General features: G+C 45.2%; 10 protein-coding genes and 2 pseudogenes across 31 annotated transcripts; 4 read left to right on the top strand and 8 right to left on the bottom strand.

Moving 5' to 3' along the window:
* Nucleotides 1-355: 355 nt before the first annotated feature.
* Nucleotides 356-74,025, bottom strand: Gatad2b (GATA zinc finger domain containing 2B). 5 transcript variants are annotated; one of them, XM_048357792.1, is made up of 11 exons: nucleotides 73,868-74,025; nucleotides 23,753-24,088; nucleotides 17,659-17,788; nucleotides 16,600-16,731; nucleotides 15,916-16,047; nucleotides 15,299-15,469; nucleotides 14,254-14,569; nucleotides 11,931-12,133; nucleotides 7,657-7,767; nucleotides 7,100-7,217; nucleotides 356-4,976 (listed from the first exon to the last, which is right to left on the bottom strand). In XM_048357792.1, the coding sequence occupies exons 2-11, from the start codon at nucleotides 24,085-24,087 to the stop codon at nucleotides 4,843-4,845; spliced, it is 1,782 nt and encodes a 593-aa protein (XP_048213749.1). In that variant the 5' UTR covers nucleotide 24,088; nucleotides 73,868-74,025; the 3' UTR covers nucleotides 356-4,842. The 5 variants fall into 5 exon arrangements, with proteins under 5 accessions (XP_048213749.1, XP_048213750.1, XP_048213752.1 ...); XM_048357793.1 differs by having other exon boundaries at nucleotides 14,254-14,566; XM_048357795.1 differs by having other exon boundaries at nucleotides 15,347-15,469.
* On the top strand, nucleotides 49,364-49,462 carry LOC125360342 (annotated as a pseudogene).
* Nucleotides 74,026-81,041: 7,016 nt separating the features above from the next.
* On the bottom strand, nucleotides 81,042-95,954 carry Dennd4b (DENN domain containing 4B). Of its 5 annotated transcripts, none has more exons than XM_048357788.1 (28): nucleotides 95,630-95,954; nucleotides 93,536-93,875; nucleotides 92,722-92,974; nucleotides 92,394-92,463; nucleotides 92,025-92,194; nucleotides 91,695-91,939; nucleotides 91,238-91,304; nucleotides 91,094-91,152; nucleotides 90,764-90,908; nucleotides 90,322-90,497; nucleotides 90,042-90,142; nucleotides 89,246-89,461; nucleotides 88,592-88,737; nucleotides 88,189-88,328; nucleotides 87,957-88,083; nucleotides 87,313-87,519; nucleotides 86,902-87,030; nucleotides 85,951-86,143; nucleotides 85,558-85,725; nucleotides 84,917-85,305; nucleotides 84,676-84,798; nucleotides 84,322-84,491; nucleotides 84,101-84,242; nucleotides 83,685-83,921; nucleotides 82,409-82,535; nucleotides 82,154-82,319; nucleotides 82,007-82,071; nucleotides 81,042-81,913 (listed from the first exon to the last, which is right to left on the bottom strand). In XM_048357788.1, the coding sequence occupies exons 2-28, from the start codon at nucleotides 93,850-93,852 to the stop codon at nucleotides 81,768-81,770; spliced, it is 4,494 nt and encodes a 1,497-aa protein (XP_048213745.1). In that variant the 5' UTR covers nucleotides 93,853-93,875; nucleotides 95,630-95,954; the 3' UTR covers nucleotides 81,042-81,767. The 5 variants fall into 5 exon arrangements, with proteins under 5 accessions (XP_048213745.1, XP_048213744.1, XP_048213742.1 ...); XM_048357787.1 differs by lacking the exon at nucleotides 95,630-95,954 and adding an exon at nucleotides 94,424-95,537; XM_048357785.1 differs by lacking the exon at nucleotides 95,630-95,954 and adding an exon at nucleotides 94,605-95,537.
* Nucleotides 95,955-98,714: 2,760 nt separating this feature from the next.
* Nucleotides 98,715-108,387, bottom strand: Crtc2 (CREB regulated transcription coactivator 2). The gene is made up of 14 exons (XM_048356632.1): nucleotides 108,144-108,387; nucleotides 105,373-105,474; nucleotides 105,179-105,295; nucleotides 104,499-104,560; nucleotides 103,656-103,724; nucleotides 103,378-103,481; nucleotides 103,250-103,279; nucleotides 103,013-103,077; nucleotides 102,841-102,890; nucleotides 102,459-102,703; nucleotides 101,710-102,116; nucleotides 100,120-100,389; nucleotides 99,469-99,655; nucleotides 98,715-99,363 (listed from the first exon to the last, which is right to left on the bottom strand). Exons 1-14 carry the CDS (start codon nucleotides 108,294-108,296, stop codon nucleotides 99,146-99,148), a joined length of 2,079 nt encoding a protein of 692 aa, XP_048212589.1. The 5' UTR covers nucleotides 108,297-108,387; the 3' UTR covers nucleotides 98,715-99,145.
* Nucleotides 108,388-108,990: 603 nt separating this feature from the next.
* Slc39a1 (solute carrier family 39 member 1) lies at nucleotides 108,991-113,929 on the bottom strand. Its single transcript, XM_048356634.1, has 4 exons — nucleotides 113,862-113,929; nucleotides 112,889-113,107; nucleotides 112,586-112,716; nucleotides 108,991-110,482 (listed from the first exon to the last, which is right to left on the bottom strand). Exons 2-4 carry the CDS (start codon nucleotides 113,073-113,075, stop codon nucleotides 109,826-109,828), a joined length of 975 nt encoding a protein of 324 aa, XP_048212591.1. The 5' UTR covers nucleotides 113,076-113,107; nucleotides 113,862-113,929; the 3' UTR covers nucleotides 108,991-109,825.
* A 5,417-nt stretch (nucleotides 113,930-119,346) lies between these two features.
* Nucleotides 119,347-125,589, top strand: Creb3l4 (cAMP responsive element binding protein 3 like 4). Its single transcript, XM_048356633.1, has 10 exons — nucleotides 119,347-119,428; nucleotides 119,539-119,713; nucleotides 120,280-120,526; nucleotides 120,673-120,794; nucleotides 123,263-123,355; nucleotides 123,466-123,572; nucleotides 123,696-123,764; nucleotides 123,888-123,972; nucleotides 124,127-124,223; nucleotides 125,305-125,589. Exons 2-10 carry the CDS (start codon nucleotides 119,540-119,542, stop codon nucleotides 125,496-125,498), a joined length of 1,188 nt encoding a protein of 395 aa, XP_048212590.1. The 5' UTR covers nucleotides 119,347-119,428; nucleotide 119,539; the 3' UTR covers nucleotides 125,499-125,589.
* Nucleotides 125,590-126,262: 673 nt separating this feature from the next.
* Nucleotides 126,263-130,814, bottom strand: Jtb (jumping translocation breakpoint). Its single transcript, XM_048356636.1, has 5 exons — nucleotides 130,395-130,814; nucleotides 130,155-130,189; nucleotides 129,883-129,965; nucleotides 128,927-129,006; nucleotides 126,263-126,589 (listed from the first exon to the last, which is right to left on the bottom strand). The coding sequence occupies exons 1-5, from the start codon at nucleotides 130,475-130,477 to the stop codon at nucleotides 126,433-126,435; spliced, it is 438 nt and encodes a 145-aa protein (XP_048212593.1). The 5' UTR covers nucleotides 130,478-130,814; the 3' UTR covers nucleotides 126,263-126,432.
* A 7,819-nt stretch (nucleotides 130,815-138,633) lies between these two features.
* On the bottom strand, nucleotides 138,634-143,737 carry Rab13 (RAB13, member RAS oncogene family). Its single transcript, XM_048356635.1, has 8 exons — nucleotides 143,455-143,737; nucleotides 141,977-142,037; nucleotides 140,405-140,465; nucleotides 139,842-139,919; nucleotides 139,666-139,755; nucleotides 139,477-139,542; nucleotides 139,329-139,382; nucleotides 138,634-139,171 (listed from the first exon to the last, which is right to left on the bottom strand). Exons 1-8 carry the CDS (start codon nucleotides 143,576-143,578, stop codon nucleotides 139,094-139,096), a joined length of 612 nt encoding a protein of 203 aa, XP_048212592.1. The 5' UTR covers nucleotides 143,579-143,737; the 3' UTR covers nucleotides 138,634-139,093.
* A 6,511-nt stretch (nucleotides 143,738-150,248) lies between these two features.
* On the top strand, nucleotides 150,249-151,747 carry Rps27 (ribosomal protein S27). The gene is made up of 4 exons (XM_048358093.1): nucleotides 150,249-150,333; nucleotides 150,657-150,765; nucleotides 151,084-151,194; nucleotides 151,664-151,747. The coding sequence occupies exons 1-4, from the start codon at nucleotides 150,328-150,330 to the stop codon at nucleotides 151,690-151,692; spliced, it is 255 nt and encodes an 84-aa protein (XP_048214050.1). The 5' UTR covers nucleotides 150,249-150,327; the 3' UTR covers nucleotides 151,693-151,747.
* A 4-nt stretch (nucleotides 151,748-151,751) lies between these two features.
* On the bottom strand, nucleotides 151,752-241,446 carry Nup210l (nucleoporin 210 like). Its single transcript, XM_048358094.1, has 40 exons — nucleotides 240,800-241,446; nucleotides 239,090-239,226; nucleotides 234,849-234,980; nucleotides 231,516-231,609; nucleotides 229,371-229,521; nucleotides 226,246-226,378; nucleotides 222,479-222,637; nucleotides 221,896-221,964; nucleotides 220,798-220,904; nucleotides 218,642-218,782; nucleotides 213,880-214,017; nucleotides 213,300-213,455; nucleotides 209,659-209,857; nucleotides 207,194-207,339; nucleotides 202,268-202,489; nucleotides 198,310-198,483; nucleotides 196,692-196,884; nucleotides 192,776-192,864; nucleotides 191,548-191,652; nucleotides 190,708-190,809; nucleotides 187,279-187,407; nucleotides 184,245-184,372; nucleotides 182,885-183,017; nucleotides 181,942-182,004; nucleotides 180,947-181,126; nucleotides 179,495-179,575; nucleotides 179,280-179,411; nucleotides 177,306-177,464; nucleotides 173,342-173,433; nucleotides 172,859-173,033; nucleotides 170,085-170,260; nucleotides 167,671-167,888; nucleotides 164,193-164,329; nucleotides 161,261-161,387; nucleotides 158,536-158,685; nucleotides 156,108-156,355; nucleotides 154,615-154,816; nucleotides 153,118-153,222; nucleotides 152,328-152,399; nucleotides 151,752-152,247 (listed from the first exon to the last, which is right to left on the bottom strand). Exons 1-40 carry the CDS (start codon nucleotides 240,997-240,999, stop codon nucleotides 152,147-152,149), a joined length of 5,655 nt encoding a protein of 1,884 aa, XP_048214051.1. The 5' UTR covers nucleotides 241,000-241,446; the 3' UTR covers nucleotides 151,752-152,146.
* A 493-nt stretch (nucleotides 241,447-241,939) lies between these two features.
* LOC125360182 lies at nucleotides 241,940-242,501 on the top strand (annotated as a pseudogene).
* Nucleotides 242,502-244,616: 2,115 nt separating this feature from the next.
* Tpm3 (tropomyosin 3) lies at nucleotides 244,617-278,200 on the bottom strand. Of its 14 annotated transcripts, none has more exons than XM_048358081.1 (10): nucleotides 278,022-278,197; nucleotides 277,327-277,452; nucleotides 262,974-263,107; nucleotides 261,763-261,880; nucleotides 261,579-261,649; nucleotides 260,863-260,938; nucleotides 259,400-259,462; nucleotides 259,218-259,287; nucleotides 258,235-258,313; nucleotides 244,617-246,037 (listed from the first exon to the last, which is right to left on the bottom strand). In XM_048358081.1, exons 1-10 carry the CDS (start codon nucleotides 278,136-278,138, stop codon nucleotides 246,034-246,036), a joined length of 858 nt encoding a protein of 285 aa, XP_048214038.1. In that variant the 5' UTR covers nucleotides 278,139-278,197; the 3' UTR covers nucleotides 244,617-246,033. The 14 variants fall into 14 exon arrangements, with proteins under 14 accessions (XP_048214038.1, XP_048214036.1, XP_048214035.1 ...); XM_048358080.1 differs by lacking the exons at nucleotides 244,617-246,037; nucleotides 260,863-260,938 and adding exons at nucleotides 257,224-257,425; nucleotides 260,242-260,317 and having other exon boundaries at nucleotides 278,022-278,200; XM_048358079.1 differs by lacking the exons at nucleotides 258,235-258,313; nucleotides 260,863-260,938 and adding an exon at nucleotides 260,242-260,317 and having other exon boundaries at nucleotides 278,022-278,196.
* Nucleotides 278,201-281,866: the final 3,666 nt, after the last annotated feature.

Raw genomic sequence — 281,866 nt, 5'->3', positions numbered from 1 at the left:
ATCTGAGCTCTTCTCTTTTGTCACCAAAATGATAAAGGAAGTTCCAAGTCCTATAGCTCACCAAAGCAGCAAATAACGAGACCACCAACCTAGGGTGTTCAACCACCCTCGCAGGCTCTGTGACTGGTTGTTAGGTTGGGCTTGGGGCCTGGTCCTCACCCTCAAATGGCAGAGATGTCACTGAGCTGATATCCTAGGCACGTCATTGTTGCCTCTCCCAGACTGACGTTAAAGCAGGGGATGATGGGCAGCTCTCCAAAGGCACCGTCACAGAAGAAACCACTTAAACACTAGTCACTTTCCTTTCCTCCCTGTTTTCAACCAAACACTTCCCTTGCCTTAAGTTGTTTTTTTCTTGTTTTTGGTAGGTTGGAAGGAAGCTTAGAACTTTAAACTTAGTGGCCAAATGATTTCCCCCCATTTCACTGATTAAAAAAAACAACAGAACAACAAAACCAATAACAAAACCAACAAAACTGAGACCCAGAAAATGAACATCACACAGCAAGTCAGTAGAACCCAGGTCAGGTCTCCAGACTGCCTCCCTTTGTATGGTGGTTCTCTTTATCCTCTACAATCCTGGACGCAGAGCCCTGATCCTCACCGAGCCTCACCTCACCTAACTCACACAGCCTGGCACTGGGCAGGCAGATGTGGCTCTCTCTAGGTGAAACCTACTTAGGATGACTTACTAAAATCCTATCTGCTGTCCCCTTAAGAGTCCACCCTCAATGGTCCATGAGATCAGGTTGTTTTTGTGGGGGGGAGGTTGAGTAAATCCCTTGCATAAGAAAGGTTGACACTGAATTTTGTTATACAGGTATATTGTATATATGCTGATGCAATCAGAGGGGGAAAAAAACAGTGCAAATACAATTACAATTCATAATAATACTTGGTTTCAATGCCCCCGGGAACTGCCCATTCCTCGGCTACCTCCCAACCCCCAGAACTTCCCCACAGAATCAACCAAATGCTGGGGGGTAGGGAGAGCGGGCAGGTGAGGGTAGGGAGTGGGCTCTGCCAAGGCAGTGCTGGTGACCCGGAGGGACGACTCCAGGGTGGGGAGGCAAGGCACAAATTAGGGGTGGGTGGTGGGGGAGGTGGCATCTCTAAGGAGGATGGGGTTGGAGCAGTGCCAGTCGCATTTGCTGGGCCTGGCCCACTCCCCTACCCACCCTCCACAGCCCTGCCTCCCTACCCCCTCCCCTTCCCCAGAAACCCTTTTGCACGGATCATACACAAACGGGCACATTACAAAATGACATAACACAGTTTCACAATATCCATGGCTAGGGCTTTTTTTTCTCTTTTTCAGTTTTTTTTTTTCTACACAATGTACAATTCCTTTTAAATGGATCAAGAAATAGCTTATATACATGAATGAGTCCTTGTTATAACATCTCGGCAGCAAATATCATAAGCTAATGAAGATCTTGATGGAAGGAAAGGGAGCCTAGGACCAGGCGGGGAAAGGGGGGGGAGGGGTATGGAAAGAAGGTTATGCCTTCTGGAGGAATGGGGAGAAAAGGGAATGGTTGAGGAAAAGGAACAAAAGTAAAATATCAAGAAGCATCTTTACAAAGCAGTTCTATAGCTAATTCCTTTTAAAGGGGAAAGGAAAGGGGTAACCAAAGCAGAAAACATTTATCTGTGTCTTTAAGAAAAAAAATTGTCTACCATACATGTATCCAAAAATGTGGGGGAAAATACTTATTCCAGCGATGGAGGGAGTCCTGATGCTGTGGTCAAGTGACAAAAGAAAAGTGACAAGTAAGAACCTCTGTCCCCTGGCTTTACCAAGCCTTGTTACTAATCACCCATTTCAGGTTTCTACGTTTCTATGGAGTTAAGACACCACCATGAATGACTGCTTTTAGTACCTCTGGGTCTGGAGGAAGCCAGGCAGAGTTCTATCCTCAACTCTTATTAGTATCCTGAGATTCAGAGCTCCATGAGAAAAGGACAGCTGTCTGAATCCAGGGTCTAGAGGGCCCAAGGCCTGGGGATGACAGTAATGACAGACTTGGAGAGACACAAGGCAATCAGTGATGAAAAAGTTGAGACTTGAAGAAGACAAAGGGATTGGGAGAGGGAGAAAAGGGAGGAGGTGGAAGGCTAATACTTTATCATGATTAAGGAGACCTTAACCCCCGTCACTAATCCCTGGGTAGGGTATGAAAATGAGGAGGAAAAAGGGTAAGAATTCAAACCTCAGCAATTGAGCAAAGGGTCACAGAGCTCTATGAGTCAACAAGCAGCTTCTATGTAATTGACCCTGAAGGGATAAAACCAGGGAAGATTCCACCCTCTCCCCTATGGCCGAAGCACCTATCAGGCAATGGACTATGGGCTTTCCTTCCCCACCATTCCCTGTTTCTACACATCTTACTTCCGTACTCACTCAAGGTGGCCTGGCTCCCAGGGGAGGGACTTCACTCATGGCAGGGACAGCCCCCAGCCAGACGGTATTGCACATTCTCTGTTCCTTTTAATCTCAACTGACAAAACCGGGCACCTTGTACCTCTGAGCACCTCTGGGCTGGGGGTCAGGGAGACAACAGAAATGGCACTTCATCATGGAGTGGGGAGAGGCTAGACAGACATGCCACAAGGCAAGATGACCTGTAGAAAAAAATATTAAAAAAAAAAAAACAAAAAACCAACTTCCAATTTTGTGGAAGAGAGAAAAGCAAAACCAGTGCTTTCGAAGCACAGAGGGCAAAGAAAAAAGATGTAAGAATATATCTTTATATATATATTTATATATATATAATTTTAAAATAACCCTAGACCCAGTTCCATTAACCCCCCCTCCCTCTCCCACCACTTACAGTCAGGGGTACCACATTCCCCAGAAAAATACTCGAAATGACCTGATCACACTACTTTTTACTAGCATCTAGCTTCCAGATCATTTCACCACTTGGGGAGCCCAGACACTGGCTGCATCTCTGCTCCTTATTAAGTGCTCAATGAATTTGGGGGAAGGAAGGAAAGAAAAAAAGCCAGGAAGGCCCGTAGGGCCAGTATAATCACCCACAGTGCACTGGGGTGTGGGGAATAAAGGCCAGAGTGGGAGAACGGAACCCAATTTCAGTTCCTTCTCCCACCCCACCCCAAATCTTATGAGGAAGATGTGCAGTTCATGTGTGTAATTGTAAAAGTGCCTTCTTAAAAAATTAATTTTAATAATAAAAATGAGGGGACTTCCTCAGGTGACGAAATATCACACAATTCCCTAATAACTCTGTGTGACAGTCTCCCAGTGCATCCGGCAGCGTCTAGAGCATGAACACCACAAGGGGAGAAAACCCTGCCTTTTCAGGGGCTTCTCTTACCTCAAAAACAGCCTGATCCTCTCCCTCTTCCCCAACCAAGTGGACAAATGGGATGCTAATCTCCCTAATCCCCAGAAAACAGCAACATTGCACAATTCAATTCATTCTCTACATTAGTAGCGCTGAAGAATAAAACAAAACAAAAAAAGCAAAATTTAAAAATTCTGGGGCATGAAGACAACCCTTGGATAGCAGAGGTCCAAAGCTGATTTTACATGAGCTGCGCTGTTTGGCTTTGAGCAACTGGTTCTGCAGTCAGTGCAGCAGAGTCAGGGCAGGACTCTAACCTGGTTAGAGGCCCTCACCATCTCGGCACTCAGAGGGTAAAGGGAGAGACAAATGGGAGGATCTCTAGTGTTGGGAGAGAAATCTCTTTCTCCTGTTTTCTCCTCTCCTTTTGTCATCTGACTCACACCAATTCCAACTTGTAGGACATCCAGCAAACTTCAGCCTGGGAACAGTTGTTCCTCTCTATTGCAGTGGGGAGAGGGATGGGGGATGGGGGAAATGGGGAGAAGACTATAGTTTTTAACAAGGGGATGCAAGTGGCATAGGGAACAGTTTTAGAGGAAAAGAGGACTACTTGGCCTGGAATCCTTCCATGTTCCACTGGAGACCAATCTTAATCCCCCAGCATCTGAAGGTCAGGGCCTGCTCTGTCCTCCTTGGCTCACCATTATGATCATTATCATACCTCCCTTCCCCCTCACATGGGTAAACTCCCGAGTATTTTAAAGCTTTTCTTTCTAGGCTTTCCCCCCCTCATCCTTAGAGCCTAACTTCAATATTAAACACTGCCTTCCAAACAGTTCAGCCCCTGAACACCCACAACTGGGTATTAATCCTCCTGCTTGATGTCATCCACCCCACAACTCAGGTTAAGTGCATTCAAAACCTCTGCCCCTAACTATCAATCATGTCCTACTTGGCAGTGGAGAACCCTAACTGCAACCTGCAATGCTCCTATTATTGAATCGAATGTCATTTATGTTTACAAAAAAAAAAACAAATCAAGAAGGGAGGAAGGAAGGGAGGGAAGAATATGAGAGGAGAGGAAAGGGACAAAAAGAAAACAGATAAAGGTTTTGTGTATGGGGAGATATAACCGTCCACTGAACAAAGGGAGGACACACAATATAATTAAAAATGGTAATAATTATAGCATAAACCAAACTTTAGAAACATATGACAGAGGGCTTAAATTCTCCCCAGGACCGCATTCTGACCTCTATCAGAGGCAAGGATCCACCTCACTGGTAAAGAATTGAAGAGAGGAGACTGAGTGGCAGGACAACAGATCGCAGCAGTGTGAAACAAAGGGGAGGTGGTAGGGCAGGGCATGTATTTTCTTGATTTCTATTTTTTTGTCTTCTGTTTTTTCAGTTTTGCTTTCCGTGTATGGTAGGCACCAGTACAGGCACTGCATGCGACGGAAGTTGGGAGCAACAGGAGAGGAAAGGGGTAAAGGGTTCAAGGTTAGGCAGTACAAGTGGAACAGGCGTTATTTCTGTCCACTAATGGACTGCGATATAGACCGGGGAGGGATCATGTCTAAAAGGTATTCCCGCTGTCGGTCTGCCAAACTGGGGGCTTTGTGTCCTCCGATGCCAGTGTTCAAGTATGCAATGTTGACACCTAGACCCAGGAGACAAAAGCAGAAGGCAGGTATTAAGAGAGGAAATTATTGGGGCTGGGGATATGGCCTAGTGGCAAGAGCACTTGCCTCGTATACATGAAGCCCTGGGTTCCCCAGGGCTTCCCAGCACCACATATATAGAAAATGGCCAGAAGTGGTGCTGTGGCTCAAGTGGTAGAGTGCTAGCCTTGAGCAAAAAGAAGCCAGGGACAGTGCTCAGGCTGAGTTCAAGGCCCAAGACTGGCAAAAAAAGAACTGTGTATTAACTGTGTACGGATGACTCACACTTACAATTCTTGCTACTCAGAAGGCAGAGATATGGAGGGACACAGTTCAAAGCTATAGTAGGGCAGAAGTCTAGGAAAAACTTCATCCCCAAAATAACCAGCTAAATGCTGGGCTGGAGACATGGCTCAAGTGGTAGAGCTGTATCCCAAATTCAAGCTGAGCAGGAGCAAAGCCCTGAGTTGAGAGGGGGGGAGGGAAGGAAGGAAGGAAGGGAGGAAGGGAGGGAGGGAGGGAGGGAGGGAGGGGAAGGAAGGAAGGAAGGAAGGAAGGAAGGAAGGAAGGAAGGAAGGAAGGAAGGAAGGAAGGAAGGGAGGAAGGGAGGAAGGGAGGAAGGGAGGAAGGAAGGAAGGAAGGAAGGAAGGAAGGAAGGAAGGAAGGAAGGAAGGAACTGGATAGTAGTTGAGTGGGATAGTGCAGGAAGGAAGGAAGGAAGGAAGGAAGGAAGGAAGGAAGGAAGGAAGGAAGGAAGGAAGGAAGGAAGGAAGGAACTGGATAGTAGTTGAGTGGGATAGTGCAGGAAGGAAGGAAGGAAGGAAGGAAGGAAGGAAGGAAGGAAGGAAGGAAGGAAGGAAGGAAGGAAGGAAGGAAGGAAGGAAGGAAGGAAAGAAGGAAGGAACTGGATAGTAGTTGAGTGGGATAGTGCAGGCCTAAAAAAATTCAGCTATGTACGAGGTGGGTAATTCCAAGCACACAGGTGACAACAAGGCCCCTGGCAATAAGTAGAGAGGTGAGGAGGAGGGAAGGTTATTTCCTTTTGTTTATCCCCTGTTGTCACTGTTTTTTATTTGGTACCCAATGTCTTGTATATATGATTATCTGATTTGGGGAAGGGAAAGGAATAACAAAATGGTGAGACAAAAGACAAAGAGGGAAGGGCTGGGAATATGGCCTAGTGGCAAGACAGCTTGCCTCATATACATGAAGCCCTGGGTTCGATTCCCCAGCACCACATATGTAGAAAACGGCCAGAAGTGGCGCTGTGGCTCAAGTGGCAGAGTGCTAGCCTTGAGCAAAAGGAAGCCAGGGACAGTGCTCAGGCCCTGAGTCCAAGGGCCAGGACTGGCAAAAAAAAAAAAAAAAAAGACAAAGAGTGAACCAATGTGGGCTGGGGATATAGCCTAGTGGCAAGAGTGCCTGCCTCGGATACACGAGGCCCTAGGTTCGGTTCCCCAGCACCACATATACAGAAAACGGCCAGAAGCGGCGCTGTGGCTCAAGTGACAGAGTGCTAGCCTTGAGCGGGAAGAAGCCAGGGACAGTGCTCAGGCCCTGAGTCCAAGGCCCAGGACTGGCCAAAAAAAAAAAAAAAGAAGCCAGGGACAGTGCTCAGGCCCTGAGTCTAAGCCCCAGCACTGGCCAAAAAAAAAAAAAAAAAAAAAAAAAAGGCAGAGGGCATGATGGTTTAAGTGGCAATATCTGCCAAACAAGCATGAAGTCCTCAGTTCAAACCCTAGTACTGCCAGGCACTGGTGGCTTCCACTGTAAATCCTCGCTACTCAGGAGGCTGAGATCTGAGAATCACAGTTTGAAGCCAGCCTGGGCAGAAAAGCCTGTGAGATTCTCATCTCCAATTAAGCAAATTAAGCAATTAAGCACCAAAAAAGCCAGAAGTGGAGCCATGGCTAAAGTGGTAGAGCAATAGCCTTGAGCAAAAAAGCTAAAGGACAGTGCCCCAGCACTGAGCAATCCCTAGGACTGGCACTGAAAAACAACAACAAAAACCTCACAAACAAAAAGGAAAACAGTACTACTGGAAACGGGGGAAGAGGGGAGAGAGTAGACTGCATACTATAGTTGACTGCTAAGAAAAGTTTTCAGTAGATATCCCTCTTACCTGGCATACCAAGGAGACCACCTGGCACAGACAACTGGGGTGCCTGTGCAAAGTTTGAAAGCATGGAGCGGGCAGATGTGGGTATACCACGCTGGAGGCTGCTCTGGGGCTGTGGGGCCTGTAACAATAAAGAAACATTTGATATGTCTTTACCATGGTAAAAAGTTAAGAAGGCCAGGTGCTGGTGGCTCATGCCTGTAATCCTAAGGAGGCTGAGATCTGAAGATTACAGTTCAAACCCAGCCAGGCAGGAAAGTCTGTGAAACTCTTATCTCCAATTTTGTTCCAGAAAACTAAAAGTAGCACTGTGACTCAAAGTAGGAGAGCACTAGCCTTGAGCAAAAGAGCTCAGAGATAGTGCCCAGGCCCTCAGTTCAAGCCCCATGACCGACCAGACCCACCCCCACCCCCCACCCCCCCAAAAAAGGAGGTGGAAAAGATACAGGAGTATAGAAAGAAGAGTGGTATCATTTTCCAAGGAAGGATAAATTAGAATAAATAGTTGATAAATAAAAGCTCAAGAGAAATCAAAATAGGGTCAGGGGAAAGTTCCTTACCTGCCGAAGTGTATGGTGTCTCATGATGGTCTCTTGTTTACTGACACTGGACACAGTTGGAGCCGTAGTAGGAGAGAGGGCTGCCTGCTGCTGTAATCGCTGTTCAATTTCCTATTAGGAATCATCAGATCAGTTTGGGAAGACCACCACTCAATTTTGAAACTAGAATATTTATGGATCTTATCTCTAATTGTGCCAGCTAGTTAGTGAATTAGTAAAAAAGTTAAAAAGAGTTTGGTGGGGTAGCTACACTGAGATCTCTGGGTATAAGCAGCTAATGTGCTACACTGAAGAGATCCTTTTTCTACAGAAAAGGCTCTAAGATGGTTGGACCTGGGTGCTGGTGGCTCATGTCTTTAATTCTAGCTACTCAGGAGGCTGAGATCTGAGGATCCTAGTCAGGAAAGTCCATCTCCAATTACCAACCAAAAAGCTGGAAGTGGGGGCTGGGAATATGGCCTAGCGGCAAGAGTGCTTGCCTCGTATACATGAAGCCCTGGGTTCGATTCCCCAGCACCACATATACAGAAAATGGCCAGAAGTGGCGCTGTGGCTCAAGTGGCAGAGTGCTAGCCTTGAGCACAAAAAGAAGCCAGGGACAGTGCTCAGGCCCTGAGTCCAAGCCCCAGGACTGGCCAAAAAAAAAAAAAAAAGAGATGGTTGAAAGCTGGGTGTTGGGGATTGTGTCAGTAATCCTCACCAATCGAAGGACTCTGAAATCTGAGGACCTCAGGATCTTGGCTCAAAGGTAGCCCAGACAGACAAACCTAAAACTCTTGAGCAAAAAGTCAGAATTGGAAGTATGCCTTTTTTTTTTTTTAAGTAGTAAAATGCCAGCAGTGAGTGGAAAAGCTAGTCAAGTTTGAGACCCTGAGTTCAAGCCCCAAAAGCAGAGCTGCACCCACGCGTGTGCGTGCGCGTGTACACACAGGCATGCATGCTATTTGGAGAAAGCTAGATGGTACTGATGAGCTACTGTAATTAAGCCTGATGAATTACTGGTGATTTTACTGTTGACTCCTTTCTACTTTCCAGAAGGTCCATGATAATATCCAAAAGATTCTCACAGCTGGTGGAGGGAAAATGGGATAGAGAAAAGGATTGGACAGGCTGGGAATGGAGCCTAGTGGTAGAGCCTCATATACATGAAGCCCTGGGTTCAATTCCTCAGCACCACATACATATATAGAAAAAGCCAGAAGTGATGCTGTGGCTCAAGTGATAGAGTGCTAGCCTTAAACAAAAAGAAGCCAGGGACAGGGGCTGGGAATATGACCTAGTAGCAAGAGTGCTTGCCTCCTATACATGAAGCCCTAGGTTCAATTCCTCAGCACCACATACACAGAAAGAGCTGGAAGTGGCACTGTGGCTCAAGAAGTAGAGTACTAGCCTTGAACAAAATGAAGCCAGCAACAGTGCTCAGGCCTTGAGTTCAAGCCCCAGGACTGACCAAATAAACAAACCCACCCACTACAAGTTTCTTCAAAAAAAAAGAAGCAGCCAGGGACAGTGTTCAGGCCCCGAGTTCAAGCCTCAGGACTGACCAAATAAACAAACCCACCCACTACAAGTTTCTTCAAAAAAAAAGAAGCAGCCAGGGACAGTGTTCAGGCCCCGAGTTCAAGCCTCAGGACTAGCCAAAAAAAAAAAAAAAAAAAAAAAAGAAAAGGATCAGAGGCTAGGTGTAGTGATGCATACCTCAACTCCAGCTATACAAGAGGCAGAGAAAGGAAGACTGCAGCTCAAGGCAAAGTAACCAAGACCCTATCTCAAAAACAAAAGGTAGTCTGGTGCCCATGGTTCACACCTGTAATCCTAGCTACTCAGGAGGCTGAGATCTGAGGACTGCAATTCAAAGCCAGCCAGAGCAGGAAAGTCTGGGAGACTCTTATCTCCAATTAACCACCAGAAAAATACAAATGGCACTGTGGCTCAGAGAGGCTTAGAGGACTAGCCTTGAACTGAAGAGCTCAGGGACAGCACCCAAACCCCAGAGTTCAAGCCCCATGACCAACCAAAAAAAAAAGCAACAACAACAAAAAAATACAAACAAAAGGCTGAGAGGACACAGCTCAAGTGGTAGGGCACTTGCCTGGAATTCATGAGGAGACTAAATTCAATTCCCAGTTGTGCAAAAGAAGTTCTGAAGTTCCCAATGTTTATTTTTCTATTTGTCCTTGTCAAGAGTGAATTTCAGATTTTTTTTTCCTCTCCAAGAGATTTCTAGTACAAATATAAATTCCTCCTACCCAAATCCATTTGTTTACCCAAAGACCGGTGGCTCACATTGTAAAGGTACTCAGAAGGGAGAACTGAGGATTGAGGTTCAAAGCCAGCCTGTGAAGACAATTCTGGAAGACTGTTACCACCAATTAACTAACAAAAAGCTTGAAGTCTAGATGTAGCTCAAGTGGTAGAACACTGTGAGCAAAAAAGCTGAGTGAGATCTTAGGGGCAGGAGTTCAAACCCAAACCTTCCCCTCCCTCACTAAAAAAAAAAAAAAAAAAAAGTCCATTTGAAGAGGACATGAAGTTGACAAAGAAGTTCCTTTATTTTGGCAGTAGTGGAATAACCAAGGGTTGTCTCTGTAAGTTGCAGTTTTACTACTTGTGACAAGCCTCTAGCCCTGTTTCTTGCTGGCTATTTTGGCAAACTTTTCTGCCTGAGCTGGCATTGAACTGTATCCTCTAGATCTCACACTCTTGAATAGTTAGTATTATAGTTGTGAGCTACCAGTGCCTCAATATATATATTTTTTTTTTGGCCAGTCCTGGGCCTTGGACTCAGGGCATGCCTGAGCACTGTCCCTGGCTTCTTTTTGCTCAAGGCTAGCACTCTGCCACTTGAGCCACAGCATCACTTCTGGCCGTTTTCTATATATGTGGTGCTAAGGAATCGAACCTAGGGCTTCATGTATACGAGGCAAGCATTCTTGCCACTAGGCCATATTCCCAGCCTCTTTTCTTTTTCTTCTTCTTCTTCTTTTTTTTTTTTTGCCAGTCCTGGGGGGGGCTTGAACTCAGGGCCTGGGCACTGTCCCTGAGCTTCTTTTGCTTACTCTACCACTTGAGCCCCAGCACTACTTTCAGCCTTTACTGTTTATGTGGTATTGAGGAATCGAACCCAGTGCTTCATGCATGCTAGGCAAGCACGTTACCACTAAGCCATATTCCCAGCCCATTTCTTTTCTTTTCTTTTATTGGTTGGTTATGGGGCTTGAACTCAGGACTGGATGCCATTCTTGAGCTTTTCTGCACAAGACTCTACTTGAGCCACAGCTCTACTTCCCCACAATTTCTTTATGAGGCAGAAAAGCCAAGAGTTTCAAGACTTGTTTGGGTCCTTGCTCCCTTAACCTCAGCCATATATATTCATATATTGTTTTTCACTCAAGGCTGGTACTCTACCACTTAGAGCCATAGCTCTACTACGTTGTTGTTGTTGCTGGGCCTTCAACTCAGGGCCTGGGCACTGTCCCTGAGCTGCTTTTTGCTCAAGGCTAGCACTCTACTACCACTTGAGCCATAGCACTTCTGGCTTTTTCTGTGTATGAGGTGATGAGGAATTGAACCCAGGGCTTCATGCATGCTAGGCAAGCACTCTATCACTAAGCCACATTCCCGGCCCTCAATTATATTAATATACCCCTACCCCCACCCAACTTACCCTCAAATCCCCTCCATGGAGCTATTCTTGAACCTTTTGGATCACAGCTAGCACTCTACCACTTTAAGCAACAGCTCCACTTCCGGGTTTTAGAAGATTAATTGAAGAGAAGGGACTTTCTTGCGCTGGGCTGGCTTCCCAGGTGATCCTCAGATCTCAGCCTCTTAAGTAGCAAGAATTACAGGCCTGAGCCTCCTGCCCACTGCTGTTAGCATATTCTTAATCAAAGTCAAATAAAAACAGAAAAGACAGGATGATGAGGGGAAAAAAATGGTTCAAGATCCACAGGTCTTTGGGAATCATATGGACAAGCCTTCTAAACTGAAGCAACAACCTTTTGGGAAAACCAAGCCTGTGGGCTGGGAATATGGCCTGGTGGCAAGAGTGCTTGCCTCATGTACATGAAGTCCTGGGTTTGATTCCTCAGCACCACATATATAGAAAATGGCCAGAAGTGGTGCTGTGGCTCAAGTGGCAGAGTGCTAGCTAGCCTTGAGCAAAAAGAAGCCAGGGACAGTGCTCAGGCCCTGAGTTCAAGACCCAGGACTGGCAAAAAACAAAACAAAAAACAAGCCTGTGGAGGCTGTTGAGAAATCAAAATTCTTACCTGTTCTTGCTGTAGGGCTTTAACAAAAGCATTTTTCAGCCGGTTGGTATGTTCAGCTTTTAGAGCCTTCTTCTGGTTGGACGTCATACACTGCTCACAGAGAATCTTACCATTCTTTTCTTGCTTCCAGTGAGGGGTGAAATCTGTGCGGCACTGGGCACATACAAAGGGTTCAACCCGCAGAAGCGAGGCACAGCTTTTGCCTAGATGCCAATAAAAGTAGTAATCAGTTGTTTACATTTCCTACATTATTTTTCTTCACCAAGTAAGTTTATTCTGCTGACTTTAATTTTTATTTATTTTTGTTTTGCTTGTTTTGTTTTTGTTGCCAGTCCTGGGGCTTGAACTCAGGGCCTGAGCACTGTCCCTGGCTTCTTTTTGCTCAAGGCTAGCACTCTGCCACTTGAGCCACAGCGCCACAGCGCCACTTCCAGCTTTATGTGGTGCTGAGGAATCGAACCCAAGGCTTCATGTACACGAGGCAAGCACTTATTCCCAGCCCCTGTGCTGACTTTTAGACACTCTATGAGAGGAATACCATTTATAGAATACTTTTATTAGGGAATTCAGATAGTAGTAGAAACCTTTTTTTTTTTTTTTTTTTTTTTGGCCAGTCCTGGGCCTTGGACTTGGCGTGAGCACTGTCCCTGGCTTCTCTTTGCTCAAGGCTGGCACTCTGCCACTTGAGCCACAGCGCCACTTCTGGCCATTTTCTATATATGTGGTGCTGGGAAATCGAACCCAAGGCTTCATGAGTCAAAGCACTTTTGCCACTAGGCCATATTCCCAGCCCCCCCCCCCTTTTTTTTAAAGACAGGGTCTTTGCCATGTAGACTAAGCTAGCCTTGACTGAGATCCTGATCCTCTTGCCTCATCTTCTGAAGTAGCTGGAATTACAAGCATGTACATCCATGTCCAGGATGAAACAAAGACCCTTTAGCTAAGTTGGGACAAAAATGTATGGTTTCAGATTTCCTACTGTATTATATTAAGAAGAAAACATTATGTCAATTCAGAATCAAAGAACTATATTTAACCAATATTTTTGCTTCTTAGAATCTCCTTACTTCACATTGCATGTAGTTATCAAGTGTCTGAATTAAGTAATCTGTAGCCTTTTTTATGGTTAATAGAGTCCTCTAGGCACTGTCCTCTAAGGTGTTAGTTGGAGACTATATAAGTCTGGTTCAGTCTTGGTTTACTGCTTTTATTTGGTTATCTTTATCAGTATGTATAGTTCCTTAACAGTAAGTACTTCAAAGGTGGAGACTAATAATTCAGTATATAGTCACACAAACAAGTTCTTTTCATCAAATTATGCATTTATCAGGCTTGGTTCCCTCACTTACCCCCGCTTTTATACTGTTACTGGGGTTTGAATTCAGGGTCTAGGTCTAGATGCTGCCGTTTCTTAGCTTTTTCACTCTCACTAGAGCTCTACCACTTGAGCCATAGCTCCACTTCCAGCTTTTTGGTGGTTAATTGGAGATTACAATACAAATCTTAGACTGGCTTTGAACTATGATTGTCAAATATGAGTCTCCTGAGCAGCAAGGATTACAGGTGCCTAGCTATCTTTCTTTCCTTCCCCCTCTCTCCCTCTGTTTCTCTCTCTTTCTTCACTGTCCCTGAGCTTTTCTGCTCAAGGCTAGCAGTCTATCACTTGAATCACAGTGTTACTTCTGGCTTTTTCTGAGTAGTTTATTGGAGATAAGAGTCTCAGAGGCGCACAGACTTTTCTGCCCAGGCTGGCCTCAGATCTCAGCCTCCTGAGTAGCTAGGACTACAGGTGTGAGCCATCAGTCCCCAGCTTTCTTTCTTTCTTTCTTTCTTTCTTTCTTTGTTTTTTTGTTTCTTTCTTCCTTCCTTCCTTCCTTTTTTCGGTGCTAGTCTTGGGGCTCAAATTCAGAGTCTGGGTGCTAATAGGACCTAAAAGTCTTGTGAACTTTCTTGCCCAGGCTGACTTCCAAATGCCATCTTCAGATCTCCGTCTCCTGAGGAGCTAGAGTGAGCCATTGGAACCTGACTTAAAGTAAGTGGTCTCAACACTGGGCTATACCACTCCAAGCTCAGCTAGGTACCATTTAAAAGAACAATATACTGAGAAAACATACAAGATGTCACACACACACACACACACACACACAAACACACCCCTCTCTTCCTATATGTTGCTACCAAACCTGTTGTATAAAAGTGAAGGGAGGCAGACAGGTCATTTAGCAGTAATAAGGAGCTGTTATTTAGCATCACAGAGTATCCTGGGATGCTCTGCATAGACCAATGAGGCTTGGCAACTTCTTGCTCAAGAATAAAGTCTTACCTTGGCTATCAATGACACTCTGTACGACTTCTTCCAAGCCTACCATGTAGATGAACTCACTATTGGCTGCACTAGGCAGGAAGTGAAGCAAGGGAGCAGGAGGTTTTGGAGGTGGAATCTCCAGGAGTGTCTTTTCTAGCTGTTTTCGAAGAGCCAATTTGGCTGCAGCCTGTGAGTTGGCAGCATCAGTCATAGCACTAGGGCTAGGAAGTGGCGAGGACACTCTGTTCACAGTCCCTGGCTGGATATGGGAGGCAAGGTTCATATAGATGGCAGAGGATGTTGTACGCTGACAAGGAACAGAAGAACTTGACTGCTGAAAGAGACAGGGAATAGTTATCAGTGATGGTTGATGTGTAGAAGATCAATTCTTGCTTTTTGGCAGAAGACACTATCTGATTCTTCTGGGGAAAACTTAGTTTCCTTTAAAATAAGAATCCAACTTATTGAAAGGGAACTAATTAGGATATACAGGAAAAAAGAATGACAACATTCATGAGCCTAGAGCTGCTAAGAGGGAAAAAAAGACTGGGGATGCTTTATATCGTGTATGCTTATGCTTATTAATGACATGCCTCTCTTTCATTTCAGGCAGATTTTAGCTTAGTGCACCTCTGCTGTATAGCCTACCCCTTCTCTCCACTACCATTTCATATAATTCCTCAAACCTTTGGGAATATTCTTTATTCAAAACTCCATCCAAGGGGCTGGGAATATGGCCTAGTAGCAAGAGTGCTTGCCTCATATACACAGAGCCCTGGGTTCGATTCCTCAGCATCACATATACAGAAAAGCTAGAAGTGGCTCTGTGGCTCAAGTGGTCGAGTGCTAGCCTCGAGCAAAAGAAGCCAGGGACAGACAGTGCTCAAAGCCCTCAGTTCAAGCCCCAGGACTGGCAAAAAAAAAAAAAAAAAAAAACCCTCCATCCAAATCACCTTCCTTCTCCTAAGTTTCTGTATGTACATAGACTAAAAAACTTTTAGCCTTTTTCAATAAGAAAAGAAAAGAAAGGATTTCTCTGCTCCACATTATGGCTCTCTCTTACTGGTTGATAACTGATGGCGGGATTCATGTTGGGTGTTGTGGTGCGTACAATGCCAGGCTTGGGTGGGCCCCGTTGGCCCTGTAGTTGGGCTGGATTTGGTGCAATAACACGTTGGGACATCAACATGTGTGGGAGGGTGGTATTGGTCGCCGAACGAATGACACTGTGACCCTGAAGGGGAAGATAAGGAAAAGAATGTTACAGGTGGTATAATGCCCAGTAAAATGTAAAGGAAAAAAAAAAAAACACTGCTTATAATATACAGTTGAACGTAGTCAAACTTGGTAATTTGTCTAATAATCTATGGGATAAGTCTACCATGACTGTAAATGCTGAGTAATGACCAGGGAGTCCTTGGCCTTTTGGTATAAACTATATAATCTTACACAGCTAAGATAGAAAATTACCTGATCCTTCTCTAGAGAAGCTAGAGACTTGCTGTAGAAAAGAAAAACTATGAAGATTATTATTTGTTGCAGACTAAACCAGGCTATTTCATCAAGTACCAACAGAACTATGTGGAGTAGCAGCAACAGTTTCTATAATCTCCACAAAAGCCCCTAGAGATAAGATAGCTATGGCCTTCTAACACTATGATCCCATTATGAATTATATACCTGTAATGTTCTCAAATTTTGAGCTTCAACCCCTTGGGCCCCAGGCCGGGAGGGCAGTTTGGATAAACCTTGCTGTCCCACATGGGCAGGAGATGGTTGAACAATAGATGCTGCATTCTGTACAACCGGAGTCTGGAAAACAGAAAAGGAGAAAAAGGCAATAAATTACAGGTCAGCTCTGTATAGTTCTAGAATTTAAATTTCCTTGTTAGCATGAAGCTCTTGTTGCCTAATAGGAAAAAAAAAATAGAATTAAGTTTTTCTTAATGCACATTTTTTTTACAATGTTGAACATGATGGTGTACTTCTGGGAATGTTCAAAACTCCAACCAATAACCCTCATTGTCCTAGTTACTGTATGTACAAAGACTTAAAACCTACTGCAATCCTACCTATTAGGGAGGTGGAAGCTGGAGGAGTCCAACTTTGAGGCCTGGTTAAAGGTAACTGTAGTTCTTTCTCAAAAACAAAATAAAAACAAAAAAGGGCAGAGGGTGTAACTCAAGAGATACAGGGCTTGCTTAGATAACATGTACAAATCCCTGGAATCAGTCTTCCAGTAGTACAAGGAAGAAAAAAAAAATCCACTACTCCTAATGATTAAACCAGAGAAGAATGAACCACTCTATCACTCTGAACCAATTCTTTCATTTTCTCTGGTCCTTAATGTTCCAGGCATATTACCTTTTGGACCACGTTCTCTTTCTGTAGTTGACTCTGTCTCAGCTTCTTTAACAGCACCAATCGAGCTTCTTCCAGGCGCAGCTCATCCCTCAGCTGTTTGATGAGCTGTTGCCGTTCCTCAATGCCTTTCCCCTAAGGAAACATGGAGATTATCAGCAGTTACCCAGAATCCCTTGATGCAAGACATGATGTATTATTTAGGTCTGAAACCTTCTATAAGTGATGACAAGACTGTTATCTTTCTATCCCTGGGGTGTCACACAGTCCCTAGCATTCAGTAGGTACTCAAAAAAGTGCTTATAGAAGCAGAGACCTCATATAAACACTAATGGGTTAGACTCCTGGGAAAACAGAAGAATTTTTAAATGTTTTAAGATTTTTTTAAGCCATATATATATATATATATATATATATATATTTTTTTTTTTTTTTTTGGTGGGTCATGGGGCTCTAACTCTGGGCCTGGGCGCTGTCCCTGAGCTCTTCAGCTCAAGGCTAGTGTTCTACTGCTTGAGCAACAGCACCATTTCCAGAAATTTTCTGGTAGTTAATTGAAGATAAGAGTCCCACAGCCTTTCCTGCCCGGGCTGGCTTTGAACCGTGATCCTCATATCTCAGCCTCCCGAGTAGCTATGATTACAGGCGTGAGCCACCAGTGCCCAGCTACATTTTCTGTATATATACAATATATATAAATTGAGTTGTTCAGCTTTTTGTTTTCCAAAACTAAATTGGGTATAATTGCTTATATACATGCATTTTACTCCTTCCCATCCCTTTTTGCTGTACTGGGGATTTGAACTCAAGGCTTTGTGCTTGCTAAGCTGGCTCACTCTACCACTTGAGTCATACCTCCAGCCTTATTCGTATTTTCTGAAAATATCTTCTCTGCTTCTAGTAGTCCCTTTTAAAAGGTTTTACCCTTGAAGTTAAGAATCATCAAAAGTTTTCACGAATAGGTGAGTAAAGAACAAAACAAAAAAAAAAAAAAAAAGGGAACTAGGACTCTTATGGAATAAAAGAGAACAGGGACATGAAAGAAAAAATAAATCTTCTTACCTTAAACATCTCTAGGTTGGCTGCTTTGAGTCTTTCTTCCATTCGGGAGCTGGAACGGGGACTGGAAGCCTCATTGTCAGACAAAACAATAATGTCTGGAGAGGGAGTTAGCCTTCCTCGGTCTGGCTCACTAGATAAGAAAATGAAAAAATTATAGTATTTCCAATGATGAGAGCTGATTAAAAAGTTAAGAAGTGGGCTGGGGATATGGCCTAGTAGCAAGAGTACTTGCCTTGTATACAGGAAGCCCTGGGTTCAATTCCCCAGTACCACATATACAGAAAATGGCTTGAAGTGGCGCTGTGGCTCAAGTGGCAGAGTGCTAGCCTTGAGCAAAAAGAAGCCAGGGACAGTGCTCAGGCCCTGAGTCCAAGCTCCAGGACTGGCAACAACAACAACAAAAATGTTAAGAAGTGGCTGGGAATGTGGCTCGGTGGTAGAGTGCTTGCCTAGCATGCACAAAGCCCTGGGTTCGATTCCTCAGTACTACATAAACAGAAAAGGCCAGAAGTGGTGCTGTGGCTCAAGTGGTAGAGTGCTAGCTTTGAGCAAAAGAAGCTCAAGGACAGTGCCAAGGCCCTGATCAAGCCCCAGGACTGGCAATAAAAAAAAAAAAAGAAGAAGAACTGATGATAAAAAACATTAAGAAAATTTCTCTTCTACTCCAAAGAAATAAATCCAAGGAAACTTAAGAGGTCATGATTCACTCAGGAAAAGAAAGACACTAAACTCACAGGGTAAAGAAAACCAGACCTAAGAAAAATCAAAACCTCAGCAAAATACTTTCCTTTTCCCAAAACAAATATACAAAGGAATAACTAGCTTCAAGAATGAGAGATGAAAGCCAGGAGCCAGTGGCTCACACCTGCACTACTACTCAGGAAGCTAAGATCTGCTGAAGATCACATGGTTCAAAGCCAGCTCAGACAGGAAAGTTCATGAGACTCTTATCTCCAATTAACTACCAGACCACCGGAAGTGGCACTGTGGCTCAAAGTGGTAGAATGGTAGCCTTGAGCAAAAGAGCTCAGGGACAGTACCCAGGCCCTGAGTTTAAGCCTCAGGAATTGCTTGTGTGCGCATGCACGTGCGCACACATGCGCGCACATACACACGCTCGCGTGAGAAAAGAGAGTTGAGTTTTTTTGGCCAGTCCTGGGGCTTGAACTCAGGGCCTGAGCACTGTCCCTGGTTTCCTTTTGCTCAAGGCTAGCACTCTACTACTTGTGCCACAGCACCACTTCTGGCTTTTTCTGTTTATGTAGTACTGAGGAATCAAATCCAGGGCTTTATGCATGCTAGGCAAGCATTCTACTGCTAAGCCACATTCCCAGCCCCAAGAGATGAGTTTTTGTAAAACAGATTTAATTCTAAATGTTTTTTCTTCTGTTACTCCATTAGGCAGTTGGAACTTGGAAAAGAAATAGCTAGCTCCATTGGTGAAATAATAGAATATAGCATTCACTCTGAGTATAAATGATAGTTGTAAAGGCAGAAGCTCATTTTAACAAAATTCACATACATGGTTATCTGGCTATCTGAGGATTTATAAGAAAAGGAGCTTAAGTCACAACTCCACTGATGGTCCATTCTTGCAAGAGCAGGTACTGAAAAGTAAGCAGAAGAGGTACTGACAGTTGCTTGAAGAAATGGCAAGTGTCAATTATCTATTCATGTCCCATGGACACACACACGAACACACACACACACACACAAGAAAGTAGTCTATAGTCTTTTGGAGAAGGACTGAACTTCTAGAACTAAAAAGGATACTGACTTGCCAGTTTTATCTAGTATATTCTCTCAGTAAAGTTGTACAGAAAGAATACTTTGACATCTCATCTTTCACACTAGAGCTTTTTGTTTCCAATCCTATTTATTAGACAATCTTTGTTTTGGTATTTCTGGGGCTAGCCTTGTTTCTGTTAAAGTAATGAATAATGGCACTCACTGTTTGAGACCTAGATAATAAGAATCCTGGAAACTATAATTGTTTTAGATTTCCAAGTCAAGGACTAAATCTACCTCTCCTCTGATTTCAAAGATATCTTTCTTTCCAGACTCTACTGTCTTTTTGGGGGGAAGGGGGCTGTTGTTTTTCTAGTATAAGGGCTTAAAACTTAGGGCCTTGTGCTTGCTAGATCCCAACCCCAGCTCCACATTACTTTTGAGATGGTCAGAATAGCTCAGAGTATGTATGCTCAGAATAATGTATTCTTAGATCTAAATTAAATGTGTAACTTAATGTTCTTGGATCACTCACTAATCATGAGAGCATATCCATCATTCATTCATTCACTCATTCATTCATTCATCTATTTATTTATTTATTGCCAGTCGTGGGCCTTGGACTCGGGGCCTGAGCACTGTCCCTGGCTTCTTTTTGCTCAAGGCTAGCACTCTACCGCTTGAGCCACAGCGCCACTTCTGGCCATTTTCTATTTATGTGGTGCTAGGGAATCGAACCCAGGGCTTCACGTATACGAGGCAAGCACTCTTGCTACTAGGCCATATTCCTAGCCGTATCCATCATTTCTTAAGAGTTTCCTGTTTCAGCTGCTTTTGAGACATAGAAGATTTTTTTAAATTAAATTAAATTTAATTTTTTGGTGCTGGGGATCAAAGGTAGGATCTTACACATGGAAGTAGGTAAGTGCTCTACCACTGAGCTACATACAACCCCAACCCCACCCCCAAAAAATCATTTTTTTTTCTTTTTTTTGGTGCCAGTCTTGGGGCTTCAACACTGTCCTTGCGTTTTTTCAAAGCTACTTATTTACCACTTGAACTACAGCTCCATTCCAGTCTTTTTTTGTGTGCTTAATTAGAGATAAGAGTCTTTCAGATGTTCCTGCCTGGGTTGGATTCAAACCGAGATCCTCAGATCTCCGTGTCTCTTTTTCTTTTTTGCCAGTCCTGGGGCTTGGACTCAGGGCCTGAGCACTGTCCCTAGCTTCTTTTTGCTCAAGGCTAGCACTCTACCTTTTAAGTCACAGGACCACTTCTGGCTTTTCTGTTTATGTGGTGCTGAGCAATTGAACCCAGGGCTTCATGCATACTATGAAAGCACTCTACCGCTAAGCCACATTCCCAGCCCAGATCTCAGTCTCATGAGTAGCTAGGATTACAGGCATGAGCCATCACAGAAGTTTAGTTTCTCAACAGGGTAAATCTGAGTTACTAAAATCATCTAAGTTTCACTTAGTTGAAATAGAATGGGGGAGAAAGTGAAGAGAATGAATATTGTGAACTACTATGTTTGTACAGGTTGTTTTATAGCCACTGAATAGAAACAACAGGACTAGAATGTGGTATTACAGAAAAAGAAGCCACTAGAGGGAGAAAAGAGCTTTCATTCTTTAATCCCAAATTCCTGGAATAATGGTTCAGTCTAAGTGCCTAAACTTACTTTATTTGTGTGAGATTTACCAGTCATTTCCATATTTCTTTATCTTCTTACCCTAAGATTAATATGGGCAAATAATTTTTTTCATCTTTTTTTTTTTTTTTTTTTTTTTTTTTGCCAGTCCTGGGGCTTGGACTCCAGGCCTGAGCACTGTCCCTGGCTTCTTTTTGCTCAAGGCTAGCACTCTGCCACTTGAGTCACAGCGCCACTTCTGGCCATTTTCTGTATATGTGGTGCTGGGGAATCGAACCCAGGGCCTCATGTATATGAAGTAGGCACTCTTGCCACTAGGCCATATCCCCAGCCCATGGGCAAATAATTTTAAGGCCTGGAAAATTCTGCAATATTTTCTTGATTAGCCACATTGTTTTTATTACTAGTCAGAAGGTTTTAAAATTTTGGCCCTAGATGGATATATATAATCCAGAAAACTATTTTTAAGATAAAAAGTCCTAAAGTTCTTACTATACAAATGGGTACTATTTATTTACTGCTAGAAATTATTCTACCAAGAAGACATTCTAAATAGAGCATATGGAAACATATTTTCTGGAAGTTGTATCTGAAAACAACTCTAAATGATATTTAATTTCCATATATAATCAGTCTCATAATAGATACACAGTAGAAGTCAAAGTTCAAGTCTTCCTCAGATCTCAATCTCCTGGGTAGCTAGGATTATAGGAATAAGCTACTGGTACCCAGCACTGTGAATCTCTTGATTCCATCTCTCAACTAGCCTGAATTATAGGAGTGTATCACCATACTGCATCTTCAAGACTTTTACAATTTTTGACTTGGGATCCTGGCCTCATTTGTTATAAACATTCCAGAAAGAGAAACTGAGAGAGAGAGAGAGAGAGAGAGAGAGAGAGAGAGAGAGAGAGAGAGAGAGAGAGAGAGAGAGAGAGAGAGAGAGAAGAGAGAGAGAGAGAGAGAGAGAGAGAGAGAGAGAGAGAGAGAGAGAGAGAGAGAGAGAGAGAGAGAGAGAGAGAGAGAGAGTGTGTGTGTGTGTGTGTGTGTGTGTATTTATATTTACTTGTTATTGGTTGTAGAGCTTCAACTCAGGGCCTGGGCACTGTCCCTGAACTTTTCTGCTCAAGGCTAGAGCTCGACCACTTTGAGCCACAGTTCCACTTGTGGTTTTCTGGTGGCTCATGCCTATAGTCCTAGCTACAAAGGAGGTTAAGATCTAGAGGACCACAGTTCAAAGCCGGCCCAAGCAGGAAAGTCCATGAGACTCTTAAATTAACCACCAAAAAACCAGAAGTGGAGCTGTGGCTCAACTGGTACAATGGCTACTCTGAGTGCAAAAAGCTCAGGGACCGTGTCCCAGGCCCCAAACTCAAGCCTTAGTACCAGTATGGACACACACTGCACATACATGCAGCATGCGCGCAAGCGCGTTTGCGCACACACACACAAACATAAACTGAATGTTCTTAAAACTAGGATTGTCTACACCATGAAAAAACTTCGCTTCACAGGCTGACTCAAAAATCTTTGCCAGGGGGCTGGGGATATGGCCTAGTGGCAAGAGTGCTTGCCTCGTATACATGAGGCCCTGGGTTCGATTCCCCAGCACCACATATACAGAAAATGGCCAGAAGTGGCGCTGTGGCTCAAGTGGCAGAGTGCTAGCCTTGAGCAAGAAGAAACCAGGGACAGTGCTCAGGCCCTGAGTCCAAGCCCCAGGACTGGCCAAAAAAAAAAACTCTTTGCCAGGGGCTGGGGATATGGCCTAGTGGCAAGAGTGGTTGCCTCATATACATGAGGCCCTGGGTTCGATTCCTCAGCACCACATATACAGAAAATGGCCAGAAGTGGCGCTGTGGCTCAAGTGGCAGAGTGCTAGCCTTGAGCAAAAAAGAAGCCAGGGACAGTGCTCAGGCCCTGAGTTCACAGCCTAGGACTGGCCAAAAAAAAAAAAAAAAAAATATTTGCCAGTTTCAAGTATCTTTCCTTTCCTTAGTGCACACTCCATATTTTGATGTCTTCAAGTTTCAAAGACACTAGGATAAAGGCCTGTGAAAATGTGTGTGTGTGAGTGTGAGTGTGTGTGTGTGTGTGTGTGAAGGTGCACGCACACAAGAGAGAGAGAGAGACAGTCAGACATGCAAGCAAAGAGAAACAGTGTTTGCTAGGGACATTGCATTGCTCAAACCATCCCAGTAAGTGCAAAGCCCTGAGTTCAAATCCAAATACAAGGGGGAAAAAACTGAATGAGCATATGCTTAGAAATGAATGTATATGCTTGTGTAGGGGTAGAGGGAAGTGGCACAGATTAAGCAAAACTGTAGAAACTTAGCACATGAAGACTATTTCCTTCTGACATGAAAAAAGTCAGACCCATGCTAGTTGATGAAATAAAAATCAGATGGTATAGTAGAACCTAAAACTCCTGGGATGATCTAAGAGAGACTCTTTTTACTTCTTCTAAGGCTTTATCAGTTCTCTAATGCCAAATTTATCTAGAAACAATCATTTTATCTTAGGGTAAGAATTATGCCTCTCAGCTTGCTAAACTACAATCTCAGGCACCTAACTTCATATGGAAATGACAGTAACTCAGTCATACTCAAGACAATCTAGGATGCAAAACACCCTCCTCTGAACAAAATTAATTTCATTTTCACAGGCTTAGTTTATAAGAACAACCTATCCCTGGAGGTAAATAAACAATCATACCTCCGTCTAGCACTCATATCCACCGGCTCATCATTGATGTTTTCTTTGCCTGGCCTTCCAGCAGTCCTGCTATCTCCATGAGGCCTGAGATTCCCATTGAGTTTCTCTTCATAACCCTTGACACCACTGCCATCTTGTTTGGTTGGTAACTCATGTGGCACCTCAAGATTTGCCAAATCCTTCCTTTTAAGCAGTGCCAACATTTTCAGACGTTCCATGGCCTCATGTCCTTCCATTTTGAGTCGTTTTGCCAGGACATCATCTCGCTCATCTGCTGGGTCCAAACTGCGCTTCAACAGATTCAGGCGAAGAGCATCTTCTGTCATTCTATCCATCCTATACAGAGAAGGACACAAATAAGATCAGAAAAAAGCCCCTGTAGCAGTCAAAAGGAAAGAGAAGGGAGTATTTAAAAATATTAAGAATCGGGGCTGGGAATATGGCCCAGTGGGAAGAGTGCTTGCTTCGTATACATAAAGCCCTGGGCTCAATTCCTCAGACCACTTATATAGAAAAGGCCAGAGGTGGCGCTGTGGCTCAAGTGGCAGAGTGCTAGCCTTGAGCAAAAAGAAGCCAGGGACAGTGCTCAGGCCCTGGGAACCCCAGGACTGGCCAAACAGAAAAAAAAAGAAAAAAAGATATTACGAATCATTTATACACACATATACATAAAAGTTATATTATGTAATATTAATGTTGTTTTATATATGTGTTGAAAGTATTTAACAGAGCTAATTTCCTATGCACTATTGATCTTGAACATCTATATTAAAGAATTTCTCCACTCAAGGAGGAAGGCATGGCTCAAGCAATAGAGAAGCAGCTTATTAGCAAGCAAGCCAAGTGGGTAAAAGGCCCTGAGTTAAGAGTCTCACTGACTTTGCTGCCTGAGCTGGCTTCAAACCACAATCCTCAGATTTCAGCCTCCTGAATACCTAGAACACAGGCATGAGCCACTGACGCCGAGCTGATGCTTGGCTTTTTTCTGCTCACTCTATCATATGAGCTATTCCTGCAGCCCAGCTTTTTTGCTGACTAACTAGAGATGGAGTCTCACAGACTTCTCTGTCTGAGCTGGCTTCAAACCTTTATCTTCAAATCTCAACCTTGGACTGGGGATGTGGCTTAGTGGTAGAGTGCTTGCCTAGCATGCATGAAGCCCTGAGTTTGAATCCTCAGTACCACATAAACATAAAAAGCTGGAAGTGGCGCTGCAGCTCAAGTGGTAAAGTGTAAGCCTTGAGCAAAACGAAGCCAGGGACAGTGCTCAGGCCCTGAGTCCAAGCCCAGAACTGGCCAAAAAGAAAAAAAAAAACCCTCAGCCTCTTGAGAAGCTAAGATTACAAGCATGAGTCATAGGCATCTAGCAAGTGAAAATCTAAATTCACAAGGCTGTCTTCCTGACAGAAAACAATAATGAGTACCTAGAACGTTTCTGAGTTATAGAAATATAGGTTCAAATGGTTACATATTTTTAAGCTAAGCCAACCATATACTTTACCTCTTCAAATATCAAGTTCATCAGTAAAAATGGGGTACTTAGAAAGTACCCAATAAAATTTAATTTCTTTTTCTTTTCTTTTTTTTTTTTGGCCAGTCCTGGGGCTTGGACTCAGGTCCTGAGCATTGTCCCTGGCTTCTTTTTGCTCAAGGCTATAGCACTCTGCCACTTGAGCCACAGTGCCACTTCTGGCCATTTTCTGTATATGTGGTGCTGGGGAATTGAACCCAGGGCCTCATGTATATGAGGCAGGCACTCTTGCCACTAGGCCATATCCCCAGCCTAAAATTTAATTTCTATAGTCTAGGATCACGAGTCCCATTCCTATTAATTCAAACTCAAATAGGACAGAAAACGCTATAAATATTAACTGGTTCTCTTACAAATAAACTTTGATGTACTAGGAGGCATCTTTCTTCCTACAACGTAGTACTGACAAAAATAAGCATTATTTAGTTTTTCTTCTGATTATACTGAAGACAAAGATAAAAGAGAACTTCTAATAAAAGAAAACACACCTTTTAGAGGCCAAAGAAAACATTAAGACACAGAACCACCTAAGCACCGGTGGCCTTACTCCTGTAATCCTAGCTACTTAGGAAGCTAAGATCTGAGGATCACAGTTCAAAGCCAGTCCCATAAGAAAAGTGTCCTTGCAACCTTCACCTCCAATTAACCACTAAAAAGCCAGAAGTACAGCTATAGCCAAGTGGTAGAGTGCTGGCCTTGATCAAAAAGGTAAGGGACAGTGCAGTGCCCAAGCTCTGAAATTAAGTACCAACACCTTTCTTCATAGGCACATGTGTGCGAACATATAGCACACAGAGAACTTTCCACCCCTCTCCCCCTACCCTCTCCTGGAAGTACTTGTAATCAAGTCAAAAGCTTGTGAGTGCATGCTAAATAAGTGTTCTACAACAGTGCTAAATCACCAGTACCCACACACAACTCCTCGTTTTGGGTCAGTGGGCCCTTCACCCCTTATATAAGGAACTCACAAACTTTTCTGCCCAAGCTGGCTTTAAATCTTGAATCTTCTGCTCTCAGTTTCCTGAGGAGCTAGGATTACAGATGTGCGGCACAGGCCCCTCTCTTTAACAGCTTTCTTTCACTCTTTTTTTTTTTTGGGGGGGGGGGGGTCATGGTGCTTGAGCTTGGGTCTGCACATTGTCCCTGAGCTTTTTCACTCAGGCTAGTGCTCTACCACTTTGAGCCACAGTACCATTTCTGATTTTCTGGTGGCTAATTGGAGGTAAGAGTCTCATGAACTTCCCTGACCAGGCTGGCTTTGAACTATGACCTTAAGATCTTGGCCTCCTGAATATAACTAGGATTATAGGTGTGAGCCACCAGCTCAGCTCTCTTTTCTAATGTTTTTGGCATCATTACGATTGTGATTATTACCACAACTAATTTTAGAATATTTTTGTCACCTCTGCCTAAAACCCACACCAATCAATACTCTCCTTTGCCCATCCTGCAATTTCTAATCCCACTCTAGCTCTAGACACGCACAATCTAATTTTTGTCTCCAAATTGCTATTCTGGATTCCTCACATAAATGGAATCACATAGTAAATAGCCTCTTGTAGACAGGTTCTTTTGCTTGGTATCGTGTTTACAAGTTTCATTCATGTTGATGATATACATCACTGTTTTATATTTCTTTTCTCTCTGTGTGGAGGGATAGGAAGTGCTGGAGGACAAATATGCTAGACAAGCACTCTATAACTGGTACCAGGCCCCTCTTCAGACCTCTATTTATTATGGCTGACTTTGTATATCATATTTTGCTTATGTGTTCATCAACTGATGGGCCACTGGCTGCCAGCTCCAAATATACTTTAAAAATCACCAGTTTGGGGCTGGGGATATAGCCTAGTGGCAAGAGTGCCTGCCTCGGATACACGAGGCCCTAGGTTCGATTCCCCAGCACCACATATACAGAAAACGGCCAGAAGCGGCGCTGTGGCTCAAGTGGCAGAGTGCTAGCCTTGAGCGGGAAGAAGCCAGGGACAGTGCTCAGGCCCTGAGTCCAAGGCCCAGGACTGGCCAAAAAAAAAAAAAAGAAAGAAAAGGCTAGAAGTGGCACTGTGGCTCAAGAGGTAGAGTGCTAACCTTGGGCAAAAAGAAGCCAGGGACAGTGCTCAGACCCTGAGTTCAAGCTCCAGGACTGGCCAAATAAAAAAAAAATCCTCTCCAAGCTGGGCACTGGTGGCTCAGTAGAGGTGGGGCTCAAGTGGCAGAGCACTGGCCTTGAGTGAAAAAGCTTAGGGATGGCTGGGAATATGGCCTAATTATAGAGTGCTTGCCTCGCATACATGAAGCCCTGGGTTCAATTCCTCAGCACCACACATATAGGAAAGAGACAAAAGTGTTGCTGTGGCTCAAGTGGTAGAGTGCTAGCCTTGAGCAAAAAGAAGCCAGGGATAGTGCTCAGGCCCTGAGTTCAAGCACAGGACTAGCAAAAAAAAAAAACAAGCTAAGGGGTAACACCCAAGCCCTGAAGTTTAAGCTCCAGGACCAGCACAGACACAAACACAAAATTTCCTCTCCACAAAGTTTTGCTAAATGAATATTGTATGTTCCCTTTTTTTTGTTTGTTTTATATGTGTTTGTTAATCCTGGACCTTGGACTCAGGGCCTGGGCACTGTCCCTGAGCTCTTTTGCTCAAAGTTAGTGCTCTACCACTTAAGCCACAGCTCTACTTCTGATATTGTTATGCCAAGTCACGAAACAACCACCAAGAAGGCCACCAAGACTCAGACATTCCGAAATGCAAAAGCAAGGCAAGGCTATTCAAGCGAGCTGCAACTCGGGCCTTGTCCTACCCACCGACACAATGGAGGTTAGGAGGAAGCCTCGAGCTGCGATTACACAGGGCTTATAAAGGCAAAAAACAAAGTTACAACAATCAGGTGTTCAAGCAAGATTAGGACACAGGTACAAATCTGATTGGCTCAGGGCTCCAGGCATTCTGGGGGCAGTTAGAGTTAAGCATTCCCAGTGGTTAGAGTTCTCGACCGACTGTGCCCTAATAAACTTGTCCTGGGTTTGCTCACAGGGCCTGCTTATCTTAGGTTCACGTGGTAAAGTGGGGTTCGCGTGGTAAAGTGGGGCCTGACTTCAAAGTCTGGCACTTCAATATTTTGGTAGTTAACTGGAAATAAGAGTCTCTCAGGCTTTTCTCCCTGGGCTGGCTTCGAACTGCCACCCTCAGATCTCAGCCTCCAGAGTAACTAGGATTATAGGTGTGAACCAGCAGCACACCTAGCTGCCATTATTCTTAAAGCCAAAACCAGCATATTCTCTCTCTCTCTCTCTCTCTCTCTCTCTCTCTGGAATGTGAAATAGAAGAGAGGTGAACAAGACTGGGTTTTCTAGCCACTATTCTCTTCTGCCCACATCTGAACAGAACAGTTTAGGCATGTGTTTGGAAAGGGTATCCCAATTTCCTACTAATGTTCCTATCCTGGGATAGCAGTTGACACTACTGTCTTTGGACATAATATTGTCCTAGTTTGGGGTGTTACTATTCCTAGGCCCTAAATTACAAAGGAATTTCCTGGTTTCTGACAGACCTAGATCATCTCTGGGTTCCAATGAGTATTTGAATGCTGTCTATCACTGGACTCCCAAGAAGGTGGGGACTACAGAAATGTGTTGAACTGCGAGAGATTCAGCCATTGCCAAGAATAACATCTGAAAATGGCTCAATGATTCTAAAGAAAGAGTCCTTCAGCAGGAAGAACACTTTTACCCAGTGGTGGAACCTAAATTAAAGACCAAGACCAGAGGAGCTGGCAACTTGCAGTATTACTGATGAAATTTAACTTAGATTTCCTGTGGCAACAATAAACAACAGTTGGTTTCCTAGGTGTTGAGGAGGGGATACAGAGCTTTCTACATCTCTATAAGACTACAGTGCCAATCCCTAAACGTCATTAAGATGCTTCTGCCTCCCTAGTGCTAGGATTACAGCCATGCAACAACACACTCAGTCTCTCAGGTATCCTTTCTTTTCCCCCAACCATAACATCTTTCAAAGCTATCTCACATCGGGTGCTGAAGACTCACATCTGTAATCCTAGCTACTTAAAAGGATGAGATCTAAGGGTTGCGGTTAGAAGCTTGCCTGCGGAAGAAATTTCCATCACCAGTTAGCCACTAAAAAGCTGAAAGTGGAGCTGTACCTTAAATTAAGAGACAGCCTTGATTAAAAAAAATAAATCCAAGGGACTACACTGAAGCCCTGAGTTCAAGCCCTAGTATGGGCACAAAAAACAAGCAAAACAACTAGCACAACTAAAGTACGGGCACTGACACAATGCAAGTTTTACCTATAGTCATCTACACAATTTCCTTTTTTTGGTCAGGACTGGGGTTTGAACTCAGGACTTCACACTTGCTAGACAGGATCTCTACCACTTGAGACATACCTTCAGCCCTGTATTTAGTTCTATACAATCTTATCACATTGGTCAAAGTGGATAAAACTTGAAACTCATCAGACCTGAAACTTTGAAACTACTGCAAGAAAGTAGGATAAAGATTAGCATTTATAGGTATAAGTAGAAACTTCCTGAGTACAGTTCCAGGGGCACTCTCTCTAGAGAGACAGACTTGCCAAGTGGAACTACATTAAAATAAAGTTTCTGCACAGCTAAGGACATAATTACTAAACTAGAAAGACAGGCAACAAACTGGAAAAGGATCTTTACCAGCAATATATCAGACAAAGACCTAATATCCAATATATATAAGGAGCTCAAGAAACACCTTCCAAGCTAATAAACCAATCACTAAATGGGCAAGGAACTAAGGAGAGACTTCTCAGAAGAAGAGGTCAGAATGGCAAAGAAACACATGAGGAAATGCTCATCCCTGGCCACAAAAAAAAAAAGGCAAATCGGAGCTGGTGCTTGCCTCATATACATGAAGCCCTGGGTTTGATTCCTCAGCACCATACATATAGAAAACAGCCAGAAGTGGCGCTGTGGCTCAAGTGGTAGAGTGCTAGCCTTGAGCAAAAAGAAGCCAGGGACAGTGCTCAGGCCCTGAGTTCAAGGCCCTGGCAAAAAAAAAAAAAAAAAAAAGGCAAATCAAAACAGCTCTGAGATGCCATCTTACCCCAGTAAGATTGGCTAACATTGTGAATTCGAACAACAAATATTGGCAGGGATGTTGGTGGGAATGTAAACTAATACAACTACTCTGGATAGCAGTCTCTGGAGGTTCCTCAAAAACGAAACCTTCCCTATAACCCAGCCATACCATTCCTGGGTATCTACCCTGAACATCATGAGCCAGGAAATGATAAGAACACCTGTACATCTATATTCACTGCTGAACTATTTACAATAGCCAAGATATGGAAACAGCCCAGATGTCCCACAATAGATGAGTAGATACAAAAAATGTGGTACCTATACACAATGGAATCTTACACAGCTATTAGAAACAATAAAATTATGTCATTTGCAGGGAAATGGATGGAACTAGAATAAATCACGTTAAGTGAGGTAAGCCATGCTCTGAGAAACAAATAGCACATGCTCTCTCTGATATGCACAAATTAGATCTAAAATGCACTGAGATATGACAAATTATACAGGATCCTAGATACTCACACACAGTGAGACGAGAAGAGGATATCTTAGGAGAGAAACACAAAGCACAATGCCTAACTGCCTTTTCATATTTATAGAAAATAATAGAAATACTGGGGCTAGGAATATAGCCTAGTGGTAAAGTGCTCACCTCATGTACATGAAGCCTTGGGTTCGATTCCTCAGCACCACATATATAGAAAAAGCCGGAAGTGGCGCTGTGGCTCAAGTGGTAGAGTGCCAGCCTTGAGCAAAAAGAAGCCAGAGACAGTGCTCAGGCCCTGAGTTCAAGCCCCAGGACTGGCAAAAAAAACAAAACGAAAATAAAAGAAATACTGAGGGGCTGGGAATATGGCCTAGTGGTAAAGTGCTTGTCTTGTATACATGAAGCCCTGGGTTCGATTCCTCAGCACCACATATATAGAAAAAGCCAGAAGTGGCGCTGTGGCTCAAGTCACTGAGTGCTAGCCTTGAGCAAAAAGAAGCCAGGGACAGTGCTCAGACCCTGAGTCCAAGGTCCAGGACTGGCAAAAAAAAAAAAAAAAAAAAAGAAATATTGAAACAGGGCTGGGAATATGGCCTAGTGGCAAGAGAGCTCGCCTCGTATACATGAAGCCCTGGGTTCGACTCCCCAGCACCACATATATAGAAAACGGCCAGAAATGGCGCTGTGGCTCAAGTGGCAGAGTGCTAGCCTTGAGCGGAAGAAGCCAGGGACAGTGCTCAGGCCCTGAGTCCAAGCCCCAGGACTGGCCAAAAAAAAAAAGAAATACTGAAACAAACTTCAAGACATGGAAACAAAAAACTTTTGTTTTTAGTTTTTGATGATTCTATATTCTTTACTGTAATGTATGGTGTATTCACATGTATTTTTGGGGGGAGGAGGGCACAGAACTTGAGGAGAAAAGGGTGAATAAGTGCAGCAGTGGAGCGCACTGGACATTGATAAAAATGAACTATAGAACTTGTGGGCAAAGATGGGAAGGAGAAAGGGAGGGACTGACAGAGAATAAGGGAACAGAAGACACTGTAGGAAAGGAAATGTACTCATTACCTGATTCATGTAATTGTAGTCCCTCTGTACATCACCTCTATAACAACATAAATTAATTTAAAAAAACAATTTCATCACATTGGTAGGGGTCATGCATCCACTATCATGGTCAAGATATAGACTAATTCCAACACTTCACTGAATGTGGTGGCTCAAACTTGTAATCCTAAATACTTAGGAGGCTGAGATTAGGAAAAGTACATTTCCAGGCCAGCTCAGATGTTCATGAGACTCCAACCTCAACCAAAAACCAAAACCAAAAAGGAGGTGCTATGATGTGTGCCTATCATCCCAGCTAGGTAGAAAGCATGAACAGGAAGAGCAAGATCTAGAGTAATCCAGGAATAAATTTAAGACCCTACCAAAAATAACTAAAGTTTACCAGGCCCCAGTGGCTCAAGCCTGTAACAGTGCTAAACTACTTCACAGGCTGAGATCTGAGGTCCAGTCCAGGCAGGAAAGTTCATAAGACTCTTACCTCCAAATAATCACCTGAACAATTTTTTTTTTTTTTTTTTGGCCAGTCCAGGGCCTTGGACTCAGGGCCTGAGCACTGTCCCTGGCTTCCTTTTGCTCAAGGCTAGCACTCCGCCACTTGAGCCACAGCGCCGCTTCTGGCCGTTTTCTGTATATGTGGTGCTGGGGAACCGAACCTAGGGCCTCGTGTATCCGAGGCAGGCACTCTTGCCACTAGGCTATATCCCCAGCCCAACCTGAACAATTTTGAAGAATATTGTCTGTCCTTCTGTAAAATGCTTCTTAATCTGGATCTACCTAAAATTTCTTCATGATTAGTTTACCTATTTTTTTGCAAAATACTAGAAAATTAATATGCTCTTCTTGGTTTTCAGGAAATATATAATGCAAAAAAAAAAGTCCCAGACTTATATCGGTTACACTTACCAGTTAACTTTGTAATGATCTAATCCTCAGATTTCAACCTCCTGAGTAGCGAGAATTATAGGCATAGGCCACCAGCACTCAACTTGTTGATTCAAACTTTAATCACTTGGTTAAGATGGTGTCTATTGAGTTTTTCCACTGAACTACAGTATTGCAGAGAGACATTTAGAAGCTAGGTATACAAATACCCTATTACTCATCACATCTTTATTCACTAGCATCTTGGAAGTGGCACTGTGGCTCAAAGTGGTAGAGTGCTAGCTTTGAGCAAAAAGAGCTCAGGGATAGTGCTCAGGACCTTAGCTCAAGCCCCATGACCCACAAAAACAAATACATACATAGACATATGCGCATTTGTATACCCATAATGATATTTTGACCAAGCACAGATTACATTAAATTATATAAGAAGTTGGGTGCCAATAGCTCATGCCTGTTATCCTCACTACTCAGAAGGTTGAGATCAAAGGATCAGGGTTTGAAGACAGCTTGGGAACATAAATCAGTGACTTATCTCGTTAATCAGAAGAAAACAAAACAAACAAACAAACAAAAAAAAAAAACAGGCCAGAAGTAGAGGTGGTACAAGTGACAGAACACTAGCCTTTAGCAAAAAAAGCTAAGGAGAGAACTGGGTCCTGAGTTCAAGCACCAGAACCAGCACCTCCACCCCAGAAACCAGAAAAACCACCAGAATATTGGAAGTGGCACTATGACTCAAATGGATGAGCACTAGCCTTGAGCATAAAAGCTCAGAGATAGCACCTAGGCCCAGAGTTCAAGCCGCAGGAACAGCAACAAAACCATCCCTGTTTCAAAACAAAAAAGAAAAAGAAACCTAAGTTCATAGTGATACCAGAGGTTAGCATTTTATGGCCTTTTTTTGGGGGGGGACAGGGGCGGATCTGTTGTGAGGCTTGATCTGAGGGCCTGGGCACTGTCCCTGAGCTTTCTTGCTCAAGGTAGTGCTCTACCACTTTAAGCTATGTTTGATTTTCTAGTGGTTAACTGGAAATAAGAGTCTCATAGACTTTCCTACCTGGGCTGGCTTTGAATTGCAATCCTCAGATTTCACCCTCCAGAGTAGCTAGGATTATAGGTATGAGCCACCAGCACCCAGTGACACATTAATCAAAAATTTCAAGAAAATATCTGCCAACACCCAAATCTAAATAACATAGTTTGTTAACTGTTCTTTCATCAAGTAAAAACTATCCTACCAGGCATGATGGTGCATATCTAAACTCCCAGCACTAGGGAGGCTGAGGCAAGAAAACCTCAAGTTTGAGGTTAGTTTCTCAAGTGAGTTTCAGGCTAGCCCTGGGACACATAGGGAAACAGTCTCTATACCAACATATTTTTTACAAACACACACACACACACACACATTTATGTATACACACACACAATAGAGACTTGGAATGTGGCTTAGCAATAGAGTGCTTGCCTAGCATGCATGAAACCCTGGGTTCAATTCCTCAGCACCACATAAACAGAAAAGGCTGGAAGTGGCAGAGTGCTAGCCTTAAGCAAAAAGAAGCCAGGGACAGTGCTCAAGACCTGAGTCTCAAGCCCCAGGACTGGCAAAAAATATTAAAATTATAAAATATATGGCTGGGAATATGGCCTAGTGGCAAGAGTGCTTGCCTCGTATACGTGAGGCCCTGGGTTCGATTCCTCAGCACCACATATACAGAAAATGGCCAGAAGTGGCGCTGTGGCTCAAGTGGCAGAGTGCTAGCCTTGAGCAAAAAATAAAGCCAGGGACAGTGCTCAGGCCCTGAGTTCACGGCCTAGGATTTGCAAAAAAAAAAAAAAAAAAAAAAAAAATTATAAAATACATACAATAGTATTTTATAAAGCAACTAGGTTGACAAATACTGTACAAGTACTTTCCCTTTATTTTTATTATTTTTTTTTGCCTGGCTTCTTTTTTGCCCAAAGCTAGCACTCTGCCACTTGAGCCACAACGCCACTTCTGGCCATTTTCTATATATGTGGTGCTGGGGAATCGAACCCAGGGCCTCATGTATACGAGGCAAGCACTCTTGCCACTAGGCCATATTCCCAGCCCCGTACTTTTCCTTTAGACAACCACTATACTTCAAAAAATAGAAGAGCTCCTATTTTAACACACAAAATACTAAAAAGCTATGCACTGAGGAATTAAGAATAAATAAAATTAACTTTTACTATAATATTCCAATACTATAAGGGATAATACTGACTGAAAAAGATAAATTTAGGCTGTTCAACCCTTCCAATAACCACATGCCTGGTCAAAGAAAAAAAAATAGTTCAATTTATCAGGAAGCTATTCTGGGAGCTATTCTGTTTCTAAAGGTATAACCTCGGGGCTGGGAATATGGCCTAGTGGCAAGAGTGCTTGCCTCCAACACACGAAGCTCTCGGTTCGAATCCCCAGCACCACATATATGGAAAACGGCCAGAAGGGGCGCTGTGGCTTAGGTGGCAGAGTGCTAGCCTTGAGCGGGAAGAAGCCAGGGACAGTGCTCAGGCCCTGAGTCCAAGGCCCAGGACTGGCCAAAAAAAAAATTACTTTCCCTAAAAGTGTAACCTCTAAGCCAAGCACTGGCTGCTCACACCTGTAATCCTAGATACTCAAGGGGCTGAGATCTGAAAATATTGGTTCATAGCCAACCTGGGCAGTAAACTCTGTGAGACTCTGTCTCAAAGCCACCAAAAAGCTTGAAGTGGAGCAGTGGCTCAAGTGTACATGAGCAGAAAACCTCAGGGACAGCATCCATGCCTTGAGTTTAAGCCCCAGAACTGGCACACAAAAAAAGTTAACTTCCAGTTCTGGGAAAGGAAACAACAAAAAGCAAAAACTCTAACCTTCCTTACATATACACTGCAACAAAAGGACACCCAATCCAAGTGTAGTGCTGCACACTTATGACCTCTGCGCTTGGGAAGTGGAGGCAGAAGAATCACAAGACACCATCAAAAATCTGCTGTCGGAACTTTTTCTTAATTTTTTTGCTTTTTTAATAAAAATATTATTAAGTAGTTATAATTCCATGAGTCAGGTTATGAGTACAATGTTTCTTGTACAATACCATCCTCTTTTTTTTCATTCTTCTCCACCCTCCCCATCCCTACCCACAAGTTACACAATTCTTATTTTTTGGTTGATCATGGGGCTTGAACTCAGGGCCTGAGCACTGTCACTGAGGTTTTTTGCTAAAGACTAGTGCTCTACCACTTTAAGCGACAGCTCTACTTCTGGTTTTATGATAGTTAACTGGAGATAAAGCATCTCAATGGTGTTTTCTGCCTGGGCTTGCTTTTGAACAGCAAATTTTAAGATCTCAGCCTCCTGAGTAGCTAGATTATAGGTAATTAACCAGCACCTGGCCACAGTTTATTTCTCACATAGTGTAGATTGAATATGATTGTGGTTGCTCACCTTTCCTCCCTCCATTCCTGTGCCCTTTCTTTCCCTTCTCCTCCCCACCCCCCAAAAAAACCCCAATGTTTTCATTTCCTGGTATTCATTTTGATGAATAGTACTTTGGTTGCTCAGAGGAATTACGCCTTTGGATTCCTCCTCTAAGTATACCTTCCTTTAGTCGGTTTGTATTTCTCTTAATTTTTTGAGACAAGGTCTCACTATGTAGCCCAGGCTGGCCTTGAACTTGAGATCCTGCTGGCTCAGCCTCTTAAGTGATGGGATTTTTAGGCATGTACCTTTGAGATTAGCCTGATGAAGAAGCAAACAAATTCCATAAGCTTTAACAAAAAGAAACATAAGTTTCCAATTGAATTAAGGAACTTCCTCTGGACTGCAACCAGACAAACCCTTATTACAGGATTCAAACTAGTATGAAAGTTTTCTCCCATTTAAAACCCCCTAGGCAATCCTTGTCCATCAGAGCCATTATCCCAAATGGTCAAGATAGGAGCCAAAGTAAATGCATATAAAACCAAATGTATCGGTATTATCTCTTCATTCACTCATATACCTACCTCCTCATTTCCACCTAACAAAAGCTACTTCCAATATATATTACACCTAGGAATCATATAAAGAGAATTAAGATGGTAGTAAACTGATCGATAATTTCTAAGTGAATATAGAACTCTCAATAGCAAATGAAAGATACTTTCATTCCAAATGAACCATCAATTTGGAATACTTGAAGTGTTTAAATGCTTAGAACAATCTTCCACATGTACTTGATTTTCCTGCTGTACAATTCTAACTCTGCAGCAGATGGTAGGGAAAGAATAAAGCATTTTTAAAATATCATACAAAATAGAGCAACAAAAAGCTATAAAGGAAAAAGGAGAGAAGTCAAAGGGGCAGCTAATAGACACTAAATGCCTTATCATCTGGTATTTTGCTTCTCCTTAAAGCAATTCTTCTCACTCATCCATCCTGGAACCCATGGCAATTCTGAATGATTAAAATAGAAATAGTATGGCTTGTTCCCTACCTACTTTCCAGCAGTATCTTAACAAACTGCAGATGTTAAACTCAAGAAGCATTTCTCTTCGTTACCCCTTCTCAAATACAAACACCTTTGAATAGGTGCAAAAAGAATAGATCCAGAATAAACTGATTCACTTCTCAGTTACTACTTCCAGTAGGAACATGGTCATTACTATTTGAGCTCAGAAGCTATATTTGTTAGAGCACAAATACCTGTTTTGTTGTGGTGGTGGTGGTGTTTTTATGGTAGCAAGGAAAAAAGATATGTATGTATGTGTGTATGTATGTATGTATGTATGTGTATGTGTATGTGTGTGTGTGTGTGTGTGTAAAGGTTTAATTGCTCTAAGCCCTCCTCCCTTCCTTGTCCATCAGTCCAAGCAAGCAGAGATGACAGACTTCCTTATATAATAGCCTGTGATTTCCTCCACTGCAGGCCTTCCCTTTGTGTTCTGTATACACTTAGACACACGAGCACGCGCACATTCTCATTGCTTTGCAGCCCCTGGCATGATGCCAGCACTCAGTCAGCTGGTTGACTCCATTCACAGAGCGGTGCTGGCGCTGACATGGAGGGGGGGTGGTGTAATAAGGGTACGGAAGAACTAGAATCATCATTGCTACAGACAAAAGAAATTTTAAGAAAGGAGAGAAAGAACCTTAACATAACAGTTTATAGCTTCAACTAGAAGACTATAAACTAGAGATCCCTTACCATTACAGCAAATGGCTGAAGCATAGGGAAAGAGGACCTAAACCAAAAGCAGCTTTGTATAAGAATCATTCCCTAACAGATTTTTTTCTTCTTTATTGTCAAAGTGAAGTACAGAGGGGTTACGGTTTCATATGTAAGGCAAGTAAATTACTTATCCAACTTGTTACCTCCTCCCTCATTTTTCCTCCATCCCCCCCTCCCCCCCAAGATTTTTTAAGTGTTTACTACTTCAATTCCATTAGACACCTCAAACTTATATACTGAACTGAAGAACTCAAAGCAATTGAGTTTTTGCTTTTAAATTATTTTTTAGGAAGACATATTTTAAAAAGTAAGTAATATATTTTTCGGCTCCCTCCTCTAGCTGCCAGAAAAGCCAGAGAAAAGGAGAAAACAAAAACATAAAAAGGAGGGAAAAAAGCAGCAAGAGATGGATTTCGATTGCTAGTTGCCCCCCCCCCAAGGGTGGGGAGGGTATTCCTCCTTTTTCCATCCTAAGAAAAGCTCCTTCTGTAGCCCAGACTGGACATAGATACATACCAACTTCCTTGAGAGACCTGAACAGACCTAGTCTCCAAGCGGGCACTGACCTGCCAATCATATGGCGTACTGTTATATTAAACAAAAGAAACAGGAGGATGCTTACTTTTACCCAGGATGCTTAGCGGGGGCAGGAGGAAAACCAGTCCTAGCCGGTTTATAACCTCAGGACATAAAATTATCTCTTAATTTTAAAAAGTCATTTGCGGCACAAAAGTCACTCTCCCTGCTCTGATTCCCCCCCCTCCTCCATTATTCTGGCCTAGTGCCAAAGTTTGCCTTCATTCATGAGACCTAGTTTCCTCTCAAATCATGATGCTTTAACTGTTTAGTTTCCAAAGCTAACATCCAAGACAGGAAATCACAGAATCAATACCAAAGTATACCTCAAATTAAAACAAAGAGAAAATACGGATCAAACTACTTTTTTTGGGGGGGGGTGGGGGGGAGAGACAGGTCTTGCCAGTAGGCTAGGCTGGTCTTAATTCATCCTATCTCAGTCTCCAAAGTGCTGGGATTATAGATCTAAGGCACCACGTTCAGCCCAAGCTACTTTTCTTTGTCCTTTACTGCATTAGATCTGTTCATCAAGGATTTTCTTGATGGTTGCTTTCACAAGCAGTATCTAATTTAACATTATCAATCAACACCACCAACACAGTTGAATCCAAACCTAACTCAAATCACAACTAAGTTTTACAGCAAAGAAGCAACAACAGTAACAGGCATGATCTGTTTTATTTTTTGTGTGTGGGGGTTTGTTTTGCCAGTCCTGGGGCTTGGACTCAGAGCCTGAGCACTGTCCTTGGCTTTTTGCTCAAGGGTAGCACTCTGCCACTTGAGCCACAGCCCCTCTTCTGGCCTTTTGTATATATATATGGTGCTGAGGAATTGAACCCAGGGCTTCACGTATATACAAGGCAAGCACCCTTGCCACTAGGCCATATTCCCAGCCCTTATTGAGTTTTTTGTTGTTTGTAATGTTTTGGTACCAGTCCTGGGGCTTGAAACTCAGGGCTTGGAATGCTGTCACTAAGTTTTTTATGTTCAAGGTTAGCACACTACCACTTGAGTCACAGCTCCAATTCTGGCTTTTTGGTGGTTAATTGGAGAAAGGAATTGAATGATCTTTCTTGCTATTCTCAGATCTCTGCCTCCTGAGTAGCTAGGATTACAGGCATGAGCCACTGGCAATCGAGCTGTTCCGGTTTTGTTGTTGGTGTTTTTTAATAAATAATGCTGGGGATAAAACCCAGGACTAGGCAAATGCTTTACCAGTGAGCTACATCCTTATCCCCTAGTTGCTTCTTGGTAGTACTAGGGATTGGACCTAAGGCCTCACATGTGGTGTGCTCCACTCTTTTTTTTTTTTTTTGCCAGTCCTGGGTCTTGAACTCAGGGCCTGAGCACTGTCCCTGGCTTCTTTTTGCTCAAGGCTAGGACTCTGCCACTTGAGCCACAGCGCTACTTCTGGCTTTTTCTGTACATGTGGTGCTGAGGAATTGAACCCAGGGCTTCATGTATACAAGGCAAGCACTCTACCACTAGGCCATATTCCCAGCTCTGTACATATTGTGTGCATACTCTACCAACTGAGCAGCTTTACCTTCGTGCACACTCTAAGAAAACTCCAAGAGGCTCCATCTCTAATTTTATTTTATATATATATATATATATATATATATATATATATATATATATTTTTTTTTTTTTTTTTTTTTTTTGGCCAGTCCTGGGCCTTGGACTCAGGGCCTAAGCACTGTCCCTGGCTTCTTCCCGCTCAAGGCTAGCACTCTGCCACTTGAGCCACAGCGCCGCTTCTGGCCGTTTTCTGCATATGTGGTGCTGGGGAATCGAACCTAGGGCCTCGTGTATCCGAGGCAGGCACTCTTGCCACTAGGCTATATCCCCAGCCCCTATTTTTTATATTTTTTGATGGCAGTACTGGATGGAGCCTAAACTCAGGGCCTGGACACTGTCCCTTAGCTTCTTTGCTCAAGGCTAGCATTTTACTACTTGAATCACAACTCCACTTCTAGCTTTTTGCTTGTTAATTGGAGATAAGATTCTCAAGGAATTTCCTGTCCAAGGTGGCTTCAAACAATAATCCTCAGGTCTCAGCCTCCTGAGTAGGTGTGAGCAACTGCTGCTCAGCTTCCATCTCTAATCAACAAAAATGCCAAACTGGAGGTATGGCTAAAGTGGTAGAGCAATAGTCATGACCAGATAGAGCACTAAATGAACGCAAGGCCATAGACCTGGCATACACACAAATGGTTGAAGCTAGGCTGGGGATGCAGCCCTCAGTGCAGAGTTCTTACCAAGTATGTCCAAGGCCCTAGGTTTGATCTCTAAAACGAGAAGAAGGCAGCAGGTAGGGGAAGGAGGCGGGCAGGGAACACAATAATTTAGATCTTTTATGTTTACCACACTCAAGAGAACTTCGTTTTTTTAATGCCCGACCCAGCCACAGTATGGTTTCAATATTATTCTACTTTGCACAACTAGGATACTCTTTCCTTTATATTCCAGCATCTCCTTACATCATTTTGTACCATTTAATAGGCATAGTCTATGAAATATCTACAGACAGACACAAATGCTAGACATGAATGAGTGATTCCCATATTATCTGTGATTCGAATTTGGGGGTCTCACAAATGCTAGACAAGCACTCTAACACTTAAACCGCACTTCTAGTCCCCTTTTGCCAGGTTTTTGTTTTTGTTTTTTTTTTGGGGGGGGGGGGTTTGGTTGTTGTTGGTGGTCTTAGGGCTTGAACTCTGGGCCTTGGTGCTGTCCCTGAGCCCTTCAGCTTAAGGCTAGCACTCTACTACTTGAATCACAGCGTCCCTTCCGGTTTTCTGGTGGTTAATTGGAGATAAGAGTCTCACAGACTTTCCTGCCCAGGCTGGCTTTGAACTGCAGTTCTCAGATCTCAGATCTCCTGAGTAGCTAGGATTACAGGTGTGGGCCACTGGCACCAGGCCCACTTTGTAGGTTTTTTTTTTTTTTTTTGGCCAGTCCTAGGCCGTGAACTCAGGGCCTGAACACTGTCCCTGGCTTCTTTTTGCTCAAGGCTAGCACTCTGCCACTTGAGCCACAGCGCCACTTCTGGCCATTTTCTATATATGTGGTGCTGGGGAATCGAACCCAGGGCCTCATGTATACGAGGCAAGCACTCTTGCCACTAGGCCATATCCCCAGCCCCCACTTTGTAGTTTTGTAGCAACCGTCGAATCAAAATATTGGCATCAGGTAAGAAAGTTGTGGGGAAGAAATTCAAACAAACCAAAAGGAAAGGGGCAGTGTATTATTTTGATGGAGATCTATTAGCTCAGGACCTATGCTCTAAGATCTTTGTCTACCTGAGAAACTAAGATTTTTTTATAAAGAATAAGGGATCATAATGGGGGAAGGAATTTTGTTACTTTTTAATTTCTCCTATGGATATACTATCCCAAATGCCTGCTTTATTTGAATCATTAAAACTCAAATCACTGTTACAGTGCCTCCCTCAAAATCTTTCACAAATATTAATGCTAGAATACAGAGAAAAGACAGGAAAAACTTACTCAAAGATATTAATTTATAAAAATTTCCTGGACAGGGCTGGGAATATGGCCTAGTGGTAAAGTGCTTGCCTCCTATACATGAAGCCCTGGGTTCAATTCCTCAGCACCACATATACAGAAAAAGGCCAGAAGTGGCACTGTGGCTCAAGTGGTAGAGTACCAGCCTTGAGCAAAAAGAAGCCAAGGACAGTGCTCAGGCCCTGAGTTCAAGCTCCAGCACTGGCAAAAAACAAAACAAAACAAAAATTTCCTGGACAATAAAACATAGAGACCGAGTAATGTAGCTAGGAGATAAGAATGCTGATCTTAGGGCTGGGAATGTGGCTTAGTGGTAGAGTGCTTGCCTAGCATGCATGAAGCCCTGGGTTCAATTTCTCAGTATCACATAAACAGCAAAAGTGGTGTTGTGGCTCAAGTGATAGAGTGCTACCCTTGAACAAAAAAGAAACCCAAGACAGGGGAGTTGAGGAGGGAAGGTGGGAGAAAAATGAGGGAGGAGGTAACAAGTTTACAAGAAATGTACTCACTACCTTACATTTGTAACTGTAACCCTTTGTACACCTTGATAATAAAAATTTTTTAAAAAGAAAGAAAGGAAGAAACTCAAGGGCAGTGCCCAGGCCCTGAGTTCAAGTGTCAGGACTGGCAAGAAAGAATGCTGACCTACCATGTGTGAAGTCCTGGGTTCAATCACCAGCATGGGTGAGCAGGCTGCAAGAAAAAGAGAATACAGAAGAAAAGAACAGAAAAGGAAGAAAGAGAGGTTTAAGGGAGGAAAAGGGAGGAAGGGATAGGATACAGGAAGGAAGAAAATAAAAAAATGAAGAGACACTTACTTCAAAGAACAGAAGATGACAGATCATATGTCAAGGAACTTACATCTAGAACATAGAATTCTAAAAACTTAGTATAAAGTCAAATAATCCAATGTAAAAATGGGCAGGGCTGGGGATGCAGCTCAGTGGTATCATGAGTCCTTGTGTTAGATCATAAGCACTACAAAAATAAGTAAGAAATAAAAACTAAAATGGGTAACTGGATACAAGCAGCTCATACACATTCCATTACCTTAGCTACTCTCAGAAACTGAGCTCTTATCTGGAGCTAGCCTGGGCAGGAAAGTCTGTGAAAAGTAGAGTATGGCTCAAATGAGAGTGCTAGCCATGAGTGAAAAGCAAAGCAAGAGTAGGAGGCCCTAAGTTTATGTCTCAGTACTCTATTTCTCTCTCTCTCTCTCTCTCTCTCTCACACACACACACACACAAATTCAAGCAAACAAAAATGCTACTCACTAGCATTAAAAAAAAAAAAAAGGGCTGGGGATATAGCCTAGTGGCAAGAGTGCCTGCCTCATATACACGAGGCCCTAGGTTCGATTCCCCAGCACCACATATACAGAAAACGGCCAGAAGCGGCGCTGTGGCTCAAGTGGCAGAGTGCTAGCCTTGAGCGGGAAGAAGCCAGGGACAGTGCTCAGGCTCTGAGTCCAAGGCCCATGACTGGCCAAAAAAAAAAAAAAAAAAAAGGCCATGTGCCAGTGGCTCGCATCTGTAATCCCAGTTAGCTACTTAGAAGGCTAAAATCCAGAGATTCAAAACCAGCCCAGTTAACAAAGTCCACCTCCAAAAACTAACAAAAATCTAGGTTCACTGGCTTACTGCCTGTAATACTAGCTACCTTAGGAAGCTGAGATTTGAGGATCATCATTTGAAGCTAAAGACTCTTATCTATAAGTAACCACCAAAAAGCCAGAGTGGCACTAAGGCTCAAGTGGTAGAGTGCTATAATGAACAAAAATGCTCAGAGAGGGCTGGTAATATGGCCTAGTAGTAGAGTGCTCGCCTCATATACATGAAGCCCTGGGTTCGATTCCTCAGCACCACATATATACAAAAAGCTAGGCAATGTGTCTCAAGTGGTAGAGTGCTAGCCTTGAGCAAAAAGAAGCCAGGGACAGTGTTCAGGCCCTGAGTTCAAGCACCAGGACTGGCAAAAAACAAAACAAAACAAAAAAATGCTCAAGGACTGCACTTAGGACTGGCAGGTTCCAGGACTGGCACACACAAAAAAAGCCAGGCTACAGGCATGGCTCAAGTGGTAGAACACCAGCAGAATAAGCTCCAGGCCCTGCTTTCAACTCTGGTATGAAGAAAAGAAGGGTGGAAGGAAGGAATGGAGGGAAAGAGGAAAGGAAGGAGGGAAGGAGGGAGGGAGGGAGGGGCCAAAGTTTACCTAGCTATTAGTCCTCTCCAGCTAACTCCCTAAAGTCCTGTTTTGAATAATTTGGTCTATAGAAATAAGATCATGATATTTCAAAATTACTACCCTCCCTCCCTCGTTCACTCTCTTGCTCTCTGTCCCCCTCCCTCCCTCCCTCCCTCTCTCTCTTCCTTCCTGTACTGATGCTTGAACTCAGGGCCTGGGCTCTGTCCCTGAGCCTCTCTGTGCTCAAGGCACTACCACTAGAGCTCTACCACTTAAGCCACAGCACCACTTCCAGCTTTTTTGTTTATGTGGTACTGAGAAATTGAACCCAGGGCTTCATGCATGCTAGGCAAGCACTCTACCGCTAAGCCACATTCCCAGTCTCTAAAATTACTACTATTACAACAAATCATATCATAGAATAACAAAACCTCATATGGGCAATAAGCTACAACTTTTTTCATTTAAGAATAAAATAGGGCTGGGGATATAGCCTAGTGGCAAGAGTGCCTGCCTCGGATACACGAGGCCCTAGGTTCGATTCCCCAGCACCACATATACAGAAAACGGCCAGAAGCTGCGCTGTGGCTCAAGTGGCAGAGTGCTAGCCTTGAGCGGGAAGAAGCCAGGGACAGTGCTCAGGCCCTGAGTCCAAGGCCCAGGACTGGCCAAAAAAAAAAAAAAAAGAATAAAATAACTCACCAGGCACCAGTGGCTCACGCCTAAAATCCTAGCTATTCAGGAGACTGAGATCTGAGGATCTCGATTCAAAGCCAGCCTGAGCAGGAAAGTCCATAAGACTCTTATATCCAATTAACCACTAGAAAACTTCTCGAAGTGGCACTGTGGCTCAAGGGGTAGAAAGCTAGCTTTGAGCTGAAGAGCTCAGGGACAATGCCCAGGCAGAGAGTTCTAGCCCCACAACTGAGAAAATAAATAAATAATCAAAAGGAGAGGCCAATTCTTCGAAGATTAATTTTTCTACAAATTTAGAAATGGCAAACCATTCAATCAAGTAGCTGCACAATGAAAATCTTTTTCACTTTTCCAAATCTGATATACAAATTAGGAATTACATCAAACCAATATACTGGAAAAAGGTGACATGCTCACATGAAATAACTCCTATAGCAAAGGGAAAAAGCTCAGTTTTCAATCACTTGGGAGTTAAAACAAACCAGTGTAAGTAGACTGAAAGTCTACAGCTGTCTGAGAAGATTTCTATTATTAAAATTTGGGGGAAAAAATCAATAGAAACTAAGTTCACTGCCTTATAAAGTAGAAATATGGACTCAGCATTACACTAATAGCTAGAAGAAAGGAGACTCCCAGTTCTGAGAACATTTAAATTAGGAAAGGGATGGGAGATGGGAGTTCATTTGCTTTAGCTTGTGTCAGGCTTAAGGTTCCATGTCCCCACTGCAATAAGTACATAAAAAAGGGAGCAAAGCTGAGAGCCTGTAATCTTGAGGACTGAGGTTCAAAGCCAACTCAAAGCCAGCTAGGCAGGAAAGTTTGTGAGACTCTTATCTCCAATTGACCATCAGAAAACCAGAAGTGGGGCTACAGTGCTAGCCTTGAGCTGAAGAGCTCAAGGTCAGTGCCCAGGCACTGAGTTCAAGCCCCACAACTAACAACAACAACAACAAAAAGGGAACAGCATTTCTCTCAAAGTAGCACTTTTTGTTTCTCAGAGTCTGGGACTCAGTATCAAACTCTTTTGTTCACTGGCTGATGCTCTACTACCTATCTTCGCCTCCAACCCCTCCAAGTAATACTGTTTTGTTTTTTTTTCTCTTTTTTTGCCAGGCTTGAACTCAGCCTGGGCACTGTCCTGAGCTTCTTGTGCTCTACACTTGAGTCACAGCACCACTTCTGGCTTTTTCTGTTTGTGTGGTACTGAGGAATCAAACCCAAGGCTTCACACATGCTAGGCAAGCACTCTACCACTAAGCCACATTCCCAGCCCCAAACAGTACTTCTTAATGTGCTCACTTATTAAAGGTTGACAGGACCTAAGATTGTTGTAAAAGTCAGAAGACTTCTATTGAATCAAATATTGCAAATAAATATTTTTAGGAAGTTATAGTGCCCTCTCACTGTATAGGAACAGAGAAGTAAATTACAGCAAATATTTTATCTTTCATGTGACACATGTTGTTTCTAGGTTAGTCTTTTTGTGAGTTTACTTTCACACTTGGAGCACTTAAAAGTTCCACTGCCTACTCCTGAATAGAGATATGGAAAAGTCACCTCCAGCATTAAATTAGTATTTTACACCTAAAAAATTATAAATTATCTCTTCTAAAAGGCAAAGCAGCTCTAACAGTTTATAAGATACCCAACTAGGGCAGACCTAAATTCTTAATTTGTTTTCATCCTTGTATCAGCAGCAAGCTATTAGTCCAGGATGATAAGTACTTAACCTTTTTTGGGGGGTGGGGTGGGGGGAGTGGTATTAGCCTTGCACTTGCTTGACAAGCACTACCAATCTCGAGCCACACTCTAGCCCTTTTCTATTTTAGTTATTTTTCTGACAAAGGGCTGTGTGTGTTGTGCGTGGCATGAAACCTGAGGCCTAAACTCAGGGCCTGGGTGCTGCCCTTGAGCTTCTTTTGCTCTAGACTAGCATTGTACCTACCACTTGAGCCATAGCTCCACATCTGGCTTTTTGGTAGTTTATCAGAAATAAGAGTGTCATAGGTGTTCCTGCTCAGGCTAGCTTTGAACCACAATCTGAATACAGATCTCAGCCTCTTGAATAGCTAGGATTACAGGTGTGAGCCAAAAGCGCCAGGTCCAAGGTGGTATATTTTTGACCAGGGCTGGCCTCACAAGGAGATCCTCCTAACTAGGCAAATCACAATGTTCAGTTATTTGACAATAAAACTCACCTCTTAACATCTACTTGTGCTAAAACCTGTCACTAAGTACTATAGAGAAAAGTAGTCAGACGATTACTGCCACAAATTTTTTAAACATATTTATTTTGATCTGGCATTTTTCTATTGCCAAGTCAGTCAGTGTCTTTCTCCTTTTTAGTGAGTCTATAAATAGCTTAATTTAGAGCTTCAGACATTTTACTATAAGGGTTCATCTTTCACTTCCGTAAGGGTTAATCTTTATCTTTATCCTAAGTTACAAACAATGTAAAAACAAAAACTGCTACCCTCTGTATACTGAAGTTTTACTCAGTCTTAAGTCCTCCAACCACAAGAGAAAAAAGGAGAATTTAAGGTAAGAAAATAGGATAGTCTGGGCACTGGTGGCTTACATATAATCCTTCCTACTCAGGAGGCTGAGATCTGAGGATGGCAGTTGGCCAGGCAGCAAAGTCTGTGAGACTCTTATCTCCAATTAACCACCAAAAAGCCAGAAGTGGCACTGTGGCTCAAGTGGCAGAGTGCTAGCCTTGAGCAAAAAGAAGCCAGGGACAGTGCTCAGGCCCTGAGTCCAAGGCCCAGGACTGGCCAAAAAAAATTAAAAAATAGAAATCTTTAAATCTATCCTCTACCTTAATAATTACCACGCTTGATTCCTATAGATAACAGGCTATGCTAGGACTAGATATAATTACTTACTTAATAAAAATATTATCTACAATTAGAAATTATTCTGGAATATGGCCTGCTGTCCTGACTTGACCTTGATATCCATTCATCAGAATTTCAGGACAATCATATAACTATCCACTGTAAGAAAAAAGAGACTAAGTTAGGTGCCTATAATGAAGGCTACACAGGAGGCTGAGATCTAAAAATTGAGGTTCAAAGCCAGTCAGTCAGTCCATTAGCACCAATTAAAAGAAAAAAAGCACCAATAAAATGAAAAAAGCTGGAGCAAAAAGCTCAGAACAGCGTCCAGGCCTTGAGTTCAAGCCCCAATACTAGCATCCTTATCCTCAAAAAAAAAAAAAAAGGTAATTTTTTTAAGCTTATAAATATCTAGACTGTCAATAGGATCCTCAGATCTTCATCTCCTGAGTAGCTAGGATTACAAGCATGAGCCCTGCTTGTAAATTGTTTCTCTGATTGTGAATTCTCTACCACATATTATATAACATCTATCAAAAACTAAGTAATTTCAAGGTAAAAACAAGTCACATTTAGTATAATTATTAAATAATTATATTATTTAAAATAGGGCAGAATCCCTTCAGTCTAATCAAAGGGACCTAGCCACGAGTAAAATTCAATAAGAAAATAGGTAACAAGACCTAGTTTGGTACAGATACCCCAAAGGCTAAAAATGAGAGATCTAGGAAAAAATGACCAAGCTGATAAATAATAGGTAAAGGGACTTTTCAGGATCAAAGCAAATAACTCATCTAGAATTGTCAAGACTGTAAAGGGCCAGTTATACTAATACATTTCTGTTTGTGCCAATTAGGTTGCAAATGGTCAAAAAGATAAAAATCAGAAATGATGGACTGGATATTCCAGCGGGGAAATTCTGAATATTCATTACTTCTAGTTAGATATACAACTAAGCATTTGTCATCAACATGGACCCACCTTATCCAGCACTTGCCAGGAACTCTCTCTCTTTACAGAGACATAGTAAGTGGATCATGTGCTTTGAAGTTATGCCTAAACAATCTGCTTGGTCTGCATTTCACCTGGTGGGGGAGAGGGGGTTTCTGGCTGTCTATTAACTAAGATTTGTCTATCAGCCTTAAGGAACTCATGGAATCTCTAGGAAAGGGGTGCTACTTTTATGATAGAAATGTCATCTGAACTTGGAATACCAGGCAAAAGGATTATCACTTTACCAAACAATAAATATTTACCTTAAGAAGTTTACCCTGGGGGGGGGGGGGGTCATGGTAGCTCATGCCTGTAATCCAACTCCAATGGAGGCTGAAATCTAAGGGTTGAAGACAGCCCATGAAGAGGAAAAGCATATGAGATTATCTCCAAATACTACCAAAAAAGCTGGAAGGAGAGCTGTGGCTCAAATGGTAGAACACTAGCCTGAAACATAAAAGCTCAGGGACGGCACTCAACACCAGCACAAAAAAGAAAAAGAAAAAAAAAACAAAAAAACTACCTTGTGCTTGCTTCAGCAACACATATACTAAAATTGGAATGATACAAAGAAGCATGGTCCCGGCTCAAGAATGACATGCATTGTGAAGCAATCCATAGTATTAAAAATAAAGTTTACCCTTAAGGGTGGTGCATGGATCAAGTGGTAGAGTGTCTGTCTAGTAAACATGAAGCCCTGAATTCAAACCCCAACCAGCACAACTTTAAAAAAAAAAAAAAAAGAAGAAGAAGAAGAAGAAGAAGAAGAAGAAGAAGAAGAAGAAGAAGAAGAAGAAGAAGAAGAAGAAGAAAAAGAAAAAAGCCAGGCGCTGGTGGCTCACACTTGTTTGTTTGTTTTTTTGGCCAGTCCTGGGCCTTGGACTCAGGGCCTGAGCACTGTCCCTGGCTTCTTCCCGCTCAAGGCTAGGACTCTGCCACCTGAGCCACAGCGCCCCTTCTGGCCGTTTTCCATATATGTGGTGCTGGGGAATCGAACCGAGAGCTTCATGTGTAGGAGGCAAGCACTCTTGCCACTAGGCCATATTCCCAGCCCTCACACTTGTTTTATTTGTTTTGTTTTTGTAGCCAGTCCTGGGGCATGGACTCAGGGCCTGAGCACTGTCCCTGGCTTCTTTTTGCTCAAGGCTAGCACTCTACCTCTTGAGCCATAGCTCCACTTCCAGCTTTTTTCTATATATGTGGTGCTGAGGAATCAAACCCAGGGCTTTACCACTAGGCAAGCACTTTACCACTAGGCCATATTCCAAGCCCCAGTGGCTCACACTTGAAACCTTAGCTACTCAGGAGGTTGAGATCTGAGAATTGTGTTTTGAAGCCAGCACAGGCAGAAGAGTTGACCATGAGACTCTTATCTCCAATTAACCACTCAAAACTGGAAGTGACACTGGGGACCGTGAGCAGAAAGGGGCTCAGGGACAGACAACCAGGCCTGACTCAAGCCCCACAACAATCAACAACAACAACAAAAGGCTTACTCTTTCCTGCAGCTGGGCACCAGTGGTTCACAACTATAATCTAGCTATAACACTCAGGAAGGTGAGATCTAGAGGTTTGTGGGTGAAAGCTAAACAGGGCAGAAAAATCTGTGAGACTTCACTTCCAATTAACCAGCAAAAATGCCATAATGGAGGTGTGGCTCAAGTGGTTGAGTATCAGCCTTGAGCAAGAAAGCTGAGACTGAGGGCTGGGAAGGTGGCTTAGTGGTAGAGTGCTTGCCTAGCATGGTATGAAGCCCTGGGTTTGATTCCTCAGTACCACATAAACAGAAAAAGCCAAAAGTGGCACTGTGGCTCAAGTGGTAGAGTGCCAGCCTTGAGCAAAAGCAGCCCAGGGACAGTGCTCAGGCCCTGAGTTCAAGCCCCAGGACTGGCAATAAATAAATAAATAAATAAATAAATAAATAAATGAATGAATGAATGAATGAATGAATGGATGGATGGATGGATGGATGGATGAAGTTAGAACAATGGTTCCCCTCTAGAAATGGGAATGATGGTGACTAGGAAGAAACATAAAAAAATATTTCTGGGTAGAGATGATTATTTGACAAAACTTTTTCAGTACTATTCAGTCTTAAAAAGGAAGGAAATTCAAACCCATGTTGTAACATGGATAAAACCTGGAAGACATTGTGCAAAGAGAAGTCAGTCAATCAAAAAAGACAAATATTGTGGGTCCACTTACATGATTTGGAATGGTAAAATTCCCGAGGGAAATGCAGAATTGTTTAATGACAGGAGAGCTTCAGGGTTTGTTTTTCTGTTTTCATTTTTGCACACCTGTACCAGTGCTAGGGCTTGAACTCAGGCCTGAATGCTGTCCTTCAGCTTTTTTTTTTTTGCCAGGCCTGGGGCTTGGGACTCTGGGTCTCAGCACTATCCCTGGCTTCTTTTTGCTCAAGGCTAGCACTCTACCACTTAAGCCAAAGCACCACTTCCAGCCTTTTCTGTTTATGTGGTGCTGAGGAATCAAACCCAGGGGTTCATGCATGCTGGGCAAGCACTCTCCCACTAAGCCACTTTCCCAGCCCCTGGCCTTCAGCTTTTGTACTCAAAGTTAGTGCTCTAGCACTTGAGCCACAGCTCAAGCCACAGTTTCTGGGAGGTTAATCTACAGATCTCAGCCTCCTGAGTAACTAGGATTACAGGGGTAAACCACTTACACCCAGCTGAAAGCTTCAGATTTGCATGATAAAAAGTTGTAGAGATGGACAGCAGTGAGTGTTATGTAATAATGTGAAGGTTCTTAATGTTATTATACTTGGAAATACTCAAGATGTTATATGTATTTTAGTAGAGTTAAAACTAATTAACTTTTTTTTTTTCAGTCATGGGACTTGAACTCCAGGCCTGGGTGCTGTTCCTGGGCTTTTTTCCCCCCCACTCAAGGCTAGTTCTCTACCACTTTGAGCCACAGCACCACTTCCAGTTTTCTGGTAGAGATAAGAGTCTCACAGACTTTCCTGCCCGGCTGGCTTTGAACCACGATCCTCAAATCTCAGCCTCTTGAGTAGGTCCGGTGCTCAGCTAATAAATACTTTTAAAATACATTTAAAGAATATATTTGGGGGAAGGGAGGCGAATAGGCGCTAGCAATATGGTCTAGAGATAGAGAGCTTTCATGGAATACATGAAGCCCTGTGTTCTATTCCTCGGCACCACATATATAGAAAAAGCCAGAAGTGGCGCTGTGGCTCAAGTGGCAGAGTGCTAGCCTTGAGCAAAAAGAAGCCAGGGACAGTGCTCAGGCTCTGAGTTCAAGCCCCAGAACTGGAAAAAAAAGCAAAAACATTTTTTTAAAGAATATATTTGGGGGCTGGGAATGTGGCTTAGCAATAGAGTGCTTGCCTAGTATGCATGAAGCCCTGGGTTCAATTCCGCAGCACCACATCAACAGAAAAGGCTGAGATTGGAAATGTGGCTTAGTGGTAGAGTGTTTGCCTAGCATGCTTGAAGCCATAGGTTCGATTCCTTAGAACATAAACAGAAAAAGCAGGAAGTGGCTCTATGGCTCAAGAGGTAGAGCGCTAGCCTTGAGCAAAAAGAAGCCAGTGCTTAGGCCCTGAGTTGAAGCCCCAGGACTGGTAAAAAAAAAAAAAAAAAAAAAAAAAACACCAAAAAACTAGTAGCATTTCCTTATATCAATGCTGGTAGAAATGATGTACAGAATCAAAGCATCTTGGGGACAGGGAGACAAATCACTTCCTCACTACTGCTGTGTTATGTGTTTTGTGTGTGTGTGTGTGTATGTGTGTCTGTACATGTGCATGAGCACACCTGCACTAGTCCTGGGGCTTGAACTCAGGGCCTAGCACTGTCCCTGAGCTTTTGTGCTCAAGGCTACCACTCTACTGCTTGTGCCAGAGCTTCATTTCAAGCTATTTTGGTAGATAAGAGTCTTCTGGCCTTTCCTGTCTAGGCTGGCTTTGAATTTCCATTCTCAGATGTGTGTCTTGAGTAGCTAGGATTACAAGTATAAGCTACCACTGCCTAACAACTATTGCTTTTTTTTTTTTTTAATTGAAGTCTCATCACCATGAAGCCTAGGGTGGTCTTAAACTCTCAGTGCTCCTGCTTAAGCCTCCCAAGTGCTGGGATTACAGTCTTGCCACTAAATACCTTGTTGGGATTTATTTATTTATTTATTTATTTATTTATTTATTTATTTTTAGTACTAGGTTTGAACTCAGTCAGGCCTTTTTGTTTTCCAGGTAGGCATTCTATCATGTATGAAAATGTCACAATAAAACATCTTTATAGGGGGCTGGGAGTGTAGCTTAGTGTTAGAGTGCTTGCCTGGCATGCATGAAGCCCTGGGTTTGATTTCTCAGCACCACATACACAGAAAAAGCCAGAAGTGGTGCTGTGGCTCAAGCCTTGAGAAAAAGAAGCTCAGGGACAGAGCCCAGGCCTTGAGTTTAAGCCCGAGGACTTGCAAAATAAATAAATAAAAATAACACACACACATATATATGTAATTTGCTTCTCCAGCATGCACAAGGTCATAAATTTGATCCTCCAGCATCTCTCTCTCTCTCTCACACACACACACACACACACACACCCAACTTCACTATACTGGATTTAAATTGTCATTACTTTTATATACAGCCCAAGTTAAATAATTTTCTTTAATATTAAATATTATTGAAAGGGCTGGGAATATGGCCTAGTGGTAAAGTGCTCGCCTCGTATACATGAAGCCCTGGGTTCGATTCCTCAGCACCACATAAACAGAAAAAGCCAGAAGTGGCACTGTGGCTCAAATGGCAGAGTGCTAGCCTTGAGCAAATAGAAGCCAAGGACAGTGCTCAGGCTCTGAGTTCAAGCCCCAGGACTGGAAAGAAAAAAAAAGATAAAAATAGTTCTCTAAACTATTACTGGTTTGCTGAAAATTGTGAGAAATATAGCCAATAAAGTATCAAGATACCAATCTCAAACCACATGACTCTAGTAGGTATTTAAAACTGGCAAATCTCCTAGGTGAAATGAGAATTGGATATTCATAGGGGGAAATGCATTAGATTTAGACTTGCTAAACAAGAGAAGATTACTACTGGACAATTACTTTGAAACTTCCTTAAGTCAAATTACCTAACTGACTTATTTTCCTTTTTTTTCGGCCAGTCCTGGGCCTTGAACTCAGGGCCTGAGCACTGTCCCTGGCTTCTTTTTGCTCAAGGCTAGCACTCTGCCATTTGAGCCACAGTGCCACTTCTGGCCATTTCCTATATATGTGGTGCTGAGGAATCGAACCCAGGGCTTCATGAATACAAGGCAAGCACTCTTGCCACTAGGCCATATTCCCAGTCCTTTCTTCCTTCCTTCCTTCCTTCCTTCCTTCCTTCCTTCCTTCCTTCCTTCCTTCCTTCCTTCATTTATTTATTGCTTGCCAGTCCTGGGCCTTGGTCTCAGGGCCTGAGTACTGTCCCTGGCTTCTTTTTGCTCAAGGCTAGCACTCTGCCACTTGAGCCACAGCGCCACGTCTGGCGTTTTCTATAAGTGTGGTGCTGGGGAATCGAACCCAGTGCTTCATGTATGCGAGTCAAGCACTCTTGCCACTAGTCCATATTCCCAGCCCCCCCCCTTTTTTTTAAATGTCCAAAAGCACAACTTATGGATAACTATGTTCAACTCATTACAAGAATACTAAATTAACAGTTCACTTGTCCAGTTACAGAATTATTCATCTAGGACCATAATTCATCTGCATCACAGATTGAAATGCTCTACAAAAAGACAAACTGGTTAAAGAAAGCAGCCAGAAGTGGCGCTGTGGCTCAAGTGGCAGAGTGCTAGCCTTGAGCAAAAAGAAGCCAGGGACAGTGCTCAGGCCCTGGGTCCAAGCCCAGGACTGGCAAAAAAAAAAAAAAAAAAAAAAAGACAAACTGGGAGAGAACAAGGGAAGTGGTCACTCTGTCCAAAAAGAAATGTGCTCTCTACCTGACTTATGTAACTGTAACCCCTCTCTGTACACCTCTATAAAAACAAACAGCCAGTAGGTGTGGCTTAGTTGGTAGAGTGCTACCAATGAGCATCAGGTACTGAGTATAAGCCCAGGTCTGGAACTGAAAAAAAAGCTAAACAATAAATATTTTAGGCTTTGGGTACTTTATCGTATTTGTTTTAACTATTAAGTCTAACAGTTAGAAAGCAGCCATACATAATATATAAACAAACAAACATGATTCTTACCAATAAAATTGTCTTAATGAACATGGAAAACTGAATTTCATATAATTTTCAAACATTGTAAAACCATCTTAGTTTTTTCCAACCACTTAAAACTGTATATACCAGGTGCCAGTGGCTCATACCTGTAATCCTATCTACTCAGGAGGCTGAGATCTAAGGATCATGACTCAAAACCAAAACCAGCCTGGGCAAGAAAGTCTGAGACTCTTATCTCCAATTAACCACCAGAAAACCAGAGGTGGTGCCATGGTTCAAAGTGGTAGAGAGCTAGCCTTGAACAAAAAAATAAAACCTCTGGGACAGCACCCAGGCCCTGAGTTCAAGCCCCATGATTGACAAAATAAACTAATAAATTAATTATACATAAGGTATTAAATGAGTTAGGTAGGGCAAGCAATTACAATGGTTAGAATGAGGGTAATTAAAGACACAACAAATACAATAGATGTTTCTTAAAGTAGAATTTTAGCTTTTGGTTAGATTATTTCACACTTAGACTCAAGTAGTAAAAAGTGCAGAATAAACTGTAAAAAGAGGCTGGGATGTGGCTTAGTTGTAAAGTGCTTGCCTAGCATGCACGAAGCTCTGGGTTTGATTCCTCAGTATCACATAAACAAAAAAAGCTTGAAAGGGGCTGTGGCTCAAGCAGTAGAGTGCTAGCTAGCCTTGAGCAAAAGAATCTCAGGGACAGTGCCCTGACACTGAGTTTAAGCACCAGGGCTGGCAAAAAACACACACACACACACAAAAAAAAACTGTTAACAAGTGTGAAAGAAGAGGAAGGGGAATTACAATAGTTAAGATATGGAAACAGCCCAGATGCCCCACAATAGATGAGTAGATACAAAAAAAGTGATACCTATATAACATGAAAAAAAAATTTTTTTGACAGTCCTGGAGCTTGGACTCGGGGCCTGAGCACTGTCCCTGGCTTCTTTTTGCTCAAGGCTAGCACTCTGCCACTTGAGCCACAGCGCCATTTCTGGCCATTTTCTATATATGTGGTGCTGGGGAGTTGAACCCAGGGCTTCATGTATACAAGGCAAGCACTCTTGCCACTAGGCCATATTCCCAGCCCTATACCATGAAATTTTACAAAGCCATTAGAAAGAATAAAATAATGTCATTTGCAGAGAAATGAATGAAACTAGAACAAATCATGTTAAGTGGGGTAAGCCAACAAGGTAAGAAGACAACTGGCCCATGCTGTCTCTGATATACAGAAGTTAGATCTAAAGTGCATGGGGATATGACAAATTATACAGGAGTCTAGATATTCACGCACAGTGGGACCAAAGAGGTTATCTTAGGAGATAAACACAAAGGCGCAATGACAAAGTGCCTTTTCATCATTTTTATGTAAAATAACAGACATACTGAAACCAACTCCAAGAACTGGAAACAAAAGACTTTTTTTTAGTTTTTAGTTTTTGATAATTCTGTCTTTATCTTATTGTATGGTGTATTCTTGTATCTTTCAGCACAGAACTCAAGGAAAAAAGGGTGGAAAGCTACATCAGTGGAACTCACTAAACATTGATGAAAGTAATATATAACTCATGGATTGAGACAGGAGGGAGAGACTGGGAGAGAATGAGGGAACAGAAGGCACTACAAAAGGAAATGTACTGAGCTGGGAATGTGGCTTAGTAGTAGAGTACTTGCCTAGCATGCATGAAGCCATGGGTTTGATTCCTCAGTACCACATAAACAGAAAAAGCCACAAGTGGCTCTGTGGTTCAAGAGGTAGCGTGCTAGCCTTGGGCAAAAAGAAACCAAGGACAGTGCTCAGGCCCTGAGCTCAAACCCCAGGACTGTCAAAACAAAAGAGAAGGGCTGGGGATAGGGCCTAGTGGCAAGAGTGCCTGCCTCATATACATGAGGCCCTGGGTTCGATTCCCCAGCACCACATATACAGAAAATGGCCAGAAGTGGCGCTGTGGCTCAAGCGGCAGAGTGCTAGACTAGAGCAAAAAGAAGCCAGGGACAGTGCTCAGGCCCTGAGTCCAAGCCCCAGGACTGGCCAAAAAAAAAGAAAATAAAAAGAAATGCACTTATTACCTTGACTCATGTAATTGTAATCTCTGTACATCACTTCTATAATAATAATAAAGCATTTAAAAAAAAAAGAGGAAGGGGAAGTTGAAGGAAGAGCAAGTAATGGGAAGGTGAAAATGAGTGACACATTGTAAATAAGCATAGAAGTGTAACAATAAGGGGATGGAAATATGGCCTAGTGGTAAAGTGCTCATCTCGTATACATGAAGCCCTGGGTTCAATTCCTCAGCACCACATACATAGAAAAAGCCAGAAGTGGCGGTGTGGCTCAAGTGGCAGAGTGCTAGCCTTGAACAAAAAGAAGCCAAGGACAGTGCTCAGGCCCTGAGTTCAAGCCCCAGGACTGGCAACAAAAACAAAACAAAAAAAAACCAAAAAATAAAGAAGTATAACAATAATAATTCCCTTGGCATAACTATTGCAAGCTAATTTAAACATTCTGAATGAATGACCCAGGTAGGCAGGTGGCTCAAACCTGTTACGCCATCTATTTAGGAAACTGACAAGGGAAGATCTCAGTTCAGTGCTGGCCCAGGCAGCAAAGTCATATCCAATTAACCATCAAAACAAAACAAAACAAAAAACTGCGGAAATAGAGCTGTGGCTCAAGTGGGAGAGCACCAGCCTTGGGCACAAAAGCTCAGAGAGCCCAATCCCTAAATTCAAGCCCCAGTACCAACATGTATGGGGGGGGCTGAGGATATGGCCTAGTGGCAAGAGTGCTTGCCTCATATATATGAAGCCCTGGGTTCGATTCCCCAGCACCACATATACAGAAAATGGCCAGAAGTGGCGCTGTAGCTCAAGTGGCAGAGTGCTAGCCTTGAGCAAAAAGAAGCCAGGGACAGTGCTCAGGCCCTGAGTCCAAGCCCCAGGACTGGCCAAAAAAAAAAAAAAAAAGGAATCCAACCAACATGTATGGGGAAGGACAAACTTCTAATACTTAAAGAAAAGCACACTGACCCAAGGAGAAACAGGTGAGATAAAATACATTAAAATTAGAATCAGCTATTAAATTCTACCAAAGTCCAGAATTCCATTCTGACTTTCAGCCCAATATAAAAATCTATGTGGGGCTGGGAATGTGGCTTAGTGGTAGAGTGCTTGCCTAGCATGCATGAAGCCCTGGGTTCGATTCCTCAGCACCACATAAATAGAAAAAGCCAGAAGGGACACTGTGGCTCAAATGGTAGAGTGCTAGCCTTGAGCAAAAAGAAGTGCTTAGGCCCTGAGTCCCAAGCCCCAGGCCTGGCCAAAAAAAAAAAATTATGTGAAAAGAAAAACTTACTCTAAAATTCATATGGCATCTCAAGAGACTTGGAAAAGCCAAAATAATCTTAGAAAAAGAGAAGTGAGCCAAAGTACTCGCACTTCCTGATTTCATAATTTGCTAAAAAATTATCTGATTATAGTATTCAAAACAGGGTGATACTTGCAATAAGACAGACACATAGATTTCTAAATAGAGCCCAGAAATAAACCTTTGCATACTGGGTCAAGGAATTTTTTAAAACAAAAGTAGAGTGTGCAAGTGGCACTAGCAAAATTAAACATTCATATGCAAAGAATTTAGACTCTAATTACGTGATATAAAAAAATTAATACAACATGACCTGGAATGGAGAGGAATACTTGTAATCCTAGCACTGAGGAGGCTGAAGCAGAAGGATCTTGGGTGATCCTTCAAAAAAATCCCAACATGAACCAGTGGCTTACACCTAAAATCTTGTTACTCAGAAGGCTGAAATCTGAGGATTGAGATGAGACTCTATCTCCAATTCACCAGCAAAAAGTCAGAACTGGAGGTATGGCTTGAGTGGCAGAGTGCCAACAGTGAGTGGAAAAAGCTGAGTGAGAGCTGCAGCCCCCTGAACTCAAGCCCCAGTACTGGAACAAAAAACACAAAGTGAATCTCTTCAAGACTATATGTGAAAGCCCAAACTATGAAATTCTTAGAAGAAATCAGAGAATGCTTTATGACGTTGGATTTGGCAATAATTTCTTGGATACCAAAAGCACAAATAAAAATTTTAAGAGGAGATAAAATTTCCATGCCTGGTGATATACATCTATAATCCTATTGGGTAATTTTGGCCCTCTGGAGGCTGAAGCAGGAGGATTTAGAGTTTGATCAACCTAGACTACATAGCCAAGTTCTTGTCAAGAAAAACAACAGGAAACCCAGTGCCATTGGCTCATGCCTGTAATCCTACCTACTCAGGAGGCTGAGATCTGAGGACCAGGGTTTAAAGCCAGCAGGGGCAGGAAAGGTCATGAGACTCTTATTTCCAATTAACCCCAGAAAACCAGAAGTGGTGTTATGGCTCAAAATGATAGAGCATTAGCCTTGAACAAAAGAACTGAGGAATAGCGTGCAGGACCTGGGTTCAAGCCCCAGGATGGGCATAAAGGAAAGATAAAAAATAAAAAATAATAATAATAAAAACCACCTCACTGTCTTCCTGGTAATAGTCTCCTGAACCTTAACAATACTCCTTTATTCTGTTTTTTCTGTCCTCAACTAAATCCAAAATAACTACACTTTTAAATTTCTTTTACACTATTTTATCATATATATAGTATGTATGTACAGTAACTCATTAGATCTACATCTCAAATAAATTTTTACTACTAAAGAATGTTCTTTTGAATCTTCAAGACTCTTAATATGCAACTCCTATTTCCATGTTGCTGTCAACTACAAAAATATAACTACAAAAGATCCAACCACATAGTCCTTGAAATATTTCAATTCAGTATTAACACATTATACAGAAAAAAAAAAAGAATTCAACTGGGAAACAGCATTCAACACAGAAAATGAAGAGTTAAAAATGCGGGCTAGGGGCTGGGGACATGGCCTAGTGGCAAGAGTGGTTGTCCCGTATACATAAAGCCCTGGGTTCGATTCCCCAGCACCACATATACAGAAAATGGCCAGAAGTGGCGCTGTGGCTCAAGTGGCAGAGTGCTGGCCTTGTGCAAAAAGAAGCCAGAGACAGTGCTCAGGCCCTGAGTCCAATGCCCAGGACTGGCAAAAAAAAAAAAAAAAAAAAAAAAAAAAGCGGGCTAGTGGGCTGGGAAATATGGCCTAGTGGCAAGAGTGTCCCGTATACATAAAGCCCTGGGTTCGATTCCCCAGCACCACATATATGGAAAACGGCCAGAAAGGGCGCTGTGGCTCAGGTGGCAGAGTGCTAGCCTTGAGCGGGAAGATGCCAGGGAGGGTGCTCAGGCCCTGAGTCCAAGGCTCAGGGACTGGCCAAAAAAAACAAAAAAAAAAAGGCGGGCTAGTAAAAGCTTAAGAAAAAGACATTCTAGTTCCATTCACTTTGAAAAATAAATTCTGGATTTAAAATACCCTAAAAGGGGGTAGGAGAGGGGTTGGAGGCTAATGAGTGAAACCATCAAGTACCAAGTTTGAGTTCAGGTCTTGAACAAAAAAGAAAAAACAGTAGGAGAAAGCTAAGCATCTGTGGCTGGCTTGTCTGTAATTCTAGCTATTCAGGGAGGCTGAGCTCTGCAGGAAAGAGATTCCAACCCAGCCTGGGCAAGAAAGTCTATATGAGACTCATCTCAATCATCCATCAGAAAACCAAGAGTGGCCTTGTGGCTCAAAACGGTAGAATGCTACCCTTAGCAAAGAGCTCAGAAACAATGCCCAAGGCCCTGAGTTCAAGCCCCAACACACACACACACACACACACACACACACACACAGAATCAGATAATTGAAAGCCAGGTTGTGGTTGCTCATGCCTTTAATTTTTTACTCAGGACCTGAGACGAGAGTTTGACATCAACCTGAGCTTTCTTTGCTCAAAGCTAGCTCTCTATCACTTGAGTCACAGCTCCACCTCTGGCCTTTTTGGTACTTGACTGGAGATGAGTCCCACAGGCTTTCCTGACCAAACTGGCTTTTGTACCTTGATCCTCAGATCTCAGCTTCCTGAGTAGCTAGGATTACAGGTGTGAGCCACCAGCACCCGGCTCTCAAAATATTCTAACTCTACCAATTAGTTTTGCCATGTCGCTTCTAGTGACTTTTTTTTAAAACTGTGCTCTGGGATTTTGATAGGGTTAGTGTAGAACAAAGACAAGGAGAACTTAATTTTTTAGGACATAATGTCTACTAATCTTCGACCACAATGCAGTAAAGTTTTTTTATGACCTGACGTTATGTTTATCACCTTCCTTTCCTTTTCTTTTTTAGTGTGTGTGTGTGTGTGTGTGTGTGTGTGTGTGTGTGTGTGCATGCGCTGGTACTGGGACCTGAACTTAGGACCTCTAATTTTGCTTAGTATTTTTACTCAAAGCTGGTGCTCTAGCACTTGAGCCACATCTCCATTTCTAGCTTTTTGCTGGTTAACTAGAGATAAGAGTTTCTCAGGTTTATCTGCCAGGGCCAGCTTCCAGTGGAGATCCTCAAATCTCAGCCTCCAGGGTAGGTAAGATTACAGGTGTGAGCCTCTAGTCCCAAATGCTTATCACATTTCATACTTCATCAACTACAAAAAAACATGAGGTTAAAAATACAGGTTATAGACCAGGAATGTAACCTACTGGTAGAGCGCTTGCCTAGCATGCATGAAGCTCTGGGTTCAATTCCTCAGCACCACATACACACACAAAAAAAAACCAGAAGTGGCGCTGTGGCTCAAGGGGTAGAGTGCTAGCCTTGAGCAAAAAGAAGCCAGGGACAGTGCTCAGGGCCTGGGTTCAAACCCCAGTACTGGCAAAAAAAAAAAAATACAGGTTATTACTCTCATTGATAAACATTTATTGTGTGTTAACTATGTGCTGTATTAAACACTAAATACCATGAACACGAACCTATACATTCAAAGATTTTATATCATAGAAGGGAAAAAAAAAAGCACTATTATTTTTTTCTTTTGTCGGCCGTGGGGCTTGAACTCAGGGCCTGGGCACTTTCCCTGACCCTCTTTGTGCTCAAGGCTGGCACTCTACCACTTGAGCCACAATGCCACTTGCGGCTTTTTTGAGTTATTTATTGGAGATAAGAGTCTCAAGGGTACTTTTTCTGCCCGGGCTAGCTTTGAATCAGGATTCTCAGATCTCAGCCTCCTGAGTAGCTAGAATTACAGGCGTGAGCCACCAGTGCCCTGCCCAAGGTATAATTTTAAGTAGAGGCAGAATGAGGCTTCATGGAAACCTTAAGCAGACTTAAAGGAGGTGTACAATTAGTCATTTACCTCAGTGTGGAAAAACAGGCATTATTAGCCAGTGTCCAGTTAACAGCCACTTGGGAGGCTGAGGCAGCCTCCAATTCCAGGCTAGCACAGGCTACATACCAACAAGACTTCCCACCCCACCCCCCCAAAAAAAAACTAAACCAAAACAAGCTATTTCTCACTAGTGGGAATGGCTGGAGCAAGGGAGTTAAGACAAAGTGTGGGTAATGTACTTTAGGAATAAATCACTGGGATTACATCAAATTAATGTTTCTGAACACACACACACACAAATTATCAGAACCAAATAATCCACAAAGAGAATTTTTTTCATTATCTATCCAACAGATAAAGGATTATTATCTTGAATACACAACTCAAAAAGTTGAAGAAGTTAGGCACCAATGGCTCATGCCAATAATCCTAGCTACTTGCAAGGCTGACAGTAGAATGATCATGGTTCAAGACATGCCTGGGTGCTGGGAATATGGCCTAGTGGCAAGAGTGCTTGCCTCATATACATGAAGCCCTGGGTTCAATTCCTCAGCACCACATATATAGAAAATAGCCAGAAGTGGGCTGGGGATATGGCCTAGTGGCTAGAGTGCCTGCCTTGTATTCATGAGGCCCTGGGTTCAATTCCCCAGCACCACATATACAGAAAATGGCCAGAAGTGGCGCTGTGGCTCAAGTGGCAGAGTGCTAGCCTTCAAGGCCCAGGACTGGCAAAAAAATAAATAAGTTGGTCTTAAAAAAAAAAAAAAAAAAGACATGCCTGGGCAGAAAAATACTTGACAGACTATCTAAAATACAACCAGCAAAAAACAGGGCTAGAGGTATGGCTCAAGTGACAGAACACCAGCCCAAAAAGCCTGAGGTCCTGAGTTCAAGCCCAGTAACATAAAAACAACAACAACAAAAATAATCATCCAGTTAGGTGCCAGTGGCTCATGCCTATAATCCTAGCTACTCAAGAGTATGAGATCTGAGGATAGCAGTTCGAAGCCAGCCTAAGACAGGAAAAGACAAGTCCAGGAGACTCTTATCTCCAAATAACTACCAGAAAACCAGAAGTGGCATTATGGTTCAAAGTGGTAGAATGCTAGCTTTAAGTCAAGAAACTCAGGGACAGCATCTAGGCCCTGAGTTCAAGTCTCATGGCTGAAATTTAAAAAAAATCATTCAAGCCAGGCATTCGTGGCTTACACCTGTCATCCTAGTACTCAGGAAGCTGAAATCTGAGGACTGTGGTTCCAAGCCAGCCCAAGTAGGAAAAGTCCGTGAGACTCCAATTAAACATCAAGAGCCAGAAGTGGAGCAGTACAGCTCTAACCCTGGGTGGAAAAACCAAGAGAAGCACCTATGCCTTCAAGCCCAAGTAACAGCAAACATAACACACAAAAAAATAAGCAAGTTCAAAAAAGCAACTATCACATTTTCACTCATTTGTTAAAGGTAGACCTCTCTGTCTCCCTCTGTGTGTGTTGGACACATACACACAGGTATATACATATATACATATATACGTATATGTGCATGTATACAAACATATGAAACAGAAAACATGGTTCTAACTATGGGACTGTTTAAAAGGATGAGGGGGAGGGGACATGAATAAATGATGAGTGAATAATTGTGAAATACTCTGTATAAAGATGGCTTAAGGAATGTCACTGAAAGCTGTTGACCTACAGGGTGCTGGCTAGAGGAGTAGGAAGCAAAAGCAATAGAGAATATTATTCAGACTAAAATATAATATATTCACATCTGAACTATCATGGTAAAATCTGTTGATGATGGGGCTGGGAATATGGCCTAGTGGCAAGAAGCTCTCGGTTCGATTCCCCAGCACCACATATATGGAAAACGACCAGAAGGGGCGCTGTGGCTCAGGTGGCAGAGTGCTAGCCTTGAGCGGGAAGAAGCCAGGGACTGTGCTCAGGCCCTGAGTCCAAGGCCCAGGACTGGCCAAAAAGAAAAAAAAAAAATCTGTTGATGATGTACTCTTGGAATAAATCAACTCTTTGGTGCAATTAATATATTAAGGGGGGGGGGGAGAGGAAGCCAAGCACCAGTGGCTTATGCCTATAATTCTAGCCACTCAGGAGGCTGAGATTTGAGGATCACAGTTAGAAGCCTGCTAAGGGAGGGCTGGGAATATGGCCTAGTAGTAGCCTGGGTTCGATTCCTCAGCACCACATATATAGAAAAGGCCAGAAGTGGCAGAGTGCTAGGAGCAAAAGGAAGCCAGGGACAAGTGCTCAGGCCCTGAGTTCAAGCCACAGGACTGGCAAAAAAATAAAAGGCGGGGGGGGCTGGGAATATGGCATAATGGTAGAGTGCATGCCTCATATATGTGAAGCCCTGGGTTCAATTCCTCAGCACCGCATATATAGAAAAAGACCAGAAGTGGTGCTGTGGCTCAAGCTGGTAGACTGCTAGCCTTGAGCATAAAGAAGCCAGGGACAGTGCTCATGCCCTGAGTTCAAGCCCCAGGACTGGCAGAGAGGAGGAGGAGAAGGGACGAGGAGGAGGGAGAAGGAGGAGGAGGAGGAGGCGGCAGTGGAGGCAGTGGAGGCAGTGGAAGCAGCAGCTGCTGCCTGCCCGGGAAAGGAAAATCAGTGAGACTCTTATCTTCAATAAACTACTGAAAAAGCTGGAAGTGATGCTGTGGTAGAGTGCTAGTCTTGAGAAGAAATGTTTTAAAGGAAAGGGGGTCTAAGGGGAAAGAGTTTGATACAGATACATTGTACATCTGTATAGAAATGTCACAATGAAACTTCACTTGCTAAACTATTGTAGCTTTTTAGCCATATATGGCTCACAACTGTAATCATAGCTACTCAGGAGGCCTAGATCTGAGGTTTGAAGCCAGACTTGGCATGACAGTATACAGGACACTTATCTTCAATTAACTTCAATTAACTAAAACTGAAGCACAACAAATAAAACCAGAAGTAGCATACTAGTGCAGGAACAGCACCAAGGCACTCAGTTCAAGCCCCAAGGCCAGTACTTCCTCAAACAAACAAAAAAACAAAAAACACTAATGTAACTATTTAGCTACTTTAAATAAAATTGTGTGCGTGTGTTGGTCATAGGACTTGAACTCAAGGCCTGAGCGCTGTCCCCTAGCTTTTTTCTGCTCAAGGCTGGCATTCCACCACTGGAGCTGCAACTCTACTTCCAGCTTTTGTTTTTTGTTTTGTTTTTGTTGCCAGTCCTGGGGCATGGACTCAGGGCCTGAGCACTGTCCCTGGCTTCTTTTTGCTCAAGGCTAGCACTCTACCACTTGAGCCACAGCGCCACTTCCAGCTTTTTTCTATATATGTGGTGCTGAGGAATCGAACCCAGGGCTTCATGTATACGAGGCGAGCACTTTTACCACTAGGCCATATTCCCAGCCCCTCTACTTCCAGCTTTTTGGTAGTTAATTAGAGCTACTGTCACAGACTTTCTGCCTCGGCTAGTAGCTTCAAACCTCAATCCTCAGATTTTAGCCTCCTGAATAGTAGTCATTGTAGTCATGAGCCACCAGTACCTGGCATAAATACTTTTAATAAAAATAACTATTTTTATTTTTTTTTTGCCAGTCTTGGGCCTTAGACTCAGGGCCTGAGCACTGTCCCTGGCTTCTTTTTGTTCAATCACTCTGCCACTAGGCCATATTCCCAGCCCTAAAAATAACTAATAAAGTTTAAAAAAAAACCACATTAACTTTAGGTCTGGGTTATGCCTCAAAGAGAATAACTATTTAGGTTCAATACCTGCAAAAACAAACAAAAAACTTTAGGGGGTGAATGTGTGTGTGTATAAAAACTTTGGGCTGAATATGTATATCTCAGTGCTAAAGAATTTGCATGCAAATGGCTGTAAGTTTCAGCACCAGCATCTAAAAATAAAAAAAAAGAATTTTCTTTTTTTTAATGAAAAAGGAAGGGGCTGGGAATATGGCCTAGTGGCAAAAGTGCTTGCCTCATACACCTGAAGCCCTGGGTTTGATACCTCAGCACCACATATATAGAAAACGGCCAGAAGTGGCACTATGGCTCAAGTGGTAGAGTGCTAGCCTTGAGCAAAAAGAAGCCAGGGACAGTGCTCAGGCCCTGAGTCCAAGGCCCAGGACTGGCAAAAAAAAAAAAAAAAAAAAAGAAAAGAAAAAGGAAGGGGCTGGGAATATGGCCTAGTGGCAAGAGTGCTTCCCTCATATACATGAAGTCCTGGGTTCAATTCCCCAGCACCACATATACAGAAAGCAGCCAGAAGTGGCACTGTGGCTCAAGTGGCAGAGTGCTAGCCTTGAGCAAAAAGAAGCCAGAGACAGTGCTCAGGCCCTGAGTCCAAGGCTCAGGACTGGCAAAAAAAAAAAAAAAAAAGAAAGAAGGAAGGGGCTAGGAATATGGCCTAGTGGCAAGAGTGCTTCCCTGGTATACATGAAGTCCTGGGTTCAATTCCCCAGCACCACATATACAGAAAGCAGCCAGAAGTGGCACTGTGGCTCAAGTGGCAGAGTGCTAGCCTTAAGCAAAAAGAAGCCAGGGACAGTGCATAACCGGGCACTGGTGGCTCACACCTGTAAACCTCCCTATTCAGGAGGTTGAGGTCTGAGGACTGTGGTTCAAAGCCAGCCCAGACAGGAATGTTCATAGACTCTTACATCCAATTAACTAAGTGGTAGGGTGCTAGCCTTGAGCACAAAAGGACAGCACCTGAGCCCTGAGTTCAAGCCCCAGATATAGCCAAAAAAAAAAGACATATAACCTCCCCTTCCCAGACATTTGCAGTTGCAACCCATACCAATCTTAGTAGAACTTTATTAATCCTTTTTAAATTATTACAATTCCTTCTTATAGTTCAGCCTATCATCTTCAAAAATTACAAATTGTACTTTCTCACAAAGTGAGACAAGATCAAGAAAGCTTTGATCAGAAGGCTGAAAAGGACTTTTTGATTTGGGTAATGGTAACATAACTTATTTTACAAAAAGCCAGGTACTGGTGGCTCACACCTGTAATCCTAGCTACCCAGAAAGCTAAGATCTGAGGATCCCGGCTCAAAGCCAGCCTAGGAAGGAAAGTCTGTGAGACTTTATTTCCAATTAACCACCAGAAATCCAGAAGTGAAGCTGTGGCTCAAAGTGGTAGAGTACTAGCCTTGAGCACAAAGGTTCAGTGCCCAGGTCCTGAGTTCAGGTCCTACAACCAACAACAATAAAAAAAAAATTGTGTGCACAGGCGACTCACACATGTAACTTTTGAGTTCAGCTAAGTTTAAAAAGCAACAGGAGAATGTCTCAGGAATATGGCATTATAATCATTTTACTTGATTTATTTAGCAGTTTACTCATTAGTATTAAAGAGGGCTTGATTGAACTCAGGGCCTGGGTGTTGTCTATGAGCTTTTCTTGGGTGTTGTCTATGAGCTTTTCTTTACTTGAGGCTAGCTCCCTATCTCTTTGAGCCATAGCCCCACTTCTGGTTTTTAGGTGGTTAATTGGAGATAAGAATCTCACAGACTTGCTGCTGGGGCTGGCTGCAAACCACGCCCCTCAGGTCTCAAGCCTCATGACTAGCTAGCACTAGAGGTGTAAGCCACCAGACACCATTCCCCAGCCTATATTTTTTTTAAGTTCACATTTTCACAATTTCAGAACTCTGAGCTCTGAGATTTGTATACTACCTACCTCAAAAGTAACAAAACGTGTTACTTATTTGCTACTCTTTGTATAACTCTACACCCTTTGTATAACTCTAAACTCTAGTTGGTAACAATTTTAGGAAACTGCTAAAGTTGGGGGATTTTTGAGGGAGACACCAAACATTACTAAGCTACCATCTAATAAGTATTTTAGTAGACAAGTTAAGCCCTAATGACATGGGTCACTCCTCATCTACTTGAACTCAAAGCTGTATGTGAAATTTTGGTATATATGCAGAAGGTTTCGTATATATAGGCAGAAGGTTAAAATGATGGACGACAAAGAGGAATCAGTTTTCAAATCACACCTATTAAGCCAGGTGTGGTAATGAAAATCTGAAACACCTAAGGTGGGTGAAGCGATAAGACTAAGAGTTTGGGACCAGTCTATGCTATACAGAGACTGTCTGAAAGTCTCCAAAGCTGGTCACCGGTGGCTCACGCTTGTAATCCTAGCTACTCAGGAAGCTGAGATCTGAGAATGGAGGTTCAAAGCCAGCCCCAAGGAAGGAAAGTCCATGAGACTCTTATCTCCAATTAACCACCAGAAAACCGGAAGTGGTGGTATAGCTCCAGTGGTAGAGCACTAGCCTTGAACTGAAGAGCTCAGGGGCAGCACCCAGGCCCAGAGTTCAAGTCCCACAACTGACAAAAAAAAAAAAAAAGTCTCCAAAATCCCCAACCAGTACCACAGAAAAAGGATCCTAGATTACTGAAGAGAAACCTAACAGAGGTCAGCAAAGTGTTCTCTCCCCAAGTCAATCTTTCTCAACAGTAACAGTTGTGTTTTTTTTTCTATGCTTAGCCACCAACATAGGAACTAGAACTTTGTGTGGCATTGACAGGCTACATTTTCCTTAAGCAATAGGTGGACAGCTTTATAGTCAGTCTAGGTCTCTTTCCTACTCCCCATTCCTAACTACCTCAGAAAAAGGTCTGGCTACTGTGCTTTGAATGATGTAGGGCTTTAACATCTGGGAAATAAAGTTCCTTAGACCCAGATATGGCTCAAATCTTACCATTTCTCTGCTTTTCTCAATGAGCCAAGCAACATACACATTTTGAGCTAAGTGCAGAGGGGCTGCTTGTTATCATGACTCCCAAAAGGGTGCCTACCATGAAATATACTCCAGCAGCCTGGCACCAATGGCTCATGCCATCCTAGCCATCCTAGCTACTAAGAAGGATGAGATCTAAGAATCACAGTTCAAAGACAGCCCCAGCAGGAAAGTTTCAGAGATTCTTCTCTCCAATTAACTACCAAAAAGCTGAAGGCAGGGCTGGGGATATAGCCTAGTGGCAAGAGTGCCTGCCTCGGATACACGAGGCCCTAGGTTCGATTCCCCAGCACCACATATACAGAAAACGGCCAGAAGCGGCGCTGTGGCTCAAGTGGCAGAGTGCTAGCCTTGAGCGGGAAGAAGCCAGGGACAGTGCTCAGGCCCTGAGTCCAAGGCCCAGGACTGGCAAAAAAAAAAAAAAAAAAGCTGAAGGCAGAGCTGTGGTTCTAGTGGTAGAGTGTAAGCCTTGAGTAGAAAAAGCGAAGGGAGAGGGGCTGAGAATATGGCCTAGTGGCAAGAGTGCTTGCCTTGTATACATGAAGCCCTGGGTTCAATTCCTCAGCACCACATATGTAGAAAATAGCCAGAAGTGGCGCTGTGGCTTAAGTGGCAGAGTGCTAGCCCTGAGCAAAAAAAATAAGCCAGGGACAGGGCTCAGGCCTTGAGTCCAAGGCCCAGGACTGGCAAAAAAGAAAAAAGCTAAGGGACAGCATCCAGGGCCTGGGTTCGAGCCCCAGCACCAACATTAAATATACACATATATGTGCATGTGTACATATATGTATATACGTGTATGTGTGTATATTTCTATAATTTATATGTATGTTATATATATTTTTTTGTATGTGTATAAATACAAATATATGTACACATACACACATACACTCCGAAGTCTAGAAACAAGTATGGCACCTGCTACTGTTTCCCTATACATGCAATTCCAGCTTGGTGGGTGAGGGAAGAAATATTAGTAAACTGAAACAAGAAGCCCCTTTATATACAAGACTATTTGCTTTAAGGTAAGATTAATCCAGAAGTCCTTGCCATTCTCTAACCAAAACCCAACCTGAGGGTACAATCTTAGATGGAAGGAAAAAATGGGAAGGGAGAGTCCCCCCAAAAGAGGTGGAAACAGCAGTCTTTTAAACTTTAAGGTTAAGTTCAGAAAATTCCTCACATATCTCTCTTCCACCACCCTGTAGCCCTGTTCTAAACACAGTAAAAATTACTGACAGAGTCATGCGCTAGTGACTCACACCTGTAATCCTATTCAGAAGGCTGAGATATAAGGATTGTGGTTCAAAGCCAGCCAGGGATGGAAAGGCAGTGAGATTCTTTATCTCTAATTAACCAACAGAAAACTAAAGTGATAGAGTACTAGCCTTGAGTGGAAAAAGCTCAGAAACAGGGCTGGGAATATGGCCTAGTGGCAAGAGTGTTTTCTTCAGCACCACATATACAGAAAAGGCCAGAAGTGGCACTGTGGCTCAAGTGGTAGAGTGCTAGCCTTGAGCAAAAAGAAGCCAGGGACAGTGCTCAGACCCTAAGACCAAACCCCAGGAATGGCTTTGAGCAAAAGGAAGCCAGGGACAGTGCTCAGGCCCTAAGTTCAAGCCCCAGGGCTGGCAAAAAAAAAAAAAAGAAAGAAAGAAAGCTCAGGGACAGTGAGCAGACTCTGAGTTCAAGCCCCACAACCAACCCGCCCCCCTTAAAAAATTACTGACAGGGCTGGGGATATGATATGGCCTAGTGGCAAGAGTGCTCGCCTCATATACATGAAGCTCTGGGTTCAATTCCCCAGCACCACATATACAGAAAATGGCCAGAAGTGGCGCTGTGGCTCAAGTGGCAGAGTGCTAGCCTTGAGCAAAAAGAAGCCAGGGACAGTGTTCAGACCCTAAGACCAAACCCCAGGAATGGTCAAAAAAAAAATTACTGACAGAATTTAGATTGAAAGGACTGACTGATTAAGGAACATGGTTAGCATTATTTCCAGACAAATACTGGAATATAACTTCTATTCAGATCCTATTATAAAGCCTCTAAACAGGAAGTTATGAGACATTACAGTCAAGGGAGGCAAACCAGTCACAAAGATGGATGCTCTATCAACTACAAATCACTCACCTCTTCAAGAATATTCTCAAGTAAGGAATAACTGGTAGGACAAAAATCTATAAACCAGGCTGAGAATATGGCCTAGTGGTAAAGTGCCTCATATTCAAGCCCCAGGATTGGCAGAAGAAGAGGAAGAAGAGGAAGGAGGAGGAAGGAGGGAGGAGAGGGAGGAGGGGGGGAGGGGGAGGAAGAGGAGGAGGAGGAGAAGGAGGAGGAGGAGGAGGAGGAAGAGGAGGCTGAATCTCATGACCACAGTTCAAAGCTAGCCTGGGCTCCAGCCTGTTAGACTCTTATCTCCAATTACAAGGGAAAAAAACGGAAGTGGAACTGTGACTCAAGTGGTAGAGTGCTAGCCTTGAGTACAAAAGCTCAGGAACAGTGCCCAGGCCCTAGAACCATTATCCCAACAAAAAGCAAACAAACAAACAAAAAAAAAAAAACAACTATAAACCTCGGGGCTGGGGATATGGCCTAGTGGCAAGAGTGCTTGCCTAGTATACATGAAGCCCTGGGTTCGATTCCCCAGCACCACATATATAGAAAACAGCCAGAAGTGGTACTGTGGCTCAAGTGGCAGAGTGCTAGCCTTGAGCAAAAAGAAGCCAGGGACAGTGCTCAGGCCCTGAGTCCAAGGCCCAGGACTGGAAAAAAAAAAAAAAAAGCGGAAAAAAAAAAAACTATAAACCTCACCTCTTTCTTAAACTGGGTCACCCAGCCAGCAGGTCAGATTTCCAATTTCTGCTGATTAATACTTATCTACTTCTTTCCATGATTGTCTTTTAACTCCCAGACTAAAGACTGTATGTATTCCTCTAAAACCAGATGACAGCCCTACCAGACAACTGTTCCCTAATTGTTCATATAACCATCTGCTTAAAATGCCCAAAAAGATTCTATCCCTGACTTAGCCTATCCCCAAACATCCAAGTACTAAGTGTACACATACACATACACACAAAGTGGCACCATTTCCAACAAATGTGGGACTTTCCTCAAAATGTACTAAACCTCTCTCCAGCACCAGCTTAAGCATCTCCAGAAATTGCCTCTTTTCAGACCAAGTACAGAGGGCAATATTCTCAAGGCTGCTCCACCACCAAAAGGATGAATGAGAGTGACTATCAGACTTCAAGGAAAAGTTTAAGTGTATCAAAGAAAGAGCAATAAAGTTAGCAAGAAACTTTCAAACAGGTTAATCTCCAACATAAAGATACCATACTGCTGCCAGAAAACATCAAAACCATGGTCTTAGTTGAGCGGACTGCATGGCTTGTGAACAGAGGTGAGAGAGAAGATTTCTTTTTACTCTGTACCACATGCACTCACTATGAATGTCACTTAAAAATATAAATTTTGCAAAAGAAAAGGATCCTAGAAATTACAAGAGCATCAGCTCTTCTCTAACATAGACATGTAAAACCTTTTTACTCCATCAACCAGTAGTCCAAATCTCTCTTGCAGACTGTCCTGGAAACGTGGCTTTCTCTCCACTGAAATATATTCAGTATCCCCACCTCTCTGACACATATGAAAATCCTCCAGATTATCATTTATCAGACGATAATTAGTAAGAAGCAAAGGACTACCTGATTCTCCAAAGGGCAGCAGCAGACAAGACTGCCTAACAGCTTAAATCAGCATCCACAAGCCACCTATCAGTAAAGCCTCCATCTCAGGGCCAGTCGACCGAGATATCGTCATGTGTTTGAAGGGAAGGTGGTGCTGGGGATGCAACCCAAGTGGCTACCATACCTTTATAAAGACATAAGCTGTCCCGGGACACTAGTGGCCCCTAAACTCCTGCACTTGCAAGCCTAACTAGCTCCTTAGTGTAACTGAGAGAGCCAGAGAGGCAAAAAGTAGTCTTAAGTCCCGGTTTGGTTAGGAAGGGTAAGTTGCAGCTCCATCAACTCTCAAGCACTGAACCGGGAAACAGATCCAATGTGTCCCAGAAGCCCCAGCTGAGAAAAAGGGTGGTTTAACCGCTGGAAACGATAAGTACCCAGACAGCCTGAGACAATTCCCTTTTTTTTCTACGGGAGGCTGAGGGAACCGTGGACGACGAAATAAAGGAGTAAGGTTCTGCACTCTCGCTCCTTACCCTAGAGAAAGATAATTATCCTGGGCTTCCTTCAGCCTCCAGGAGCTCGCGTTTGTCCCAACAGCCGTCAAACACGAGACAGAGCGCAGGGAGCGGCCCCCGCACCCCGAGGGCACCATTTGGGGGATGGGGAGAGTTGTTTTAAAAAACGGGGGGACCCACTAAAGAGGCAAGGAGGGGAGCATGGCGGGCATGAAGGTAGTGAGTGAAAGCGGGGATGGCGGGGAAAACGGGGCGCGAGGGAGGGGGGGTAAAGAGTAAAAGGAGAAGAAATGAAGGGACACGAGCTGGGGGCGCGCGAGGCCGAAGTGAAAGACGGGCACGCGCGCGCGGAGGGGAGGAGGGGATGAGGTGAAGGGGGAGCGCGAGGCGGGGGCGCGCGGTGCCGGGGTGGGGGGAGGGGGACGCCAGGCGGGGGCGCGCGGGCGGGCGTCGGCTCGCGGCGCTTCCCCTCCCCCCGCCCCTCCACCTTTCCCTTCCCCCACCTCCGCCACCACAGCCTCCTCCCAGCCTCCCTCCCTTCCTCGCTCCTCACCGCCCCCGAGCGGGCGGGCGGCCAGGCCGGCCTAGGCCAAAGCTCCTCACCTGGCGGTGGCGGTGTAACTCTCGACTGGCTCGCCTCTTCAGGAGGCGACGGAGGCGTCGAAAAAGGAAGAGGCGACGGCACCGTGGGCTCCGGACCCCACTGACGGGACCAGGGGCAGGGGTGGGGGAGGGGGGTGGGCCGGACCGGGGCGGGCGGGCGGAGCAGACACTGCGGTACAGACGGGGGCAGCGGCGGCGGCGGCGGCTGCACCGGCGGCGGCGGCACCACACAAACAAGGACGCTGATTGGGCAGCTGCCAAGCGCCTCGGCTCCGCCTTACCCACACGCCACGACGCCCATTGGACGACCTAAGCCGGACGCCCCGCCCGCCTCTTCTTGGTCCTACCAATAGAGGGCAGGATACAGGGACTTCACCCCACCCTTGGAGAGTGAGTGGCTAGAAAGGTGATGATTAGCGTTCCCACGGCCCAATCATAAGCGGAGGGGGGGGGATGGTCTAGCGGGGGCGCGTTAATGGGTACCTCGGCCAGTCCCAGACACATCCGGGTCTTCGACAGCCCATTAAGTGTCGGGGGTCAAAAAATCGCTTCAGGCTGCAACTTTACCTTAGAGACGTTTTGGTCCCCAGGCAGCCGCCGTACCCCAGGCTCCCAAAACCGGGATTCCCCTTTGGCCCGCTCTCATTCTTTCAATTCTAAAGATGGAGACAAGGAACGGCGCTGGACTCTGCGTTTGGGCGGTGTTTCATCGCGACAGAATCCAGGAATTTCACGATAGAAGTAGCTTTAGGCGCTTGGGCCTTGCTGTGTACTTGGGGCGTGGCCTCCCTCGGTCTGCCGGGGGCCTTGGGCTTCCCAGCCTGGCCACCTCTGGTTGGTCTGCCGTGACTGAACCACGGACAGCAGAAAAGAAGGCAGCAAGCCAAATTCACTGGTGAATTACGGTGTGCAGCTCCTTCTCTTGGGATCTGCTGGGGTATTTTGGTTCACTGGAAGGAAACAGCCTCCCACCCAGACCCACGCTGTTCTACATAATCAACTCAAGGCCTAGCTCCTCTGGGTGGCCTCGCCTCCTCCTCGAAGCTATTAGGCCCGCCTAAACGCAGGGTTTCTGGGGTACTTATCACAAGTATTGCTTTGAGCACCTTAAGCTTAGGGACCAAGTACAGAATCTTGTGTGTTGAAGGAGCAGTGTGGTAGGTAATGTTTCGGGGAAGGGACTGTGTTCCATCCAGTCAGTGTGCTAAGAGCTTTACATGGATTCTTATTCCTTATAACTCTATGAGGTAGGTGCTGTTACCCCTGTTTTACAGATGAGGAGAATGGGGTACAGATCATCTGACTTTTCCAAAGTTATATGCTAAGTGGCAAAGGTGAAATTTGAACCCAAGTGTATCAGAAAACAGGCCGAGTAACTTGCCAAGGTCAGACAGTGTCTAAGCTGTGGTTTGAGCTGAACGCTATTTCTAGGCGCACTAGGACATTTTTCAAATCATTTAAATGTCATACTGTGCAATGGAGATGAAATGGCTAACCGGGCCAGTGCTATACCTATAATCCTAGCACTACAGAGGTTGAAGCAGGAGAACTGGGAGTTGAAGACCAGCCTGGTCACATGGGGAGCCAAAAAAAAAAAAAGGAAGGAAGGAAGTGGGCTAGAGAGGGGGAAGAGGGGGAGGGAGGAAGAAAAATTGAAATGGACATAGCCACACAAAGACTTGGGTAAAACCAGGTGCCAGCAGCTCACACTTATAATCGTAGCTCTTCAGGAGGCTGCAATATGGAGGTTTAAGGTTCTAAGCCAGAAAAGTCCAGGAGACTCCCATCTCCAAACATACAGGTTTGAGGCATGGCTCAGTGTTGAAGCACTATCCCAGTGAACATAAGACTCTAAATTCAAGTTCTAATACCAGCCAAAGACAAACAGTAGAACATAGGCCCCCAACACACATACACTCACACACCATCTCAATTCGTATTTTAAAAGAATAAGTCAGCCAGGTGTCAATGGCTCATGCCTGTAATCCTACTCAGGAGGCTGACTTCTAAGGATCACAGTTTGAGGCCAGCCTAGGCAAAAAAGTCTGGGACACTCTTATCTCCATTTAACTAACTACCAGAAAACAGGAAGTGGAACTGTGTCTCAAGGTGATTTAAGTACTAGCCTTGAGGGAAAAAGCTCAGGGATAGCACCCAAGCCCTGAGTTCAAGCCCCACAACCAACAACAGCAACAAAAGAATAAAGTAGCACTGGTGGCTCATACTAGTAATCCTAGCTACTCAGAAGGCTGTGATCTGAGGATTGCAGTCCAAAGCCAGCACTTTGGCTCAAGTGATAGAGCACTAGCCTTGAGCAAAAGAAGCTCAGGGACAGTGCCCAGGTCCTGAGTTCAAGCCCCAGGACTGGGGCTGGGAATATGGCCTAGTGGTAAAGTGCTCGCCTCGTATACATGAAGCCCTGGGTTCGATTCCTCAGCACTACATATATAGAAAAAAGCCAGAAGTGGTGCTGTGGCTCAAGTGGTAGAGTGCTAGCCTTGAGCAAAAAGAAGCCAGGGACAGTGCTCAGACCCTGAGTCCATGCCCCAGGACTGGCAACAAAAATAAACAAATAAACAAGCCCCAGGACTGGAAAAAATTATACATGTAAACACACACACAAAAAAAAATAAGCTGAACCCCAGGATCAGCAACACACATACACACACAAACACACACACACACACACACACACACAACTAGTAAAATAACCTATTTCCGTGATAATATTAGTATCTATGTAAGAATGTGGTCTGGAATTAAGGCACTTGAATCAGTCATATGAGTTATATGATACATGTACAAGTTGCTTAACCTCACAGGAGTAAGGAACCCTTTTTTTTCCAAGGGCCATTTAGATGTTTGTAACATTCATGGGCCATGCAAAATTATTGATACAGGCAGGTAGCCACAGGCAGCTGATGAGATTATATATGTCTGTCCCATCATATACCAAGGGGTTTTGCAAGCCTAAGAGGAGTCAGACATTCTTCACTCCTATGTCTGTGCCTTAGTCTTCCCATTTGTAAGATGGAAATAGTGATAATTATCCTGTAGGATAAATTTGAGGACTGTAAAATAGTGCATTTTTAAACACTCATGGATGCCAGGAGCTGATGCTCACATATGTAACCCTAGCTACCCAGGAGGCTGAGATCTGAGGGTTCTGGCTCAAAGCCAGCCCAAAGAAGAAAGTGTAAAACCCATGTCCAGTTAACCAGCAATAAGCCTGAAATGGGGGGGAGCAGCTCCAGTAGTAGAAAGCCAGATGTAAACAAACAACAACAAAAAAAAAGCCAAGTCAGAGTGCAAGGCTCTGAGTTCAAGCCCTAGTACCATAATAAATAAATAAATTCTCAGAGCAAAGGATATAGTAAGCACTGTTTTTAGAACTCAGGGGCTAGAACTCAGGGCCTAGGTGCTGTCCTTGAGCTTTTTGGACCAAGGCTAGTGCTCTACCACTTGAGCCACAACTCTACTTCCAGCTTTTCTGGTAGTTAATTGGAGAAAAAGAGTTTCACACTTTCCTCTACTTCAAACTGCAATCCTCAGTGGGCTGGGGACATGGCCTAGTAGCAAGAGTGTTTGCTTCGTATACATGAGGCCCTGGGTTCGATTCCCCAGTACCACATATACAGAAAATGGCCAGAAGTGGCGCTGTGGCTCGGGTGGCAGAGTGCTAGCCTTGAGCAGGAAGAAGCCAGGGACAGTGCTCAGGCCCTGAGTCCAAGCCCCAGGACTGGCCAAAAAAAAGCAAAACAAAACAAAACAAACTGCAATCCTCAGATCGCACACTAGCTAGGATTACAGGTGTGAGCCATACCCACCTCATAGTAAGCATTTAATAAACATAAAAGTAACTTTGTGATATACCTTGCTTTTCCAAAAATTATATTATATGCACTCTAAATTGTTTCTGTTGGTATTCTACCCATGCCTACCTCATATAGCCTGAAAAGGTTCATTGCTAACTCCACCATCTCAATGCTTTGCTGATTTTGTCTTTAGACACAGGTGATAAAGCAATTCCTACATTAGGTATCCCTTGTGCTGGGATACAGTAGAGAATATATGAGACAAAGCTGTTGTCCTCACACAGTATACATTTCTCTCTCTCTCTCTCTCTCTCTCTCTCTCTCTCTCTCTCTCTCTCTCTCTCTCTCTGGTTTGTTTTTTTCCCAAGTTGTGAGCTTGAACTAGGGGCCTGGGTACGATACCTGAGTTTTTTTTTTTTTTTTGCTCAAGGCTAGTGCTCTGTCACTTTAAGCCACAGCTCCACTTCCAGTTTTTGAGTAGTTAGAGATAAGAGTCTCCCGGAGACTTTTCTGCCCTGGCTGGATTTAGTTAATTTATTTATTTATATTTATTGCCAATCCTGGCGCTTGGACTCAGGGTCTGAGCACTGTCCCTGGCTTCTTTTCGCTCAAGGCTAGCACTCTGCCACTTGAGCCACAGTGGCCACTTCTGGCTTTTTCTGTTTATGTGGTGCTGAGGAATCAAACCCAAGGCTTCAGACATGCTAGCAAGCACTCTACCACTAAACCATATTCCTAGCCCCTGTGCATTCCTTAGTTACTGCTTTATCTATCACCAGTTCAATGCATTATCTATCTGAAAGGCTTGGCAAAAACACAATGCAAACCTGAAAAAATTATCTTCCCAAAGCCCCAGGAGAGACAACAGTTGAATACTACTTACCGACTGAAAATCCCAAATGATTGTGTGAGTAGGGGGATGCTGGCACTGGGGGGCTTGAATTTAGGGCTTCCTCCTCCCACTTGATCTTTTTATTCACAGCTGGCACACTACCACCTGAGTCACACTTTCAGTTCTGGCTTTTTGCTGGTTAATTAGAGATAAGTCTTTTGGATCTAGATGTCCAAGCTGACTCTGAACCTTGACCCTCAGACCTCAGCCTCCTGAATAGCCAGGATTATAGGCATAAGCCACCAGCACTTGTAGTTAGGAATTTTGTCTGTAGTTCTCTCATATGACTTCCTTTTGAAGGAAGCCAAAAATGAGAACCATAAGCAGTTATTTCTTGTAAACCAAAAGGTACTGGAGACCAGTAAGACTATATACTAGGGCAGGCATTTAGGTCTAAAATCTTCTTGCTCTAGTTCAATGCAAGGCTAAGCTACTACACCCAATAGAAGCTTATTTCAAGAAGGCAGATCCATTCCTGGTGCTGCTGGCTCATACCTGATATCTCAGACTGAGACCTGGAGGATTGAGATTGGAAGCCCACCCAGGCATAAAAGTCTGTGAGATGCCATCTTAATCAGCAGTGGGCTGGGAATGTGGCACAGCAATAGAGTGCTTGCCATGCATAAAGCCCTGGGTTCAATCCCTCAGTACCATATAAACAGAAAAAGCCGGAAGTGGCACTGTGGCTCAAGTGGTAGAGTGCTAGCCTTGAGCAAAAAGCAGCTCTGGGACAGTGCCCAGGCTCTGAGTTCAAGCCCCAGGACTGGCAATAATAATAATAATAATAATAATCAGAGGCTGGGAATATGGCCTAGTGGCAAGAGCGCTTGCCTCCTACACATGAAGCTCTCGGTTCGATTCCCCAGCACCACATATATGGAAAACGGCCAGAAGGGGCGCTGTGGCTCAGGTGGCAGAGTGCTAGCCTCGAGCAGGAAGAAGCCAGGGATGGTGCTCAGGCCCTGAGTCCAAGGCCCAGGACTGGCCAAAAATAAATAAATAAATAATAATCAGCAAAAAAAAAAAAAAAAAAAATAGGCTGGAGCTGGGCACCAGTGGCTCATGCCTATAATCCTATGTGCTCAGGAAGCTGAGATCTGAGGATCATAGTTTAATGCCCGTCTGGGCAGAAAAGTCTATGAACTCTTATCTCCAATTAATCAACAGAAAGCTATAAGTGAAGCTGTGGCTCAAATGATAAGAGCTCTAGCCTTGAACTAAATAAAAAGCTCAGGGACAGCGCCCAGGCCCTGAATACGAGCACCAGGACTAGCCAAAATAATAAAAAATAAAAGAAGGGGGGTGGGGCTGGATGTGGCTCAGTGGTAGAGTACCAGCTATGCCCAAGAAAGCCACACAAGCACATGGCCCCAAGTTAAAGCCCCAGAACAGGCAAAAAAAAAGAGGGGGGGGATGGGAGGACTGCCATCTACAACCTGAGCTATAGCTCAGTGGTAGATAATCCAATCCCCAGCATTACTTTTTTGTGTGTGTGTGTGAATGGGGGGTCTAACCAGAATCTTGAGGTTTTATGAGGGTTCCCCTCTTAAGAAGACATCCCCTGCCTAGTAGGGCAGACTGCATTTCCTAAGCTTCTTGGTTACTTTACAGAGCCTTTAAGATACTGGAAAAGCATCCTACCATGCTCAAGAAAGGATGAGAAAGTTCCTCTGACTTGAAGATCCCAGCATTCATTCAGAAGTCCTCTCCCTTCATCCACTGATCACCACCACCCAGAAATCTACACCAAAAATTCATTCATTCTTCCATTGATACCCCTGCCTTTCTTTCCCAAGGCACTTGTTTTATTAGTTGATTCTCTTTGGTAATTGATTTTGTAGCTGTTAGAGGAGTTATTTCCTATGTTTATCTCATTATATTGCGGGGGGGCAACTCTGACTGGGCCATGGAGATTAGAATTATGCTCATACACAGGGAGCTCCTTATTCTTTGTTCCTTTCTTCCCAGTGCTGTCCCCTGGCTGAGACCCTATTTGAAGGAGAACTGCCTGCAGCTAGAGCAACTGAGCAAGGCAGGATGACTGCAGGGCCCCCAGGATACACGAGGACTGCCAATACCAACTACTGGAGAGAGGGTTGTCATCTCTGTGGAGGTGCTGGAGAAGCTGGGGTGGGGGGAGATACTGGGAGAGGAAATAAGGCAAGGATGAGCTCAGGGCCCCCAGAGAATGAAGCCTTTGTATGGGGTACAGATGAGGGACAAGGGGGTGATTGTGTGGGAGGGACGGAAGTACCATGCAGACTGGCACTGCCATAACTGGCATCAGATTCACCCCTCCCCTATTCCAAGAATTCCTTATACTCCAAGGGACCAGTACCAGGCATGATCAAGAAAAGGTGGGTATACCTGAAGATGGCAAAATAAATAGAAAGATGGAGATGGCAGCCAGAAGAAAATGAGAGGTTATCCCCAAATATCCCAGACCCAAGGAATAAGAGGCAGAAAGAAAAAGACAGAAGCAGCTTTTTACTATATTTACATCCAACAAAACTTTGCAGGGAACAATCCTTATTGCACAGTCAGGGCCCTGGGTGGACCAGAAGAATTAAGAGTGGAGGAGGCACCAGTTCTTCCTAAGGGGAGTGTGGCACTCCTCTAGCTCAAGCCACAGGACCCTATCCCCTTCTCTTAATCTCCATAAGAATCTCTCTAACCTGGGGGGCTGTGGTTCCAGAATAAATAACTTAAAATAAACTACTAATACTAAAGTAGAAAGGTATGGAGAGCCTGGGGACTCTCTCAGCAGTGCCGGAGAAGAGGAGACATCATTGGCGGGGAATGAGATCCCTTCCTCCCATTCAGGGCAAAGGCTCATTAGCTTTGTATCTTTCAGTTTTTTTAAAACAAAAACTTCTAAGATGACCAGGGCAGTACAGATATGTGGGTACCCTGGAGAGGAGTTCCTGCAGTAGGACAGGGGAAGAACAGGGCTGTGCCAACTCCCCCAGCTCTCCCCAACATCATCATGGATATATTGGGCAGGTTGGCCATAGGGGAATTCTGAGTCTTGGTGACAGTGGGTCCATCTTCCTGCTGCTTCCATTTGAAGCCTATGGCTGAACAGGTTGCCTAGCCTGTTCCCAGCTCTTCTATGAAGGGAAGCAGGTTGTCTCCAGTATCTTTTCTCCCTCACCTCCCCACCCACAGCTGGAGAGGGAAAGCTTAAGGGTCTTTAGCATTCCAGAGGTGCTCCAAAACATTTTCGGCAGTCAATGGCCTTGGGGGTAGGCATCTGTGCCCGCCGCTGCCTCAGCTCCTCCTTGCCCATGCTATTGGCCAGCTTGTTGAAGGCAGACTTGTACTTCTTGTCAAAGGCCACTAGGGAAGAAGACCAAATGGATGTATTAGGACCCCAGCCTCTCACACCTAGCTCCATAACTCTACACTCAGCCCACTGCCTTGCTCCCTCACCTATGTCCACATGGTCCTTGCCCAGAGCAGCCATTGTCAGGAATAAGATCTCTCGGTAGATGCCTCTGTCATGGATGCAAAAGGGTGTGAATGAGAGGTGTGGGAAGCTCAGGACAGGGCAGGGATCATCCAGATGGAGCACTCTACCTCTGGAGGTGCAGGCCAGTGGGAGGGGGCCCTAGAGTTTCCAGCAGAAGTCCTACAGCCTTGTGCACCTCATTGAGTCCAACATGACGCAGCACTAACTCCAATAACGCAAAGCTAAGACATGCAGGTACTGGGCCTGGCCATACAACCCGCTGTGGGATCTGGCCTGTGAAAGGAAGGAAGACCATCAACATCACTCGGTCTCCTAGGTGTGGGACTCAGCCCTCCCACCCCTAGGTCAAACACTAAACTCACTGTGCACCCTCCAGAGCACATAGAGAGGTGGGCAGCTATTGGGGTCAGGAGTCAGGATATCCCACAGCAGCCGCACCTGCACAGAGGCTGGATCAGGAGTAAGCCAAGGAGGTGGGGCCTGAGAGAGCTGAGATAAAAGAGACAGGTTCTTAGGACAAAAAAAAAAAAAATGGTCAGGTGCAGGCACTGATGGCACATGCTTGTAATCTAGCTACTCCGGAGGCTGGGATCTGAGGATCACGGTTCAAAGCCAGTCAGGGCAGGAAAGTCTCTGAGACTCTTTTCTCCAATTAATGGTCAAAAAACCAGAAGTGGGCCAGGAGTGTGGCCTAGCGGTAGCATGCTTGCCTAGCATGCACGAAGTCCTGGGTTCGATTTCTCCGCACCACATAAAACAGAAAAAACTGGAAGTGGCACTGTGGCTCAAGTAGTAGACTGCTAGCCTTGAGCAAAAAGAAGCTTAAAGATAGTGCCCAGTCTCTGTGTTCAAGTCCCATGACTGGGAAAAAAATAGATAAAAATTTAAAAAGCCAGAAGTGGAGCTGTGGCTCAAGTGGTAGAGCACTAGCCTTGAGCACAAAAAGCTTTGGAGAAAGCCAGGCCCTGAGTTCAAAACCCAGGACTGGCACAAAAACAAACAAAGGAGACAGAAAGAATCCCTCTTCTGACAAAGAAATATAAGCTTCCAAGAGCAAGAACATTGTTTTGTAACCTGCTGTACCCCTAGTGCCTCAAAATGGAGCCTGGAATCTAAAAGATGTTCAATAAATATTGGTAGAATGACCAACACATTAACGCGTGATTTTCTAAGAACCAGGCCCTATTTACTGTGTCTGCACAAGAGCTCTGTGAGGTCACTCTTTTTTTTTTTTTTTTTTTTTTGGCCAGTCCTGGGCCTTGAACTCAGGGCCTGAGCACTGTCCCTGGCTTCCTTTTGCTCAAGGCTAGCACTCTGCCACTTGAGCCATAGCGCCACTTCTGGCCGTTTTCTGTATATGTGGTGCTGGAGAATTGAACCCAGGGCCTCATGTATACGAGGCAAGCTCTCTTGCCACTAGGCCATATCTCCAGCCCTGTGAGGTCACTCTTGTACCACTTTACAGATGACTAAATTGAGGCTCAGAGTGATGAAGTATAGGGGTCAGGAGTCAAACCAACCACAATAAATTCCTCAGCCTCATCTTTTCCAGTGTCAAGGACACACAGGACTAGGAGACAGCACTGGGAGACACAGAGGAAGGCATTCAGTAAGCAGGAACCACATGGGGGCACTGACCTGACTGGGTGGGGGCCCATCACAGGAAGCCAGCACCAGACCTGGTAGAATACTAGGCAAGCGCAGCCGTTGGAAATACCACAGAAGGTTCCAGAAGATGATGGGATGGGCAGCAGGCAGTTCAGGCAATGCCAATACCTCACTGCCCTCATTCTCAACCAGTGACTCTAACTCCTTACGCAGCACCAGGGGGCTCAGGTATGCCCATGCTCCAGTCTCAACCCTCCGAGAGGCACCCTAAGACACAAAGCAAGAGGACATCTGCAAGGTCCCATTCCCGGAGCCTTGCCTCCCACTGAGTCAGCATGCCTAAAGCTTCTGAAATGCCTCTTACCCTCAAGTCCCATCTACTTTGCACCCCCAGCCCCTCCCCACGCACACTCCTACTCCTTATCCACATCTGGCCCAGCTCTTACCCCCATGTGCCCATTGCAGAGCTGGGGTTCATCCAAAGCAAGGCAGAGCCTGCGATCACTGAGCACAGGGCCAGGACCCCCAGGCACAGGGGCATCTTTGCTGCCACTGGCACCAGCAGGGGTAGGCTTGGGGCTGGAGGCACTGCAGGGGGACAGCAGGAGTCAGCTCTGGGACCACCACTTCCCTGTCCCACCCACAGCACTTGACCTGCTTTGGGCACCTGGGTCGGGAATCAAGGGTCTGGACACTGAGCAGGGGCACAAAGGGGCAAGCGCAGAAGGGGCAAGTTGTGTTGAGGTTAGAGTCATCAGGTGCCCAGCCAGCCATGATTTCCTCATCGTACACCAGTGAATCACAGGCACGGCACAAGGAGCAGCTAGACAGCAGAATCTGCAGGCAAGGAGACCCCAGGAAGTAGGCCCAGCTTAGCCTCCAGTGCTCTGAAGCCCATGCCCCTGCCCCAACCATTCCACCTTCAAACCCCAGCCAGGCTTCCTGGCTCCATCTCCTCCCCAACCCCAGCTTTCCTCAGGGTGACTGTGGCAGCATAGCTGTGGGTAGGGTTATTTCTCACTTCCAGGGAAGGTGGCTGGAAGGGTCCAGGGGTGTCACTGAGGCGCTCGGAGGAACGGCGCAGGCTCAGGCTGCTGAGAGAAGACTCTGAGAGGTCCCACTCACTGCCCAGAGAGGCTGAGCTCTGCCATTACAACAGAAAGCACAGTTAGACTGCCTTGTGCTTCTCTTTGCCGATTTCAGCCACCCTCGGAGCCCCCTTTGGGGCTGCTCCTCGGCAGGCCTCCTGACAGGAAGAATACCTCTGAGGCAGTGGATCCTGGGCGCTCCCGGGGCCTCAGGAGGCTGTCCATGGGACTACGGCGGGCTGTGGGAGGCAGGTCAGGGGGCAGCTCCGCTGGGGGAATGCGAGAGGCAGGAGAGCGGCGAGAAGGAGTGAGCAGCTGTTGGAGGCGGGCACCCAACCCTCGTCGGGGGGTGCCAGCCTCATCCTGATGTCCACTAGCCTTGGACCCTCGCCCACTCAGCCCTTCCAAAGCTTCGGTGGACTGAGCACTCAGGGCTGAGCCTGAGCCCCCTGGGCTGCCTCCACTTGCTGGCTCCTCCCCTGTCAGGCTCAGATCTGAAAGACTTCCATCATGCCAGGGCACAGGTGATCCCCGGGGTTCCAGGACTCCTAAGGCCTCTATCACTGCGGAACAGGAACAACAACAACAACAACAACAACAAAAAGAATCAGGGGAGATGGAGCTCAGCCTCAATTCCAGCCACCCCGTTCCTGGCACCACAACCCCACCATGGCATTCTAGGTAACATTCCCCCTGGGCCTGCTGGACTCACCACACAGGGCCACGCTTCCACCCTCTCCCTGGTCTTCCCCACTTCCCCTGGCGAGTGGTTAGGAAAGCTGACTGGAAACAGAAGATCAGACAAGGGCACTCACTGTGGGCCACACCAGCTTCCACAGTGGGCTGTGCCCCTCGGGCACTGCCCAGGCTGCCACTTTTCACCAGGCGCCCAGTGGGTGAGGCAGGGTCCCTCAGACTTCGCCCAGCCCACGTAGTTTGGCGCTGAAGGGGGCGGGTTGGGGAGGGTCGCTCCAGATAAGACTCTGTGGTAAGCCGAGAAAGGGTTTGAAAGTGGCCAGTTAGAACCCAGCTCCACTCTAAAACAACCCCTTGAATGGATCTGAGTTTTCAGGGCTCCTCCAAGGCAGGAAACTTTTTGCTACCAAACAGGTACATTTTACCCATCCTCGGTCCCATGCCAACCACAAGGCCAGCTCCAGCTCACCATCCTCTCCCCGCCTGAACCTGGAGGCTTCATTCCCACCCACCTGTCTGGGAGCTGCCTGACTCTTGGTGTGCTGTGATGTTCTGCTGCTGCTGTTGCTGCTGCTGTTGCTGCTGCTGCCGCCGTTCTCTCAAGGGCTGGCGGAACTGAGCAGCCCCCAGGACAACATTTCGGAGCTTGGCCCAGCGCAGGCGCCCACCTGGTGTACCAGACGGCCACTTGCTTTCCAGTACTGCCTGCCAATCACAGGATATCTCGTTCTGACCCCAGCCTGATGCCTCCCTCACGTCCTGGAGCCCCAGAGACCATGTTACCCTCCAGATTCCCTGCCTAGAACAGGCTCAGCTAGGAACAAGCTGCCTTTGGAGGACCTCTTAGAGAAAGCCAGGAATAATGGAGAAAATTTGTAATAAAAAATTTTGTATTTATAAATGGAATGGCTATGAAGAAGTCATTTCAGTTTTTGGTCATTAGGTTTTCTGAAAAGTGGAAAGCAGTTTAGCATCAATGATAAGAGACTCAAGTCTAGAAACACAGAAATATCTGTATATGTTCTAACTCTCTAATGTTCACTGAAGGACCTTCAAGAATTTATAGTTTAGGGATGTCATGAGAATCAAAGAAGCCAAGTACTGTTGGGCCCCACTGGCTCATGCCTGTAATCCTAGCTACTCAGGAGGCTGAAATCTAAGGATAACAGTTCAAAGCTAGCCCATGCAGGAAAGTCCACTGGGACTCTTATCTCCAATTAACCACCAAAAAACCAGAAGTGGTGCTGTGGCTCAAGAGGTATAGTGCTAGCCTTGAGCTGAAGAGCTCAGAGACAGTGCTTGGGCCTAGGGTTCAAGCCCCATCACCGACAAAAAAAAAAAAAAAAAAAAAAAAAAGGAAGAAGCCAAGTGTTGATAAAACCTCCTGTCAGTGCTAAGGCGCTACACACAGATAATGAGTGACAATGGCTACAGGACCTAGTAGGATTGCACAAATTAAGTACCTTGTTGTAGTAACCATAGGTGATAGTGTTGGGCACAATGCCTGCCCGCCGCATCTCCAGCATGACCCGTACAGACAACACAGGCTGCCCATAGTGTGAGCACAGCTGCATCAGCACCCGGTAACACACCTGGGCGAGAGAGGCACAGGACATAGGAGAGATTCATTCCCCACCAAAATCTTCAAGTCTTAGCAAGCATCCTCCGCCAGCCTCTCCAGTTTTCTCTGATCTTCCTGGCAGCTCCTTCCTGCTGTGCTCCAGTCTCTCCCTAACCCCTTGAACATACCCACTTAGTGAATGTTTATAGAGCCTCTGGGCTCCCCATCAAGTTTCCTTCTCAGCCCCTATGGCTACATGAGCCTCACTGGGGCTGGAGGATGGGCAAGACCACGCAGGTAAATGGTTGCCTACCTCATCAGGGAGCACCACCTTTCGGCTCTCCATCTCACGCAGTACATGGTAGGCTGTGTGTAGGGCCCGCACCCGGGAGGGTGCAGACCGCACATATGCTGGCAGACACAGGAACCACAGCCCATAGCAGTGCCCCAGCAGGCACCGGGCCCAAAGCTCAGGCACAGTTGCTGACTTCTGTGCCATCCGCTGTGCAACCTTCATCTCCTAGGTGGGTTAGGGGACAGGACAAGGTGAATGCAATGCCAGGACAGGACTTAAAATAGTGTCGAGAGTAGCAGCACCTTCCCTGAGGAAGGACCTACGTTCTACTGAGGGAGGAGCAACTCGGTACTGCACAGGCCGCAGCTCTTCCTGGAGTCTCAGGAAGAAAGGCCTGGCCCTTGAGTATGGGCAGGTACCCTGGAAGGTACAGCCAGCTCCTGGATTACTAGAGTGCTCAGGAGATGAGGAGGAGAAAGAAGAGCAGGAGAAGAATAACATCAAAACTAGCTAATGTTTGTATACTGCTTTTTATTTACAAGGCTTATATAAACCTCTTAGCACCTTATAGGTTAAATAACATTATTATCCTTATATGACAGATAACACTGAAGCAGCAGCTCTTGATGTGAGCCCAAGGTGGGGCCTACCTGCTGGCTTACCTGTTTGGTACGGCGAGGGGCAGGACTGCTGGGGGTACTACGGGATGGGCCTGGTACAGGCAGGGACCCTGTCTGCTCTTGAGGAGACTCAAACAGCTCAGCACGTAGCTCTGGGAACCCATCATAACTGGAAAGACCAAGGCAACATCAGGGCAGTCAGCACAGGGCCAGGCAGACAGGCTGGTCCAGCCCATAGGACCTTGGGACGCATAAGGGAAGGAGAGGCTCTCACCAGTACTGGGGAGTAGATTCACCACCCTCTGGTACTGGAGGCTCCTCAGGGGGTGTGATAAAGACAGTGAGCTCACTTCCAGACAGCTCCTCCAGCTCCACTAAGGCTGTCGGCTCAGGCTTCTCCTGCTCGGGGTGGACCTGGAACAGGACCGCAAGAGAATAAGCATTAAGAGAGTGGGCATGGAACAAAGCCAGGGCGCCTAGAAGATGGCACCTCCCAGGTAAGCACAGCCATAGGGAAGGGGTCCTGGAGACACAGTGGGGAGATAGAGGGTAGTAAGTGCATGAAGCCAGGCCCAGGTAGTGCCATCAGGATCACAGCGGAGATGCACAGCTGTGACAGAGACAACCAGGAGGAACGAAGAGGCCAGTGGGTGCCAAGAGAAGGGGGACTACAATACCTTATCAACACAAGAGTCAAAGAATTCGAGGGCAGCATGTCGAGCAGAGCCAAAAGAACATTCCTCGATGAACTGTGAGAACATCTGTGTGTGCAGCAGCTGAGAGTACAGCTTGTGGCTGGAGCGTTCGCGGGACTTGAGGAAACCTGAGGGGGTAGAAAGGGGAAGGGGGGCAGTTGAACAGAGCTTTCTACCACAGCTACCCCCTCCCTATACCCTGCTCTCACTTCCTTGCTTGTCCAGGACCCTTAGCTGTCAAAGCTTTCATTTCTTTGCCCTCTCTGGCACAACTACACAACAGACCAAGGGGCCAGCTCAGCTCCCGTGAAGTCCCTTCCTTTTGTCTGTCTGCCCCACTGCCAGAGAACAGGGGTTCTCCAGCACTTTGCCGGTGGGGACCACTCACCACAGGGGTTACTATGTCTATGCTATCCCAGGGATCCCAGAGAGCAGAACCACACCTGGCTCCTCTTTGTGCCCTGCTCTCTCCAAGAGCAGGAGAATGGCTGACTCAAGGCAGGTACCCATAAAATCACTCACTGAGTGAAGGAATAAGCTTGGTGAAGTGGCCCCTAGCTGCCCCCTCCTTATGGAGCCCAGCCCCGGCCCCTCATCCCACAATACCCTTTCCGAGCAGAGACTGGCCCTTTTTACCCTGAAGGTAGAAGAGGTTGTCAACATCGCGAGCCCCCTCAGAGGGGGCCTGGGTGAGGGGACGCAGGAAGTCTCTGTAGCCCTTGAGCAGACAGGCCATGAAGCGCAGAAACGCTCCCTGAACTTCCCGCTCCAGGCGGGCCCGGCGACCACACACTGCCTCATAGTCGGTCAGCAGGAATTCCAGAGATGTCTCCTCCTCTGGTCCAGTGTAAGCTGGGGACCAATGTCCTTAAGAGTCAGAGCTGGCACCTACAGTGCTTGCCTTGCCCCCACTCTTCATGCTGCATCTCCACCTCTGACAAACCTTACACCCACAATGGCCAAAATACTTACCTTAGGGCAATAGTTTCAAGCCCCCACTGACAAGCTGTCATTTCAGGACATGTTGAGGAATGCTGTCCACCTCTCCCTCTAGCTTCAATCAGAATTGGAGCTAGACGCCAGTGGCTCACACCTATAATCCTAGCTACTGAGGAGGCTGAGATCTGAGGATCATGGTTCAAAGCCCAGGCAGGAAAAGTCCATGAGCCTATCTCCAATTAACCACCAAAAAGCCCAAAGTGGCTCAAGTGGTAGAGTGCCAGCCTTGAGCTCAGGGACAGTGCCAAGGCCCCAAGTTCAAGCAACACAGGACCGGCACAAAAAATTAAAAAAAGGAATTGGAACCCTCTTCTTCCACTAAATCCTAATTCCTCTAGCCCCCTCAAAGAATGCCTAGCTCCCCACAAACCTCCAATGGGAGGCTTGAGGCCAATGACAACTCCTGCTTCCCACGCCCACCCAGGCTTCTCACTCTGGTCCAGCTGCTGATAGAGATTTGTCAGTGTGGCCAGCAGAACTTTATAGGGTCTGCGGGGCAGGGTCCGAGGGGAGAGGGGCTTCTTTTCCTCTGTCCTGAGAGACAAGCATAAGGAGAAAGGACGGTGGGATTTTGTAAAAGCCTCCCCTACGTTTTGCCCAAAGCTCCCCTTGAGCCCATGGCACCCCCACACAGTGCGCACACACACACACACACACACACACACACACACACACACACACACATATCCCCCTGCTGAGACCCAGTCTCTTACTGGAAGAGTGTGTTGGTGTCAAGGTCGACACAGATGACATCCACAGGGGGGTCATGCAGATCAAAGTAACTGGAGTGGATACCCACAATGAAGGGCACAGGGGCGCTCAGCACGTCTGCCAGCACCAGCGGGCAAAGTGGAATGTAGGGACACTGCCAGTGTAGTGGGAAGATCATCTGAAGCACCGGGGAGTGAGAACAGGTATGGGTGGGGGCAGAGGTAGGGTGGGGGTACAGGGTGCTGGGGCAGTGGTGCCTGTTGAGAAGCTTTGCAGCCATCTCCAAAGAACACCTGTCTCTGAAGGCCATACTCAGGGAGAGGGCCTGAGGATCCTCCCCAAGGAAGGCAGCATAAGGGGAAAGAGTGCGGGAATGGGGGAAGGGGGGCATCGGAAAGAAGAGTGGCTGCTGCGGGGAGGTGGACTGGGCAGAGTGGCACTCACCGAGACGAGGGCCTCACAGACACTGGTGAGCAGGTCCGGCCGCAGCGAATGGACCAGCAGTTTGTGCTCTGTGAGCACAGCCAGCAGCAGTGTGATAGCCAGCTCAGGGCCCAGGCTCTGCAGCAGCTGCAAGAAACTGGCACCACTGCGGGCAATGCGGGGGTGGGGACAGGGTCACGAGGAGACCCTGGAGACTCCTTCCCAAACCCTGAGCACAGACACCACCTGGGCCAGGCTGCAGAGACCTCCACAGCCACAAGCTCCACAGCTGCCTAGTGCCTACTGCATGCTATATCATCAAGGGGCCCCACCCCCAACTTGGGCACATACCTGAGGGGTAGGGGCGAGGACACAGGTTGACAAAGGAGCAGGTTGTCATAGGGAGACATCTGGAAGGACAGAAGAACTGCAGGTGGGTAATGGCTACCCCCTGGCAACTTCCCTTCCTTCCTCAGCCTCGGTCTCGGTTCTTACCTGCACTAGGATGCGGGGTCTCTGTGGGGAAGGGAATGGGACGTTGTGAATGAAGTGGGAGATGTGCCTGGGAAGGGAGGGAAACAGGTCAGGCAGACTCCCCAGCTATGCCTTTCCTGCCTCCACGGTTCTCAAGAATCTCATTTCTCCCCAAACTCCACCTCCAGCCTTGCACTAGCCAGCACAACCTCCACTGTGTACAGTGCTTACACAAACTTAAGGGATTCGCTCTGGGCATACACAGTTCTACCAAGTATATAGTCGTCTTTAGGCTGGATCCACTCCCACCAGCCAGTGATATTTCTCCAGTGGGTCCACACCATTCAAGCACATACTGCAGCCCTGGGCCCAGCCTCCTCCTCCCCACCCATCTCTACCCTCATCTCTCCCATCCCTTCCAGGCCCAACTCCCTAAGGTTTCAGAACTCCTTCCCAGTGTCAGGGGAGCTGTGCTCACGCTTCCAAGGGTAGGCGGTGGGGGCCTGAGACGGAGTAGCGGTAAAGGAAGGTGAGGAAGGCTCGGAAGGCTGGGAAGGCAGGCCATCGGGACAGCACAGCAATGGCACGTCGACTACGCACAGCTCGGCCCCCCAGTGCCCGGCCCCGCTCCACGGCACTCAGCAGGCCCAGTGCCCGTGCCTGCCGCTCCGACAGCCTGGCCCTGGGGAACGCCTCGTAGAACTGTAGGGCGGCACCATACACCTGGTTGGGAGGGAGGGGAGTGTAAGAGGGACAATCAGGAGGGCTCTGTGTAGCCCGGACCCCTTACCACACTCCGTACACCCACCTTATCACCAGCAGCACCCGTAAGCACAAAGGTGGAGAAGACGGGCACCGGGTACTTGGTCTGGGCAGGCCAGCACTCGATAGTGGCCCCCATGGGCAGGCAGAAGACGGGCACTGACTCGGGCAGCGGGAACGCCTCATTGTCCTCCTCCGGGTAGCGGCCCAGCAGCTCTGCACGCGGCAGAGTGGGGAGTACCCAAAAGGATTGGGGGGCAGTCCATCAGACTCCAGGGAGAGGAACCAGAGGATCCCAAAGAAGGGCCAACTGGCAAGGGGAAGTAAACTAGAGACACTGAAATACCAGCCAAGAGGCATCGGGGCAGAGGCACATGGAAGGTCAAAGGACAAGAGGGACTAAGGGGCCGCTTACCTGCCTCATACGCCAGCGTGTTGGCCTTGGCCAGGCCCACCTTGTAGCACAGGTACACTGCTGGGCCCCACTGCCCCAGAAATGGCGAGAGATAAGCAGACACATAAGCTGACAAGGGTTTCTAAGGCCTCGGTGGTGCTTTCTACCGCCCAAAGTGGTCTTGTGTCTCCAGGAATTCTCCTCGTCCCAGGCTCCTCTAAGCTAAATCACCCCTCAGGCCTACCCCTGGCATCAGAGGCCTCTGGCCCCAGAACGCCCTTGGTGCCCAGCGTCTACACCCTGACATCAATGGCCTACATCTTAGCTCCAAGCCCCCAGCCCTACTTACCATGCCAGGATTGAGGTTGCGGGGTAACCGGCAGTAAGTATGTGGCGTGCCCTCGCCTTTACTGGGCAGCACCAGGCAGAGGTCAGTGATGCCCAAGGCATGCAGCCCTGCCCCCTCTGCTGCCCGCCGGTAAGTGAGGTAGGTGCGGGGATGCCCAGGGCCTGGAGGGGCCAGGTTGGCTGAGTGGCTGTAGGGTGTCGTGTCAAGAACTTGGAAGCCAGGCTTGGGACGTTCCTTCCCCTCATATAACACCCTTGGCACAGAGAGCAGAAGAGGTGTTAAGAGTAAAGAAGAATGACCCCAGTCCTGCCAGCTCTCCTAAACCTGCCTTGCTCCCTTAGCCTTGTGAAACCCCGGAACCAGGGCCCACTCCTTACTGAGTTCTATCCTCCTGTGCTTCCCTTTGCCCTTAGCTGTACTTCTTGGCCATTAAAAATCCTCCATGCCCCCCACATGGCTCACATGCATGAATACACATAAGAACTGACGGACTCTGCGCTAAGGTCCTCACATGAGAGATCTCACTTTATATTCTGAACCATCCTACAAGGAGCTCCTATTCCCATTTTGCAGACGAGGAAACAGCAGGCCCTGAAAGAGGCTCTATGACCTGCCGAAGACCAGAGGGCAAGGAAGCAGCAGCACTGACAGCTGAACTATAGTGTGAAAGGATGAAGTACATACACCACCAGTGTCCCCTCACTGGCCTCTAGCACACAGTTCCCACTCCCACAACCCTACCTCTACCTCTACAAAATTCTCCCGGAGTCCCTCTTCCCAACCTCCCCAGATGCCAGAAGTTAGGGGCACACACCCCAGTTCAACGAGGGGGGGCTTGTCGCGGCCCCTGCGGTAGCAGATGACTGGTTGAGTTCCCCCCAGGAGTCCGGCACTGAGTTCCAAGGGGTGGCCCCCAGCAGAAGTCTGGATGCACGTGTAGCCCTGGGGCACCTCCTCGCCCAGTGCCCTAGCGACAACGGCCACATCTGTGATGGGCTCAGCTGGCCGAGGAGAGCGCAGGGGCCCACTGGGTTCTGGAACCCATGTTTCCTCAGGGATGGGTGCTCCGTTCCCCGCAAGCCCAGCTACCACGAAATAATCCACCAGCCGGGGGGGCCGCTCCTCCGCCATGGCCCCCCCCTCACTCACTGCATCTGGAATGGTCAATTGAGAAAGAGATGGAGCAAGGCTAGCCTGGGTTGCCATGGCAACCAGTGCCTCCCACCCCCCCCCCCACCTCTCCTCCTAGTCCTCCCAAGGAAAGGTGGGATATGTGATTACCCAACCCTCTACTCTCCCACCTGTGACATCACCAGGCTCTTACAACAACTTAAGAGACCAGATCCCTTCCACTTAGTGGTATAGCCCCCTCCCACTTCACTGACTTTTGGCTCACCTGTTCTATTCAAAGGCCCACTCTTCCTAACTCCCCCAGCAGTTATCACATGACAGAGATCACAGTATTTTTTTTTTGTAATGGCCTGAAACGATTAACATTTATCCTAGCCACAACATCATACTAACCTTACGTCTTTTTAAGTTTTCTGGCCTTTCTGCCCTAGTTATGACATCATAAGAACTTTCTGATCCAGCTAATGCTCTTAAAGAGCCCACATCTAAATTTTTTATTGAATCCTACAAATTTCTGGGAACACTTGAAAACTCTGAGCTTTCATGTCTCTTGTCCTTTTTCCTAGCTTAACTCAACCAGCCTGGCCAAACAACCATCACTTTCCCACCTCCGAGATCCTTAGGTATCTCCAGTTTTAGGTGCACAGTAGCTGTGGGGGATCGTTTCAGCCACTCATGCCCTCTTCCACGGAGCCCCAAGACAGAGTATCAGACCCACAAAAGCCTCTCCCTCTCCGTAACTGTTTTCTCACCTGCCTCCATGGCCTGACCCCAGGGAGTAGGAGCCTCAAGAGTCCTGAGGCACCCCAGGGTGTAGAAGCTGGGAAAGAGTTTGGTGGGTGCCTAGTGGCAGGGGCGGGCAGGCTGAGGGGTGCCTCAGAGGGAAAGGAAGGTTACACTTCCTGAAACAGTGGAGGGGAAGCTGCAGCTCAGCAGAAGTCAGCCTATGGGTGTGTGTGTGTGGTGACGGTGGTGGGGGGAGCATCAGGCCAAGCGGAACCCCAGGCCAACGGGCTCTGAGCGCAAAGCAAAAGTTCAGAATGGCCACAGGATGGATGGGCTACTTAACCTCCTACCCTTCCCCGGAGAACAGGGAGCCAAGGAATCTCCTGGAGCTCTCCTTAACCTGGCTTCTGGGCACACACATCCCAACCCAAGCTAAATTTAGCCTCCCAGTCTGGGAGGTGAAGCCAGGAGTGAGCGTCAGCCTCCGGATTTAACTCCGGGGCGCAGTCCCGTCCCTCCGCCACTGCAGGGCAAGGGGAGCCCTATGCCCAGGGCAGCAGGCAGAGGCCGTTAGGGTGCGCTGGAGCTGGGCAAGGCCTGCCCTCGTCCAGCGGGCAGAGTGCTACAGAGGGCACCGCTCCCTGCCCGGGGACGGCACGGCCACTCCGCGTCCCAGTGCCCACACGTCGGGCCGCGGGAAGTTGGGGCAGGGGCAGAGGGTGCGCCGCGGGGGAGGAAGGAGGCTGAGCAGGACCCGGAGGGCAGAGGGAAGCAGGCGCGCGGGCGGCTGAGGACGTGACGGCAGCAGCGCCGGCCGCCGCGTGACTCGCGCGGGAGGGCGGGAGGGAGCGGGAGGGGCGCGGGGTGTCCGGCGCCGCGAGCCCGCTCCGGACGGCGCCCTCCCCTCCACTTTCACTTCCCCGGGAGAGAGGAAGCGGAACCAGATGTGCAGCGCGGGAGAAACAGCTGGGGACGTCCCCCTCCCCGCTCACGCCCCGCGGGCGCGCCCCCCGCCCGCCCCGCCCGCCGCCCCGCCCGGCCCGGCCCCTACCTGCCTGCCCCGCGCCTCCCCCGGCCGGCCGGCCCGCTGGCGGGTGGCTCGGAAGGTACGCTGGCGGGCCGGCGGGCGGCGGGGCTACCCGGCCCCCGACATGGCGCGCCCGACGTGGGCGCCGCTCCTGCCCGGGCAGCGGAGTGGAGGGAGAAGAGGCGGCCGAGGGCACCGGGGCTCCGTGTGCCGTGGAGGGAGATCTGGGCGGTCCCAGCGTCCGCGGCGCGCTGCGCCACGCGGGGACCGCGCTGCCGCGCCGCTAGCTCGGGCTGCGCGGTTCCCCCGGCTCCGGCGGCGCTGGGGGGCCCCCCGCGCTCCTCCGCGCGCCCCGCTTTCCTCGCTCCCCCGCCCCCCCCCGTCCCGGGCCGCGGGCGCCGCCGCCGCCCCCCCCCACCCCCTCCTCGGCCGGCGGCCGTGACCCTGGCGAGCTCCGGCCCAGCGCCCGGCCGCCTGCAGCGCGACCCCTGGCGGCTAGGAGGGCCCCCTGCATCGGGCGGCTTCCCAGCACCCGGCAGCCGCCGCTGGACAGTCGCTGACCTCAGGTGGCCCTGGCGTCCTGCGGTCTGATGCGGCGTGCATGCCCGAATGTCGGCGAAAGCCCCGAAGGCCGAAAACGGGGAGACCCAGATGGCTGCCGACTTCCAAGTTGAGGGCTCACTGACACGAACCAACGTTCTCAGTTCTCTTTTCTGAAAAAACAAGTTTTGTAAAGAGGAAGAGGCCAGGAATGTGGATGTGGAGCAGAGTAGTGTGTGTGTGTGTGGGGGGGGGGTTGTTACTGAAGAGGGGAGACACATCATGCTGGATGAGTGGGGTGGGGGGTTACTGGAGAGGGGAGACACATCATGCTGGATGAGTGAGGGGGGGGGGTTACTGGAGAGAGGAGACGCATCATGCTGGATGAGGGAAGGACAGGAGAGGCTCAGAAAACCAAAGGGCTGGCAAACCAATACAGAGAGCAATTATCTTCCCAACATGGTTTGCCTGCCGGAGGCAAAGCTCAGAGAGCCATACCTAGCTTGTACGGGGGTCCTGGGTTCATAACAGGTGGGTGATGGGAATGAACACAGTTGGCCTCCAAGGCTCTGTTAAATAAATGGAGGTGGTGAAGTTAATTCATGCATCGAAAGGGGGTTGGGAATAAGAGCCTCCTAAGATGTAGGAGATTGGAGTCAGAATTGCATAGGACTTCCAAGTTTAAAAGACCATACAGCCAGGTGCCAGTAATCCTTGCTGGTCAGGAGGCTGAGATCTGGATATCACAGTTCAAAGCCAGCCCAGGCAGGAATGTCCCTGAGACTTTATCTCCAATTAACCACCAAAAAAGTGGGGCTGTGGTTCAAAGTGGTAGAGCATTAGCCTTGGGTTGAATGGCTCAGGGACAGCAACTAGGCCCAGAGTTCAAACCCCACAACTGACCGAAAACAAAAAAAACAAAATCAAACCATATCTTTGGGGCTGGGAATGTGGCATAGTAGTAGAGTGTTTGCCTAGCATGCATGAAGCCCTTGGTTCAATTTCTCAGTACCACAGAAACAGAAAAAGCTGGAAGTGGCGTCGTAGCTCAAGTAGTAGAGTTCTAGCCTTGAGCAAAAGAAGCTCAGGGACAGTGCCCAGGCCCTGAGTTCAAGCCCCAAGCCAGGCAAAAAAAAAAAAGCTGGCTGGGAAGGAAAATCCATGAGACTTAACTTCAATTAACCAGCAGAAAGCTGGAAGTGGAGCTATGGCTCAAGTGGTAGAATACCACTCAGGTAGAATACCTGAGGAAAGTGAGAGCCTACAAGGCCCTGAATTCAAGACCCAGTATTGGCATGAGAGACAGAGAGGGAGGAAAGAGAGAGAATGGCTGGGAATATGGCCTAGTGGCAAGAGTGCTTGCCTCATATACATGAAGCCCTGGGTTCTATTCCCCAGCAACACAAATATATAGAAAACGGCCAGAAGTAGCACTGTGGTTCAAGTGTAGAGTGCTGGCCTTGAGCAAAGAGAAGCCAGGGACAGTGCTCAGGTCCTGAGTTCAAGCCCCAGGACTGGCAAAAATAACTATATCTGGAGTCCCTAAGTTATTAAATCCCCTCTTCTTGAAAGTCTGATGCCAGCTACCTCACAAATCTGAGGTCATTCAATCAGAAACATCAGGTGTGTGAGCTTTGCAGCAGCTATCTCCTCACTCCAACTCTTCTAGGCCCGCAGCCACCTCCTCACCCCCTATCTGACTCTTCAGTCTCTAGTTGGGAGAGGAGTAACCTGCCTAGCCAGTCCCTTGATGCTGCTGCAACAAAGCCTGAAATGTATGAGGCACATGAACTCTGCTGCTGTCTCTGGATACCTGTATCCCCAGCCCCCATGTCCAATTTTGGGGCCCAACTCTGAAACTATGGGTCTTTCCAGAGAACAGTAGGGCTTAAAAAATGTAAAACACCCAACAGATAAAATGTCCTATGGAGCAGGCACTGGTGGCTCACAACTGATCGGTTTGGAACCAGCTTCAGCAGGAACGTCAGTGAGACTTTTGTCAGTTGGGGGGGGCTTGAACTCAGGGCCAGGGTGCTGAGACTTCTTTATCTCCAATAAACTCCTCAGAAAAAGCCAGAAGTAACACTGTGGCTCAAGTAGTAGAGGGCTAGCCTTGAGCACAGACAGGCTTAGAGACAAAGCCTAGGACCTAACTTCACAATCCACCACTTTTCTGCCTGAGCTGGTTTCAAACCGCAACTCTCAGATCACAGCCTGCCGAGTAGCTAGGATTACAGGCATGAGCCACTGGCACCTGGCTCTGTGAGACTCTCATCTCCAATTAACCAGAAAGCCAGAAGTAGAGCTGTGGCTCAGTGGCAGTACACTAGCCTTGAGCAAAAACGTCCAGACAGTGCCCAGGCCTCGAGTTCAAGCCCCACAACCAGCAAGAAAAAAAATTGCCCTATGGGTTAGAGGTATTGCTCAAGTGGTAGAGTGCCTACTTAGCAAGCTGGTATGTCCTGAATTCAAATCCCAGTACCACAAAAGGAGAAAATTAAGATATACCAAAAAGTCCCTAGACCCACAGCTGTGACACAGTGAAACAGTAGCCAACAGCACCAAAAGATTTGACAGGATTTTTTTATTAACATATAATATATTTAATAAAAAATAATATCCACTCTGGCTCTCTCTTCCATTGCAAGGGGAAGAGTGGTGAGGAGGGGCTGGCACTGCCCACCCCTGGGCATCCAGACAAGCCCTGCCTCCGGGCTTCTCCTCTACCCCTGCTTTCCAACAGGCTCTGACCTCCAGACAGACGGTTTGCAAAGTTACAAGTGCTTTAAGCCCTCCCTTGAGTTCCCCCAGGCCCACCCATGGTGCAGAAGTCAGGGGCCACTGGCGCAAGCCCCTTGCCTTTTTCTCATCCTTAGGACCCTTCATTCATGGTAGAAAGAGGATCTGGGGGCAGAGAGTGGAGTCTCTACTGGCCGGGGGGGAGGGAGGAACAGAACAGTGACAGGGGATGGGACCACAAAGGACGGTGGTGAGGTCCTCTCACTGGAGCCGGTCACTGCGGAAGGAGTCCTCCACAGCAGGATCTGGCAGCAGGGCACAGGGGTCACTCAGCATGTTTAGCCCTTCCAGGCCCAATGGCTCCATGTGCAGCTCATCTTCCAGCCCCAGCCCCAGCTCCAACCCGGATGACACCTCAAAGCCAGGTACTCCAGCCAGGGCTGCTGCAATCTCCTTAGAGAAACCTGGAGAGGAATCTCCTGTGGGTACAAGAGGCAGGTGAGGAACTGTGCCCCATAAACTATCCCATCTGCAAAGGTACCAACCCCTTCTTCCATTCCCTATCCCCATACACCCCCTCTCACCTGTGAGGAGGATGTTAGGTCCTGAGCCATGGCGGGAACAGTGGGTCAAGTTCTGGTGGTTGAGGGCATGAGAATCCTGGGGGCCACCCGTTGGCCCCTCACTCCCTAAAAATCCAGGCCCTTCAGAAAAGCCAGGAGGATCCAGCACCAGACTGGTGGATGGGCTCTCCAGGCTGAACTGCTCCAGCTATAGGCACACAAGATAGACCTTAAAGGAGTGGACTTCAAAGAGGGTGTTTTGCCTACCCCTGCCTTGCCTGTTAACACATCCCCTTTTTCCCCAGCAATCTTCACCCACCCCAGCAACAGAGGCAAAGACAGAGGGAGGTGGCAGCAAGCAGAGCAACAAAAGCAAGCACGGGGCCCGAAGTAGGTGTGGGCACCGTACCTGCTGGGCCAGAGCATGTGCATGCCAGGAAGAGAACGGGTCAAGGCAGGAGTCATCAAAGAGCAAGCTGAGCAGAAACAGAGGGGCAGGAGAAGGGATCAAACAGGGGAAGACAGGAGCCCCAAGCCGGCAGTGCTGTTACCTGGGGATGGGAGATCCCTTCCCCTGACTCTCCCAATTCAGAATGCATGAGAGATGACACAGGCCTCCTGACCCAACCTGAACCCCTCCCCTGCTTCTGAGCTTGCAGCCCGAGTACTCACGTTCCCCAGGCTGAAGTCGTTGATTGGCCGGTGGTAAGACTGTTGCCCGTGCCCACTAGACCCAGGTTGGTACAGGGTCCCATAGTGCAGCTGCCTGCCTGGGGGCTGCCCACCTGAGGGCTGCACTAAGCAGGCCTGGGAGGGCAGCCCTGGCTGATGTAAAGGCTTTAGGGTGGGTTGGTGGGCGGGCAGAACCAGACTTGGGGGACTGTACGGGTAGGGGGGCAATCGTTGGTCAGTAGGCAGTTTACTGGTGTCCAGGGGGACGCCCTAAAAAGAAGCAAGGAAAAAGGAAGGCTTACCCCTTGGTCTGACCCCACCAAAAGAACTCTGAGGTCAGGGCTCCCCACCCTCTAAGCTACTCCCATTCTCAACACAAATACAACAATTTTGCAAGCCCCACCAGTGTGGTGGTGCATGCCTGTAATCCTAGTAAACAGGAGGCTGAGGCAGAAAGATCTTGAGATCAAGGCCAGACTGAGCTATATGTAGAGACCTTGTCTACAAATCAACAAGCAAATCCCCCGATGCTCCATATACCTGTGGGCATCTCTAAGTGCTAAGTGTAACTAACGACAGGAGAATTCTGTATCCACTCCAGAAGTGAATCATTCTTCAACCTTGGTACTTAAATGGCTGTCAGTAATGGAGTGTTTGTGACACACATCACAAGTGACAGGTAACCCCACAGTGAAGATGAGAGCTGCTGTTCTAAAGCCAGAGGGAGTGGGGAAGGAAGGGAAAGGAGGAAAGGAGGGAGGAAGTTTCCCCCACTTGGTACTCTGAGAGGAACGTGCTTGCTGGCATGGCTTTAATCTTTCCTACAGTAGAGAGTAAAGATGGAACATAGAACACACATCCAGGGAACAGTAATGGAGGAGGAAGCAGGGCAGAGGAGGGGGAATGAAGAGCACTAGGGTGAAAGAAAAAAGGAGTGAAAATAGAGAAGAAAAAAAAAAGAGGAAAAGTAAGGATAGGAAAAAGGGAAAAGCTGAGAATGTTAGCAGTGAGGAGAAATCCCTAAAGTAAATATCTGACCTTCAGTCCCAACCCTTCCTAACTTGCTATGGGAACTGGGCCCTGTTTCCTCAACTGTGAAGTATGAAGGTTTCAGGCTCCATGGTCTGACATTCTCTAAGAATTCTTCAAAGGAAATCAGGGAAATGGGAGAGGGAATGGGACAGGGTAGAGGTTGGGGGTGGGAGTTAGCACAGACAAGAGGACAGGAATAGAGGAGAAAAGAGAAGCTACGCTCTGCTGCTAAGTACTTCAGGTACGTTACTGTATTTGATATTTATAAAACCATCCTTGTTTTATTATGAGACTACTGAGGCTGAAGAAAGTTAAGCCACTTGGCAGAGGAGTCTGCTAACAAGAATGCTTAACCCCAGGGTTTGCCCTCGTAAGCAAAGGGAAAGATGGATAAAAGATGGGGCTAGGGAAGGACAGGAGTAGAAGGGGATGGTGAGTCAAAGAAGTGAGAAGAGGAGGCATCTGTAGAAAAGAGGGTACAAGGGTGAGAACTTGGGAGGGAAAGGAGAAGGGGGAGGGGAAGGGAGACAGACATGTAGGGAAGGTGACCACGCATACCTGAGTGATGGAAGACAAGGTGGGTGACATTGTTGGCGAAAACTGTTTGGGCAGCTGCTGTTGGGACCTTCTGGCGTCGGCTGGGCCCGCGGGCAAACTCAGGGGGCTGAGGGGCACACGGCGATGGCGGGGGGAAGCCCCAGGGGTAGAAGGTGGGTAAGGGGGGGCACCCAGGATGGGAGAGGAAGTGGAGGATGAGGAAGAGGAAGAAGAGAGGGCTGGGGCGCTGAGTGACGGGTGGCCTAGGGAGGTGGTAGGCAGTGCATTGTGGGCCAAGGAAGAGGCCGGCAGTGAGGGGTGACTGTGGGAACCCTGGAGCTGGGGCTGAGGACTGCTCAGGGAAGCCTGGAGGTTGGGGTTGCTTAGGGAGGACTGCAGGGATGGGTGGCTGAGAGGTGAGTGAAGTCCTGCAGGCACAGACAAAAAACCAGAGATGGCAACATTACTGATGGGCCCTGGGTCCCTTTCCACCCAGAATGGGCAGCAGTGACCAGACTTTATGGCAACACGATGCTCTTCCTGCCCTGTCCCTGACAGTGAATCGGCACCGTCCACATGGGGATTATTCTCCATCTTCTCGTGAGGAAAAGCTATCCCTACCCATTTGTATAGGCTGAGAACTATAGTGAGGCGACGCTGGAGTGCAAGGCTGGTGGACTGGCAGGTAGTTACAGGATCCTAGTGCAAGCTTCCCTTCTCATCCCTCTAGCCAGACATCTGCCAGGCACATGGCCAAGACAGCCACTCACCTGACGTGTCATAGCCTGGGCCCAGTCCCAGACCTCCACTGATGCCCAGGTGGGTCATGGTGTGAGTCAAATTAGAGGTACTGTTGCCCCCACTCAGGCTGGGGTAGGCTGTCTCCTCGGGGTCCAGAGGGGTGGGCAGTGGTGGAGGAAAGTGCAGGTTGGTGAGGTCAGGTAAGGAGCCCCCCGTGTTCATGGTAGGTGGGAGGATAGGCACATTGGCAGGCTGGTCAGGAGACGGAAAGATGCTAAGAGAAAGAGGGAAAAAGAAGGGTGTCAATTTAAGGAAGGTTTGGTAAGAGAAGTCCGGACAGCAGTCTTCCACATCTCTCTACACTTCCCTCTCTCACTCTCACTCCTCAGCAAACCTTAGAACAACACTTACTTAATTCCAGGGACTTCACAGGATCGAGGTCGGGAGGAGGACGAGGACAGCTGAAGAGAGAAGGAAGAATATGGAAAACAGGCACCAAGCTCAGTGGGAGCCATGAAAGGCCTGTCCCTTGGAAGGAGGAGAGCAGAGGGATAGTGAATGACAGCGGGTGGCCCACACCTACCTTTTTGGCATCCCATGGTTTCAGCAAATGTTTGTCATCTAGCAGGTTCTCCTCAATAGCAGGGACTTGAAAAGAGAAACAGTGGTGATGGGAAGGCTGGAGAAGGGGCCAGAAAGGCAGGACAGGAAGCAGAGGCAGACAAGAGGGAGTCTTGTTCCCCAACCCTGAATAAATACTCCAAAAGGATCCCAGAAACTCTTTGATATGTGTTACTCAGCAGGGATGAACAATACATACCTTTGGAGTCCATTTTGCCGTCCAGCAAACCTGCAAGGGATGCAGTAGAGTTGATTGTGGTGCCTACTTGCCTTCCTGCTTCAGTGGAAAATTCCACAGCTACTCCCTACACTGACGTGGTCACTTACCTCCTCGGCGGCTGGGCAGGACATTAGGAGGTGTTGGGCCTGGATATGTGTCCTGGGGATTGGGATTCATCACACTTGTATGAAGGGCAGAGTCAGAGCTCGTCCTGTTGGGGGAGTGGAAATGAGCTGGCAGTGATGGTCGTCTTCTAGGTCCCCAACCCCTGCCCAGCAGAGGAGAGCACTAGCTGGATTAGACCAGAGTGGGGGCTATAGGAATAGAGCCCTAGAGATAGCAGAGATAAAAAGAGATGTAGTCTAAAGAAGGCAAGAGCCATCACCTGTTAAGTGCAGATGGTAGTCGAAATAGCTGCCCCTTCTCTGCTGGGAAGTTGCCCCAGGGCATTGTCCTAGGGTAGGAAAACAAAGTGGTGAGGATGAGAGAACTGGAAATAGACAAGAAGGAGACATGAGAGTTTGAAACATGCATGTGACACCCTGAACTCCCAGTCAGTAGACGAGATTAAAAAATTTCTCAGCAGGCTGGGAATATGGCCTCGTGGTAGAGTGCTTGCCTCACATACATGAAGCCATAGGTTCAATTCCTCAGCACCACATATATAGAAAAGGCCAGAAGTGGTGCTGTGACTCAAGTGGTAGAGTGCTAGCCTTGAGCAAAAAGAAGCTCAGGAATGGTGCTTACACCCTAAGTTCAAGCCCCAGGACTGGCAAAAAAAAAAAAAAAAAAAAAATTCTCAGCTCTTCCAAGTCAGGACAAACCCAATAGGAATGCTAGAGCCCAGCACTGCCATAAGATATGAGTCCTGGGGCTGAGAGGAACAGGGAAGGGGCTCAGAGATCTAACTGTCACAGCACTGCATCTGGCTGATGCCACCCCTGATAGAAGGCAGCCATTTTCACCTGCCACCCTGTCACTCTCTCCTCCCCCTCATACACACACCCCAGCTTGGCTACAGCTCCATTGGTCCTGCTCTGGATGGAAAGGGAGGCTTGGTCACTCATGTCAACATGGCCAAGACTGGACTCTGATCACCTACTCTAGCTGCCCCACCCTCCAGCTCGGCTGCTGGAGGAGATACTATTGAAACTGTAGGCAGTAGCCCAGCCCAGCCCCTCTGGAAGCGTGGAGAGTGAGCAGGAGCCTCTGCCTTCTCTGGACTCACCTTCGCCAGCTGGACTCTGGGGGAGGAGATAAGTAGGCAGGACTGTAGGGAGAACTGTCGATGTGAACACTAGTTAAGGAAAAGTGGCAGGGATGGGGGGATAGACCAGAAGAGAGAATAACAGAAGTAAGCGGCTGGTTATTTCAAGAAAATTGTACCTTTCTCCTCCTCTGAAGAATGGAAGAGAAAGAAGTCGGGGTGTCGCTAAGTGGCAGAGGTTTGTTTGGCATGTATGAGGCCCTGGGTTCAATCCCCAGCATCGAGAGAGAGAGAAAAAGAAGACAGAAATCAGATCTAGTGGAGCTGGAACAATCTAGGAGGAGGTCTGCCCAGGGTTAGGGGTGACGAGTGAGCGGGTCTCTAGGATTGAAAGCTCACAATAGAAATGGGAGAAGGGGTTAAATCTTCTTTAGCAAAAGATATATTGGGGACCCTTGATGTAGAGAAAGTGAGCTGAAGGGAGCCAGCCAGAGAGGAGGGTACAGTCTCAGAAGAAGCAACTCCTTAGCACAGGACACAGAACAGGACCCAGCATACACACAAAGCTGGTGGTCATTTTCCAGAGGCTGGGGAAAAAAGATCTGGGAAAAGACAGAATTGGACATTTAAAGTCCCTTTCAACTATGAGCTGCAATCTCTTCCCACCCCTCCCTGACCCCTGAGTCCTCAGTGAAGGATATGTGGCGGGGGTATCGGCGGAGTGGGGACACCATTCTTCGGGGGTCTCGCTGCACCCTTTCCACCAGTCCATGGTGCCGAGTGCTCCGAGATGAATCCAAAGGTGAGTGGAGGGGGCTCTGCCAAAATGGACAGGTGAATCAGCAAGGAAAGCAGACTGACAGCCTCCACTTCTCCCTGGCTGGTGTCCACTCACCTGGAACTCGGCCAGGCCACAGCCAATCTGGTTAACATTAGGCAGAGAACCACCGTAGTGGGAGCTCCTTGTGTAAGCCAGTCGCAGTTTCTGGGCCTGTAACTGAGACAGGAGGGACAAATGGGCATGTCAGGCAGGATCCTGAGCACTGTTCCTATTGGCCATTCTTGCCATCCCTGTTACCAGAATATGCTGCTGTTGCTTTTAAGGCATCTGCCAGAAAAAGGCCAGTGCTGGGGAAAAGGTCACTGAGCCTGGGTACAAACAATCCACCCCAGCTTTCTGCAGGCTGCCCTCATCAATGAGCCCACTACTGCCTGACAGCACCCTGCTGCATACTGCTGAGGGCCTTTCGTGGTCAGCATCAGTCTAATCAGAGTCCTTGTGGGGCTACTAGGAGCTCCCAGGCTTGGTCACAGGGACAGATGCCTATTAGGCATATCTGCCTTCATATCCAGATGTGGCCAAAACTAATTAGAAGTTGAAGGGAAAGCTACAGGTAGATGTTACAGAATCATTATTGCCAATCTCCTGCCTTCATACTGTGGAGAGTATAGATGAAGGGCTCTGCCACTTGCCCAGCCTCAAGACAAGGCTATACCAGGAGTTCTAGTTTGGCTATACCAAACTAGAAGATGCAAGGAAAGCAGTACCAAAACCTAGGTCCATTCTACCACTGGATCCCAATGACCCTGAATTGGCAGGGAAGCCTGGAGGATGAGGGAGGGAGAGGACATTGCAACCTGGGCCAGAGACATCTTCTTAGCCTTATCTCTAATTTGGGGACACAAAGGTAAGACACTAAAACCCTCAGCTGACTTGGATTTAGTCTGTCTACAGATCTCACCTCCCATTGTGAGAGATATAGGTAGCTACTTCCAAAGCTCAGCTACTACTACCAGCCAAATAAGTAGAACCAGGACAAGGCCACGGGGAGGAGGGTCACAGAGGGGTAAGCTCTAAGAGCATACAGGGTCACACTGCTGCACAGAAGCCAACATTAGAACTGACTATGTTTAGGTCAGCTCAATAAGTTCAGTGGGCAGCGTGATAACCTATGGGCTACTCCAGGCTCACTGTTAATGTATGTAGCAACTCTGAGCTCTCAGTAGTATAGGCCCCCATGGACTAAATGCCTCACATAAGCACTCCCAGCTGGTGAAGCAACAGAATAAACCCTATATCTCTCATCTCCAGCTCAAGATTCTTAGGTTCTTAGGCTAAAGCCCAAGACTTTGCTAGGGAGCAGAGAAGTTTACCAGCAGAGAAAAACTGGGCAGAAGGGGTCTTTCGATAAACCACCAAGCTAGAAGCCGCATCTTAAGTTTCTCACAGCCTTAGTTGGTACACACAGCCCTTAAGATTACACTATGCTTTGGTTAGAACCACTGTCCAGAGGGCAGGGCCCCACCCAAGCTGTCAGCTTCTCTGCCATCTTCTGGTCTGCCCTCACCATCATCAAAGGCTCTAAAGGAAATATTCAACATTAGATCACAATTCCTCATGGTGGTTAGTGTGGGTTATAGGAGCACATGTACGTGCACGCATGCGCACACACACGCACACATACACAACCAGATTTGCCTCCCCACTTATCTTTCTCTCTTCAATCTCCCACAAACTAGAACACAAGGTCCCCAGAGACTCAAAGGGGAAAAACACACAGAAAGACTAACAGGGAGATGCACACAGAAATACAAGTCACCGTTATAGTAGCAATCACAGGCCGGCAGAAAGAGCCCTGAAACTCAGCATTTATGTTCCATCATCTCCCCTCAAATTCCTTCCAGCTCTTTGCCATGAGGGATCAAACTAGAATATCCTCACCTGCTGTTTTGAGAATAACACCCTAAATTTGGACTGCATAAGCAGATGAGGAAACTCTTGCCTCAAGTTCCCTCTGACATCCAGCTGTGGGAAGCAAGAAACTATTCCCGGAGGGGTTGCAGAGTGAACAGTGACAGGGCCCTTAAGTTCTTTCTGGAATTAAAATTCCTTACACAGAGGACCCTCAAAAGCATTCCACACAAGGCCGCCATCCCCCCTCGAGAGCTCAGCGAACCATCAGCTTCTATACAACCTTAGCTGATCGGTCCCCCTGTTTGGGGATCCAAAGCTCTACTTTTCCTCTTCGATGGCCAGGGCAAAAACACTAAACACTAGTTTGTGAGCAATGGACCTCACCTTCATTCACGTCAGGAAACCACAAGAAGTATTTGAAAAAGGAAGCAAAGGGACGGGGCGAAGGAGGGGACTTCCTGCCCCATTACACCCAGCAGTGCTTGATCAAACCACTCAAAGGGCCCTTTCCCCTAGGTACCAAACTCCCAGGGTGGCTTCACAGTACACAGGGACCAGTTTGGGGATCACAGACTCAGAAGAAATAGATTCGGAATAAAACAGACCCCCCCCCCCTCCCCCGCCCTTCTGCCAGCCCATAACCCAAGACCTGGGATGCTTCAGCGGAGACTCCGTGAGGGATGAGAGACCACCCCTCCGGCTGGACTCCGTCTCCCCGCTTCGCCTCACCACTCGTGCCTCAGGTACTCGGCCCCCAGGCTCTCCCACACCCCCCATCTCTCCGGTGTGGGTCTCCCCAGCAAAATCCGCCTTCCTGACCCTCGGCCCTCAACCCGCGCCTCCCAGACGGCGGCGCCCGTCGCCCCGACCGTGTTCCGCCTCCTGCGCTGCGGCTCCCGCCCCCGCCCCGCCTCTCCGTCCCGCTCCGGGACTGCGCTTCTTCATCCCGACACCCCGCCGCGGTCCCTCACCCGGGTGGAGCCGATGTCCATCATCACCTCCTCGAAGGCCGCAGTCTCTTCGGCCTGACGCTGCTTCTGCAGCGCGATCTTCTCGCTAAACTTGCGCGGATTGGAAGCTGAGGCCGTGGCGGAGCCCGGCCCGTTCGCCCCCGACGTCGCCATCTTCTTCCCGCGTTCCTCCCCGCCACCTTCTCAGTCACAGCCACGGCCTCCGCCGCGGTCCCGGCCCGGCACCTCCAGCCCAGCCGTAGCCTCCGCCGCCGCCTCCGCGAGCCCCGCGGCCCGGCCCCAACCTAGCCCTGACCTGTAGCGCAAGGCCTGCCGGGATTTGTAGTTTGTTTACGCGCCGCCTCCTCGCCCGCACCCACGCAGCGCGAGGAGGAAGCGGACTCCACTCCCCGGCAGCCACACTGACTCGGGAACCCGGGCACGCACCCCACCCTTCAGAGTCTCCGCGCGGGGACGGCTGGGAAACGTAGTCCCACACCCACCCCGAGCCTACGAACTGGAAGGGGAGAGGGATTTGGAGAGGAAAGGAAGAGGGAGGGAGGGAATGAAGGGAAAGGGAAGGGGTGGAGACAGGGAGTAAAGAAGGAAGAGACAAAGGAGGAAAATTTTAGTCATTTTCAGGAAAGGGGACTACTGGGCGAGGGAAAACCGAACTTATAACAACTGTAAATATCAAGGACTCAAGTTATCTCAGGCTGACCACATGCCAGCCCCTTTCCGAAGACAAATGAATCTGGTAGCAGGGATGTATACAAACAACTTTTATTTGGGTAACATGTCCCAAAACATGTCAGTTAGTAAAATAGATTCTAGAGAATATGGCTCTATGCTCAGACCCCACCCCATGCCCCCGTGCCATGAAAATAAGCCCCCCACCCCACCCCCATGGGCTCCTCAGGAGTAAAAAAGTTTTGGCAGCTAATATCTAGATGAGGGGCACCATGTCCACTCTTTGTGTATTCTTAAAGTGTGGCAGTGGTAGGTGATTACCCATCACTCCTCACTCAAGCCCAGTCCAGGAAACATTTCTGCCCACCCCAGATTCTGGGACCAAAATCAGAGCAAATAAGAGGTCTCCTCCACTGAGGTGCTGGGTAGAGCCCAGTGCCATTATCACTGTGTGCTTTCCTGAAAAGGGAAGGGGGACCGCATTTGGCACTTTAAAAATAGAAGCGTGAACAGGACTGGAGAGGCCAGACAAGTTATCAAAACTGGCAGAGATCATTTGGCACTAGGGGAAGGAAGGGGGACACAAGTGTAGGAACTAAAAAAAGTAGAATGAGTCTACTTCAAGTATCAGAGTGCTTTAAAATGGACTCATTCTAGGTCTGTGTCTTCTCCATTCGGCTATCCTACAGCTGCCTCTGGCCTCCCAAATGCCACCTTGTGCCTAAGGTAGTACCTGGCTTGATCCTAGCAATCAGGGTCTGCCCAATCCTAATGTCCCCTGATTATGTTTCTAGTGAGTTGGCCATCTCTTGTCACTTGGGCTTGGGACCTCTTTTCAAGCTCACTTCCTTCTCATTACTCCATGTCCCAGATACTTCATCCTTACCTCCCAGAGATCTCTCATTTTAGAAAACTCGATTCCCAATTCTTTCTTACTCCACACAATAGGGGGGGCAGAGGGAGGGCAGGAGCCTCTGATAGTCAACCTCCCCTGCCCTTCTCTTAAAAGCTCCCTATATTTGGACAAAAAGCAAGCCAGTGAGCAGGGCAAAACCTGCCAGGAGTAGAATGACCTTGAGGATCCTCTGGTCAGAAGTAGCCAACTCCTGAGGCAGGATTTCCAAGAAGGTGATATAGAGGAAGGTGCCAGCTGCCATGCCCTCCAGCACAGACTGGGCCAGCTGGTGCAAAGGCCCAGCTGACTCTGCCAGAGCAGCACCCAGCCCAATGCCAAGAGGTGTCATGCATGAGAAGAGGATCCCACAGCCGGCCACCACCTGTACTCTTAGGTGACTCTGCAGCAGCCTCAGGGACAGGCTGACCGCCAGGATACCCTTGTGGAGTAGCAAAGCCAGACACAGCTCCATGGCCCGGGCTCGGTCTCGCTGCAGCCCCACAGCCAGCCCCTCAAATACTGAGTGCAAGGCCAGGGAAAAGACCAGGACACAGGCACGCAGGGCTGTGGGGGCTGCTGGAGCTCCGCTTGCCTGTGGGACCCCTGGCCCATCATGCCAATGCGGAGGCCCACCATTTACTGTTCCCAAGAGAGCCCTTGTCTCCTCTCGATGTGGTGGCCCAGATTGTTCCTTGTAAGCCAGTGTGATCTGCTCCATCACCAGGACCAGGAAGAAGCCCATAGCCAGGATGAACTCTTGCAGGGGGAACTGGAGCTGTGGACACAAGCAGAGCAAGGAATTCTGGAAACAAGGCAAGCATGGGAAGAGCACACACAGAGCCTAATGGGGCCCCTGCTACGCACACTAGGAAGTTCCACACAGATACAGAGACACTCTTGATCACACAACGATGATGTTACTTGGTATCACCTGGCATAGACAGAATGATACACAATCACACAGATTATGTAAGACATACAGTATGACATGTAGATCCAAATATTTCAACTTTGGCATAGTAACATTTTAGGCCGGCTAATTCTGTTAGAACTGTTGCATATAGTAGCATCTCTGCCTTCTACTCACCAGATGTTAGGAACAAACACATATGCTCTCACCAATCCAGTTGTGATAGGCAAGAAATAAATGTCCCTAAACATTACCAAACCTCCTTGGGTTTACAGTCACAGACATACATATACATGCAATCTCACGTGTAGGAATACTAACAAAGGTAGGTCAAAAGGGGGCCCATTTCCCAGGGCCACATATTGTCATAGAGCATCCAGGCTTCTACGGTCTTAATGAGACACAGGTCACTTGGTCACAGATATACAGAAAATAGCAACCACTGTGACTTCCTCAGTTTTAAGGAAAAATAACTGAGAGAGAAGAGTTCGGATTACTTCCCTGAACCCAAACCAAATATCTTACTTTTCCCCATAACAAGCTTTTCTCAGTCTTGGACCTGGTCATTCCTCTCTTCCCACTTGCTTAAGCTAAATCTTTGTGGTTAGTAACACTACAGTGGTCTTTGTCTCCAGCCTTTCAAGAAGTAGTGAGAGCCAGCACTTGTGGCTCATGCCAGTAATTCTCTTTACTCAGGAGATGGAGATCTGAGGCTCCAGATGATTCGAAGCCAGCCACGACAGAAAAATCCAAGAGAATCTTATCTCCAACTAACCAGCAAAAAAGGCAAAAATGGAGGTGTCGCTGAAGTGGCAGACCTCTAGAGCAAAAATCTTAAGCAGGAGCTTAAAAGCCTGAGTTCAAGGCCCAGTAGCAGCACAAAAAAGAAGGGAGCGGGGGAATGTGACTTAGTGGTAGAGTGCCTGCCTAGAATGTATGAAGCCCTGGGTTTGATTCCACAGCACCACATATACAGAAAAAGCCAGAAGTTACACTGTGGCTCAAGTGATAGAGAACCTCAGGGACAGGGCCCAGGCCCTGAGTTCAAGCCCCAGGACCAACCAAAAAGAAAGAAGGGGCTGGGGATTTAGCTCAGTGGAAGAGCACCTGCCTGGCGAGTGCAAGGCCCTGAGCTGGGTCCTCAGCTCTGGAAAAAAAAAAAATCTATAAAAGACCAAAAAAAAAAAAAAAAAAAAAAGCAAACGCACGCAAAAAGGAGGAAGGAAGGAAGGAAAGAAGGAAGGAAGGAAGGAAAGAAGGAAGGAAAGAAGGAAGGAAGGGAGGAGAGATAAAGAGAAATAAAGAGATGAACAGGGGTTTGGAGGGAGGGAGAAAAGGATGGATAGATAAGAGTGAAGATGGCCAGGAGCTGGTGGCTCACACCTGTAATCCTAGCTACTCAGGAAACTAAGATCTGAGGATCAAGGTTCACAGCCAGCCCAGGCAGGATAGTCCTTGAGAATCTTATCTACAATTAGTAACCAGAAAACCAGAAGTGATGCTGTGGCTCCAAGTGTTAGAGCAGTGACCTTGAGCGGAAAAAGCTCAGGAACAGTGCCCAGGCCCTGAGTTCAAGTGCCACAACTGGGGCTGGGGATATGGCCTAGTGGCAAGAGTACTTGCCTCGTATACATGAGGCCCTGGGTTCAACTCCCCAGCACCACATATACAGAAAATGGCCAGAAGTGGCGCTGTGGCTCAAGTGGCAGAGTGCTAGCCTTGAGCGAAAAGAAGCCAGGGACAGTGCTCAGGCCCTGAGTCCAAGTCCAATTGCACAGAAGCTAATGGAGGAAAAGAATACATGTAAAGAGTTGTACCCTATCAATTCAAAGCCACAATTCACAGGATTCCATTCAAAGCACCTTCCATTGTCACTGAGTGCCATATAAACAGATCTATACAAACCATGTATATGCAGTTAGACATCGTCCCCTCCCTTCCAGGTCACATGCTGAGGCCCGGGCTCACCGTCACATGCAGGGCTGCTAGGGCCTCATCTATGGCAGCCAGGTAGTCAGGCAGCAGGTCCAAGAGACAAGTGGCCAAAAACACACCTCCAGCGAAGCAGCTTACTAGGCTCAGAGTTTTCTGGCGGGAAACTGAACAGGAGTATAGAACAGAGAGGGATGAGTAAACGAAGCCCCTGAAAGACCCGTGACTCTCCCTCAAGCCAGGGACACTCCTGCTTCCCCCTCCTTCTTCCATCACCTCCACTTGTCCCAGGGTCTTCCTACCCAAATACCTGCAAGGGCAAGGAAAAGAAAGGCTCACCTGAGGCTTCCTGATTAGCACCGGGCCGGCGCAGCACACAGATAGGCACCAGACTACAGAGGAGGGTGAGTACCAAAAGTAGCACCAGGGCCCCCATCTTCACCTCCAGCCCCACAGGCACTGAGGGCTCGGAGGCTACAGCCTCTGGGCGCCACACCAGGAGCTCTGGCTCTCCCCATGGCCCCATGGTGCTGGTAGGAGCTCCAGTGACTCTGAGACCTGGAAACATAAGACTTGAGTTTGTCACACAGGAAGATGGGGCCAAGCAAAGGGGGAAAAGGCTGGTCAGCAGGGTGCACTTCCTTCACCCCAGCCATTCCCTGGCCTTTCCTCAACTGGGGTGCTGGGATGTATGTGTGTGTGTGTGTGTGTGACTCATCCACTCCAGTCCTCAACTGGTGTGTGTGTGTGTGTGTGTGAGAGAGAGAGAGAGAGAGAGAGAGAGAGAGAGACTCATCTACTCCAGCAGCACCAGGAACATTCCTTTTTCTCCTCAGACTTTCTCTCTCCCAAGTGACTTTGTTGGGGTAGCCACCAGGGGGGAAACTGAGGCATGAGGCCGCTGTGAATCTTTCACTTGAAACTAGAGAACCAGAAATAGCCCCCAAAAGAAAGCAGAGGCCAGCTCTCTGTCATCCAAGAAAGGGATAAAGCACAGGGGGCAAGGACCCGGGTGGCTTCGTGGGTCACTCGCTCGCTCCCTTTTCCCCATCCCCGGGAAGGAAAGGGCAAGGCGCCACTCCTAGGCTCCGACTGGTTCGTTGGGGGCAGGTGGCCCAAGGAAAAGGCCTTGGGGGTCCTGGGACAAGCTGAGAGGACACTGAGGGCGGTGTCTGGAAGTCTGGACTCTAGGAGGAGGGGTCAAAGGTCACCAGTGTCGCAGGAAACACTGGAAGCACGTCAAAGCTCCAAGATCTGGGGGAAGCTTCGAGGAGGCCGACACCCACCCCGCTGCCGGGGAGCCCGCACTCACCTCTCCAGGGTCTCACTCCATGGTATCCGCTCAGTTCCGGCCCCGCGCCGGGAATTCCCGCCCACTCCCCAGCCGCTCCCCCTCCCCCCGCGGCCGCCTCGCATTCGCAACCGACAGCCAATGAGTGCGCCGGAAGGCGGAGCCAGGGCGGGAGTGACGTGGCTCAGGAGCAATCAGAGACCGGTATCCGGAGAAGGCGGGGCGGGCAATGAGCCAAGAGTGAGCCCGAGCCGGGGAGGAGACGTGGGGAAAGACCCGGGGGCCCCCGCGGGCCTGTGGTGCTGTTTTGGAGCGCTGATCGGCCGGAACTGACTAGGCCACCGAAGTTCAGATCTATTTTGTAGAGTTGTTTTTAGAAGAAGGAGCTGAGAACCCCGCGAGCAACGCCTTCTTCGCTCTCGCATTCCCGAATCCTCAGGCCCCAGGTCTCCGAGCAAGTCTGCCTTGGCCTTGTCCCAAAGTCTTATCTCTAGGAAGACTCTAGGACCCAATCCGTGCGTTGTAGCGCCCAGGGGAGATCTGTCTCCTTCGTAGGAAAATGGTCTTGGTAGACTTGCCTAGCCTGTACCCTTCAGAAAGAAAACCGAGAGGGAGGAATTGCAAAGGGGAACATAGAGGGCACGTCTTTAAATCATAGTCATCTCATCCAGATTACCAGGGGCTCAACTGCCTCCTACTTCCAGGGAGTCCTTAGAGAAGGGGTAGGATTCAGCTCAGGGGTGAACAACCTCTTGGCACACTCCAGCTTCCCTCAAGCAGCTGCCAGGCTTCTCCCCAATTTCATCACACATCTTTATTTTTTTGGGGGGGGGGCAGTCCTGGGGCTTGAACTTGGGACCTGGCCACTCCCTGAGCTGCTTCTGCTCAAAGCTAGCACTCCAACACTTGAACTACAGTCCACTTCTGGCTGTTTATGGGATACTGAGGAATCAAACTCTAGGCTTCAGGCATGCTTAAGCAAGCTCTCTACCACTAAGCCACATTCCCAGCCCCAATTTTTTCTTTTAATTGTTATTATGAAAGTGATGTACAGGGCTGGGAGTATGGCCTAGTGGCAAGAGTGCTCGCCTCGTATACATGAAGCCCTGGGTTCGATTCCTCAGCACCACATATATAGAAAACAGCCAGAAGTGGCGCTGTGGCTCAAGTGGCAGAGTGCTAGCCTTGAGCGGGAAGAAGCCAGGGACAGTGCTCAGGCCCTGAGTTCAAGCCCCAGGACTGACCAGAAAAAAAAAAAAGTGATGTACAGGAACTAGGAATGTGGCTTAGTGGTAGAGTGCTTGCTTAGCATGCATGAAGCCCTGGGTTCGATTCCTCAGCCACATACATAGAAAAAAAGCTGGAAGTGGCACTGTGGCTCAAGTAGTGGAGTGCTAGCCTTGAACAAACGAAGCTCAGGGGCAGTGCCCTGAGTTCAAACCCCAAGACTGGCAAAATATAAATAAATAAAAGTGATGTACAGGGGTTATAGTTATATAAGTCAGATACATTTCTTTTTTTTTTTTTTTTTTTTTTTTTTTTTGGCCAGTCGTGGGCCTTGGACTCAGGGCCTGAGCACTGTCCCTGGCTTCTTCCCGCTCAAGGCTAGCACTCTGCCACTTGAGCCACAGCGCCACTTCTGGCCGTTTTCTGTATATGTGGTGCTGGGGAATCGAACCTAGGGCCTCGTGTATCCGAGGCAGGCACTCTTGCCACTAGGCTATATCCCCAGCCCATTTCTTTATGGGATATGCCTATTTATGAGGACACTTCTAATCTTGGTGATTTTCAGCTATTCAAACACAGTGTTATTAAGTACAGTCACCATGTTGTACCACAGATCTCTGAATTTTACCTTTATTTGGTGTGTGATTTAAGGAAGGTTATTTTTTTCTTCTGCAGACTTGATAAATCAAGGGCAAGAGGGAAGTTAAACTAGCAGATGATGGCAGACATTCCTTCCAGCTCTAATATTACCAGAAGTGACTATATTTTCCACTTAATCACTGCTGCATGTACAGCTTGCAGGAAGTCCCTGAAATGCATTCAACCACCTTCTAAACAAAAGGAGCTCTTCTTACCTTATAGTTTTGCACTGGTCTAGGAAGTCTGCTTTGCCTCTTTTCTACATGAGCAGGAGAGAATTGGGAAATTTGAGAAAGCCCAGCAGGGAGCTTAATATATTAAAGAACAAAATATTGGCTCAGGCATCCAAATCTTGATTCGGGTAACCTCTGGTAGCTCTGAGTTGCTATGTAACTTGTATGAGAATCATGAAAATGGTTACATAGAATAGTTATTCGATAAATGTTAAATCTCTGGTTGTATTCATTTTCACAAGGAAACTTAACACCAGTTTAAATTCTGGATCCAAACCTCAAACTTTACTGTTCCATACATGTATTTGTCCTATATCTGAAATACAATCAGAGGCAAACCTATAGAAATCAAAATTATATCAGTATAGTTCTGTTATTTAACTTGAAGTAAGTTCTGAATTTTGTTACTATAGTCATGGATCTATCATCAGTAAAATTGTCAAAATATTACTTGCTCTATATGCCTCAGATCTCTTGTACATTAAATGGGAGAACAATGTTTATGAAAAGGCTTTTCTCTTTGTGTGTGTCTGTCCTAGGGCTATAACTAAGGGCCTAGGTGCTGCTTCTAAGCTTTTTTGGTCAAGCCTAGTGCTCTACCACTTGAGCTACAGCTCCACTTTTTGGGGGGTGGTTAATTACAGATAAGAGTCTCACAGACTTTCCTGCCTGTGCTGGCTTCAATTCACAGTCCTCATATTTCAGTTTCCTCAGTAGCTAGGCTTAAAGGCTTGAGCCCCAGGCACTTGGGTTTTTGGAAAAGTTGTGGGTTTTTTGTTTCTTTGTTACTAGTCCCTGGGTTTGAAGTCAGGACCTGGGCAATGTCCTTGAGCTTCTTTTGCTCAAGGCTAGCACTCTACCACTTGAGTCACAGTGCCACGCTTTTTCTGTTTATGTGATCCTGAGGAATCAAACCCAGGGTTTCATGCATAGTAGGCAAGCACTCTACCACTAAGCCATATTCCCAGCCTGAGAAGTTTTTGTTTTGTTTATGTCTTTGTTTTGTTTTGTTTTTGTTGTGGGGCTAGAACTCTCCTGCTGGGTGCTGTCCCCCAGGCACCTGGGTTTTTTGAAAAGTTGTGAGTTTTTTGTTTGTTTCTTTGTTACCAGTCCCTGGGTTTGAAGTCAGGACCTGGGCAATGTCCTTGAGCTTCTTTTGCTCAAGGCTAGCAATCTACCACTTGTGCTGCAGTGCCACTTTTGGTTTTTCTGAGTGGTTAATTGGAGATAAGAGTCTCAAGGACTTTCTGCCCTTGCTGGCTTTGAACAACAATCCTCAGAGCTCAGCCTCTTGAGTAGCTAGGATTACAGGCGTGAGCCACCAACACCTGGTTCTGAAAAGTTTAAACTATACAAGTGCCATAGGTATGGTAGTTCCAGCCCATAGTCCTAACCACTCAGGAATTGAAGGTCAGCCTAGACAAATAGCAAAAATCATTCTTAACACATAATATATATATATATATTTGTACATTTAATATAGCCAGTAGTTATATCCAAATAATAGGACAGGACAGGCACCAATGGCTCACACCTGTAATCCTAGTTACTCAAGAGGCTGAGATCTGAGAATTGCAGTTCAAAGCCAGCTCAGACAGAAAAGTCTGTGAGATTCCTTATCTGAAATTAATCACAGAAAAAAAGTCAGAAGTGGTACTGTGGCTCAAGTGGTAGAGTGCTAACCTTGAATGAAAAAAGGAGCTCAAGGATAGCACCCAAGCCCAGAGTTCAAGCCCCAGGACTGGCAAAAAAAAAAAAAAAAAAGGAAGAAGAAGGAGGAGGAGGAGGAGGAGCATGAGAGAAAGAAAGAAAGAGAGAGAGAGAAATAAAGAAAGAAAGAAAGAAAGAAAGAAAGAAAGAAAAAAAAGAAAGAAAGAAAGACTAGAAATAGAGCTCTGGCTTAAGTGGTAAATTGCTGGTCTTAAGCAAAAGAAGCTCAGAGACAGTGCCAGGCCCTGAGTTCAAGACCCTGGCACTACTACTACTGATAATAATACAAATTCACAAACCAAACTCAAGAGATTTTTTTCACTTGCACAGTGTTCCAGACCCATGACCCTTGGTTCATAACTGAGCCCAGTGTATGTGTATATGCCAAGTTAAATGTACAGATTATAGATCTGGAAAGCTCTGAATTGTACAACTTTAGGCTCTGTCACTGAACTTGTGCCAACAAGTTATTTACTCTCTACAGAGATATAATCCTGGGGTTTCAGGATCACCAAGCCAAGTAGCTCCTATCACATCCCCAAAAGTTTTCCCACTTCCCCACAATTTGTGTTCTGGCTTCTAAGCCACCTTTTGGTTTCCAGGAACCCAGGCTTCACCAGATAAACAAGTACTCGGGCCACGTGGGCCTGACTTCTCAAACAACCAATTACAAAGGAGTTGGCCTTGAGAGGGTATTTCCATTGGCTCACTGCCCAGCTGTCCCTCAAAGCTCCCAAAGTCTGAAATATCCAATCAGGGCCCAAGTGTGGGGGCAAGTGTCACACATGAGGGAGGCATGTCTCTAAATCTCGACTTTTGTATCTTGACACTCTTTTTATTTTTGTCGGTAGTAGGGCTTGAACTCGGGGCCTGAGCATTGTCCCTGAGCTCTTTTGCTTAAGGCGAGTGCTCTACCACTTTGAGGCACAGCTCCACTTCAGTTTTCTGGTGGTTAACGGGAGATAAGAGTCTCACAGAGCTGGGTGCCAGTGGCTCACACTTGTAATCCTAGCTATTGAGGAGACGGAATTCAGGAGAATGAAGACCTTGTTTTGAATCCAGCCTGGGCCGAAAAGTCCCCAGGAGACTCTCATCTCCAGTTAACCACTAGATAACTGGAAGTGGCACTGTGGCTCAAAATGATAGAACACTAGCTTGGAGCCAAAGAGCTCAGGGGCAGCCCCCTGAGTTCAAGCCCCATGATGGACAAAAAAAAGGGGGGGGGGGAACCTAACAGATTTAGAAAGCTCAGCTTTCTAAATTTCAGATTTCAAAGCTCAGCTCAGGCTGGTTTTGAAACTGGATCCTCAGATCTCAACCTCCTGAGTAGCTAGCATTACAGGCATGAGCCACCAGTGCCCAGCTGAGAGAATCTTAATATGTACCCCAAATACAATCATCTTAGCTCTTCCTGGGGAAACACCAAACCCTTTGGAAGATCCACTATTGCTAGGAGACACTGAGGCAGAAAGAGCATGGCTACATTTTCTTCCAGTTAGGTTGTTTGTTCATCATATTCTCCTACTCTCAGATAACCTGTCTGTGTCGTGGCTCCTGGCAAGGTGCAACCCACATTTTTTTCTAGTGTACTTTGTGGGGAGGAGTTTGGCTGGGCAGGACCAGGATACAAGATCCTGGAGGAAAGAAAAGGTGTAGTGTTTGGGGCAGTCAGCGGGCTAGGCTGGCTTTGCAGGGCAGATCTCTTCGGAACACATCTTATCCAGGGGAACCTGTGGGAAGCCAAGAAATAAAGCTGGGGGCGAAATCTTCAGATGATAGGTGAGGAAGGGGAGAGTGGGAAGAAGGGGCAGAGGAGACAAGAGCAAGGAAGAGGGGCAGCCATGATCTCCCTCCTGTAACTCACTCTCCCACATGTCTTCCTGCTGAAGCATGGATCTTGGATCCTCTGACCTGCTGGACGTGTTGCTGGAGCCCCCAGAAGATATCTTCTCCACAGGATCCTTCCTGGAGCTGGGACTCAACTGTTCCCCTCCGGAAGTTCCCATGACTAAGCTACAAGCACAAGGACCGCAAGGCTGGGAGTCTAGTGGAGGCCATGTCTGTGTGAGTGTGATGAATGGAAGTGGGAATGGGGTGGAAACACAACCCTGGAGCCCCAAGAGGTCTCAGGCCTTTCTACATGAGTTGTACCTGTCTCCATGACTAGAAAGAGAAAGACCTGCCGGATTCCAGTGGCTCATGCCTGTAATCCTACTCAGGAGGCTGAGGTTGAAAGCCAGCAAGGCAAGAAAGTCCCAGAGACTCATCTCCAATTAACCACCAGAAAGACATGAGTGGCCCTGCGGCTCAAGAGGAAGAGCACTAGCCTTGAGCTGAAGAGCTCAGAGACAGTGCCTAGGCCCATAGTTTAAGACCCATGACCAGCAAAAAGAAAGAGATAAACAAAAAGGAAGGGAAGGGAAGGGAAGGGAAGGGAAGGGAAGGGAAGGGAAGGGAAGGGAAGGGAAGGGAAGGGAAGGGAAGGGAAGGGAAGGGAAGGGAAGGGAAGGGAAGGGAAGGGAAGGGAAGGGAAGGGAAGGGAAGAAAGAACTGACATTGAAACATGTGTGATGTCAGGTAGGACTTCCATAGTCATTCTTTGCATGCACAGACATCCTCTCCTACAACAGGGCCTTCAAGAGAATGAGTCTGAAGATTTTCTGAAGCTTTTAATTGATCCCAACGAGGTGTACTGCTCAGAGGCATCTCCTGGCAGCGACAGTGGCATCTCTGAGGACCCTGGCCTTCCAGACAGCTCCCCTGCCCCCCCAGAGCCCAGTTCCCCTGCTCTCTATGAGGTTGTCTATGAGGGAGAAGCCCAGCAGAGGATGCAGGGAGAAGTTGGGCCAACCTTTGGACTCATCTCCATCCAGCTAGGTCAGTATTCCTTTGGGGGAGAGGACAATGGCTCTTTCAATGGCCCAGCCCTAAGTTGGTTTTCCCAAATTGCTACTACTCAGACTCTGCTGCCATTAGGGCGCACCTCTGTCTCTTTTCTCCCAGTCACCTGTCTCCCCCTTCAGGTCAGTGGGGCTCACCGTTTATGATGCCCGATGCCTGCATGGTCAGCAAGCTGCCCTTAGATGCCCATGCCCACATCCTGCCCAGAGCCAGCAGTGCAGCCTCAGCACCTCCTGCAACCCTGGTAAGTTTTGGGCCAACCAGAACCAGTGTGTACATCTGTGTATGCCTCATACACAACTACAAAGGGGACCAGGGAGGGGGATACTGCTGAGGAACTGGCTTTGCCCCACATTTTGTGACCTCAGCTCTCACACCAAAGAGAGGTGAGCAATTTTAAGAGCAGGGGAAGAAAAGGGAGTGAGATAGTGACTCAGCTAAGGGAAGCATTGAGACAAGGGAATTTGGGGCCAGGACTCTGGAGAAAGCCCAGACCTTGGAGGTATTTATGCTTAACCAGAGCAATTGTCTCAGCTTTGGGTCAGGACCTGGAATTGGGACAGGCCTCCTGGGAATCCAACTGAGTAATGAGCACTAGATGACCACAGAGAAACTCCTGCAACAATGTATTCAGTGGAAAGATCACAAGGTACAGAACAGGCTTCTCAAGGCTGTGATAAAGGCCGCTGAACACAGGCTGTGCTCAGGGTACCATTCCTCCCTCAACCTTGAGGCGTACTCCTTGTGCCCAGAGGCAAGCCAACGGGTCCTAGCTTCCCTCTACATCTGTGCTGGGAGCCGGGACCAGAATGCAAGCCAATTTTAGAATGCTGGCTTAAAGAGCCTCACAAAATCCAATGATCTTAAACTTAGGGATGGCATTAGAAACACGAATGGTTTTTGCCTCTTGGTTTTGTTGTTCTTGTTGCTTTTGTGGTACTAGGCTTTGAACTCAGCTCCTTGGATTTGCCACACCTCCTTTTTTTTTTTTTTTTTTTTTAACTTTTAGATTACTTTCTAGATAGGATCTTGCTTTTTGCCCAGGTCAGCTTGGTAACCAGGGTTCTTCTACTTATGCCTCACAGTAGGTGGAATTACAGTTTGTTTGAGATGGGGTTTGTAGAGGTCAAATCTCACCTATGTTTTGCTAGAGCTGACCTGGAATCATGATTTTAATTTGTACTTCCTCAGTTGGAATTACAGGCAGGAACCATCATTGTGTGTGTGTATATATATCTTGGGTGCTAGTACTAGGGCTTGAAATCACCACTGGAGCTCTTGTTTAGCTTTTTTGCTCAGTCTACCACTTGAGCCACACCTCCACTTCTAACTTTTTGCTGGTTAACTGGAGATAAAAGTTCCACAGACTTTTCAACCCAAGCTGGCTTTAAACCGCAGTCATCAGACCTTAGCCCTCTGAGTAGCTAGGATTATAGGCATAAGCCATGAGGTTCTGGTCCAGCTTTGTTTTTTGTTTTGGAGGGAAAAACCCTCTATGCCCCACTCTAAGAGATTGTAATTAGATGAATCGGAAGAAATACCCCCTCAATAGTTGACCAAACACTCACAGAAACACAGAACTACCAGGAAAAGGCAGATGTAGTCAAAAGCTCAGACCATTAGAGAGCAAAAGCCAAAGCAAATTATTCTTTAAAAAAATTTTTTGGGGGACTGGGAATGTAGCTCCGCAGTAGAGTGCTTGTCTAGCATGCACAAAGTCCCGGGGTTTGATTCCTCAGCACCACATAAACAGAAAAGGCCAGAAGTGGCGCTGTGGCTCAAGAGGTAGAGTGCTAGCCTTGAGCAAAAAGAAGCCAGGGACAGTGCTCAGGCCCTGAGTCCAAGTCCCAAGATTGGCAAAAAAAAAATATTTGTTGGTGTGGGACTTGAACTCAGGGCCTAGGTATTGTCCCTAGTTCTTTTGCTCAAGGCTAGTGCTCTATCACTCTGCCTCAGCTCCACTTCCAGTTTTCTGGTGGTTAATTGCAGGTAAGAGTCTCACAGGGCCTTTTCTGCATGGGTTGGCTTTGAACCATGATCCTCAGATCTAAGCCTCCTGTGTAACTAGGATTACAAGTGTAAGCAACTGACACCAGGCCAAATTCTTAAGTAACAAAGGAAAGTGTAAATGAAAACAATATTCATGAGAAGTGACTGAGCTGATGGCTGAAGTAGATCAGAAAACACCATTCCCATGCACTTTGCAGAAATTGGTTCCGTCTGGCTGCTCTTCAGGTCTTCTCCATCTGAAAGTAGACAGAGCCTCAGCTGCAAAAGTGGAGTTCAGGCCCTTGAGGAGCAGGGGCCATGGGTCCCAGTGACAGACAATGGGATATTCCGCCAGATCGGGGCTCATGTCTGAAATATTTACCTGCAATAAGGAAGTTAAGCAAAGCCCACCACAGTGAGTTTATCTTCAGGTGCTTCTAAGGTTCTGGGGAGACAGGGACCAGACTAGTCCTCTTTTCAGCTTGCTCCGAAAGATAGGGCCAACATGCCCCATCTCCTTTCTCAGCCTCAGGAGGTCTCTGACATGATCAGGTTCTGAGTTAAATCTCTGCCCCTAGGTTGGAGTTACTGCCCATATGCAAGTAGAGAATGATCCAGAAGGCACGCTTGGGGTGAGGGGCAGCCTGGGGGCTGGAAAGAGGATGATCCTCACCCTATTCTCATCTGATCTCCTGTGTCCCTGCCCCCTTCCAACCCCCACAGCTGCCCTGCCAAACTCTGTTCCTGACAGAGGAGGAAAAGCGTCTACTGGGTCAAGAAGGGCTTTCTCTGCCCTCTCATCTGCCCCTTACCAAGGTAAAACCCTTCCTTAAAAGGGGGTCCCAGCCTCTGAGGTGCCAGGTCCCAGGGAAGAGCAGGGGAGACATGAGAGGTTACAGGCTGGGTTGATGCATGTGGGCTTCTAGGCCGAGGAGAGGGTCCTCAAGAAGGTGAGGAGGAAAATCCGCAACAAGCAGTCAGCTCAGGACAGTAGACGGCGCAAAAAAGAATACATTGATGGGCTGGAGAGCAGGTACGTGCAGGTTCCCATCTCTAGCTTCCTGTGGGGTGTGTCTGGGGCCCATCTCTCACCAAGGTAGGCGAGATGAGGGACACAGCAGATCCAAGCCTTGTTCTACCTCTTCATCCTCCCCAGAGTGGCAGCCTGTTCTGCACAAAATCAAGAACTACAGAAAAAAGTCCAGGAGCTGGAGAGGCATAACATGTGAGGGAAAGCCTTGAGTTTGTGGGTGCTGGGAGGCGGCGGGCGGTGCAGCACACTGGGGAGCCATCCTTAGTAGGGTGCCAGCTCTCAGAAGACATAAACTCTTCATTTTTCCTCTCCCAGCTCGCTGGTGGCTCAGCTCCGCCAGCTACAGGCGCTCATTGCTCAAACCTCCAACAAAGCTGCTCAGACCAGCACTTGTGTTCTGGTAATATCAAGACTTCTTCCCACCCATTCTTCCCTCCTGACACCCCAATCACCCAGCCATAACGACCTTCCCAATCCCGATAATCCATTCATTCTGCCTTTTGCCCCTTCCTCTACTATCCCCAAAGCCCAAACATCCTCTTGCTTCCTTTCAGATTCTTCTTTTTTCCTTGGCTCTCATCATCCTGCCCAGCTTCAGCCCCTTTCAAGGTCTACCCGAAGGTGGGCCTGAGGAGTACCAGCCTCATGGAGGTGAGATGCAAGGGCAAGGAGGCTCCTGTGGTGAGCAAGAAGGGCTTTGTTCTCCACAGTAGTCAAGAAGTAGGAGAGAGGGCCAGGTACTAGTGGCTCATGCCTATAATCCTAGCAACTCAGGAGGCTGAGATCTAAGGGTCATGCTTCAAAGCCAGCTTGAGCAAGAGAGTCTGTGAGGGCTGGGAATGTGGCTTAACAGTAGAGTGCTTGCTTTGCATGCATGAAGCCCTGGGTTTGATTCCTCAGTACCACATAAACAGAAAAAGCTGGAAATGGCACTGTGGCTCAAGAGGTAGAGTGCTAGCCTTGAGCAAAAGAAGCTTAGGGACAGTGCCCAGACCCTGAGTTCAAGCCCCAGGACTGGCCCAAAAAAAAAAAAAAAAAAAGTTTGTGAGACTTTTTTTTTTTTTTTTTTCCACTCCTGGGCCTTGGACTCAGGGCCTGAGCACTGTCCCTGGCTTCTTTTTGCTCAAGGCTAGCACTCTGCCACTTGAGCCACAGCGCCACTTCTGGCCGTTTTCTGTATATGTGGTGCTGGGGAATTGAACCCAGAGCCTCATGTATACAAGGCAGGCACTCTTGCCACTAGGCCATATCCCCAGCCCTGTGAGACTCTTTAATAAAAAAAAAAAAAAAAAAAAAAAAAAAAAAAAAAAACTACAAAAAAAGAAGAAAAAAGGCAGAAGCCCAACTGGATCTCAACTGTTGGAGCCCTAGCATTGAGCACAAAAGCTTAGGAAGACAGTGCCTAGTCCCTGAGTTCAAGCCTGGGACTAACACACACACATACACATTTAAAATAATAATAATAAAAAAAAGAGGGCCTCAACTGTATAGGCCTGGCACTAAAAGAATTTTTTTTTTTGCCAGTCCAGGGGCTTGAACTCAGGGCCTGAGCACTGTCCCTGGCTTCTTTTTGCTCAAGGCTAGCCAGCCTTCTTGCCACTTGAGCCACAGTGCTACTTCTGGCCTTTTCTATATATGTGGTGCTGAGGAATCAAGCTTCATGTATGTGAGGTGAGCATTCTACCACTAGGCCATATTCCCAGCCCTAAGAGAAAATTTTTTTCCCCTTCAGTGATTTCCAGAAATATCTTGACTCATAAGGACATAACAGAAAGTCTGGAGACTCCAGTGGTAGAGCCCAAGCAGGGGGAGCCACTGGGAGCTCAGAGCAGAAACAGCTCAACAATGACACTGCTTGAGAAGATGGGAGTGAAGCATGGATCCAGGGGGCATGTTAGAACTGTGCTGCACACAGATGAGATGTGAGATGAGATGTGAGCTGGGACAGAGTCCCTCCTGGTCCCCTTCCCAATCACAGTAAGGAATCCAGGGCACCCCATGTCTCTGCTCAAATCTGATGTCTGACTCAGGTCTCTTGCCCTTAGGGGTCTGAATCACTTCAGGACACTCTAGGTGTCTGTATCCTGAGGCCCAGTCTAGCTAAGTGTGAGGGTATGTGCCTCAAGTATATTTGTTAAGTATCTGTGATTTTTGGGCTAAAAGTATCTGTGATTCTTTCTGGGCTAAAAGGTTGAGGGGAAATGAGTTTTTACAGAGCAATAAACTAATTAAAGTTACATCCCAAAATTTGTTTGTTTTTTGAGACAAGGGCTTTTGTTGTTATAGCTGTTGTTGGTCATGGGCCTTGAACTCAAGTCCTGGGGGCTGCCCCTGAGTTTTTTTGCTCAAGGCTAACACTCTACCACTTTGAGCCACAGTGCCACTTCCTGTTTTCTGGTCTCAGAGGCTGGTAATGTAGCTCAGTGGTCAAGTACTTGCCTAGCATGCATTAAGCTCAGGGTTTGATTCCTCAGTACCACATAAACAGAAAAAGCTGCAAGTGTTGCTGTGGCTCAAGTGGTAGCATGCTAGCCTTGAGCAAAAAAAGCTCAGGGACAGTGCTCAGGCCCTGAGTTCAAGTTCCACAACTGATAAAAAAAAAAGATGGGGAAAGATATGTACTTGTTATAGTGCTACCCCTTTCTCCCAGTCCCTCTGCCTCCATGACTTCTTGTTCCAAACCAAACTACTGACGAGAAGAAAACTATTTTACTCTTTATTATGCACATCAATGATCTGAAGGAAGATGGGGAAAGAGGGAACCACAAGGCTCCAAAGAACCAAGGGTGCAAATCAGTGCACTCCACTTCTCTGTGTGAGATATGGTCTGTAATACCCAGGATAATAGGCTGAAATGTAGCTATATGGACTCAATTTGCTTTCGGACCTTTTCCAAAGCCTTTCTGTCCAACTGTCGTTGACGAATGATCACTAGGCAGGCGAAGACCAATGCCACAGCCACCACAGCCCCTTCGAATTTCCAGAATAAGTGTTGTTCCATCAGAACTGAGCGGCAGCTGAAGGCAGAAAAGAAGACTTATTCCTGTAATGGAGTCATCCCCCCCAAGGGAGGGGATTCCTGGTTCCTCCTAGAGTCCACCACTCAGTCTCCAGCAAAAAGATGATAAAAGGATGGATTTATTGGAGAAGTAAAAAGTGCACTGACCGGCTAGGGTCACAGCCCAGACTCAGGAGCTGAAACTGCGAGCACATGCGGCCTTTCAGGCCTGTTTATAAAGGCAAACATCACATAGTCAAACCTGCCACACGCAGGTGACCAGTGGAGTTACAGTCTGTCTCACAGTATCTGTTTGAACCAACCTATCATTCTAGTTAGAATTGGCGCATGGATTTGGTGGGGCTCACATGATGCAGGTAGATACGCCTACTCATGGGAGGGCACAGGCTTAACCTTGAACATTCCTTGAACCTTCCATGCTTCAGGTGGTCAAGCAGTTTACACAATCTCATCTTAGTGAAGGGGAACTTCCCTGGGTTCTGAGTGAAATGCTGGAGTTCGGATCCCCCGAGAGACCACCAGAGACCAAGACCAATTTATTTCAGGCTAGCTCGGTCCTCTGCGCACTCAGTAAGCTAGCTGGTGACGCTAAAAGGCCCTAAGCCTAGGGCTTCCAGCTGTTTTATACATTCTTTGGGGAAGGCAAGGCTTAGCATACATCATAGTAATTTTTAACAAATCAACACACACCGTGGGAAAATTATAAAATAATTCTAAAGCATGTTTGGCGCATTTGGTGGCGGGAAGGAATCTGGAAAGGGTCATTGTCGATCAAGGGATGACACATTTAAAGTTGATTGGTTAAGCCATAGGGATACATGCACAGCTGCGGGGTTTTAATTAGATAATGGAAACCACACCTGGGTTCGGGAGTTCTGGAGTAAGTCCAAAACTTGTTTTTCTTCTCTGACTGACCCTTAATCAGTTTCAGCCATCTGGTCATTCTTATGGGTGTTTATGATCTTTACTGGAAAGTGAGGGGTGGAGGGTAGGGCTTACAGTAAGGTCAGTCAGGTACGGAATGGGGTCTTAGTACAATACGGAGTTACTCTGGTCCTTCACTCTGGCTCTTCACTGAGCAGACAGGGCACACTCCCAACCCTGAGGCTCAGAGGTAGGGAGATCTTAGTGAAGATGGAGTCAGCTTCTGCTCTCTTTAATTGAGATGGGGTCAATCTGACACCCCTCAACAGCCAGTGACGGTGCTGGCCAGATCTGACCTCCATATTACAAGTCCCAGGGAAAGTCTGACAATTTCTACTTTAAAAAAAGTTGTACCAGGGTTTGAACTCAAGGCCTTGCCCTTGCCTAGCCACTTGAGCCACAAGCCCAGTCCCTAATCTCCCACCTTTACTTCAGCCTAACCAAAATAATATGCAAAAGTAAAAAAGGAAGCCAGAGTTAGCCTATTTCTTGACAGTCTCTAGTGAAAAAAGAAGAGCTAAAACAAACTAATTTTGCTATTTTTCCTTGTCCTTTTTTTTTTTTTTTACAATGTTGTGGACTGGGGCCTGGGAATATGGCCTAGTGGTAAACGTGCTCGCCTCGTATACATGAAGCCCTGGGTTCGATTCCTCAGTACCACATATATAGAAAAAGCCAGAAGTGGTGCTGTGGCTCAAGTGGTAGAGTGCTAGCCTTGAGCAAAAAGAAGCCAGGGATAGTGCTCAGGCCCTGAGTCCAAGCCCCAGGACTGGCAAAAAAAAAAATGTGGACTGAACTCACACTGTACCAGCCCCTAATTAAATGTACTGATGAGAATTGGGTGCCAGTGGCTTATGCCTGTAATCCTAACTACTCAGGAAGCTGAGATCTAAGGATCATGGTTCAAAGGCAGCCTGGGCAGGAAGTCTGTGAGACTCTTATCTCCTCTAAAACTACTAAAAAAAAAATCTAGAAGTAGAGCTGCAGCTCAAGAGATGGAGCACTATGGAGCATGAAAAGCTCAGGGACAAGCCAGGCACTGGTGGCTCTCACTTATAATCCTAGCTACTTAGGAGGCTAAGATCTGAATATCACAGTTCAAAGTCAAATCAGGCAGGGAAGTCTGTGAGACTCTTATCTCCAACTAACCATCAGAAAACCAGAAGTGGTGCTGTGGCTCTAAGTGGTAAAGGGCTAGCCTTGAGCAAAAAAGAAGCCAGGGACAGTGCTCAGGCCCTGAGTCCAAGGCCCAGGACTGGCCAAAAAAAAAAAAAAAAAAAAAAGAACAGAGCTAGGACTTGGCTTTCAACTTTTTTCTAATATGTCGTACTATACCCAGACCATCAGAAAGGGCTGGGACTGTCTACTCATAGGAATAAAAGAGGTGATCTTGAAAAGTAATAGTTCTTACCTTTTGAACTCACTCCTCTTAGATGAACTGCATGTGATTTTCTCCACATATCCTGTAGAAGCACACTCAGGGGTGGTTTTCTGCCAGAAGAAAAGAACCAAAGCACATCTTACCAAGAGGCAGCAGGAGAAACAGAAGGCTGCAGATGCCTAAATGCTATGGCCAGAGGTAGTAGGCAAGAGAGAGCTAGTGAGGAATTTTGATGTGGATGATGGAGCTGGTGGTTCTCTAAGTGGATGGGTTGGAAAGAATTTCAGGTGTGCTAGGTACCAATGGGTCACGCCTCAGGGACTCAGAAAGCTGAGATCTATGGATAATACTTCAAAACTAGCCCAGGCAGACAAACTCTCAAGACTCTTATGTTCAATTAACCACCAAAAAGCTGTAAGTGGAGCTGTGGCTCAAGTGGTGGAGCACCACCCTTGAGCAGAAAAGATAAATGCTGGGGTCCTGAGTTCAAATCAGTACAAAAAATTCTTCAGGGGTAAGAGTGTAGGCAAGGATAGATTCAGAATCTACTAAAATGAGAATAGGACATAGCTATAAGTTGAATGGAAATAAAAAATCACATTTCCAGAAGGAAAACAAGTTTCTATTTGGACATACACTAAGACTGCAAGGAAAAGGAAGAAAAAAACAATGCAAAGACATGCTAAGTCTTTGAGTATTCCAGGGAATAAAAGGGGGTGTGTGTGTTATCATTTCCCCTGCCTTGGGTCCTCAGCTCCTCCCACTAGCCCCCAGATCCACCCATACCTAATGAGCCACTCCTACTCACTACCTAACTACTTCCCCTTTACCCCCAGAGAGGGAAGCTGCCACCTGGATAAGGTGCAGACCCCATGTAGCTCCCTCTCCTGTGGGAACTATAGCCCCACTAATAAACCTCCTTATGAACCCTCTTCTCCTGTCTGTGATTCTTGGGGGGGGGGGAGGAGGAGTAAATAGTTACTCACCGCCTGGAAACTAGAACATGGGGTGCACTCTTCTGCCACTACAAACTCTTCCACCAACCAGCACGGTAAAGTTGAGGTGCTCACTGAAAACGGGAAAGAAATGGCAGCCCCAGAACATTCAGTAAACGTTTCCCTCAAAGGATCTACCCATCCAGCTTCCTTGCCCCTCGTTCCCTGCGGCCCCGCCCTTTTCCAATCGAAGCACTGGGTACAAGAGGACGACGTGAAAAGCGAAAACTATGAAGGTTTCTGGTTCCGGGGCCATCACTCACCTGACAGCTTGTCTGGTGCGGATGCCTCGGCTTGACTGCAGCAGATGTGTGGGGGGAGGGGAGGCAAGGAGAAGAAGGGCAAAGGTCAGAATCCAGAAAACAGGGTATTCCTTCCCCCGCCCCCCTCCCCCCGCCTCCGTGGTGCGCAGCAGGTGAGTCCCGCATCCATCCCCGGGGGCGGGGACGAGCGGTGCCCCCCCTCCCCGCGCCCTCCTTTCCCTCCCATTCGTCCCTCCTCACCACAGCTTTAAGATGACAGTGCAGAGCAGCCAGTAGAGGTGCCGGCCTAGGGGGAGGCCACGCCTCCCCACGCCCGCAGGCATGGAGCGCAGCAAGTCGCACTCGCCGGAACAAAAGGACCTCCGGGACCCGCCGCGAGCCGCGTCCCCCTCCAGAGTTCCAGCTCCGAGCGACTGGAAGTCGCGAGTTCCCCGTCCCCGTCACAGCCGAGACTTTACGGGGAAGACCCCATGGCCACAGCGAGCAAAGTCGACATGCGTCTATCGGTTAGGAGCGCGATGCTTTCTGCGGGGCGCTCGGGGTACTGGAGGAAGGGCCTGCCGGGGCTCCCGGACCTAGCTAGCTCCGGGTTCTTCGAGCCACCGCCCCCGGCGCGGCCATCTTGCTCCTGGAGGATTCCCCAGGCGCGGCGCGAGCGCCGCCAGCGTCCCGACGCCTGCTGGGATTTGTAGTCTTCAGTCCTCTACGCGCTGGGAATTGGCCTACCGCGCTTGCGCAGAAACTGGGCCGCCCATTGGCTGAGCGCCGTGGGGCGGTGGTAGCGGGAACCGAGTGGCTGGCGGCGGTGGGTTTCCTGGGTCTGGTCGCTTGTGTGCTTGTTTGGGGCTGTGTGGGGGATGGAGATTTTAAGGGCTACAAGGCGTCGCCCTGCCCGGGCTCTGAGCCTCCTTTAGAAAGCCCTAGAGTTCACCCTTAGGTTCTTAAACTTGGACAACTTCACACTCCCACTCTCCCCGCCCGCGAGGACCCAGTGGAGAGAAGTGGAGGTTGGCGAGAGGGCATTGGCCTCTTGGAGAAGCAGGAATGTTCGAGATCTCGGATGACCTGGAAACCCGCTCCTGTGAGGCGAACGGAGTCGCCTCCTCCCACGTGCTGGTGGCGAGGTTACCTACAGAGCTGTTCCCCCCGGATCACCTCATATGCGCTCAGACCTTCCCTTGCTCTTTCGGAAGGAAACAGTCACCGGGCCAGGGAGAAGAACACGAGGTTTGGAGTTCCGGGAAATGTTGGCTGACATCCAGGTGCCTGTCTACCCACCACGAGACCTCAGAACCGTGGAAAAGCCAAATGTGAACGCACATTGCCTCTGCTGTCAAGCTCCCATGAAACGTGTATGAAAAGGTGCTCCTTGGTAACACACACTTGTAACCTCAGCTGTTGTCGAGGCTGAGATCTGAGGATAGCAGTTCAAAACCAGCCCCAAGCAGTGAAGTCTATGGGATTCTTACCTGCAGTTAACCACCAAAAAGCCAAATATGGGACTGGGGATATGGCCTAGTGGCAAGAGTGCCTGCCTCATGTACATGAGGCCCTGAGTTCAATTCCCCAGCACCACATATACAGAAAATGGCCAGAAGTGGCGCTGTGGCTCAAGTGGCAGAGTGCTAGCCTTGAGCAAAAAGAAGCCAGAGTGCTCAGGCCCTGAGTCCAAGCCCCAGGATTGGCCAAAAACAAAAAAACCAAAAAGCCAAATATACCGTGGAGGCTCACAGCCTTGAAGAAAAAAAAAAACAAACCCTTAGGAACAGTGCCCAAGCCTTCAGGTCAAGTCCCAGCTCCAGCACACACAGAATTTTCACCCAATAACGCTGTCCCCTTTTTTTTTTTTTCTATTTGCGGTTCATAGCCTCATCCATACTAGGCAGAATCTCCACCACCAATCTACTCCTTTACCCCCATCCCACATCAGTAACCCTGATGAGTCAGCCAGTGCCGTCACTGTTTCACAAGTACATTCAGAAAGTTTAAGTGACTTGTCCAAGGTCATTTAACCACGGAATGAATAGTCTTGAGTCTAGACTTAAAACTTCTCCAGCTAGAGTCATGCCTGCTTCCATCAACATGGAGCTAATCTATATATACTCAAAACTGCAGTGTCTTCACTTACTGGTTGCGTTCATACTTTACTATATAGTAATAGGTTAGTGATGATCCTAATTCTGCCCTCCCTATTCCTGCGTCTGCAGCCTCCCATAAGGTGTTCAACACAGAAAAGTAAACTTCAGTAGGTCACCCAAGCTTCACACCTGTAATCCTAGCTCCTCAGGAAGCTGAGATATGGAAATTGGAAGCCAGTCAGGGCAGAAAAGATCCTGAGACTCCCATCTCCAATTAGCTAGCAAAAAGCTGGGCTGGCTGGTCACCAGTGGTTTATACCTTAATCCTCGCTACTCAGGAGGCTGAGACCTGAGGATTGTTGTTTGAGACCAGCCTGGACTGGAAAGTTCATGAGAATCTCCAGTTAACCACTAATATGCTGGAAGTGGAGCCGTGCCTCAAGTAGCTGTGCCACCAGCCTTGAATCAAAACAACAAAACAAATCTTGAGGCTGGGAATATGGCCTAGTGGCAAGAGTGCTTGCCTCCTATACAAGAAGCCCTGGGTTCAATTCCCCAGCAACACATATACAGAAAATGGCTAGGAGTGGCACTGTGGCTCAAGTGGCAGAGTGCTAGCCTTGAGCAAAAAGAAGCCAGGGACAGTGCTCTGGCCCAGAGCCCAAGGCCCAGGACTGGCAAAAAAAAAAAAAAAATCATGAGTCCAAAGTCAGCCTGTTTTCCATAGCAAGACTTAAAAAGCAAAACAAAACGGCAGGGCAATAGTAAATTCAGGGATGTTCTGTAAATTCCAATTTGTCCTCACATTTCACTTAAAGCTGTCTTGTCATGAACTATCCAGATGGTAGCAAAAGTTTCCTAATGGTGCTGGTGGGTTAAGCCCAGGACATTACATATGCAAGTGCTCTGCCCCTGAGTCACAGGACCCAGGCTGTGGGTAGAATTACTATTGAATGAGAGCTAGCAAAAGCAAATGGTAGAGTTTAGCTTCATTTTTGAACTGTTTGTTCTATAGTGAAGTTACAAATTATAGAAAGCTGGTGTAGTGTTTCCCCTCCAGTTTTTAGGTATGATTGAAAGTTTGGCTGAAATTTGCTAGTGTGTTATCTCATGGCAAGCTGTGAGAGCTAGTCAGATTTCACTTAGCATGTAATTGAATGGGTCTCTACTTGGAAACTGGATTTAAAATTATTTGTCTTCACCTGACATTGATGGCTCATGCCTAAAATCCTAGCTGTAATATGGAAGTCAGATCTGGCCAGTGCCATCATTGGCTGTTGAGGGGTGTCAGATTGACTCCATCTCAGATTAAAGAGAGCAGAAGCTGACTCCATCTTCACTAAGATCTCCTCTTCCCCCTTGGCTGTGATAAGATTATGTAAACTGCTTGACCACCTGAGTTGTGCAAGGCTCAAGGAATGTTCAAGGTTAAACCTGTGCCCTCCCATGAGTAGGTGTGTCCACCTGCATCGTGAGCCAGGCCAAATCCATGCACCAATTCTAACTAGAATGATAGGTTGGCTCAAACAGATACTATTAGACAGATTATAACTCTATTGGCCACCTGTGTGTGACCTGGCATGCTCTTTAAGTGTTATAACCTAATTGACCACCTGTGTGTGGCAGGCTTGACCATGTGGTATTTGTCTTTATAACCCCAGCACGGCCCAGGTCGTGCAGTGCCAGCTCCCGAGTCTGGGCTGTGACCCTGGCCAGTCTGCTTTTTACTTCCCCAATAAACCCATCTTTTTACTTGATACTGTGTGTGAGTGGTGGACTCTTGGAGAGACCCGGGATTCCATCCCCCCCGCCCCCCCCCCCCCCCCACATTACATGTGCTCTGGATGCTGAGGTCTGATGTATCTCTGTCCAAAGCCAATCTGGGTAGGGAAATCTGGGAGACTGATCTTAAATGAACCATCAAATAAGCCAAGAGTGGAGCTATGTTGCTCAAGTGGTAGTGTGCTAGCTTTAAGAAAAAAAGCTCAAGGATAGCACCCAGGCCCTGAGTTCAAACCCCACACACAAGTATTTGCCCTGGAGTAAAATGAGGAAGTCAGTAGGTTTCCTTCCTGGAAGTCACAAAGTGCAAGTCGAGTCATAGCTGACTACAGAGCTCAAGTGTAAGTACAGAAAATGGTGCACATTAAAAACAAAAAACTGCTGGGTGTTGATGGCTCACACCTGTAATGTTAAGATCTGAGGATCTTGGTTCTGAGCCAGCCAGGGCAAGAAAGTTCATGAGATTCCAGTTAACTACTAGAAAACCAGAAGTAGAGCCATGGCTCAAAGTGGTAGAGCACTAGCCTTGAGCATAAAAGCTAAGGGGACAGCACCCCAGCCCTAAGTCAAGTCCCACGACAGAGAAAAAAACAACAACAAAGAAAATACTGCTTATCCCATCAAAGCTGAATACATTTATCAAGTTATTGTTATTATTTTTGTCAGTCATGGGGCTTGAACTCTGGGCCTGGGCTCTGTTCCTGAGCTCTTCAGCTCAAGGTTAGCCCTCTACCACCTGAACCACAACGCCACTTCGTTTTCTGGTGGTTAATTGGAGATTAGAGTATAAACGGACTTTCCTGTGGAGCCTGGCTTTGAATCATGATCCTCAGATCTCTGTCTCCTGAGTAGCTAGTATTGCAGGTGTGAGCCAACATGCCCAGCTATCAAATTATTTAGTTGGACTTATCAAATGACTATATTATCTCTCCTAGCAAAGTCATTTTTTTCTGAATGCTATCTTTCATCAACAACACAAAGACTTTGCTGATGTCTCTTAGGTGTATGCCTTTGTGTGTGTATGTGTATGTGTGCGACTAGTCCTAGGGTTTGAACTCAGGGCTTGGTAATGTTCCTTAGCTTTTTTACTCAGGGCTGGTGCTTTACCACTTGAAGAACAGCTGCATTTCCAGCTTTTTGGTGGTTAATTGGAGATGAGTCTCACAGAGGGGCTGGGAGTATGGCCTACTGGCAAGAGTGCTCGCCTCGTGTACCTCAAGCCCTGGGTTCAATTCCTCAGCACCACATATATAGAAAAGGCCAGAATTGGTGCTGTGGCTCAAGTGGTAGAGTGCTAGCCTTGAGCAAAAAGAAGCCAGGGACAGTGCTCAGGCCCTGAGTCTAAGGCAAAAAAAAAAAAAAAAAAAATTGAAGCCAGGCACCAGTGGCTCATGCCTGTAATCCTAGCTACTCAGGAGGCTGAGATCTGAGGGATTTGAAGCCAGCAGGTGTAGGAAAGTGTGAGACTCTTATCTCCAATAAACTAATCAGAAAAAGAAGGAAGTGGTACTATGGCTCTCATAGTAGTAGAGTGCTAGCCTTGAGCACAAAGAGGCTCAGAGATAGTGCCCAGGCCCTGAGTTCAAGACCCAGGACTGGCAAAAAAAGAAAGAAAGAAAGAGTTTTTGCATTCTTCCCATTTCATCTATTTCTATAGATCCAGAGGAAACAGAAAGCTTCTCCCCATTATTAGACTTTACATTGTTACTATTTTCTTTTTCTTTTTCTTTTTTTTTTTGGCCAATCCTGGGCCTTGGACTCAGGGCCTGAGCACTGTCCCTGGCTTCTTCCCGCTCAAGGCTAGCACTCTACCACTTGAGCCACAGCGCCACTTCTGGCCGTTTTCTGTATATGTGGTGCTGGGGAATTGAACCTAGGGCCTCGTGTATCCGAGGCAGGCACTCTTGCCACTAGGCTATATCCCCAGCCCACATTGTTACTATTTTAAGCAAGTTTGTTTCTGCTGATCTCCAGGCTATACAGCTACAAGTGATACAGCTTAAGGGCTAACTCTACTGAACTCTGACATGAAGATGAGAGGGACAAGACTTCAAAATCATTGGGCCCTTGATATCCTAAGGGAGCCATAGGGTGACTTTTGTGCCTTGAGTTAAGTGAATGCTGTTGTTTGCAGTGCAAACAATTCAGGCAATGGCGTTGAGCCCAGATCAATGCAGTACCTTACTCCACTGTGAACTTGGGAATCTCTTGTCTTCTTGGTCTTCTGGATTCTCATGGTTAGTAAACGCAACGGCCTTGCTAGCATTCCTGGTTATTATCATCCTCGGGTAATCCTAGCTACACAGAAGGTTGAGACCTAAGGATCACAGTTACAAGCCAGTGTGAACAGAAAAGTCTGTGAGACTCTTAGCTCCAATGAAACAACCAGAAACCGGAACTAGAGGTGTGGCTCAAGTGGCAGAGTGCCAGGCTTGAGCAAAAAAAGGTAAGGAAACAGCACACAAGCTCTCTCGGTGGAAACCCCAGTACCAGCACAAGAAAAATATTAACCAGAGCTAAAAAGGCTGAAGGCATGGCTCCAAAAGTAGAGTGCAGTCTTAGCAATCCTGAATCCCCAAGTTCAAACTCTAGTACCACTAGAAAGAAAATTGTGTGCCAGGCTCCAGTGGCTCACACCTGTAATCCTAGCTACTCAAGGAAGCTAAGATCTAATGATCTAGGTTCAGAGCCAGCCTAGGCTGAAAAGTCCAGTACACCCCTCTCCAATTAACCACCAGAGTGGAAGTGGAGCTATGGTGCAAGTGGCAGAACACTAGCCTTGCGATCAGAAGCTCAGGACAGCACCCAGACCCTGAAGTCAAGGCCCAGGACCGGCAGATACACACACACACATACACAAAATTTGTAAGTGATTTTTATATGTGATATATGTCATACATATCTTGTACAAATCTCACATATATACATATGTGTACATATATCCATATATATACATATACACACATACATATATATATATATATTATAAAGGGCAAGTTTTGTTGTTTTTGCCAGTCCTGGGGCTTGAACCAGGGCCTGAGCACTGTCCCTGGCTTCTTTTTGCTCAAGGCTAGCACTCTACCACTTGAGCCACAGTGCCACTTCCGGCTTTTTCTATATATGTGGTGCTAAGGAATCGAACCCAGGGTATACAAGGCAAGCACTCTTGCCACTAGGCTGTATTCCCAGCCCAGGTTTTTTCTTTTGTTTTTGCCAGTATTGGGGCTTGAACTCGGGGCCTGAGCACTGTACCTGGCCTTTTTTTTTTTGGCCAGTCTTGGACCTTAGCACTGTCCTTGGCTTCTTTTTGCTCAAGGCTAGTACTCTACCAGCTTTTCCTGTTTATGTGGTGCTGAGGAAATGAACCCAGTGCTTCATGTATGCTAGGCAAGCACTCTACTACTAAGCCACATTCCCAGCCCTAAAGGGGCAGTTTGTTGAGCTTAAATTTTTTTTGGCAGTCCTGGGGCTTGAACTCAGGGCCTGGGCACTGTCCCTAAGCATCTTTTGCTAAAGGCTAGCACTCTACCACTTGAGCCACCACGTCTAGCCTTTTCTGTTTATGTGGTACTGCAGAATTGAACCCAGGGTTTCATGCATGGTAGAGAAGCACTCTACCACTAAGCCACATTCCAAGCCCCAAGCTTGAATTTTTTGATTGGTATTCTTTAGCACGTCAATAGTTTGTTTTTGTTTTTTTTTGCCGGGTCCTGGGGCTTGAACTCAGGGCCTGGCTTGGGCATTGTCCTTGAGTTTCATTTTGCTCAAGGCTAGCACTCTACCACTTGAGCTACAGGCCACTTCCAGCTTTTTCTATGTATGTGGTGCTGAGGAATCGAACCCAGGGCTTCGTGCATGATAGGCAAGCACTTTACCACTAGGCCATATTCCCAGCCCAATAGTTGTTTTATTTCTTGTGGTCCTGAGGCTTAAACTAGGGCCTGAGTTGTCCTTGAGCAAAAAAGCACTAGTACTCTACTAGTTGAGACACAGCTCCACTTCTGGTTCTTGTTGATTAGAGATAAGTTTCCTGGACTTTCCTGCCCTGCCTGGCTTCAAACCCTGATCCTCAGATCTCAGCTTCCTGAGTTGCTAGGATTACAGGCGTGAGCTACCATGCCTGGCTGGATGGTGATAGTTTTCACAAGAGGTGCTTATATTAAAATTTGCTTATTCCTCTGCTTGTAAGTACCAGCCCCAAACTCTGTTTACTGAATAGTGTGAGATATAGAGTAGGTACTCCTTTAATCATGGATAAATGAATCTCTCCTGTGTCTCATTTTCTCCCATCTATGAGTAACACTGGTGCCTACAAATATCTCAGTGGACTCTGCACACCTCACTGGACATGCCATATTAGGTCCTACTGCTTCGGAAGGCTCCACTCAGGCCCTTGTCTCTGGGAATGTCCTGTGCCTAGGGCAAGGCTATCTGCACACTGTGGTCCTCCGGCCCCATTGTGGAAAGAGGATGTCCTCGTGTCCAGGTCACGTGTCCTTGTGGGCCTCCCACTCTTTGCCTGGTTCCCAGCCTCAGGTAGACCAGCCACTTCGGAGTAACAAGAATTGGTTTAAATGTAGAACAATTCTGACAATCATGAAAGTGATCCAGACAGGACATTTGTGCAAATAGTGGTCTTTAATACTAAGAAAGACCATGCGAAGTGACAAACCTTCAGAGACTGGTGCTGAGCCAGCCTCTCTCAACCTAACATCTGAATCTAGTAACACAATAAATCAATATATTACATTAATGTTTGACACTTCTCCCCCCCCACCAAAAAAAAAAACAAAAACAGGGAAGCGTCCAAGACTTGGGCCCAAATTTCCTCCCTCTCATCTCCTTGTCTCCACCTTCTTTCACTTTATCCTTTCCCTTCCATCTTTCTGCCCCCGCTTTCCTTTTTTCCCCCCCTTTCCATTTTTTTTCTCACTCTCCATACCACCTACTGATCTATCCATCCGAGTTCCACTAACATTTCCCTCCCGTGCAGCCCCACCACAGCCCTGCAGCCCCACCTCAGCCCTGCTTCCCCGGGGCTGAGCCTGTGGGCTCAGGGTGGGAGGCAAGGAAATGACTTCAGCCTAGGGAGCACTTGCTGGCGTTCTTCTTGTCACACATTTTCAGGTCTGGGTTGGAGGGCTTGTTGTTGTTTCCCTGGGGGCAAAAAGGGTAGGTTAGGGTGTGAAGGGCTCCTTGGGGAAGGAGGCTACAAGCTGAAGTTGACCCACCCAGAAGCGAAACCTTAACTCAGATGTCCCCCCTCTGTTTTTACTCCTGTTTGAGGTATCCCCGCTTAGCACAAGCAACTCACCAATCTCCGGCCACCTGACTTGAGCAAGATGTCCCGGGCCAGGGAACGAAAAGCCTAAAAGAGAGATTGTTCAACATGGAGGGGCGAAGTAGATAGACCTCTGTGCATACTCCACCTCTTGGCGGGTGGGAAGGAGGGGAAGTCTTACCTCATCCACATTCACGCTGGATTTGGCACTTGTTTCAAAAAATCGGATTCCATGTTCTCGGGCCAACTGCAGGGAGTGAAGTGGGAAGGACAGCACTGGCTAAGGGCAGCGGCAAAGCCCTCTCCCACCGGACCTCACGTGGATGCTCCCAGCCCAGCCATGATGCGGCTGCTCCCGCAGGACCCTCACCTTGTTAGCCTGCTCCTTCTGTACTTTCCTCTTGGCCTCCATGTCACACTTGTTCCCCAGCAGGAGGCGCTCCACCCCCACAGAGGCATTCTGGGAGCAAAAGGGTAAGACAAAAATTGAATCCTGCCCTAGTTCTCCGAGGCCTCCTTCCTCCATCTCTCCTGGAGGGTCCTCACCTCTTTGATGCTTTTCATCCAGTTCTGGATATTCTCAAAGGATTTCTCATCTGTGATGTCATATACTAGGATAATGCCCTGGGGGAGAGGGAAGTTCACCTTAGACCACAGTCCTATTAAGGTTTCTCACTACCCTCTAAGTGACCCAGCTAGTCCATCCACAAGGCTAAACATAGGCTACGTGTACTCTCTGCAACCCATACTGTGCCTCCCTCATTTTTACCTGCCCCGACCCTTGACCCTTTTGTACTCATAAAAGGAATTCTAAGCCAGACACTGGTGCTCACACCTGTAAACCTAGCTACTCAGGAGACTGAGATCTGAGGATCATAGTACGAATCCACCCCAGGCAGGAAAGTCTGTGAGACACTTATCTCTAATAAAGTATCAGAAAGCCAGAAGTGGAGCTGTGACTCAAGTGGCAGAGCACTAGCCTTGAGCACCAAAGCTCAAGGACAGTACCCAGGCCCTGAGCTCAAGCCCCAGGACTGGCAAAAAAACAAAACAAAAACTTATTCTATTTTCCCATGCCCTCAGCCCTTGTCTAGAGCCACACTTCATACCATAGCTCCACGGTAATAGGCAGTAGTTATCGTCTTGAATCGCTCCTGGCCGGCTGTGTCCCTGAAGAAGACGTTTTCATGGGATGGGATAGGGGAAAGGGGTCTCTCCAAGAATAGAACTCCTTACCTACTGAAGTGCCAGACTTTGAAGTCAGGCCCCACTTTGCCACGTGAACCCCACTTTACCACGTGAACCTGAGATAAGCAGGCCCTGTGAGCAGACCCAGGACAAGCTTATTAGGGCCCAGTCGGTCTAGAACTCTAACTGCTGGGAATGCTTAACTCTGACCACCCCTAGAATGCCTCAAACCCTGAGCCAATCAGATTTTTACCTGTGTCCTAATCTTGCTTGCTTGAACACCTGATTGTTGTAACTTTGTTTTTTGCCTTTATAAGCTCTGTGTAATCGTAGCTCGGGGCTGCCTCCTAACCTCTGCTGTGTCGGTGGGTAGGACAAGGCCCGGGCCGCGGCCCCGCTTGAATAAAGCCTTGCCTTGCTATTGCATTTCGGAATGTCTGAGTCTTGGTGGTCTTCTTGGTGGTGGGCTCGTGACTTGGCACAACACTACCAACTTTGGCTTTCACACGTAGTGAGGTTGAAAGGATCAGAATCAGGAAATGGTAAAGGAGGAAGAGGATGAAAGACAGTTGGGTTGCTATTGGGAGATGGTAAAGGCCCAAGAAACAGGATGTCTTTTGTTTACTCATTGAGTGCTTACACACCAAGCACACTCGAAAGTATCATTTTAATGTATATGTATCATTTTGTCCGGAACTCACCCTATGCTAGCTAGCAAGTCATGTTTTATATTCCATTTTACCAGTAAGGGAAGAAATGTGGAGAGGGCATAATTACTGTAAATCAGTTGGAAGGTAAATAACAAAATCTAGATCTGAACCCCCATCTGCTCTTATCTATCATAGAATTCCTCCACTAAAGCCTTGAACATCTTCAGAGTCTCCAACGTCCTTATGATGGTTTAGTCAAACTTTCTATACCTGGCCTTCTAATCATTCCATAATATAGAGACAGCACTGGTATTGGAGCCAAACCTTTTTTTTTTTTTTCTTTTTTCCTCAGTGCTGGGGCTTGAACTCAGAGCCTGGGCACTGTCCCTGAGCCTCTTTTGCTAGCACTTTACCACTTGAGGCACAGTGCCACTCCTGGCTTTTTCTATATATGTGGTAGTGAGGAATCAAACCCAGGGCTTCATGCATGCTAGGTGAGCACTCTCCCACTAAGCCACATTCCCAGCCCCTGGAGTCAAATCTTAATCCTGCTTCTAGCCCTGTTTCTACACTGTAGCTCAACAGACACTTGTTTTCAGGCTCAGAATGCTCTGACTGGGAGGGAAGCAACAGTTACAAATCAGCTGAAAATGGCTGGGAGAACAGGAAAAGAGGTGGAAGGACAGCTGAGTAAGCAAGACAAATAAATGAAGAATGGTGGTGGAAAGAGGTCACAGGGAAAGCGGGACAAGTGGAACAAAACAGAAACAAAGGGTTGTCAGAGGCAAATGGGGGAGGCTGGCTAGGTGTGTGTGGGACCTGGGGAGGGGGTCATGCACTCACCAGACTTGAAGTTTGATCTTCTTCCCCTCTATATCCACAGTGCGGATCTTGAAATCAATTCCTAGGGATGAGAGGTGTGCACTGAAGTCCAGGTGCGTGTGTGTGCGCGCGCACACATGGCTGGAGAGACCAGAGGCAGAGCCAACAACTTTCTAGGGCTGTTGCTTGGGGAGCAATCTGGTTGGAAGTATACATTTAGGAGGCTTCTTCTCAAAGCTGTATTTGTATAGCAAGCATAATGTTTTGTTTTCTTTTGCCAGTCCTAGGGCTTGAACTCAGAACCTAAGCAGTCCTTGACTTTTTTTTCCCTCCAGGATAGCACTCTACCACTTGAGCCACAGCACCACTTCTGGCTTTTTCTGTTTATGTGGTGCTATGGAATAGAGCCTGGAGGGCTTTGTGCATGCTAGGCAAGCACTCTACCACTAAGCCACATTCCCAGCCCAAGCATAATGTTTTTATTTAGATAGTATGTACCCCTCCCCCCAACACCAGGTATAAATTCTGCAAGGAACAATTCTTAGGCTTCAGCCTCTTGTCTCCTCCCAAATATTATTCTCACATTCCTATTCCTCTTCCCTTCTGTTTTCACAGAACCGTTGGTACTCACTACCCTCCCGGCATTATGGGGTAATGAGTAAGGGAAAAGTGCCTGTGGCGTGTGCTTCTAATCCCTAGCTACTCAGGAGGCTGAGATCTGAGGATCAGGGTTCAAAGTAGACCAGGCAGGAAAGTCCCTAAAACCCTTATCTTCAATTAACTCCAAAAAGTTGGAAGTAGCTCTGTGTTTCAATAAGTGGTAGAACACTAGCCTTGGGCACAAAAACTCAGGGACAGTGCCCAGGATCAGAGTTCGAGCCCCAGAATACACACACACACACACACACACACACACACACACACGATTCCGTCTGAGTCTGAGTTAGGAGAGAGGGGAAGATTTCCTCTCTCTTTGTAACCAGAACGATCTCGAGACTGTCCCAGGCCAAAGGGGATGAGGAAGGATGAGGGGAAGAGAGGAGCCATAATACTAAGGAGAAACACTTCGGAACCCCCTCTGAGCCTGCTGGGGGATCCAGAGAGAAGGATGAGTCACCAGAAGGATGATTCAGAGACCCCAGAAGTCCCCTCATTCCCATCTTTCTGGACAAGCCAATGCATGTTCATGACCCCAGTCAAATGGCCACCCCCCAATCTCCCCAAGACCCTGTGGCCGGGAGGGAAACGGGGAAGGAGATGTGAAGGTGAGGGAGGAGAGGAGCAAGTCGAAAGCTGGGGAGCAGAAAGAGCCGGCAGGCGGAATGGGGGGGGAGGGGCTGAGGTCAGGAACAGTGGGGAGCAGATGGAGGGTTCTAGGTGCAGAGGTAGAGGAGAGGTCAGAGGACAGCCGGGGGCGGGGGGTGGTCCGCGCCGCTGGAAGTGTGGCTCCCCGCCGGGTCCCCGAGGCAGGCCGGGGGCGCGGGGGTCGGCGGCCTCACCGATGGTGGAGATGTAGGTGCTGTTGAAGTTGTCCTCGGCGAAGCGGATAATGAGACACGTCTTGCCCACCCCCGAGTCCCCAATCAGCAGCAGCTTAAAGAGGTGGTCGTAGGCTTTGGCCATGGCGGACCGGGGAGGGGAAGGGCCCGGCCCGGCTCGGAGGAGGGGCTGGAGCGCTGGCGGACCGAGCGGGGCCCCGAGCCCAGGCCAGGAAGAAGTTTTCCTCCCTCTCCGCCCAGGCTCCGGGAAAGAAGAGAGGCGGCCGCTCGCGCCGACTCCGCCCCTCCGCTGGCAAGGCGGGGAGGCCGGGCCGGCCCGGGGCCGCGCGCTCCGGCCCCGCCGACGCCGGGCTGGGGAGGCTGGGGAGGCCGGGGAGGCCGGGGTGGCCGGGGTGGCCGGGGTGGCCGGGGTGGCCGGGGTGGCCGGGAAGCCGAGGGCGAGGCGGGGAGGCCGGGGAAGGGAACTTGGACTGTGAGGGTGGAGGCTGGGGATGGCACCGGAACGTAACCAACGCCAGCCGCTGGGCTTCGCCGAGGGCCTTGCTCGGGGGGAAGGGCCGTGGGTCCCGGGCCCCTGTGGGTCCGGGCGGAACCCGGCGCGTTGCGGCTCCCACGCCCGCAGCTCCCCTTTGAAAAGGGCGGGAGCCCGCGCGTGGCCAGCGGTGCGCTGGGTGCGTCTGCCCCCTGGTGGGGCACAGCGGGAATTACACAAGTCAGGAATCAGCCTGCGGGTGCCCGCCCCCCCGCCCCGCCCGCGACACCCCCCCAAAACTACACACATCCCTCTTCCTCTTCCCGGTACCCCCTCTTCCCTACTCCGGTTCTTCAGTCGGAAGGGGTTTCGTTTGGAGGACTCCTGGTATGTGACTTTTTTTTTTTTCTGTTTTGATCAGACAGCTCAGGCGAGAGATGGGGACTTAAACACTCTTCGTGTGGGTTGAAAGAAAAAAAAAAGCCATTTGGTAAATAATGGTCATGGGACAGTGAGCCTGGCATCTCGCATTCGAAGTCGTCTGGGAAAGTTGAGCGTTGGCAACTTAAGTCTCTGAAATATAGACCACATTGGTATTAAGAAACATTTATCTTGACCTTTAGCAAACATTATTCAAAGTAACCTTGCTTTTCTTTCTTTATTACCGTTAAGTAGTTGTACAAAGGAGGTGCCATTTAACAAAGCAGTTTATGACTATAATGTACCTTGATCAGTATCACCCCCTCCAACACTCTCATCCCCCCTTTGACTCACCCCTTCCCTTACTTTTCCTAATTTTGTGGTATCTGCAATGAAATCTTGACTGTATTCTCCCATAATCTTTTCTAAAGATACATCACTAGCATCAAAATGCATACGAGTGAGAAAGCACAGTTTATCAGTGTACTTAGTTAGCGATGACCATATTTTCTGTTACTTTTCTCCTTTTTTGTTGTTGTTGTTTCTGGGGTTTGAATCAGGACCAGGGCTTGGTCCCTGATTCTCTTTGAGCCACAGCCCCACTTCTGGCTTTTTCTGAGTTGTTTATTGGAGATAAGTCCCTCAGGTACTTTCCTGCCCTCATTGGCTTTGGCCAGGTGATCCTTAGATTTCAGTCTCATGAGTAGCTTGGATTACAGATGTGAGCCATCAGGGCCTGGGTTTTTCTTTTTTGTGCTGTCCCTGGGGCTTGAACTCAGGGCCTAGACACTGTCCTTGAGTTTTTGTGCTCAAGGCTAGTACTTTACCATTTTAAGCTACAGTTCAAAAGGTTTTTAGGTGGTTAATTGGAGATAAGAGTTTCATGGACTTTCCTGCAGGTCTGGCTTCTGTGATCCTCAGATCTTAGCCTCCTGAGTAGCCAGGATTACAGGCGTGAGCCACTGGTGCCCAGCTTTGTTTTTTGCTAGGCAAGTGCTCTATCACATGAGGCATACCTCTAGTCTTCTATATTCATGTTTCTCTTTTCTCAGTCACAACTTTTCAAGTCCTAGTTCCTGGATTCAAGGGGTCTCCTGGCTTCAGCCTCTACAGTTGCTGGGACTACAAGTATGTATCACCGTGGCCAGCTCAATTCTATTCTTCCCCAGTCCTAGGTATCTAACATAGGGCCTTGTGCGTGCTAGGCAAGCACTCTACCACTGAGCTATATCCCTAAGCCTCAATTCCTTTCATCTATTCTCACACCTTTTACCTTAATTCCTTCCAAATTTTTTCCTCCCTGACACAACTCTCCTGTCCTTTAAGTTACTCAATATAGTCAGGCGCTGATGGCTCATGCCTACAATCCTAACTACACAGGAAACTGAGATTTGAGGATTATAGTTCAGACAAATCCATGGGAATCTTATGTCCAATTAACTAGCAAAAAGCCAGAAATATAAACGTGGCTCAGGGGTAGAGCACTAGCTAAGCATGAGCACAAGGACACACACACACACACACACATACACACACACACAGAGTTGTTCAATTACCATGAATTATTCTGACAAAAGTTATGAAAGTCTTTTTCTTTCTACCTTATTTTGCATGGGTCTGGATTTTTTTTTTTTTTTTGCCAGTCCTGGGCCTTGGACTCAGGGCCTGAGCACTGTCCCTGGCTTCCTTTTGCTCAAGGCTAGCACTCTGCCACTTGAGCCACAGTGCCACTTCTGGCCATTTTCTGTATATGTGGTGCTGGGGAATTGAACCCAGGGCCTCATGTATACGAGGCAAGCTCTCTTGCCACTAGGCCATATCCCCAGCCCCATGGGTCTGGATTTTTTTATTTTTATTTATTTATTTATTTATTTATTTTTGCCAGTCCTGGGGCCTTAACTCAGGCTAGCACTCTACCACTTGAGCCACAGTGCCACTTCTGGCTTTTTCTTTTCTTTTCTTTCTTTTTTTTAAATTGGCCAGTCCCGGGCCTTGGACTCAGGGCCTGAGCACCATTCCTGGCTTCTTCCCGCTCAAGGCTAGCACTCTGCCACCTGAGCCACAGCGCCCCTCCTGGCCGTTTTCCATATATGTGGTGCTGGGGAATCGAACCGAGAGCTTCATGTGTAGGAGGCAAGCGCTCTTGCCACTAGGCCATATTCCCAGCCCCCTACTTCTGGCTTTTTCTGTTTATGTGGTGCTGAGGAATTGAACCCAGGGCTTCATGCATGCTAGGCAAGCACTCTAGCACTAACCCACATTCCCAGCCCCTTGGGTCTGGATTTTGAACTACAAGCAATGTATTATTATTCTATTCACCTCTCTAGGACTTACCCTGGTGTCTGTTTGCTTTCATTGTACCTCAATAAGATCATCCCCTTGGCTCCCAAATCTTGACTTTGACTCCTTCATCTATGCCAGGCTCATTCTAGTCTTACAGCCTAAAATATTTTCCCCTCAGGATCTTTGCATGGCTGGTTGTCTTCAGACTTCAGTCTTTGTGTGTGTGTGTTTGTGTGTGTGTGTGTGTGTGTGCATACATGCACCAGTAATGGGGCTTGAACTCAGGGCCTGAGTGCTGTCCCTTTTGTTTGAAGCTAGCGCTCAAACACTTGAACCACAGCACCACTTCCAGCTTTTTCTATGTGAGGAATTGAACCCAGGGCTTTATGCATGCTAAGTGAACACCCTACCACTAAGCCACATTCCCAGCCCCACTTCCAGCTTTTCTGTGGTTAATTGGAAATAACAGTCTCAGGGACTTCTCCTGCCCTGGATGGCTTTGACACATGATCCTCAGGTCTCAGCCTCTTAAGTGGCTAGGATTATAGGCATGCCTTCCCAGTGCCTGGCTTCAGACTTCACTTTAAATGTCACTTCCTCAGAAGATTTTCTAGCTTATCAATAATACTCTGGAACCAGTTCTTTTGACTCTTAAGACTAGATTTTTAAAATTGTTATTATAAGGGTCATATACAGTTATATACAGAGGTTATATACAGGTTATATACAGAGTGGTTACAGTCACATAAGTCATGCAATGAGTACATTTCTTTTTGGACGGTACCATCCTTTCCCTTGCTCTCTTCCAGTTTTTCCCCCCCATACCCATGCATCAGTTGTATAGTTCATTTTCAACATAGGGTCTAGTGAGCACCACTGCTGCATTATTTACCCTTTGTCCCACCATTTCTGTGTACCCCAAGACTAGATTTTACATCTCTTACCAACTCCATGTTCAGTGATGACATTTTCATGGTTTGAAGTCTGCCATGATGAGAAAAAAATACATATATACATGTCATATATATATATATACACATACATACATATATACATCACTTAGATTAGGAAAGACAATAAAGCAAAGGGCTTTCCTTTGGAGAACTGGTTGCTGACTCATTACTAGTACACTTGCCTGGCCTTCCAGTGCCTTGCATCATCCCTTTCATTTGGAATTCATCTGGTTTTACAGGTGCCACTTGGGGCACCTTCATTCTTCTATGACAAAAAGACATTTTTAAATTGTTATTATTGTAACAGGTCATTGAAGGACTTGGACTTGCCTTTCCCCTCTTGGCCCGATCCTTTTATGTATGGAATATGAAGGACTGGTTCCTGCCTTATTCCCCCAGGCCAAGCAAGACAACAGGTGCACATGAACACATACATGCCTGTCCACAGGCAGGTTATTCCAATGTAGACTGGGTCAAGGACACCACCCTTGGTCCCCAGGGGACAATAGCCCCTCACCTCAGGTGGGGCATTCCACTGTGGGCCTAGCCAAGGATATAGCCCTGGGCCCCAAGAGACCATAGTCCATTTTCTATTTTCTGCTTCCTTGTTAAGCCCTATAGAAGCCCACCCCCAAAACCAGTCCCTGGCACAGCCTCCAATCCCGCAGAAGGTCTGTGCCCCTTGCTGTTCCTCAAGTCTGGCCTATTCCTTTTCCATTCTCCCCCATTTTCCTCACAGTCATCATCTGTCTTTTTTGTCTTTTCTTCTCTTCCCTAGCAGGAGTGTCATTGCTGCCAAATTTAGAAATCTTGCAAAAGGGGCTAGGAATGTGGCTTAGTGGTAGAGTGCTTGTCTAGCATGCATGAAGCCCTGGGTTCGATTCCTCAGCAGCAAATTAAAAAAAGCTGGAAGTGGCACTGTGGCTCAAGTGGTAGAGTGCCAGCCTTGAGCAAAAGAAGCTCAAGGACAGTGCCCAGGCCCTGAGTTCAAGCCCCAGGACTGGCAAAAAAGAAATGTTAGAAAGGCAGTACTGGGGCTGGGAATATGGTCTAGTGGCAAGAGTGCTTGTCACGTATACATGAAGCCCTGGGTTCAATTCCCAAGCACCACATATATAGAAAAAGCCAGAAGTGGTGCTGTGGCTCAAGTGGCAGAGTGCTAGCCTTGAGCAAAAAGAAGCCAGGGACAGTGCTCAGGCCCTGAGTCCAAGGCCCAGGACTGGCACCAAAAAAAAAAAAAAAAAAAAAAAAAAGGCAGTACTGGGGATAATGTGGAAGAAATGTAGAGATGTAGAGGGGATGTAAACTGGCATGACCTTTATGGAAGACAGTTTAGTAGAACTTCTCAGATCCAACAATTCCACTTCTAGAAAAATACAGTCACACAGATATGAAAGAATATGTTTAAGTTGAATGCCAGTGGCTCATGCCTGTAATCCTAGCTACTGAAAAGGCTAAGGTCTGAGGATCACAGTTCAAAGCCAGCCCAAGGCAGAAAAGTCCATAAAATTCTTATCTCCAATTAACTATCAAGAAGCCAGAAGTGGAGGTATAGTTCAAGTGTAGAGTGCCATCCGTGAGTGGGAAAATATCAAGCAAGAGATAGAGGGCCTGAGTTAAAGCCCCAGTACCAGCAAAACAAAAAACCTATATAATCTATACATTTACTATCCTTATGTATAGGCAATATGTGCATATGTCATGTGACACATACATAATACATATATTTAGATATGTATGTATTTTATTTTTATGCCTGTCCTGGGGCTTGAACACAGGGCCTGCGCACTATCTCTGAGCTCTAGTGCTCAAGATTAGAGCAGCTACCACTTCAGGGCTGGGAATATCCCTTTGTGGTAAGAGTGCTGAGCCATGGTACCACTTCTGGTTTTTTAAGAGTCTCATGGGGACTTTCCTGCCTGGGCTGGCTTTGAACCAGGATTCTCAGATCTCAGCCCCGAGTGGCTAGGATTGATTACAGGTGTGAGCCAACAGCACCTGGCTCCCTGAGCTTTTTTGATCCATGCTGGCGCTCTACCACATAACAGCTTTGCTCTGTGTGTGTGTGTGGTTAAATGGATATAAGAGTCTCAGATTCGCTCATCTAAACTGGCTTCGAACAGGGATCCTTAAATCTCAGTCTCCACAGGTATGACCTTATCCGCGCTTATCCATGACTAGTAAATAGACTATTTACATCCAGAATTATTTAATAGCGGGCTGGGAATGTGCCTAGCATGCATGAAGCCCTGGGTTCGATTCCTCAGCACCACATATATATAGAAAAAGCCGGAAGTGGTGCTGTGGCTCAAGTGGTAGAGTGCCAGCCTTGAGGAAAAGGAAGCTCAAGGACGGTGCTCAGGCCCTGTGTTCAAACCCCAGGACTGGTAACAAATCATAATAGGATTATTCAATAGCAAGCAGTATCGGTAATTGAAAAAATAGAGATAGTGCGCGAAATGGCATGGCCTTATGTTGCTTCCCTCTGCCGTGGCTGTCGACCAGATTTCAGCCAGCGTCCATTCATCCCGCCAAGGAGCCCAACGCAGCACTCTGAAAGCCAGCTCCGAACGTGGAGACCTTCTGCAAATGGCGGCCCTTGCCACGCCCGCGCCGAGGAGGCTCTGACCTCCTCAACATGGCGGCAGGAGCGCCTGGCGTCACTTCCGGTATCCGATTTCCAATATAAGGGGCAGGATTTCCGCTTTCGCTCCTTTCCGGCGGTGACGACCTCCTCCCGAGAACATGCCTGTGAGTTCCCTGGCCGCGGTGTCGGCAAAGTTCTAGTTCTCCTGTCCTCCCGCCCCGCCTCGCGCTGACCCCGGATCATAGAGGATCCACCTTTCCTCGCTGCACTTCTAAGGGCCTTTAACTGTGGGAGCTGCGGCTGCGGCCCCAGGGCCGCCCGCTTTAACGGGAGCGGAGAGGAGATAAGATGGCGGCCCGGCTGCGCAGACACCTGGGGCGGCGAGGGCCGAGTCTCCCCCGTCCCCGTGTGTGACTGTGATATTTGTTCTTAAAAATTGCCCTCCTTTCTTCGTTGGTTTCTAAATCTCTGCGTTTCTGCCTCTCAGCTCGCAAAGGATCTTCTCCATCCCTCTCCTGAAGAGGAGAAGAGGAAACACAAGAAGAAGCGCCTGGTGCAGAGCCCCAACTCCTACTTCATGGATGTGAAATGCCCAGGTAAGGAGTTTGACCTGCTGGACCGTGGTAAAGTGTTGGATCTGAGCACGTTTTGTAGTGTCGTTTGTGTTTTATCATTTAAAGCAGCTTCTTTGGTCGCCTGGAAAATATATATTGCTACTCCCGATTTTCTAAAATTGGAATGTGTGTGACTAAGTAACATAACATACCGTTTTGGGATTGTTCGGAGTCAGGGGTTTCCCCATCGAAATTTCCATAGTCCACACGAGAAACAGTAATGGGAGGAGTTCGAGCTGACTAGGGAGGCTGGCGATGGGAAACCATTAACCTTTTGCTGCTTCACTTTTGTTTTTCTAGGATGCTATAAAATCACCACGGTCTTTAGCCATGCACAGACAGTAGTTTTGTGTGTTGGTTGCTCCACTGTCCTCTGCCAGCCTACAGGAGGGAAAGCAAGGCTTACAGAAGGTAAATGGTTGGAAGATGCTGTGCTTTCTGGGGCTTTAAAAAGCTCATGGATTGGGTGCTGTCCCTGAGCTTTTGTGCTCAAAGCTACAGTTCCACTTGTGGCATTTTGGTATTGGAGATGAGTCTCACAGACTGAGCTACCTAGGTGGGCTTTGAACTGTGGTTTTCAGATTTTAGCCTCTTACACTCTGCCATGTTGTGCTTTTTGTCCTTGAGTCGACTTATAAATGAGGGCGATTACAGTCTCATATACAAGTAGGTATTCGAAACTGCTAGCTTCACAGTGCTGTTGAATAAAGCTAACATTGATGGGTTTTGATTAAAGGGTTTCTAATAGGCTCAAGTTACAGATAAATAAGCTATAGCTAGTGTAGTTGAAAACCAGATATGTATCTTATTGTGGGGTAAGGCAATGGGGAGGGTAGATAGGTTGAAGTCTTGTAACCTTTGTACTTTGTTCTTCCCTCAGGATGTTCCTTCAGAAGGAAGCAGCACTAAAAGAACCGAGAACCAAGATGAGTGGGAAACCGTCCCAATAAACACATTTTGGATATATCGTGTTCATTGTTTTGTTTAACTGCTAGGAACTTCCTGCCTCAAGTATTCAGGGGCAACCAGAAGAGAAGAATGCTAGTCTTTTGAGGCAAGTAAGTGGCCAGGTAACTTAAAAAGTATTTGGGACCTTTTTATCCACCTACGCTCATTAAGTCATAAGAGTTTGATTCAAAATTTAAGGTGCTAGATAAAGTTTATTTGTGACTTGTTAGTATTAAGAACTGTTAATCTTTAAAACACAACCCAACAAACGACAACAGGCCCTCACATCCTTTATTTACAGTTCTCAGCAGCCTTGTTTTAGAAACTTAATGTAACTTGCTGCTAGGCTTCTCCTTGTCTAGAACTAGAAACCTCCCGTTTCCCTATGCTTATTGGTGACTTGTACAAGTGCACTTTAATACCGTCTTGTCCATAGCCAATGTTGTAGTCTGCTCTGGGCGGCTGGAGGCTGTGGACTCAAGAAAGGAGAGGGAGGACATGTGGCAGTATAAGAACCTAGAAGTAAAGGGAATGGAAATGATGATTTGAGTAAAGACACTGTATCTGAGCTCACGGGTAAGGATGGTGGTTGTTACCTTGCTGTGTTCCTATAGTTGGTACATAAACAACTGGAACAGTCTGTATCTTGTTTAGGACGGCACTGTATGCTGGAAAAGGGAAGTGTTACAAAAACATTTAGAATTTGAGGAAAGCCTGGAATACCATCATTTCTAACCTGAGGTTTAGTATAAAGGTAATGGCTCAGATTTCAGTCTACTGTCTGTCCACTCAACTTACCAAGGATTGGAAGCACTCAAGGTCTAGGGTGTTTTCTTTGTTAGTATAACTAGTATTTGCATTGTATGAGGCATTTGTTGTAATGTAGAGGATGTTCGTAGATGTAAATATTAAGTGGAAACACTATTAGAAGGTACTTGAGTTTGGACTTTGGCTGAGTCCCCTGTTGACTCTGAGGGAAAATTATAATTGAGTGGCAATATATTACAGGGAAATTTTAGTCAAACTTAACCCATTTTAGTGATGATGTCCTTCAACTTACAGATACAGCACAGGTGAATATTGGTAGGCAATAGTGATGTGTGTTGTATTGCTTGACCCCCTCACCCCAGCCATGAATATTTCAAGGTTTAGCAGGGGTTTCCACTTGAAGGTTAGTCATAGTTTGACATAGTTTATTACTTCGTGGTAATAGGTAGAAGAGGACCTTTATCTCCTTGGATGATTGAGCTAGGGAGGCTATTGCTCAGTGTCAACTCCTTGTCATAAATGAGATGATAAACAGCTAATTTTTGTCCTCAGTTTGTGAAATAAAATGAAGGCAGTTTCCAAGTCAAAGTCCACGGTGCAGATATAAAGACTCCTTACCTAGAAAGATGAAAGCTGTTGATGCCAGCACCACAAAGAGGGTAAAGAGGAGGATCTGGTAAGAACCAACGAACCGCTTGAAGACACCTGAATTTTCACACTGATCTACGCATTGGACATAACAGAAAGTAGTTATTCTATAACACAAAGCAGATGCTGCATTCGAGAAGATGTGTAAGAGTAAACTGAGTGCCAATGGCTCATGTCTATAATTTTCAGGAAGCTGAGATGAGAAGTTCTTGGTTCGAAGCCAGCCTGGCCGGAGAGTCCATGAGCTTGCCACTTAATCACCAATGTTAAGCTGTGGCTTAAGTGGTGGAGCCATGAGCCTTGCAGAAAATGCTAAGGGACAGCGCCAATACTTTGAGTTAAAGCCCACCAAAATATCACCAGCGTAGAAACTTAATATGACATAATTTGTAGCTTATTCATATCACTGACTTAAAATTTTCCCATTAAAGCTTTCTGGAGTACATGTATCCACTGAGTTCTGTTACTAGGGTTCTTGGAACCCTGTGGTCTTACTCTTGGTGCCTAAGATGGGAATCTGGTCTTGTGCACACTGTACACTCCACCACTGAGTATGTACGTACATCCTTTGTTCTCAGTTCTTGGAAGAAAAGGAAAAGTGTCTTCTACACTTAGGACAGTTAACAGTACATAAAAGTGTTGGTCAGGGGCTGTGGCTTGCCTAGCATGCACAAAGAAAGCCCTGGGTTCAATTCCTCAGTACCACATACACAAAAAAGCCAGAAGTGGCGCTGTGCCTCAAGTGGTAAGAGTTGGTTTTCAGCAGAAAGCTCAGGAACAGTGCCCACACAACAGATCCCAAAACAAAGTGTTGGTCATTATGTATCAGGTGGACATAGTAACTTTAATCCCATTAGGGTTACCTATGGCTCAGACTGCTAACTTAAGTAATTAAGAGACTTGTATCTCATAGGACAAAGACAAAGGCGGCTTATTGCATCCAAATGGCAGCACTGCCAAACGATGTCTGGAATCAGGATTTGGGGAAGCTAAGTCTTGCTCTAGGGTTGATGACATTATATCCATTTCATAATGTGACAAATTATCAATCACCAGGGGCAATGATGGCTCATGCTTATAAACTATCCTGGTGAGGATCAAAAGTTAAAAGCCAGGGGCTGGGGATATAGCCTAGTGGCAAGAGTGCCTGCCTTGGATACGCGAGGCCCTAGGTTCGATTCCCCAGCACCACATATACAGAAAAAACGGCCAGAAACGGCGCTGTGGCTCACGTGGCAGAGTGTTAGCCTTGAGCGGGAAGAAGCCAGGGACAGTGCTCAAGCCCTGAGTCCAAGGCCCAGGACTGGCCAAAAAAAAAAAGTTAAAAGCCAGCTTGGGCAGGAAAGTAACATTGGAGATGGAGCTATGGCTCAACTTGAGCACTAGCCTTTAAGCAAAAAAGTTCAGGGACAGTGTCCAGGCCCAAGACTGCCAAAGTACACACATGGTAGGTGTTCCTGTGCTTACCTTTACCAGATTTATCCATCGTTCTCACTAGCACAGCCTCACTTTGTCTGGTGAGTGCACAGGAAATATTAATGAAAACAGGAGATTGCATCTGCTGGAAGGCAGTGAAGTTGACTGCTCTTATCAGGTAGATATCCAGGCCTGGTGTGAAGGGAGAGTGCTTGTGGCCAGAGACTTGTAAAAAAGGGGAGCTAGGGGAAACCTTGGAGAAAAGGTAAGACATTTGAAAGAAGAATTAAGTGTTTCAATCTCATACAGTACAGGAATTATGGTCTGTTTTTAGTGAGCCAGTTCACAACTGGTGTAAGATTACTATCTAACCTGAGAATAAAATTGTGAAGAGGACAGGTTTTCATTTGTGTGTATGTGTGCACACATGTAAACATCAGTACTGGTGCTTGAACTGCATCTTAAGCTCTCCCTCAGTTTTTCTTGCTAATCCTGGGGCTTGAACTCAGGGCCTGTGCACTGTCACAGCCTCTCTGCTCAAGGCTAGCTCTCTACCACTTGAGTCACAGCAAGCACCACTAGTGGCCTTTTCTGTTAATGTGGTACTGAGGTAGCCAGGGCTTCATGCATGCTAGGCAAGCACTCTACCACTAAGCCACATGTCTATCCTCTGTTTTTTTCAGCTTACATCCATCTAGCACTACCCAAACCATAAGTTCTAGCTTTTTGCTAGCTAATTATGGACCAATCTTGAGAATTTGTCTGCCCTATTGGTTTCAACTTGCTATCAGATCTCAGCATCTGTAGTCCTAGTCAATCAGGAGGCTGAGATCTGAGAATCACAGTTCCAAGCCAGCTCTGGCAGAAGTCGCACTCTTAATTAGCCAACAAAAAGCTCAAAGTCTTATTTCCAGGTAGCAGAGTGCCAACTTTCAGCAAAAATGAGCTAAGCAAGAGTGTAATTCCGGGGCTGGGGACATGGCCTAGTGGCAACAGTGCTTGTCTCGTATACATGAGGCCCTGGGTTCAATTCCCCAGCACCACATATATAGAAAATGGCCAGAAGTGGCGCTGTGGCTCAAGTGGTAGGGTGCTAGCCTTGAGCAAAAAGTCAGGGACAGTGCTCAGGCCCTGAGTCCAAGCCCCAGGACTGGCCAAAAAAACAGAGTGTAATTCCCAGAGTTCAAGCCCCAGGGTATTACACATGCAAAAAAAAAAAAAAAATCAGTAATTCCTAATGACTTAATTAGGTCACCAGGTAATTTTAATCATGCAATGAAAATGAAATCTTTGAAATAAGACTGAGAATATGGCCCAGTGGTAGAGTGCTTGCCTCTATACATGAATCCCTGGGTTTGAATTCTTTGGCACCTGGTATTACAAAAAAGTCATGAAAGGGCACTGTGGCTCAAGTGATAGAGTGTTAGCCTTGAACACAAAATTGCTCAGGGACAGTGCTCAGGCCCTGAGTTCAAGCCCCAGGACACACACATACACATACACACATTCAAATTCATACTGTTTTGGTTTAGAGGGGAACCTACCTGTAGGTTTTCTAGAACTCTGTCCACTCCCAGTACTTTTATCTCACCAATGTCTTTGTGGTTAAGGATCAATTCTGACTGGTTAATGTAAAAGGCTGGGATGAAAGGAATGAGGATTCTTTGCATTCCATTCTTGCCACGTTCACTGACCAGTGTTGCCCATCCATAGACTGAGGTATCAGCCATACTGAGGGCCTGGAGCAGCTCCTCTGACTGTGGACGAACCTTGATTAGGCAAACATAAACTCCTGAAATAAAAAAGGAAAAACAGCAGGAAGGCTCAGAGGAAATGACATAAAATCAAGAGAAAATGTGAACTCGGTTTTGAGCTTTCAGTTGTATGAAAAATAGCCAAAGGGATGGAACAGTCCCACAGGATGTGTAACGTACCTTTACCAGTAAGTTAACATGCCAAGTAATATGGTACAAACACTTTCCTATGCAACTTGGCAACTGTGTGTGCATATGCATGTGCACTCCTGCATGTGCATATGTGTAGCTGGTTGGGCCTCTTGGTAGGCAGGTACTTTCTTTTTTTTTTGCCAAACCTGGGGCTTGAACTCAGGGCCTGGGCACTGTCCCTGAGCTGCTTTTGCTCAAGGCTAGCACTCTGCCACTTGAGCCATAGCACCACTTCCAGCTTTTCCTGTTTATGTAGTACTGAGGAATCGAACCCAGGGCTTCATGCATGCTAGGTAAGCTCTACCAGTAAGCCACATTCCCAGCCCCCAAGTGCTTTTTTTTTTGGCCAGTCTTGGGCCTTGGATTCAGGGCCTGAGCACTGTCCCTGGCTTCTTTTTGCTCAAGGCTAGCACTCTGCCACTTGAGCCACAGCGCCACTTCTGGCCATTTTCTATATATGTGGTGCTGGGGAATCGAACCCAGGGCAAGCACTCTTGCCACTAGGCCATATTCCCAGCCCTACCAAGTGCTTTTTTATACTAAGCTAAAAACACTACTCTCACTACAGTTTCAGAAGGTCTGGGCTAGAGACTTCAGTGAACACTATCCTGTTAATGCTTTACATTTGACAGAATCATTACATTTTAGGTCTTTTTTTTTTTTTTTTTTTTTTTTTTTGCAGTCCTGGGCCTTGAACTCAGGGACTGAGCACTGTCCCTGGCTTCTTTTTGCTCAAGGCTAGTACTCTACCACTTGAGCCACAGCGCCACTTCTGGCTTTTTCTATGTATGTGGTGCTGAGGAATCAGAACCAGGGCTTCATGTATATGAGGCAAGTACTCTTGCCACTAAGCCATATTTCCAGCCCAGGCCATTTGTTTTATATCAAGGCATCAATTATGCCCATCTCTACATTACACTTGGTAATATTATTGCTTGGAATGTCCTGCAGTTTAAGAACAATCATTTAACAATGCTGCATGCTAGTAGAGACCAGGTCTGTGAAACCAAAAACTGCTTGTCAAATGGTATTTCCCACAGGATTGGGGCAGCGACCCAACAGTATGTAACTAAAACCAAACAACTACTCAACATATAAAGGTCAAAAATTGACCTCTCAGTGGAATACAATAGCCCAAAAGCTATGTATGTACGTTCATATAAGACTACTGTCGACATATTATCTAATATTGACATATTTAAAGCCCTAGGCGAATTTTCTTGGGCTTGGCCATGTGGATACTGTATATGTTCTTGATACGTTGTGTATTGCATATATGTCTACCTGACCTAGGGAAGGGAAAAACAGGGTGTAAGATATCACAAGAAATGTACACACTGCCCTACTATGTAACTGTACCCTTTTTGCACAACACCTTGTCAAAAAAAATTTTTTTTTTTTTTGCCAGTCCTGGGCCTTGGACTCAGGGCCTGAGCACTGTCCCTGGCTTCTTCCCGCTGAAGGCTAGCACTCTGCCACTTGAGTCACAGTGCCACTTCTGGCCATTTTCTGTATATGTGGTGCTGGGGAATCGAACCCAGGGCTTCAAGTATACAAGGCAAGCGCTCTTGCCACTAGGCCATATCCCCAGCCCCCCTTGTCAAAAAATTTGTGTTCAATTAGTAAATAAATAAAATTTAAAAAATGCTGCATGCTGGTGAAATTGTTCAATCCATTTTGTTCAACAGATTGAACAAAATGGCCACTAAGACCCCATAGTTCAGGGCTGGGAATATGGCCTAGGGGTAAAGTGCTCGTCTTGTATACATGGAGCCCTGGGTTCGATTCCTCAGCACCAAATCTATAGAAAAAGCCAGAAGTGGCACTGTGGCTCAAGTGGCAGAGTGCTAGCCTTGAGCAAAAAGAAGCCAGGGACAGTGCTCAGGCCCTGAGTTGAAGCCCCAGGACTGGCAAAAAAAAACAAAGCCAAACAAAGACCCCATAGTTCCATGTCAGATAAGACTGGATAAATATGTGATAGTTGTACACATTGGTAAATAAGGAGAAAACAACTACTGGACCCTACCTTTCTCCATGCTGTAGTCTGAATGAACATGAAAGACTTTACTTGCGGGAATGTCTAACAAAGTATTACTGAATTGCACGTGGCACAACATGAGTGTCTCTGGAAGAAGTACTTTTGTAATTGCTGAGGCCTGTTTTGGGGTGCAGGATCCTAAAGAGCAAAAAGATAAACCAATAACAATGTATAAAGGGGTTAGGTCCAGTAGATAACTACATATTTGGGAGGCTGATAATGGGAAAGATCATGGTCTAAAGGCCAACCTGAGCAAAATGTTTTTGAGATCCCATCCTAACCAAAAAATGTTGGGCACCATATCACGTGTCTATTCTGTTAGCTACAAGGGAACTGTGGGATTACATTCTAGTTTTGGCCAGGCATACATTGAGACTACATTGAGAAAATAGGGGAGGCACCAGCTGCAGGTGGCTCACACCTGTAATCCTGGTTACTCAGGAGACAGAGCTGAAGATCACAATTTGAAGCCAGCCAAGGCAGAAAAGTCAGACTCATCTCCAGTTAACTAGTGGTTCAATGGTAGATTGCTACCCTTAAGCAAAAAAGCTTAGGGACAGTGTCCAGGTCCTGAATTCAAGCCCCAGGACCTGCATATGTTACCCCCCCTTAAAATATGTTTTATAAAAATGGAGGGGATGGAAAAATAGCATAAACTTCTGTGTATACTGGTTCTGGGGCTAGAACTCAAAGCCTTGTGTTCTTGCCTGGCTTTTTCACAGAAGGCTGGCATGCTACCACTTGAGCCACACCTGCACTTCCAATAGTGTGTACTTTGAAACAGGCATATCTACCACTGACTAATTGCTACCTTGTACAAGTTCTTGCTCACTAACCTTGCTTTTACCTCTCATCCTTAAAAATGAAATTACTTCAGAATAAGATAGTTAAGTGAGATAAAAATTCTTGGCATAGGATCCAGAATCTATTAGGGTTTTTTCTTTTGTTTTCACAGGGTCACACTAGGTAGCTCAGGCTGGAAATGGGTCTTTGTATTGCAGGCATGTGCTACCATGCCTAGATGAGGAGACTTCATTTTTTTCCCCTCTTTATTTCACCTCCCTTCCCTCCCTCCCTCCCCCCAAGAATTGGGGTTAGAAGTGAGGGCTAGATAAGCACAAAGCTCTGGCTATGCCTCTTGCTCTTATTGTTTTAATTAGTTTTGGGATAGAGTCTGGGTTTTATGCCCAGGTTAGCCTGGACTGTGATCCTCATATACTTCTTACATAGCATTGCCACAAGGCCCAGGTATTGGCTGAGATGGGCCTCTCAAACTTTTTGCTTTGGCCTTGAACCTCTATCCTTCTGATCTCTGCCTCCCTTACAATCTGACTAACAGATGTTAGCTACTTGAGATCCTTCTTCCTTGGACTTTCCAGTGCTGGATTACAGGGAGTATACCACTATATTCACTTCTTTTTTTTTTTTCTCCCAGTAAAATAGGGTAATAACAACTGAAGAGCAAAACATAAGCCAAATGCTAAGCAAAATCATTTCATACATAACAGTCCAAAAAAATCCCTCAACTCTTCAAGCTTTAAATTGATTTCCCATGACTTACCTTGGATTTATTAAATCTCTGTATTTAGAAATCAGTATTAAAACCTGAAGGACAGTAGCCACTAAAGTAAGCCCTTTCAAAGAACAATCTGCCAGACACAGTTAGCATTTGTCTAGCCTCAGGTCCTCAGCTCCTCCCACTAGACCCCGGATCCACCCATACCTAATGAGCCACTCTTGCTCACTACCTACCTACTTCCCTTTTACCTCCAGAGAGAGAAGCTGCCACCTGGATAAGGTGCAGAGCCATGTAGCTCCCTCTCCTGTGGGAACTATGGTCCCACTAATAGACCTCCTTATGAACCGTCTTCTCCTGTCTGTGATTATCTCCGCATAGTCCTCTGGGATGGCCGGGACATAGCCTTTCAGACACTAGTGGCTTTGCCTGTAATCCTAGCTACTCAAGAGGCCAAGATGTGAGGATTGTAGTTCAAACCCAGCCTGGGTAGGAAAGTCTGCAAGCTGGAAGTAGAGCTGTGGATCAAGATGTAGTGTGCTGGACTTAAGCCAAAGAAGCTCAGGAACAGTACCCAGGCACTGAGTTCAAGCCCTAAGACAGGCATAAAAAAGAAAACCACTGCTGCTAGGTGCTGGTATCTTATACCTGTGATCCTAGCTGATCACAGTTTGAAGCCAGCTCAGGCTGTATTCCAGAACAACCAGCAAATTTCAAGCCCCAGGACTGGCATTAAAAAACAAAACAAAACAAAAACCAACCTAATCCTGTGGGTAGAGCTCAGTAGTAAAGCTCTTGTCTAGCTGTTGCCTAGCTCAGACCTAGCTGTGGGTTTGATCCTCAGGTAGGACCACAAAGATTTCTGAGGCCTCTTAAATCTTCATGATTTGTCGAGTTGTAATCAATTTTGATTTTTTTTTTTGCCAGTCCTGGGGCTTGAACTCAGGGCCTGAACACTGTCCCTGTCAAGGCTAGCACTCTACCACTTGAGCCACAGCACCACTTCTGGCTTTTTCTATATAAGTGGTGCTGAGGAATCGAACCCAGGGCTTCCTGTATATGAGCACTTTACCATTAGGCCATATTCCCAGCCCCTCAAGTAATCAATTTTGAAATAAAACATTTACATTATTCTAAAGAGGTAAATACTCTCACAGTATGGAGACAATCACTTAGACTTATGAAGAGATTCCTGACCTTTGAGATTGACACCATTTCTGCCAGTGGTGATGAAGAGTTTGAATACAGTTGAATTGGGTGTGTTGGTGAGGTAAGTCTTGAGATCATAACTAAGCATTAATCTTGATGATGCATTGACTGTTACCTGTTAGCAAACCAAAAGAAAAACTTTTTAAAGATTCATTTCCCTCCCTCTCTACCTCTCACAACTTATGTCAATCAAAGCATCTGTTTTGTACAAACTAACCTTTTTTTTTTTTTTGGCCAGTCTTGGGCCTTGGACTCAGGGCCTGAGCACTGTCCCTGGCTTCTTTTTGCTCAAGGTTAGCACTCTGCCACTTGAGCCACAGCGCCACTTATGGACATTTTCTATATATGTGGTGCTGGGGAGTCGAACCCAGAGATTCATGTATACAAGGCAAGCACTCTACCACTAGGCCATATTCCCAGCCACTAACCTTTCTTATAACCACATATATGAAAATGACAAAGTCTGTTTACTTTGGGGAGAAGTATTTTCTGGAAAGAAAATTTTATCCTAGCTACTCAGGATCATGGTTTGGGAATAGGCAGAAAAACTGAGGAGACCTTTACCTCCAATTAACTAGCAAAAAGCAGGAAGGGGAAGCTCAAGTGGCAAAAATGCTAGCCTTGACAGAAAAGTCCAAGTGAGAGTGCAAGGCTTTTTTTGATTCAAGCCCCAGTACTGGCACACACCAAAAAAATATATATATATAGAAAATTTCCCTTTTTATTTTTGGCAGTCCTGGGGCTTGAACTCAGTGCCTAAGCCCTAACCTTGGCTTCTTTTTGCTCAAGGCTAGCACTCTACCACTTGAACCACAGTGCCACTTCTGGCTTCTATATATGTGGTGCTTGAGGAATCAAACCCAGGGCTTCATGTATACTAGGCAAGCACTCTACCACTAGGCCATATTCCCAGCCCCTATCCATTCCTTTTGGCACCTTCCATGAGTCCCTAATTAAAATAAAATAACTGCAGTAAAGTATCCTTTAGGAAGCTTTCTTGCTTGGTGCCTTCCATATGATTTCAATCTATTTTGAAATTTCAGAGGATTGCTTTTTTTCAAAATACTTGTATTCTGGGGCTGGGGATATGGCCTAGTGGCAAGAGCGCTTGCCTCGTATACCTGAAGCCCTGGGTTCGATTCCCCAGCACCACATATACAGAAAATGGCCAGAAGTGGCGCTGTGACTCAAGTGGCAGAGTGCTAGCTTTGAGCAAAAAGAAGCCAGGGACAGTGCTCAGGCCGAGTCCAAGGCCCAGGACTGGCAAAAAAAAAAACAAAAACAAACAAACAAATACTTGTATTCTGCCTGATAGTGTAGGTTTTGTGTGTGTGTGTCTGTGTGTCTGTGTGTGTGTGTTCATGCCAGTACTGGGGCTTTAACTTAGGGCCTCATGTTCTTGTTCAGCTTTTTTGCTCTTAGTGCTCTATTACTTGATCCAAGCCTCCAGTCCAGCCTTTTCTTGTTTGTTGTGGGACTTGAACTCAGGACCTTGGCACTATCCTAGAGCTCTACTACTTTGAGCCACAGCGCCACTTCTGATTGGTTCATTGGAGATCAGAGTTTCATGGGGACTTTTCTGCCTCGACTGGCTTCAAACCGTGATCCTCAGATATCAGCCTCCTAAGCAGCTAGAATTACAAGCATGAACCACTGGCACCTGTTTTTTGTTGTGTTTTCTTTTCAGTCGTGAAGTTTTCTTAGGGTGTGAGCAGTGTCCCTGAGCTTTTTTGCTCAAGGATAACTTTCTACCACTTGAGCCACAGATCTACTTCAAGGCTTTTGGTGGTTAATTGAAGATAAGAGTTTTATAGACTTTGCTGCTCAGGCTGACTTTGAACCCTGATCCTCAGATCGTAGTCTCCTGAGTAGCTAGGATTATAGGCATGAGCCACAGTCACCAGTGCCCACTCACTTCCAGCTTTTTGCTAGTTAATTGGATATAGTAGTCTAGCAGATTTGTCTGCCAGAACTGGCTTTGAATCTTAGTCCTCAGATCTCAGCTTCCCGAGTAGGTTGGATTATAAGTGTGAGCCATCAGCACTTTTGAGATAGGGTCTCACTACTTAGCCCAGACTGACTTCATACTTTCTAGATAGAAAGTTTCAGTGTTGATTTGTGTGCGTACGTGCTGCTACTAGGGCTTGAACTCAGGGCCTTGAGTTCTTCCTTACTTTATTTTCCTCAAGGCTGGCACTCAGCTACTTGGGCCATACCTCTACTTCTGGCTTTTTGCTGGCTAACTGGAGGTAAGAGTCTCAGATTTGTTTGCCCAGGCTGGCTTTGAACAGTAATTCCTTAGATCTCAGCATCCTGAGTAGCAGGATTCAGGTATGAGCCACCAGTATCTAGCATAGATATTTTAATCCTTTTTTATTCCCCCTATTGGATTCTTATTTTTCAAGTCTATGAACATGAACATAATTTAACTGCTGTGTTGTATGTATGTCGTGTGTGTATGTACCTGCCAGTTCTGGGGCTTGAACTTGGGGCCTGGGTGCTGGTCCTTGAGCATTTTTGCACAAGGCTAGAGCTCTACCGGTTTTCTGGTGGTTACTGGAGATAAGAGTCTCATGGACTTTCCTACCCTTGCTGGCTTTGAACCAGATCTCAGCCTTGTGAGTAGCTAGGATTACAGTTGTAAGCCACCTGTACCCAGCATCCCAAATGGTTTTTTGACTTCTACCTTTGCCTCTACCACCTAATATCAACCAGTAGCCACAGTGATCTCTTAAAAGAGAAATCAGAGTAGTCATTCTTCTGGTGAAGAATGCTAAGCACTGTTAATGTTCTAATAAAGTTTTCTTACTGGCTTTATATTTGTTATGTGAGTATATTTCATTTCCTAAGACATTCTCTATGTTCATATTCCCAACACATGAAAATAGTCACCGTAGCTTCTTCAATATACTTGAAATACCTCTCTGTATGTTTTCACTACTCCTGGGATGTCATGAAAAATTGTTGCAGTTCCTGGGCTCCTGGCTATGCCTACTCCAGTTACAGTGTCTGTCTGTAGAATATTGTCAGCAGAAATCATCCATATCCCAGGCTCACCTAGGAAAAGCAAGAGAGAGCACTTGGCTCTAATCTTATTCAAACTCCAACAAATCTGTAGGCCCAAGACCATATTGTTTCCAAGAATGCAGATATCTTCCCAGCAACAACATCCAACTTTGGGGATAACTTTTCTAAATGTTAGTTTACATCTGAGACAACAGGACAACAAAAATTAAACCTCCCTGCTGACCTTCAGCAGCATGAGAAGAGTTACTTATTAGAAAATGTAACTGTCCTTAGGAAAAAAACAGATCATATACAGGATAAAAAATTTTTTCTGGGGCTGGGGATATGGCCTAGTGGCTAGAGTGCTTGCCTCCTATACATGAAGCCCTGGGTTCGATTCCCCAGCACCACATATACAGAAAACGGCCAGAAGTGGCGCTGTGGCTCAAGTGGCAGAGTGCTAGCCTTGAGCAAAAAGAAGCCAGGGACAGGGCTCAGGCCCTGAGTCCAAGCCCCAGGACTGGCCAAAAAAAATTTTTTTTTCTGGTCCTGGGACTTGAACTCAGGGCCTGAGTGGTATCCCTGGGCCTGTTTGTACTCAAGGCTAATGCTTTCTACCACTTGAGCCACAGCGCCACTTCTGGCTTTTTTGAATAGTTTATTGGAGATACAAGTCTCATGGACTTTCCTGCCTAGGCTGGCTTCAAACCATGATCCTCGATGTCAGCTTTCTGCGTGTTAGGGCCACACAGGAGAAATGGGTCCTTACCTTGGTTCTCTCCCCATGTACCTTAGAAGTCTCTGCCTACCACCTGTAACCCAGGCAACTGGTATTCCTGGGGGCAGTGGGAGGTCTCTCATCTCTGATTTACCCATCCTCTGAGGGTTCTGCTGTGGCCACTCACCCTTCCCCCTCCTATATAATCTATCTCCTCTGCTATAATCTCTCTTGCCCTCCATTTTATGTGGGCAGCAGTTAGCTAGGATAACAGGCATGAACCACCAGCACCCAGCTCAGGATAAATTTATGATTAAACTTTGTAGAGATACGGCTAAGGAGGACTATGTCTTAAGTTATTATTGATTGTTACTGGGAAGAAGACTAACAACTGGTAGGAGGGAGGATTTGTTCATTTTAGTTGAACTCAAGGCCATAAAGGAATGCCAAAGACAGGTTAGATCACTCAAGGATTAGTGATATTGACCTGTGGCCCTTTTTTTTCTCATCCAAAATGACGTGTGTCTGAGGTGTCCCCCCAAGTTCCAGAATGGAAGACTCGGGACAATCCTTGCTTCTGTAAAGAAGCTTCTGCTTCACTGATAAGAGTTCAGAATCATAGGACTACAGAGTTATCTCACAGGCTCTGGAGTACACACAATAGTAAGAGCTTGCAAGTCAACTATTCCAGGATTGGAGTAGTTGACTGGCTGAATAATATAGCTCCCTTTGTATTCAAAATAATGTAGTTCAAAATAATGTAATTGATGACAGCCTGAGTAAAAAAGTTAAGTGTGAGGCCCTGAGTTTAAGACCTAGTACTAGCACACACAAACTAAATAAGGAGAAAGCACATCCTTATATTATCCGCTTTATATAATAGTAGGGCTATGTGCTGGGTAGTTGTAAGTATTAACAAGCTGACTGGCTGTGGAGACAAGTAGTCTAGTCACTAAATAGTTACTAGCTACCATGGCAAATACTTAAAACACTCAAAAGCATTCTCTTGCTCAGGCCCTTAGATTTTTAGATAATTTAGAAGAATTCTCTAAAGGATCAGTTGCCTGTGAGTCCTTAAAATGGTCAGTTGTGGGATTAAGAAAGGGAAGGTAGGGTTAGGAATATGGCCTAGTGGCAAGAGTGCTTGCCTCATATACATGCCCTGGGTTTGATTCCTCAGCACCACATATATAGAAAATGGCCAGAAGTGGTGCTGTGGCTCAAGTGGCAGACTGCTAGCCTTGAGCAAAATGAAGCCAGGGACAGTGCTCAGGCCCAGAGTCCAAGGTCCAGGACTGGCCAAAAAAAAGGGAGAGACCATGATCTGAGGATCTCAGTTGGAAGCCAGCACAAGAAGGAAATTCATGGGCTGGTGATATGGCCTAGTGACAAGAGTGCTTGCCTCGTATACATGAGGCCCTGGGTTCGATTCCTCAGCACCACATATACAGAAAATGGCCAGAAGTGGCGCTGTGGCTCAAGTGGCAGAGTGCTAGCCTTGAGCAAAAAGAAGCCAGGGACAGTGCTCAGGCCTAGGACTGGCCAAAAAAACAAAACAAAAAAAGAAAAAAGAAGGAAATTCATGAGATTCTTATCTCCAATTAACCAGTAAAGATCTGGAAGTAGAACTATAGCTCAGAGTCAATGTCCACGCCCTAGTTGATACCCCAGGACTAGCACATGTGTGCACTGCACACACACACACACACACACACACACACACACACACACACACACTTTTTTTTTTTTGGCCAGTCCTGGAGCTTGAACTCAGGGCCTGAGCACTGTCCCTGGCGTCTTTTTGCTCAAGGCTAGCACTCTACCACTTGAGCCACAGTGCCACTTCTGGCTTTTTCTATATATGTGGTGCTAAGGAATGGAACCCAGGGTTTCATGTATACGAGGCAAGCACTCTATCACTAGGCCATATTCTCAGCCCCACACTCTACCTCTTAAACCACAGTACCACTTCTGGCCTTTTCTGTTTACGTGGTACTGAGGAATTGAACCCAAAGCTTCGTATGTGGTAGGCGAGCACTCTACCACTAAGCCACCTTTCCAGCACAATTTTTTTTTTTTTTTTTGGCCAGTCCTGGGCCTTGGACTCAGGGCCTGAGCACTGTCCCTGGCTTCTTCCCGCTCAAGGCTAGCACTCTGCCACTTGAGCCACAGCGCCGCTTCTGGCTGTTTTCTGTATATGTGGTGCTAGGGAATCGAACCTAGGGCCTCGTGTATCCGAGGCAGGCACTCTTGCCACTAGGCTATATCCCCAGCCCCGGCCAGCACAATTTTTAACTTGGCCTTAACATGGGTCATTTGTTCAAACATGTCCTGGGGTGAACTACTCTATTCAGTAGTGATTATGTAACTGATCTGTATAGCTATGGATGAAACATAATAACATTTCTTACAAAATTTACCACAAAAAAAAGAAAGGGAAGGTAGGGTTAGGAATATGGCCTAGTGGCAAGAATGCTTGCCTCATATACATGCCCTGGGTTTGATTCCTCAGCACCACATATATAGAAAATGGCCAGAAGTGGTGCTGTGGCTCAAGTGGCAGACTGCTATCCTTGAGCAAAAAAGAAGCCAGGGACAGTGCTCAGGCCCTGAGTCCAAGGCTCAGGACTGGCAAAAAAGAAACAAAAAGAAAAGTAAGGGAAGGTATACAGACCATGCTGGTTGACAAGGTGAGTACTGAAGCAGATGACATCTCCAACAAAAGTAAGATTGGTGTCTGGTTCAATAGCATGTTCTACAGCCACAGGAATGTAATCTGCCATGCCTGGATGTCTCCGGTCCCAGAGCCCTACCAGAGTCACCCCTTTGTTCACAGCCTGGGCCATGTACGTATAATTCCTGTTTCCTGGTCCAATAAGCAGCAAGTCATCTCTAAAAGTAGACAAGAAAGGTAGATATTTCTGACAAGAATGGCTGAGGGTATAGCTCAATGATAGGTAGTTAATATGTTCAAGCCTACTGAGTTCCATCCCTAGTACTGCAAAACAGACACAAACAAAAATGTAAAGAGAAAATATATAGGAAACAGTTTTGGGAGAAGACCACATTATATTTTTATTTTTTGGTGCTAGCCCTGATGCTTAAACTCAGAGCCTGAGTAAGGTCCCCGAGCTTTTGCTCAAGGCTAGGGCTCTACCACTTGAGCCATGGGCTCCACTTCCAGCCTTTTTTTTTTTTTTTTTTTTTTTTTTTAGTAGCTTTTTGGAGATAAGAGTTTTATGGGCTTTTCTGCCCAGGTTGGCATCAAGCCATGATCCCAGATCTCCTGAGTAACTAGGAGAAGTATGCACTTCCTGGGCTTGGATCCCCACCAATTTTTTTTTTTTTTTGGCCAGTCCTGGCACTGGGACTCAGGGCCTGAGCACTGTCCCTGGCTTCTTTTTGCTCAAAGCTAGCACTCTGCCACTTGAGCCACAGCACCTCTTCTGGCCTTTTCTATGTATGTGGTGCTGAGGAATGGAACCCAGGGCTTCATGTATATGAGGCAAGCACTCTTGCCACTAGGCCATATTCCCAGCCCCCCACCACATTTTATATCAACATGTTAAAAGTGTGGTGCTAGTTGTCTGTAATCCTAGCTACTCAGGAGGCTAGATATGAGGATCTCTGTTTAAAGCCAATTTTGGCAGGAATGTGTGTGAGACTTTAACCAGTAAAAGGCTAGAAATGGAGCTGTGGTTCAAATGATAGAGTCTGGCCTTGAGTAAAGAAGCTCAGGGACAGTGCCCAGGCCCTGAGTTCAAGCTCCAGTACCCTCCTCCCCACAGTAGTGCTAGCATTATAGCTATAGTGGGTGTGGTGGTGGTATACAACTGTAGTACTAGCACTTACCAGGAGGCTGAGGCAGGAGGAACACAGTTCTAGGCCAGTATGGACTATATAGTAAGTTTAAGACTGGCTTGTGCTATGTAGAAAGACTGTCACTGGGCGCAGATGGCTCACATCTATAATCCTAGCTACTCAGGAGGCTGAAATCTGAGGATGAGTTTCAAAGCTAGCCCTGGGAGAAAAGTCTATGAGACACTTAGCTCCAATTAAACACCAGAAAACCACAAGTGGTGCTGTGGCTCAAGTGGTAGAGTGCTATCCTTGAGCTGAAGAGCTCAGGGAAACTGCCCAGACCCAAAGTTCAAGCCCCACGACTGCCCTCCCCCCCAAAAAAGAAAAAGACTGTCACAAAAAAGAAACCAAAGAACTTCAGAAAGAATTCTTCAACAGAGAATAAGCAAGTACTGGCCTGGTCAGTCTATTAAAATATTAATATGGTCAGTAAGGCTTTTGCCCCCTCAGTTCTGATGAGAACAAATGTATTGTGTTTTTACAAGTAAGGCTCATTTTTTTTTTCCCCCTTGGAGACAGAACCTTGCTCTGTATGTAGTCCAGATTAGCTTTAGACTCACAATCTTTCTGTATCTGCCTCCTCAGTTCTGGGGTTACAGGCATGTACCACTTTGTCCACCCCATTTTTTAAAAACATTTATTTATTTATTTATTTTTGGCCAGTCCTGGGCCTTGGACTCAGGGCCTGAGCACTGTCCCTGGGCTTCCTTTTTGCTCAAGGCTAGCACTCTGCCACTTGAGCCACAGCGCCGCTTCTGGCCGTTTTTTATATATGTGGTGCTGGGGAATCAAACCCAGGGCCTCATGTATACGAGGCAAGCTCTCTTACCACTAGGCCATATCCCCAGCCCTGTCCACCCCATTTTTTAAGTTTCAACAGAAGAAATGAAGATCTCAGTACAAGTTCAGAATATGAAAGGAATTTATTGGGGCTGCTAAATAATATTGACCTAACTTGAAAGATTTCTGTTTTGTTTTGTTTTGCCAGTCCTGGGGCTTGAACTCAGGGCCTGAGCACTGTCCCTGAGTTTCTTTTTGCTCAAGTCTAGCACTCTACCACTTGAGCCACAGCGCCACATCTGGCTCTTTCTATATATGTGGTGCTGATGAATCGAACCCAGGGCTTCATGTATACAAGGCAAATACTTTACCACTAGGCCATATTCCTAGTCCCAACTTGCAAGATTTCTGCCACACTGGAAACAACATTACTTTTTACTTCCATACCTGTTCAGAGCCAGATAAAGCTGAGTATTGTGGGTGTGGAATTTTTCTCCGATGCTATTATAGAACTGAACAACAAAAGTGACTGACATGCCCAAGGGAAAGGCTGATAGGGTCCTTCCTTGGGTTGTATATAGCTTGGGGTGGCTGCTCATTCGCAGGTATGTCACTGGTGCTACCTGGGGGAGATAAAAATGTAGTACTGAGAAGGATGTATTGAAAAAGAATATTCTAAGATTTATAATCTGATAAAAATGGAGTGGTATTCTGTAGGAAACAGCTTTAAGATAACTTATAGTGAAAAGATATAGGATAGGAATGATTGTTTACTTATTACTGGTACTAGCAATAAGTAAATGTGTGGTTCTACCACTTGAGCCTTGAGCCTGGCTCTGTGTGTGTGTGTGTGTGTGTGTGTGTGTGTGTGTGTGTGTGTGCGCCTATCTTGGAGCTTGAACTCAGGGCTTAGGTGCTGTCCCTGAGATGCCTTTTCTCAAGGCTAGCTCTTTACTAGAGCCACAGGTCCACTTCTGGCTTTTCCTGGCTAGTGTATTGGAGGTAAGAGTCTCATGGATTTTCCTACCAGAACTGGCTTAGATACACAATCCTCAGATCTCAGCCTCCTGAGTAGCTAGAATTACAGACAGGTGTGGACCACTAGTGCTGGGGAGCCTGGATATTTGTAAAACTGGGAAGTAAAGAGAACATGAAAGTTCTTCATCTATTTTATGCAGAGTGCTAAGTACTTATCATTAGTTGACTATCAAATACACTGGGGATTCAAAGCTAGCCCATGCAGGAATGTCTGTGAGAGACTCTTATCTCCACGTTATCCATCAGAAGGCTAGAAATAAAGGTGTGATTCAGGTAGCACAACAGACCCTAGCTCCAGAACCAGGAAAAAAAAAAAAGATTGGCTTACTTCTGGATAAGTTCCTAGGTTTTTTTTTTTTGTTGTTGTTGTTGTTTTGGTTTTATTTTTGCCAGTCCTAGGTAGGGCTTGAACTCAGGGCCTGAGCACTGTCCCTGGCTTCTTTTTGCTCAAGGCTAGCACTCTACCACTTGAACCACAGTGCCACTTCTGGCTTTTTCTATATATGTGGTGCTGAGGAATCGAACCCAGGGCTTCATGTATATGAGGCAAGCACTCTACCACTAGGCCATATTCCCAGCCCAGGTTTGGTTTTTTGAGACAGTTTCACTTTGTAGCTCATGACTGGTCTGAAACTCACTCAGTAGCCTAGGCTGGACTCAAATTGACCCAGCCACCGGAGTGCTGGGATTACAGGTGTAGGCCACCATACCATATCGAGTCTTAACTTTCTAGCTCTTAAAAAAAGGAAACTTAGTGGCTGGGAATATGGCCTAGTGGTAAGAGTGCTTGCTTCGTCTACATGAAGCCCTGGATTCAATTCCTCAGCACCACATATATAGAAAAAGCCAGAAGTGGTGCTGTGGTAGAGTGCTAGCCTTGAGCGAAAAGAAGCCAGGGACAGTGCTCAGGCCCTGGGTTCAAGCTCCAGGACTAGCAAAAAGAAAAAGGAAACTTAGCTGGCTCACTGATGGCTCGTGTCTGTAATCCTTGCTACTGAGGAGGATGAGATGAGTATGGTAGTTTGAAGACAGCCCTAGCAGGAAAAATTTTGAGATTCTTATCTCCAATTACACACACAAAAAAAAATAAAAGTGGAGCTGGGCTCCAGGTGGCTCATGCCTATAACCATAGCTACTCAAGAGGCTAATATATGAGGATCGCAATTCAAAGCCAGCCATGGCAGGAAAGCCTGTGAGACTCTTATCTCTAATTAACCAACAGAAAACTGAAAGTGGAGCTGTGGCTCAAGTGGTAAGAGTGCTGGCCTTGAGCACAAGAGCTTAAAGACACCATCCAAGCCCAGAGTTCAAGCAAAAAAAAAAAAAAAACAAAGTAAATTTGATCTTGAACCAGTGGATTACATGAATACAGAAAGCTGAGATCTGAGAGTTCTGGTTCAAAACTAGACAAATCTGAGAGACTCCTACCACTACCTAATTAGCAAAAAAGCCAGAGGTAGGGTATGGCTCAAGTGGTTGAACACCAGCCAAGAACCAAAAAGCGAAATGAGTACATGAGGCCTGGAGATCAAATCCCAGTACCAGCACAAAAACCAAAAAACAAAACCTCCAAACAACTGCAAAGCACAAGGAAACTTGCCCCTTAAAAGCCGTCTTATTCCTTTCTGAGTGTGTGTGTGTGTGTGCACGCACACGTGTGTGCGCGCACACGTGTGTGCGCCCGTGCCTGTGCATGAGCATGAGCATGTGTGCGCTAGAGTAATGGGGCTTAAACTCAGCCTGGATACTGTCCTTTAAGGCTGCCTCTCTACCACTTGAGCCACAACTCCACTCCTGGCTTTTTTTTCCCCCCCGGCCAGTCCTGGAAGCTTGGACTCAGGGCCTGAGCACTGTCCCTGGCTTCTTTTTGCTCAAGGCTAGCACTCTGCCACTTGAGCCACAGCGCCACTTCTGGCCGTTTTCTGTATATGTGGTGCTGGGGAATTGAACCCAGGGCTTCATATATACAAGGCAAGCACTCTTGCCACTAGGCCATATTCCCAGCCCCCACTTCTGGCTTTTTTTGGTGGTTAATTGGAGGTAAGACTCTCAAAGACTTTCCTGCCAGGGTTGGCTTCATACCTCCATTCTAAGAGCTCAGCCTCCTGAGTAGCTAGGATTACAGGTGTGAACCACCAGCACCCAGCTTCCCTTTTAATGTTTGAGTAGATCCCTCAACTTACCTGTACTCCAGTGATGGTTGTTTGGTTGACTCCAAAAGGTTCTATAGAAGTAACTTCCAACACAGCAGTACCTGCAATGGAACCAGCTTTCAGGAGTCCTTCACCATCCTCTTCAATGACAGATGAGTTAGGAAAGCACCTGAGAACTCGGGAACTTACAAAGGCAGCCCCTTCCCTAGGAAACAAATGGAGCAAGTAGCAACTCTTCTCCTTCTTCTTCTTTTTTTGCCAGTCCTGAGGCTTGAACTCAGGGCCTGAGCACTGTCCCTGGTTTCCTTTTGCTCAAGGCTAGCACTCTACTACTTAAGCCACAGCGCCACTTCTGGCTTTTTCTGTTTATGTGGTACTGAGGAATCAAACCCAAGGCTTCACGTATACTAGGCAAGCACTCTACCACTAAGCTACATCCCAGCCCCTATTTGCAATTCTTAAAGAGATTAACTTAAAGTTAGAACCTTGCACTTCCTTCTCCCTTTCCCTTACCTGTTGGTGTGGAGTTTGAGCTGAGAATTCATAGGCATTAGAATTTGCTCAGGCTGGCATTCTGGATAGAAAAGTTGGAGTTTTTCAAAAACCTACAATGAGACAATGTCTTTTTAGTTCTAAAAAAACCAGATAATGACTTACTTATGTGGACTTTAGTATAACTTGAAAAGTATCAATAAATGATAACTATCAGGGATGGGGAATGTCCAGCCCTCAGACCATATAAAGCCCAAGAAACCATTTGATACATGATGGGACAGACACACTTTTCATTGACTGCTTCCCTGCGCTGATGATTTGGTCCTCAAATGATGTTTTAAATATTCAAATGGACCTTGACAAAAGAAAAGGTTCCCCAACTCCTGCTAATACAAGTATTTTTTTTGTTCAAGTCGATGCAAGATCTCGTTTATTCAGGAAGTACGTGCAACTAATATAATAATACAAGTATTTCTGACCTCTAATTAGCTTAAAATCTTCAAGGCTACTCCTTATCAAAATGAAGGAGGAATTTTAAGCATAGATAGGTATGCTAGAATATATAACCTAATATTAACCCTGCTTTTGATTGAAGGATTGGTCATATGCTAAGTTTTATACTTTCCACACCCTCTATGTTAATTTAGGAATAAAATAGTTGTATTTTCTAATTTTAGATCTAGTAATCTGAAATAGAAAGTTGGGGAACTTACAATATTAAATTACCAAGGGGGGCTGGGGATATGGCCTAGTGGCAAGAGTGCTTGCCTCGTATACATGAGGCCCTGGGTTCGATTCCCCAGCACCACATATACAGAAAATGGCCAGAAGTGGCACTGTGGCTCAAGTGGCAGAGTGCTAGCCTTGAGCAAGAAGAAGCCAGGGACAGTGCTCAGGCCCTGAGTCCAAACCCCAGGACTGGCCAAAAAAAAAAAAAAAAATTACCAAGGGCTGGGCAACAGTGGCTCATGCCTATAATCCTAGCTATTCAGGAGGCTGAGATCTGAGGATCAAAGTTCAAAGCCAGCCTGGGCAGGAAAGTCTGTGAGACTCTTATCTCCAATCAATCACCAGAAAACCAGAAGTAGAGCTGTGGCTCAAAGTTGTAGAGCACTAGCCTTGAGTGAAAAAGTTCAGGGACAGTACCCAGGCCCTGAGTTCAAGCACCATACTAACCAAAAAAATAAAATAAAATAAAATAAATATGTGCACATCATCCCGTTTTTCTACTTCCTAGTAAAGTGTCCTTTCCTCTTCCCTACAGTAAATCACAGTACTAAAACCAAAATAAAGGGAAAAGATAAAAATAAAGAAAAAAAGAAAATCATCCCCAGATTCAGAGCTAGAAAAATTAATTCGCTCCATGAAAATGGATATTTGTCTTCTGTCTTTTTTTTTTTTTTTTTTGGCCAGTCCTAGGGTGTGAACTCAGGGCCTGAGCACTGTCCCTGGCTTCTTTTTTGCTCAAGGCTAGCACTCTGCCACTTGAGCCACAGCGCCCCTTCTGGTCATTTTCTGTATATGTGGTGCTGAGGAATCGAACCCGGGGTCTCATGTATACGAGGCAAGCACTCTTGCCACTAGGCCATATCCCCAGCCCTGTCTTCTGTCTTTTGAATTCTTTCCTTCCTTCCTTCCTTTCTTCCTTCCTCCCTCCCTCCCTCCCTCCCTTCCTTCCTTCCTTCCTTCCTTCCTTTTGCAAGTCCTTGGGCTTGAACTCATGGCCTAGTCCTGGCTTCTTTTTGCACCACAGCACCACTTCTTGCCACTAGGCCATATCCCAGCTGCTTCTTCTTCTTCTTCTTCTTCTTCTTCTTCTTCTTCTTCTTCTTCTTCTTCTTCTTCTTCTTCTTCTTCTTCTTCTTCCTCTTCCTCCAGCTCCTTCTTCTCCTTCTTCTCCTTGCTCTCCTTGTTCTCCTTGTTTCTTTTTGTTCTTCTTCTTTTTTCTGGTTCTGGGCCTGGGCCCTGTCCCTGGGCTCCTTTTGCTCAAGGGTAGTGATCCACCACTTGAGCCACAGCTCCCTTTCTGGCTTCTTCTGTGATTAATTGGAGATTAACTGTAGTCTCAACAGATTTTCCTGCCTGGTCTTGCTTTGAACTTTAATCCTTAGATCACAGCCTTCTGAGTAGCTAGGATTACAGATGTAAGCCACCAGTGCCTGGCTTCTTTTCTTTTCTTTTAGTGTTAGTCCTGGAGATTGAACTTAGAGCCTGGGTGCTGTCCCTGAGATTCTTCTGCTTAAGACTAGCACTCTACCACTTGAGCCACAGTTTCACAGCATTTTTTGTGCTTTATTGGAGATAAGAGTCTCACAGACTTTCCTGACCAGGCTGCATACAAACTGTGATCCTCAGATCTCAGCACCCTGAACAGCTAGGATCACAGGCTGAGCCAGTAGTACCTGGCATGTTTTCTGAATTCTAAAATCAATAGTAACCATTGAGCTAAAGCCCAAGAATATATACAGAAACTATTCATACACTTATGCCTTTCCCAAAGTGAGGATTGTATTTCATACTACTGGTAAATATATCAAAATGGCTATATTATAGTTGTTATAGGGAACAGAGCTGATTCCATCTTGATTAGGGAAACATGGTAGGAAATGTTGAGGGGAGTAGATTAGGTTAACTTGACCCCAAAATTCGGCTTCTGTAAATAAATGGCTTGCTTAACTTGTTATTTGCTCTACCCCCTGCATCAACCTCCTACATCTGTGAATTTATTGTGTGCTCTATCCCGTGTCAACCCCCTACATCTGTGCGACGCTTTTACCTTTATAAACCCCAGTTTGAGGACTGCTCGTGATCACAGTGGCAGCTGTGGAGTCTACCCTGTGTCCCTGGCCGGTCAGCCCACTTTTCTTTTTTTTTCTTTTTTCTTTTTATTTTTTAACATTTCTCACTTATTTATTGGAAAGCTGAATTGATAAGTATTTCTAATTTTTTTTTTTTCTAGTCCTGGGCCTTGGACTCAGGGCCTGAGCACTGTCCCTGGCTTCTTTTTGCTCAAGGCTAGCACTCTGCCACTTGAGCCACAGCGCCACTTCTGGCCATTTTCTGTATATGTGGTGCTGGGGAATCAAACCCAGGGCTTCACGTATACGAGGCAAGCGCTCTTGCCACTAGGCCATATCCCCAGCCCAGTATTTCTAATTTTGTAATTGTAATTCTTTTTTTTTTTTTTTTGGCCAGTCCTGGGCCTTGGACTCAGGGCCCGAGCACTGTCCCTGGCTTCTTCCCGCTCAAGGCTAGCACTCTGCCACTTGAGCCACAGCGCCGCTTCTGGCCGTTTTCTGTATATGTGGTGCTGGGGAATCGAACCTAGGGCCTCGTGTATCCGAGGCAGGCACTCTTGCCACTAGGCTATATCCCCAGCGCCAATTGTAATTCTTTTTAAAAAAATTATTTATTAATTGAACACAAATTTTTTGACAAGGTGTTGTGCAAAAAGGGTACAGTTACATAGTAGGGCAGTGTGTACATTTCTTGTGATATCTTACACCCTGTTTTTCTTTCCCTTCCCTAGGTCAGATAGACATATATACAATACACAATGTATCAAGAACATATACAGTATCCACATGGCCACAAGGTCAGCCCGCTTTTTGCTGTTGCAGTTCAGCTTCCAAGTCTGTTGCGTCCCTGGCCGGTCAGTTTGCTTTTTGCTTCCCCAAGAAACCCATCTTTTTACTTGAGACTGTCTCTGAGTGGTGGACTCTTAGGGGGATGTGGAACCTCCCGCACCCCCTCCCCGAACCCCATAACATAATGTATTAAGAAAGGCTCAGAAATAAATTCTTCCCCAGTTCTTAGGGTACAGTATTCATAATGTAGGAGATGAAACAAGAGCCTGAATAACAGATCTAGGAGCACAAACCCATTCTGGGAATGCCTGCAGACTAAGCTCTTCCTGATGTTAGGAAAACGTGATTTTCTTCTCTTTGATATATAGAAACAAAATTTGATGTTTGGAGCTTACCAGAATTTGAACTTCATCGGATAGTTCCAACACATTCCCCTCAAACTGCCCCAAGGAACTGTTAATGCACTGAACTGTGACTTTGATACTGGTTCTGCCAGCTGCTTTTGTGCGGACAACCATGGCAAAGTTATTCTCCACTGGAAGCTGCACAAAAACCTAGGCAAAGGGACAGATAAGAAATATTCTTAAGTAAACACTGTGCTTTTCCTTTCTTGTTGTACCAATAAGGAAATATGTGTTGGAGATTACTATCTAGAACTTCCTTCTTTTTTATTTTGTCAGTTGTGGGGCTTGAACTCTGGGCCTGGGCACTGTCCCTGAACTCTTCAGGTCAAAGCTAGAGTTCTACCACTTCAGCCACAGCACTACTATCTGGTGATTAATTGGAGATAAGAGTCTCAAGGACTTTTCTGCCCAGGCTGGCTTTGAACCGTGATCCTCAGATCTTAGCCTCCTGAGTAGCTAGGATTATAGGTATGAGCCACTGGAGCCTGGTCCTTCCGTTTTTTGTGATACTAGAATTTGAACCCAAGGCTTCAAGTGATCTGCTGCTTGATCTATGTTCTTAGCCCACTGTTTTGTTATTGTTGTTGTTTGCCAGTCCTGGAGCTTGAACTCAGGGCCTGAACACTGTCTCTGGCTTCTTTTTGCTCAAGGCTAGCACTCTGCCACTTGAGCCACAGCGCCACTTCTATATCTGTGGTGCTAAGGAATCTAACCCAGGGCTTCATGTATACAAGGCAATCACTCTTGCCACTAGGCCATATTCCCAGCCCCTGTTGTTGCTTTAATTTTGCTTTTGCTGTAGGATCTTGATAACTTTGTCTGGGCTGATCTTGAAGTTAAAAATCCCACTTCTGGGGCTGGGAATATGGCCTAGTGGTAAAAATTGCTCGTCTCGTATACATGAAGCCCTGAGTTCGATTCCTCAGCACCACATACATAGAAAAAGTGGAAGTGGTGCTGTGGCTAAAGCCGTAGAGTGCTAGCCCTGAGCAAAAAGAAGCCAGGGACAGTGCTCAGGCCCTAAGTTCAAGCCCCAGGACTGGCAAAAAAAAAAAAAATCCCCCTTCTGCCTCCCAAATGCTGGGATTATGGATGTATACCACCACTCTTGCCTCACATAGATAATTTTTCATATCCTATTCCTCTCCTCTCCTCTCTTTCCCTCCTTTCCCATCTCTGTCCTCTCCTTTTTTTTCCACCTTCTTTCTAATTGTACATTTTGTAAACCATTTATCCTCTGCTGGGTCTAAGGCAAGAAAAGAAAGTCATATTTGGTGCTAGTACTTCATGATTCTCCTGGTTCAGCCTTCCATGTACTGGTATTACAGTAATGTATCACCATAACCAGCTCCATCTTTGTTTTTGTTGATGTCAACTGCCCATCATGCAGTACAAATATGATTATGAATATTATTACATGTGTGTCTGAACATGTTAAAGTATATAAGCACATGTTACATGTATATAACTTATGTTCATAATGTGTTTCCAACATAATAGTCATCTACTAATATTATAAGAACATTATGCAACAAATTCATTCCTTTTTTTTTTTTTTTTTCCAGTCCTGGGCCTTGGACTCAGGGCCTGAGCACTGTCCCTGGCTTCTTTTTGCTCAAGGCTAGCACTCTGCCACCTGAGCCACAGCACCACTTCTGGCCTTTTTCTGTATATGTGGTGCTGGGGAATCGAACCCAGGGCCTCATGTATACGAGGCAGGCACTCTTGCCACTAGGCCATATCCCCAGCCCCAACAAATTCATTCTTAAAGAAAAGATTGCTTCTGCAAGCTCTTAAGCAAAAACAGATTAAAAATAGTAGTGTTATCAGAGTACTCAAATTTGGATCCTTCATATGATTTTCAAATTACCAGAGCTTGAACAAGAGAAAGAAAACTTAGGATGAAATAAAATAAATTTAACGTCAAGACCACTAAACTGATATAATAAATAAATAAATTCATACCTCTGAATGCCTGGGCACTAGATCCAACACATCTCTTTTGCTCATGGACCAATGGAATGTAAGCCCGGGGTTGGCGTTGCTGAAGGAAAAGGGGGTCTGAGTACTGGTCACTCCCATGACATAAACGGGCATCTGAAAAGAAAAGAAAAAAAATATATCTCTTACCCACCTGTTATTATCAGGATAAGGAACTAGGTCAAGGCCACCATACTGACCTCAGTGGCTGTGATGAGCCGAGTTGCAGCTGCAAGGATCCGAACAGCCCGTAGCTGAACAACCTCAATCTGCACTTCATCCTGCTCATCAGGGTAGAGAGAGAGCTTAGGCTAGGAAGGAGTTTCCTATAGCTAGACAAAGATGCTTATGATAACCAGTTTCCTGTGCTGTTTTCTGCATATAACAACAAAAAAAAATATCAGCTGGGCATCAATGGCTCACACCTGTAATCATAGCTACTCAGGGAGCTGAGATCAGAGGATGGTAGTTTGATGCCAGCCCAGGCAGGAAAGTCTATGAGACTCTTAGTTCCAATTAAGGACCCAAAAAGCCAGAAGTGGAGGTGTGGCTCAAGTGGTAGAGTACTAGTCTTTTTTTGGGGGGGGGTGGTGGCGTCAGTTGTGGGGTTTGAACTCTGGTCCTGGGCGCTGTCTCTGAGCTCTTCAGACCAAGGCTAGCACTCTACCACTTGAGCCACAGCACCATTTCTGTTTTTTTTTGAGTGGTTTATTGGAGATAAGAGTCTTACAGACTTTTCTGCCTGGGCTGGCTTTGAACCACAATACTCAGCTCTCAGCCTCCTGGGTAGCTAGGATTACAGGTGTGAACCACCAGTGCTCAGCTAGAGTACTAGTCTTGAGTGAAAAAGTTCAGGGACAGGCACAAAAAAGAAAAAACCCTCGTATCATAGATACATTTTTTATTTTGTTCTTTAATGAATTCTTTGAAGCCTGATGCTGGTGGCTCATGCCTATATTCCTAGCTCCTCAGGAGGCTGAGATCTGAAAATTGCAGTTCAAAACCAGCCAGGGCAAGAAAGTCCACGGGGCTCTTATTTTCAATTAACCACCAGTAAACCAGAAGTGGTGTTGTGGCTCCAAGTGGTAGAGCACTAGTCTTGAGCAGAAGAACTGAGGGACAGCACGCAGACCCTGAGTTCAAGCCCAACATCTGACCCCCCCCCAAAAAAAATCCTTGAAAATATGAATCATTTCTTATAACAATGCCAAGTACTCTGTATTTTACACTACAGACTACAGATAACATATTTTCCATGACTGGTCAAGAGACTATCAGGTGAAGGGACAGAAAGAATATTGCTAGGCTGCTGATATCCTCCTCCTTACCCTCTACAATGCCTCAAAACAGACTCTAGGAAAAGAATAGAGAGTTGGGCGATGGTGCTCACACCTATAATCCTAGCTACTTAGGAAGCTGAGATCTAAGGATCACAGTTCAAAGCCAGCCTGGTCAGGAAAGTCTGTGATATTATTTCCAATTAACCACAAAAAACGCTGGAAGTGGTACTGTGGCTCAACTGGTAGAGTGCTAGCCTTGAGCAAAAGAGCTTAGGGACAACACTCAGGACCTGAGTTCAAGCCCCAGGACCAGCTCCCTCCACCCCCACCCCCCAAAAAAGAGTAGAATAGAACATAGAAAAGAATGAATACCTGGGAAAACACAATCACTTTGCCAGTATCTTCATTGACTGTCTGGATGGTGCCATGGACCACAGCTGTACCGACCACTTTTCCTGTAACTTGCCCCCGCCTATTAACAGTAGCCACAGTCTGATTACTGATGGAGAAGTGAATAATGGATTGGGGCTGAGGGCCACCTTCTGACATTACCTGGAATTTAAACATACCAGTGAATGCCTGGGATATGGGTAAGGAGTTCCATCTCCTTTCCAACATTTTCTTTTTCTTTCTTTCTTTTTTGTTTTTGTCAGTCATGGGGCTTGAATTCTGGACCTAGGTCCCTGAACGCTACAGCACAAGACTAGTGCTCTACCACTTTGAGCCACAGCACTACTTCAAGTTTTCTAATGGTTAATTGGAGATAACAGTCTCATGGACTTCCTTGCCTGGGCTGGCTTTGTAACTTGATCCTCAGATCTCAGTCTCTTGGATATTTAGGATTACGGGCGTGAGCCACTGGTGCCCGGCCAACATTTTTTTCCAGCAACTTGATTTCTTTATCTTTCCTCATTTCCTTTAAGAGCATATCTCACGGGGCTGGGGATATGGCCTAGTGGCAAGACAGCTTGCCTCCCATACATGAAGCCCTAGGTTCGATTCTCCAGCACCACGTATACGGAAAACGGCCAGAAGGGGCGCTGTGCCTCAGGTGGCAGAGTGCTAAGCCTTGAGCCGGAAGAAGCCAGGGACAGTGCTCAGGCCATGAGTGCAAGGCCCAGGACTGGCCAAAAAAAAAAAAAAAAAAAAAGAGCATATCTCACAACAACTCAAATGCATATTAGAAGAAATAGATGTATTGGGAAGCTAAGGCAGGAGAATAATCAGAGGTCTGTTGGGGTACATAGTGATAAGACCCTGTCTCAGCAACAATAACTACAACAACAAAACAAAATAACAATAAAAATATAAAACAACAGTTGTTTGTCTCAGTAATAATAACAAAACAAAGTAAAACAAAAGACTACCTGCATCATGTTAGTTGGAACCAGTGTCATCTTCTCTGGGACAAGTCTGAATGGAGGAAACACCTGGAAGGGGAAAAACAGAAGGATAACAATAACTAATGACCCAACTTCCTACAGAATGATTGAGAACTTACTCTAAGAGAAATTCCCAATTATGTGCAAAGAAATTACACAAATATATGCATAAAATGAGTTAAATTATATTTACAATTAACTGTCTTTAAACACATAAAAGACAAAACAGTATAATTACTTTCAGGCACATATCATTCAGCATTAACAAGTCCTGAGGCTTGAACTCAGGATCTTGGAGCTGTCCCTGAACATTTTTGTTCAAAGTAGTTTGTTGTTCTACCACTTAAGCCACAGCTCCACTTTTGGCTTTTTTCCCCCCCTGGTCCTGGGGCTCGAACTCAGGGCCTGGGCACTGTCCCTGTTCCTCTTCATGCTCAAGGCTGGTGCTCTACCACTTGAGCCACAGCACCATTTGAGACTTTTCTGAGCGGTTTGTTGAAGAGTCTCACAGACATTTCTGCCTGGGCTGGCTTTGAACCACAATCCTCAATCTCAAGCAGCTAGGATTATAGGCATGAGTCACCAGCACCCAACTAAACAACTCCTCCTCCTCCTGCTCCTTTTTTTTTTTTTTTTTTTTTCCAGTCCTGGGGCTTGGACTCAGGGCCTGAGCACTGTCCCTGGCTTCTTTTTGCTCAAGGCTAGGACTCTACCACTTGAGCCACAGCACCACTTCTGGGTTTTTCTGCTTATGTGGTGCTGTGGAATCGAACCCAGGCCTTCATTCATGCAAGGCAAGCAATCTACCACTAAGCCACATTCCCAGCCCCAACTCATTCTTTTCAGTCAAATGATTTTCGATTTATGCAAAGGATTAACAATGCTAAACAAGACAAAGTACAAATTTTTGGTGAGATCACTTCCTTACTTCAATTTGTCGGGGAGCTGATGTGAATTTTCTTCCCATCTTGTCTCTGGCAATAGCTACAAGTGTGGTTTGTCCAACAGTGATGGCTCGAACAATATAATTTTCAGAGTATTCATCCTGTTCCTCCATTAGTCTGCAAAGACCCATGTGTCTTAGGTGAGAAAGGCTTGACTGTGAGAATGGCCAGTGTTGCATCTTCCCAAGATGCCTAGCATTCTCTGTTTACTTTGACTCTGGCTAGAAGGAACTGCTAGAAGGAATTTCCAGAATCAAAATAAATTTCATGGTTATGGCAGGAAGCTCCTGATGGGCAAAAAAACACAACAACAAAACCCCCCCAAAACCCACAAACTTGTTCTAAGAAAGGAAATGAGGGCAATATAAGTACAGATTGGTGAAACTGCAAATAACACATTGTTCTGGAATTCTTATATTTCTCCTTTGTTAGAGTAGAAAACAAATAGTTCTAGGGCTGGGGATATGGCCTAGTGGCAAGAGTGCTTGCCTCGTATATATGAGGCCCTGGGTTCGATTCCCCAGCACCACATATACAGAAAATGGCCAGAAGTGGCGCTGTGGCTCAAGTGGCAGAGTGCTAGCCTTGAGCAAGAAGAAGCCAGGGACAGTGCTCAGGCCCTGAGTCTAAGCCCCAGGACTGGCAAAAAAAAACAAAACAAAACAAAACAAATAGTTCTATTTCTCAATAGGTTTTTGAAGGTATTGTAGTCTTTTTTTTTTGCCAGTCCTGGGGCTTGGACTCAAGGCTTGAGCACTGTCCCTGGCTTCTTTTTGCTCAAGGCTAGCACTCTGCCACTTGAGCCACAGCGAAACTTCTGGCCTTTTCTGTGTATGTGGTGCTGAGGAATTGAACCCAGGGCTTCATGCATGCTAGGCGAGCACTCTACCACCAAGCCACATCCAAGAAGTTTCAGAATATATAGTACTGACAAGACATTAAAAGACTCTAAATGGGTATTTTGTTTTGTTTTGAGATAACTTGATATGTAGCTCATGTTGAACTTGAACTCATGGTCTTCTTGCTTTAGCTTCCTGGGTGCTAGAATTACAAGAGTGTATTACCACACTTAGCTTGAATGGGTGTTAGTAGAGAGCTAAATATGGGAAGAGAATATGAAGTGAAAGGTACTGAAAACAAGAATAGTAAAAAATGTGAAGCTGGGTGCCAGTAGCTCACACCTGAGCTCTAAGGATCATGGTTCAAAGCCAGCACAGACAAGAAAGTCCATGTGACTCTCATTTTCAATAAATCTTGAATAACATAAAGGGAAACTGAGGCACTAGAAGGAAGATTCTCATGTTATTAAGCATAAGGACAAAGAAGTATGAAAATGGTACTCACGTCAGGGTGACAATAGCAGAGGCCAACTGGAGTTTGAGCTCCATGTTTCTGAAGTATTTATTTTGGAATGGACGTTTGGAAGAGCCAAGAACCCTCACAGTCACTAATACAGTTTTGCCTATCTCAACCTAGCATTTGAAAATAAAGAAACAGATTATAGTAGAGGAATCACATTTTTCAAGGACAGTCTCTTTGAGGGTAAGCAAACTTTTATGTTCATGCCAAATGTTCCTGGTTAGCCTTTGACAAACTAATCTATGCATACTAAGTGTGTGTGTGTGTGTGTGTGTGTGTGTGTGTGTGTGTGTGTGTGTGTGTCCTGAGCTACATTATCAAGTTGCTGTCTCGAAACAAAACAAACTACCCATTCAAAGTCTTTAAATGTCTTGTCATTACTACATTTCCTGAAACTTCTTGGATAATATGTTTTAGAGTGCTTGAGACTAGAGGAGCTTCAAAATTCTATTGAGAAACAGAGCTGTTTGCTTAAGGCTAGTGCTCTACCACATGTCTACCCACCAGTTTGGTAGCTAATTGGGGCTAAGAGTATCAGAAGCTTTCCTGCCCAAGCTGGCTTCCAATCAGTCCTCAGCTATCCATTTCCTCAGTAGCTAGGATGACAGGCGTGAGCCAATGGTGCCCAGCACTTTATTTTATTTATTTTTATTTTTTGCTAGTCCTGAGGCTTGAACTCTGGGCCTGAACACTGTCACTGGCTTCTTCTTGCTCAAGGCTAGCACTCTGCCACTTGAGCCACAGTGCCACTTCTGGCCTTTTCTATTGATGTGGTGCTGGGGAACCAAATCCAGGGCTTCATGTATATGAGGCAAGCACTCTTGCCACTAGGCCATATTCCCAGCCCTTTTATTTATTATTATTATTATTATTTTACCAGTCCTGGGACTTGTACTCAGGGCCTGAGCACTATTCCTAGCTTCTTTTTGCTCAAGGCTAGCACTCTACCACTTGAGCCACAGCGCTACTTCTGGCCTTTTCTATATATGTGGTACTGGGGAATTGAACCCAGGGCTTCATGTATACGAAGCAAGCAATCGTGCCACTAGGCCATATTCCCAGCCCCCAGCACTTTTTTTTTTTTTTTTAAAAAACAGGGTATTGCTTATGTAGCCCAGGCTAGCCGAGCCATGATCCTCCTGCCTCAGCCTCCTGAGGTCTGGAATTACAAGTATGACTCACTACTCCTACCTTAAGTTGTTTTTGGGGTTTTCTTTTCACCTTTATATTTCGTATTTTACTATATGCCATTGCCAGTGTGTGTTTGTGTGTGTGTGTGTGTGTGTGTGTGTGTGTGTGTATCAGTTAACTTTGAGAAATAGAAACTCATGAAAATTCAGACATGTAGATGATAAGGATTGACAAAAGTAGAAGTTTGTATATTATGGCATGTGTATTTTCTGGGATTTGAAGGGATATGTACTTGAAGACACGCCTGTCAGCAGTGGGTCTGGGTGAGCACTGTGCCGACAGAACTGTTTGTCTGCAGCTGTCTGAGAACCTTCACACAATCGAGTCCAGAGTCCTTTCCATCTGGTGCTGTTGAACCATCTTGTTCATAGTGGCTACACTAGAGCAGCTGAACGTGGAGTAGGAGAGCTGGGCCAGTGCATCGGTGTGAGGGGAGGCTGGTTGTCTCAGTTGCTGTTCTTTAATACTATTTGTCTTTACTTTAGTCATGTTTTTGTTCTTGTTTGCTAGTCCTAGGCTCTGTCCCTGAGCCTCTCTGTGCTCAAGGATAGCCCTCTACCACTTGAGCCATACACAGTACCACTTCTGGCTTTTTCTGTTTATGTGGTACTGAGGAATCAAACCTAGGGCTTCATGCATGCTAGGCAAGTACTTTATGACTAAGCCACATCCCCAACCCTTTTATCATGTTTAATGTTGGATTTTTAAAAAAAAAATTTTATGCTGGTACTGGAGCTGGAATTCAGGGCCTTATGCTCTTAGCTTTCTTGCTCAAGGCTAGAGCTCAACCAACTGAGCCACACTTCTTCTTCTGACTTTTTGCTAGTTAAGTGAAGATAAGGAGCTCCCTCTGAACAGAAACTCAGCTCTCAGCTTCCTAAGCAGCTAGGATTACAGCCAGTTCCTCATGCCTGTAATCCTGGAAAATATTGTTCTTTTTTGTTGTTGTTGTTTTGCCAGTCCTGGGCCTTGGACTCAGGGCCTGAGCACTGTCCTTGGCTTCTTTTTGCTCAAAGCTAGCACTCTGCCACTTGAGCCACAGCGCCACTTCTGGCCATTTTCTATATATGTAGTGCTGGGGAATCAAACCCAGGGCTTCATGTATAGGAGGCAAGCACTTTTTGCCACTAGGCCATATTCCCAGCCCCAAAATGTTGTTCTTTAAGGAAGAGTATCTGTACTTTTTTTTTTTTGCCAGTCCTGGAAATTGAACACTAGGCCTAGGTGCTATCCCTGAGCAACTTTTGCTCAAGGCTCTACCACTTGAACCACAGTACAACTTCTGTTTTCTGTGATTAATTGGAGATAAGAGTCTCACAGGGCTGGGAATGTGGCTTAGCGGTAGAGTGCTTGCCTAGCATGCTTGGAACCCTGGGTTCAATTCCTCAGCACCACATAAGCAGAAAAAGACAGAAGTGGTACTGTGGTTCAAGAGGTAGAGTACTAGTCTTGAGCAAAAAGAAGCCAAGGACAGAGCTCAGGCTCTGAGTAAAGCTCCAGGACTGGCAAAAAAAAAAAAAAAATAGTCTCACAGACTTTCCTGCCTGGGTTGGCTTCAAACTCCCATCTTCTCAGCCTTCTGTGTAGCTAGAGTTACAGGGGTCAGCCACCAGCACCTGGCAAACATCTGTATTCACTTGCTAAAAGTCATAGTATATACACAATATTTTGGCAAACACTATATTAAGAGATTTTATGGCTGGGATATGACTTGAGTGGTAGAATATTTGCTCAAGCATGGGTAAGGTCTTAGGGTTCAATCACAGTACCCCTAAGACAGGGAAAGAGAGAGACAGAGAGAGGTATGATGGGCATTAACATTTCTCACCTTATCAATTAGATCAAGCTCCAGCTCTTGTATGTCTGACACTCTGAGGTGGGCTGTTGCTGGGCCTAAGAAAGCCAAGCACAGATCATAGACTTCCAAGGTGAGAAATCCAGGATGTACTGGAACTAACTAGATGGAAGAAAATGGTAGCTGGGTAAAAATTAGCAAACATGCTCTAGGAAAAATCTTACCAAGTATTTCAACCCAAAGTAGAAAATTAACTTTCTTTAAGATGGGAATTCTCAAAAGTCAAGTTACATGTTGCAGGCATAGCAAATTGTGCCCTTAAAATGTTTCAGTTCGGGGTGGGAACATAGCTTAGTGGTAGAGTACTTGCCTAGCAAGCATGAAACCCTGGGCTCGATTCCTCAGTACCAAATATACAGAAAAAAGCCAGAAGAGGGGCTGTGGCTCAAGTGGTAGAGCACTAGCCTTAAGCACAGAGAGGCTCAGGGACAGAGCCCGGGTTCAAGCCCCAGGACTGACCTCCATGAGAGACTTTTATCTCTAATGACCTACCAGAAAACTGGAAATGGCCCTGTGGCTCAAAGTGATAGAGGTTACCTGATTAAAAAAAAAAAATGTGGGGGGCTGGGGATATGGCCTAGTGGCAAGAGTGCTTGCCTCGTATACATGAAGCCCTGGGTTCGACTCCCCAGCACCACATATATAGAAAATGGCCGGAAGTAGCGCTGTGGCTCAAGTGGCAGAGTGCTAGCCTTGAGCAAAAGGAAGCCAGGGACAGTGCTCAGGCCCTGAGTCCAAGTCCCCGGACTGACCAAAAAAAAAAAAAAAAAAATTGTGGGTGGTAAGGCTTGAATTCTGGGCCTGGGCATTGTTCCTGAGCTCTTTGGCCTAAGGCTAGTGCTCTGAGACCTGTCAGTATCTGTTTTAGTAACAAGATGGGAAGGAAGAAAACATAGGCTAACTGATACTTTCTTTTTCCTTCTTTGTACTTCAGCTACTGAATAACAAAATGTTTTTTCCAACCCTGGTCTGCACTTAGTGCTTCACCTTTGTTTTTATTTATTTATTTAGCCAGTCCTGGGGCTTGAACTCAGGGCCTGAACACTGTCCCTGGCTTCTTTTTGCTCAAGTCTAGCACTCTACCACTTGAGCCACAGTGCCACTTCTGGCTTTTTCTATATATGTGGTGCAGAGGAATCAAACCCAGGGCTTCATGCATGCAAGGCAAGCACTCTACTACCAAGCCACATTTCCAGCTCTACCTTTATTACTTTTTTTAATGTACAAAATCATTTTATTTGGCTGGGTGCCTGTGGCTCAGGCCTGTAATCTTAGCTACTCAAGAGGCTGAGATCTAAGAATCACAGTTTTAAGCCAGCTGGGGTAGAAAAGTCCCTGTTAAACTCTTTTTTTTTTTTCTTTTTTTTGGCCAGTCCTGGGGCTTGGACTCAGGGCCTGAGCACTGTCCCTGGCTTCTTGCTCAAGGCTAGCATTCTGCCACTAGAGCCACAGCGCCACTTCTGGCCATATTCTGTATATGTGGTGCTGGGGAATCAAACCCAGGGCCTCATGTACACGAGGCAAGCACTCTTGCCACTAGGCCATATCCCCAGCCCCACTCCTTTTTTTTTTCCCCCACCAGTCCTGGACTTATGTTTATGTGGTGCAGAGGAATCAAACCCAGGGCTCCATGCATGCTAGGCAAGAACTCTACCACTAAGCTACATTTCCAGTCCCCTCGGTGAAACACTTATCTCCAGTTAGCCACTCAAAAACCAGAAGTGGAGCTGTGGCTCAATGTGGCGGTGTGCTAGCCTTGAGCAAAAGAGTTTACAGACAGCACCTAGGCCCTGAGTTCCCACAATTGACAAAAATAAATCATGTGATTCAGAGATTTTTTTTTCTTCTGTCTTCAGTGCTGAGGTTTGAATTCAAGGCCTTAAGTTCTTGCTTAGTCATTTCACTCATGGATGGCATTCTACCACTTGAGCCATACCTCTACTTTTTTTTTTTTTTTGCTGGTTAATTGGAGGTAAGAGTCTTACAAGTTTGTCTGCCTGAGCTGTTTACCTGTGTAGGTAGGATTATGGGCATGAGCTGATAACTTGCATAAAATGGTATTTCTAACTCCTTCAAAATCTATTATCACGGGTACACATAGAAAAGCATTTTCATCTTTAAAATTTTAAATATTTGGGCTGGGAATATGGCCTAGTGGTAGAGTGCTTGCCTTGCATACATGAAAGCCCTGGGTTGGATCCCCCCAGCACCACAAATATAGGAAAAGCCAGAGGTGGCACTGTGGCTCAAGTGGCAGAGTGCTATCCTTGAGCAAAAAAAAAAAAAAAAAAAGAAGCCAGAGACAGTGCTCAGGCCCCGAGTCTCAAACCCCAGCCCTGGCCAAATAAAATAAAATAATTAAATATTTGTAGCCATGCACTGGTGGTTCATGCCTGTAATCCTAGCTACTGAGGAGGATGATAACTGAGGATCACAGTTTGTTTTGTTTTGTTTTTTTGCCAGTCCTGGGCCTTGGACTCAGGGACTGAGCACTGTCCCTGGCTTCTCTTTGCTCAAGGCTAGCACTCTGCCACTTGAGTCACAGTGCCACTTCTGGCCTTTTTCTGTATATGTGGTGCTGGGGAATCGAACCCAGGGCTTCAAGTATACAAGGCAAGCGCTCTTGCCACTAGGCCATATCCCCAGACCTGAGGATCACAGTTTGAAGCCAGCCCAGGAGGGAAACTATGGGAGACATTTATCTCCAATAAACTACTCAGCCAGAAGTGGTGCTGTGGCTCAAGTGGGAGAGTGTTTACCTTGTGCAAAAGAAGCTCAGGGACAGTGCCCAAGCCCAGAGTTCAAGCCCCAGGACTGCCAAAAATATTTTTTAAAATATTTGTTAATATTCCTATTATTTTAATTACTGTAAATAAAGTAAAAGCAATTCTTTTGGCATAATTACTCTCAGTCACCTTAATATTTTTTGTTGTTTTTTTGCCAGTGCGGTAGCTTGGGGACTCAGGGCCTGAGCACTGTTCCTGGCTTCTTTTTGTTCAAGGCTAGCACTCTACCACTTGAGCCACAGCACCCCTTCTGGCTTTTTCTATATATGTAGTATTGAGGAATCAAACCCAGGGCTTCATGTATAGAAGGCAAGCACTCTTGCCATTAGATCATATTCCCAGCCCCTCCACCTTAATGGCCATATGTTGGAAAAACATTTATTTAGCTTATAAAGTCAATGGATGGTTGGAATATGGAATCTTTTCCCCTCAATTCTTGATCCTCCAGATCTCAGCCTCTGTCTGAAGCATCTAGGAAGACAGGCCTAAGCCACTGGTACTTAACTATTACAAGTTTTGGGAACTCAATGGATTTTCCCCCCCAGTCTTTTTTTTTACAATGGTCTTTGATCTGATACCATCAACCAATTGTTCTGGGAATATTTCTACAACTCACCTGGACAGAACTTTCTGCTTCCATATAAATGATGGTGACAATATCCTGTTCACTGCTGTTGACTAAAAAATAACCAGATCCTTCTACAAGGCTAAATATTTCCTATGGAAAAAATGGACAAACAATATTCTATTCTCTTCCTTTTATAAATAACTTAAAGAAGGGGCTGGGGATATAGCCTAGTGGCAAGAGTGCCTGCCTCGGATACACGAGGCCCTAGGTTCGATTCCCCAGCACCACATATACAGAAAACGGCCAGAAGCGGCGCTGTGGCTCAAGTGGCAGAGTGCTAGCCTTGAGCAGGAAGAAGCCAGGGACAGTGCTCAGGCCCTGAGTCCAAGGCCCAGGACTGGCCAAAAAATAAAAATTAAAAAAAAATAACTTAAAGAAAATAGCTTCTACCTATCTAAGAGGAATAGAGATTAAGGAACTAAGGTGAATGAATTAAAAAAAATGATAAGCATACTGAAGCTATTTGCTTGTGATATATATATACATATATATATCAACAATTTCAACATATCAACATATACGAGAGCTTTCCAATTGCTGTGCTCTTAATTTTTTTTTTTTTTTTTTGGCCAGTCCTGGGCCTTGGACTCAGGGCCTGAGCACTGTCCCTGGCTTCCTTTTTGCTCAAGGCTAGCATTCTGCCACTTGAGCCACAGCGCCACTTCTAGCCGTTTTCTGTATATGTGGTGCTGGGGAATCGAACCCAGGGCCTCATGTGTATGAGGCAAGCTTTCTCACCACTAGGCCATATCCCCAGCCCTGTGCTCTTAATTTTAATAACCTCTCCTCCAATAGGATTCCATTTAACCAGACCCATAAACCTTCTACCTTCACATCTGGGTGGTTGTATATGGTGGCATTCTCTGGCAGTACAGCTACATCATCCACCAAGAGCAGCTCCACTGTTGCAGATCTGGGCAAGTTGCAAATTTCCTAGCAAAGTAACAATCACACAAAGGTGAATATGAACTTCTACTTCCTCAGATCAGAAAGAGAAAGTTCTAGTACTCATTCAAGTGCTAAAGATAATGGCTCATGCCTATAATCCTAGCAACTCTGGAGGCTGACATCTGAGGATTGAGGTTTGAAGTCATCTTAGGCAGGAAAGTTTGTGAAACTCCAATTAACCACCAAAAAGCTGAAAGTGGAAATGTGGCTCAAGTGGTAGACTGTTACTCTTGAGTAAAAAAGCTTAAGGATAACACTTTGGCCCTGAGACCAAACACCCCCTCCAAAAAAAAAAAAAAAAAAAAAAGATAACAGAATCACACGGTTTCACAGTTCTCTATATTAATTGTAAACAACTTCTATTAAACAGCCTTAATTATCACATACATGTATATTTCTTTTTTAGATGGGGTTTTTGTGTTTTGTTTTGTTTTGTTTTGTTTTCTTTGCCAATCCTTGGGCTTGAACTCAGGGCCTGAGCACTGCCCTTGGCTTCTTTTTGCTCAAAGCTAGCACTCTGTCACTTGAGCCACAGTGCCACTTCCAGCTTTTTCTATATATGTGGTGCTGAGGAATTTAACTCAGGGCTTCATGTATACAAGATGAACACTTTAACACTAGGCTGTATTCCCAGCCCCTAGATGAGGTTTTTCTATGTAGCTCAGGATGGAATCACAGGCATGTACAACTACCCAGCCCTGATTTAAGGTTTCTTTCTTATCCTTCTCTGCTGATACTGGGGTTTGAACTCAGGACTTTGAGCTTGTTCACCTTGATTGCTTTGCGGTAGCTCTACCAATTGAGCCATTCCTCCAGCCCAGCTTTTAGCTGGTTGAAGATGGAATCTCTTAGACTTTTCTGCCCAGGTCAACCTCTTGAATAGCTATAGGATTACAGACAGAGGCACCAGCACCTGGTTTAATTTATGTTTCTTGTAATCTCCATTCATTATCAGTTGGGTATAGTGGCATATACCTGTAACATAGAAATCTGGAAGCTAAAGCAGGAAGACGCAGAGTTTGAGGCCAGCCTAGACTACATAGCAAGATCCTGTCTCAACCTCCCTCAACTCCCCTGCCTCAAAAAATAGGTAATAATCTCCACTCACCTTTGGGCTCTTTTTCTCTGAATAACCCACAAAATTGACTCCAATGAGTACGGTCCCTTTTATCTGACGTACTTTAAGTATCTGGTGACCTGGAAACATACAGAAAGATACTCTATGAGAAACAATACCAGAGCCAGGCATAATGGCTATAGCCTGTAATCACAGCACCAGGGAGTTGAAGGCAAAACTGAGTTCTAAGTTAGCCTGAGCTACATAGCGAGATCCTACTATAGAGTGCTTGCCTAGCTTGTCCAAGGCCCTGGATTTAAACCTTAGCACAGTGAAAGAAAAAAAAAAAGTAGAGTATGAAAGTGTCACCAGAAAACCAAATTCTGTTCAATTTTTTTTCCAAAATGCATTTTATTGTGAGATAAAAACACTGATGGGGATACATACAAAAGAATGAAAACTGGGCTTTTGTGCTAACCATGCCATTTTGTTCCTATATGACTCTGAGCAACTAATCTACCTGCTGGGCATGGGTAGCTCCTGCCTATAATCCTAGCTACTCAGGAGGCACAGATTTGAGGAGCTCAGCCCAAAGGCAGCCAGGCAGGAAAGTCCATGAGACTCATACCTCTAATTAGCTAATTAGCTAAACAAAAGAAAGAACGGAAGAAAGGAAGAAAGAAAGAGAGAGAGAAAGCTGGAAGTGGAGCTATGGCTCAAGTGATAGAGTACTAGCCTTACGCACAAAAAGCCTTAGGGATAGCACCCTAGGACCAACACCCCCTCCTCCCCCCAAAAAATCTAAAATTCTTTTCAACTGTGAAGGTCTATAAATTAAAAATAAGCTCAAAATGAGGAAATTTTTGTTCAATTTACATATGGAAGTGACAGGATCGTCCTTTGGGAAGGTCCTTTTATCTTTTTTTTTTTTTTTTTTGCCAGTCCTGGGGCTTGAACTCAGGGCCTGAGCACTGTCCCTGGCTTCTTTTTGCTCAAGGCTAGCACTCTGCCACTTGAGCCACAGCTCCACTTCTGGCTTTTTCTATATATGTGGTGCTGAAGAAACCCAGGGCTTCATGTATATGAGGCAAGCAAGCACTCTACCACTAGGCCATATTCCCATCACCCCCCCCCTTTTTTTTTTTTGCCAGTCCTGGGGCTTGAACTCAGGGCTTGAGCACTGTCCCTGACTTTTTTTTTTTTTCTCAAGGCTAGCACTATACCTCTTGAACCACAACACCACTTCTGCCTTTTTCTGTTTAGGTTGTACTGAGGCATCAAACCTAGGCCTTCATTCATGCTAGGTAGGCACTCTACTACTAAGCCACATTCTCAGCCTAGACCTTTTATTCTTCTAGCTTGTTCTGTTTATGTAAATGTCATGTCACCTATTAAAAATGTTAAAGGGCTTATCATTCTTTTTTTTTTTTTTTTTTTTGGCCAGTCCTGGGCTTTGGACTCAGGGCCTGAGCACTGTCCCTGGCTTCCTTTTGCTCAAGGCTAGCACTCTGCCACTTGAGCCACAGCGCCATTTCTGGCCGTTTTCTGTATATGTGGTGCTGGGGAATTGAACCCACGGCCTCATGTATACGAGGCAAGCTCTCTTGCCACTAGGCCATATCCCCAGCCCAGGGCTTATCATTCTTAACTTAGTTTTATAGTTTTTTTTGGGTTTTTTGGTATTGGGGATCGAACCCCAGACGTTGCACTTTCGAGGCAAGCACTTTGCCACTGAGCTACCTCCCAGTCCAGTTTTATATTTTTTTGTTTTGTTTTGTTGTGCTGGGTATTGAACCCAGAGATGTGTGTGTGTATGTAGAGAGAAAGACTGTGTGCCAGTCCCAGGTCTTCAACTAAGTAAGGGCTAGGCCCTGTCTCTTAGAGTTTTTGCTCAAGGCTAGTGCTCTACCACTTGAGCCAAAGCTCCACTTCTGGTCTTTTGGCAGTTAATTGGAGACAAGAGTGTCACAAACTTTCCTGCCCAAGCTGGCTTTGAATCACTATCTTCAGATCTCAGCCTCTTGAGTTGTTAGGATTACAGGTATGAGCCTCTGGTGCTCAGCTTTATCTTCATTTTTTTCTTTTTTGTCATCCAGTTGTGGGTCTTGAACTCAGGGCTTGGGTACTGTCCCTGAGTTCTTTTGTTCAAGACAAGCATTCTACCACTCTGATCCACAGCATCACTTCTGGTTTTCTGGAGGTTAATTAGAGATAAGAGTCTCATGGTCTTTTCTGCCTGGGCTGGCTTCTAACCGCAATCCTCAGCTCTTAGACTCCTGAGTAGCTAGAATTATAGGTGTAAGCCACCCAGTCTCTCTCTCTCTCTCTCTTTCTCTCTCTCTCTCTGACTCCTTAGTAGCTAGAATTATAGGTATAAACCACCCAGCTTTTCTCTCTCTCACTTTATCTCTTCCTTTCTTTCTTCGTCCCTCCTTCCTTCCTGCCCTTTTCTCCCTCCCTCCCTTTATCTCTCTCCTTCTCCTTTCTGTCCCTCACCTTCCCTGCTCTTCCCTCCCTTCAAATCTCTTTTTTTGTGGTGCTGGGATAGAACCTATGGCCTTAATACATGCTGTGTAAATGTGCTATTACTGAATCACATCTCCAGCTCTATTATTACATTTTATTTATTTAATTTTTAGCTAGAGATTGTTTTATTGTTACACAGAGAATGCAGAAATTCATCCTGTTGCCTGATGTAGTCCTTAGGTTTCTGCACAGGACTGTTTACAAAGCACTTCTCATGTCAAAACATCCTAGCTGGGCTGGGAATATGGCCTAGTGGCAAGAGTGCTTGGCTCTTATACATGAAGCCCTGGGTTTGATTCCTCAGCACCACATATATAGAAAAATGGTGCTGTGGCTCAAGAGGCAGATTGCTAGCTTTGAGTAAAAAGAAGCCAGGGACAGTGCTCAGGCCCTGAGTTCAAGCCCCAGGACTGGCAAAAAAACAAAAACAAAAAAAACACCACCATCCTAGCTATATATCAACTCCTAGAGGAACTGTGTACAAGCAGGGAAGTGGTTGCTTGATTTGCTAAGGTTGGCAGGGGAGGCATTGAAATGGATTCCTAATTTCTAGACCCTTGCTTGGTTTCCTGACTTCCAGACTGCCTGAATTACAGACCCAGCTACACTGCTATTTCATCCACTTCCTAACCATCAAAGAGTAGTGGTGGTGGCTGGTGGTGGCTTCCACGAGAATACCTTTATGTTTTCTAAAAAAAAAAATACTGCCCCCCCAAACTCCACCAATATCCAGGGCATGGCTCAAGTGGTACAGTATGACTAGCAAATGCAAAGCCTTGAGTTTAAACCTTAGTAGGATTTTTTTCTTTTGTGCCAGTCCTGGGGCTTGATCTCAGGGCCTAGACACTGTCTCCCATCTTTTTTGATCAAGGCTAGTGTTCTACCACTTGAGCCACAGCTCTACTTGTAGCTGTTTTGGTGATTAATTAGAGACAAGTGTCTCACAGACTTTACTGCCTGAGCTAGCTTTGAATCAAGATCCTCAGCTCATGGGCTGGGGATATGGCCTAGTGGCAAGAGTGCTTGCCTCTTATACATGAGGCCCTGGGTTCGGTTCCCCAGCACCACATATACAGAAAATGGCCAGAAGTGGTGCTGTGGCTCAAGTGGCAGAGTGCTAGCCTTGAGCAAGAAGAAGCCAGGGACAGTGCTCAGGCCCTGAGTCCAAGCCCCAAGACTGGCAAAAAAAAAAAAAAAAAAAAAAAAAAATCCTCAGCTCAGCCTCCTGAGTATCTAGAATTGCATGCATGAATCAGCTTAAACCTTAGTAATTTAAAAAAGCCGAAACAACTCTTCACCAAAAAACATAAAACCTAACTATTCAAGATTAAAGTTGGTGCATAATAAAATTCAAAATTAAGTCCTCATCTGTAAGACAATTCTTAATTTGAACCACTTAGCAGGTATTCCATGTGAAAGGATGTATAAGTTTCTACAATACCATGTAGTTGGGTCTGTCCACTGCCATCATCTTTGGCTACCATCTCCATTGACTTATAATCTTCAAAATAGGCTAGTGTCTCATTGGAAGATTTCCATTCTAGTATCAGTGAACTGAAATTATCAAACTTTCTCCTATGTTGATCAAATACTGCTAGTTCCAGGACTGTGTCCCTCAGGCTTGATACAGGAATCTGCATTAAAATAAAAATTAGGGAAAGAAAAAAACACAAATCAATAGACTTAGAGATGGTAAGATATCCTTTCATCTTTCTATTTTGACAAATTTCAGATCTATATAAAAAAACAGAATAATGAATGTCTATACAAAATCTCACCTGGATTCACTCATTCTTCTCGTGCTGGTACTGGGGCTTGAACTAAGGGCCTGGAAATTTTTTCTGAACTTTTTTGCCCAAGGCTAGTGATCTACCACTTGAGCCACAGCTTCACTTTCAGCTTTTTGCTGGTTAATTAGGCATAAGAATCTCACAGATTTGTGAGAAGCCTCATACTGGGTTTGAACTTTCTCAGATCTCAACCTTCTAAATAGTAATTATAGACCTGAGCCATGTTCACCTTTAAATTTTTTAAATTTTGTTTTAAGTCTGTTAAGCATTTAATAGCACATATGTAATCCTAGCTATTCAGGAGACTGGGGCAGTAGGATCCAGAGACAACCTGGATTACATAGTAGCTAGATTCTATCTCAAAATAAGACAACCACAAAGGAGCTGGGGATATGGCCTAGTGGCAAGAGTGCTTGCCTCCTATACATGAGGCCCTGGGTTTGATTCCCCAGCACCACATATACAGAAAACGGCCAGAAGTGGCGCTGTGGCTCAAGTGGCAGAGTGCTAGCCTTGAACAAAAAGAAGCCAGGGACAGTGCTCAGGCCCTGAGTCCAAGGCCCAGGACTGGCAAAAAAAAAAAAGACAACCACAAAAAATGTCTAGCTAGTACATAAATTAGAAGTATATATAAAGTTCGGTGGGAAGTACACTGTATTTGTGAGAGTAGAATTTTGCCGGTTCTAACTCAAAACAGCCATATAAAAATATAAACAAAGCCTGATGTTAGTGGCTTATGCCTGAAATCCTAGCTACTCATGAGTCTGAGATCTGAGGATGGTAGTTCAAAGCCAGCTCAGGCAGGAAAGTCCGTGAGACTCTTATCCCCAATTAACCAGCAGAAAACTGGAAGTGGAGCTGTGGCTCAAAGTGGTAGAGCACTACCCTAGAGCACAAAGAGCGTCAGGGACAGTGCCCAGACCCTAAGTTCAAGCCCCATAACTGATGAGAGAGAGAGAGAAAGAGAGAGAGAGAGAGAGAGAGAGAGAGAGAGAGAGAGAGAGAGAGAGAGAGAGAGAGAGAGAGAGAGAGAACTATTTGGAAATTATTTAGGAAAATCTAAATGTCTATTTCCATAACCATAGTCTAAGTACAGTAACAAAATCCAGTGTAGTCAGTTCTAACTTTTTCTCTCCCTTCTCAGACACCATCAGAGAAAAAGTAAGAAATAATGTAGTTCCCTTAGCTTTAATAGAAAAGCTGTATTTCAGACCTTTTGATCTAAAGTATGAAAGACAAATATTTGTCGAAAACATTCTCCCTACTCACCAGTTGTTTGTTGTGCTGTGGCAGAGGGCACGGCTGGGCACCAGCTGGCACCTTATATACTGGTGTCACTGACATACTAGCAGGGTGGGCGCATATGAAACGCACCTGCACAGCCTCTATAGCTGGACTAGGGTTCAGAACACCTGGGTGATTTCCAATTCGGAATGTGAGAACCTTTAAGAAAATATCAGAGTAAGAGATAATTGTGGGTGGACATTTGATGTGTTGATTCCAACATAGTAGTCTAGATGTGTTTCAGTTGTTCAAATTGCATTCTAGAGAGTCCTTTTGGAAATTATAATCAGACAAATCCTTAAGGACATTATAGTTTTTAATTATCTGTGCCTTTGGGACATTGAAGTTATCATGGAAATTTGAAAACAAATGGGATTTTAAAAGTCTAACTTTGACTAAATAGTTTCTTCCAACAAACATTTTTGTGGCATCCAGACTATGATGACTCCCCTCAAAAGGCCTTGCTCGGGATGGGGAAATTCCAGAAACAGAGACTTGGAGTGGATTGGGGAATTGATTGATTTCTTTTTTTTTATTTTTTTTTTGGCCAGTCCTGGGGACTGGACTCAGGGCCTGAGCACTGTCCCTGGCTTCTTCTTCTTTTTTTTTTTTTTTTTGGCCAGTCCTGGGCCTTGGACTCAGGGCCTGAGCACTGTCCCTGGCTTCTTCCCGCTCAAGGCTAGCACTCTGCCACTTGAGCCACAGCGCCGCTTCTGGCCGTTTTCTGTATATGTGGTGCTGGGGAATCGAACCTAGGGCCTCGTGTATCCGAGGCAGGCACTCTTGCCACTAGGCCATATCCCCAGCCCCTATGGATTGGGGAATTGAATACCAGGTTACTAGAATTGGGTGGATAGGAGTGAAGCTCAGGAGAACACCAAAACCTGGAATGTGTTCTGGTCAATATTACCTTGTTTACCACAATTATAATAATCTGTAATCATTAAACACTAATTCTGCTTCTGTATGCCTGCTTGCTTGCTTTGTCTAGCTTGCTCAACCATCTGCATGTGTTTTTTGCCTTTAAAAACCTGGGCCAGGGCTGGGAATATGGCCTAGTGGCAAGAATGCTTGCCTTGTATACGTGAAGCCCTGGGTTCAATTCCTCAGCACCACATATATAGAAAAGGCCAGTAGTGGTGTTGTGGCTCAAGTGGCAGAGTGCTAGCCTTGAGCAAAAAAAAGCCAGGGACAGTGCTCAGGCCCTGAGTCCCAAGCCCTAGGACTGGCAAAAAACAAAACCAAAACAAAACCCGGGCCTAACTGAAGCTCAGGGCTCACTTTGTTCCCCGAATGGTGGAGTGCAGTCACCATGCAGTAAGTAAAACCCTAGCCCGATTCACTGAGTGTCTTGGAGTCTCCTTTGAATTCAGGATAAAACACCGCTGGTCTCGCTGTGGGTTAGAGTCCCACATTGGTGACTGCGATACAACAATTTTGTTACTAGTTGGTAAAAGTAGAAAAACTAATTTGTGTTTCAACTTATCTCTAGTAGAAATATAATAAATAACAGTATATAAAAACAAAAAAAAATTGGGCTGGGGATATAGCCTAGTGGCAAGAGAGTTTGCCTTGTATACATGAGGCTCTGGGTTTGATTCCCCAGCACCACATATACAGAAAACGGCCAGAAGTGGCGCTGTGGCTCAAGTGGCAGAGTGCTAGCCTTGAGCAAAAGGAAGCCAGGGACTGTGCTCAGGCCCTGAGTCCAAGGCCCAGGACTGGCCAAAAAAAAAAAAAAAAAATTAAAATTAGGCTGGTGTCTCACACCTATAATCTTAGCTACTTAGGAGGATGAGATCAGAGGATTGAAGTTTAATGCCGGCCCAGGGAGGAAAGTCTGTAAGACTCTTGCCTCCAATTAACCACCAAAAAAAAAGCCAGAAGTGGAACTGTGGTTCAAGTGGTAGACTACTACACTTGAGCAAAAAAGCTAAGGGACAGCACGCATGCCCTGAGTTCAAGCCCCAATACTGGCATAAATTTTTTTTAAAAGATTGAAAAAAAAAAAAGAAATTAGAGAATTCCAAATGAGGTTTAAGTAGGCATGAGATTACTAATAGCTCACTCAATAAACTAGGAAAAGGATAAAACTACTACAACATAATAGAAGCTTTATTTGAAAAACCCATACTTGGGGCTGGGAATATGGCCTAGTGGCAAGAGTGCTTGCCTCCTACACAGGAGGCTCTCGGTTCGATTCCCCAGCACCACATATATGGAAAACAGCCAGAAGGGGCGCTGTGGCTCAGGTGGCAGAGTGCTAGCCTTGAGCGGGAAGAAGCCAGGGATGGTGCTCAGGCCCTGAGTCCAAGGCCCAGGACTGGCCAAAAAAAACCAAACAGATTTATCAGGTTGGGAATGTGGCTTAGTGGTAGGTAGATTGCTTGCCTCACATGCATGAAGCCCTGGGTTTGATTCCTCAGTACCACAAAAGCAGAAAAAGCCAGAAGTGGTATTGTGTCTCAAGTGGTAGAGTACTAGCCTTGAGCAAATGAAGCTCAGGGATAGTGCCCAGGCCGAGTTCAGACTCAAGACTGGCAAAAAGAAAAAAAAAAAAAAAAAAAAAAAAGAAGAAGAAGAGGAGGAGGAAGAGGAGAAGAAAAAGAAGAAAACAGCTTTATCATTAGTGTCACTGGTGCCTTTCATGTACCTATATGAAAATAATTCCAATAGATTTATTTCCTTGTAGGAGGGATGAAAATAAATGAGTTTCTAAGTTCAATAAGTGTCAAAGAAGTGAGAAGATATTCTTTGGAGCTTATTTATTTATTTATTGGCCATTCCTGGGGCTTGGACTCAGGGCCTGAGCACTGTTGCTGGCTTCTTTTTGCTCAAGGCTAGCACTCTGCCACTTGAGCCACAGCACCACTTCTGGCTGTTTTCTGTATATGTGGTGCTGGGGAATTGGACCCAGGGCCTCATGTATACGAGGCAAGCACTCTTGCCACTAGGCCATATCCTCAGCCCCTGGAGCTTATTTTTATAGGCAGAATCTTAAGAGGAATCAAGTGTGGCAGTACATACCTATAATCCCAGCATTTAGGAGGCAGAGGCAGAAGGATCAAGAGTTTAAAGCTTGCCTGGGCTATATAACAAGACTGCCTCCACCTATCCCTCCTACCCCCAAATCTTAGAGGAAACCTGAATGTCCATCATATGAAAACAGGTTTATAAAGTTTTTGTCAATGAGCTCAATAAGTAAACAAGCAATGTTAAAAATGTTGGCTTGATGAAGCGCGCACTGGTGGCTCATACTTGTAATCCTAGCTACTCAGAAGCTGAGATCTGAGACTCTTATCTCTAGTTAATCACGAGAAAACCAGAAATGGCACTGTGGTTTAAGGCGCAAAAACCACCTTGAATTATTTAGTAGACTATTAAATGAACTTACTGAAACCACTGGGTACATGTAACAAACAATAAGAATAAACAATAGTCCTCTAATCAATAATTAGAAATTTTCCATCTATAACTGAGTATAGTGGGGTATGCCTGCAATCCCATCTCTGAGGAAGCACAGGCAGGAAGATGGAGATTTGAAGCCAGCCTGGGCTACATATAAGGTTCTGACTAAAACAACAACAACAACAATCATGGTTTTCTTTCTAATTAAAATACCAAATCTACTGGAATCTTTAAAGGAATGGCTATAAGCCCAAAGGAGTTGGAATATTGTAGTGTAAGTGCCAATATAATGTTAGAAAATGACTTTTTCTTTCTTTTTTTTGCCATTCCTGGGCCTTGGACTCAGGGCCTGAGCACTGTCCCTGGCTTCTTCCCGCTCAAGGCTAGCACTCTGCCCCTTGAGCCACACCACCGCTTCTGGCCGTTTTCTGTATATGTGGTGCTGGGGAATCGAACCTAGGGCCTCGTGTATCCGAGGCAGGCACTCTTGCCACTAGGCCATATCCCCAGCCCCCAAAAATGACTTTTTCTTTACCTGTTCCCCTAAATGAAGGCACAGGACTCGGTAGATATACTGGTTCTGTTTTCTCTTAGCTGGAAGCCGGACTTCTGTTATTCCAATCTTCTCTGTCTCTTCTACGCTTAGCTCCAGGAAAAACCGGGAGGGCTCCAAGATCCACGGACGTGGGCCCCCTTCAAATACCATTTCCTTCACAGATTTCCAGGTCACCAGAGCCACTTCCACAGGGTTTAGGGCCTTAAAGAAATTAATCCTTGGTTGGTTAAGAAAAAAAAGTGGGGTTTTTTTTTTGGTTAATTTTTATTATTTATTTGTTCTTTTTTTTTTGCTAGTACCAGAGTTTAAGCTCAGTTTCACACTAGCTTGGCTTACTTGTGTGGCTGGCGCTCTACTAGTCGAGTTATAGCCTGACTTTTTGGTTGTTAATTGGACATCTCACAGACTTTTCTGCCTCAGCTGGCATTAAACTGAGATCCTTTGGGTTTCAGCCTCCTGAGTAGCTAGGTTATTACAGGTTTGAGACACCAGATTCTGGTGTTTTGCTATTTGAGAGACTCTTGATGTTTCCCAGGCTGATCTTCAATGGCTAGGGTTAAGAGAACTTCCTGGGACTACAGGCACACCATGTTTGGCTCAACAGTATATGTGTGCATGTGCAAATGCACATGTGTGTGTGTGTGTGTGTGTGTGTATACACAGAGGCTTGAACTCAGGACCTTGAGCTCTTGCTTGACAGCTGGTGTTCTTCACTTGGTTGGCTCAACAGTTTGGTAACTAGTTTAGATAAGCAGAAAAACTAGTTATCTGAATGTGTAGAAACTGGCATTAGATTTAATTTTCAAATTAAGAGGCATTTCTGTCAAGTTGCTCACTTGGAAAGCCTCTCAATCAGTGCAGTAATTTATATCTTACTCATGGCTGCAGGGTACACTGATTCTAAACCACAACTACTTTGTCATCCTCTATACTTATGTTATTATAGCGTTTATCTCCACCATTTATTTGTACACTTCTTCATTTCCTAATGCCATTTAGATGTGTAAGGCTAATGATCCTTGTGTGCTCTAGCTGTATGAACTCATTAAGGGATGAGATTATCGCCTACCTAATTTCTTTTCAATTTTCTTTTCTTCTCTCCCTTTCTCTCTCAATGATACTGAGGATTGAACTCAGGACTTTGTGCCTGCTAAGCTCTACCACTTGAGACAGTCTTGGTCCTTTATCTTTTTCCAAATAGGGTCTTATCTTTTGCCCAGATTAGTCTCAGATCATAATCTTCTAGGTGGTTTTCCAAGTAGCTAGAATTATAGACATGTACTATCACACCAAGCTTAGTTTTTTGTTTTCTTTTTTTTGCCAGTCCTGGGGCCTGAACTCAGGGCCTGAGCATTGTCCCTGGCTTCTTTTTGCTCAAGGCTAGCACTCTACCACTTGAGCCACAGCACCACTTCTGGCTTTTTCTATATATGTAGTACTGAGGAATCAAACACAGGGCCTCATGTATATGAGGCAAGCACTCTACCACGTGGCCATATTCACAGCCCCTGTTATTTTTTGTTTGTTTTTTGCCAGACCTGGGGCTTTGACTCAAGAACTGAGCACTGTCCCTAGCTTTGTTATGCTCAAGGCTAGCACTCTACCTCTTGAGTCACAGCGCCACTTTGGCTTTTTCTGTTATGTGGTGCTAAGGAATTGAACCCAGGGCTTCATGTATGCTCAACAAGCACTCTACCGCTAAGCCACACCCCCAGCCCCCCAAGCTTAGTTTTGAGATAGAGTCTCACTAACTTTTGCCTGGGTTGGCCATGAACCTAATCCTGCCTCTGCCTCCTGACAGTTGCTGGGATTACAGGTATGCACCAACATACACAGCTATTATACCTACATTTTAAAAATAGATTTTTTTTCTCAATGGGTTTAGTACAATGCTTTGTATATAAAAGGTATTGTAGGGCTGGGAATATGGCCTAGTGGCAAGAGTGCTTGCCTCGTATACATGAAGCCCTGGGTTCAATTCCCCAGCACCACATATACAGAAAACAGCCAGAAGTGGTGCTGTGGCTCAAGTGGTAGAGTGCTAGCCTTGAACAAAAAGAAGCCAGGGACAGTGCTCAGGCCCAGAGTCCAAGGCCCAGGAGAAGCAAAAAAAAAAAAAGGTATTGTAAATAACTGCATAACCATAAGTCATCATTTTAGGTAGCAATAGAGGTATAAATCAGTGGTAGAGCACAAAGCTGGTTTGCTTTCCAGCACAGAAAAACTAAACAAACAAAAAACTAAAATAAGCAAATTATCTTTCACTTATTTTTTCCTAACCGACTACCCAGATTTACTGTCAAAAACTTTATTATAGGGGCTGGGGATATGGCCTAGTGGCAAGAGTGCCTGCCTCGGATACACGAGGCCCTAGGTTCGATTCCCCAGCACCACATATACAGAAAACGGCCAGAAGCGGTGCTGTGGCTCAAGTGGCAGAGTGCTAGCCTTGAGCGGGAAGAAGCCAGGGACAGTGCTCAGGCCCTGAGTCCAAGGCCCAGGACTGGCCAAAAAAAAAAAAAAAAAAAAAAAAAAACTTTATTATAGCCAGGTGCTGGTGGCTCACACCTGTATTCCTAGCTACTTAGAGAGGCTGAGATCTGAGGATTGTGGTTCAATACCAGACTGGGCAGGAAAGTCTTTGAGACACTTATTTCCACTACAACTATCAGTAAATAAACTGCCAGAAGAGAAGCTATGGCTCAAGTGATAGGGTGCTCTTCTTGAGCAAAAGAAGCTCAGAGACAGTGCCCAGGCCCTGAGTTCAAGCCCCAGGACTGGCAAAAAAACAAAAACAAAAACTAGAATTATTTACCTTGGCCAGGCACTAGTGGCTATTGACTGTAATCCTGTTTACTCAGGAGGCTAAGTTCAGATGATTATTAAGGTTCAAGGCCAAACCTGGCAGATAAATCTGAAAGACTTATCTCCACGTCACCAGCAAAAAGCCATGAGTTGGACAGAGGGTCAAGTGGTAGAGTGTCAGCCTTGAAGAAAGAGCACCAGGCTTTGAGTTCAAGCACCAGTACAAAAAAATACTTATCTTGCTTTTTCCTATTGTAAGAGGCACCAAGTCAGAATTTGTCATTATCTTAATAGCAAGATCTTATTGGGAACATTGACTCAAGGCTTTGCAATTGCTCATGCTTGCTCCTGTCTAGTGCTCTATCCTTGTGCTGTACCTCCACCTTGCTTTTTACACAGTCTCAAAGATTTTCAGCGTGGCTTGGCTTTGAATTTTGATCCTCCAGATATCATGCTCTTGAGTAGCTAGGATTATAGGCCTGAGCTACCAGGACCTTGCTGCTGTTGTTGTTGATGTGTGTGTGTGTTTAAGTACTGAGGTTTGAACTCAGAGCCTTATACCTGCTAGGCAGGTGCTTTCATTCTTGAGCCATGCCCCTAGTCCTTGTTCCAGTTATTTTTCAAATAGGGTATCCCTTTATCCCAGAGATCAGCCTGGACAGTGATTCTACTTACTTGCCTTTTTTACTGGCATGAAAGACACGTGCTGGGCTGGGAATATGGCTTAGGAGTAAAGTGCTCGCTTTGCATGTACGCCGTGGGTTCGATTCCTCAACACTACATATATAGAAAATGGCCAGGAATGGCACTGTGGCTCAAGAGGTAGAGTGCTATCCTTGAGCAAAAAGAAGCCAGGGACAGTGCTTAGGCCCTGAGTTCAAGGCCCAGGACTGGCAAAAAAAAAAAAAAATGGGGCTGGGAATATGGCCTAGTGGTAAAGTGCTCACCTTGTATACATGAAGCCCTGGGTTTGATTCCTCAGTACCACATATATAGAAAAAGCCGGAAGTGGCACTGTGGCTCAAATGGTAGAGTGCTAGCCTTGAGCAAAAAGAAGCCAGGGCCAGTATTCAGGCCCTGAGTTTAAGCCCCAGGACTGGCAAAAAACAAAACAAACAAGAAGGAAGACACCTGCCACCATGCTCAGCTTTTTTTTTTTTTTTTTGGCCAGTCCTGGGCCTTGGACTCAGGGCCTGAGCACTGTCCCTGGCTTCTTCCCGCTCAAGGCTAGCACTCTGCCACTTGAGCCACAGCGCCGCTTCTGGCCGTTTTTTCTGTATATGTGGTGCTGGGGAATCGAACCTAGGGCCTCGTGTATCCGAGGCAGGCACTCTTGCCACTAGGCTATATCCCCAGCCCCATGCTCAGCTTTTTATTGGTTGAGGTGGGGGTGTCTCAAACTTTTCCCCCCCAAACTTGCCAAATAGCTAGGACTTTTACTTTTGAGTCACTTGTCATTATAATGGGCCAAACTTTCAGGCCAAAAATTCACAAGTATATAGATAAAAATGACAACTTATTCTTCATAGAACATCAGATTATTTTGCAGGCCACTTCACAAGGGACCATGATAAAACTTTGTATCTTAATATTTACAAAAAATAATATATGTACATATAACATTTCCAAAAAGTATCTAACAATGTATTCAATGTACTTTCTATACATATTTTATACCTCAATAAAAAAAAGAAGAATATCAAAATTTGCTGGTTCAAGTTAAAGGTATTTCTGAATGTCTTTATTTAGGAAGCCTGGGGGAGTAAACCCCATGAGACTCAAGTCTGATGAGAGAGCTTGGTGGAATGGGAGCAGGGCTCAGGTGGTAGAGCACTTCCCTAACATATGTGAGGCTGGGCATGGCTCAGTTTGGTAGAGCACCAGACAATGAGTGAAAGCATCAGGTACCATTAGAATCCCAGTCTTAGCCCTGAAAAGAAAAGAAATAAATAGCATTTATGAGGCTGGCTCACCTTTAGTACCACCAAAAAAGAAGTGGTAACATCACTGATTTAGTATACCACAGTTAGCTAGGCAGCCCCTAAGTGCACATAGTTACGTCCATGAAGAGAAAGGCTACTGCCTTATGAAATATCTCACCTTTAGGGGCTCATAAGCAGCCACTGTGGCACTGCTTTCCAAATACTCTTCATTTTCAGTGACACTGACTGTCACCAGAGTATGGCCTAAAGATTTGGCTGCTATGTGTATACTGGAACAGTGATTTGGTCCAGGTCTTTGAATACCTTTGAATAAAAAAATCCAACAAACACACCATGATTTCAGCAGGCTAATAAGCAGTCAGTTGTCAAGGAAATTAAGCTACTGAAATAGAAGTTTGATACATTAAAAACCACGTTGAAGGATGAGGATGTAGCTTAACGGCCCATTGCTTGCCTAGCAAAGCCCTGGGTTCCTCAGTACCACATAAACAGAAAAGCCAGAAGTGGTGCTGTGGCTTAAGTGGTAGAGCGCTAGCCTTGGGCAAAAGAAGCTCAGGAACAGTACCCAGGCCCTGAGTTCAAGCTTCAGGACTGGCAGAAAACAAACTAACAAATACAACAAAAATACACTGAGCTAGGTGCTATTCAGCAGGCTGAAACTTAGAGGATAATGGTTCAAAACCAGCCAAAGCAGAAAAGTCCATGAGATTCTATCTTCAAATTAACCAACAAAAAGAAGAGGTGGAGGTATGATTCAAGTGGTAGAACACTAGCTAAGCAAGTATGAAGCTCTGAATTCAAGCCCCTGTACTGTAAAAAAAAGCAAAACTAACAACAAAAAAAATCCTAATATAATCATTAGGCTCAGCTGGGCACTGGTGACTCTCGTCTGTAATTGTAGCTACTCAGAAGGCTGAGATATGAGGGTTCAGTTAGAAGCTAACACAGGCAGACAAGTCCATAGACTTCTCTAATTAACCATCAAAAAGCTAAAAGTGGAGCTGTGGCTCAAGTGGTAGAGCACCAGCACCAGCAAAAAAGCTCAGGGACAGTGCCCAGACCCTGAGTTCAATCCTCAGAAATGGCGCACACACACCTCACTAATTAGACTGATATCAATCTAATTTTTTTTGCCAGTCCTGGGGCTTGAACTCAGGACCTGAACACTGTTCCTGGCTTCTTTTTTTTTTTTTTGGCCAGTCCTGGGCCTTGGACTCAGGGCCTTGGACTCAGGGCCTGAGCACTGTCCCTGGCTTCTTCCCGCTCAAGGCTAGCACTCTGCCACTTGAGCCACAGCGCCGCTTCTGGCCGTTTTCTGTATATGTGGTGCTGGGGAATCGAACCTAGGGCCTCGTGTATCCGAGGCAGGCACTCTTGCCACTAGGCTATATCCCCAGCCCTCCTGGCTTCTTTTTGCTCAAGGCTAGCACTCTACCACTTGAGCCACAGCACCACTTCTGGCTTTTTCTATATATGTGGTGCTGAGGAATTGAACCCAGGGCTTCATGTATGTGAGGCAAATACTCTATCATTAGGCCATATTCTCAGCCACCTCAATCTAATTTTTTGGATGAGGATGTATTTCAGTGGTAGAGAGCTATTCTAGCATGACCAAAGGCTAGGTTTTATCCTCAGTACTGAAGAAAAAAAAAGTATGGCTAGACACTGGTAGCTCAGGCCTGTAATCCTAGCTACTAAGAAGGCTGAGGTCTGAGGATCACCGTTCCAAACCAGCCTGGGCAGGAAATTCCATGAATCTTTTATCTCCAATTAACCACCAGAAACATGGTGCTTTGGCTCAAAGTGGTAGAACACTACTAAGCCTTTAGCAAAAAAAAGCTCAGTGACAGTGCCTAAGGCCTACGTTCAAGTCCTACAACTGATGGGTGTGGGGGGAGTCTGGTGTGGTAGTAGTATACACTGATAATACAATGACAATTCTAGCCCTTCAGAGACTGAAGTAGAATGACTACAAGCTCCAGCCCAGCATACCCACATAGTGAAACCCTGTCTAGAAAGAAAACAAAAAACAGGTTGTAGGGAGTATAGCTGACTCCATCTTGACTAGGGCAACATAGTAGGAAATGTTGGGGGGAGTAGATTAGGTCAAACCTGACCCCAAAATTCTGCTTCTGTAAATGGCTTGCTTACCTTGTTTGATATTTGCTCTACCCCCGTGTCAACTTTCTACATCTGTGCCACACTTGCTTTGTTGCATGCTCTACCCCCTGCATCAAGCATCTGTGCGACGCTTTTACCTTTATAAACCCAAATTTGAGGATTGCTTAGGGTCACAGTGTTAGCTCCCAAGTCTGTACTGTGTCCCTGGCTGGTCAGCCCACTTTTCACTGTTGCAGTTCAGCTCCCGAGTCTGTGCTGCATTCCTGGCCAGTCATTTCACTTTTTGCTTCCCCAATAAACCCATCTTTTTGCTTGAGACTGTCTCTGAGTGATGGACTCTTGGAGGGATGGGGAATCCCCTCCCTCAAACCCTAGAACATCTCTTACCCCATAACAAGGAATAATATGAACTCAAAGAATAGTAGTTTCTAAAATGATGGTTGGTCTAAATTGATGTTTTGTCTCTTAATTCAAGTTCAAATAAACAGTACCTAGTCTTACCTTCTTTGAAAAAAGTAAAGACTCCTTGCTTATCTGAATTCATATCCAAGGATAAATGAGAGCAGTCTGTGAATGCAATGGTCTCTTTGGTCTCCTTATTTATATGATACATTGCAATAGGGATTTCTATAGTATGGCCAATTTCCACATCAGCGTGATATGGTAACAGTTCAATTTTGTTCAGTTTTAGAACATATACCTAAAGAAAAACAATTACTCTTTTAGAAAAGCCTTAGAAATCATTCCCTAAAAAATTAAATACAGGGGCTGGGAATGTGGCTTAGCGGTAGAGTGCTTGCCTTAGTATACATGAAGTCCTGGGTTTGATTCCTAAGCACTAAATAAAGAAAAAAAGCCAGAAGTGGCGCTATGGCTCAAGTGGTAGAGTACAAGCCTTGAGCAAAAAGAATCCAGGGACAGTGCTCAGGCCAAGTTCAAGCCCCAGGACTGGCAAAAAAAAAAAAAAAATTAAACATAGCCAGGTGCTGGTGGCTCACACCTGTAATTCTAGCTACTCAGGAGACTAAGATTTTAAGACAGTGGTTTGAAGCCAGCCTGGTCAGGAAAGTCCATTGAGACTCTTATCTCCACTAAACCAACAAAACAAAACAAAAAAGCCATAAGCAGAGATGTAGCTCACCTGATAGAGTGATAGCTTTGAGAAAAAGTTGCTCAGTGACAACATCCAGGCCCTGAGTTCAAATGGAGGACCAGCACCAAAAAAAGAAAAGAGAGCTGGGGATATGGCCTAGTGGCAAGACTGCTTGCCTCATATACATGAGGCCCTGGGTTCAATTCCCCAGCACCACATATATAGAAAATGGCCAGAAGTGTCGCTGTCGCTCAAGTGACAGAGTGCTAGCCTTGAGCAAAAAGAAACCAGGGACAGTGCTCAGGCCCTGAGTCCAAGCCCCAGGATTGGCCAAAAAAAAAGAAAGAAAAGAAAGTTAAACACATGTTCGTATGTGTATGTATGTGTGTGGGTATGAATGTCTGTGGGGGTGGATGCTTGGAAGTAATGGTGCATGATTATAGTACCAGCTTATGGGAGGACTAAGTCAAAAGGATTTCAAGTACAAGCCCAAGCAATGCTATAAGATCTGGTCTCAACAAACAAGTTACAAATACTTTTGTGTAGCCAGGTACCAGTGGCTCACACCTGTAATTCTAATTACTCAGGAGGCTGAGATGTGAGGATCATGATTTCAACCAAAGTCCAAGAGATATTATCTCTAATTAACTAGCAAATGTTGGACTGGAGGTGTGACTCAAGTGCTAGAGCACCAGCCATGAGTAAAAATCCAAATTAGAGCTTGATGCCTTGCATTCAATTACAGTAACTGCATGTACATGTACAAGCACATACACACGCAGGCACACACATATAAACAAACATATACAGAATCAGGCCTCCATACCCATGGTATCTGCAACCATGCTTTTGACTGAAATTGAAAATATTTCAAACAATGGCATCTGTATTGAATATGTACAACTCTTTTCTGTTACTATTCCTAAACAATACAGCATAGCAGTTCTTTTTTTTTTTTTTTTTGCCAGTCCTGGTGCTTGGACTCAGGGCCTGAGCACTGTTCCCTGGCTTCTTTTTGCTCAAGGATAGCACTCTGCCACTTGAGCCACAGCACCTCTTCTGGCCTTTTCTATATATGTGGTGCTGAGGAATCGAACCCAGGGCTTCATGTACACAAGGCAAGCATTCTTGCCACTAGGCCATATTCCCAGCCCAGCATAGCAGTCTTTACATAACATGTATATTAAACTAGGTATAGGGCTGGGAATATGGCCTACTGGCAAGAGTGCTCGCCTCATATACATGAAGCCCTGGGTCCAATTCCTCAGCACCACATATACAGAAAAAGCTAGAAGTGGCGCTGTGGCTCACATGGCAGAGTGCTATCCTTGAGTTAAAAAAAAAAAAAAAAAGAAAAAAAGGACCCAGAGACAGTACTCAGGCAAAAAAAAAAAAAAAAAAAAATCTCATAGGCTTCCCTGCCTGAACTGGTTTCAAACCTTGATTCTCATTCTCAGACCTCAGCCTCCTGAGTAGTCAGGATTACAGGTGTGAACCACTGGCTCCCCAGCTACATATTTTCAGATCTAAGAGAGTCCTGGAACCCAATTCCCTTTGGACACTGAGGAATTACTATATACTATTTTACATAGTACCCTCTCAACCCACCCCCAGAAAAAAAAATACATGGATACCAAACATGTTACTCTTCACTCTCTTTGTTTTTTTGTTTTTTTTTTTCCTGGTCCTGGGGCTTGAACTCTGGGCTTGAGCATTGTCCTTGAGCTTCTTTTGCTCAAGGCTAGCTCTCTACCAGTTAAGTCACAGCGCCACTTCTGGCTTTTTCTGAGTAGTTTATTGGAGATAAGAATCTCACAGTTTCCTACTAGGGCTGGCTTTGAACTGCAATCCTCAGATCTCAGCCTTCTGAGTATCTAGGATTATAGGAGTAAGTCAATGACGCTTGGTTCTTTCTTTCTTTCTCTCTTTCTTTCTTTCTTTCTTTCTTTCTTTCTTTCTTTCTTTCTTTCTTTCTTTCTTTCTTTCTTTCTTTCTCTTCTCTTTCTTTCTTTCTCTTTCTTTCTTTCTTTCTCTCTCTCTTCCTTTCTTCCTTCCTATCTTCCTTTCTCTCTCTTTCTTTCTTCTTCTTTTTTCCCTTCCTTCCTTCCTTCCTTTCTTTCTTTCTTTCTTTCTTTCTTTCTTTCTTTCTTTCTTTCTTTCTTTCTTTCTTCTTCTTCCTTCTTTTTTCCCTTCATTCCTTCCTTCCTCCCTCCCTCCTCCCTCTCTCTCTCTCTGTTTCCATTCTTCCTTAGTTCTTTCTTTTGTTTTCCTTCACCCCCCCTCCCCCCAGTCCTTGTGCTTGAACTCAGGGCCTGGGCTCTGTCCCTGAGTTTCTTTTGCTCAAGGCTTGCACTTTACCACTTGAGTCACAGCACCACTTCTGGCTTTTTCTCTTTATGTGGTACTGAGGATGCTATGTGGTACTGTGCATGCTAGCAAACACTCTACCACTAAGCCACATTGCCAGGCCATCTTCTTTTTTTTTTAATGCCAGTACTGGGACTTGAACTCAGGGCTTGAGTGCTGTACCTTAGCTTTTTTGCTCAAGGCTAGTACTCCAACCATTTGAGCTACTTCTTTCTTTCTGGTGATTAATTGGAAATAAGAGTTGCATGGAGGGCTGGGAATATGGCCTAGTGGCAAGAGTGTTTGCCTCATATACATGAAACCCTAGGTTCGATTCCTCAGCACCACATATATAGAAAACAGCCAGAAGTGGCGCTGTGGCTTGAGCCACTTGAGTGGCAGAGTGCTAGCCTTGAGCAAAAAGAAGCCAAGGACAGTGCTCAGGCCCTGAGTCCAAGCCCCAGGACTGGCAAAAAAAAAAAAAAGAGTTGCATGGACTTTCCTGGCTAGGCTGGCTTTGGACCACAATCCTCAGATCTCACTTTCCTGAGTAGCTAAAATTACAGGTGTGAGCCACTGGCACCTGGCTTTCAGTAACATTTTTAAGCAGCCAAGTTGGACTTGAAATTTTTTCAAACATGTTACTACCCTTAAGTTTAGACAGGAATGTTTTAGAGGTAGTAGGGTTTCATTGAAACCTTACCTTAATTTCCCCATATCGAAATGGATTTTGTACATCTCTGGCCAAAATGGTACTGTTCCCCCAGGCCTGACCTGCAGTCACAACTCCTTTAGTGGTTACCATGGCTACTGTTTCATTAGAAGAAGTCCAAGTGAAGTTCCCACTACCACCTTCTACCTGTGAAAAAGCACAACATTATATTTACTATCAAAAGAAAAATGGAATTTAAGTGAAAATGCTAAGTTTTACTGGTGAACTAAAGCTATATCATTAATGATCTCTACATGTTAGGAAACTGGAGCTATTGCATATAACTAAATGAGCAAGAATAACAGTTAAGGAATGATAACATCACAAAAGGTCAATACAAGATACAGGGAAACCTGACAAGACCCCATACAACTCCCAAGGAAAGGCCATATGGCAGGGGATACCAATTCTGTGAGATGATAGTATTCAAGGACATGATTCAGTTAGTGATCACCAAAAACTGACTGACCATATTGAGATTGGAGTGAAATAGCATTTAACATTAGTAAATTTATTTATCAGAGAAACCAACTTATCTCTTTGTGAATTCTGATGTTATAGGACACTATACCTGTACTTTGTAACGATATAACATTTCCTGAGGGTGATGAGGAAATGCCAGACAGCTGGGCTTAAGCTTGATGGGAAAATAAATCTTCACTTCTTGTTGGTGTTTGATGAGAAGTTTTACAGGCTGAATACTGTTATTCTATAGGAACAAGGAAAAAAAGAACAAAGTAGATTTATTTTTATTTTTTATTTTTTTGCCAGTCCTGGGCCTTGGACTCAGGGCCTGAGCACTGTCCCTGGCTTCTTTTTGCTCAAGGCTAGCACTCTGCCACTTGAGTCACAGCGCCACTTCTGGCCATTTTCTGTATATGTGGTGCTGGGGAATTGAACCCAGGTCTTCATGTATATGAGGCAAGTGCTCTTGCCACTAGGCTATATCCCCAGTCCCCAAAGTAGATTTTGTAAGTACTATTTCTTTTTGTTATTATTTTGGTTTTATGATACAGGATCTTGCTATGTAGCCCAGGTTGGTCTCAAATTCTCCACCTTCCTGCCTCAGGCTTCCACCTGTTATGAGTACTTGGGACTCAAAATTCCTAGATATACAGCTTTCTACTCAGTTGCTTAAAGTTGTCCCTAGTCCCATGACACTTATTTGCTTTTTTTATTTGCCAGTCCTGGGGCTTGGACTCAGGTCCTGAGCACTGTCCCTGGCTTCTTTTTGCTTAAGGCTAGCACTCTGCCACTTGAGCCACAGCGCCGCTTCTGGCCGTTTTCTGTATATGTGGTGCTAGGGAATTGAACCCTGGGCCTCATGTATCGGAGGCAAGCACTCTTGCCACTAGGCCATATCCCCAGCCCCCTTACTTGCTTTTTATTCTTGCTTTTTTATTATGGGTAATTTTTATTGCTATGCCTGGTTTTGTTCATTTTTCCCCCATATCCAAAGTGCTACAGTCATACATCTTCTTTTGAAGCATCTTTTTAGAGGTTCACATAGCAACAAAACTTTCCCATCTACAGTCCACAATTCAATGGTTTTAGTATGTTCAGAATTGTGTAACCATTACTATAATCTAAGATTCTAATATTTTCATCAACTTAAAAAGAATTCCCCTCTAAAAATAAACCATATGAAAACAAAACTTAGAGGCAAAAAGAGTAAGGCATTTTCTAGGAACTGAAAGTGCAGTATGACTAAAGCATAAGAAAAGAAGAGTGACAAGATGCCGAGGCTGGAAAAGTTGTCAAAGGCCAATTTTATAAGCATCACAGACTCAAATGTGTATAACAGTACACCATTAGGTACTTAAAATGGTTTATTAAGGTGGGCATACACTAACAAGGAATGGCAGAAACCAAAGCAGACTAAGTACAGTCTAGTTTTGTTTTGTTTTTGTTTTTTTGCCACTCCTGGGGCTTGAACTCGGGGCCTGAGCACTGGCCCTGGCTTCTTTTTGCTCAAGGCTAGCACTCTACCACTTGAGCCACAGCGCCACTTCTGGTCATTTTCTATATATGTGGTGCTGAGGAATCAAACCCAGAGCTTCATGCATGCTAGGCAAGCACTCTACCACTAGGCCATATTTCCAGCCCCCTAAGTACAGTCTAAATGATGCAGCCACTTCTTTGTCCCAACTGTGTGTTAAGTCACATTTTTCTAGAAAGCAGAAATCTTTTTTTTTTTTTTTTTTTTTTTTTGCCAGTTTTGGGCCTTGAACTCAGGGCATGAACACTGTTCCTGGCTTCTTTTGGCTCAAGGCTAGCACTCTGCCACTTGAGCCACAGTGCCACTTCTGGCCGTTTTCTATATATGTGGTGCTGGGGAATCGAACCACCCAGGGCTTCATGTATACGAGGCAAGCATTCTTGCCACTAGTCTATATTCCCAGCCCTGAAATCAGAAATCTTATTTATTTTTATTTTTGTTTGTCAATGGCTTTAGCTCAGGGCCTGGCACTGTCCCTGAGCTCTTTTGATCTAGGCTAGTGCTCTAGCATTTTGAGTCAAAACACTACTGGTTTTTGAATGGTTAATTGGAGATAAGAGTCTCAAGGGTGACTTTTCTACCCCGGCTGGCTTTGAATTGTGATCCTCAGATCTCAGCCTCCTGAGTAGTGAGTGAGCTACAGGAGCTAGACTTACTTGTAAATTTTTGTTGGTTAATTGGAGATGAGAGTCTTGGGGACTTTCCTGCTCAGGCTGACTTTGAACTGGGATACTCAGATCTCAGTCTCCTGAGCAGCTAGGATTACAGGTTAAGCCACCAGCACTTGGCGGGTTTTATTTTTAAATTTTCCAATTAAGAAAAAAATATCCAGCACCCCAGAAAAAGGAAAAAAGGGGAAGAAAGAAGGAAGAAGGAAAGAAGAATGACAGTTACGGGACTGGGGATATGGCCTAGTGGCAAGAGTATTTGCCTCGTATACATGAGGCCCTGGGTTCAATTCCCCAGCACCACATATACAGAAAACGGCCAGAAGTGGCACTGTGGCTCAAGGGGCAGAGTGCTAGCCTTGAGCAAAAAGAAGCCAGGGACAGTGCTCAGGCCCTGAGTCCAAGCCCCAGGACTGGCCAAAAAAAAAAAAAAAAAAGAATGACAGTTACATAAAATAAAAAGCAAGACTACAAGCCAAGATACTCTGCAGGCTATGAGCTTGTGATAAAGGATCCATATGAAGGGCTGGGCATATACCTCAGAGGAAGAGTGCTTGTCAGGCTCTGAATTTAAACTCCTCGCATTGAAAAAAAGAAAGGGGAGGGAGGTGAGAAGAATCTATGTTGAGACAGTAGGAAATAAAGGGACTTGTGAGATATTTAGAAGGATTGACAAGGCACTTAATATACTGAATGTAGAAGCTGTGAGAGAATGCAGACAATTAAGGCTACTTTAGGATTTTGAGGGAAAGGACCATTAGAGAAAAAGAAGTTTGAGGAAAAGGAAGGACATTTGACAAGCTATAAAAATCAGGATACCCCAGGTGCCAATGGCTCATGCCTATATAATCCTAGTTACTAAGGTGAGATCTGAGGATCTCAGTTTGAAGCCCGCCTTGCAGAAAAGTCGCCATAAGACTCTTATCTCCAATAAACAAAAGACTGGAAGTGGCGATGTAGATCAAGTGGTAGAGCGCTAGCCTTGGATACAAAGAGGCTCAAGGACAGGGCCCAGGCCCTGAGTTCAAGCCCTACAACTTGGGGGGAAAAAAAGTAAAATAAAAATCAGAATACTTGGCTGAGAATGTGGCTTAGTGTTAAGAGTATTTGCCTAGCATGTTTAAGGCCCTGAATTTGATTCCTTAGTACCACATAAATAAAAATTTTTTTTCGGCCAGTCCTGGGGCTTGGACTCAGGGCCTGAGCACTGTCCCTGGCTTCTTCTTGCTCAAGGCTAGCACTCTGCCACTTGAGCCACAGCGCCACTTCTGGCCATTTTCTGTATATGTGGTGCTGGGGAATCGAACCCAGGGCCTCATGTATATGAGGCAAGCACTCTTGCCACTAGGCCATATCCCCAGCCCCACATAAATAAAATTTTTAAAAAGATACCTTCTAATTAGATATAGGCATTAAAAAATAGACTGATTTCTCATATTGTATTCAATAACTCCATTTTGTGGTATTTTACCATATGAAATTAACCAAAAGGAGAAAAAATATATAAAGGTACTCAGTTATGCCACTTACAATATAAACAAACAAATAGGAAATTAACCAAGCACCCTAGCACAAGTTGTGCAATACTGTAATCCCAGCAATAGGAAGGGCAAGGCAGGAGGATCTCAAGTTGGAAGCCTGCCTGGGCTACATACACTGTGAGACACTGACTCCAAACACTGAAAACAAAACAAAACCAAAAAGAAAACCTAACCAAATAAAAACCTGTAAATAAGTAACAATTCAACATTGAGGGCAGGACTAAACACATTAGCATATTCAGCATTTGGATTTTTAGAAATAAAGTGTCCTGGTGGGCTGTGGTGGCAACATGCCAACACTTGGGAGTCTGAAGTAGGACCATGAATTCCAGGTAAACCTAGGCAACATAGGGAGCCCTCATCTCAAATAATAATAGGAATAATAGCAACAACAATAATTTTTGGGGGGCAGTTAAAGGGCTTGAACTCAGGGTCTGGGTGCTTTCCTGAGCTCTTTTGCTCAAGGCTAGCACTCTACCACTTTGAGCCACAGTGCCACTTTTAGTTTTCTCTAGTTAACTGGAGATAAGAGTCTCAATGGAATTTCCTGCCTGGGCTGGCTTTGAATCATTATCCTCAGATCTCAGCCTCCTGAATAGCTAGGATTACAGGAATGAGCCCAGTTTGTGCCCAGCACAACAATTCTTCTTCTTCTACTTCTTCTTTTTTTTTTTTGCCAGTCCTGGGGCTTGGACTCAGGCCCTGAGCACTGTCCCTGGCTTCTTTTTGCTCAAGGCTAGCATTCTGCCACTTGAGCCACAGCGCCACTTCTGGCCATTTTACTGTATACATGGTGCTGGGGAATCGAACCCAGGGCTTCATGTATATGAAGCAAGCACTCTTGCCACTAGGCCATATTCCCAGCCCCCAGCACAACAATTCTTTCTTTCTTTCTTTCTTTCTTTTTTGCCAGTCCTGGGCCTTGGACTCAGGGCCTGAGCACTGTCCCTGGCTTCTTTTTGCTCTGCCACTTGAGCCACAGTGCCATTTCTGGCCATTTTCTATATATGTGGTACTGGGGAATCGAACCCAGGGCCTCATGTATACAAGGCAAGCACTCTTGCTCAAGTTAGCCATACCTCTTCAGTTTTCTTAGAATGCAAAGACTATAATTTTATTTCCTACCTGGTGAATGATGGAAGTCAGGGATGCATTTATCACTACAACACCATCTCTCAGGGTTTTTAGTACGTGGTATGATCCATTCACAGTAGTTACTTGCTCTTCAAAGTACTCCTTCAGAAAGTTGTACTTAATCCTGAGATTCTGCAATCAGTTCAACAGCAACACAAACCTCAAGGGATGTTCTTCTGTTAAAGCCATCTTATTCCAAAGCATATATAAAACTATAGCTATGCCTTGAAGGGATAAAGAAATAAGAGTAAAATCTTTGGACCTGAGCTGGGTAGCTCATTCCTGTAATCCTTGATACTTTGGAGGCTGAGATCTGAAGACTGAAGTTCCAAGCCCACTCAGGCTTCAATAAGGGCTATGAGACTCTTTTGTTTTTTTCTTTTTGCATATCCTGGAGCTTAAACTCATGGCCTGGACATGTCCCTGAACCTCTCTGTGTTCAAGACTAGCACTCTACCAACTGAGCTACAGTGCGTCTTGTGGCTTTTTCTGTTTATGTGGTACTGAGGAATTGAACCCAGAGCTTCATGCATGCTAGGCAAGCACTCTACCACTAAGCTGCATTCCCAGCCCAAGGGCTATGAGACTCTTATCTCCAATTAACCATCAAAAGAGCCAGAAGTAGAGTTGTGGCTCAAGTGGTAGAGTGCTAGCCTACAGCAAAAAAAGCTTAGGGATAATACCTAGACCTTGAGTTCAAGCCTCAAAACTGGTACAAACAACAAAAAGAATAAAACCTTTGGTTTTCCTCAAGGAGTGTAAACTGAGAAAAAATTTCAAACTTTAAAATGGAATACTGGCTGGCACAGTGGTTCATACCTATAATCCCAGTCACTTGGGAGACAGTTATCAGGAAGATGGAGATTTGATATTAGCCTAGGCAAAAAGTCAGTGAGACTTCATCTTAATCAACAAGCTACGTATGGTGGCATTTACCTGTAACCCCAGCTATGAGGGAAGCTGTAGGTAGAAGGATCATTGTTTGAGGATGGGCAAAACAGGAGATCCTACCTGAAAAAAATAACTAAAGCAAACAAGGGCTAGAAGTGTAGCTCAAGTAGTAAAGTATCTGTCTAGAAAGTGGGAAACACCATCAGTACCGCAAACACCACCAAAAAAAAAAAAAAAAAAAAAGGTACTAGGTTTTGAAAGATCCATAAGCTCAAATATCAGGAATAGATAAAGTAAAAACTTAAGTGAGGGTCTGGGAATATGGCCTAGTGACAAGAGTGCTTGCCTCATATACATGAAGCCCTAGGTTCGATTCCTCAGCACCACATATATAGAAAAGGCCAGAAGTGGTGCTGTGGCTCAAGAGGTAGAGTGCTAGCCTTGAGCAAAAAGAAGCCAGGGACAGTGCTCAGGCCCTGAGTCCAAGCCCCAGGACTGGCAAACAAACAAACAAAAAACTTAGGTGAGGTTTAGTGCAATTTATGCATTCCATAAATTGATAGTTCTCAGGAAAAAAATGGAATATAACACTGCCTGCCTGACATTCACACTGTTCCCACACCACAAAACTGTGATAGCAACCTCAGAAGTGAATCTGCAGAGTGAGGATCCCTCCAAAGTGTTATCACTGGGAGTCTCTTCAACTCCTTCCTATAATTCTTTTTTTTTTGGCCAGTCCTGGGCTTTGGACTCAGGGCCTGAGCACTGTCCCTGGCCTCTTCCCGCTCAAGGCCAGCACTCTGCCACCTGAGCCATAGCGCCCCTTCTGGCCGTTTTCCATATATGTGGTGCTGGGGAATCGAACCAAGAGCTTCATGTGTAGGAGGCAAGCACTCTTGCCACTAGGCTATATTCCCAGCCCTCCTTCCTATAATTCTTACCACACTTCTGGTGGAGTTTTCCCCACAAACAGAATTAGTAACAGTTTAAAAGCTAGTAACATTCATTTCCAAAGGTAAAACATGGGTAAAGGAAGAGAGTGTTTCCCTTCTAGACAGAAGGACCACTCTAAGGAACTATTCACATGAGGAGCTAGTGAGACATAAAAGGGACTCATGAACTGGAGGTGTGGTTCAAGTGGTAGAACACCAGCCATGAACAGAGTTCCAGCCCTATACCACACATAGGTGTGTGCGCGTGTGCACATATACACCCTTCACATACACACACAAAAAACGAAACAGTGGGAGACTCACATCTGAAATATAGACCTTTGTGCTGCTTTTGTCAAACACTTCTACTGTGATGACATACACCTGTTCCACCTCTAGACTCCATCGGTCTCCAGGGTAAATGGTGAAGCCTATGTACATATCAAGATACACAAATATCAGAAGAAGCCAACAGATTTCTATAATGGACTGATGGGTGGGAGATGGTTTCCAAAGCAGGTCTTTTAATCCTTACCTCAAATTCTATAATAAATTAGGGTGCCAAAATTTTTGCTTTAAAGCCAGGCGCAGATGGTTCTTATCTGTAATCCTAGCTACTCAGGAGGCTGAGATCTTAGGATCAAGTTTTGAAGCCAGCCCGGGCAGAAAAGTCCAGGAGACTCTTATCTCCAATCAACTACTCAAAAAAAGCTAGAAGCGGGGCTGTGGCTTAAGTGATAGAGCACTAGCCTTGAGTATAAAAAGGCTCAGGGAATGAGTTCAAGCCCCAGGATCAGCAAAAACAAATAAATAAATAAAAATCTTGCTTTAATTTAGCTCAAATATAAAAAAAAAACCTATCTATGTGGAAAAGAACAAACCACAACTTGAGCTCATTCATAACTCATCAAATAAATTTTCAGGTTTTTTTTTTTTAGTTATTCTGTTTCATATGACCTAAGAACATTAAGAATTTTTTTCCCTAACTCAAAGATTGTATTATGTACATTTTTATATTGTTTTACAATCTGTTTTAAGATATTCCACTCTTAAAATATTTACTTAAGGGGCTGGGGAATATGGCCTAGTGGCAAGAGAGCTTGCCTCCCATACATGAAGCCCTAGGTTCGATTCCCCAGCACCATGTATACGGAAAACGGCCAGAAGGGGCGCTGTGGCTCAAGTGGCAGAGTGCTAGCCTTGAGCAAAAAGAAGCCAGGGACAGTGCTCAGGCCATGAGTCCAAGGCCCAGGACGGGCAAAAAAAAAAAAAAAAAAAAAAAATATATATATATATATATATATATATTTACTTAAGTTTGCAGTTAGCTAAGTCTTAAAGTGAAGGTGGGGATCTTAACAAGTCTCCAGTTTATAATGCACTCAGTGAAATCATTGAAATTACTCAAATTTCTGAAAATACCTAAAAATCCAGGCTCTACAACATATATGGTGCAATTTGGGAGTCCAGATACGGATCGCATATGGACATCTTAATTTTTGCTTAAGGAAATCATGTGAGCCAGAGTTGGATGAATATTGAAAAGTGAGCTGCCAAAGAGGAAAATAATGCACAAATAAAACAATATTTCATTTCTCTTGAAAAAACAAAACTTAATGTCCACACATCTGAGAAATATTCTTGAAATTTCAGAAAATGGAGTGGGAGAAAAAAGATCATGTTCTTTTAAAATTCATTTAGCTGCAGATTGTTTCTCTACAAAAATTGTTACACAGGAGCCTAGTATGTGATGCCGAACAATGGGCTTCTTTTGCTCAATGGGCTAGCACTCTACCTCTTGAGCCACAGCACCACTTCTGGCTTTTTCTGTGTATGCGGCCCTGAGGAATCGAACCCAGGGATTTATGCATCTAGGCAAACACTCTTCCATTAAACCATATTCCCAGCCTGGCATAATCATTGTTAATAAATTATGTTACTGAAGAACACATTTAGGATTTTCTGGGATGTGTAAACTGGCAGATAAACTTGAACAAAAGGATACTTTTGTGAACAAAGACAAGATTAGTTTGGCCCAGTTGGTGGGCAGTCACCATGGCTGTCTTCTCATCCAATGTAGCTACTTTCCCCAAAAGAGACCCATTATGTGCAACTCTGTGGTCTTGCAATTCCAGTGTATAATGTTCCAGGGGAAATTTCACCTCTGTAAAACATGAAAGTTATACAAATACAATAAATAGCAGCAGCCACTACAGTTTATAATGGTGTTCTATTTGATGAAAAGAGGAAGATTGGGAAACATACAAAGAATGATCTATTTTTTTTTCCCCACTAGGATGAATGTACACAGGTAGCCAATTGGGAGGGTGATACTATATGAGGTGGTGGTTGGTATGGACTACAGTCTTTAAAATTATTACACTAAATAGCAAGAGGAATCACCACTAGTTAAGAAGAGGTTAAGAGAATCTATGTACATTTTTTAAACTAAATGGAATTTTTGGGATAGAGTATTAAGTATTCAGCTAATGAACTGAGTTTCTCCAGAAACAACTTTTGCCAAGATCATTGCAATGAATATTCAAGGCCTCCTGGTAAAACTTTTCCCATTAAAGATGGTTAAGCTTGGGGCTGGGAATGTGGCTTAGCTGTAGAGCGCTTGCCTTGCATGCATGAAGCCCTGGGTTCTATTCCTCTGGACCACATAAACAGAAAAAGCTGGAAGTGGCGCTGTGGCTCAAGAGGTAGAGTGCTAGACTTGAGCAAAATGAAGCCAGGGACGGTGCTCAAACCCTGAGTCCAAACCCCAGGACCGGCAATAACAACAAAAAAGATTAAGCTTTTTTTTTTTTTTTTTTTTTTTTTTTTTTTTGCCAGTCCTGGGGCCTCAGGGCCTGGGGGCACTGTCCTTGAACTTTTGCTCAAGGGTAGCATTCTACCACTTGGACTACAGCTCCACTCCCAACTTTTTCTGTTTATGTGGTATTGAGGAATCGAACCCATGGTTTCATGCATGCCAGGCAAGAACTCTACTGCTAAGCCACATTCCCAGCCCAAGATGGTTAAGTTTTTATTGCTTTAATAGTAAATGCAAATGACTATAAACACTGAAGCTAAGTATCATTAAAAAAAGTAACTACAATCTGGAAGAAATGGTTTTATTGTTAAAGTCCCTAGAGTTTGGAAGCTTTGTAGAGTAGAATGATTTTCATCTTTGTGAAGGTTAAAATGTGTACTGTGAAATATATGAAGTTACTTACACTCAATAAAAATGAATAAATAAAATATATACTTCTGAAAAAAAAGTAACTACATCATTAACCTGCCCAAATTATGAGGACTCTGTCCAGTGCTAAAGTACAACAATTAAGAAGTATTTTATTTTTATTTTTATTTATTTTTATTTTTATTTTTGGCCAGTCCTGGGGCTTGGACTCAGGGCCTGAGCACTGTCCCTGGCTTCTTTTTGCTCAAGGCTAGCACTCTGCCACTTGAGCCACAGTGCCACTTCTGGCCATTTTCTGTATATATGTGGTGCTGAGGAATTGAACCCAGCACCTCATGTATACGAGGTAAGCACTCTTGCCACTAGGCCATATTCCCCAGCCCCAAGAAGTATTTTATTAATCCAGGGGCAACCAACAGAGTGACAAGGAGTATGGAGCCAGTGCCCAGCTCTCTCAATTGGAAGTGGAGAAATCAAGAGAATAACAGTAGGTGAAATCAGACAGTTCCAGTGCGGGATTACTAAGTTCAACTGTGGGGAAAACATACAAACCATAGCCTTACCACTACCCACACAGGGATTTAGGAGGCAGGGACTAATCTGCTATGGGAGGGTGGATTTCAGAAATAAGACATTCTAAGGGCTGGGAATATGGCGTAGTGGTAGAGTGCTTGGATCCCATGAAGCCCTAGGTTTGATTCCTCAACACCACATATATGGAAAAAGCCAGAAGTGGTGCTGTGGTTCAAGTGGTAGAGTGCTAGCCTTGAGCAAAAAGAAGCCAAGGACAGTGCCTAGGCTCTGAGTTCAAGGCCTAGGGACAGTACAAACAAACAAACGAACACAAAGACAAAACCCTCTAGTTGGATCAAAAAGCTCAAAGACAGAGCAGAAAAAAATGCAGGAAAAACTCTGGAAGTTATGGGCTCAGGTAAAATTTTTTTCTGAAAAAGACTTTAGTTGCCCAGAGGATCCGAGCAACAATTAACAAATGGGACTTTATCTAATAGTTAATATCAAATAGACTATATCAAATATATATGCATGTATATATACATTTATACAATGAAATATTATGTAACCATTAAGTAAAATAAGATCACATAATTTTCAGGAAAATGAATGAGTTGGAGAACATCATATTAAAGGAGACAAAACAAACTCAAAAAACAAAATATTGAGCAGCATCTCTGTACGTCAGTTTGATAATAAAAATTTGAGAAAAAAAATATTGAGCAGCAGTGATCAAGATACACTGTATGCATAATCTGCTGTATGGAATTGCAACCACACTGTATGACTGCTTAATATAAATAATAATTTTTTTAAAGAAAATAAATTTAAAAGAAAAACAAGTATCATATTTTTTTCTCATATGTGGAAGCTAGATGTAAAAGACATAACTACTGAGCTAGGAATATGGCCTAGTGGCAAAAGTGCTTGCCTCGCATACATGAAGCCCTGGGTTCAATTCCTCAGCACTACATATATAGAAAACGGCCAGAAGTGGCGCTGTGGCTCAAGTGGCAGAGTGAAGCCAGAGGCAGTGCTCAGGCCCTGAGTTCAAGCCCCAGGACTGGCAAAAAAAAAAGACATAACTACTTAAGCACATGTACATATCTATATATGTATATATTCATATATATAATTAGATATGTAGATAAACACAGAACATGAATATAAATAAGGCACTACTTAGGAGATAAATGGATAAAGGAAAAAGTGAATAAATTTGAAATACATTTCAAGTATATATGAAAACAACATGAAGAAAAAGAAGACTAATTTTTTAAAAAGGCAAAAAAGAAAAGTGTAAATAAACTCAATGAAAACCATTGAACAGGGCTGGGAATATGGCCTCGTGGCAAGAGTACTTGCCTTGTATACATGAAGCCCAGGGTTGATTCCCCAGCACCACATATATAGAAAATGGCCAGAAGTGGCGCTGTGGCTCAAGTGGCAGAGTGCTAGCCTTGAGCAAAAAGAAGCCAGGGACAGTGCTCAGGCCCTGAGTCCAAGGCCCAGGACAGGCAAAAAAACAAACAAACAAACAAACAAAAACATTGAACAACAGGAAGATGGAGGGGCAGGGAAAGAGAAGTAGCCTTTTTGTGTGTGGGGGGGGGAGATTAGTGTGAGTGAGCTAACAAGGAGGATGAAGGAGGTTGGAAATGTTTGAAATAGATTGCTTGTACCTATGAAAATAGAATAGCAAAACCTACTAAAATGGTTGTGGGAGTTGGGAGAAAAGGAAAGGAGAATGTTAAGAGAGAGTGAGATTGTTTGGGATACATTGGAAATGTAACAATGAAACCTCCTGTAGAACTAATATAAGCTAATTTTTAAAAAGTAAGTATTTTAAAGTGGTGCTATGGTTCAAGTGGTAGAGTGCTAGCCTTGAGCTGGAAGAGCTCAGGGACAGTGCCAAGGCCCAGACAGAGTTCAAGCCCCACTACCAACAAAAACAAAACAAAAAAGTATTTTATCACAAAAAGCTAAAAATTTTTAAAAATGGGCTTGCTTCTTTTGTTATCAACAGAAAGGACTTGAAAAGTTGAATCACAGAAAAACACAAATCATCTTACCTGTCATTCTTCCCTGGACCATTTTTGCAACTTGATACTTAATATATGCTCCTACTAAAAGATAAATATCATGGGATGGTATAAGAAATATATTCTCCAAAACCAGCAGACGAATCGATGCTGCTGCCACGTTCTAAAACAGGGAGGGAAAAAGTCAAAGTTTCCATAGATAAAATCTTTAAGGCTGCCTTTATAAATAGCTTCCTTTTTTTTTTTTTTTTACAGTACAGGGTTTTGAACTCAGGGTCTGACACTTGCAGGACTTATGCTTGTTAAGCTAGTGCTCTACCACTTGAGTCATTTGCCAGCTCTCTCCTTTTTTGGGGGGCTATTTTGAAGATGTAATTTGGTGAACGTTTTTGCTTTAAACTATGGTCCTCCAGATTCTGAGTAGCTAAGATTCTAGCTTTGTGGTGCGGAGAATGCACTCTATTACTGAATCGACCCCCCAGTTCCATTTTTAATGCATTTATACTTACAAGTATAACTGGTATAAATAGGTTTAGAAAGAGCACTTTTTTGTTGATTATTTGTTTTGTTTTTGTTGCCAGTCCTGGGACGTGGATTCAGGCCTGAGCACTGTCCCTGGCTTCTTTTTGCTCAAGGCTAGCTAGCACTCTACCACTTGAGCCACAGCACCACTTGTGGCTTTTTCTATATATGTGGTGCTGAGGAATCGAACTCAGGGCTTCATGTATATGAGGCGAGCACTTTACCACTAGGCCATATTCCCAGCCTCGAGCACTTTTTTTTTTTAAGGAGCACTTTTTGTGTTTTCTTTTGGTAAGTATTTAATTCAGGTGGCTCATATACAAGTGTCTAGGAACTTGTGAATAACTCAACAATTGGATTTGGGTATGTCTTCATAACAATCAAGAATAGAAAATAGCTTACTCTAGCATGTCAATTGATTGGAAATTGACTAAGATTTTCTGTGGCATAGTCAAGAATCACCTTTCCCTATTTCATGATATTTGCCTTTATATTTACCTCTCTCTTCCCCTCCCCGTCTTTGCCAATCATGGGGCTTGAACTCAGGGCTCAAGGCTAGCACTCTACCACTTGAGCCCAGCACCCATTCCAGCTTTTTCTGTTTATGTGGTACTAAGGAATCAAACCCAGGGCTTTATGCATGCTAGGCAAGTACTCTACCACTTAGCCATATTCCCAGCCCTTACCTATTTCTTCTATTAGAAGAGCCCCATATTGGAGCTTGAACTCAGAGCCTGGGTACTATTCCTGTGCAATTTTGCTTAAGGCTAGCACTCCACCACTTGAACCACAGCTCTACTTCCATTTTTTTTTTTGTAGTTAGTTGGAGAGCCAGGGTCTTTCAGACTTTTCCTGCCTGGGCTGGCTCTGACCACAATCCTCAGATCTCAGCCTCCTGAGTAGCTAGGATTACAGGCGTGAGGCACTAGTGCCCAGCCACATATACTTTTTTTTTTTTTGGCCAGTCCTGGGGCTTGAACTCAGGGCCTGAGCACTGTCCCTGGCTTCCTTTTGTTCAAGGCTAGCACTCTGCCACTTGAGTCACAGCGCCACTTCTGGCCATTTTCTATATACGTGGTGCTGGGGAATTGAACCCAGGACCTCATGTATACGGGGCAAGCACTCTTGTCACTAGGCCATATCCCCAGCCCCCACATATACTTTTTAAACCATTGAAAACAAAAATTATCTCAGCAAGATTCATGAAGCTGATGAAGAGGTACACGTAATCCTAACACTTGGGAGGCTAAGGCAAAAAAAAATTGCAGGGCTGGGAAGATGGCTTAGTGGTAGAGTGCTTGCCTTGCATGCAAAAAGCCAGAAGCGGTGCTGTAGCTCAAGTAGTAGAGTGTTAGCCTTGAGCAAAAAGAAGCCAAGTACAGTGCTCAGGCCATGAATCCAAGCTCCAGCATGAGAAAAAAAGATGAATAAACGCATTAAAAAAATAATTGCAAGTTTAAGGCCACCCTGGGCTATGTAGTAAGACTTTGTGTAAAATTCATGGTCATTTTCTTTTCTTTTTTTTTTTTTTTGGCCAGTCCTCGGCCTTGGACTTAGGGCCTGAGCACTGTCCCTGGCTTCTTTTTGCTCAAGGCTAGCACTCTGCCACTTGAGCCACAGCGTCACTTCTGGCTGTTTTCCATATATGTGAATCAAACCCAGGGCTTCATGTATATGAGGCAAGCATTCTTGCCACTAGGCCATATTCCCAGCCCCTCATGGTCATTTTCAAGCAAACGGAAATTTTAAGTTCTGATTGTGAAAGCACTTTTAAAAACCTTTATTAACTTATTAAAAGAAACTTAAGCTTTTAGCTAGGTGTCAGTGGCTCATACCTATAATTCTAGTTACTCAGATACTAGGCTATCTGGAGAAGCAAGCATGGCAGGGCAGGCCTATTATACCACCTGTGCTAGAATGAAAAATAGGTGGATCAGGGGCTCGGGATATGGCCCAGTGGCAAGAGCGCTTGCCTCGTATACATGAGGCCATGGGTTCAATTCCCCAGCACCACATATACAGAAAATGGCCAGAAGTGGCGCTGTGGCTCAAGCGGCAGAGTGCTAGCCTTGAGCAAAAAGAAGCCAGGGACAGTGCTCAGACCCTGAGTCCAAGCCCCAGGACTGACAAAAAAAAAAAAAAAAAAAAAAAAGATGGATCATAGTTCAGGCACATGATGGAGTAGACCCTATCTCAAAAATAGCCATTGGAAAACAATAAAAAGAGCTGGAGGCATAGTTCCTGCCTTCTGCATTAGGAGATATGGCTTCTTCTTAACAAGCGCAGGGTACCAATTCAAACTCTTACTGTCAACAAAAGAAAATGTTTTAAGAGAAAATGTCAGTGATCTGACGATATGTCAGTAATAGAGTGTTAACCTACCATAAACAAGGCCCTAGGTTCAAAGCCCAAGCAATTGGGGAGGAGGGTGAGAGAGAAAGAGAAAGATCACAATTAGGCAATAGGACAAAATATTTACAGAAAATAAGTGTTTTCTATGCTTATCCTCTTGAGTTGACCTTTTCAATTAAATGATCAACTATCAAGCCAGAAAACTTCTACTACAGATTCACAAAGAACCTTTATTTTCTATAAGCAAGACTACTGAATGTTTACAGCACAATTTTTTTTACCTTATAGAACTGTTCATAAATTCGAACTTTTACAACAGCAGCACCAGTTCTAATCCCAGACACCAAAATAATATCTCCTTGTTTGTCTTCTTTTTCCATCTCAGCTATATAGAGTGGGGAAGAATATTCTGCCTCAGAGTATTTCAGAATCCTAAAGATAAAAAATAAATTTGTTTCTAGCAGAAATCAATATATGTATTTTCAGTCCTGGGGTTTGAATTCATGGCCTGAGCACTGTCCCTGACTTCTTTTGCTCAAGGCTAGCACTCTACCACTTGAGCTACAGTGCCACTTCCAGCTTTTTCTGTTTTATGTGGTACTGAGGAATTGAACCCAGGGCTTCATGCATGCTAGGCAAGCACTCTACCACTAGGCCACATTCACAGCCACTCAATATTTTCTTTTATAGTTCTCTAAGAAATTTTATTCTCTGTAATGTCGGTAGAGAGTTAAAAATGTTCTGATTTCCTGAAAGAAGGGGTAACATTGACCAAGAGGCATTGTGTTCATAACCTTATTGTGGAATTTTTAATCCTTTTACACAACTACTTAATAACAACAACAATAATAATAATCTAAAAATAATATTTGTTTCTGGGCATTGGTGGCTCACACCTGTAATCCTAGCTACTCAGGAGACAGAGATCTGAGGTTTGCAGTTTAAAGCCAGCCCCAGACAGGAAAGTTCGTGAGACTCTTATCTCCAGTTAACCACAAGAAAATGGGAAATAGAAGTGTGGCTCAAAGTGGTAGAACACGGGGCTGGGAATATGGCCTAGTGGCAAGAGTGCTTGCCTCGTATACATGAAGCCCTGGGTTCGATTCCTCAGTACCATATGTATAGAAAATGGCCAGAAGTGGCGCTGTGGCTCAAGAGGCAGAGTGCTAGCCTTGAGCAAAAAGAAGCGAGGGACAGTGCTCAGGCCCTGAGTCCAAACCCCAGGACTGGCCAAAAAAAAAAAAAAAAAAAAAAGTGGTAGAACACTAGCCTTGAGCAAAAGAATTCAGGGCAAATTACACAGGATTCTAGATACTCATACAGTGAGACCAAAAGAGGATAGTCTTAGGAGTGAATCACAAAGGTGCAATACCCATGTGCCTCTTTAATTTTTATAAAATAATAAGCATACTGAATGAACTCCAAAGATATGGAAACAAAGAACTTTTTAAATTTTGTTTTTCTGAAGATTCCGTCTTCCTTATATATGGTGTGTTCATGTACATATCTGTGGGAAGGTGAAGGAATTAGAGGAAAAAGAGGAAGAAGGTGCAGCAGTGGAGCATATTGGACATTGATGAAAGTGAACTATACAGCTCATGGGTGGAGATGAGATGGAGGGAATGGGAGACAATGAGGGAACTGCTGACACAGTACAAAAGGAAATGTACTTACTACCCGATGCATATAAATGTAATCCCTCTGCATATCATCTCTATAATAACAATAAAGCAAATGAAAAAAAAGGCCAGAACTCTGGGGGGGGGGGGGGAAGAGCTCAGGGGGCTGGGAATATGGCTTAGTAGTAGAGTGCTCGCCTTGCATGCATGAAGCCCTAGGTTCTATTCCTCAACACCACATAAACAGAAAAAGCCAGAGTTGGTGCTGTGGCTCAAAAGGTAGAGTGCTAGCCTTGAGCAAAAAGAAGCCAGGGGCAGTGCTCAGGCCCTGAGTTCAAGCCCCAGGACTGGGAAAAATAAAATAAAATAAAGAGCTCACGGACAGTGCCCAGGCCGAAGTTCAAACCCCAGGACCAACAACCACCACCACAAGTACCTGTATTTCTCTTATAAGTCTATCAAAGACATTTTTCCTAGGGAATATATCTCTTTCAAAAAAGTCCACAGATGGGGCTAGACAAATGGCCTAGTGGTAAAGTGCTTGCCTTGTATACATGAAACCCTGGGTTCTATTCCTCAGTACCACATATATAGAAAACGCCAGAAGTGGCGCTGTGGCTCAAGTGGTAGAGTGCTAGCCTTGAGCAAAAAAAAAGCCAGGGACAGTGCTCATGCCCTGAGTTCAAGCCCCACGACTGGCAAACAAACAAAAAAGTCCACAGAGCAGAATTATCAAAGTGGACATACATGGTGGCTTTTCAATATACACACTTGTCAAAGGTGACTTATGATCAGTTTCAAGCTCACCTAATTTTTCTGGACAGTTCTTCTCTTGCTGACTCGTTATCCTGTGCAATGCTCCACTCAAACATCATCCCTGCCAAACTACTGAAAGTGTTTCCTATAGAACAAGGCAAAAAGCGGACAAGATAGAATTACATATGCAAAAATAACCAGGTCTCCTCAACAAGAGAATGATTTTTAGGCCTCAGTGACAAGTAACAGTAATATTATTAGTGATGTAAAACACATATATGGGAGCTGGACAAAATGCTTACAATTTTAGCTATTCAGGCTGCTGAGATGCAGAGAATCTCAAAGCTAGCCTGGGCAGAAAAGTTCTAAAGATTCCATATCCAAAAAATAATAATAAAAAAAAAAAAAGCTGGGTTGGAGAAATTGCTCAGAGAGTACCAAGCAAACAAGCCAGGTAAACTTGAGGCCCTGTATTCAAACTCTGGCATGGGCAAAATAATTAATTTAAAAATCCCACATATTATGGGGCTAGGTAAGAGCATAGCTCAGTTAAGGTAGAGAGCTTGCATAGCAAGTTCCCAGTATTAAAAACCAAAACAAAAATTGTCAGGCTCACCCTGTAATCCTAATTATTCAAGAGACTGAGATCTGAAGATTGAGGCTCAAAGCCAGCCCAGATAGCAAAGTCATGAGATCATTATCTCCAGTTAATCAGCAAAAAAAGCTGAAAACAGAGCTATGGATCAAGTGGTAGAGAGTCAGCATTGAGTAGAAAGATCTAAAGGACAGTGCCCAGGCCTTGAGTTCAAGCATCAGCAGTAGCACACAAACCCATATATGATGAAGATCTTCATACAAAACAATATAAGTGCTTTGCTTCCAAGTTTTCTGAAAGTGAAAAGAATCCAAGCTTATCAACTTGTAGCTGACAAAAGTACAACATATTCTTTTTGTTCCTTTCTATAGAAAGGTCATCTTATATCTATCTTATGGTTGACAGGCATAGTTAAACCTGGTCACTTCAACCATTTTTACAAAAACTAGATTTCAAAAAGAGTACTTTTTTGTTTGTTTGGTGCAGGTCTTGGGCTTGAGCTCAAGGTTTTGGCACTGTCCCTGGTCTATGTTGCTCAAGACTAGCATTCTACCACTTGAGACACACTTCCACTTCTAGCTTTTTGGTGGCTAGAGATAGTGTCTCAAAGACTTTCTTGCCCAGCTGGGCTTTAAATTGCAATCTTCAGACATTAGCCTCTTGAGTAGCTAGGATGACAGGCATGAGTCACTGACATCCAGCAAAGAGTTATTTTTCAGGTCTTAAAAAATTACTTTTTTTTTTGGCTGTCCTGGGGCTTGAACTCAGGGACTTAGCTCTATCCCTGAACCTCTAAGTGCTAGCCTTGAGCACAGAGGGGCTCTGGGATAGAGCCCAGGCTCTGAATTCAAGCACCAGGAATGGCAAAAAAAAAAATTACTCTTTGGGTGGGCACCAGGAAATTAACATCTGTAAAACTACCTATTCAGGAGGCTGAGATCTGAGAATTGCAATTGGAACTCTTATTTCCAATTAATCAGCAAAAAGCCAGAAGTGGAAGCATAATTCACGTGGTAGAGTGTCAGCTTTGAGTGAAAAAGCTAAGCAGGAGCTCAAGGCCAAGCTGGGGTACTAGTGGCTCACCACCAAAGGAAAAAAGAAAGCAAGCTTGGGGCGCTGTGTTCAAACCCTAGTATTGACACCAAATAAAAAAAAAATAAAACAGAGAGAGAACAAAATATTTTTGTTTATTTTTTGCCAGTCCTGGCGCTTGAACTCAGGGCCTAAGCGCTGTCCATGGCTTCTTTATGATCAAGGCTAACACTCTACCACTTGAGCCACGGTGCCACTTGTGGCCTTTTCTATATATGTGGTGCTGAGGAATTGAACCCAGGGCTTCATGTATACAAGGGAAGCACTCTTGCCACTAGGCCATATTCCCATCCCAACAAAACATTCTCAAATATTCCTCCATTGGGTGATACTGGGGATTGAACTCAGGTCCTTAGTGCTTGTAAGGCAGGCACTCTAACACTTAGGTCATTTCTCCAGACCTTTCTTGCATTGATTATTCTCAAGGTAGGATCTATCTTTATTCCTGGGCTGAGATCCTTGTATTTGTGCTTCCTTGTGTTTTCTGAGGATGACAGGCTTGTACCACTACACCCAGCCATTATGCTTCCTCTGAGGCTGGGATAATAGGTACAAGATACCATACTGACCTATGTGTGCCTGAGCTAGTTTCAAACCCCAATCTCCCAAACTCTATCTTCCAAAACGCTGGGATTACAATTTTTTGTTGTTGGTGTTGTGGTATCAGGGCTTAAACTCAGTGCCTATGTACTCCTGCTTGGCTTTTTACCTTTTCACTCACAGCTGGTACTCGACCACTTGAGCCTCTAGTCCAGCTTTTGTGCTAGTTAACTGTAGATAATCTTATGGATTTTTCTTCCTGGGCTGGCTTTGATCTAAGATCCTTAGATCTCTTAAATAGTTAGGCTTACAGGTCTGAGCCACCAACACCTGACACCAAAATGTTCTATCTGTCCAGTGGCAGAATTGGAATATTTTAAAAGAAAAGTTCAGAAATAACACACAATAACAGAAATTTTATTCAAGAATGCAGGTGAAGATTGGAGACATGGCTCAATGGGTAGAAAGCCTGGCTTGCAACTATAAGGCCATGAATTCAAACCCCAGTAAACACAAACATACACACACACACACACATACACACACACACACCAATGGAGATGATACATTGAGTTGCACTGAGAATTATTTCTTCTCATTTATATGAGTTTCAAATGAGAAAAGACTTATTTCTTTTTTTTTTTTGGCCAGTCCTGGGGCTTGGACTCAGGGCCTGAGCACCATCCCTGGCTTCTTCCCGCTCAAGGCTAGCACTCTGCCACCTGAGCCACAGTGCCCCTTCTGGTCATTTTCCATATATGTGGTGCTGGGGAATCGAACCAAGAGCTTCATGTGTAGGGGGCAGGCACTCTTGCTACTAGGCCATATTCCCAGCCCCGAAAAGTCTTATTTCTAATCTGCTTTATGATTCAAGTTTCTAAGTGCTAAAGATGAAGGAGTGTTACCTTATTTTAAGTGATTTTATTGAATCCTCTAAAGTTCTTTTTTTTTTTAATTGGCCAGTCCTGGGGCTTGAACTCAGGCCTGAGCACTGTCCCTGGCTTCTCTTTGCTCAATGCCACTTGAGCCACAGCGCCACTTCTGGCCTTTTCTATCTATATATGTGGTGCTGAGGAATCGAACCCAGGGCTTCAAGTATACGAGGCGAGCACTTTACCACTAGGCCACATTCCCAGCCCTCCTCTAAAGTTCTTTACCTTTAGCATCCAATGCCCTCACCATCAGCTCCAGAGGTGAATCATCTACATAGAGTTCCCGAGACCGAGACACAATTTCAATGCTGTCAATCACATCCACTTTTACATCACAACGTAGTTCATGATCAGTTACTACAATAAATCCAAAAAGTGAGCATTTAATTCAACAGGACATAAAATCTACTGTATGCCTCCCATACTCAAAGCTTTTTTTTTTTTTTTTTTTCTTTTTGCCAGTCCTGGGGGTTGAACTCAGGGCCTATTCCTGAGCACTATCCCTGGCTTCTTTTTGCTCAAGGCTAGCACTCTACCATTTGAGCCACAGCGCCACTTCTGGCTTTTTCTGTTTATGTGGTACTGAGGAGTAGAACCCAGGGCTTCATGTATATGACACAAGCACTCTACCACTAGGCTCTATTACCAGCCCCCTCAAAGTTTATTTTATTGTTTTGTTTTGTTTGCCAGTCCTGGGGTTTGAACTCAGGGCCTGAGCACTGTCCCTGGCTTTTTTTTGCTCAAGGTTAGCACTCTCCCACTTGAGCCACAGTGCCACTTCTGGCTTTTTCTATATATGTGGTGCTGAGGAATCAAACCCAGGGCTTCATGTATAAAAGGCAAGCACTTTACCACTAGGCCATATTCCCAGCCCTCAAAGTTTATTTTAAAATTATAAAAAAGCTAGAAACCTGTGGCTCATGCCTATAATTGTACCTACTTAGGAGGCTGAGATCTGAAAATCCCTTTTGAAGCCAGTCCAAAAAGGAAAGTCTGATGCTCTTATTGCTTGAGCTGTGGCTCAAGTGGTAGAGTGCTGGTCTTGAGCAAAAACAAAACAAAACACCCCATGATTAAAAAAAAAGACCACCAGGGCAATTTTTACCTGTAGAAAAACATAACAAAATTACAAGATATAAGAACTTCTAGCCCAGCACTGGTGGCTCATACCTATAGTCCTAGCTACTCAGGAGGCTGAGATCTGAGGATGATGGTTCAAAGCCAGCCAGGGAAGGAAAGTCCATGAGACTCATCTCCAATTAACCATCAGAAAACTTGGAAGTGGTGCTGTGGCTCAAGTAGTAGAATGCTAACCTTGAGCTGAAGAGCTCAGGGACAGTGCCCAGGCCCAGAGCTCAAGCCCCATGACGGATTAAAAAAAAAAAAAAAAGAACTTCTATTCAAGCCAGGAGCTGGTGGATCACACCTGTAATCCTAGCTACTCAGGATGCTGAAATCTGAGGATCATGGTTCAACAAGTCCAAGAGACTCTTTATTTCAATTAATCACAGAAAAAGCCAGAAGTGGTAGAGTACTAGCCTTGAGCAAAAAGAACTTAAGAGTAGTGCACAGGCCCATAGTACAAGGCCCAGGATCAGAAAAAAAAAAAAAGATATAAATAACAACAACAACAAAAAGAATTTCTGGGCTGGGAATGTGGCCTAGTGGTAGAATGTTTGCCTAGCATGCTGACGCCCTGGGTTTGATTCCTCAGTACCACATAAACAGAAAAGGCCAGAAGTGTCACTGTGGCTCAAGTGTTAGAGAGCTAGCCTTGAGCGAAAGAAGCCAGGGACAGTGCTCAGGCCCTGAGTCCAAGGCCCAGAATTGGCAAAAAAAAAAAAAAAAAAAAAAAGCCGGCCCTGGTGGCTCACACCTGTAATCCTAGCTATTCAGGAGGCTAAGATCTGAAGACTGCAGTTCAACTGGGGTAGGAAAGTCCATGAGACTCTTATCTCCAATTGACCACAAGAAAACCAGAAGTGATGCTATGGCTCAAGTGGTAGAGCATTAGCCTTGTGCTGAAGAGCTCAGGGACAGTGCCCAGGCCCAGAGTTCAAGCCCCAAGACCAACAACATAAAAAGAACTTCTGTTCATAAGATACTACACTAGGGGCTGGGGATATGGCCTAGTGGCAAGAGCGCCTGCCTCGTATACAAGAAGCCCTCGGTTCAATTCCCCAGCACCACATATACAGAAAATGGCCAGAAGTGGCGCTGCGGCTCAAGCGGCAGAGTGCTAGCCTTGAGCAAAAAGAAGCCAGGGACAGTGCTCAGGCCCTGAGTCCAAGGCCCAGGACTGGCAAAAAAAAAAAAAAAAAAAAAAAAGACACTACACTACTGGGTTCCAAACATTGATCTGTTATGATATTGTTCACTCATCTATGGCAAAATGAGAATTTTGAAATACAATTTAAAGTAAACTTCAATTAATCATTTTATTAAGTAGTTGTATATATCAGGAACTAATTGCTTTTTAAGTGGTAAAAATCCTTTTTTTGTAGTTTATGAAATGAAGATGTAAGTAGATTTTTAAAAACGTATTTATTTAGGGGCTGGGAATATGGCCTAATGGTAAAATGCTCGCCTCTTATACATGAAGACCTGGGTTCAATTCCTCAGCACCATATATATAGAGAATGGCCAGAAGTGGCACTGTGGCTCAAGTGGTAGAGTGCTAGCCTTGAGCAAAAAGAAGCCAGGGGCAATGCTCAGGCCCTGAGTCCAAGCCCTAGGACTGGTTAAAAAAAAAAAAAAAAAAAATATATATATATATATATATATATGTTTATTTAGTAAAATGTTGGAAACCCTATGTCAATTGTATTAAAAACATATCTCTTGGGCTGGGGATATAGCCTAGTGGCAAGAGTGCCTGCCTCGGATACACGAGGCCCTAGGTTCGATTCCCCAGCACCACATATACAGAAAACAGCCAGAAGCGGCGCTGTGGCTCAAGAGGCAGAGTGCTAGCCTTGAGCGGGAAGAAGCCAGGGACAGTGCTCAGTCCCTGAGTCCAAGGCCCAGGACTGGCCAAAAACAAAACAAAACAAAACAAAAAAAACATATCTCTTGCCAGGCCTTTATAAAAACTTTCAGCCATACAGATATTTCTGGCCTATCAATATGGCAACAAAGTACCAAAAACCCAGAGATAAGGAAGATTCATGTGCTGATCTGCATACAAATCTCATATGAATCCACATATCTTTTTTTTCCTTGTTTTTGTTGGGTATTTTTGGGTAGTCCTGAGGCTTGGACTCAGGGCCTGAGCACTGTCCCTGGCTTTTTTTTTTGCTCAAGGTTAGCACTCTGCCACTTGAGCCACAGTGCCACTTCTGGCCATTTTCTGTATATATGTGGTGCTGAGGAATTGAACCCAGGGCTTCATGTATACAAGGCAAGCACTCTTGCCACTAGGCCATATTCTAGCCCGTTTTGTTTTTTTTTTAATTTAATTTTTTTAAATTTTTATTTTTTTTGGCCAGTCCTGGAGCTTGGACTCAGGGCCTGAGCACTGTCCTGGCTTCTTTTTGCTCAGCGATAGCACTCTACCACTTGAGCCATAGTGCCACCTCTGGCCTTTTCTATATATGTGGTGCTGAGGAATTGAACCCAGAGCTTCATGTATATGAGGCAAGCACTCTTGCCACTAGGCCATATTCCCAGCCTGTTGTTTTTTTTTTTTGGCCAGTCCTGGGGCTTGGACCTAAGGCCCCGAGCACTGTCCCTGGCTTCTTTTTGCTCAAGGCTAGCACTCTGCCACTTGAGCCACAGCGCCACTTCTGGCCGTTTTCTGTATATATGTGGTGCTGAGGAATCGAACCCAGGGCCTCATGTATATGAAGCAGGCACTCTTGCCACTAGGCCATATCCCCAGTTCCGCCCCCCCCCCCCCCAGGCCTGTTTTTGTTTTTGAAGTAGTCTTTTTTTCTTCTTCCTTGGTTCAAACTAGAGTTTACATGGCATAAGGCATTATTCTAGGTTCTGGATCTTTACCTATCTAGAGATATTTATGCAAATAGATATTGATACATATATATACATATCTCAATACTTATTTGCATCTATATATAACATAGCTATAAAAAGTCAAGAATATTCAGCCAGTTAAAATTTATATTGCAGAAATACATTTTTAATCTGTTATTATTTGATGCCAATACCACTTGTTTTATTATTATTATTATTTTTTTTTTGGCCAGTCCTGGGGCTTGGACTCAGGGCCTGAGCACTGTCCCTGGCTTCTTCCCGCTCAAGGCTAGCACTCTGCCACTTGAGCCACAGCGCCGCTTCTGGCTGTTTTCTGTATATGTGGTGCTGGGGAATCGAACCTAGGGCCTCGTGTATCCGAGGCAGGCACTCTTGCCACTAGGCTATCTCCCCAGCCCCAATACCACTTGTTTTAATCATCTACATAACATATTGGATTATGCCACCCCAAAGTTAGTCTGTTCTCAACCTACCTACTTCTCGAGCAAGAATAATACTGCTGAGTCGTGTAGGTTGGGTAGATTGTGCAACGAGAACAGCTTTTTGGGAACAGAGGGTGCCATTTTCATATACAGGCTCAACAGTAACTGCATCATGATGGGTAGAGTGCCTGCCAGAACAAAATATTTAAAGAATATGAAATACATTGGTTAAAGTTGTAGAGTACCTGCCTAAAAAGTGCACGGTCCTGAGGTCAAACTCTCATACCACTACAGTCATAAAAGTAATTAATTTTAGTAGTAAAGATGCCTATACTTCTTCCATTCTACATGCTACCAAGGTATTCATGTGTGTGTGTGTGTGCGCGTGTGTGTGTGTGTGTGTGTGTTCTGGTCCTGGGGCTTGAACTCAGGGCTTGGGCTGTTTCAGAGTTTCTTTTGATCAAGGCTAGTGCTCAACCACTTGATCCTTACCTCCACTTCCACTTTTTTTGGTAGTTTTAATGGAGATAAGAGTCTCATAGAGCTTAGAAGACTAGAAGGTGGCTTAGCCGTAAGGTGCTTGCCTAGCAATCATGAATCCCAGGGTTCGATTCCTCAGCACCACATAAACAGAAAGGGCTGGGAGTGGTGCTGTGACTCAGAGAGAGTGCTATCCTTGAGGAAAAAAAAAAAAAAAAAGGAAAAGAAAAGAAAAAGAAGAGCAAGCCTGGGGCAGTGCTCAGGCCCTGAGTCCAATGCCCAGGACTGGGGCTGGGAATATAGCCTACTGGTAAAATGCTCATCTTGTATACATGAAGTCCTGGGTTTGATTCCTCAGCACCACATATATAGAAAAAGCCGGGAGGCTGGGAATATGGCCTAGTGGCAAGAGTGTTTGTCTCCTATACGTGAAGCCCTGGGTTCCATTCCCAAGCACCACATATATAGAAAATGGCCAGAAGTGGCGCTGTGGCTCAAGTGGCAGAGTGCTAGCCTGGAGCAAAAAGAAGGCAGGGAAAGTGCTCAGGCCCTGAGTCAAGGCCCAGGACTGGCCAAAAAAAAAAAAAAAAAAAAGCCGGAAGTGGTCCTGTGGCTCAAGTGGTAGAGTGCTAGCCTTGAGCAAAAAGAAGTCAGGCACAGTGCTCAGGTCCTGAGTTCAAGCCCTAGGACTGGCAAAGAAAAAAAGGCCTGGGACTGGCCAAGCTCCAAGACCAGAAAAACAAAAACAAAATAACTCTCTCCAATTAACCACCAATAAGTGGGAAGTGAGTCTGTAGTTCAAATGGAGTAATGAATACTGAGTTAAATCATGCAAAGCATTTACAGTTACTCAATAGCTGTTTTTTTTTGGGACCTACCTCACAGGAATCTTTACACCCCAGGTCTTTCTGATCTTAAATTTTCTTCAGATCATGGGTACTCTCTCTCACCCTAGTTGCTTATATTTTGAGCCCCTCATAGTTAAGACCCATCGGCCACTGCAGCGTTCTGAGGTGGGCTTCCTTGTGCCCCGAAAGCGAGATAACTGTTCGCACTGGCCAGTGGGCACTCCACAGGGAAAAGGCCTGACCCTCAGGCAAGCCAGTGAAGGCCCACCGGAGTAGAGCGCGCCCTGTTCATGAGCTCTCCACCTCCACTGTTCTCGCGGTAACCACATGTCCTTCCCGCGGGGGGGCTCACACAGGTCACCCCTCTACCCTTCCCGGATGATATGGAGATGTATAACCTTGTGACCCCACATCCTGCCCGCCCCCCCCTCACCAAGTGTAGCAGCCCCGCTGCGCCTCGAGGAGGAAAGGCACGCGGCCTGGCTCCCTGCCGAAGGGTAGCAACACCTGTGGCACGTTAAGTTTGTTTGCTAGAGTCCCAAGCAAGAACAGCGACAGCCAAAGGAGGCGATGTTGAGACAAGCAGAAAAAGAGGCCGAAGCCCTGGCACTCTGACATCCCACAGCCAGTCATGGCGACCGATCTGGTTCCTCAGCTTCCCGCGCAACTACGGCCACTCCTGCACCGCAATTGAACCAATCAGTAGCCACGACGCCAACAGGAGGTGGGACTTCTCGCTTGCTTGGAATTATGGGCCTTTTCCCAGTAAGTGGAAAAGCGAGTATACATTACAGAAATTTTAGGCATTACCCAAGCTACCCACTTAACGAGTACGCTCCTAAATACTGGAGGATAGCCCTTCCTAATATTAAGAGCAGGCAAAGTCTCCAAAGACCAACTCATTTCTCCCAATTGGGTTTCTCCTTTTCTTGCCTGACTCATAGGTTGTTGTTGTTTTTTAATCTTTTTTTTTTTTGCAATTATTTCCAGTCAGCATTGGTCTAGGTTTATAAATGGAAAAAGTTTCCAGTCTCTAGCATATAAAAAGCTGCACTTTGTAAAGAGAGGCCTGTAATCTTTGCCAGGAAATAAGATTCATGCCCCTTTTCAAGACCAGACTACAGGAAATGCCATACATGAAGAGTCAGCTTTGAAAGTCATCATTCACTCGTTACAGTCTGTTTCCAAACCAATACTCTGGGAGTACTTGTTTAAGTAACTTGTTTTCTCCACATATCCAATAGAATAGTAACTGACAGGCTGTTTCACTAACACACTAATGAGTATGTGTGATCAATATCACCTTTACAGAATGTGCTTTGTAAGAATGAATTCATAGCTGGGCACAAGACAAATCTGTAAGACTCTTGCCCTCTACTAATTTGCAGTACAAGAGCTCAAAGCCCAGAGTTCATACTCCAGTATGGGCAAACACCACAAACACAGAAAATAGTAATAATAAAAAAATAAATTCTGGGGTCAGCATGGAGCCTCTGTGCAAAGTGCCACATCCTGCGTTGGAGCTGTGGTGTTTGGCAGGCAAAGGATACTAGGCTAGGCACATGGCATCTCAATGGCAGAGCTGAAGGAGGAACAGGAGGTGATGCTGGCAGCCCCCAACCATCAGGTGACCACAAGTGCTTTGGATTTCCTGTGCAGACAGTTCCAGAGGATGCTGCCTCTGAGGAGAGTTTCAACTTTGGGGCAGGCACATCTGGAAACTCCAGAGCAGAAAGGCCTCCAGGCTGCAGTTTGCTCGGCTAACAATGCCTTGGATGCCATGTCCCAGAGGATCCAGCAGTACTGCCAAAATGAAACCAAGTAGCTGATGGAGACACAGGTGACACCAAGGAGGAACAGGGCAGAAAGAGCCTCTGTACCTCCTAACCTGAGCCAGAGGAACACCAGGCTGTGTAGAACCACCTGGGTCTCTAGAAAGAGGGAGCACTCCTCTTCCCAGGTGCCACAACCCCACCAGCGACGGTGGCTGAGGAGGGAGGCTGCCTTCCAGATCCCCTACTCCTCAGCAGACCCTGGAACCAATGGGTGGAGGAATCCAGCATTTCTAGGAGCTATCCCCAAAATTGGAAGTGGCCATCATGGCTGCAGACAACAGTCAGCTCCCTCATTCATGACTGAGGACAAGACTCTAGGATGTCTGCTGCCCACCCCAAGAGCTTCCTGGAGGAAATACAAGTTATCACCCCTCTGCCACAGAATCTGATTAACCTGGCACGCTGCTGCCTCAGCCACGTCTGGGCCCAACAATGACCTCCACTATATCCTGGAGTGATCTGGGGAGTCCTTAGAGATGCATGGAATTGCTCCTGTTCCCCCAGAAGAGTTGAGCATAAAACCCAATCACACCAGTTATCTGGTTGCCTCTGAGCCATGAATGGGCCATCATAAACTCACACCTTACATTTGCAGGGTAGAGGTTCTGGGAACCCAAGTGTCATTCCTCCTCCCTGCTCTGAAGGGAGAGGAGATATTCCAGACTTTACAAACATGGTGCCTATTTATCATCACAGGAGGCATTGTGGGTAGAAATTTCAGTCTTTTGTAAATTATTTAAGGAAGTTCCCTACATCACACTTTTTCACAATAAACATCTCACACATACATCACATGGTTGTTAAAAAAAAAGATTAAGGTTGGTGGCTCACACCTATAATCTAACTATTGAGAAGCCTGACATTTAGAAGACTGCAGTTTGAGAGCAGCACTTGCAGAAAAGTCTGCTATGCTCTATCCCCAAAATAAGCAGAAAAAAAAATCATACTGGAAGTATGACTCAAGTAGTAGAGTATCGCAGAATTAAGAGTTCAAACCCACAAATGATGGGAATCTGCCTTGTTCTCCTTGTTGCTCCCCTCTCAGCACTTTTTTTTGACAGTCCTGGGCCACGAACTCAGGGCCTGAGCACTGTCCCTGGTTTCTTTTTTGCTCAAGGCTAGCACTCTGCCACTTGAGCCACAGCGCCACTTCTGGCCATTTTCTGTATATGTGGTGCTGAGGAATTGAACCCAGGGCCTCATGTATACGAGGCAAGCACTCTTGCCACTAGGCCATATTCCCAGCCCCAGCACATTCTTTTTATGTATCCAAAGATCCTGCCTACATGAAGGCCCTTTCTATGTGTCCAAAGATGGAATATGAAGGACTGACCCCAGCCTATTTTCTCAGGCTCATACAGACACCAGGCAGAACCTCAGCATGGGAACCTGCCTTGATGCAGGCAGGATATTTCACCTAGGCCCAGCTGTAAACAACCCTTTTGTGGGCAAAACAGAAAAGCCCCAACTTGCTAGACCTAGTGGTGCTTTCAGTAACCTCTGCCTCCTTGCTGAGACACTATAAGCCTGGTCCTAAATTTACCCCCTCACACAACCTCCAATCCTGCCGGAAGGTCTGTGCCCCTCGTTGTTTCTTAATAAACAGTACTTGCCTTGGCTGGGAATGTGGCCTAGTGGTAGTGCTTGCCTTGCATACATGAAGCCCTGGGTTTAATTCCTCAGCACCACATATACAGAAAACGGCCAGAAGCGGCGCTGTGGCTCAAGTGGTAGAGTGTTAGCCTTGTGCAAAAAGAAGCCAGGGACAGTGCTCAGGCACTGAGCCCAAGCCCCAGAACTGCCGCCTCCCCCCCCGAAAAAAAAAATTCAAACACCTGGACCACCAGGAGAAAAATGTGTACACAAAGCCAGGTGCTGGTAGCTCATGCCTGTAATCCTAGCTACTCAGGAGGCTGAAATGTGAGGACTGCAGTTTGAAGCCAGCCAGGGCAGGAAAGTCCTTGAGACTCTTTGATCTCCAACTACCAGAAAAACAAGAAGTAGAACTATGACTCAAAGTGGTAGTGTGCTAGCTAGCCTTGAGCAAAGCGCTCAGGCACAGCACCCAGACACCAAGTTCAAGCCCCATGACCAACAACAAAAATGTGTACACACACACACACAAATTCAGTCTGGTGTATTAAAAAAGCCTGGCGCATAAAAATATTTCTAATTGTCACATTTACCGAGAGTACAAGTTAACTCCACTTTATAGATGATGATACTAAGTGATTTATTTCTAGACATAGGAATTTAAGAGCTGAGTTTTGAATCCACTTCTGTTTCCAAAGTGTGCTCTTGACATTAAATGCTGATACTGCCACTTACAAAGTCTGACTTTTCAATCCAAATATCATAGCTCCCGTGGAAAAAGCAAGTTTGGTTTAATAAATAAAAGTCGTATACATCTGAGGGTTGGAGGGACTGGTACTTTATTTCAAAAAGACACTTGTCAATATTCAGTATCAAAACAGTTGCATTATTGTTTTCTCTTTCTCCCAACTGGCCCCAAAAAGACCACAAGGAAAGAAGAGTACATTTTAAGCCAATAAGCTACAGGATGTACACCTAACAGATCTCACAGAAACCTCACCTGAAAGTGGGACTTGGATGGGAAAAGCAGTTCCTAAAGATCAGCACGCTGCCAGCCCTCAGACTGTAGAGAACACTCACAGCCAGATAGGGTGGCCAGGGCTCCCCAACCCTAAGCAAAGTTTCAAAATAATATAAAAGATTTAAAGTGGTATACGTAAGCTATTCAAGGTTTGTCCAGCACTGATACAAAGCACATGAGATGGCACTTTTAAAGAGCAGCTTCAGACCCAGAAAAGGGTGATGAGATGAGTTTCATATGGCTAAATCAGTGGAAAAATATGATTTCCTTTATTTAGTTCAAGGATGCGAGAGCGCAATTAAGTGGTCATCTCAACACTTAAGGGACACATGATTCATTCTGCAAACAGGAAGATTTAGAGATGAGACAAAAATTTGGTCTCAGGACTGGGGATGTGTGGCTCAATGGCAGAGCGCTTGCCTAACATGCAAGAGGCCCTAGGTTTGATCCCCAGCATTGCAAGAAGGGAAGAAAGAGGGGAGAGAGGTTCTCAGAGGTCTCAGCATCTTAATTTGGTCACTTGTGATGAAAAAAGTAAACTTGTCCAAAGATACCTTAAAGCTGAAAACCTGAATAGCATATTTGTTTTTAGAATCACCTATCTGGTTTGGCTGGTACTTTGTACAGAGCAATGAGGTTTTCCGTGGTGAGTCTTTCCCTGGGCACTATTTGGCCCTCAGTGAGGCAGGCCCATACCTGTTTTCTTCCTCTGGAGGGCAGTATGCATTAGGCTGAAAAGTTAATCTTCCAAAAGGGAGAAAGGAATTGATTGCTGCTTCAGAGCTATGGAATTATTTGGAATGTTTTACAAACGGCTGCTAAGACAACAACAAAAATTAATTACAAAATGTGTACATCACAACATGCTTTTAAAAGACATTTCGCATTGTGCTCACATTCCCTTAAATGTTGTTCCCAAAAGTGCTCAGCCTCTAGCCCAGCTAGAATCTCTGGTAAAAAGCTGAGACAGTTAGGTGAAAAAGACATGAAGGATAAAGGGTAGAAAAGGGTGGCAAAAGGAGAAAGCAGCCTTTCCAGTTAAAGATCAGCCCTCAGTTTCAAGGTCAGCTTCCAGTAGGCTGGCCTCAGGAGGAGTCAGGGTCAGAGGGAGGAGCAGTGGCCGGTGGGACCCGGGAGCTCTACATCTCATTCAGGTCGAGCAGAGTCTGGTCCAGCATCCTTTGTGTACAGAGGTGCTCCTCTTTGGTGCATTTCAGTTTATCTAATAGGGGTAAAGGAGAGAAATTACAAAAAAGTAAATTGCAAGCTTTGTTGACTCTATTAGACTTGCTCCTGTTGAGGGACGCCGCAGACTCATAAAGTAGCTAGCTGCTTTTACAATCACAGAAGCATCATTGAATTCTGCAAGGTCTTTTGTTATTGAAGCTGTGGGAGTTGCTTGATGTACTTCCGGGGAAGAGGGAGCTGAGGACCTTATCAGCCATTTCCTCTCTAAGACAGCAAGCCAGAAGCATTAGCCATTTACTCTTCTAGACTTTGCCCACAGGATAAAGCCTATGTAAAATAGGTCACTAGAGTGTGACCACTGCAAACTGGAATTGGTATATTCCTTCCATTACAAACACCAGCAATGTCAACTAAAATAGAGTATGGAAGATCATCGTGCTAACTACACTTTCTCCAAAAAGTGAAAGTAGGAGGAATAAGGGGGATAAACAAGAGTCCTCAGGGATAAGCCAAAGACTCTCTGAAGAAAACAAAGTCAAGAATACTATACAAACATGTACTTGTAGACAAAATCTTAATGGAGATTTTTGCAGGGCCACTAGCTAGAAGTTACTTGTAGTTAAACATAAACCAGGAAAGGAGGCAAGAAGGAAATTATCAAGAAGAAAATTAGTAACAGAACATCAAGGAGCATCTACCTGCTTAGCAAGCAAACCATGGACTGCTTTAGGGAGGGGAGGAAAATATTCAGATCTTCAACTCAGAGCTGGTGATGGCAACAGAGACCCATTTTCAGACCCCACACCCTTCTTTCCCTTCCCTTGTCCACCCAATCAGAAGGGCCCAATCCCTGAGGCTTGCATACGAAGCAGCTACAACATCTGGTCAAGTCAATCTCTTTATTGTTAGAAAACATCCATGCAACAGAACACATCCTATAGTCAATGCACAAGGAAAAGGGCAGCAGTTAAGGGTGAAAAACAGAAAATCCCTCCAAATTTTTCACTATAATTTCTCAGGCATTTTCCTTCATTACTCATAATCTCTTCCAAAGGGGCTAGAATACAGTTAGGCAACTGTTTTAGCTTTATGGTAATTTTAGGAAATCAGCAGTATTCTAACTGCTAATTTAAAAGCAACCTGGTTAGGACAAAATAGTAACTTTTAAAAAGTCAATCAGCTTTTTGCTGGGGTCCAGGTCAGTGGTGTGAGCAGAAAGCTCGGTTTACTGGGCCTCAGTGAGCCCTGCCCATCAGTCACACAGATCATGCAGCGTTAGCTTCAGCTCATTAGAAAGCAGGCGGTTTCGCTCAAGTTGGCTGTAGAGACGCTCTGCAGCAGCAATGGAGAGGAGGGAAAACAAGAGGAGAGGAAAAAGAGGAGGAGAAAGAGAAAAAGGGAAGGTTAGTAGAGTACCAGAAGTCAATGTGAGTCTTAACTAGCTGGCATACATAACATGCATCTGTAAGGCAGGATGGATGCAAGGAGAACTGAGGTCAGTAAGAGTCAGTCAATTGGTAGAAAGACCAACATAGGAATGAAATAAGAATTTCAGACTGACAAATTGGTAGGTCCACATTGAGGAAGGGGGAATAAAACCTCAAACACCTTCTCCACAGTATTTACTCCCTAAGTTGCAAAACTGAAGTAAGTCAAACAAGGCAAAGGAGGAATAAAGTCAGCTGACAAGTAATGTACCCACAATAATCAAGAATCTGATGGCTGGGGATATTAGCCTAGTGGCAAGAGTGCCTGCCTCGGATACACGAGGCCCTAGGTTCGATTCCCCAGCACCACATATACAGAAAAAACGGCCAGAAGAGGCGCTGTGGCTCACGTGGCAGAGTGCTAGCCTTGAGCGAGAAGAAGCCAGGGACAGTGCTCAGGCCCTGAGTCCAAGGCCCAGGACTGGCCAAAAAAAAAAAAAAAAAAAAAGAATCTGAAAAGAACTGAAGTCAACAGGTGGGCATTTTCTCTGTACAAGTATTCAATAGTATTACAGAGTAGATTGGGAAAAATAACCATCTCTCTCAGTCCAACATTTTCAAATACTTCTTGTATTACCTGATAGGTCCATCTAAGAAGCCTTTCCAAGATTGGAAAGATTTCTTTCCTAAAAGAACCCCAAACCATTAGGCCAACAGCATGCTCAGTCTAGGGAAGGTCAATTATTGGCATAAGCCAATTAAGACTACCAGTTGGAGGGCTGGGAATATGGCCTAGCGGTAAAGTGCTCGCCTCGTATACATGAAGCCCTGGTTTCGATTCCTCAGCACAACATATGTAGGAAAAGTGAGAAGTGGCGCTGTGGCTCAAGTGGTAGAGTGCTAGCCTTGAGCAAAAAGAAGCCAGGGACAGTGCTCAGGCCCTGAGTCCAAGGCCCAGGACTGGCAAAAAAAAAAGACTACCAGTTGGAAGTGGCAGTGGCGCTGTGGCTTAGGTGGTAGAGTATTAGCCTTAAGCTAAAGAGGTAGGGACAGCACCAGGCCGAGTTTAAGTCTCACAACTGACCGCCTCCTCCCCCCCAAAAAAGTTATTATTGGGCTGGGAATGTGATTTAATGGTAGAGTGCTTGCCTACCATGCATGAAGCCCTGGGTTCGATTCCTCAGCACCACATAGATAGAAAAGGCCAGAAGTGGCATTGTGGCTCAAGTGGTAGTGTGCTAGTCTTGAGTAAAAGAAGCCAGGGACAGTGCTCAGGCCCTGAGTTCAAGCCCCAGGACTGGCAAAAAAAGGGGGGGGGAGGGGGAGGAGGAGGAGGAGGGGAGGAGGAAGAGGAGGAGGAGGAGGGGGGAGGAGGGGGGAGGAGGAGGAGGAGACTACCAATTTCATTTTTTGTGGGTTTTTGGTTTTTTTTTTTAATCTCTTCAGCCTCTTTTGCAAATGATGTAATTCTGGCTAATGAATAGGGGGATAGGCTACTGAAGAATTCCAGGAAAATCTTAGCTTTCCCTCTTGCCTTGAATGTGGATGTGAAATACAGAACTGCAGTATTTCAACCTTAAGAGAAAATGCTTGGCTAGGCACTGGTGGATCATGCCTGTTATTATAGCAACTCAGAAGGGTGAGGATTACAGTTCAAAGCTAATCTGGATAGTATAGTCCATGAAACTCTTATTTAATTAACCATCAAAAATGGAGCTGAAACTCAAGTGGCAGAGTACTAGCCTTGAGCAACAAAAGCTCAGAGACAGGGCCAAGGCCCTGAGTTCAAGTCTCAGAATAAAGGGAAAAAAATAAATGAGGAAAGGTGTAATAATTCGTGGCTAGACCTGTCAAATGATAAATTCCATAGTTAAGCTACTGTTCAGCTTTTTCTTAATACCTAGAGCAGTCCTGATACAAAGTCTTCAAGCCTCCTGGCTTTCTCTGGGTTTTCTAATGGGAATGCACCTTAACTGGGGAAGCGAGTTATGGGTAATTCAGATCCTTTCTATTTTGTGTTTGTGTATGCATGCATTTGCATTTACACCAGAAATGGAGCTTCAACTCCTATCCTTGCATTTGCTCATCATAGCTGGTACTTGAGCAACACCACCAGTTCCACGATTTTGCTGGTTAATTAAACAGTGTGGTGGTCTTGTCTGTTCTGGCTGGCTATGAACCGAGATCCTCAGATTTTAGCCTCCTGAATAGCTAGAATTGTAAGTGTGACCACCAGTGTCTATCTAGCTCCTTCCTTTTTTTTTGCAATGTAGTCTTACTAGGTACCTAGGAAAGTCTTTTTTTTTTCTTTTTTGCCAGTCCTGGTTGGACTCAGGGCCTGAGCACTGTCCCTGGCTTCCTTTTGCGCAAGGCTAGCGCTCTGCCACTTGAGCCACAGCGCCACTTCTGGCCATTTTCTATATATGTGGTGCTGGGGAATCGAACCCAGGGCTTCATGTATATGAGGCAAGCACTCTTGCCACTAGGCCATATCCCCAGCCCTAGGAAAGTCTTGAGCTCATAATTTTTCAGCCTCAAGTGTCATATATACCTTGGGATTAAAGATTATGTGCCACCATATTTGGATTCCGATCCATTCCAATAGCATAGTGGTAACAGAACTTTGGAGACAGGAAGGCCAAACTCATCCCTGGTCAACTCCTAATGTCAGCTCTGAAGTTCAAAGTAAAAAAAAAAAAAATTGGCCAGTCCTGGGTCCTGAACTCAGGGCCTGACCACTGTCTTTTTGCTTAAGGCAAACACTCTACCACTTGAGCCACAGTGCCACTTCTGGCTTTTTCTGTTTATGTGGTGCTGAGGAATCGAACCCTGGGCTTCATGTATGCTAAGCAAGCACTCTACCATTAAACCACATTCATTCCCAGCCAATCAAGTAAATATCTGTTTGCTTGTTTTGTTTTTTTGCCAGTCCTAGGGCTTGAACTCAGGGCCTGAGCACCACCCCTGGCTTCTTTTTGCTAAGGCAAACACTCTACTACTTGAGCCACAGCGCCACTTCTGGCCTTTTCTGTATATGTGGTGCTGAGGAATCGAACCCAGGGCTTCGTGCATGCTAGGCAAACACTCTACCACTAGGTCATATTCCCAGCCCCTCAAGTAAATATTTACAACCTGTTTAAAAATGGTCTCAGAATCTCAAATGAAAAAAGATACTTCTCTGTCCTAAAATAAACTACTTCTGTGGGCAGTTTTCAAGTCCTTGTCTTTTGGGCTGAAGTGCGCTAGCTCCACCAGGAAGCTAGGGGCCAGTATGGTTCCAATAGTATTTGCCACTTCACGTATACTACAATAATATAAAGCATGCGTGTATTTAAGAGCTTGTGTGGGAATAACCAAATAGCTGTAAAAGTAGAAATTAGCATGGAGAGAGAGACAGAGAGAGAGAGAGAGAGAGAGAGAGAGAGAGAGAGAGAGAGAGAGAGAGAGAGAATTATCCTGAGGTTCTAGGGATAAAACCTAGGAAAGAGCTCAAACACTGAGCTGTAGCCCCCATTCTAGGGGGCTACCCTTTTAAATTATACTTCCCATTAAGGCAACGGAATTTTGTTTTGTTGTTAAAAGTGCACAGGTATGTTTTGATTGTCACAATAACCAGAAAGTGTTATAGACACTGGTCAGGATACAGGAACATGGAGGATCTTCCTGTATGTCTAAGAATTATCCCACCCTAAAGAATAAAGTTTCATCATCAAGAAATAATACTATTCTATAAGATATAAGGGACCTAGGATTAGACCTATCTTATTTTCTTTTTTTTTTTTGGCCAGTCCTGGGCCTTGAACTCAGGGCCTGAGCACTGTCCCTGGCTTCTTTTTGCTCAAGGCTAGCACTCTGCCACTTGAGCCACAGCGCCGCTTCTGGCCGTTTTCTGTATATGTGGTGCTGGGGAATCGAACCTAGGGCCTCGTGTATCACAGGCAGGCACTCTTGCCACTAGGCTATATCCCCAGCCCCCATCTTATTTTCTTAAAAACACAGTCTTACTATGTATCCAAGCTAGTCTAAAATTTGCCTTCATCTTGCCTTAGCCTTCCAAGTGCTGAAATTACATACAACTATACCGACTTTCTGGAACATTACTGACAAATAGGCATTCAATCTCATGAACCTTCACCTCTCGGTGTGTACTGCTTAATTATGTATAGATCTCACGTATATACAAGTTAGTTTGTGTGACTTTCACTCTTGTCTGGGGAAAGAAGGGTATTTTCAGGATCTTGTCACTCAAAACATTCCAGTACATGGTAGTTTTGTTCCATTCAGGGAAGAGTGGGATTATTTTATTGCCAGATCATTTTAATCCCAGAACAGAATTTCCTAAATTTTACTCAAGGTCAGAAAGACAAATGCAACTGTCACTTCATTTTGAACATAGGGTCTAACTAACTCTGCTATCTCTAAGGCTTGGGATCAGATACCAGCTAGCTTATTAAAGTTTAGGTTCCTGATAACAAAAAAATAGGAAATAAGGCAAAACTAGAGTACCCACTGGGTCTGATGTTCCTTTCCGCCATGCCCAACAAATTACAATATAATCTCATAGAGCCAGGGATTATTCGGAAGGTAGAGTGAAAGGAAAAAACTGGGAAGAGTTCAAGCTGTCCAACTATGCAAGTCAACTAAGCATCATATAAAAATGGATCCAGACATATTTGTTCCTCATTCCAATTATAGTTAATAAGGAAGGGAAGCCTATGTTTTCACGCATTAATTTATAGTGGGTTGTGGTTTTTTTTTTTTTTTTGGTTGTTGTTTCTTTTCAAAACTGGGGTTGAACTCGGCATGCACACTCAAGGGTGGTGCACTTCCACTTGACCTACAGCTCCACATCTGGCTTTTCTGGTGGTTAATTGGAGATAAGAATCTAACGGACTTTCCTGACTTGGTTGGTGGCTGGCTTCAAGCCTTGATCCTCAAATCTCAGCCTCCTGAATAGCTAAGATTATGGGCCTGAGCCACTTGTATCCAGGAGGGTCTTGTATTTTTTATCTAAGGCCAGCCTCATGAGACAATCTTTTTACTTAGGTCTCCAGCATAGTTGAGACCACAGGTACACACTACCTACCTATTTGCAGGATCTGACCTTGAACTGCCTCTGGAACAGTTGGGATTATAGGTATGAGCAGTCTGGCCCTTGAAATTTTATTTAATGGTTTGAGTGCTTCTGTATTCCCGGTTTCCTCTTACATCAACTCTCCCATCCAAGTCTCAAGATCTTGGATCTCGTTTTTACCTGGATGCCAGTCAGTTTTTCAGACAAGTATTCCCCTCCTTTTCCTGACTCCCTAGACTAGTATATGATCCCTTATTGTCTTTTTTTTTGCCATTCCTGGGGCTTGAACTCAGGGCCCAAGCACTGCCCTGGCTTCTTTTTGCTCAAGGCTAGCACTCTACCACTTGAGCCACAGCACCACTTCCGGCCTTTTCTGTTTATGTGGTGCTGGGGAATCGAACCCAGGGCTTCATGCATGCTAGGCAAACACTCTACCGCTAAGCCACATTCCCAGCCCCCCTTCCTTATGTTTTTAATTTTCCAGGTCTCAAAATTGGTCAGCTGACTTTTCTCTCATGCAGCAGTCAGGTCATTCAATTTGTCCTGCCTTCAGTGACATATTCCTACTTCCACTATTCTAGTCCAGATCCAATGGTTCACTCTGGGAAAACTGCAATATCTTAATCCTATCAGTATTTTCCAAAGTGTATCATATTCACTACAAGCACATACAATGGTACGTATGTATTCAAGCAATAAATATTTATGAACTTTAAATAAAACCAACTTGAAATTAAGAGTACTTTATTAATATAATCCCATCCAAATGAATTTTCTTCTTTTTTGAGACAGGGTCTTGCTATGCAGTCCAGGCTGGCCTCAAACTTGTGATCTTCCTACCTTAATCATCTAAGCACTGCTTTGACAGGTTTGTACCACCAAGCCTGGTTCCATTAAATGCTTTTTAACTTAGCTACCAGATTCTTGTTCCCTTTGGTGCCCATTCTGGAACTTGGACTCTTGTTTGGCTCTTGATCACAGCTGGTATTCTGTCATTTGAGCGACACCTTGGTCTGGCTTTTTGCTCATTAAGTGGAGATTGAATCACATAAACTTTTCTGCTTATGCTGACTTTTTTGTGTCTGTCAGTAGTGGGGCTTGAACTTAGGGCTTAGGTGCTGTCCCTGAGCTCCGTTTGCTCAAGGCTAATTTTGAGCCACAGCTCCACTTCCAGTTGTTTTTTGTTGTTGTTGTTGTTTTGTTTTTAATCTCCTGGAGTTTTCTGCCCAGGCTGGCTTTGAACTGCAGTCCTCCAATTTTAGCCTCCTGAGTAGCTAGGATTACATGTGTGAACCACCAGGGCCAGCATGCCTTGCTGACTTTGAACTATGATCTTCCAGTTCTAAGCCTCTGGAGCAGTTAGGATTATAGGTGTGACCAAGCAGTGCCTGGAAAAAATGTGTGTGTGTGTGTGTGCATGCACGTGTGTGCTTGTACTGAGGGTTGAAACTCAGGGTCTGTGCACTTAGCTTTTTCACTTAAGGATGGCACTCTACCATTTGAACCATACTGCCACTTCTGGCTATTGGAGATGAAGAGTCTCATAAATTGGTCTCTGATCTGGCTTCAAACCATGATCTTTAGATCTCAGCTTCCTGAGTAGCAAGCCATTATAGGCATGATGAGCCACAGGCACCCTGGCTCAGATTAACTCTTATGATAGAGATCACAATATATACCTGTTCAAAAACTCCAGCGGGGGCTGGGGATATAGCCTAGTGGCAAGAGTGCCTGCCTCGGATACAAGAGGCCCTAGGTTCGGTTCCCCAGCACCACATATACAGAAAACGGCCAGAAGCGGCGCTGTGGCTCAAGTGGCAGAGTGCTAGCCTTGAGCGGGAAGAAGCCAGGGACAGTGCTCAGGCCCTGAGTCCAAGGCCCACGACTGGCCAAAAAAAAAAAAAAAACTCCAGCGGGATTTCGTCACAAAAAAGGAAGGAAGGAAAGAAGGAAGGAAAAGAAAAAAATAAAGCAACTTAAGCAAGACACCAATGGCTCATGCCTATAATCCTAAGTCATTGAGATCTGAGGATTGTGGTTCGAAGCCAGCCCAGGCAGGAAGGTCAGTCTCCAATTAACCACCAAAAAACCAGAAATAGTGCTGTACCTCAAAGTGGGAGAGTACACACACACAAAAAAAACCTTAAACTGACCAACCTGATTTTAGAAATATACCACTTCTCTATTGTAATATACCTCTACAATTGTGCAACTTTACCGCTGTCTTTATTTATTTTGTTTCCCCTTAACTAAACCACTCAGTATCAACTGTCCTTCAGCTGAATTTGGTTCATCAAAAGTCCAATGTCAGGGCTAAGAATGTGGCTTAGTGGTAGAGTACTTGCCTAGCATGCATGAAGCCCTGGGTTCAATTCCTCAGTACCCCATAAACAGAAAATGCCAGAAGTGGTACTATGGCTCAAGTGGTAGAGTGCTAGCCTTGAGCAATAGCTCAGGGACAGTGCTCAGGTCCAGAGTCAAGGCCCAGGACTTGGCGGGGTGGGGGGGTGGGGGAAAGAGTCCAACATTAGCTGGGTGCCAGTGGCTCTAGCCTGTAATCCAAATCCGAGGATTACAGTTTGAAGCCAGATGAGGCAGGAAAGTCTGTAAGACTCTTTTCTTCAAAAAAGCTGTAAGTGGAGCTATGATTCTTGGGCAAAAAAAGTTCAGCACCTAACCCAAGTTCAAGTCCTACAACAGGCACATACACACAAAAAAGTCCAAATTTGACTACTTTGGAGGCTGGGAACAGAACTCAGTTTAAGCCATCCAGTACAGAAAGGCCAGTGAGACCCCTTACCCTTCTCAGCATAGTTGGGTGCTATGCCTGTCATCCCAAGCTACAAGAGATACTGAGACCAAGTGGATGGCAATGCCAAGCCTGCCCAAGCAGAAAATTCCACAAGACTCCATCTCCGTGGGATGGAAGCCAGATGCTATACAGTACATGACTGTGATCCTAGTGACAACAGGAAACCTATACTAGGCAGATTTAAGTTCAGGTGTGGGCTCAAGTAAGAAGGGAGACCCTATACTAAAAATAACCAATGAAAAATAAGGCTGGAGATATACAGTTCAGCAGTCTCACACATATGCACATGCCCACGCAAGCATACATGAGCGCACGTGCACACACACACGTCACACACACACACGTCTTAATGGTTAACAGGTGTAACCTCAGCACTCATGATATAAAAAGGCTGAGGCAAAACGATCCTGAGTTAGAGGCAAATTTTAAGTATTTATGAAGTTAAACATGCTTTCTCAGTTGAGTCTTTTATAATCACCCTCTTCCCCTCTGAACTCTTAACACTTTATTAAAATTTTTGACGCTGGAAGCCGGTGGCTCACACCTGTAATTCAAGCTACTCAGAAGGCTGAAAATCTGAGGACCGCAGTTCAAAGCCATGCTGGGCTGGCAAGTCCATGAGACTCTTATCTCCAATTAACCACCAGAAAACCAGAAGTGGATGTGTGGCTCAAAGTGGTAGAGTGCTAGCTTTGAGCAAAAGAGCTCAAGGACAGTGTCCAGACCCTGAGTTCAAACCCTATGACTGACAAAAATAAATAAATAATTGGTACTCATCATGTTGAATCTTTAGCTTTATGCATGTACTTTTGCGAGGAGGGATGTACGTTCATCTTTCTATCACTCCTCATCTGAACACTGTATCTAGAAAATGCCATTGTCAACTGGATTAGTCTATCTGCATTTTAATCTCAAAAGCTATCTGGAAGGGAGAAATGGTATTGGTAGAAAGAAACCCAATTGGGGGCTGGGAATATGGCCTAGTGGTTAAGTGCTCGCCTCGAAAGAAACCTAATTTTAACTTTGAAATTAGGAAAAACCTCTTAGTTTTATCTTTTACTTTTTGTTCTTTTTCACCATCTCCTCTACTTTTCTTTTTTTGTAGTACTGAGAATCAGGCACTGAGCAATAAACCATAGACCTGGTTGTTCAAATAACACTTGGATGATTAAATGAGTACAATTGGCAGCTACACTATCCAGACTTATCTATCTCTGCTATGTAAATCAGAATAGGAATATTTGAAATATTTTTATTTAATTATATAATATAAACCAATAACAACTTTTACTAGAAATCAGTGTATGTAGGAGAACATCACCTTCATGTGCACATGAAATATGTATGATTGGCCATTTTAGTTTTTACAATAATAATTTACCATTATATGCTATTAGAACATACTGGTAGGTAAATGGCAGTAAGCTTCAACTATGTAAAAGTTTAAAGGAAATTCACTCAATTCATTATATATTTTTCTGTGACTTAAGACACTAGAACAAATTCAGCTGCAATAAACATGGGTCCAATTAGGTGTTTTAAGGATGCACTGTTTGAACTGCTGGTAAAAGGGCAGAAAATACATATTGAAGAGTCATTTCAATGGTCTCTGGACCTTACTCTAGGCAGATGATTTAAGAACTTGGCAGTAAAAGACTTAAGATGGTCACATTCAGCAAAAGAACACTAGAATTCCTATCATGAGGAGCCTACTAGGCCACCACTGACAGATTCCAATCAGTTGGGTTTAAATGTCAAGAAAAAAAACACACACACAAAAGTGGCTTTGATTACATGTAAGTCAGAGGAGGGGGAGCAATGAGAGCTGCTCCCCACATCACACCCTCAAGGCTCCTCCTTCTTATGGACAGCAGCAGCTTTGTCAATGACACAAATGCAGGGTGGCATGAGGCTTTAGCAGCTCAACATTTTAATTTGGGATGGAGGTTATAAAGAGAATACATAAGTGCTATGTGCTGTCCCCCACCCATCCTAATGCCTTGGGGACCAGCCAAGCTGACCCACATGGAATCCAGAGCGGGAGTGGGGCGTTGGGTTCCCCAAGGAAAGGGGGCAGATCCAGAACAGAGCAGAAACGGTGATAGTTATCTGTATAAAAAAGTAAGGATACTCTAGGTGAGAATGACTAGCATCAATCTAAATAGCAATTTGGGAGAAAAGGGGGGAAAAAAGAGAGAGGTGGCAGTGGGGAAAGGAATGGTAAAAGAAAGCCAGACACTTCAGCCTGTGAAATGTGGCTTCTTTCGGGGTTAGTGGGAAGAGAAGGCAGACTAGCATCAAGGACTGGGGATCCACAGCAAACAGAAGTCACCTACAATTCTTTTTGGTGCTGTTTACTAGCTGGCTTGTTTCTGGGTCTCAGCTTAATTCTTAAGATTAATTAGATGTTTCTCATCTGAGAGTTTCCCCTTAAATTGTAAATTAGATCATAGATCAAATATACCAGGGTCCAAGTCACTCATTTTCTGGACCCTATTTCCTTTAGTTATATGGATTCTACCTTTGGCTGTGTCCCTTTTGAGAAGATTACATTTGAGAAACAGGGAAAAAAATCAGCGTATAGAAGAGATGGGAGTGGTGGCACATGCCTGTAATTCCAGCTTCTGGGAGGCTGAGGTAGAAGGGTGTATTAAGTTTAAGGCCAGCCAATACCCAGACCTTGGGGGAATAAGAATGTAAAGAATAAAAATTACATGTACATCAGGCTTTTACCACCAATCAAAAATTAAGTGCCTCTCCAGCTTTTGCCAAAAAGGTAATCAGCACCAATGTTTTAAAGTAAGGGTGGAGATTCTAGCTTCCAGAGGATAAAACCAAAGCAACACACTATACACAGCCTGTACCCCCACCCACCCACAAGCCAAGATCCCAGCCCCACTCTGCTGTAAGATAGTTACATAGAGGTCATGTCATTGAGGGCGTGGTCCAGCTCCTCGCTAATGGCCTTGTACTTCAGTTTCTGGGCATAGAGCTCATCTGGACAGGCACAGGAACCACAAGGAAGAATGAGGGGACAAAGTGAAAGATATCAGAAGCAGATGAAGAGAGGGAATCATTAGAAATTAGGAAAAGTGTGAACTATGAGTCTAATACGAGAAAACATCTATTTTGGTAGCCAGTCTAGCCATTTTCACAACCACTGTTCCGTAGGACTAACTATACTTCTTGATCAACTATACTTCTAAATCAATCATAGCAAGAGTTGAAAACTGGAACATAGTCCTGTTACTAAAAGGCACTGAAGAGGATGCCATTCCCACCCGGCTAACACAATTCCAATCAGTGGTAACATTTAAGCTAACAAAAATAGGAAAAGGGGAAAGTACACATCCATAGTGACATTTCTCTGCCAACTAAGTGTAGCCACTATTTGTGACTCCTTTGCACCATAGGTTGCCTCTTTCAAAGAACATTATGCTACTAAAAGCATACCAAAGTAGTACATCTCAGAATTCTCCAAACAAGAGACATTTTCCCTTGGTAAAGTGAATGAAGATGCTAAATTGAAGAGACAGGAAGTATGCACAAAGCCCCTGGTACCGGTCCATCTGGAGACATGGTTAATACAAGGCTTCATCTCTTGAAGAGGTACCCATAACTTGAGTGCTAAAAATGTGGCCGTGGGATGACAAACTTCCTGTTACCTTCTGAAATCATGGGTTCCATACTTTGACTCAAGATTCAAGACTACTAAACGAAGTAAATGCAGTCATCAGTATTTTTAGAGGGAAGGTAGCATGGTAGGGGATGTGCCACATCATGTACCAAGACTCTACACCAATTCCCCTCGGGTATACAGGAGAAACAGCTCATGGTTAGTTAATGGGCAAGGTCCTGCCTCTACAGGTGTCTATTTTAATCCCTCTCTGAGGCTCCATACCTTCCAAATCATCAATTGTCTTTTCCAGTTTGGCTACTGATCTCTCAGCAAACTCAGCACGGGTCTCTGCCTGGAAGAAATACAAAACCAGTAACATTGAGAGATGATAAGACAAAAGAAAGAACTCTATTTTGTATACTTCTCAATGTTTACAGTCTTTCTCTATAGTCCCCTTAGCTCACCTCCTTGAGTTTATCAGTAAGAATCTTTATTTCTTCCTCATATTTGTCTTCTTTTTGAGAGTACTGCAAGAGAAAAATAATAAAAATTTCAGAGAGGAAATTACTCCAAAAGAAAATACCCGCCCTCGTTGACTATTTCATGGGATATCCTTCCTGGTTTCAATGTGCAAAACTCAATGTGCTAAATAAAAGCAAGGCTCAATTCTAGACAAGTCCTCAAAATCCAACTATTTCCTAGAACCATGATACTCTCAGGATAGGACCTTTTATTTGGGCAGGAGTTACTAGGGATTGAACACAGGGCCTCACACTTGCTAAGCAGGTGCTCTATTGTTTGAGACATGCCTCCAGCCCAGCACCTTTATTTTTTTTTAATGGAATTAAGATTTGATTATTGACCCCAAGCTAATATTTTCTTCCTTTCTCCATCTTAATGAGAAGGAATAGTGAGAATCCATGTCCACATAATTGAAACATTCCCTCCTGGTGGTAAAGAGAAGTCATGTCTTGATTGTTTATTAGGTCTCAAAGCTGAAGCTATCCACCAGAAAGTCTATTAGGGCTTTCAGCAAAGCAGTATCAGGTCCAAAAGTCTGGTCCATCAGTCCAATCTGCTCATCTATCTTGCTAAAATTCCTTTAGCACAGCAATATCAGCCTGAGGAACATATTGACCCCAGGCCTAATCAATCAAAGTACACAGGAACTAACATTAAACTTGGAATCTAGATGGATGGTAGATGGGAAGAAAGACATTTCTCACTGGATTATCTCCAGGTTTTCATCAAGGGCAGAGCTGGGCCCAGGCCCCAAAGCCTGTCACTGTCACAAACCAGCCCCTACCTTCTCCGCCTGAGCCTCAAGAGACTTGAGGTTGTTGGTGACATTCTTCAGCTCCTCCTCCAGCTCAGAACACTTACTGTGAATATTTTAAATACCGCAGGAGAGGATAGGAGAAGAGGAAGAGAATAAAAAAAAAAGGGAGAGAGACACACAGACATGAATTGAACCTATATGTAGAGAGAGTTGAAAGACATATCGGGGAAAAGAAGTTCTTGGGTAACCTGAGCAAGCATCAACCCTCCTCCCTCTGCTAAGAAACATGTCAGAAGCTGGACCCTCTAGGACTCAAAATGTTTGGCTATTAATAAAGAAAGACTACATGAAAGAAATTACCAGGAACAAGTTATAACTGCTACTTGGGATGGATGTGGGAACAGATGCCCAACCCAAACAGTCCCCCAAATCACCCAAAGAAAGGAAAGACCCTGTGGGGAGGCAGTAAAGCAATTAGGGGAAAAAAGAGATGAAAGGTGCCAAGTAGAAAGAATGGAGCATTCCATGAGGAGATGGCAAAGCACTCAACAAGTCAACCGGTGGAGGGGAGGCAGCTGCAAAACAAAAACAAAAAACAAACAAAACCACACCATACATGTAACTATCTGTGGGTTTAATGGTTAGTACCTTTTCTTCAGCAGCACTCAGACACTTCAGGTTCTGGTCCATCAGTCTGATCTGCTCATCCATCTCTCGGCAACGGCTGTTAGTGATAGTCACGGGAATGGCACAAGCCAGGTTGTGGGGAGGGAGAAAGGTCAAAAAGGAACACAGCAAGAAAACAAGTAGCAAAATGAGGGGAAAAAAATTACAAAACAAAAAACATGACCATGGTCATGATATGCCATGTGTAGAAGAGGAAAATGCAAGGAAAGTACAAACATAGATGCATCAACCGACTTTGTTATACAAGGCCAATAAGGTATCAAAAAGGGGTGCAGTTAATAGCTGCCCCTGATGTAAAATTCTGTAGCAGACTGGCAAAGCGACAAAAACAGAAATCAACTCTTAAGTCAGTATATAGACACTTCAATGTCTCAAGGAGAAAGAGGCTCCGGATAGAAGGACCCAGTAGGGTCTTCCAAGGGAACAGTTCACCATCTATCACTCTTTAATTTGTAAACCTTCCCAGGAAGAAATAAGCCTCACTTGTTACCTGTCACTTGTCAAGTTAAAGAGAGAAAATAAGTCCAAAACCATTCTTAAGAGTCTGAAAAGGTACTACAGATAATTCCCATCCCCAAGGCCCTGTTTAACAAGGTTGAAGGAATGCTAGTTTTTCATATTAGTGCCCAAGCAAAAGGGGAAGGGACAGAATGGTATCTATGAAGCAAAATACTCACGACTCAGCCAGCTCAGCTCGTTCCTCTGTGCGCTCCAAGTCTCCTTCAATAATCACCAACTTACGAGCCACCTACAGATAAGATTCAGGTACAGCTTTAAGGAAACAAAGGAGCCATTTCCTTTATGAATCTTTGCAAAAACCCAATGCCACAGAAGAGAGCAAACAGAAAGTGACGTGCTTACCTCTTCATACTTCCTATCTGCCTCTTCTGCAATGTGTTTAGCTTCTTTGAGTTGGATTTCCTGAAGTTCCATTTTTTCTTCATCTTTTAGTGCTCGGTTTTCAATAACTTTCATACCTCTGCCAAAAACAGAATGAATGTAGCAGTGATTCTGAGGAGTTTATCAATAAAAGCAGGGCTGGAGGCATGGCTTAAGTGGTAAATGCCAGCCAAGCATGCAAGCCCTAAGTTTAAATCCTAATACCACCAGAAAAAGGTGCTTTTTAAAGTCCATTACTGTTTGCAACACAAACAGAAACGCCATACACCACTTCTGTACCTTAGTTTAGCTATTTTATCTAAAATTTTCTTCTAAAATTTTGTAATACATGTTTATTAATAAATTAAATAGCTGGGTGAAGGTAGACCAAACTTATAATCTTAGTTACTCAGGAGACTAAGATCTGAGGATCGCAGTTCAAAACCAGCCAGGGCAGGACCGTCTATGAGACTCTTACCTCCAATTAACCAGCAAAAAGCTGGAAGTGGAACACTGAAACAAGTGGGAAAAAGCCTAGGCTGAGGCTATCAAACATCAGTGTTCAGGTTCAGTTTGCAACTGATTCTAACTGAACTAAAGTGGAATCCAAGCATCCTCTCTTCTTTTTTTTTTTTTTTTTGGCCAGTCCTGGGCCTTGAACTCAGGGCCTGAGCACTGTCCCTGGCTTCTTCCCGCTCAAGGCTAGCACTCTTGCCACTTGAGCCACAGCACCGCTTCTGGCCGTTTTCTGTATATGTGGTGCTGGGGAATCGAACCTAGGGCCTCGTGTATCCGAGGCAGGCACTCTTGCCACTAGGCTATATCCCCAGCCCCATCCTCTCTTCTTTACCTCACTGCTCGCCTTGTATACATGAAGCCATGGGTTCGATTCCTCAGCACCGCATATACAGAAAAAGTGAGAAGTGACGCTGTGGCTCAAGTGGTAGAGTGCTAGCCTTGAGCAAAAAGAAGCCAGGGACAGTGCTCAGACCCTGAGTCCAAGGCCCAGGACTGGCAAAAAAAAAAAAAAACACTATCAGAAAACTGGAAGTAGTGCTGTGGCTCAAAGAAGTAGAGTACTAACTAGCCTTGAGCAATAAGAGCTCAGGGATAGTGCCCAAGCCCTGAGTTCAAGCCTCATGACAGACAAAACAAAACAAAAAATTCACACCCCCTGAAGCTTCCTTCCATACCTCTCACTCTCATCAGCAGCCTTTTCTGCTTCTTCTAGCTTTTGCAGGGCAGTAGCCAAACGTTCCTGAGCTCGGTCCAGCTCCTCTTCAACCAGCTGGATCCTGCGGTTCAAGGAGGCCACCTCAGCCTCAGCCTATGTTTGAAGGAAAGAATGGAAAAGGGATGTAGAAACATGGTGAAAATAACAGGCAACTGACATTAAAGACTAGAGGTAACTACTGGAGCGAAGAGGCTGGAGTCTAGCAAAAGCTGTCTTAAGTCAAACATTAGAAGATCCAACAGATACAATTATATATACATACATATGTACTGTCCCTTCCCCATCAGTAAACTCAATGTTCCATGAGTGTTTTAGTACTTAATTCCTTGCCTAAACCAGTGACAGCACCCCATTTTGACCCAGCCTAAACTCCTAAACACACAGTGGTCAGAAAAGGCAGACAGAGGGCCTGGGAATAAAGAAGCCCCGAGTTTGATTCCTCAGCACCACATATTTAGAAAAAGCCAGAAGTGGCACTATGGCTCAAGTGGTAGAAGTGGTAGAGTGCTTGCCTTGAGCAAAAACAAGCCAGGAACAGTGCTCAGGCACTGAGTTCAAGCCCTAGGACTGGAAAAGGGGGGGGGAGGGCAGCCAGAGAAACGTTCTTTCTGCCTGGCTAGGTGTGTTTTATTTATTGTATCTATGTATTTATTTTACTGGTTCTGGGGCTTGAACTCAGGACCTGGGTTCTGTCCTTGAGCCTCTCCGTGCTCAAGGCTAGAGCTCTACCACTTGAGGCACAGTTAGTTCCACTTGCAGCTTTTTCTGTTTACGTGGTACTGAGGAATTGAACCCAGGGCTTCGTGCATGCTAGGCAAGCACTCTACCACTAAGCCACATTCCCAGCCCCTGGGTGTGTATTACAAAGTAGAAAACAAATAGGGGCTGGGGATATAGCCTAGTGGCAAAAGTGCCTGCCTCGGATACACGAGGCCCTAGGTTCGATTCCCCAGCACCACATATACAGAAAATGGCCAGAAGCGGCGCTGTGGCTCAAGTGGCAGAGTGCTAGCCTTGAGCGGGAAGAAGCCAGGGACAGTGCTCAGGCCCTGAGTCCAAGGCCCAGGACTGGCCAAAAAAAAGTAGAAAACAAATAAACAAGGTTTCTTTCAAGAGGGAATCATATATTCTACTAACTTGCTGCTTGACTGAAGTTATTAATCATCCCTTCACTTTGTTCTAAAATATATTGGGGGTGGTGGTGGAGATAAGCTAATTAAAGGAATATATTCCAGAACAGATTTCCAGACTGAACAAAATTCCTAGCTTTGTCAAATGTATTCCTTACTCACCTTGTTTCTCTTCCTTCTTTAGACAAAGAGTTGTTTCTAGCTAAAATTAACCATTTTGATGAAATTACAAACAAAAAAACCAACAGAATATTCCCATAATTCCTAACACTATTTCTCCCAATTTCTGAATTGTCTCTTCTATTCCTCTGGTTGCCTCTTTAGCATTACCCTTCAATACAACTTGACAATCTTCTCATGGGCTCCTTCCATGACAAAATATAATCCCAAGTCCAAGTAAACCCATGGTTGGTCAGTGGAATGCGAAACCAGGAAAGGAGATAGCTTGCACTGTACATATATTTTAATTGTAGAATCCTTCCACTGGGCATAATGGCACACCCCTGTAATTCCACTGCTCTGGAGGCTGAAGCAAGATTACAAAACTTACCTGGGACATAGCAGGACCCTCTCTTACTTCTTAATGAAAAGAAAAGAAAAAGGCCTTCCTATGACTGCCTTAATGATACAAGAATTTAATCTGCCTTGCAAACTATCCAGCTCAGATGCTTATCCAAGTACCTGGTAAACATGATCTCTTCTCTACAGTCCAGATTGTGCCTGAATTCTATTACCCTGATTTCCTCCCAGCAGACAGGTGGTAGCAGCTATAGAAATCTGGGCCACCAGCCCTATGGGGAGAAATATAGCCCAAAAGACTCTTGTTCCAATCCTGATTGATTGGAACAAAAATTTCCACAAACAAACATAGAAGGATCAAGGGCTTAGGAAGGGAAACTACAATCTTAGGACCAGGCTACAGAAAAAAAAAAACAACAACAAAAAAACTGAGAGGTCCACATAAGCTGAAATTACTAAGAAACCATTTCTATATCTAACTATACTATTCAAAACACCACAAGGACAAGTATTCTCTAGTTCTGTCTCTTCCAGGAAAACAGATGTCCCCTAGGACAACACAGATTTCCCCTCACAAACCCAACAAGGCCACCAGTCAACAGCAAGTTATGAGGTAGAAACTGTGAAACATTGGTAGTAGAATACAAAGATTACCTACTTTCAGATACCAAAGTGAGACTTTAAAAATAGATTCCAACTAGATTTGGAAAACGCTCACAAGTCTTCATCCAGCTCAGTAGTTACCCAAAATGGAGAAAATATCAAGCTATGGGAGCAGGGTGTAGTTTCCATGACAACAAGCTGGCTCCAGCACTTTCTCCTACAAATCAACATTTACAATAGAATTCTTAGGAAGGCTGAACAGGGAGGATGAGAAAAAATATCTTGGTGTCCTGGAAAGTTCATAAGCATATGAACAGGCCTGTAGCAAAAGTAGAGCCCAAGATGAGAGCTCCTGCAAAAGCTTCAGAAAGCTGGGAAAGGGTTAAGAGTAGAGGACCACAACATTTTTTTGTCTTCTCACAGAAGATTTGTTCTCTTTACAAAGAAACAAAAGCCTGCAGAATCAAGATCTGACATTCTGTTTCAAAGAATAAGGAAGAAGACAATCTGACTTTTCTTAGGTCTTTAAGTACAATGCCCATACCTTTCAGATCAATGAAGCAGTAAGATTCAAGGCTATTTTGCATATTAACCTGGCCTGAGAAAACATTAAGCTTGAAGCTTTTATAGTTGTCCTAGGTTTTAGCATGCCCATCTCACCCTCACTGCTGCCCAGCTTGAAGGACACAGTGGGAGGGTCTTTCCTTCAGGTAATAATAGTATTCTCCACTGCCCAGGAGGCAAAGATCCCAGGGTAGCTGTAGGAGGAGAATGTACTAGCAATTTGGTCACATTAGAAGATGGCTGACAGCAGCTTAAGCTATGAAATGAGTTTTGTTTAAATGCTACCATCCTCCACTCCTAATAGAGTAGCACACCACACCCTGTAAGGGAAGAAACTGACAGGGCACTGGTACTCAGAGGCAGAACAGGGCCAAGGACAGAAGGGATTTCACCTAAATCTGGCATTCTGCCACACTGGGGTTTCTCTTTTTAGACTAAAAACTACAGATGGAATTCACAGAAAACAGAGTACTAAAAAAGTTAGGCTGTTAGCTCAGTGACTAAAAGACTGGTATCACTCACTGTGTTAAAATATGCACCCACCTAGATAGCTAGACACTGTGTCCTTGAGAATGTATATTTTACCAAAGGGGTGGTAAGTTGGAAGGAAGGCAGTAGAGTTATCTGCCAGCTCCAGAGTAAACAAAGGTGGAGTCTAAGCAGAAGCACTCAGAGCAAAGTGCTATTTGCCTCTCCCCTATGAGTGTGTGCTCTTGTATGGGGGGCAAAGAAAGGTAAGCAGCAGAAAAGCAAATTGAAACCAAAGAGAGGTTGGTCCACCAGATCCCATAAATAGGAAAGAACCACACAATAGTCAGATATCTGAATCCCCTCCAAAGACTATGAATTTGGGATTAAGGCCAAAATCAAAACTATTCAAAGCCTACTCCCTCCCTCAATAGTAGCCCTAAGCTTTTAGACCAGGTTAAAAAATACTGGGGGAAGTTAGGGAGAAAAAGTATTTTAAAAGGTGAAATTTATTTTTTTAAAAAGTTATAAGCATACTGAGCCTGGCACAGCAGTCTATACCTGTAGTCTCAGCTATTAGGGAGGCTAAGGCAGAAGAATCAATGGAACCCAGGATTTGAACAAGACCAGCCTGGACAATATAGTGAAATCACACCTAAATAAGCAAAGAAAAGAAGGCAAAGAAAGATGGAGGAAGGAAGGGAGGGAGGAAACAAAGGCTAGTATGACAAATTTTCTATCATACATTCTTACTACCACCAAAAAACAGATAAGGTTAAAAACTGTAATTAAATTATATAGTGTCACCTAAGTTAAGTCAGAAGAATGAGGCTGAGGGTGGTGCAACAGGAGTTGGTATAGCCAGGCACCACTGGCTCATACCTGTAATTCTAACTACTCAGGAGGCTGAGATCTGAGGATTCTGGTTCAAAGCCAGACCAGGCAGGAAAGTCCATGAGACTATTACTTCCGATTAACCACCAGAAAACTTGAAGTGGAGCTGTGGCTCAAGTGGCAGAGTGCTAGTCTTGAGCAAAAAAAGCTAAGAGACAGTGCCCAGGCCCAGCATTGGCAAAAAAAAAAAGAGTTGGTAGAGTGTTTGCTTACTATCCAAAAGGCCTCTGGAGTCAGTCCACAGTCACAACAACAACAACAAAATCCTCCCAATACAAGTACAACACAACTCAAAAATGACAGTGGATTTGACAAGGTATTGCATTATAAAATACCAATCTCCAGGCCTAGAACAGAAAAGACTGATCTCAAAAAACTGTAGTGGCTCAGCTTTAGTCTCATCCAGTTTAGCAACTAGGGCAGCTTGGATGTTCATACAAAGTAACCAGAAAAATAATAATGACAGTCCTAGTAATAGCAGATACCATCAGGGAGTGCTGAGTTTCCAGCTTTAAAGGAGGGAGGAGGCCACAAAATCCACATTCCAAAATGCCCTAAGAGAATAACAGGTAGACCAAGCACTTGCCCACACACAGGTGCCTCCTCCTCAGTAGGGGTTCAAAGTCCACCAGAGCAGAACGTCAAGAGATTAGGCTGTTTCAGTTAGTATAGAAAATACTAGTTTCATCAATATTTAACTACAGCTCTACTTCCCCATTCTGAAGACTTCCTCACTAGACTTCAGCTCAATAAGAATGAGGGTAGTTTAAGTAGTTTAAGAAATGTGGAAAATGCCTCCTGTTGTCTACAACCCTAGTCACCAAAGCCAATTTTCATTCAAGGAAAATTACCAGATACCAAATGGAAACAAATTACCAGATACCAAATGGACACACACCCATACCATTTACCCTACAACTACTTCTAGGATGCCCATATTTAAATGAGACCGGGAGGAGGAAAAATGATGGAAAAGTTGGCTCTGATCTAATCAATTGTACGCATACATGGGCATGTTAAATTGAAACTCTCTTGTACAACTACTTGAAGATAATAAAGATAAAAAAATTAAAATAAATGATAAGCCTTAAGATTCTGCAAACTAACACATGGCCAATTTCTCCCACCATACTTTCCCTCTCCAGGACAAAGAAGATGAAAAAGTGTCATTAGCCATTCAGAGTCAACCAGCCAATCCAAATTACTTGGACTGACAATTAAAAATTGCTGGCATACTAAACAGAAGAAAAATACACCCCAGACAAGCTCCAGTACACACAGTATACCCACACTGTTATAAATATAAGTATTCTAATCATCTGTACTTATTGTCAGAAGAGCCCAGAGAAACAGCAAAAAGGGGGTGAAGGGGGACAGTAAAGAACATCAATAAACCACAAGCGTTTTCATCAGATCTTCAAATTTTGGCAAGTTACTTTAAGCTCAAGACCCTTTAAAACCAAAGCTTCAACGCAAGAGCTCACTTCTCCCCACTAAATTACACCCTAGATCTTGGGAGGACCAACCACTTCTAAGCCAAAGATGGCTTTAAGAAATCTTAATAATCTTGCATTCCATCGATATTTCGTTACATCTTTCAGCTGAACAAATACTAAACGTGAAAACACACAAGCCACCATTTTCCCACAAGGTGCCCAAGTCAATCTGAAACTTTGAGATTAGTTAGTGTGGGACTGGATTCTCTGGCATACACTCCCCTTATCAGCTCTGCTTAGGAGAACTATTCTAACTACTTAAACTTGCAGTGATCACACTTGAGACTGACAAAAAAGTTCCTGCCTTCCAGGTCATCATGTTAGTAAGGCCAGGCATGTCTGCGGGCTCCTACAATTGTGTACCTCCCTCCTGCTTCACGTCGGTGGAATGTCTGTGTACCAGTTACAAGAGCTCCCCATTAAGAGGAAAGGGCCCCAGGCCGGAGGATGAGAGGCGGTGCTGCGGCCGCAAGCTCCACCAGAGAGGGAGGGCACCGCGCTTCCTCTCAGTCGACTGCTGCCTCATTTCCTGAGCAGGAGGAGGGAGCGGAAAAGCTGCCAGCAGGCCAGGCCCGGGGTTTTCCGGCGGTCCCCACGCCCCAGGCCTCACCCTTCCACTGGAGGTTAGGCTCAGCCCCTCCCAGACCAGAGACCCACTCTAACCCCTCGGACCGGAAACCTCAAACGACAGCAAAGGGCCCCCACTCCTCAAGGGAAGTGGGGGAGGGAAGGCCACTGAACCCCTCCCCCTGACCGCGCCCGGCTCTCTCCAGGACAGAATGAATGAGCCGGGAGAAAAAGAACAGGAAAACCCAGCGAGGCTCAGAGACTTCGAAGGTCAAGTCCGCTCACCAAAGCACCTAGTTTCTCTCTCGTCCGAACCCTGTCCCACCCCAAAGGAGTCCCACCCGTCTTCTTGAACTCCGACTTCATCTCTGGGCCTCCAAGGAGCCCATGAGAATGCTCTACAGCAAAAGGGACTCCAACTCGGGGTCCAGGCTGTCCAGCGCGGGTCCCTCCTCAAGCGCCTCGCCTTCTCCATACCTGTTCCCGGGCCCGCCTTTCTCCCTCCACTTCCCGCTGGAGGCGCTCGGCCCTCTCCTCTGCATCATCTGCCTGCTGCTGCAGAACCTGAATCTTGCGCTTCACCGCTTCGATGGTGTTCATCCCGGCCATGGTCCCCACCCAGCTGCTGCTCGGTCTCAGGTTCCTGCCTCCTCCGCTCGGCGTTGCAGCCGCTTCTCGCCCCTACTTCCGCCTGCTCCGCCCTGAAATACCGGAACTCACTCACCCTCCCGGATGTGACGCCACCATCGCCACGCCCTCCTACTGCCGAGCGGGCGGGAAGGCAGTCCACTGGAGGGACATAGCCGCGAGAAGGGCGGGACCTCCCAGTTGCCCTGGGCGACCACTCCCCGCCGACCTTTCCGAGGGCCAGTAAAAGAGGGAAGGTGGAGATGAGAGCGGGGGGGGGGGGGGGGGGGGGGGGGGGGAGGGGAGGGGAGGGAAGGAGGGAAAAGGATGGGTTACCATGGAAACTGGGAGGCACTTAGTTGTCTACCCTCTCCCGCCAGGCCTGCGGCCCACAATGGTTGGCCCATTTACAAGCCTGGTGTTGCCCTTACACTCCCACAGTGGCCGCCGGTCACTACTTTACCTACCCGCTGGGACAGTGTGAACATCCTACAAGTTTCGGCTTCCACCCACCCTGTGACAGACTCCCAAGCCAGGTTCTAATAAAAGTCTTAAAAATCTTTTCTGGGCATCATCTCCCAAAGAGCCTCACTCCGGCCTCCTTTCCAAAAATCGACTCTGGTAGGTTCTCCTTTCCTCCCCAGAAAGTCAATGGAAGGAATTATTGAAGTAGAACAGATGGGGAAGTTAGCCAAGTTCTGTTTAGCATCAGTTATGAACTTAGGTGTTCTATTTAGAATACCACTATTGCTCTGTACCTGTAATTCCAGCATTCACGGAATGTAGAAGCAGTCAGACCCCAAGTTCAAAGTCAGCCTAGGTTACACACATAACAAATCCATCTCAATTTTAAAACAACTTTAAATACCAATCAGCCTTTGTTTTTTTGTAGTACTGGTGTTTGAATTCAAAGTTGTACACTTGCTAGGAAAGTGCTCTCTCACTTGAGCCACACCTTCAGCCCTTTCCCCAGTTATTTTTTTGTTTTGTTTTGTTTTTTGTTGCCAGTCCTGGGCCTTGGACTCAGGGCCTGAGCACTGTCCCTGGCTTCTTTTTGCTCAAGGCTAGCACTCTACCACTTGAGCCACAGCGCCACTTCTGGCCATTTTCTGTATATGTGGTGCTGGGGAATCGAACCCAGGGCTTCATGTATACGAGGTGAGCGCTTTGCCACTAGGCCATATTCCCAGCCCGTTTCCCCAGTTATTTTGAAAGTCATATACACCATTAGCTAAATGGTCAGGCCCTTCAAATCTTAGTAATTTAATAATCACTTAAAATACCTTTTTTTTTTTTTTTTTTTTGCCAGTCCTGGGGCTTAGACTCAGGGCCTGAGCACTGTCCCTGGCTTCTTTTTGCTCAAGGCTAGCACTCTGCCACTTGAGCCACAGTGCCACTTCGGACCTTTTTTATATATATGGTGCTGAGGAATCAAACCCAGGGCTGGGCATGTATATGAGGCAAGCACTCCTGCCACTAGGCCATATTCCCAGCCCTTAAAGTACCTTTTGTAGATGAGGAAGATATCTTATGCCCTATTTGATCAGAGAAAATTACTTATTACAGATACCTGCTACCATATCCTTGTGCAATCGTAAGGTAAGAGTACCTGGAAAATACCGTGGAATTGAACTGTAAAGAGGGTTAACAAGACACATATTTTTCTATTTGTGGTTCTGGTTCTGAATATGCTGTCTCCAGAGAATCTCTTCTTATCCCTGGATTTTTCTTTGAGGAATGAGACTAATCAGAAAAAAAAATAGCATGGACAGACAATAATTTGCTCAATAGATTGAGCTATGAACTTTGGTTCCCTACAACCCCCAATGATTAGGAAGGAAGGTCAGGCTTTTGATTCTCAGTAAACTCTGTCCTGGTGATCTAAGAATTTTTCCATCTTGTCTTCAAGAAGTCTGAGGACTGAAAAAGTGGTGAAATGTCATCTGGGTGCTGATCAGCAGGGGGCACTCCCTGCACTCCTGTTGGAGAAGCCAAAGATTTCATCCTAAACAAACCAAAGGAAGTGTGTTGAGAGCACCACTGCATTCCAGAGGCTAGTAGATAATCTCCTCTTGATCCAGAGATACAGATAGGCTAAGTGCTGATATCCTTTAGGAGCATGATGAATAGGCAGCAAAGGGCCCAGTTCTAGTATTTTCTTACTGACAAAAAACACAATGTATCAACAGGTGCATATGTCCTTCCCCTCTCCATTGCTCTCAATGATTGTTCTTTAAAAAAAGGAGGGGGGGCGGAGATATGGCCTAGTGGCAAGAGTGCTTGCCCCATATACATGAGGCCCTGGGTTCAATTCCCCAGCACCACATATATAGAAAATGGCCAGAAGTGGTGCTGTGGCTCAAGTGGCAGAGTGCTAGCCTTGAGCAAAGAGAAGCCAGGGACATTGCTCAGGCCCTGAGTCCAAGGCCCAGGACTGGCAAATAAATAAATAAAGGGGGGGGATATGACTCTCATGTCCTAATCATTGCGCCCTTCTATCCCCTTGTTTCTTCCTTAAAGCTTCTGCTAGCAAGCTTGAGGCCTAAGTTCCGCCCCAGACCCTAAATTCAATCCCCAGTACCTAAATAAATAAGAGGCCCTCCGAAGTGGTTGTACAAAAAATATGTAAATATAAATGGGAATATGTCCGAGTGGTAGAATGCTTGCCTCATGTACATGAAGTCCTGGGTTTGATTCCTCAGTACCACATATGTAGAAAAAGCCAGAAGTGGCGCTGTGGCTCAAGTAGTAGAGTGCTAGCCTTGAGCAAAAAGAAGCCAGGGACAGTGTTCATGCCCTGAGTTCAAGCCCCAGGACTGGAAAAAAAATGTAAATATATAATTAGTGCTACTGACTATATACTTAAAGATGGTTGAGCCAGGCATTGCTACTCATGCCTGTAATCCTAGCTATTCAGGAGACTGAGATATGAAGATCGCAGTTTAAAGCTAGCCTAGGCATGAAAGTCCATGAGACTCTTACCTCCAATTAACCAGCAAAAAAACAACTGAAGATGTGCTTTAGTGGAAAAAGCCAAGTAAGAGCATGGGGCCCTGAATTCAAGCCTCAGTATAAGCACAAATAAAAAGGAAAATGTTGAAATTGTAAATTTATTTTGTATGTTGTTATGATAAACAATATTAGATAAAACTCAGGCCAAAAACAACAATCAAACCAAGTTTGTACTGACTTTGCTGTGTCCATATCTCTTCATTGTTCAAGTACTCCAAGCCAATCCTGTGCATTCAGAAGGGCTTCTCAGATAACCAGAACTGTTTGTGTACATCCACCATTATTGGCCCCTTCCTCCTTCTCTTCCCCTTATGGCTATATGGTAATATGCTCTGTTTATTTATTTATTAATCTCAAGGATATAAACTGAGTTAACTACTTCTGTATGGGACAGCACCTTCCACGTAAAGAAGCATATATTATGCTACAGATAACTATAACCCTTGCTCTCTATTTTAAATTTTGTTCTCATTATTGAACACTTCCCAGTTATGTTTTGTTTTGTTTTGTTTGTCAGTCATGGGACTTGAAGTCAGGGCCTGGGCACTATCCCTGATCATTTTCACTCAAGACTAGCACCCTGCCACGTTGAGTCACAGCACCACATTCAGTTTTCTGGTGGTTAATTGGAGATAATAGTCTCATGGACTTTTTTGCCCTGGCTGGCTTTGAACTACCATCCTCAAATTTCATTCTTCAATGTCAGTGGCTAGGATTACAAGCATGAGCCACCAGTGCCCAACCCCAGTTCCCCAGTTTTTTGTTGTTGTTGTTGTTTTTTTTGCTGATTCTTGGGCTTGGGCGCTATCCCTGAGCTTCTTTTGCTCAAGACTAGCACTCTACCATTTGAACTAGGGTGCCACTTCTGGCTTTTTTTTATTTTATTGAATGAGTAGTTTATTGGGGAGTCTTATGAGTCTTATGGACGTTCCTGTTCATGCTGGCTTCAAACTGCAATTCTCAGATCTTAGCCTCCTGAATAGCTAGGATTACAGGCATGTGCCAGCACCTTGGGTCTCCAACTCCAGTTTTTATAAACACCTTTCTTTCTTTGGCTCTATGAGGAAAGAGTTAAAATGGGCCTGAGAACTGTCCCTGGCTTCTTTTTGTTCAAGGCTAGCACTCTAGGTCTTAAGCCATAGCGCCAATTCTGGCTTTTTCTATATATGTGGTGCTGGGGAATTGAACCCAGGGCTTCATGTATGTGAGGCAAGCACTCTACCACTAGGCCATATTCCCAGCCACTTAAAATGCTTTCTGTAAAGGACCAGAAAGTATTTCTGGCTTTGTAGATCACAGGATCAATTGGTGCAATAATTCTATCACAGGGAGAAAGCTAATAGACAGTAAGTAACTGAATGAGCATGACTGTGTGTCAATAAGTCTTTTGATTTTTTCTTCTTTCATTTCTGCCAGTCCTGGGGCTTGAACTCAGGGCCTGAGCATTGTCTCTGGCTTCTTTTTGCTCAAGGCTAGCATTCTATCACTTGAGCCACAGCGCCACTTCTAGCTTTTTCTATATATGTGGTGCTGAGGAATAGAACCCAGGGCTTCATGTATGCGAGGAAAGGACTCTACCACTAGGCCATATTCCCAGCCCTCAATAAGTCTTTACTTGCCAAACTAGACAATGGCAGGATTCATTCCACAAGTAATAGGTTGAGGAAAGAAACCTTCTTGCTTTCATTTTAACCTGGCTTAACAGATTTTTGCATCTTACCCACAAATTTACTTTCCTATTTCTTGTTCTTTCCTATTTTTTGGTACTGACTTAGAAAAATTAACAAAAGGAAGAAGGACTAACTGAAGTGTTTCTTTAAACCAATAGTTTACATATTAGAATGAGTTTCAGTGGGCTTCCTGTATAAAAACAAGAAAACTTCTTCCAATTAAACACTGGGTACACCATGTTTTCATATATCTTCTACCTAAACATATTCTCTACCTAAGAGGATAACATATGTGAATGTGTTTGTGTAAAACATCTTAACGCAGGAACAATTCACCTTCACCCCCAGGAAATTCCTCAATCTTTCTAATGACGTTGATATATTGTCTAGAGCCTCTGTCACTCTCTTCCAAAATCACACATAAAACTCTTTTTCCTGACTGGGAGTATGGCCTAGTGGCAAGAGTGCTTGCCTTGTATACATGAAGCGCTAGGTTTGATACCCCAGCACCATGTATACAGAAAACGGCCAGAAGTGGCGCTGTGGCTCAAGTGGCAGAGTGCTAGCCTTGAGCAAAAAGAAGCCAGGGGCAGTGCTCAGGCCCTGAGTCCAAGGCCCAGGACTGGCCAAAAGAAAAAAAAAATTAAAAAAAACTCTTTTTCCTCATGTCTGGACCACACCTCCTTAACCTTATATATCGTTTCAGGGAATTGTGAACCTAACCTCTCACAAGCTAATGTTGTGCTCCTCCAAGAAAATTTATTTCCTCCTGTTATATACCTAAAACCTAGACTAGACAACTCCAGCAAATCATTAAGTACTTACTCAAAACCCTTGGGGAGACCTGTGGAGTTGTAGTTGTTTTGCTTGTTTTTCAGTTTTCTAGGAAGGGAGAGTCATTTGCAGTGACTAAATAACTTAAAATTTTTCAAATCCATTCGTGTGCATAGTGTGTATTATTCAATTGTGTTTCTAATCTCTGGCATCATAAGTTAACCCTTACCACTTCCTTGAGCTGTTGAAAATGGTGGAATGACTAAGGGAAGACTAAACTCATAATGGCAGAGACTGAATCTGAGGTTCCGAAACAATTTGTTAATGGTAAGCTCTAGCCTTCTAGTTATTTTCCAAAAACAAATGTAATTTAAATAATACAAGCTCCTGATTTTCTCTCAGCTCAGTTCTCTAGGAAGTGACTGCCTTTCCATCAACAAGTGACATTCTGTTCTTTTGTTATTGTTAAGACTACTATGGGCCAGGGGTACAGCTTCAGTGAGAAAGTTTAATTGCAACATCCCTCCCCTAAGAAAGAAATAGTCCTATGGTGCTTTTCAAAACAATTGTCCTGTGCCAGGCTTGATGGTACATTCTTGTATAGTACTTAGGATACTGAGGCAGGAAGACTGCAAGAGTTCTAGGACAGCCTTGACTACATAGTGAGGCCTTTTTTTTGTTTGTTTGTTTGTTTTAAAGGCTGAGCATGGGTCAAGTGCTAGAGTGTCTCTTTAGCAAGCAAGCAGCCCTGAGTTCAACCTCTACTACTACCAAACAACATCACTTTTCTCCTATATATTCTCTCATTTGTCTTTTCATCAAACTTCAGGGTGAAGATGAAGGAACACAGGTAATTACAGGATGATATGATGTGGAAAAAGTAATCTATTTCATTTTGAAATGTGAAAATTCAACCCTATAGAATCTAATTTGTCCAAAGTCATAGAGTAGGGGCCGGAAATATGGCCTAGTGGTAAAGTGCTTGTCTCATATACATGAAGCCCTGGGTTTGATTCCTCAGCACCACATATATAGAAAAGGCTGGAAATGGCACTGTGGCTCAAGTGGCAGAGTGCTAGCCTTCAGCAAAAAGAAGCCAGGATATCACCTGCATATATCTGTAAGTTCAACTGTGTTTCTTAAGATCCCTGTCATCTTACCAACAGAGGCAATAAAAGCTTCCATGAAATTGAAAAAAAGAAAAAAAAAAAAAAAGAAGGCAGGGACAGTGCTCAGGCCTGAGTTCAAGCCCCAGGACTGGCAAAAAAACAAAACCAAACAAAGTCATAGAGTAAGTTCTGGTGGTGATACCTTTACTCCTAAGATTCCTTTTTAGTCCCTATTATGTTCCCCTCTAGAGACCTGTCTGTCCTCCTATGAACTCTGTTTCTTATGGCTTCTCTGTAGCATAAGAGCAGACGCTCTCAATGGCCAAAATAAATATATCCATATAGGGCCAGGGTCAATGTGACCTCCATTTTCCATTGTGAAATACAAGCTGGCTTTGTCGGACAGTTGAGATATGAGACGTTCCCTATTAATACACATATCTACATGCCAACCCCTGTACACAAAAGCTAAGAATGTGGCAAGGGGGAGGAGGTGAGACACATGATAGTATGGTCTTGGAGTCCCTTCTCTTTGTCCAGGTCCTAGAAAAGATCACTAAATCCTGAAGCTGGGAACTGAATAGGATAAGAATGAGGATCTACATTTTGTTTTCCAATAGTGAGGATAAACCTATGGCCTCATGTATGCCAAAGTGCTCTACCACAGCCCCAACATGTCTTTGAGAAAGACAGTATAGTGTATGCCTTTATGAAGCTATACTAACACATCCCCTTATATACAACAATGTATTTGGGCATACATGCCTATGTTCTGTGAACTCACAAGTATATGTCAAAATGTGTTTGGAATGTAGTCATACATTATTATGAGATCTATATGTATAGATTAAGCTCATCTTCCATCTTTGTAATACTCACATCAGCTGCCTTCTTTTCTGCTAGCTCCAGCTTCTCCTGGGCATCCTTCAAAGCTTCAGAGTACTTGTCCAGCTCATCTTCTGTCCCTTTAAGCTTCTTCTGCATGGCTGCTAGCTCATCCTCCAGCTACAGAGGCCCAGAGAATCACACACAGAGACATATACACACAACCATGCAGCGTTGGATTATAATAGACTCCTGAGCCCAGCCTCCATGCTACCATCTCCACTTTCTCTCTGGCTACTTTCAGCCCATTGCTCCAGGAGTTATGCTGAAGTTTGACCTGTGACCTTGTAATTTCTAGGCCAAACCATCTAGAGTTTGCATCCCAGACACGTTGATGATAAATATTAAAGGATACAGATGCCTATGGTGCTATTTAAAAGAGATAGTGTATGATAAACTCTTACCTTTCCCTCTAGAAGTAGGAGGTTCTTCTAAAACATGATTTGTTTCTATTAAATCCAGTAGACCTGCTATGGTATAGAAGGGGCCACTGACTTTCCCAAGGCTATAGAGGCAGTCCTTGAGCTAGATTCCCTTGATGTTCTCTGCCTTCATTGAGTGTGTGGAGTCACTCCCACCCAGAGAAGGAGCTGATACCAGAAATCACTGCCTTTCCCGTGAAAACTCTTTCTCATCTTACAATTTCATTTGTCGGGAGCTGAGAAATACCAAGGCCAATGCCCGCCTACCTGTTTGCTTCTTTCTTCTGCCTGCTTCTGCTCAGCTTCAGCTTGCTCTGCCCGATCAAGAGCATTCTCTTTGTCCAACTTCAGCATCTGCATCTTTTTCTTGATGGCCTCCATCATGAGCAGTGGCTTGTTGGTGGACTTACCTGTGAGCCCTGGAGAACTGGAAGAGGGCACCAAAGGAGGGGCCACTGCCTGAGTGACTAGGAGTTCCCCAGACTGGAGCCTTTATCTGTGCCTACTGCTCCACCTCTTATTCCTAATATGGCCTTTCTTACTCCCCCCCATCCCATCATTGTTCTCCTGAGGCAACACAGGTCGAGACACATTGATGGACTGACATCATCAGGAAGAAAAAAAAAGTGAGGAACAGCTGAGGACAATTTTAGACAATGGAAAGTGGGGGATGGGGAGAGTCTCTCTCTGACCTGAAACTTTCCACTCATTCTGGGAAGCTCTATGGGTGTTTAAAAAGTGCTGAGACAGGGAAGTGGAATATTGAAATATAGAAGGGGACTTTGGCAACTCTAGTTTTCATACAGAGGGTCCTAGTTGCTCCTTAATTCCTTCCGTACACTCTCTGGACTATGCTGGATGCTGATCAAACTCCATTGGGCGAACTTACTGTTTTGATTTCTGCTATTCAAGGAGCATGGGCAACAGTGAAGAGGGGAGGTCAATCATGATCCTTAACAATTTCCCCAGATCCATAGATCAAATTGCCATGCTATTTTGGGAGTCTAATTGGCAGGGAGACATCGTTCCTCTCCCCTAACAGCCATGGGAATAGAATGAGAGGGTAAGCCTGGGATCTAGAAGACTATCCCAGAGCTTCAAGGGGTTTGAGAAGAGAAGCAGGGGAGGGTCAAAATAACCCAGAAAAGATCATAGCCTCTGTTTTAAAATAGCCTTAGCTATCTTAAAATAGAACATTTGGACCCACACATATCAAGGTCTTTGTGGCTCTCTACTCTTCTTTTTACCCTCTCCTTTCATAAAAAAGGAAAAAAAAACTACCAACCCAACCCACAACCCACCATATTATGCTGCTCATAGTCATCATCACTGACTCTGTTCTCTCCAGTTAATTGCCAGGCCATATCCAATTTTCCACTTGGAGCCTTGTTATTGACAGGTGGCAATTGATCCCTGTTCACTGGTGCCATATACCCAAGAATGTACCAAGAGAGAAGTGGGTACTGTTCAAGGTGACAGAGCAATCAGGGAAGAATATAAATGGCTCTAATTAGTCATAATGTCAAAGATAGTGTTAATGCTAAACTTCAACAATGTGTGAACTGAGGCAACCATCAGGGCAGAGTGCAAAGCAGAGCTGGTCCACTTAGGAGAGCTTTCAGTCAGAACAGTAGTAGGCAGCTAGACTATCAGTTAACTCTTGAAAGAAAATAGGCTGGATGCTAGTGGCTCATGCCTGTGGTCCTACCTACTCATGAGGCTAAGATCTGAGGATTGTGGTTCAAAGCCAGCTTGGGCAAGAAAGTCCATGAACTTCATATCTCCAATTAGCCACCAAGAAAACCCCAAACAAACAGAAGTTTGAGCTGTGGCTCAAAGTGGTAGAACACTATCCTTGAGCAGAAAAGCTCAGAGAGAGCACCCAGGCCCCGAGTTCAAGCCCCATGACTGACAGAAAAGAAAAAAGTGTTAGGTACAAGTGGCTCATGACTGTACTCCTAGCCACTCAGGAGGTGAAGACATGGAGGATTACCCTTCTAAGCCAGGCCAGGAAGAAAAGTCTGCAAGACTCCATTCCCAATTAACCAGCAAAATGCTGGACTGGAGGCATGACTCAAATGCTAGAAGATCAGCTATGATCAAGAAAGCTGAGCAAGAGTGTAAGCCTTGAGTTAAAACCTGGCACACATTCTCTTTCTCTCTCTTTCTTTCTCTCTCTCTCGCTCTCTCATACACACACACACACACACACACACACACACACACACACACACAGATGAACAGAAAGAATAAAAGAAAACAGAAGAACCAAACATTTCTACTTTGGAGACTAGCTATAGACAAGGACTAGGAAACAAGATATGGGACAAGGGGAAGGGAACAGTGGATGATGGTGGAGAGGCAGAGACAAGTGGAAAGGAAGAGAATACCAAGGCAAGGGAAGATAAAATAGAAGCTGAACAACAGTGACTCATGCCTGTAATCCTAGCTCAGGAGGCTGAGATCTGAGGATCTTGGCTTGATGCCAGCCCAGGTAGAAAAGTCCCTGTGAAAATCTTATCTCCAGTTAATCACAGGAAAAGCTGGAAGTTGCATTGTGGCTCAAGTGGTAGAGCTGTAGCTTTGAGCAAAAAGAGGCTCAGGGTCAACACCCAGGCCCAGTGTTCAAGCCCCATGGCCAGCAAAAAAGAGGAGGAGGAGGAGGAGGAGGAAGAGGAAGAATAGGAAGAGGAGGAGAAGGAGGAGAAGGAGGAATATATATATATATATATATATATATATATATATATATATATATTCCTCCTAGTATATGGAAGCAAGGTAATAAAATATTTCATCCCCAACTTCTAGCTCTGTCTCTCACTTCCATACCAGCTCTCCAGGTTAAGATGGAAACCCACATAGGTTGCAGCTTCTGATTTTTTCAGCAGAGTGTTAGAGAGAATAAAGTTTCAGTAAAAAGGACAGATAGGAGTCCCAGAGCTCCAGAGGTTGAATCACCCACAGCTGTAAGAATATGTTTGACATTTAGTTGGTTCCTAATTAAACAACCCAATATCAAACATATCACACAGAAGCAGGCAGGCATCTGTCCCCTTCCTCACTGCAAAGAAAGGTCAGGGCAGAGATATCAGGGCCCAATCATGCATAGATGGAGAGCAATCTTCTTGAAGGGCACTGACTTCTGCTTTTTCCTAAACAGCCAGTTCTTGTTTGTCTGACTTTTGTGCCATTCCTGCCATAACTTCTCTCACACTAGTGCCTGGCCTCTTGCTGGGTCACGTTGGCCTAAAGCATAAGATTAACAGGCAGGGGCTTCGCATCTAGCACCTATCATTCCCCAGAGCACCCACACAAAACTTCTCTCCCTTCTGTCACGACCTCAGCACCTAGAAGATTAGCAGTGTTGGCAGGTTCTCATCAGCTTTGCCACCTGCTCCTTTCCAGCTGCCCTGAGGGTTTTGCAGGCAGAGGCTTGTATATCCTGCTATACCTTTCTAATAGGACTTGTAGCCTGGCCAAATCTCCCCCACAAGAGGGGGAGGTCCTCTCCATAGATTCTACCTTGACATGCTCTTTTGTGCTACAGATAAATAGCCATGAAAAACTTAAAATGCTAGGCTGCTTCATTCTACCATCTTGTCCCTTCTCACCTTCTCCTCATGTCCTTCAGGCATCCTCCTTAAGGTCACCCTTGGCTGTCCAGTGAAAAAGAGTAAGCTGTCTCACAGGCAAGCCGTATCTCAGGGCCCAGAAGACTTATGGCTTCTGTTGCCTGGCAAAATTGAAACTAAGGCTTTAGATTGAGAATTAGAGAGGGAAACCTCTCTGGAAGCAACTTGCAATCCTTAGGACTCTCCTCTTCTGGAGCTTTGTATTCACAAGTTAAAAAAAAAATCCATTCTACTCTCAGGCTAGTTCTCCAAGGGTCTTCCCTCACAGAGATCCAGCCTGGTTTCCTTCTTTTCTTTTGGAGAGAATCAGGTCTGTTGGATGTCATGTGGTAGGCAGATGCTTCATTCTGCTGTGACAGAAAGGAGCCCAAGTTATAACTGCACTGGGGACTAGGGGTTTGAATGAAGTATGGGGGTGGAAGGACGCTGCATCAGGCTCCAGGCATGTTCCATGTGTCCTTGTTCCCATTAATTCTG

Source organism: Perognathus longimembris, chromosome 11 (genome assembly GCF_023159225.1).
Source record: "Perognathus longimembris pacificus isolate PPM17 chromosome 11, ASM2315922v1, whole genome shotgun sequence".
NCBI classification, from domain to species: domain Eukaryota; kingdom Metazoa; phylum Chordata; class Mammalia; order Rodentia; family Heteromyidae; genus Perognathus; species Perognathus longimembris.
This window is presented reverse-complemented; position numbering and strand designations above follow the sequence as displayed.

What these genes read in the sequence shown, in the direction of transcription:
- Jtb (XM_048356636.1), bottom strand. Translation starts at nt 130,477, where the DNA reads ATGCCTGCGGGCGTGGGGAGGCGTGGCCTCCCCCTAGGCCGGCACCTC. An exon ending in ACTGTCATCTTAAAGCTGTG is followed by an intron (nt 130,190 to 130,394) that starts GTGAGGAGGGAC and finishes CATCTGCTGCAG; the next exon opens with TCAAGCCGAGGCATCCGCAC. An exon ending in CGCACCAGACAAGCTGTCAG is followed by an intron (nt 129,966 to 130,154) that starts GTGAGTGATGGC and finishes TCCCGTTTTCAG; the next exon opens with TGAGCACCTCAACTTTACCG.
- Crtc2 (XM_048356632.1), bottom strand. Translation starts at nt 108,296, where the DNA reads ATGGCGACGTCGGGGGCGAACGGGCCGGGCTCCGCCACGGCCTCAGCT. An exon ending in TGGACATCGGCTCCACCCGG is followed by an intron (nt 105,475 to 108,143) that starts GTGAGGGACCGC and finishes CTCCTGTCTCAG; the next exon opens with TTACAGGCCCAGAAACTGCG. An exon ending in TCCGCCGATACCCCCGCCAC is followed by an intron (nt 104,561 to 105,178) that starts ATATCCTTCACT and finishes ACTAGTGTTCAC; the next exon opens with ATCGACAGTTCTCCCTACAG.
- Nup210l (XM_048358094.1), bottom strand. Translation starts at nt 240,999, where the DNA reads ATGACTGGCTGTGGGATGTCAGAGTGCCAGGGCTTCGGCCTCTTTTTC. An exon ending in TGTAGAGCCTGGATTTTTAG is followed by an intron (nt 220,905 to 221,895) that starts GTATTTTCAGAA and finishes ATATGTACATAG; the next exon opens with GCTTCACCATTTACCCTGGA. An exon ending in TCACCTTGTCAACCAGCATG is followed by an intron (nt 164,330 to 167,670) that starts GTCTGTATACCT and finishes TGCTTTTCCTAG; the next exon opens with GTGAGCCTGGGATATGGATG.
- Gatad2b (XM_048357792.1), bottom strand. Translation starts at nt 24,087, where the DNA reads ATGGATAGAATGACAGAAGATGCTCTTCGCCTGAATCTGTTGAAGCGC. An exon ending in AAAATTTGAGAACATTACAG is followed by an intron (nt 15,470 to 15,915) that starts GTATATAATTCA and finishes CTTCCCCTTCAG; the next exon opens with GGTCACAGTGTCATTCGTTC. An exon ending in GACACCATACACTTCGGCAG is followed by an intron (nt 7,218 to 7,656) that starts GTAAGGAACTTT and finishes TTATTGTTACAG; the next exon opens with GCCCCACAGCCCCAGAGCAG.
- Creb3l4 (XM_048356633.1), top strand. Translation starts at nt 119,540, where the DNA reads ATGGATCTTGGATCCTCTGACCTGCTGGACGTGTTGCTGGAGCCCCCA. An exon ending in CTAGTGGAGGCCATGTCTGT is followed by an intron (nt 119,714 to 120,279) that starts GTGAGTGTGATG and finishes CTCCTACAACAG; the next exon opens with GGCCTTCAAGAGAATGAGTC. An exon ending in ACTCATCTCCATCCAGCTAG is followed by an intron (nt 120,527 to 120,672) that starts GTCAGTATTCCT and finishes CTCCCCCTTCAG; the next exon opens with GTCAGTGGGGCTCACCGTTT.
- Rps27 (XM_048358093.1), top strand. An exon ending in CATGGATGTGAAATGCCCAG is followed by an intron (nt 150,766 to 151,083) that starts GTAAGGAGTTTG and finishes TTGTTTTTCTAG; the next exon opens with GATGCTATAAAATCACCACG. An exon ending in GAAAGCAAGGCTTACAGAAG is followed by an intron (nt 151,195 to 151,663) that starts GTAAATGGTTGG and finishes TTCTTCCCTCAG; the next exon opens with GATGTTCCTTCAGAAGGAAG.
- Slc39a1 (XM_048356634.1), bottom strand. Translation starts at nt 113,075, where the DNA reads ATGGGGCCATGGGGAGAGCCAGAGCTCCTGGTGTGGCGCCCAGAGGCT. An exon ending in TGCTAATCAGGAAGCCTCAG is followed by an intron (nt 112,717 to 112,888) that starts GTGAGCCTTTCT and finishes ACTCCTGTTCAG; the next exon opens with TTTCCCGCCAGAAAACTCTG. An exon ending in TAGCAGCCCTGCATGTGACG is followed by an intron (nt 110,483 to 112,585) that starts GTGAGCCCGGGC and finishes TTGTGTCCACAG; the next exon opens with CTCCAGTTCCCCCTGCAAGA.
- Tpm3 (XM_048358080.1), bottom strand. Translation starts at nt 278,138, where the DNA reads ATGATGGAGGCCATCAAGAAAAAGATGCAGATGCTGAAGTTGGACAAA. An exon ending in CAGAAAAGAAGGCAGCTGAT is followed by an intron (nt 263,108 to 277,326) that starts GTGAGTATTACA and finishes CTTCAAACATAG; the next exon opens with GCTGAGGCTGAGGTGGCCTC. An exon ending in GACAATTGATGATTTGGAAG is followed by an intron (nt 258,314 to 259,217) that starts GTATGGAGCCTC and finishes GTGCCTGTCCAG; the next exon opens with ATGAGCTCTATGCCCAGAAA.
- Rab13 (XM_048356635.1), bottom strand. Translation starts at nt 143,578, where the DNA reads ATGGCCAAAGCCTACGACCACCTCTTTAAGCTGCTGCTGATTGGGGAC. An exon ending in GGATGAAAAGCATCAAAGAG is followed by an intron (nt 139,756 to 139,841) that starts GTGAGGACCCTC and finishes TTTTGCTCCCAG; the next exon opens with AATGCCTCTGTGGGGGTGGA. An exon ending in AGAAGGAGCAGGCTAACAAG is followed by an intron (nt 139,543 to 139,665) that starts GTGAGGGTCCTG and finishes CACTCCCTGCAG; the next exon opens with TTGGCCCGAGAACATGGAAT.
- Dennd4b (XM_048357784.1), bottom strand. Translation starts at nt 93,927, where the DNA reads ATGGCAACCCAGGCTAGCCTTGCTCCATCTCTTTCTCAATTGACCATT. An exon ending in CACGCTGGCGTATGAGGCAG is followed by an intron (nt 92,195 to 92,393) that starts GTAAGCGGCCCC and finishes TGCCGCGTGCAG; the next exon opens with AGCTGCTGGGCCGCTACCCG. An exon ending in GAATCTACTCCCCAGTACTG is followed by an intron (nt 88,084 to 88,188) that starts GTGAGAGCCTCT and finishes TGGTCTTTCCAG; the next exon opens with TTATGATGGGTTCCCAGAGC.